This window comes from Anoplopoma fimbria, chromosome 1 (assembly GCF_027596085.1).
Source record: "Anoplopoma fimbria isolate UVic2021 breed Golden Eagle Sablefish chromosome 1, Afim_UVic_2022, whole genome shotgun sequence".
NCBI classification, from domain to species: domain Eukaryota; kingdom Metazoa; phylum Chordata; class Actinopteri; order Perciformes; family Anoplopomatidae; genus Anoplopoma; species Anoplopoma fimbria.
In genome coordinates, this window is record NC_072449.1 from 23,863,743 (window position 1) to 24,107,535 (window position 243,793).

The 243,793-nt window shown below is 42.3% G+C and overlaps 1 protein-coding gene across 1 annotated transcript; it reads left to right on the forward strand.

Annotated features, from left to right (window-relative positions):
- Positions 1-114,032: 114,032 nt before the first annotated feature.
- robo1 (roundabout, axon guidance receptor, homolog 1 (Drosophila)) lies at positions 114,033-243,446 on the forward strand. Its single transcript, XM_054606900.1, has 30 exons — positions 114,033-114,197; positions 129,998-130,324; positions 200,793-200,950; positions 205,504-205,624; positions 206,846-206,984; positions 207,160-207,287; positions 211,492-211,500; positions 212,466-212,590; positions 212,824-212,995; positions 214,655-214,860; positions 216,809-216,890; positions 217,114-217,282; positions 217,378-217,544; positions 217,658-217,779; positions 219,461-219,692; positions 220,517-220,638; positions 222,259-222,430; positions 224,429-224,629; positions 227,528-227,554; positions 229,107-229,149; positions 230,797-230,951; positions 232,946-233,326; positions 234,090-234,206; positions 235,451-235,595; positions 235,883-236,113; positions 236,817-237,319; positions 237,421-237,582; positions 240,476-240,751; positions 240,853-241,046; positions 242,207-243,446. Exons 1-30 carry the CDS (start codon positions 114,137-114,139, stop codon positions 242,219-242,221), a joined length of 4,962 nt encoding a protein of 1,653 aa, XP_054462875.1. The 5' UTR covers positions 114,033-114,136; the 3' UTR covers positions 242,222-243,446.
- Positions 243,447-243,793: the final 347 nt, after the last annotated feature.

Sequence of the window (243,793 nt, forward strand, 5' to 3'; positions counted from 1 at the left end):
CACAGAAAATTTGAAAATAGTTTGCAAAAAAGTTTTTGGATTGGTTGCTGAAGTAGGAAAACGGTTGTATTGACAAAGGTCAAATGATAAGTTCATTAAGAATGTGACCTAAACAATCACTGAAACTTCCATTGAAAGACTCAAGTGGCTGCAGATGAAAACATCATATGTGTGGAGCGATAAATGAATACATGATCATCATCCATCATTTGAGGTTCGACTGGCACTCCTTTTATTACGTCATCTCGTTGTTCCCTCTTCCTCTGCACTGGTTTAATGGAACCCAGCTGGAAAATGTACATCATCAGCTGTTTATCTCAGTGAACAAACATCTTATATCACATAACAGCAGAGGATAGATGCACACATTGATTTGTGTTTTCTTTTGCCTTTTTAGAAATATACTGTAAAAAAATGTAGGCTACATTTGAATGAAATCCTGATTTATGATGCATACATGATACAACTGTAAAAAGGATAAGAAAAAGAAGTAATGGGTCCTTTAAATCCTATCCCTCAAATTGTTGTTGTATTTATATAGCTATAGCTCTTCCATCATATTCTTCAAACATCGCCCAGAGATTCAGACAATGTCAGTGTTTGGACATTCGAGCCAAACTGAATGACAAAACTGTGCTATGGGCAGGGCCTGCTTTAATCTGTAGTCAGACGGTGGAACAGTGAATGTCTCCCGCTGGAGACTAACTAATCCATACTCCTCACTGAAACCCCTTATAGGTCTAATTGGAATAATAAACCATCTTACGATACGCTGACACCAGTCACTTAATGGAGTTACATCAGCATTAGGGACAGTTGTTACTGAGCTCTGGCACCTTCAGTCGGCTTTGAGCACCTCTAACTGTGCCAGACAGAATAGATCAGTCCAGTAGAGCTCAATGTAAAATCAAGAATAGATCCCTCAACTGAAAAAATCCTATTTATCTCCTGGCTGCTCTTTGTGCGTTTCTGACTTCAGGCTATTTGTATCTGCTCCGTTCTGTTTTGCACAAAAAAATCTGACTGTGAATAAGCTTACCTTATCTCCTGCCTTCAGCATAATAGCCCATTTTTTCCCCTCTTCTACTTCGTCTTATTCTTTTTATTCTTATTCCTTCTGGCATTCACTACAAATAGATATGTTGTCTTGGACTCAAAGACACACATGATTTCTCATTTTAAAAGTTTTCTGCACTTTAGCTGTCCACTAATGCACTTAATGATGATCATCTGACTGCTAAACATGCTAACTCATTCTATCACTTGCCTCTAGAGATAACCCATAATAATCTAGATGTGCTCAGTTTAGAGGTGTTACTTTTAATTTGAAGAACAAGCTCAGATCATGTCAGGGCTCTAGGATATTTGGCAGCCACAAGGTCTGATGGATTTGTGGTGGAGAAAGGCCAAACAATAGTAAGGTCCAGTATGAGTTATTTTACAAAGCTGGACTGTGAAAGCAAGATACTGTTTCTATAACCTTGATTTTTTTATTTATTTGCACACACACTGAATGCAAATTGAACTGCCAGGCTCTGCAAAGCATGTTTTTATTGTGTAGAGCCTTGCAGTTGTTGACATAAATGATGCGTGTGTGTGTGTGTTTGCAAATAATACCTTGACTCTTGCATCGTTCCATTTTAAAAGGATTCAGCTCGCTTATCTCTTTGCTGTTACAGAAAGCAGATTGTTAGTCTTACAATTATAAGACAGATCTCTGATTACTACAGTGCATCTGACTGTATTATTGTCAGGGCTTGTCTGTGTGTGCCTCTTTCACCTTATGTAGTATCTACTTTATATGCAGTATGATATAATATGTAATGGATATCAAGTTGTTTCATTTTGTTAAGTTAACGTTGATATGAGTGTTACTGTTTTCCGAAAAACAACAGTACCAGCCATTTCAAGTTCACCAAAACGACATTTGTGAACTTTCAAGTGACAAAGCCCTCCAGCAGGGGGGAGGTTAGGGTGGATGGATGGGTCAACAAAATATTGGATTGTTTGGAGACGGCTGTCTGTTGCCTGTTTCCTGTTTCCTAACGAAAGTCAACTTTGGTTACTTTAAACGAAGCAGTGACCAAGTGGTTATACCTGAACTTAACAAAATAGTAATTTTAACTAAAACCATAGTGCTTCCCTAAACCTGACCAAGTTGTTTTTGTGCCTTAACCTAACCAAACCTTACTCATAGCCTTTCACATCATAATGCTGGTTATGTGGTTAGATTAACCTTGTGTCCTTCACACGGTCATGTGTAAGGTCAAGCTGATACTGCTTTGTCAAGTGGATTTTGATCACTAACCATAATCTAATTGAGTGTGTGCTCCTGCCTCAGTTCTAGTCATACACTTTCTCAAGAAGGATAGACCCAGTGTACCAGAAGTGGACAACCATCAAAAGTTGAGAGGTTTTATAACTAATGTATAACCTGCTGAAGGCAATAGATGCTGTTTGGCTCTGATCAATAGCCAGGGGTTTTACTGATGGGAAAAACATTACCGAAACTTGGCCAGAGAGGATGAAAATAAAGATTGGTTTTGTGTGTAACATCTATCTTTTAAGTTTGGCTTTGCTCTGGGTCGACCTGCTCTTCAGACCATGACTCAGCAGACAGTGGTTCACATTCGTTTAAGTATCTTTTTCCCAAACCAGAAATCCCAGGATCTTTGAGATTTTGGATCTAGTCAACAACAGTAACACGCTGACAGCAGCAGCCTTTTGTCTCTGCCGAGCTCTGTGTGTGACCTCAGGATTGAACTGCACGTTTTTCCTCCCAGTATGCAAGAAAACCTCCCCATAACAACAACGCCTTTCCCCAAAGCCTGTTACAACAGGTCAAGGAGCCCTCTCTTAAATTAAAAAAGAGCAAGATTAGAGGAGGTGAATATCTATAACATTATGTCACTCTACTGCTGTCATGCTTGCTTCTTTTCTCTCCCATATAAGCCCATGATCCTCTGTCCAGAGGAGATATTGGAAAAATACAAATGCAAATCCTCTGCCTCCCAACAATTCCACCTGCGAGTCTCGAGCTGTCAGTTAATGAATGGCAGAGAGAAATTGTGCACGTGTGTGAGTGTATGTGTGGGAGGGAGGGGGAGTGGGGGGGGGGGGGGAGGGGGGGGGAGAGGGGGAGAGAGAGAGAGAGAGAGAGAGGCAAAACAAAGAAACAGTGAGGCAGCGACAGAGAATATGTATGTGTGTGCAGGAGCTTATGGTTTGTATGTATGACCCATGAGGACATGGGGTTTGATTGACCATAACCTTTGTATTGTGTGTATTTGTGTGTGTGTGTGTGTGTGTTCTCAGTACAAAAAAAAGAACGCTATTTGAATTGGTCCACCTGGGACCCTGATCCCACCCGGCTCCCATCGCCAGCTCAGGTGTTCCATGAATGTGATTTATTTCCAAACAGGGAGATCCAAATGAAGATGAGGCAGGGACCTCTGCGACATGTCAGGAGAGATGGAGAGAGAGATGGAGAGAGAGAGAGAGGAGGGAAATGCAGAGTGAAAATGTAGTAAATAGCAGAGGAAGCCGATCTGTGTTCGCCTGAGCGGAAAGCAAACTCATTGTGCTCCTTGGTAGCAACTGCAGAGCATAAAATGATGTAGATCCCCTAGTGTGAAATGAGAAGGAGACTTTTGGTTTCATCGATTGCATGAAATTAAGATAGACGACATCATTTTTAACTCAGATTCTTAAAACGTTGGCTTTACAGATTTGATTTTCTATGTCATTAAGAAAATGGACAAAATGCAAGCAAACTTACTTTGCATAGTTGTTTTTCTAAAAACGCTTGCTTTCAAGTACATAAACCCATTTAACAACGAACACAGCACAAAAGAAGCTTGTAATCTATCCATTACTTGTTTCCTGAAGTTGCATCGCTTGAGCTCTCTTGACCACAATGCAATCTTTTACAAACGTCACTGAAAAGAATACAGGCGGCAATTACATTGCCTCCACATAGTTGGAACAGCACATTAGTATATGACCATAAAGGACCCAGAGGATGGCTACCCAATGGTAATGCTCACGCACTGACAATGAATGGCATTTCTATTATATGTTTCAGTGGCCATATATGTCTATAGGCTGAATGTTAATGTGAAGGCTATACAGTCAGAGGCTATGTGAGATTCTCAGAGGTCAGAACCTGTATATCGTCTCACTCTCTCCTAACACAATGACCTCCAGCTTCCAGCGGGATTCAGGCAGGGCTGAGGGGGAAAATGAGAAAGAGAAAAGCAGGGATACAGCAGTGTGTGAGACACAGGCGTATGTGTGTGGCTGGAATGTGAATGAGCATGACACTGGGTGTAAGGAATGAGGATGTTTCACACAATGACTACAAATGCTCCCATTCATTATTGCTCCACTTCTGCCATTTGCTCAGTAAGCGCATGTTTGTGCGTCGGACCTGTTTAACTCTCTAATGCATTCTCAGCCTTCCCGTCAGTGGACTTCTCAGGGCGTAGAAGTCTGCAGTGCGATCAATGAGCTCCTCAGTCTGTACAACCTGACCTGTCAAACATGCTGACGTTAACATGACATGAGTGCATGTTTGAGTGGCCGGACGGAGCATACTGTGCCGCACGTTTAGTGTGTGAAAGGTGCTGTTTAGTTGCATTTACTCCCTGGAGGCGTTGAGTTTACACCTGACCTTTACACACAAACACCTCCGAGCTGCTGAATTTACACTATGCTCGCCTCTGTCACATGTAATAAGAGTGTTGTGATAATGTGATTAATGGTTTATTGCCTACCATGAGTAATGGAAAATAAAGAACGTGAGTTTTATGATTAATTTGACTATACATTACAAATTCATATGTACTGGATGGCCATTTAATTAAATGCCAGACTGTGTATATGTAGGCTCAGGTGAAAAAGTCAAGTGTGTGAAATAAGCAGTGAACGGGTTTGAATCAAGGAAGAATTAATTCTAGCAGCTACTGTAAAAGAAATGTGCTCCATTACAGATATGACAGAGGAATTATGTGGAATGAATTTGGTGTCATCCTTATGATCCTCATTTCACTCAGTATAATGTGATCCAGAATGGAGAAGTTGAATTGTGTGGAAATACAGTCCTTCTCACTCGCTCCGTCTCATTCTCGCCCTACTATTGACCTTGGGATTGGCTGTAAAAGAGCAGACAACATTTTTTCCCTTTCATTCATTTCCTGTCATCCACTCAGGAGTGTTTCATCTTGTTTCTTGAGTTCAGTGATGTCATCCAAAACAATAATTAAGCAAATACATGTTAGTGGAATATGTTGGACTGGATTTTAAGGAACGTCAGTATCGTCACATTGAGACACTGTAATACGGCGAAGAGTTTTACTACCAGCATTCATTTATTTGCAAGAATTAAATTGCAGTGTTCTACTTCAAATGTGATTTTTTTGTAGTTCTTTTTTTCTGGTTTAAAACTGAAATCAGCGACTGAAACTAGATTTATATCCAGTCATTTATATTAGATAAAGCAAATGGGCAGTTAATCCAATCCATCTACTGCATTCGTGGTTATATATTAAATGTTGTTCTTTGTGTTTTAAGTAAACATTTCAAATGTACATGTTTGACTTTGCGGAGACAGTCCTCACCAGAAAAAAACAGCAGTGTCAGTTGTTTGTTTAAATACTTGTATGTATGGCCTATTAACCTGTCTTGTTAACGTTCTTTTTAATGTCAACCTCCTGCAGTTGTGCAACTAGTGACTATCCTCCATTAGAAGCAATGAAAGCAGTAGACCTGACTTGAACCAAGTAGTTTTAATCGCCTAAACATAACCAGACTTTGAGGTGGCATTTCAGGAAACACATATATAAATGACTATATTAATAACATGTATTGTTTTGAAAGGCATGGTATGATGACTTGATATTTTTCTCTAAGATCAACAAATAGTTATAGCACATAGTAGTGCTTTGTGTTTAATCATACTGAGACGGTGTGATTGAAGGGCAGATCAGTCCTTTATCCATTTTGTAACATGCTGCTGACTGTTATAAAGCAATTTGTGAGGATGGTGAAAAACATCACTTCCCTATTAGGTTGGTTCACAGTAATGAACTGCTGGGTGGGCAGGTCTGTGTCTTGCTGAGTTTAGATAAAGAGGCTGTGGAGCAGAGGATGCAATTAGCTATATTTACCGCTGCGAGCACAAGGCCCGAAGCCGGGAAAGACTGACTCTGTCACAACTCAGTAATTACACCTGCCTCCGCATTACGTTCATTTGACCACGAGCGAATCTCAGGGTGAACAGAAATGTGCAGAGACTGGGATTTATTCACTGCAATTATTTTTCCTGCACCTATGAACAGACTTACAGTACTGTCCCCTGCTGCCATTTTCAATACAGCTTTTGACTAATTACAACAATATTAATTAGAGTGGTGCATCAACTAACATGTGCCTTTTGAGCTTGAAAGATTTATATGAAAAGTTTATACTTCTTCATAGGTTAAGTTTAGTCTGTTTGTAGAGCACAAATAAAAACAGAAGTGCTGTACAGTGGAAAAAGAACAATTACATGTATAAGAAATATTAAAGCATAGTACAAACATTTGTGTGAAATGAATATTTAAGTATGGATGACTATTTCCTATCTAGGTGGGAGAGGAAAGTTTGATTTTGGCTATGGATTAGAGTTGAAAGTAAGTGGACTTGACTACTGCATTTGGCTGTTTATCAAATTTTAGGGCAGAGTCGAAGATAAAACTAAGGTTGATAGCATGAGGCTTGAGGTGAGGGGATGGTTGGGTTATAGGAGAAGAGAGGAAGGAAGAGTTTGGAATCAGAGTTTGCACAATGGACATTTTACTTAGGAGATCAGATGGTATCAGAATGTTTAAACAAAATGTCTTACAGCGGTCCTGTAGCAAAGTCCCCTTCTCCAATGTCTAACCTACAGAAGAAAGTCACTATTGGAGTGATGTATCAAGATGACAATCGGTTAACTACAAGTTGGATTTTTATCAGCCTGATGATTATGTTAGTTGAGATGCCTTTTCCTGTACTGCACTGACGTACAGTAAAAGGTTGGTTCGTTTTGCATCCTGAATCACGTTGCTGGATAGATTTATTACAAAAAATCCTCAGAATTAAACTGCAAAATATATTGTTTGTACATGCCTTGTAGAACGACACATTGCTGAAATGACTGAAGTTGTTGTTCTTCTTACATTCTACAACAAAAACTACTTGGGTTAAAGTGAGAGAAAGATTGTGGTTGTGGTTTGATGTGAAGCAACTACTTTATACTTGCTTTGAATGCCTAAGCATACCCATAAATAATGTTTTATTTAATGCTTTAGCAGGTATTATACTGTAGGAGCAGATACTGTTGGCAAAACAAATGCAATGTCAGTCAACATTTTCCAGATGAGTTTATTTTACACCTTTTGTGAATACCAGGTATGTCCATTAAAAGTTTCTTAATAATGTTGGAGAGAAATTTGATTCTGGTGCCATTATGTTTCTCTCAAAATGTATTTGCTGTTGCAAATTAAGTCTATAACACAATTATTTGCAGGTTTGAATTTTGATTTTGCCATATGAGATAATTGAGACAGCAGCAGCGTACTTAGCCAAGACAGTTTGCAAAGATAAGACAGTTTGGAACTAATGAGCGCACAGATGGACAGTGAAGACGTGGATTATGCTGCAGGAGTTGTTGAAGTTTCCATGAACATTTTATTCCACTGTGGGATCCAATCGAAACCTAACTGACCACAGCCTGTTATCCGTGTAGAAGCAAAGTAGAAACTTTTTTTAAAGCCACCTTTCAAGTCTACAATCACAAATCTGTTCATGCGGAGGCTCTTACAGCTCCTTTCAGACCCTTCATTTGTACAAAAAAAGAAGGGAGAAGCTGGACTATGAACAGAGATGGTAGAAAGCATCCATTATTCTAACTGTGACTCCACTGTAATATGTCTGCCCATTAACATGGCAACCTGCTCACTCTGGACTTCAGCATGATTAGGATTGAAGATTTTGCCAAAATCCAAAAGGACCCTGTTATGTGGTTCTTTGTTCAAGAGGCTCTCTAAACGTGTCCACCGACGGTACCGTCTCTGACATTTTAACTTGTCCGGCAGATAATATCCATCTATCCATCTTTCTGCCTCTAAATAAGCAATTTGTTGGCAAAGTTATGCTAATTATCCACCCAAGACAAAGGGAAACAGGGCTACAATGATGAATGGCTTCGTTGGAGCAGGTGGGCTTGCTCTTCTAAAGATAACCCTTTGTATGTAGAGGAGAATGTGTTATCCATTCAAATAGCCTTATCTAGTTACGCAGGAGGTGTTCACAGCTCTCTTCTGTTGTAATGAGGAGACAGAGAAAGATGAAATAATAAAACGATACCATGAAGCCCTGCATTACCATATAGATAACAAGTACAGTACAAGTGAAAATGCGATCAATACGCAGGTGTGTTTACTCCCATTTGTGAATAAGTGAGAAAATGCAGAGAGTTGTTTTGCTTTGGAGGGAAAAACAGAAACGTGTAAGAAGACAGACACATAAAGAACAATCGGGATTCTCTTCGTGCAAAAGTTTTCAAGCAGCCGAAAGAAGAACGGTCTGTGTTTCGCTCTGCTACAGTATGACTGTATCGGCCGAGGTATTTACTCATTTTGAGAGGCCCTTTCAAAGGGGTGATTGGATAACCTCTCCAGTGCACACCTTGGGCTAAATTGTAGTGCATGTTTATAGGAGCAGATCTGCTGCTCGGACCAGGACCCATAAAACACATAATCCTTTATCCTGACACATCCGATTGCAGAGAGCTTGTCAAACGTTTCTCCAATCCATAAAACACGCTCAGAGGGGTTTTATTCTGGAGTCAGCAGAGATGTATGAGTACTATTTACAGTACGCTGACCTCCCAGAGAAAGATTTGTACTGTAACAGCACAAACAACCTGTGATATGGATACGTACTTACCTTCATTGGGTGTTTTCATCCTCAAAACGATCCTTCATGCATAAGTGAATTCAACAAAGAGATGTTCTGTTTATTATATATGTAAGAAATATGATGTCAGGTTCCACATTAATTCTACTATACAGCCTTTGTTCAAATAGCACATGTACTAATAATTCACTCGAAAGGTCATGTAGTCCTTTCTACTTTACATTCTTTTCATATATATTCCAATTATCTGTGATGGAAGGCACCTCCTGCCATGTGAAAAGGTTTTGCTGCTTTATTGGGACTAATAATGTGATTGATTTGACTTCTTTGTTTCTCGCTCTGAGATGAAGTCACAATTGGCAATCACATAGTTACACAAGGGGAGTGGATTTTCAGGGAAAGGATGATCATAATCAGGGGCACTTCTTTTTCTTTCTTTTTTTCTTTTTTTATAAATCAACCCAGAGCTTAACAAAGAACTGCGGAAACACAAGCTGCACGGAGGGAGCCAGAGAAAACCAATAGATGTTTCTTGAAATGTAAGCGATTTAAAGCACAGAGACCCTCCGACTGGGGTTATTTATCCACCCAATCCACTATGTTGATTAGTAGACAATGGGATGCAGCTCAATTTACTTATAATTAGGGCTCTAATGTGTGTTATTAAATACATTGCCATGTCCCAATTAGAAAACACTGGGGCCATACATCATTTTAATTGATATCCACCTCGAGCCACATGGGCTCACCATATTTCATCAGTGTTCCCAAAATGATCTTTGCTTGTACAAAGGAGTCGTTTTATAGGAGCGCACTCATTGACTTTATGGTGTGTGTGTGTGTGTTGGTATACTCTGCTTGATTGTATATATCTGTATTTTCTGCATTTTGTGAGCTATGGGGCGTTTTAGAACAGCGGTGTGGCTCCTCATTATAAAACCACACATCTCCCCAGATACCAATGCTTTCTGTTTATTGAATGGTAATGTGTCAGAGGATGCAAATGCAAACTGCGCCATGCATTTTGTTCAAGCAATCACACATAATAAATTATATAGCTGAGTGAAGCCAAGCTGTATGGATATTTTTGATTCAGCTTTGATCAGTGAAGCTAAACACGAGTAAACTCCTGATTCAGAAAACATGTTTGAATGCACAAGATTTTACAAGATGTTCATGGTGCTACAATAAAAGAACAGCCATGGAAAATTGTATCATATATAACATATTAAATCAATATTTATAAAGTAACAATGGATTATACAGTATAACTTCATATGTATGTGAAAAGAGTCGTTCGTAATGACTAACCCACAGAGAATGGCCACCCACCGCAGCAGTTCCACTCAGCACTATCTAGGGTTACAGCGTCTTTCAGCTTTTTGTTGTGGTTTTATCGCCCACAACTTTACTGTTTTGGTTTCACTCTCACTGCTCTCATTGTGTGATTTTCTGGTCGCAGCAGGCAGCCGTTTTTACTGGAAAAGCTCATAAAACCCACTGTACACTACCTTCTGAGCAGCAAATATTAGACACACAGTTAGCGACTATCTGGTGAATGTAATGGAGCATTTAGCATCTAGAGTTAGATATGTAACTCAGGAGACCAAAACAATCTTGAGATGTCTGGGAACATGATTCAAGTGAATGCCAATGTTGTCCTTATCTGTTGGATGTATATATAGGCAACTGATTGCTTTCAAGTTTGCCTTATCAACTTTAACGTTGACAATGCTGTTTCCTCTGCCCAAAAAAGTTGTAGCGTGTTATTTTCGATCACTTTTTGGGAAGTGAAAGAAGCTATAAAAAGATCATTAACTTATTGTCATGTTTTAAAATAAATAAAATCTGTTATTTAATTACACTTCCAGTCATGAGGCAACATAATATTCATCTGGAGTTGTTTCTCTTGCCACTTAGTGAATGTAAGTCTAACAGTTACTTTGTTTACACTTGTTCTCTTATTGTCAACTCCACCAGGAGACATCTGACCCTTTAGCTACTAAATATTATACTATGTTCATTGTGGTAAAACCAAAACAAGGTGCTAAAACAGGCTTAAGCGCAACATAGAACTGGGGTTGACCTTCAGAGTTGGTGATAACTGTGAGCGACCACTGTCTCAATTCACATTGTCATTTTCAGGGGGTTATTATCACAATATTGATAACTGCAGCTTAAATGATCTAAAGGGATAAAAAAAATCCCCCAAAGGTAATAATGTTTTGATATTTACTGTTTTTAATAATAAAGTCCAGGTGTAAAGCAGTCATGAGGTGGAATGCCTCTGATGGATGATAACAAAAGTGAGATGATCTAAACTGCACAAATGTGAATAAAGTGCTCTGAAAACCCATCAGCACCTTTGCACCTTTTTGGACCAAGTTAGATTGCATTGTCTGGTCATCAGGGTTGAGGCAGATAAAGCGACAGTCAATCAATAACCATTTCTTATCCTCACCCTTCATCTTCTCTCTATCAAAGGGCAAAAGCTCCTTTCACATGTGATTCTGCCATAGATAACCACCTGTTCAAGCCTTGACTGGTTCAATCTTCTCCTCCCCTCAGTGTCTGCCATGATTACTGCGAACCTCCTCCGACTGTACATTATGTCTGCTGGCCTTCCACTCCTCCAGGAGAAGGGAACAGCGTTTATGTTTACAATGTCTCTGCTGGCCTTCCACTCCTCCAGGAGAAGGGAACAGCGTTTATGTCTCTTACCTGTTACTGTATGCATCTGTTTGAGGTTCAAGTCCACCAAGGGTTCTTGTGCGTGTTCTGGGCCACATATACTCCTATATGGATATATGGATAGATGTGAGAATGCAAATATGCTCGAGCTTAGCTGACAGTCTTATTTACATGGGAGATCACAGTGAGGCAGAGCAAACATGAAGCTTATGTTTGAAGAAGAGGGGCTGAGCGATGAGAAATGCCAAATAAATCATGTTTAGTATACCGAGAGAGATGTTAAATTTAATCTCATCCTCGCATGCTTATTCCCTGCTGATGCATTCTGCCTGAAAAGTTTTATGAAACAAACTAATTAGTCTGGCTTGGATATTTAAACTCTTCATGAGCAGATATGGAGCCTCCATTTTTATGGAAATCTCCGGTTTCCATGTAAACCTATTTACCCAACAAGCTGCACTTTGTTCGTCATAATTAAAAAGCCTTCATTGACCTTCCGCCTACTTGTTTATGTACTGATCAATGAGAGCCTCTTTCAACCTTCATGTAGCTCTCAACAACTGGGCCTTGCACTTCATACTTGGATAACCAAGTAATCAAGATCACCAAGTTGAGGATTTTGACAGTCTTCCTTTTCATCGGGAACTATTGATAGAGGAGCAAGTCCTTAGACCCAAACATGCGAAAGGGAAGGCTTATTCAATGATCAATTAATCAATAAAGTAAAAACTAATTAAAGTTTGGAGCCAACATATGGAGCCAAAACATTTGTAATATAATTTGAACAAAAAAGAAAATTTGTAATTTGCAAACAGAATTCATTAAATCATTAACTATGGTTTATGTTTTTTGTAATTTAAGCTGCTTTTAAAAAATATTAGTAAGTTTTCATTTTCATAACAGGGTTATGGTTATCACTTAAGTGTCTTGCTAGTCCATGGGGAGAACCTCATCATATCATGCACCAACATCCCTTGTTGACTGTTTAACAGGGATAAGAGTGTGGATACACTGTGGAGCACAATGTTGGACAAAATTAAGCCTGTATCAATGCAGGATCACACACTATGAGATTATGTATGAATGCATTATCTCAGTGCATGCTGGGACAGTTCTCAAGACAACTCTCTGAGTAACCACATGATCAGAACTCAGCCAATCATATGAACGCTGCCCATGTTTTCAACTCGCCACTAACTATACTGCCTTTATTTCAAAATAACAGCGCACTGTTACCCAAAAAAGGCTAATCCAGGATTTACAAATGAGTAAATTAAAAGAACCAAATTAGCTAGATCAGACTTAACATGATTAGTTAACCCTGATATCTGCTTGTTAGCCTGAATTAGTAAAGATAGATTCGAGGGCCTTTGGCCTTTTAGTGAAAAATACAAGTAGAATGAAAAGAAAAATCCAGTAACCCTCTCTCCAACAATTTTTAGTCAAGGTTGGATACATCTCATGAAATCATTTATTGCTTGAGCATATATATATTTCAATATTCTTCTTTTAAAAAAGGCCAATTAGTGGGATGATATTTGCATGTGGCTTGGACCACCATCCTTAAATTCTTTATTTTACCTTATTAAAATACCTGTTATTAAGAAAAATGTTGAAAAGGTAACCTTGCCTTTTGCCACAAAGTAGGCTTACACATATGGTGACAGAATAGACATGACCTTAAGCCCTTTTATCACACCAAGCAGTGGATATTTTATGTTTTATGTGTAATGGGCTATGCATGAGTAAATATATATATTATTTTGTTTTGCCAAAAAGTAATTCACACACATATAAATGTTCAGTATGCTATCCTGCATCATGAAGTCATGTTTGTTTGTAGTCAATTGGGCCCCAGATGAACAGACTGTTCTGGAACTCCAAAGACAGAAATAGACTTAGATCATTTTTACTGTACATGCTACTCTCATGATGTTGTTTTATCAGCTTGAAAACAGATCATCAGAGTTAAATATATGGGTTATTTGTCATCTGTTTTCAAAATATTGGGTACATAACCAATATAATGAGGGCGCATTCAGCAGCCAAACTGAGAAGCGCATGCATATTTTACTAGTTGTGCAAATGAGCAGCCTGTAAACATTTCCGTGTTTGTGTGTGTGCGATTAAAACATGACATTCAAATGACTTTAAAATCGTGTTCCATCAGTTAAACACTTATTCCTCCTGATTTCAACCTGCTAGATCAATAGTTTGCGTCTGGGGAGCGTGATGTCCCAGAGGAAAAGCTGCAGGGACTAGTGGTATCCCACTGAACTATACGGAGTAAAGCCCTGCTATCAATCTACATTCATCACATAAAGCCCAACACTGTAAAATGAGAAAAAGCACACATATTTTCTCATATCAGGATTATTTTCTTAACCACGTCAAACTGGATATCAGGCTCAATTTATCTCTATATCCCATGGCAATATCTAACACTGTAATGTTCTTCTCTCTGTGATGAGAAAACCAAATTGTAATTGAAAGTGAGAATAAATGTTTTAACAGGTAAATCCCCCAGTGAGAGATTTGATAATAATTTCTGCTTTGACTTTTAGGAACATGGATGAAACCTGCTCTCCATAGATCCACATTCGGATGGCGCATAAATATATCCCTCACTAGAGTGGTACCTCTCTCTCCCGTGTGCCTCCATGCTGACGGTTTCTGAAATGGGATTTGGACGGGGGATGGGGGTGGCGTAGTGGGTGTATTACTTGGAAGCTGGGGCCCCTTGCTAAGAGGAGAGAGGGTTCATGCGTTAGATTACTAATGCCCTCAACCTGTCAAAAAAAAAGAAAAAACGCACCTGCTTTCGGCTTGACGTTAATTTGTTTGGACATGGTTTATAATTTAATTCCATCACAGAATGAACTTTCAATACACAGAGCGATTTGCTGGGGAGATGGCGATCGGTAGGATATCCCTCTGTGCTCCTGTGGCCATCCCGGCTGAATGGTAAAACTTTGATGCCCGCCTATAAACTACCCAATGCCTTTGGATTTTGTGCACTGTGTAAACCATGATTTAAAAAAAACAATCCAGACTTCTTAGGAGACTTCCTCACAATAGAAATGAGTACAGTTCCCTCTACCTTTGCAGCATGCTATGGAGACTGCAAACTGCTGCACTTTGAGACTTGGCTGTAACTTATATAAGCTTAAAAAAATCATCATAATTATAGACCTTTCTCACAGCAATCATTTTGACTTGTCAGGTGTAAAATTAATGATGGCTCACATCCATTTCGGTTGCCCGGTAAGCAATGCCAGTGAGCCAGGATGGACAATACTGGGACCCTAGCACTGGCACAGCTAAATGGAATGCAACAATTATTAATGTTATTTGCTACACCGGTATCTGCCAGAAGAAATATCTGTGGAGAGTAATCAAAACATGGCTGGAGGCAAGAAGTATACTATAGCGTCCAAAGTATTTTATTATATTTTTTCAACAAAGTTATCAAAGAGTTTCTCTTTGTGTGTGTATTTGTAGCCACTGTCAATTTTATTATCAGGTATTACTGTTGCTGGAGTTTTGACCTCTTGAGACTTTTTTCTTCACATGCATCTTGGAAGTTGTTCCATAACAAAAGAAAAAGTGCCTCGTCTATTTTACCAAAAGCACGCTTGTTAAAGGTGCTTCACACAATTCTTTGGATTGAGAAAAATGCAAACAATCCTCCCGGTATTTAAATACGAACATTAAGTGCACTAGAGGTTTCCATGTTCATTTTACCAGCTGTCCCTATTCATACCTCAGCAGCTATTGGATTAATATGATTTTTTGCACAGACATTAAAGGTGCCCAGAGAATGAATCCTAATGACTTTGGTGATCCTCTGACTTTTCCTGTAGGGCCTCTACAATGTTCACATTTGTGATTTTTGGTGAAATATCTATTGGATGGATTGTCATCAAATTTGCTACAGACGTTAATGTCCTCCCTCGGGATGAATTGTAATAACTTTTGTGATCCCTGAACTCTTCATTTATCTCCATCATCAGGACAACATTTTAATTTGTAGATAGTTTGGTTAATGACAAAATACCTACAAAATGAATGACATTCTTATCAGACTCAGCTGTACTTTGTGTTTATGTTATGACATCATGATTTATTAGGATATTAAACACGGTTAATATTGCACCTTCAAAACTTTAGCATGTTGGCATTTTCACTATATTGCAGTGTCTAATTAGAGATTGCAGAGCTGCTTGCATGGCTCTAGACTCTTACTCTACTTGATTAACCTTTCATTTAACTCTCCCTGAACCATGATACTTTGGAGCTTATGCATTATATAATTTCAAATTTGTGTACGTATACTATGAGAGACAATCTCCTGCCTGTTTGGAAGATGTATGCTAATTCAATGGGTTTTTTTGTTTACACTGTGGTGTGTCTGTTAACTGTGGCCTGCAGTACTTTTTTTGTAAACCCACAATAATTACCAAACAAACAAGGCAGCTTCCACTGTAGGGCTTCAGACTTGCACAGGCAGGAGGAAGTGGAAATGACATATAAACACAATGCTGTCAACTCTATGATCAATTTGTGACAACTACCTCTGGTCTTTTGTGAACATGGCACTGGGATTGGAGGCACGGTATTTTATTTGGAGATGGGAGGTTGAGGGGGGAAAAACGTGTTTTTGTGAGGCTATGTGAGATGAGGTGAGATGACAGCCTCACAGGCACAAGTGGGCCAAGCAATTAGGACTGTGGGAAAAAGCGAGGGAGTCTGAAATCAGCTCAGAGGCCTTGCATTGTGACAGAAACACGTGTGAGCCTTAAGACTAGGAGAGAAGCATGACTTTCCCATCTCGATCCGCCCCAGTCAGATAGGAGACGAGACCACCCCAGGACAGGATTCATAGCACAACTACACACTGCTCAAAAAAGAGGGGATGGTAGATGAAAACCTCTGACACATACTGTATTTCATGTCTTTATCCCACTGAGCAGCAAGCCAGCAGGCATTCAGAGAACTCGCCTTTTTATCTGAGCTGTGTCCTTTCTACAGCTCAGGGATGCAGTGACGGCAGTAAGAGACATTTTTTAAACAATGATGATGTAACTAAGCGTGTGCACGCAGTACAGAAGTGCAGCGGAGTGCAATTGGACGTCAAGATATGCAAGGACATTAAAATCATCAAATCAAGATCATCAAAGATCGTAAATGCAACCTAAACAAGTTGACTTTTCAGATGTGTGCTATTAGTCAGTTGGTAAAATATAGTAGCAAGTGGCCCAACATTTACATGTATTTGATCGAAAAAAACTTATCATCATTACTTGAGTGAGACATTATGAGCATACAAGTCACTAGATGCTTTCAACTACATTCTCTGTGGTCATGTTCAGAACGTCAAATACCAGTATGACATGGTCAAAAAAATGGATTCTACAAAAAAGATCATTTTTGATCAGTCAAGTGGTATTCAACAAAACTTGCAGCCATGTGCCACTTTTGAAAACAACAAACAAAACATGCAGGCGTCCCCATAAAAGCCTTCAATCAACTTTAAATACATCTAAATACACCTGTGTTCATTCAACCCGGTCTCACTTCAAACTCGTCACACACCGACGGTTGGCCAGTGGCCCAACAGAACAAATAACAACCAGACGTTTTGATGCTGTTAACCGTTTTAATTCAATGTTTAAGGCTTGCTAACTTGTCTGGATGGCTGGAACAAAAACACCACTTCAGTCGCAACATGCACACATATATTTCTTTATGAAATCCGCTTTTGAAAAGGTTTTACATGACTTTTCCTGACATAACTATGACATAACTAAACCCAAGATCTTCAAACAAAGCTGCCATACATTGATGTTACCAACAACATTTGTTTAAAATGGTTCGCTGATAGTGGTAGTTAAACTGTAATGTTAAAGCACACTGACAAGGATCCACACAGACTTTTGAATGCAGCAGACTCTTGACAAGATAACTAATGTTTTGAAACATAATGATTGCTTGCCAATTTGGATGTCATCAGATGGTTATCTGAATCAGGGTGGATGTGACTACGGGACAAGCAACACAGACCTAACATCCTTTAACCCAAGGATCCCAGTTTGCTCACAGGACATTGGGGAGATGTACTGTAATCCTGACAGCATGTTGTACTCCTGTTCCAAGGTCTCGTCCCAGTCAGCCTTGCATAAAATGTCTCCACAGGACCACTGCAGCAGGGCCAAGTGTTAAACGGTATACTCAAGTTTATTATTTAAAAATGCATTTAGAACTCAGGAAGAATCCTAATTTGTACATGTATTGTTTATGTTGAAACCATCTGCAATAGAAAATAACCCTGGTATTATGATTTTGATGTATAAGTGTAGACCATATTTATATTCCAATACAGGCATTGCATTGCATGTAAACGCAGTGTGTAAATATATTCTTATTACTCCAGTATTTGGTGTGATTCTCATACCGGAAGGCTTGTAGTCTTGCATCATCTTGCTAATGAGCAGAGTCTGTCCTTAGCAGAGGAGCTTTAAAGAATTACTCAGATCCCAATTAATTCCATGAGAAAAAATATTTTCCACTTGTCATGAAGCAAGAATTGCATTTCAGATGTGCCCTTTTCTTCCTATAAATCTGCGTGTATTCTCAAGATATTCTGTTTACCTGCTAGACAAGGATCAAATCTGAATCCTTAGATCCTGAAACAATACTGACTATACCTACAATACAGAATATTAATGGCAGCCAAACTTAACCCATACTTTGACGTAGTACATAAAAGCACACAAAAAAATCCTGATCAAATCCATAAATGTTTGCTGTGACATGGGAATTAATTAAAATACATGATTTGAACACACCTTCGTCATTAATCACAAGGCTGGCAGTTCGATCCAAGACTCCTTCTGTCCGCATATCAGCGTGTCCTTGAGCAAGACACTGAACCCCAAGTTGCTCCTGATTGGCAGGCTGACATCTTGCAAGGCAGTTTCACAACCTTTGGTGTATTAATGTGTGTGTGTGTGTGTGTGTGTGTGTGATGTGTGTGTGTGTGTGTGTGTGTGTGTGTGTGTGTGTGTGTGTGTGTGTGTGTGTGTGTGAATGGATGCATGAGCAACGCATTGTGAAGCCTTTGGTTTGGAAAGTAAGAGTGCATTTATAATGCTGACCATTTACCATGTGACCTTCTTAAGTATACACATTTTTATGAACGTTTCACTTTTAAACTACTCCACAAACACTCTTTGAAACTAAAAGCTCTTCATAATGCAGTGAATCTATAAACTATGGGTTTGGTACCTGCTTTTCCAGCGATATTTTAAGTTTCGCAAATGTGTTGTACTACACTGTATGTGATTCTACATTCAAAGGTAAAGGATTGTTGTAAGCCATGTTGTGAGTGAGCCAGTCATTTCTCTCCCTGCTGAGGTGCACATACAGAGTTTTCCTCACAACAACTAAAAGCAATTTTAGTTGTTGTGAGGATGCCAGATTTGTCTGAAACATCACACCTTAGACATGTCCTAACAAGGCGAGAGACCACCCCCTGTTGTGAGCTGAGGCTGTGAACAAAAGTGAGTCCAACTAGATCTAATTGCTACTTTTCAACTGACTGCACCAGCTCTGGCTCCTTTCTCCTCAGCGTGGTTACTTTTAACATATTTAGAGTCCATTTTTCCAAAGTCTGCCTTGTGTGACTCATCCCTCTGTCTCTCCCTTTGCCCAGCAGGTATATCAACTCTTGCAACTTTACGTGCAACTAGTTTGGAAAATAGACTTTGTCTGACTTACCTGCCTTGTAACAATAATCACCACGCATTTTATCAAAGCAGATATCTGAGTGCTGCCATTCAGACTTGCATAGTACAACAATGAGGTAAACCTGTGCAATGCTCTCATTATTCAGTGTGAGAGTATGTGTATATGTGTGTGAATTGAGGTACTTTTTCATTGGAATAGCAGCATGATGTTTCTGGTTGGTTAAAGCTGAACATGTGGCAGTCCTCCTGGAAAGCTGACCTGTGTCGGTCTGTCTACAAGTTAATGTTCAAGTCAACCGACGCCCATCTGCAACTGCTTCTGTTTCCTCTCCATCTGTTCTTCACCCCCCCCCACACACACACACACACTCTGACTCATTTCATCATGAGTATTGCTTGCAAGGTAGCTAAGCAGCCTCAAATTCCTCATTCATCATTTCATCAAGCACCTGTGAAATGTAGACCTTAGTATGCTGATGGCAGTTATGGTCCACTGTGCATCATCTTCAAAAAACATAAAAGAAAAGGTGCCATGATCAGATCTCTGCTAAAAGTCTCGTTAGAATCAGTGAAAAGTTTAATCTCACACTCTCCCACATAACAGCTGCCCAACCAGCAGCTCAACGCAGTGAGAGATACAGTGGTTTGCATGAGTTAATCAAACCAAGCATAGCAGATTTTCTCAATCTCATGAACAAGTATTATAAACACAGTAATATATTTAATCTGCCGTCTGTTAATATTTCTATGTGGTAAATACCTGAATCGTACATGGCCCTCCTCTGCAGCAGCACCTGTGTTCTTGAACAAAAGATGAATAAAAGCACATGGAGTATTATTCTCTTATTTGAGATTGATGCTTGACCTCATCGTGTGTCATTGCTTTCTTGGTTTTATATGATTAACAAGTTGCAGATGTAGGCTCTTATCCTGCATATCAAGCGTGGTTTCAGCAGCTGACTCTTCAGTTTTCCTTTCCATCCAGGCACACGGAGTGAATGTAAATGGATTTGAACTTTAGCTGCCTCTCAAGATCATATTCTGACATATTGCAGAACCTATACGTACAATGGCATGTGACAGAATAAAGAATGGCGTTGCATGGATTCAAGATTGCAACAATTGAAGTAATGATTATGTAAAGAGATGTGATTCTAAACTATAATGTGGATGTTGCTTCATAAAACATCTATTCTCCGACCCACTTTATTTCTGTAATATCTTAATGTCAAAGCTGCACGTATCAATATTTCTGTATTAACAACAAGCCCACAGATAATTATCACCCTACTCTACAGTTACTCTCAGTGCTAAGGAGTGTTTTAGCTCCTTTAGGTTGATTGTTTTTGTTTTCCAGCCTGCAACTACAACCTACTATCAACCCGTTTCCAAATGCAGCAGGTATTTGTTGTTTAAGTAAAGGGGTTTCAATAAAGTTACTGTTCTTGCCCAACCCCAAAACGCAAACTAAGCTGCTGAATGTAGTGGAGGATTTAGCAGCTAATATATTAGATATTGGACTTACATTCGTTAGGTGGATAGAAACCGAACTCCTAATTAATACCATCTAGATCTTTAAAGACTTTATTAGGTAATAATGTTGTGTATGGTTTTGATTTCAGTTTGTTCCGCTGCCCCCAAGTGGCCAAAGATTTCAACGATTGCAGCTTTAAATCCAGGGATGGCTCAACAAATGAATAGGTGTGTTACTATTGTTTCTCAATTGGTTGGTTCATGCTGTGATCTGAGTTGATTATAAGACATTTAAAACATGAACCTATCCTTCTTTCTTCAATATTCAACAATTTAACAATATTTTCATTAAAAGTGTATAAACTAAATTTTTTTACCTTTAAATAGTGCATAAACTATTAAAGAACATTTTCAATTTCATTATTTTGTCCACATTTTTTAACAAATTTGGCAGATATTCATTCATCTTCGTAACCGCTTATCGAGTTAAGGGTCGCGGGGGTGCTGTAGCCGATCTCAGCTGTCAATGGGCGAAGGCAGGGTACACCCTGGACAGGTCACCAGTCTGTCGCAGGGCTGACATATAGAGACAGACAACCATTCACACTCACATCCACACCTACGGGCACTTTAGAGTCTTCAATGCACCTAAGCTGCATGTCTTTGGACTGTGGGAGGAAGCCGGAGAACCCGGAGAGAACCCACGCTGACACGGGGAGAACATGCAAACTCCACACAGAAGGCCATCTAGCCCGGGAATTGAACCCAGGCAAGCGACAGTACTAACCACTACACCACCGTGCAGCCCAATTTGGCAGGTATGATCAACTGAATTATGTTCTTTGATCCACGTTTTTGTGAATACTCCAAAAAGAATAAAAAAGAATACATAATCCATCCAGCATTTGCAGAAATTTAGCTCAGGTTTACCAACCGCCTTGTTTTGGGGAGATTTATGAAGCTGGAAGACATATTGGGTTGCATTGTTCATGAAGTAATAGAAGTAAAAGTAAATGAGTAAAAAACATCAGTTTTTTTATATTGTTTTGGTTTTTATTATGAGCATAGTGGATTTTTACTCAGTGAACCCACAGCAGTGTTCCTGTTGGCAATGTTTACACCTTTGCTGCTTATTGGTGAGATGTAGCAACAAACCACTTTGCTTCAGGAGTTTGCAGTTGTCCAATTCAATATTGACAGCCATTTGTCATATTAACCTCCATCCAAGGACCTTGAAACTAATTACCCTAAAATATAATGAAGCATAATTGTTATTAAACAACTGAACAGACAGCATTTCCTATTCCTTCAATGCATTTAAATTAATTTAGACAAGAGACACCAACCCAGTTGGCACTCCTTCCTAACAGACACCATATGCAACGTGGAGACGAAGGGTCTCACTAAAGGTCCATGTGAGGGATTATGAGTTTGTGGGGATGCATTAGGACCGATTGGTGCCCTCCATTCCCTCTGGACATGACCTCTCTCCCTCTCTGGCCATACCAGACAGGCCTGTTAAGATGCAAGGAGAGAAGGGGAGCACCTGAACGTCTGCTCCATCCATTTCAAAAAGCCAGCGTCAGCAATGATTGACAGGGGAGAGGTTACATCCGTATTTACCCTTATAGAAATACATGAGATTGTGGAGAAAAAAAGATATATACTGGAGTGCAAAGTGGCTTGGCATTGAATAGCCAAAGAGGGAAAAAAGAAATGGGAAGCATAATGCATGAATTGATGGACTGCTTCATGAGGGAGATGGAATACATAAATGCATCAGTATAGAAATTCAATTTTGAAGGCAAATAGAATCTTTTGTCCGAGAGAGATTTTCCTTTGATAGCATGGGATAAAAAGACACTTACTCTTAAATCATGAAAAAATACTAACAGATTTTTGAAGAGCATGAATGTGCTGTCTACATTGTACTTCCAAAGTGGTTGCATTTTCCAAATAATCAAAACGTTTTAAGCCAAAGACTGATACAAACTTTGTACTTTGCACGTACTGGATCACCAGCCGTTATCCAAATTTAAATATAACTTGTGGGTAGCCGCATCCATATTTACATTCATGCAAACTGATATAAATGTATGAATATGCAACTCTACTACTTCCAGAAAGGAGAAAAACAAAGAATTCGGCATTCAGTTTAGTAAGCACATTTTGTGCCCAATTTGCAATCGTATAAGGAGACAGTACATTACAGTCATTTAGCAGACGCTTTTATCCAAAGCGACTTACAATCAGTAGTATATTACATATCATTCACCCATTCACACACTGATGACAGGCTACCATGCAAGGTGCCACCATCAGACTCTAACTAACATTCATCATCCAGTCCACACCGATGGCAAGCCTTCGGGAGCAACTTGGGGTTAAGTGTCTTGCCCAAGGACACATCGACTGCCGAAGCCGGGTATCGAACCACCGACCCTCTGATTGGAGAACTACCTTGCTCTCCACTACGCCACAGCCGCCCCAATAATAAGACAATAATTCATTGGCACGCTCATCTATTTGAACTCTACTATACCCGACGCTTTTGTGCAGAGGGAAAGCGTGTACTGATTGTCAAGTTGCGCACATAACCTTCGAGCAGCCGACGTTACCAACTTCTAATACTGGCCAAGGAATTCAAGCAGCGACCTTTGGCAAACTTTGACATCAGTCACCCCACTGCAGAGGCCATTAAAATGTTAAAAGTAATGTGTTAGAAGAGAAGTGATTCTACAGCTGATTCGAGGTTTTACATAAACAGGACTGCATATTTTAAGTTGCTATCATCGGGCAGGAATGATGAGCAAGCTGGTTTTACTTCCAAGTGACTAACTCATCAGTTGATCTGCTGCTGGATGATTTCAGAGAGATCCGCCTCGTGTGACAAAACATCAAGGGGAAGATGTACTGACTGCAAGGCCACTAAACTGAACTGTATCCACAGAGTAGTATTAAGTAGGAAAATATGATAGCTTCAAATACATTCACTGCAACAGATGAATCCAAGCAAAGCATCAAACCCGTACTTTTGATCATTTGACCCATAGAAAGACACGTGAGCTTGTTTCCAGTGTTTGGTGCACAAATCGTGGGGAAAAAAAGCTGAAAGGGCGGCTGTGGCGTAGTGGAGAGCAAGGTAGTTCTCCATTCAGAGGATCGGTGGTTCAATACCCGGCTTTCGGCAGTCGACGTGTCCTTGGGCAAGACACTTAACCCCAAGTTGCTCCCGAAGGCTTGCCATCGGTGTGGACTGGATGTTGCATGAATGTTAGTTAGAGTCTGATGGTGGCACCTTGCATGGTAGCCTGTCATCAGTGTGTGAATGGGTGAATGATATGTAATATACTACTGACTGTAAGTCGCTTTGGATAAAAGCGTCTGCTAAATGACTGTAATGTAATGTAATGGGAAGATGTACTGACTGCAAGGCCACTAAACTGATCCACAGAGTAGTATTAAGTAGGAAAATATGATAGCTTCAAATACATTCACTGCAACAGATGAATCCAAGCAAAGCATCAAACCCGTACTTTTGATCATTTGACCCATAGAAAGACACGTGAGCTTGTTTCCAGTGTTTGGTGCACAAATCGTGGGGGAAAAAAGCTGAAAGGAACTAACATTCTGCGAAAAAACAACACTTAATTCAAAGATGTTTTGTATTCATTATATTTCCCTGTGTTCCACAGTTTTTTGGGCACACATAGTGGTTGGTAAAGCCATCATCATCATCAGAGAGGTCTGGCAGACACACTGTGGGGTACCGGTGTCATTAGTTTAGCGCAGCTTTAGGACCCAGGGAGGCTGACGCGGCTGCTCGCTGCAGGAGAAGCATGGACAGATTTCTCCACCGCTGCACTAACTGCTCCATCCATAACGGCTCAGGATATTCTCTATTTCACCCTGAAGGATAAAGCTTTCTCAAAGGACGCAGTTTCCAGTGCTTTCTTTCTAGTAAAAAAGGATAACAAGCGCCCAGCTAAAGTCGCTCCATCACTCTAGTTGTAGGCTGTACATTTCCACGGTTTTCTGTCCTGTCTGTCCAACGCGCACAGCGAATAAAAGTTTTCACGGACTCGCCGGTATGGATCACTTCTGCTTTTGAGGGACACACACGTGCAGCAGCCTTCGCATCATTTTTGGAGAAGGGTAAGTTGTGTTTCACTTGTGTCTGTAAAGAATGCTGCAAGTGCTGCGACATGCGCAGCAGTTTCTTTGGGAAGAAAAATGGTGCGCGTAGCTCTTTCTGCAGCTGTGCAGTGTTGTCTGTCTGATTCACACAAGGCAAGGCTGCGGTTGTTCTGCCTGTAGACACTGCTGAGACACGCATACGGCTCGCATACGGCTCTGCGTAAAGCATGGTGCCTTTACGCAAACCCGGAGCAGACAGACTTCCGTCTTCATAGCGCACAAGACAAGACACCACAACTTAAAAAAAAAAAAAAAAAAAAAAAAAAAAGCAAAGCATATATCTGATTAGAGTCCATATCATATATTGCACAGAGGCTTCTTCCTCTGCCAGTGTCGTGTTGTGGTTGTGATTCGACAGGTTGTGCTTGTTACCTTGTCAAAGCAGCCTGTTGATTGACTGACGGGAAGCTAGTGCGGCTCTGGCGGAGCTGTCCCCGTCTAGGTGGTGCTGAAAGTTTCCTTCCCGGCCACACCGGCTTGTCGAATCAAAGAGGCGCATTCATATGTGCTTCGTAGTAAGTACAAAAACAATTAAAAATGATTTGATGGTTTAAGGGGGCCAATGCTTCCAGGCGATTCATCAATCAGCCTGCAGGCAATGAGGGATCCACTGTTGGTGCTGTGGGGTGGGGGGGGGGGGGGGATGGAGACGCATGAAGAACTCAGAGAGTGCTGTCTTGCCGCACTAAAAAAAAAAAAAGTGTCTCATCAGGGGTTGCTCTGAGGGACAATGAATCAATACAGTTTCAATGAACATAGAAGGGAGTCATTTTAGTTAAAAGCCAGCAAGAGGATAGGCAGGGTCTCTCTTTAATTTACATTCAACAATAGCATTTAAGCGAGTATTAGGTATTGTGTGACTATGGATTGTATATTACATTACATTACAGTTATTTAGCAGACGCTTTTATCCAAAGCGACTTACAATCAGTAGTATATTACATATCATTCACCCATTCACACACTGATGACAGGCTACCATGCAAGGTGCCACCATCAGACTCTAACTAACATTCATGCAACATCCAGTCCACACCGATGGCAAGCCTTCGGGAGCAACTTGGGGTTAAGTGTCTTGCCCAAGGACACACCGACTGCCGAAGCCGGGTATCGAACCACCGACCCTCTGATTGGAGAACTACCTTGCTCTCCACTACACCACAGCCGTATATAGGTTGTGTGATTGTAGCAGAATGATGGTGACAGCAGTCTCCCATTTTTAAGGGACTGATAGTGTTATCTATTGTGAACTCCTAACAAATACATTGCATACAAGAGTGAAACATTCTCAGTGTCCATGTGTTTTTATATTATCTATATCTCTTTCCTTTTGCCAACAAAAGTAGATAAGAAGACTTTTCCATTTGTGGTCAAAGGTACTTCAGGTGTACAGAGTGCTGTGTATTATTCCTTGTCACCCACTGTGAGGAGCCTCCTCGCTGTGATTGCTACTATCATTAATCCGACTCCCTGCACGCCTCTGAGAGTTACAGCATGGCTGTGAGGATTTCTGTGGACAAGGGTTCCGTCCATGCTGCTGCTGTGGCCTCGCTTCATATTTTCTCTTCCTGCTCATGCCCCGGACTGTCATGTAGTGATATTGCGTGAGTCTTACCTGTCTTGGCTTGAGTTTGCCCCAGTGGTGCTTTCCGGATTGATTCAGTTTCCCAGAGAACTGAAGAGCCTTTTTTTTTTATATATCTGTTTGTTCCTTCAGTTGCAGTGATGGAAGAGACGATGGGGGATGGATGAGTGGATTTTCCAATCAATGCTTTATTTTCATTTTATATCACAGCCCCTGCTACTGTCATTTTTTAGGAGAGCAAACTTTGCTTTGCTTTAAGAAAGCATTTTGTGGAATGATTTCTTGAGCTTCAGTAATTTTTTATGTCAAATCATAGATTATTAATGACAATAATAAGATTAGATATTCCTAATGCACATTCGTTTGTGTTTCCCTCACATTTGTTACATTACAAAGAAAAATGCTTTTTAATAATCAAATTTAGCTTTCGGTGCAGTCTGGTCTACACGTCAGTACGTTTTCATTTTCTTTGTCATGACCGCATCCCGAATATGAAGAGTCACACTGGATCAAAATGGCACTAATTAAGATACAAAAACTGAGATCAGATACAGATGAAGGAGAAATTAGGGGCATATTCAAAGAGAACAATAGTAGAAATTTAATTTGCAGCTTATTCCTGCCTTTGTTTGTGGAATGGGTGACATTTCCCACTGTGAACTGCTGGTCACACGTCTCTGGTTGTCTGGGTAAATCTCTCTAATCCAGAGAGGCGGACCAGATATGCCTTCATGGCAAGTTTAGGGCTTATGGGCAGACTTGGAATTGTGTGTGTGGCAGCCAAAGCAGAACATTAATAGATTTCATCTAACAGGATTAGTGATATTTGGAATAAGACAGGAGGCAGAAAATGAACAAGACATTAATACCCAGTGAGCAAAACCAACAACACTAACTAAAGTCTGAATAAAGATTTTTTGAAAGGCACACAGACTTTTCTTTCATAAATCCCCTAGAACTGCTTTGCTGAATTATGATTGTGTTCGCAATCACATTTCCTCTTTGTAAAAAAACACTCATTCTCACTTATTCATATTCACTGGTAGTGATGATTGAAGGTATCTAAAATGTTTTTCAACCCTGCACTTTATTTCTAGAACAGGAAACAGTGCTGCTATAGAAACAGAGAAAAAAACAGTAATAACATTTTTTTTGTTCGGTGAAAATGATAAAGGAAGTTACCATCACTCTCCATCTTCCTTCCACCCTGAAGATGCTCCGATGCCCCGAGGCTGCTGACGATTGATTTCTGTTTTATTGTTTTTATTTTTCATTGCAACGCTATTCCGAATGAAATCACTGTCCTGCAAGGTCGCGTGATTGAAAAGCTCCAGTTCCCTGTTGTCTGTGGCTCATCCGCACCGAGCCCTGAGGCTGCGGGTCCAACATCAGGGAGATCCTGTTCCCTCTGACACCCGACCTCACATGCAAAAGGTCGGGCGCTGCTAGCTGTCTGCAGGTCTCATCATTCCCTCATGACATGGTCATTATGGTGCCCTCTAGATGGCATGTCAGTCACCCATGATGGCAAGTCAATTAGTCATGTCTAGAGGGAGTTAGGGTATGTTTGCTGGTTGGAGATGGTCATTCATCTGCAGGTAGGGACACACTGGAGGCATATTATAATTTATAATTACATTTTGTTACTTACTGTTTGATGCGATGGAAGGGCCAAATATTTCTTAATTAATTCAACAATTATTCCTCCTGCAAATAATTGAATATTTTTTTTACACTTAACAGCAGGACAAAAGAAAATCACTGAATCAAAGACTTTTTAAATGCACCAAGGACTTCAGCAGAATAATATGCTGTGAGTTAAGAATAGCAGACTTCCTCATCATCCACAACAACAGGGCAAGGAAAAGAGGATGAATGCCGTAGAGTAGAGGAGGCTGGGGAATGGGATAGAGGAGATGCTGATCAAAGACGTGGATTAAGATATCTTCGGTTGCCTCTCAAGGAGATTTGGTGTTGTGTAAATCAAACAGACAATCTGCAGCACCACATGGAGATTAATGCTGTTAAGTACCTGGAAGATTGCTCTCCAAAAGAAATCATCATAACATGCTCTGTATGTGTGTGTGTGTGTGTGTGTGTGTGTGTGTGTGTGTGTGTGTGTGTGTGTGTGTGTGTGTGTGTGTGTGTGTGTGTGTGTGTGTGTGTGTGTTTGTGTGTGTTTGGAAGCACGTATAGCTTGTAAATACTTCACGCTCATTTTCAAGCACTTATTCAAACTTGCCAGTTCTGGTCATGGCATAAATACATCTTAAACTACAGGTGTACTGATATGGCTGTTGTTGTATTAATGATGGCTGTCAAAGATTTTCAACTTTCAGATATAAACCAGTTTGCTGGGCCTAATTAGTTTGTATTTACTGTATGAACACACTGTCACGGAAGAGGAATTTGCTCTGTCCCCAAATATGGAGTGTCATACAGATGTAGAGCTCCATACAGTGTGAAATGGAAGCGATAGAAAATGTGGCTTAGACTTTGTGATTTGTCTCAGGATAACTGTGCATTAACTGCTCAACAACTCACAGTACTATAAACCGTATAAAGTATGATTTTTGATCAGAAGCAGTCGGCACTAAGACGCTCAGTCCCCTGCCTCACTGTAACAAATATACAAAAATCATAAAAAAATGGAAGCCAACTCTTAGCCGCCTGCCACTTAGCATTAAAGGAAATGTATTGGGAGTAAGCCTTCGTGACAGACTGCTGTCCTATCCAGGGGCCTGTGTTGTACACCTGCTGTAAGCTGCTTCGTGCCCCTGCATTGGGCGATAAGCCCCTGCCCTGTGAGCTGCCTCAGCATGAATAAGGCTTACCTATGCTGAAAATCTTACAGGCAAATGTAAATGCTCGGTAACCATTCTGCGGATGCAAAAGTCCTCCATTGTTCACTGTTTACTCCAACATGCTGGACGACACGTAATAGATTTATTTCAGGTTATGTCAAAGGTTTATGTGAAACATTGAAAGCAACAGAAGGATGACATTTAAGTGTTCTGCTGTAATAAGGCCCCCTACATTAGCTTTCATAATTTTGTTGCTGCTTAATTGTTCCTCTGTGTCCTGATTCAAATCACAGAGTAACATAGTGCTGAGGTCCAAGGTTTACTGTTTGCTGTGAGGTTTTGACAGTCCAGTCATTTACCATCACTGAAAAAGAAATGGCTGATAACCCCTCCTTTCAATAACATGGGATATACATCACACTGGGTGTACAGGAGCTGCCAACTCAGCAGGTCATGAAATAATGTGCATGCAAAATATATGGGAATCACTGCTAATGTTAGAAAGCTAAGCTATATAGCCAGTTAGCCTAATTTGTTACAAAAAGGAATTTAAAAAAAAGACACCTGTGAGAATGTTTGTAGACTATACAAATTGATGGTGTCTCCTAGCAACGGCGGCTTCAAATGTCAGTCAAAGCAACCCAAAAGCCCGAAGCTTAGATGGTTTTAGTTCAGAATTTTTGAACGCAAAAATGGAGGAGAAATTCAGTTGAACTTGAATATGAAAAGTACAAGTTTAAATATGTTAATTGCCCTTGAAACCATCTATTACATGTCCATCTTAAATAAAAACATTATGGATCAAATCATCATAAAAGGCAGAGCATCACAATTTAATTTTAAATCTTACATATTTTGTTATTTCCCCTCAACTTGCTGTAACTCTATATTTAACCCTGGGCATCCCCTATACATCAGTAGGTAGGCAGCCCCAGCGTGCAGTGGGATGTCTGTGGTCTATTATTGTGTGTTCCTTCTTGATGTAAGGTGCTGCATTATTAAACAGGTTTTAAAGTCATAAAAACAGCTTGGATCCCAGTGGGAGGCACTGAGCTGTACTTGGGGTGGTTTTCATTCCCCATATTTTAAAGTCTTTTTTTAATTTTGGACCGTCCTGTACTTGGAGACAGTTTGAAATGTGGGAATGAGGCAGCAAAGAGCTACAGTACTTAGGGGCGCATTTTTCTTTGCAAAGCAGTGTCCTTGCCGTAATTCTTTTTCTCTCTGCCTTCTCCTCCTCCAGCTCTACCTTCCCCCTTTCAAGTTATTCTGATATCACTGATCCCTAGCTAACTACTCTCTTTATCTTGCTTGGGATGAGAGTCCCTCAATCTCCAGTCTTAGCGTGTGCTTCATGTTACCTGCACCATGCATTTTATCATGAATTATGTGCCTTTTATGGTGCAACACAATCACGAGACTGGACAAGTGATCCATCAAGTACACAAAAACGGCAAGGTCACTTTTGCAGTGTGTACGTGTTAGCTTGGATGCGGGATGCGGGCTGCTATTTGCATTCTCTTGTTTGTCTCATGCAGTATCTTTAAACATAGTGGCGAAGTTTGTGCATGCACAGCAGAGACTCAGTGTTTGATGTCAATACCCAATGCCAGATGAGGAAGAGTACACAGTTGGCTGGTGTGTGTTGTCTGTCTGTGTCTCGGATGTCTGCGCTGCTCTAATTTTGTAACAAAATCAAATGTTTTCTGTGTATGTCTGCACAATAATTTGTATGATGTTTGTAAAAATCCTCCTGCATACATGAATGTGAATCATCCCTCATTGAGAATGCGTACGCATCTACTTTTGTGTGCCTATGCAAGCCTTTGTAGTGTTTCCTGTAAAGTATATGCAGTCTTTGGGAACAGTGGCTACCCACAACAGAGGCCAGGTCATCAGTAAAGGAGCACATCATCTTATCTAGGCTCCCGAAGGCATAGGCGGTAGATGCCCCCTTTTGAGGCAGCTGAGAACAAAGCCTAACATGTGCATCGTAAGCATTGAGCCAGGTTGATGAAAACGTATTAATATTTGTAATAGACATAGTGAAATGTGCTCTCTCCATGATCTCTCCAAAATCAATGGCCATTATGTTTCCTGGACTGGTGTGCTAAGAGCCTATTTCTTCTCATGTGTTACACATTTTCTGTGCAATAGTTGCTTTGCTTAATGACGGGCTGGCGTGGCCCTGTGGACATCGTTTGTCCCCTTTAATTACGTGGCGGTAGAGATTGTTATTCATGGTAAGGGACGGGGGAATAGCCCTCTGCCGCCCGCTTCCCCCAGGCCTACTGCTCTTAGCATTGATGTGGGAGGATGTGTAGAAAACAGATGCTACCCCATGATTTCTGAGTGTTTGTACTAATGATGAGCTCCACTAGGCTATCTTTCAACCCTTTTAATGGTGGTTCAGCCTGATTTAAAGTCTGATTTTATGGACGGAGCGGTGGTATCCGATCCTGCTCATCACCGAGGGATAAACTGAATCTCTGTTATACAGTGTGACTGTTTATACTGCAAACCTGAGTTGAGGGCATGTCTGCCTCACTGCCTCACGTCAAGTTTAACACTGTTTGTTTTAGAAGCAAACCAGTTGTTTTGTCCTATTCATTGCAAACGTTGTATACCTCACACATGAAACCCATCAATATTCTTTTTTAACATTGATCTCCTGACCGCCAGGCAACCATTGATCGCTCTTCATTTCATTGCAATATGAAAATTAAATTAAGATAGGTAATCAATCACATCTTTCGCCCCAATGGCATCCCTTATTGTTAAGTTGAATTGCAAGCTCTTAGAAAACTCTCTCTGTTGATGCATTCAAGGATGCTTGGACATTTCTTACTTGAGAGTTGGCTGACTTTGCACTGGCAAGCTATACTGTTTTAAAATAACACCCAGGAGAAAAACAATGAGCAATTATTGAGAGGACTCATGAGTATTTTGACATTCAGAATTCCAATAAAGCCCTTGGTCACAGCTACATTACCATATAAAAATAAGGAAATTTTGTCAAGACCTTCTAGAAATAAATGATACTGCCAAGGACAAAGACCTCCTGAAACTTTTTCCTCAGGTATCTCATTTATAGGCCAAACACACAAGGACATCACACATTTTGAGGGTTCTTAGCATGAATATTGATCTTATTGGTGATACTGGTATGTTTTTACCTCGTCCTGTGCGAGTGTCTACCCTGCCAGTATTTAAGTGTAGGACGGGATGTGTCCTGGAGGGTGGCTCTAATTCCCAGTGGTGTCCATCAGAGCCCCGTCCCTCGAAGCTCCGACAGAAGGAGCTATTATTTTCTCATCGCCCTGGTGGCCCGTGTCCCCTGGGAGAGGCCTCCACACGTGACTGACAGCTCCGTAAACACAGCCAGCCCCGGGGTAACTGAGTGAGAGCTCACTGCAGTGACGCCCTTGTCCCGCCTTTTCTCCCCCCCCTCCTCCCCTCTTCCACAGACTTTTCATCTCAGTGTGTCTCTCCATTGTGACCTCTTCCACCCTCACCCTCAACCTCCCCATATTACTTTCACCTGACGGGGTCACAAGTCACCTATGTTAAAGTTAGGTTATATCCAACCTTGCTGCACCCTTGCCTGCAGCTGACGAAGAAACAACAACCCCAACACCCTAATACTTTTGTCATCCTTTTTTTTTGGCCCAACCTCTTTTTCTCCCTTTTCAATATTTTTAGATGCACTCTATTAGCTCCATTAATGCAGTATCATAACAACATAGCAGATATTGCGGGGGCTGGACCAGATCCTCTGTGTGTGTGTCAGTAGGTCTAACTCCAGTGTAAGTAAGACAGATGACTGTGTCAAGGTTGTTTCCCCACAGGGGTGGGAAAGTAGTTCTCCTCCCAAGCTTCTCTGCTCGCTCCACTTTGCGGGCTTCGTTGGGCCACGCTGTTTATTGTAATGACCTAATGTAGATTCAGGATCAGCAGCCAGGAGCATCCATCTACATCAGGGTGCAGGAGACAGGAATACCCTCTGAGTCTGCTTGCTAGTTTGTGTGTCTGTGTTTGTCTGTTTGCACATGTGCTCCTTCATGTTTGTGTATGTGAGTGTGCAGGAACACTGGTCTAAATCTTGGTGGATTTTTCTTTTTTTCATTTTGCTTTGTTTGTGGAAACCAAAAGACAATCAACAAACATTAGTATACATAATAATTAAAATGTGTGGGGCTTTCCATCAATGTGAATACATGTTTATTTCAGGTAGCTTAATTAAGAATAAATAACATTGAAGTTTTATATTGCTTTAAATGTTGATTAAAACAAGATTTGTATGTCTGTTGAAGCAGTCCAACTTTAAGTAAAAAGACTGTCTATGACTATTAAATAACAAATTAAACAAATACCATTCTGAAAGCAATAAATCCAACGGTATGAGAGTGTCTAAAAAGGAAGCATACATGTCTCGTATCCATATCATATATAGCTGATTTGATTCTTGATGTACACTAAATCTACACATTCAATCAATGTGTTTATTACATTGAAGATTGTTTATATGGTATCTTTAGTTGTTGTCTGCCTTGAATCACGGATATCTTTTTAATATTTCCACCTCACATCTTTCATCTTTTGACAATTTTAAATATTCACTTCGTCTTTTCAAGTTCTGTGGAGTTGTCATTGTCAGTTAGGTTGATATCTCCGCCCCCATTTCATGCATAAACACCTCTTCAAGCCCATTAACATCTTTTGACCAGTATAGGTATTTGCATACTATATCTCTGTTTAGCATAGATCATGGAATTATGATTTTTTTTTTTTACCTGCTCACATTATCTTGTCTTTCAATAATATTAATGACAATAAAACATTTTATTTCGATTGGTACTCAAAGGCACTTTACATGGTTATGGTAACAGTAACAGAAACATTAAAAGTAAATAACAGTATAAACACAACTATAATGAAAGACTGATCATAGATTAAAAGTGCTGAATTCAATATTTGGAGCTTATCAATGATTTAGGGATTGATCCCCACACAGTTCTCAATAAAGCCTCAGCTGAGTCGACGGCCAACAGCTAACGGTGCTAACAGCATGAACATGTGTTGACAGAGCAAACAGTGTTTACCTGAAGGAGAACTGCGCTGACGCCATGGTAACTGCCGTATGAGCGCAAAGCAGCGGTCAGTCGCTAGGAATGATATTATCTCTGGTGCAGGAATGGCTGAGCAGACGGACATCTGAGTTTTGTATTTATTGTAATTGGTTGAGGATTGATGTGTATGTGTCATACGGAATGGCGTTGCAGGTATGCAAGATTTGTCAAGGGATTTCATGGCCGATGATGAGTAATATATTTAGTGGTGATTTAGAGCCGGGTGTTGATGGCATAACAATGGAAATAGAGGCAGTGGTGGCGTATGATGTGACCAAGGGGAAGCATGTAGAGGATGAAGAGGAGGGGACCGAGCACATAGCCTTGGGGACACCTTGACAAACTAGGGTTGTGTTAGAATTGGATTCATGGTGTCAGTCTGAGAGGTATGATTTAACCAGGAGAGGGCAGTGCCAGTGATGCTGAGGGAGGACTCTAGGCCGTTTAGGAGCATGTAGTCCGCCTACAAATAGTAGTCCGCCTACAATAGTTTAACTGTAACATTTCACAACGCATTAGTTGAGATTCAACAATTCAACTCTTTAGCTTTGTCTGTAGATGTTAACATATTATCTATTGTTTGGAGTTTAGTGACAATTCATTAACAAGTCCCAATTGCACTCTCTCAGTCACTGTCTGGCTCAGGAAAGAACAGATAAATGCACGTCCTGATGTTACAAAGATATAGTCAAAGCCTCTAAAACACTTGATCACTTTTTGGATTTGATGGATTTATTCATCAATTTATTCAGACGGTGAACACTAAGCGCCAGCAAATGGTTAGCTTATCTTAGCATTAAGACCGAAGGCAATGGCAGTGTGGTGTGTGAGGGCAGTGGTGAGAGACCAGGTAATCACTGCTCCGGACAAAGACAAAGGCTGGCACATAAGCTCATGTTAAAACACAAAAATTTGTATGTACACAGTTTATGTACGTGTCTCTGTTTTAATAGGGTGTGGGCGTAACCCGCTCTTAAAGGGACAAGCCTCACGGTAACAAGGGCAACATTTAGGAGGCTGTATTCTGCTCTCTCTGATTCATTCCCAGATCCTGACAACAAATTAATAACACAACTGGCCCGGTAGCCATCCAATACGGTAATGAGCTACTTTATGTGAATGCTGCTTCGTGGAGCATGTGAGTGCAAAGTTAATTCAAGAAGTGTGAAAGTCCTCCCCGATACAATGAATATTCAACTCAGTATTCTCTCTGTTTGCCTGCCACAGTCAAGATAAATACAGAGGGCGCAATCTGTAAAATGCCCTTTTTGTTAGCGTTCTGTAAACAATCAATAGGGCGGAGCAGTGTGGGTGACAGGCTCTGTAATTGACAATTTGACTTGGCTTGTAGTATCATTTCATGCAACACAGACAGAATTGGTTGGAAGAGGGAAAGAATATTATGGTAAAAGAGTATGAATGTTCAGTAATAGTAAGAAAATTACCTTGAGCACGTTCACATAAGAAGATGCTCAAAAAGAAAACATTGAAGAAACAAAGGTTTTTTCCCACTTTGACCCTGACTTTTAATTGGCTAAGGGAAAGGGGGGGGGGCTGTGATCCCTGCCTGTCAATGTGTGAATACTCTAATTAAAGAGAACCTTGCAGCATTGTAATCTCTGGATTTTGGGGTGTCATAATGTATTAACTTTAATAAAGCTTGTGAGCTAATTAGATGAATGTGCTTATTTGTAATCTGGATAATATGTATACATTTTACACAAGCTCAAATCAGTCATTCTTGCTAATTACAGGGTGCGTGATAGCTCTAATTGGTAATTGTGTGTCTGCCTGTCGGTGATACACCATTGCTGCTGCTGCTCCTATCTGTGCGCTCGGCTTAGGCTAATGTGACGAAATCCTCATGGAGAGATGATGTGCTCTGCTGAAGGCTGACAGTCCCAAAGAGGAGGGCTCACCATGTCAGAGGCTTGTTGAACCACGTACATGTTCAGGACCACTGCTCCTGTCTGTCAGCACAGACAGTACAAACCCATTGTGTTCTCATTATCTACCTGAGTTTTTTTTTTTCTTTCTTTCCTGCTCTGTGGCGATCTGTGCAGCTGCAGCTGTTTATCCCTGTATAGTTTTCATGTCTCATATCACACATTTGATCCTTGTTTGTTGGAGCGTGAAAGTCTGCCACTATGAGTTGTCGGGCCAGTGGTTTGAATGTTGCAAGGGGAAGGAAGAGCTGTACTGCTTTCACAGCTTTTTAAACTAGTCCATTTCCTGATATACACAGTATCACTTGAAGGGTTGTTTTGAGACCACTGCCTATATTTGGCAGGAAGTAAAAGTTTGGAAAGATACAAGTAAAAATCCTTCACTTTCACTCCTTACTCTCATGTTTGGAATACAAAATATGTATCCAATGTCTTTAGTCAAGTCACTGTTGAAAACAAAAAGTGTTTATGGAATTACAACATTATGGTAAAGGTTTGGTTAGGTTTAAACACAAATGTGACTTGCTAAGGTTTAAAGAAAGATGAGTTAAAATGACTTTATTAAGGTCAGTTGGTTTTCATTGTGATAGTGTTAAAGGTGTTTTGTTGAACCAACCCTCCACCCACACCTCCTCCCTACACTCAACAGATGTTGTTTTGGGGAACTGCTGAAATTACTGATTGAAGGTCGTTCTTCTTGGCATGAAAGTCACCTTTCATTAGATCCTCTACACATGTTCATAGCAGTTTGTAAGACAGCCTTTTGGTTAAAAAAGTTTGTCTTTCCGAGCCCAAGGCAAGTAAAGCTGATGCCATCATAAGGCCTGATGACATCATCAGGGTTATTTTCTCATACTTGGCAAAGATCTCCTACAGCGATAGAATGCATAATTCATCTGCTTTAAAAGGTAAATAATAGCCCTCATACCAGGTTACCTGAGCTTGATATGTAAAATTGGTGGAAGTCCCCGGACAGAGGTGAGGCCATACCTTCTGAGACACTCTGACATGATATGGATTGACTACATTATAGCATTTGTCAGGATTAAATTAAGATATAAAAGTTTAAAGACTATCGTCTAGGCTCTAGAACTGCACTTTATGAAAAATGTGCACAATATAAAAAACACTTGACTTCACTTGACAATATGTTTAATCCAAATAATGTTTTTTTTAACCTACTTGACCTAAATGTGATGTTAGAAGCTTTTATTTATTTTCCAGTAACTTCCCACACCTCTTCTTTGTCTGCACCGGTCAAAGTGGTACGAGATTCTCCTTTCCCATTTCTTTTTAATTTAGTTTCTATTTCAGACGTTTTTCCATCCCTCATTTAATTATGTGTTATAAATGTATTGGTTTTCTATTGATCTCATATGCTAGTTGTTACTGGAGATATTTAAGTTTTTAAATAAAATACCTTTTCTTATTATTTTTACATATGTTTTTGCTACTAATATAACATTGAGTAGCATGTAGGGCTGCTTTTAAGTACAAACCTTTGGTCAAATTTGGGTTAAATTCTTGTGTCTGGCCATGTGATTAATCATGTGATCCCTTGAGAACTGCTTCTCCTACACTTTGCTGTAAGTAGGAGTAAGTCACTTGATAAATGTGTCGCTTTACTTTTAATTTGTTAAAGTTCTTTTGTAGGCTGAGCAAGTTTGATAAATACAGGCCAAGCGTTGTACTGCAAGAATTGCATCAGAACTGCTCTGATGACATTAACTCTACCTGTAAAGATAAATGAAACGTTATAATTCACTACACAGACAATAGGAGGCATGTCGGATTATAAACGAGTGAAAGGGGATATACTGTGGAAGAAACATTGGGAGGGAAATATGTCTGTGGCCCAATTTGAAACAGACGCCTGCAGTCATGTTGTCTTCAGTCTGTCTATGTGTTTCTATATTCAGTTTATTCAGCTTGGGGCGTTCTCTGACAGCTGTGCCGAAATGAGCTCTTCAAAGTTAGGAATAGGCTCATGTGGAGAAGAAAAAAAAATGACTTACACAACCACCGGTGTGACACTTCCTAAAATACACAATACTCAGGAACTGCAACCTGCAATCAAACATCAGATTGAATAGACGAATAAGCAAAACAAGCTGTTACTATGATCTGTACACTGACTGTAAATGCGGAGGATGCCCAGACGTTATTGTCTGTCACATGAGCCCCTCTGGAAGCCTTACCTATTTATAAGTTATTACACAGAGCCGGTTGGAATTCATAAGGGCATATGGGAGGCAGAGGGAGATTGCCAGCCACTGTCACTTACAGTGAATGAAACCTCTGCTACTCCTGTCCTCCAGAAAGTGCATCTGAAACACACTATTAACTTTCCCATTGCTGATGTCACTTTTTATTGCCCCATGGTTTCAGGTCTTGCCGAGTTGGCAGGCTCTGCTGCGCTGCGTTCCAAAGCCAGATAGATGCTTGTGTCAGAGCACAGAAATACAGCAATGATGGAGATATTATTCTGAGGATTTAATTTGCCAGAGTGGGTTGGTAAAGTGCACCCTTATGGCGATTAATCCAAAAAGGCTGCTGCACTATGGTTGGGGAAAATCATCCTGTGTCTATCTTTCTGCTGTGTATTGCAACAAAATGTCAATTTAAACCGCATAGCTGCATTTTTATGTTAAAGAATTTAGCACTGAAAGTGGGACATATCTATGTTCAGTATCCTTGAAATGAAATGTGAGGTTAGTACAAATGATTAGCCTGCCAAAATCAACTTTTGATCCCTTTATCTATAGATTTTTTAAATGATCTACCCTCAGTATGTTTTTGCATGTCTGTTGTATGGTGGCCGTGACAGATTTTAAAGCCCAGTGATTTAGGAAGGAGGTCAATGTAGTATCTTTATGCAGTAACAACGGAAGTGATACCTTGATAATGAAAAAACAGGGTTTGAGTCAAAAGTGTTGGAAAATACCTTCAAGCTCAGTTTAGCTTGCTGTATGTGAGATTGAGTAGTTTATAGAATGAGGTTCATCAATTAGAACCATGCACAAGGACATATTGGTTTATGTCAGATAATCTACTTAAGGGTGATTCATTACAACTATTATTAATGAGAAATTATTAATGACAAGAGGCCTGCGATTGCGCCATGAGGGCTTAAACCAACCGCCATGGGACCCGGTATTGCTTTGCATACGGCAGAGGGTAAAACGTGTGCTGCTTTTGTGCGGGGCACAATAGTGAGTGGCATTTGAACAGGCGCATGCTGCATTGTGCACAGGTAATTAACATTGCATAATCTACCTGCTTACAAAGCAACTTTTGTAATTAGAGTTATGATTGCAGGAGGATAATGACAGCGATTCTACCAAAGATAATGACTGCTTTTCGCAGTTGCTGCATTGTTTGTGCAGCGGGCTTCTGACATATGGGACACAAAAGGACACAATAGCCAGACTGACCGCCTTTGTTCCCGCTCAGGCAGACCAAATGACTGCAGACAAATTGCGCTGTAGGCCGTCCAAATGATGCCGACCCAGGGAAAACGGTTCAGACACATGAGAATGGGACCTTAATGTAAAAACCTCAGCCACGTGGAGGCTCATGGACTGTGTCCCAGAGCTAGGACACTGAAACTACAGCTGCCAAGAGCTCTCTGACAGCTATAATACTGTTTAAGAAGAAAATATTTCATATAATGGCTGAAAAATTTAACACCAAACCTGAGAGAACATAAACTCAGGTTGCCGAGATTAATTACAGTTGGAATGGTAATTAATAAATAGCAATAGACTTGACTATTATTGTTTGTAGGAAAAGTTGACTTTTTCCCAGCTTTTCATAATGTCTTGATATTGTATCAGTGCTAAATATGACTGGATGTTTGCATGGTAATACCACTATTGTATCAGTGCTAAATATGACTGGATGTTTGCATGGTAATACCACTTTAAAAAAAAATCAAAGTCCCATCCATCTGTCTGGGGATGAAAATGGAATTGTCCTTTAAAGAGTCGGCGGAGCATTTATTCAAATAAATTAAGAGTTGTCAGAGATGGGATCTTGATAGGAGGTACTTAGGCCTGTAGCGTCCATGGCTGTGCAGTCAGTGGGGACAGGTCCATAGAGCAGACTGTGGACCAATCCATCACCGCCAGCAAGGGGGCTTGGGGCCAAGCGCTTGGCTTCTCCCTTCAGGAAATAATCAGCTTTTAATTTATCACAGATCACATTCATGAGAAGACGGATCACTGCAGGGAGGCCACGTGTGACTAGACCCATCTCCCCAGTCATGCTGGAGTGCTTTCGGCTTTTTTAATTTATTCTAATTTGGGTTTTTCCTCATATCTCCATCATTTTGCCAGTTTGAAATAAAGAGACCCTTTACCCTTGTTAAATTATAGCAATTTGAACATCCTTCCCAGAATATAAAGCTTCCATCTAGGACTCACCAAACAGTTTCTGAAATAGTGTCCACCATTAAGAGCAATTCTTGTAATACGCCTACACTACATGACATACAGTAGCAATGAACAGAAAGTGGGACAGTGAAGTAGCATCTTTCCCCGTGGAATGGATGGAGCATATGCTATTATGTAAGTCAACTCCAGGGTGTCCTAATGGCTTCAGATTTGTTTCTGGTCCCCGTGTGTTGCCACAGTCTGTGCCCTGGCCCCCCAAGGGAGTGTGGATGATAAGTAGCATGACTTGAAGGAGCGCAAGAGATGTGATCTACACTAAGGGGGAAGGACACTTCAGCCACATGTCGTCCACCCTCCCCACCGATCACTTTGCTGATCCCAGGCAGGTTAATCCTTTTATTGTAATGAAGTGAGGAAGCATAATGCACTGTGAATGTGAGATGCTTAATCCAGTGTTGGCATTTTTATGAGGCGGGAGTAGCCATGGTGACATGGAGAACAGAGTGCTTGAGAGGTACAGGAACACTTCATCAAAACACGACGCTGACATAGCACAACACAGCAGCACACACTGGAGAAGGAGATTTGCATTTGTGTCTATGCTTCAGTACGAACTTCTCTTACTTCTATTGCTTTCCCATCCGCATGTTATTGTGTAACTTTGGACCAGCGGCCTGAAGTCGGTTGCAACAGTTTGTAGCTTTAGACTTGGCATAGTTGTAACAATAGTAACACCTGCTAACTGCCAGTCAGGACAGTTGTGGCCGCAGCAAACTGTTTAAATACAAGAGTGAAATACTGTATGCATGCTCCACTGTCAAGCTCAACAAAACTTAAAACAAACATCACAGACTTTGACTTGATATGCCTAAAATGGTAAAGAAGATGGAAGGATTTAGTGTAAATTTGTCAGCAGTTGCTAAGAATTTATGGAAGATCCACGCACAAAACATGTAATGGATCTACAAATAGCTAGCACAAACCAGTCCATGTCCCATAGAAATAATAAGGCATCTAGCTCCTCATCAGGACAGTATGTTAAGTGCATATGCGGCATGAGATGAACAAGTTTGCTACCTTTGTGAGCAAAAGCCAATGATTCATCAAAGAATGTGTAATCCCTGTGCCCACTCTTTTTAGTTTGATCCCTCCACTGCTGCGCATGTGTTTTACAAAACTCTTAAATGTGTGGGGGCCTACATTAATGCTGAACTCTGGGGTCAGCATCTTTGTTGTTGATACTCAACTTGAATTGAACGATACTCTTAACTCTATTGTGCGTGGGTGAGCAGTAGTAGTGCAGCAAAATGCATCATTGGTTTTATAGAACCTGTAAAGAATTTTCCTTCATATTGAGAAAATACGGTACAGATGAGCAGCTTTTTACTTTATAATAGACATACAGACAGAGAAAGAAAGCAGAGTAGCAATAAATACACAAATGCCAATGAAAGGAAATGTTTTGATTATTTCAAGTCTGTCTAAATACTCGCATATCTTATGTTGAGAGACAGTGACAGTACCTCTTCTCAAGAGCATCCATAAAGTGACTCCTTTTTAACGCAACTTTGTGTCAGAAATGAAGGCCATTATCTTGCTCTGTACATTCCCAGGTGCTTCAGTGAATCTACTATTCAGCAGCCTGCATTAATCTTTGTCCTGGTAGTCGAATTTAGGTTGTGCAGTGCCCCAAAAGCAAACCTGTGTTTAACCACCAGGATGTGTACCTCCACTGTAGCTAAACAAGTAAACATTTCTTATGCTCCGCTGAGCGTTTTTCAGTCTTCCCCACACACATCAGTGCAGCAGGCACAGCCACCTCTTTCTTTAAGATGTGTGTTACTGACTTTTTAAGAATCATCAACCACCTCCCACCCATCGGGACAAGTTAGTGGTGATATTCCAGGACGACGGTGGTCAGACTCAGGTTTTGAACACACAGCATCGAACGCTTATGTTGGCATCCATCTTCAGCACCACGGCTAGCACCGGCCCTATCAATTAGATTAGATATTTATCATTTAGGTCTTAGTTGAAGGGGGTTTTGTACTAGAGTATATTACATTGAGCGGTGTAGCAATAAACATCTTTGGCATTCAAGTGAACACAGGTGACGTAGCAGCACAAAGTCAATACATATACACAATATATCCAATATTTGTGCAATTAAACTACAGTGTACAGTTAACATTCATAAACACATGTAAATCCCAAATATACACTCAAGAATATTGCCAATGCCCTACTCCAAAATATTGCACAGATGCCCTGCACCAAGATACATTATGCTTTTGCTTCATGCTCCGCCTTACCTCTGGTTTGTCAGGCTGAGAATGTGCAGTGCGCCTCAGAAACACAAAAGCAGAAGATGAAAGAGAAACAGCTTAAGCAGTCAGGAGTAGAGGTCCCAGTCAGAGGTAATAAGAAGTTCATTCTTATTTTCAGAGGCCTCAGACTAGCTTCCCCTTTAGTTACCTGCTCAGTTTAATCATTTCACCTGTCTCTTGCCATGTGTCCATCTGTGTTATCCAAGAAGTTATCTACATTGTCTGTTCTATTCCGTATAAGTCACTATTGGGTTTATCTCTGTGCGCATGCGCAGTCATGACGATTTTTTTTGGCGCCCTTATGCCTTGCACCGATTTTTTTCTTACATCTGCTATTTGGATTTATAATAGCCGTGTTGTTCTGCTCCAAATGCTTGTTCCGATCAAGCAGACAACAAGTAAAGAAGTTGAGAATATGAAGAAGTCCAGTCATGTCCAGTCGGTGTACCGGCTCCCAGATTGGCTACTCTCTCCTGTCGGACCATCCACCTGCAAAGCTGCCTCGGCCTGGCTAGCTGGCGGCTACCCACAGGCTGTTTGCCAGTCTGTGCTTTGTTGCCTTTCAAGGAGCTGCGCCATAAAGCAGAATACTTTACTGTGCTTCGTGTTTGCGGAGCATCTCAAGTGTGGTTTTTTTTCTGTCCCCACCACAGCCAGGAGCCCTGCAGCAGCTTTTTTCCTTATCTGGATCATTTGCACGCCTCTAAGGCACCTTTTTCTTTCAGGATCTGCCGGGCATCATAACAATGGTGGCAGAGCTGAGAGGCATCACAATGCCGGCAGAACAACATGCACCTGCTCACAGCTTCTTAGACATCTACCAGCAAGAGCAGCTTGCCAGATTTCCTTCGCTTTGGTCTCACTTCGGACCTTCACAGAGGCGGCTATTTTTGGGGGTTAACCCAATAGAGACAGCTCTTAAAGGGTCTGCCTACACTCATAGAATCGGGAGTTACAAGACGTTACTTAAGAGTTGAGTTTGACTTTAAGTGCTTTTGTCTTGTAGAAATGTCACAAAGAGAAACCACAGGTTTTGAATGACATCGCCTTGGTTTAGTAGGCATCCAAAAATCAATTTGTGGGCAGTGACTGTTCGGCTGATGGTTCCTGTCTTTTGTGGGAGTTGGTCACTGAGCCAGCAGCACTGCTCCTTGTCACAGCCTGATTAATTGGCTTCAATACGTTCAGTCTTCAATGAGTCAGATGAAGAGAGACAATAAGGGCCTTTCAGTGCTCTCAAGCTGAATTGGTAGTGAACGCAGAGGAAGCCACTGAATCAAGGCTTGTAAAACATGCTCATTTCCTTTTAATAGGAGCGGGAGGAATAGCCATTGATTGGACTGTGATGCATCTTCACATATGTGTTTGCAGTTTCTAGAAAGGAGGGCTCAAATAAATCTTCCTTTATCTCCAATCCGGCCATTCATTAATCAAATGGAACAGGGTGTTGAATTACGAGTCCAGCTCCCCAACGCTTGCTTCTGGGTTGAGGAGGCCATTGTATTATCATGTATCCCACATTCCCAAACCTAAAACCCCTGGCGACCACTTTTCACAGCCATCCTCTGACTGGTAATTGGGTATTTATCATATTGCCTGCAAGAAGAAGATGCAGTGTTTATCTGACACAATTATGAAGAAGTATAGGGGACCAAAGTCGGTCGCTCCTCCAGGAAGCCGGTGTGCTACTAGTTCAGGTGGCCAGGTAGAGTGAAAGCGTCATAATCTGTCAGCCTAACCAAGGGGACTTCTTTATCGGACATTTAGCTGGGGATAGGCTTGTCATCATCGCATGCAAATGGAGCAATTGTGCAAATACAACACATAATTCATTGGCTCTGCTGTGACACTGGAGGAATGAGAAGTGTCGATAACATACACTGCAACAATGAGCTCCCCCATGGTTTAGATCTGACAGACAGCCTTTTCACAGGCTCTTCTAATTTCAGAACCGGAACTGCATATAAAGGGGTGCAAAAGTGTTCACTGAGTACCTGATGATAAGATTGGAGAGAAAGCAAGAATATCAAATTGGTGTGCCTGTGCCTTCTTCCTCCTGCAAACCTATTACAGAACGGAGAGTAAGAGAGAGACAGGAAGAAAAGGATGGCATGAAAAGGAAAAGCTGCCAGTAATAAGTGGCAAATAGTCCATTTGGTGTTGCATGAATTAAAAGGACATGGAAGTTTGGAAGAATTACAGGGACGTTTAACACATGATTGGATAAGGAGAACATAGCGCAGTATTAGAAAAAAAATGTGGTGTAGGGTACAAATAGGGTGCAGAACCTTTCTGAGCATCTTTGTTTGGTGAGCATTTTCTTTTCGTTATCACATGCATTCACCTTTTTACCGTAGGGAGACGATGCTTAATGCTCTTCATCATCTCACAAGATGCCAGGCCTGAAGAGACTCGGTCGCTACTAAATTTATGATAAAAGTAAGTCCATCATATTTTAGTTGAAGCATATCCAATTCAAGGAGTATGTCATGCCTGAAGAAAAAAAGGGCTGTGAAGAGAAAATCATAGTGCATAGCACTGCGGAGAGGGAAGTGTGAAGGAGAGAGAGAGACAGAGAGATACGGAGAACGAGACGGAGCAGCCGAGGCTGCCTGGTCTGCTGGATGTAATCAAACAAGGGTGAACAGGTTGTTCCACAGATGGCTGATCCGGAGAATCCTCCGATTTATTTTCCATGCTACAGACGGTCCCTGTCACTATGCGCAGGTGATGTCAGCAGAGCGGCATTGTCTCGCACACACCACTAAACTCCGACACTTTTGTCTCACCTGTCTGAAATCAATATGACACAGAGGCATTTGTTGTGTGTGTGTGTGTGTGTGTGTGTGTGTGTGTGTGTGTGTGTGTGTGTGTGTGTGTGTGTGTGTGTGTGTGTGTGTGTGTGTGTGTGTGTGTGTGTGTGTGTGTGTGGCTGTAAACAAAAGGAGGTACTGAATAAGAGTTTAGCAACAGAGAAAGTCGATTTGCAATCTTCTTAACATTCTACAACTGAACTCTCTTAGGATTACAAATTATGCATTCAACTGCTATACTATTACAATACAAAGGAACCTATTGAGTTCCTTTATGTTGTTAATCGTTAGCCGTGAAAGCTGTTTTGTATTCACTAATGCTTTAGAATTGCATTCGAAATGGGTTGTTTAATGTATTATGGTCATGCTGTCAAAACAATTGTTGTTTTCTCCTGCATTTTATTGTAATTTGCAAAACAAATTGAATATCCATTATTTTTCTGTTTTTCATTCTAGTAAAGCTAGGGATAGCTCAGCAATATGACCAGTCTTTAACTGCCTTCTGTTTACTTCTTTCCCCAGATTGACGCCCAGTGATGCCAGGACAGTGAGCATCATAATGCGTGGCATGTGGTCAGGGGCCACGCCCCTCCTCATATTGGTTCTGCTCAGGCTGGCCCAGTGCCAAGAGGTTCCTTTAGTCCCAGGTAAGACATGTCAAATGACTCTGCACTGGCATCACTTCTCATCATTGATGAAGACTTCATTATCTTGCTCCATAATCATGGTTTGTCAGTGTGTATGTGTGATTGTCTGACTATTACGTGCTTGACACTTTGCCGTTTCTTTAATAATCTTTATCGCCATGTAACCCTAGTAATTTGAGAAGTTAGTTTAGTCATTTGGCACCAGAATTGAAACTTTGATCTTAGCACAATCTGCATTTAGATCTATTACAGTCTTTTAACAAAGGATTTTCTTAGACAACTCACCTGTCTTAGGTAAGCATTTGTCTAGCTGCAATACAGTACAATGAGAGAAACAGCCTATTGCTTTCTGATCGGCTAGAAGATACTATGCGCCGGGTGTTTGCAGAGAGTGGCTCGAGGCTATCCCGATAAGGATATAAAGAATAGAATGAATGGAGTTCATCTGGGACATTGGTTAGCAAGTAAAAGTGAATATAAAACTATTTCAGATTGTGAAAATTCACTGTGAGCCCTCTGTGGCCTGAATGCATTGACAGCAATCTTGTCGATTTGTCCGTGTGTATAGGACTTGTTTCCAACCTCATAAACCAGCAGATGTGCAGAAAGGTGGTGTTGCAAAATTTCACTCTTCATGTTGGTCACCCTCTGGGTAATTCCAGTGCTGCAGATGTTGGACTAAACTCTGATGATGCTAGCTTCCTCACCTGAGGAGAGTTTTGAATACATGTGTTCCATCTTGGTTGTGTGTTTCAGACATGGTTTGACAGAGGCATTGATTCTGAAATATATTATTGAAGCACTCTGTGATTTCTGTCAAAAATAATTAGAAGGTCATCAATGAATTTAAGACAATCCAGTATCCCAAGTTAAGAAATATGGAACCTTGTTTGAGAGCTAGAGGTGAACTGAAACCTATTTGTTTACTAAACGTTTGCAGTTCAGCCTGTAAGGAACAGTCCATGTTGATACTTTCCCCCCCTTTTCTTTTTTTATTGGTGCAAAAAAAAATCATTAGTGACTTAACAGAAACTTTAAAAAAAGTCCTAAAATACACAAGGTTACCCATTGATCCTTGATCATAAAAGCCTACTGTCTTTTTTTACTACTTGTGTTGATTCCATTCCAATTCCATTGACTGTAAGCCGACTGATGGTTATACATCAGTCGGCTGATGGTTATCATGATTTTGTATAATTAGATCAAATTATGCAATTTCCTGGAGCAATAGGCCGTTGTCTTCTGTCATAAAGCTGGAAATGTGAGGCAGGAAGTGTGCACTTTTTAGTTGGCCTCTCCATCTCCATTAATCTGCTCTTTTCTGTTCAGTTGGACCTTTTTGTGTTAATAAAGGGTCTCCCTGTCGGAGTTACAGTAAGATAATCAACGATACAGGTTTTTTTGTCACCACCGTTGACAGTCATCTCATTTACATGGTGTTGATTTCCCTCCTTTTCCATCCCGTTCTCATCAGACAGGACGACAGGTCCATGCAGTCCTGCTTAGTGGAGCATTTCACACTCGCTGCTTTCCGTTATCTACTTACTCTGGCTCCTTCGCTTCTTTCTATTGCCTTTCACCTCTCATTCAGTTTCTTTTACCATTTCCATGCCACCGTCTTCTTTCTCCACACATTCTCTTTGGCCAACACGATCTAGGAAGCAATTTACTCGTCAAGCAGAGGGCAGCGTGTGGCTCCCTGTACTTTGATTTAATGGTATGTGTGTTTGTGTGTGTAAGCATTTGTGTGCACAGGTGAGGGATCACTACCTTGGCAAAAATGCTTTCAATCACACCCTTGGAGCAGGATTTCTGACTGGCAGCAGTTAGAGCTGTATTAGGATTGAATTTGGCTCGTGGTGCCTTTTGCTTAACACTCTGATGGCATCAGAGTGCCATAACCGAGGGCTTTTTTCTTATCAGTATCTCCTCTCACTCATATTCTGCTCTAGTTATAGCTGCAAAGATACAAGGTGATGCCCACAAGAATTGCAAGTGCAGAATGACGTATCTTAAGTCTAAGCGTATTGGAGTTGCGAACAAAGATTTGAAAATAGATATCCTTTCTTATGTAAGGCTCTTGACGCCGCAAGCGAGGCGTTCAGCTACAGCGACAATCCACCCAAACCAGAGAGGGATGTCAGATCTGAGTCATGGATTGTGCTTTCTGCAAATGTGTCAGCATAAAGAAATTGTCATAAATATCTAGATGCAGGGAAGTGGAACTCCACCAGGACCCCGTGTCTTCCTTTCATATTGTCTCTCAATGAGAGAGAAATGTCAAGGCATCTCTTTGATTTAGATCTTCTTTGCATACTTGCTGACTGACAGCTCTTTTAATTCTCTTGCCTTAAAGTAAATAGCGGCAGTTCCCAACAGCAGTGGCTCCCTGTTCCCTTTTTTTATTGTTTTCATCCTCTGGGTTTTCTGAGGTACTTTATTAACCCTTTCAGGTTCATAAGTAATGAACCAGTAAAAGGATTGAAGCCCAGTATGCTAGGAATTACATTGAACAATTACACACCTTATAATTTACATCCAGTGCCAACATTCAACGGGCGTTTGCACCTCGTCACAGCTCTGCCATTAATGAGTGACTTTTGATTAACCAAGATTTTTCACTAACCTTAATCAAGATGCTTTAGTTGAATAACCCTTATTTAAAGTTAAACATAATTTATATGCAATAACTGCAATATGTACCTTAACCATGTCGTAGCCATGTTCATATTGTAAAAAATGAGAATTTTGAAAATATTGAATGTAATTGTGGGTTTTGCAGAATCGTCCAGTATTTACGTTCTTGTCTGGTGATTGGGTCTTTCAGTATGTTCATTTGACCAGATCAACCTTCAACTAGCCTGTCATTTTTTTACCTCAGGCCCAGTTTGGTTTGCATGTTGGCATCTTTGATCTTCGCTGTCGATGTCAGGGCATCTTAGAAGGAGGGACCTACAGGTAAAATGGCTGCTTTTCCCCCCAATTTCTAGACAAGCATATTCATTCACCTTTACTCTTTGGCGTTACTTTATGCTGCATTCTCGACCAGTGTCGTTTACCTCGCGATCGTTTTTCTCATGTGAAGTGTTATCATTTTCCCATAATGCTCTGCCAGCCTCGTTTCAACAGGTGCTGCATATATGTTTTAAAAGTGGGAGGTGGGTAGATACAGCAATAGATTTGTGTTACAATCAGTTCCACTGTCCAATTTTGTGTTTTTATTTTTCCTGCATTGTCGGCTTAATAAAATAATGTATCTCAATAGTGTTTGCAGTCTTCTAAGATCTCGTCTTTTGCAGCATAATAATACTGTAGGAAATGTGAAATATTTATAGCTCTGTATGTCTCATGATAGAGAATTTAGTTTACTTCATACTACCGATGGTTTTTCATTGGTGAGCCTGCCCCTTAATATGATCGTCTAGACAACCCAACTCCGTAACACGAGATATTGCATCTTTCATACCCACAGTGCAACTCGGACAAACTGAATTTACTCCCTCTTCCTCTTCCCTGCAAACAACTTTAAACAAACTCTTTTCCACACACCGTCCAATCTTATTTCATGCCATGCTCGCACATGAATTCCTTATTCAAAACATTCCGTTTTCCAGACATTTTCTCAACCAAAGTGGGAACAGAGAGCTGTCCTCATAGATAAACTGTTCCTCCTCCTACATCCTGTGAGTCATACATATCAGTTGGGAGAGCTAGGCCTGTGTTGCACTTTGGGTTCTACCTCTTCCCTTTACATTCAGTATTCAGCTTGCACACCACCCTGCGGGTGATTAAATATATGGTTAATACAGCACCATGAGAGTATTGAATTACACAAGAGCCATGCTGACCTTTTTAAATTACAGAACCAATTGTGCAAGACAGCAGAGGAAGTTTATAACAGGTACTGCCAAGATGGAGCCCGGAGGAGAATGGATCTGCTGCTGGTGTCCTGCTGACGCTCTATTAGTGTTCTGCATTATAAGCACCCTATTTGACACTCACGCGTTCCCTTCATTCTCTCACTTTGGGTCTCATTTGACAGCAAATTCTTTGTCTCTTTGTCTCTCAATCTTGTGTACAAACAGCCATTAGACCAGAGCATTCTTGCAGACAAGCCAAAACACACGCAGCCTCACACAAAACTAATTTGACATTTCATTTCACCGTTGATGAGACACGTATCACTCTTGACACACAGTGTAGCCTCACTCCATAAATCTTGATCACTGGCCTTTTTCTCGCATGCATCCTAGTCAGCATATTGGCTTTGCTGATATCTGAAGGTCGTTTCTGATGTCTGATCTAATTTGAAGCTAAAGCCAGAAAAATGAAGCAGTCTACTTTGGCATCAGTCGCACGAGTTCATGGAGTCACAGCAATTTTTCAGGGATGACTGTACTCATCTTCAATCCGAATAGAGAGAATGTGAAACCTGACTGGCAACGATACAACAATCTTTGCTTGGCAAAGGGCAGACAAAAGCTTTTTACCAATGAAATAGTCAAAATAAAGCATCCTGACACTAAAAACAAAGTATTTTTCTCTCCTTGCCAACTTTCAAGACTGATTCCTGATTGCTTTATACAGCACTTTGCAAAATGCTCTGTAATTGTATTTAGGTGAAAAATCCACATTTCACCACTGTGTTTTATTCTTCCTCTCTCAAGGGAGGTTGTGCCATTATTGGAGAAGGAAAAGGATTGAAAGCTTGGCATTTCATATAATGAAATTCTTGTGGCTGACTGTTTTTTTTTTTCTTTTCAGAGAACGATACAATTTAGTGACACCATTCATTCCATTAAGACATATTAAAAAGCTTTGTCAAAGAAAATAAAAGGCTAGACTAGGCCCTTTCTGTGAGCACTGTCCATACTTATTTCTCAAAGCAAACCAATCTTAATCCTGTCAGTTGAAATTGCACATGTGCTTATCCCAGTTGTCACTCCATGCATTTATTTATCTTTTTCACTTTCCTTCTATAACTGATTCTTCTATTGTGCATTCGTACTATGTTGTTTTTTTGTGTGTGGTTAAATTGTTTTCAACACCATTATGTATAATATATTGTAGTATTTGTGTTCAGGGAGAAAAGTGTTTGCTTTTGTTTTAAATGGAATCCCAAAAAAAGGCATGTTGATTCAATAGTTTAGAGTGGAACATTGTTGGCCGTTTGCCGACGAGGCTTGAATCAAATGTCAGGAGATCTCTTGTGCTTCTTAATGACCGAATGTGGACTATGTCTGCACTGTTGATTAGTCGGCACTGTTAAGATTTGGTGCAGGACTAATCACTGTGGCATCTGAAGGCCTTACTTCCATGGAAATGATTTCCATTTTCTCTCCCTACAATGGAAATGATTTCCTGTGGGGTAGACTGTCTAACTATTATAAGCATCACTAGCAGATTGGCTCTAAGGCCATGAGGTTGACATTTGTAGTTTAAAGTGAAATAACTCTAACTATTCGGATGGATTGTCCTGAAATTTGGTAAGTTCAATCATGTTCCCCTCAGGATGAATTGTAAAAACCCTGCTCATCTATTTACGTCTCACCTCAATGAGTCAAATTTTCAATTTGTCCATAACCTTAGATTTTTTGTAAAATATCTGCATTGCCATTCCTGTCAGCCTCAGCTGTACGTTGTGTGTTTTGCGTATTAGTTTTATTAATATTTTAATAATTTGAAACTAATGTTTCCAAACATATCATGTGCTATGTGCTATACCTGTGGGTACATGTTAATATTTATAATAGTGTCACATCATTACATTACATTATTAATTCCAGTTAATTTTATATTCTAGGTGACACACTTTGAATCTGCTTGTCGTCACATTTATTCTTTTCATTCATTTTTTTTCTCTGCGTTGTTCCGTTCTGTTTCTTCTTAATAATGTAAACACATTTTTTTGTATTTCTGTTTAGAGAGAGGCTGCAGTAATTCCATAAAGAAACAGTAGCAATCTGTTGGCCATCTTTGTTTTTCTTTTTTTTTTTTTTTTTCGAAAAAAGGACTTTGCTCACAGATAAGCGTATTGTTAAAGTATCTGACAATATTCCTCTGTCCTGGGGCACATACAGAGCCCAGTGCTTATCATCTGCCTGCCTCTCAATCCATCCGGCCACCATTTAATTACACAGCAGGCACAAGCCAGTGTTTCCTCATCATACTCCCTCCGCCCCCAGGCCATCATTTAATGATGAAAAATCTGCTGCAGGAGGTTTGGGCATTTGTTTTATTATTATTCACCTCCTTTTCATTTTCTGGGCTTTTCTCTTTTAGTCATGGAGGTGTGTGTGTTTGTGTGTGTCAGGGGGTGTTTTTGTACACAGGCAGCTTTTTCTTTCATATTTTGCTCTCAGGCTTGAAAGTCGATGTCCTTAGCTCAAATGTGCTATTTCTTTATTTACACCTTCGGCTACAGCTTCACATGTATCCAGTGTGTCTTCACCTTGAACCTCAGCTCACCACTGTTAAGGCTGAATCTATAACAAAGTCAGGCCAAGGGGACGGCGAGATTTAGGGCAGGTCGCACTTTCTGTAAGAAACCAAAAGAGGACTCTTCTAAAAAGAAAAAAAAAGAAAAAGCAACATATCAATGTGACCTCTATTCAGAAAAATGGTTTGATAATATTAGATACTTTTTGTCATTGCCAACAGTTTAAGCAAGATCCACAGAAATGGCTGAAGCTGTAATGTCATCAAAAAAAATGCTGACTAATTTATTAATCATTTCCACCCACACATACACTTACAACCTCTCAGGCATTCTCGCTAAAAGTTACGCCCTTCTTGATCTAATTCAGAACATCCTTCAAGCAGCATATTCTATTGAATATTTATACAATATAACACGGCAAGTGGTTAAAATAAAGATTTTATTGATAAAAATTCCCTTTGACGTGTTTGAATGTGACAAAGAAAAACACAATGAACCTGTTTGCCATTCAACATCATTGCTTTATATAATTCATGAAATACATTTATAAATTAAATGTATTCTGTGCATGCAGCAGAGTTTAAGGATTTCCATAGAGACATGACACAGGCACCCCGTTCCTCAATCAACCCCAAACCCTCCCCCTCACACACACACACACACACACACACACACACACACACACACACACACACACACACACACACACACACACACACACACACACACACACACACACACACATCCCATGTTGCCACTCCCCGTCCTGGGAGCCACAACATCCCTCTCACGGGCGTTGTGCTGTGGGGTTGCGGGAGAGTGTCATCTCACAAATGAATTTCTCCTCACATCCCTCTCTCCATTAAAGAACCTGTTTGTGCTCCTACAGCAGCACGCGGTAGTCCCCTGCAGCTGTTTGTGCTCTCAGACACAAGTACTTGTTATTTATACCTTTGCTGTGTGGCTACCTGCATCTCATGCACAGGATATAAGATCGTGTCTCTTTTGCCATTTTTCTTTTTAAATGAACTTCTGTTCATGCATGTTAATGTATGATTTTAGGATGTACTTTTTGCCCTCAAGACAATTGATTTTGTTAAGATTGTTTTAAATCACTGTGGAAGCTTTCTTACTTCCATATTGCAGGCGCTGCTCGCAGGCTAAGCAACTTAAAAGCCGAAGTATATTTCCAGTGGGCAAATCCAAACCATAATAATAACCCTTTAAACACAATAACATCACAGTTATTTCATTGTTTTTATAATTGTTCTGGTTCTTTGCTTCCTTTTAATCAAGGTTTAACTCAAACTGATATATTACTTCTGCCTCTACTACATATTTGTATTAAAGAAATGTTTAGTTAACTGTACTTATCTGCAAATCTTTGTTGTTTTATTCCTATGGGTCCAGCACGCTTTTGGTCAGTCAGTTTTGAATTGGAAGTTTAAGTTTTAAAGGGCAATGGAATATTAAACAAGTCTCAACAAGAAAACATTGTCAATTTTCACACACTCGGAGCGATGTTGTTCTGGTTTAACATGTGATGAGGCGCTCAACAGGCATCCGTCTCCACAAACTGTCGATTTGGATGCTGTACTCAGCTGTGTAGATTGGGTACACTGAGGGAATAGAAGACAAACTGAGCAACATCCGCGATTGGAAATCTATGTGTCTACTTGCTTGGCAAGACAATGAACATCTCTGTTTCTCTCCCCAGAAATCACATACAGAGATTTCCAGACATATTTGTTGATTTTTTTTGCTTTATGGCCAAGGCAATTTTGGATAATCAGAGTATGATTATGTTCACTCCTCATTTATGTTCATCTGTGTGTGTATACAGGGGACTGGATTAGTTTGCACAGCGTGAAAAGTTTTTAGATTTAGGGGAAAAAGCAGTTGGATGCAAATCCCTGCAGAATGCCTTTGCTTTATCTTGATGATCCATTGAATTTGAGCTTTTAAAGACGCCACAATACCACTGGGTATTCTGTGCATGTAGCCTAAATGGCCTTTGTAAAGTACTGAATTGCAAGCTCAATTTCTCATGCACGCTCATCTTTTCCCTTTCCTATTTGAGACAAGATATTGGAGATGATCCCCCTATTCCGGCAAGTGGCCGTTTTAAATGGAAGCTATTTCAGCTCTTTCATTTGTCAATCAGTCTGAAGAGCGAGTCTCCAATGGTGGCTCAATGTGAGGCTGTAATTGTCAGCGTCCCCTTCTGCCCAATGCGCAGCGTGGCGTTTTGCATCTGAAAGGATCCTGAAAGAAGACTCGAGCGCTGAATTAATACCCAAACCGCCTTTTGTCTCCATCACTTTGGCTTTTGCTGCCATGAGACACTGAGACACAGACATGCAGACAATCGATGAGGAAGAGGAGAGGAGACGAGGAAGGAGGGGGTCTGGTCATATATTATTTTTTTTAACCTCTTTCTCAGTTGAAACGGCAACAGCCAGCTCAGGAGGTTGAAACTGTAGGTGCCTTCCTCAGTGAAGAGTGATAGGAAGATTGGGCTGATCTTTTACTATACATCTGTTAGTAGAAATCGTCTAAGGTGTAAAGATTACTGATCACCAAATCAAATCTTGTTGGAGGAGCTTGAGCTAAGACTCGATCCATAATTATAGGACAAGCATCCACACACTCTGATCAATATATCAACCACCACTGACAAATAATGCATGTTATTCCTTGTTTTTGTATATTCAGATTGCCTAAACCCCATTAGTCTCATGCCCTATTCACACATAACAGTCAAATACAGATGCATTGTTAATTTATCCATAAAAAAAAAAAAAAAAACTGGTGCTGCCCATTATTTTGCGTTTGTTCTTATTCTCACAGTTTAGGTAAAGTATAATAGTATTGTTATGATGCACAGAGTTGTTTCTACTCATCTCAACTATGATCTAAGATCTGTCTTTTTATATGTTGTTTATTGTACAGTGTGAAAAAGCCACATTCAATCTGCCTTGATTCAAAGATGTAAAAAACAATAAAACACAAAAACTTCCAGTGGGGTGTGAACACTTTTTTATAGACATTGTGTCTGTTTGTGTGGATGCACTGTAAAACACTGAGGGGGTTACCAAGCTGTACCTAATGCTTTGCTGTAGAGACTTCCCAACACTAAGGAGTCGGGCAAAAGGTGTGTGTGTGTATCTGTGTTAGTGATATGAAATATTAATGTGCGTTGTGCCACAGCAGAAGGTCAGATGCATGTAGAGAATATGGATGGAGTCTAAAAGTCAGGAACAGGATTTAGTAACTTCACCTCCAGATGCAGTACTTCTTGCACATTGCTCATTTATGAGACGGCATTTTGCAATGCGACTTCCAAATTTACCTTCATGTCGGCATCTACATTCCAGCCACAGCTGCATATGTGGTCCTGGTCTACCTTTACATTCACAGAAACGATAACCAAGCTATGATTCTACAGACCAGCTGATAGTAGTCCGTCAGGCAGCCCAGCATCAATTGTGTTTTTAGGAAATGAAACGCTGCTATTTTATGAGTTTTCCTTATCTCTATTTTATGTTGTTGTCCCCACTAAACCCTCACAATCTCCAAAGGCGCTCTTAGCCCAGGTCCACATTGCTGTCTACTGGACAAATAATGATTTGGATAAGAAATGCTAGGGGACGTTGGGAGATGGAGGAACTTTCCTGTTTCGATACATAGTAACTAAAAGGAAAGATTAAAAAACGAAGAATTCCCAGCTCTAAGTTGAGTTATGGCCAGACGATACCGAAACGTTTCCCTCTCTGTTTGTCCTTCTTCGTGACTGTCTTTCCCTAGACTCTAAAACTTATCTCACAGTATCATACTTTCTTTTCTTGGATGACATGAGGGAGACAGACCAGGTGCTCTTAGCTGCAGCAAAGCCTCGGTTTGATGGGCTATAAGAGATTTCCCTGGACAAAGTCCTCGCACTGATGATCATGTCCAGGTAATAAGCCTGATATACAGCCCCATTTCCCTAATGTTTACGGCAGCCACATGCAGCTTTAATTAACGAAAGAGGTGCTCCTGTTGCTCCAGAACAACCTCAACTGATCAATTATTTCCATTTAGAAGCATATACACGCACTTGACGATAAAAGTAAAATGGAAATGGACTTTAAAGCAGCAAATTTTCCTAATGACGGCGGAAATCCGGCGAGGAAACATGAGATTAGCTTGCTGTCAGAACTAAATGCCACCCGGGAAAAAATGGTGTACACAAAGACAGTGGGGAAATTAATTTGGAAAAAAAAAGCCAGTGGCAGATATTTTTTCCACCCTTATCTCTCCATGTGAACTTCACAAGGAGCAGGATGACATTGGTTTTATTACCGCGAAGCATTGATGACGAGCTGGATGAAAGAAAGTGCTGACGAGAGGGAACGGGCGGGCGATCAGTCACTGGCTGCGTGCCCATCACAGGCGCTCAAGGATGCTGAGAGGATGTCGGCCTCTGTCATGTGATGGCCTGAATGAGGAGACCTATGGCAGGGGCAGGTATGGAGGGTTAAACACACACACCTGGGGCACAATACCTAAGAAAAGGGGGGAAGCCTTCATGCACTCAGTCAGACACAATAAACTCACACACCTACACAGATTGCACACACTGTATATCCATCCACATTTGTTTGTATAGACAGCTTGATAGTGATGGTGATATTGACGACACTTATGCTGGTAGAACTCCAACAGCTTTCAGGTGACTTATGTCAGCTTTCCTGCTCCTTTTCCTTTTTCCTCCTCCTCTCGAATCCATATGTTGCACTTCCCCCACTCTCTCCGTCTCATATTAATGTTGTGTCTCCAACAGTGAGGGCGAGGGAGAACAGAGCTGCCTCCACCATCTCGCCGTTCTTTGCAGAGTTTTATTGCCTGTGTCTGTCACACCTTCAGGCTTTGGTGCACAAGTGCAGCTGTGTACTCAGCATTTGCTTTTATCAGCTCCGTGGAGTCGACTGCACAAGGCGTAGCTTGAAGGTTACAGTGCCCCGTGAGCAGCAGCTATTCAAAATGATATATTGATATATCCTTCACGCCCTTTTTGCTGGTATAACATTAGTATTAGTCAGTTTGTTACGCCTGAAAAGATTTGATGGTTAGCTAATTGCTACTGTCGGAGAATGTCTGACCAGGATTACTGGTTGGTGCTACAATTTGTTAAAAATAAGTTTTTGGCATATTTGCTCAAACTGTCACTATATCCTGACAGTAATAGACGCGAGGGATAATCTGTGAAAAAAATCTAAATGCTTTTAGTGCTCCTAATGGAATTTGCAAGATACCATCGCACCCAGATAAAAAAACAACAGAGACAAGGAGTCTCCAACGCAGCATTACAATCACTGCTCGTGAATGTTGTGAACTCAATAAGATAATGAAAATAATGATAAGAAACAGTTTATCTCCGAGCATGTTTGCACATACAAGGAATTTGACTTTGTGATTGGTTCATAACAATAAACAGAGCACAATGGTACCAATCCAACTGTCGAAATATGGAGCTGACGCTGATCAGAAATTAATCAATATTCTGTTCTTGTATGATCTATCTTATGTTTAAGATATTTTAGTGTTTTGTTTAGCTGTAAAAGAGAATGTTTTCTCCGGCTGGTAGGCGGTGCTTGGTTTTGGCTGGACTGTTTTCAAAATGGCTGCAGGGTCACAAACTTTCTCTGGATTCATATCTGATCAGCGCTGCTTAGTATTGCAGTTTGATCGGAGTTCACCGGCACTGATTGACAAATGCCAATAGGAGCCCTAAGAAGAAGCAGAGGAACCTGATTTTTTCACAGATTATCTGTCTCATATACTACGGTCAGGATAGTTTTGGTGACAGTTTTATCAAATATGACAAAAAAAAGTTATCAACTGTAGATTAAATGAACATATAAGTATGTGAGTACTGAAAGAAAAGTGAACCTCTCCTTTAGGAACAATCAGAGTCTTTCAATTCACAGGATTTACACCATGCATGCATAAATGAAAGTGTGAAATATACCAGTGTGAAGTCTGTGAGTCTTTTTAGCACATCTCAGATGATCAACATGGTCTAAACTTGAGCACCATATCATATCATTTATAGATACGTATATGCAATAACATCCCTTTAACTTAAACATCATTTTTTTCAACCATAAAATAGGTTTAAAGGTTGTCATTCTAATAAAAGTAACTTCTAAGATAATTTAAAAAAATGTCATACACATCAAATTATAAATTTTGTGCTGACATATGTGTCATCAGTCACTAGGCTGTTGTGGCTCACGACATGCTGATGTATAATAACTACGGATATCGACATAAAGGCTGATTTAGGGTGTTAAAGTATGATTCCCCCAACGCCAGATGAAGGACTGAATGAGTCTGGTTTACGTCCAAACATGGTTAAATGTGTATGTGTCAACATCCATCTGTGGCTAACTGTGGAAGTAGGCTCCTGTACATGTGTAATTTTACAATTACACACAACAAATTCACTGTAATGAGCCGTGTAACAATATGTATGCAGGAGATTACACATTTGGTGCTACGCCTGCTTATGCATGCGCTGCCTTTGTGCATAAACAGAGTTTTACTGTCTTTTACAAGTTATGCATCCGGCTCCAGAGATTTGGCAAGACTGTGATACCCGCATTCTTTTATTGTATTTGCATAAATAAACGGACAGTATGGACAGTTATTAATGGTTAAAGACTTTCTGTTGTGAAATCTTGTGAGAGATTTGACAGATTTGTGGGGACATAAAACTTGACAACAGCACAATACAGCCTCCTCAGTGTCTGTGACATAATATCCCTGCAGTATTTTAACTGAAATTAATTACCTCCAGTGCCCTTTATCACTATGACAATGCAGAGAGATGTGAAGTTGACAGTGTCGACTTCATTACTTCTCATTTCCATATGAACAACAGCGCTGAAGAGGCCTTCAACCTGCCCACTTACCTCTCCTCTGCTCATAAATTGCATGACGCCGACGTACCCGCGCACACACAGAGTTGCTCACACTTTACGCTCCACTCGCTCCTCCTAAAACCAGGGCATTACCATAGATAACTGCCCCTCGCGATCTCTGACAGGTCTTTCTTCTTCTTTCTGTCTGTGATAAAGTATCAGATTATCTAGATGAAGTGCTAGCAGGGACGGGGCGTGTGAGGGACAGTGTCTCTTGCCAGGGCCACTCATTAATTGGCCACTGGAATCTACAGGACTTCGATTTATATAGATTGGGGCCAGGTGGCTGTGGCGGCTCCAGGGTGCCTTATCAAAGGGCTGCGCCGCTACGGACCTTTGTCTGCTGGGTCATTAATCTTGCTGTCAGTGGACTGTCATTCGAAGTATATTTTGCCTTATCCTCACCCCTCTCTTTCTTCGTCCTGACCGCCCCGGGGTTGTGAGTGCAGGAGAAAAAGGTAGCCCGGCTCTCTGAGGCTTCCAACCGTACACCACTCATCTAATCACTTGATCAGAGTTGTGTTTGATGAGGACGAGTGCGCTGAGTGGAGGTGGGCCAGAGAGACCCACGGGCTGGCTCATCTGTACCTGTTACTGATTGAAAGTAGAAACCACACAGGGTGTTGAGCTTTTTCTACTCTTACATGTTACACAATGGACTTGTGGTCTTTCTAAAGGCTCTTTGTGTGCTGGAAAGTATACCGTGAAATGATGTTGAATTTCTGTCCAGCCACAGTGAAGCATGATAAACGTTTTATGCATGCTGAACAAGTGGCCCCTGGAAGAAACTGTCCTCACAAGCGTGCTGACACGGCTATTCTGTGCATGTCTGAGGGAGAGGCCAAGGTGCTGAGCTCATGTGTCCCGGCCCCAGCAAGTCACAGCAGTAAGCAAAGCATCGTGATCGGAATAAGACCACAACACTCTCACTCAACAGTGTTTAAGTCGCAGTCGAACTGTTAACCCCAGAAATTCCCTTTTTTTATGCCCTTCAGTTTTAATCATACATGTGTTTTTGTCAACTTTGCTTCTCTGAGGAAAGAGCCCTTTGCTTCTCATACCAGAGAGATGAATTACAGAATTGGAAAGAAAGTTATTTATGAGCAGTGATGACGTGTGATTTACCTTTAGAGTGAATTAAAGACACAATTCAGATAGTTTTCTTTTCCCTGTATGCAAGAGCTGTATCTCCTGAATGTTCATATTCAATATTCAATAAATGTAATGAAAGCATGCACAGATTTGTATCCCTCATCCTGCTCTTCAGAGATCAAATGGGGTTTGTTTAAAAAAAGTTCCACTTCCATTATCAACGACAAGAGGCCGGGCACCACTGAGCCTTTTTTCAGAGTGCTGTACATACTTTCATATACCCTATGTAAGTGATAATAACCAATGGCAGTACACTCTCTTTTTAACAGCACCAAATGTATCCATCTGAGCAATTACAGACTTTAATGAGCCCTTTAATGACAGATTTAACACTTGTCTTATAATTTTATAGTAGCAATAAAAATCGATGGAGAAATTCCCCTGCCGTTTAAAAAAATAAGAAATATCCCTCCAACTGGGCCCAGTGAAAGACGCTGGCACTTTATCTATTTAAAAGCACATAGATAGTCATTAGGGATGAGTGTGGGAGGGCTTTACAGCATTGGCCAGCGCTGATTGCTCCAGGAGGGATCTGCAGGGTTATGTCAAGGTGACTATGTCACTGTGTCGCTCCACGGCGCCCTCATGCAGAACATTGCTTATTTATACATCTGATTTCTCTATTCAATTGGTTTTGCTGCTCCTGCGACAACGAATCAAGCCCGAATTCCCCAAAGAAGCCTGACAATCAATAGCGAGGTAGCTGACGCAGCGCTCTGGGACGGGGTGAGGAGCTGACAGGGCTCTCATCACTCCTGTGTGACATGTCCTCAGTACATCTGACATGTGCCGTCAAACACCAAGCCCTCACCGCTATACCGCGTCAGCGCTGCAGACGTCTGCACTTAAGATTTACGCTGGTTTCATTCAATTACATTACTTTCTTTGTTGGGATGTGCCATTTTAGCTAGGTCAGCTTTTTACAGTCAACCTTACAGCCACACATGTACTGTGTATGTACCTGTCGATTGGCTGGTGTATGTGGTGGTGTTTACCTTAACCAAAAGCTTTCAGAAGCCTTGACGTTACCAGATGTTTCTGCTCTCCTGCCATATGTTCACTGAGAACCGGGCCGCTTAGTATTGATTTACCATCAGTCATGTGGTGATGCTGGGTCCAGCATTGAGGAATACTCTTTATAGCTGGAAACAGAATGGATAGATAATGAGGAAATGGAATGCACCATCCTAATGTCTGTCGAAGTAGCATCAAGATAATGTTATTTGTATGCATTTCCCTAAGCTGGAGTCTCTCTTTGCTTTATATGTAGAAACTACTCTCCTCTCCATGTATTTTTACCCATGAAGCTGTATGGCTAGAAGTGTCGACCTGTCTCAACTATTGTTGACCTGTTGCCATGAACTTTTGTATTCATATCCTCCTCACGGTTGATTACAATAACTTAAGTGATCCCTAAACTTTTCATCTAGTACCATCATCAGGTTCAATTTAAAATGTGTCCATTGCTTTACTTGTTCAAATACCTGTGAAACTCAGGACATTCCGATCAGCCTTAGTTGTGTGTTTGGCAATTTTTGAAACTTAAAAATGTAAAAACTAAAACGAAACATGAACACGGTAAACGTTATACCTGTACAGCCTTACAGAGCTGCTAGCATGGCTGAAGACTCTTAGGTCTTATCAAATTCATTGAGTTATTCCATGTTCACATGGACACTAATGTCATGGTTTTGATCACATCAGAAAATGGGATTTGCATGGAACATGAGAAACCAGTTCATATCACTGTTATATAATTAAATGACATGATTATATCCGTATCCAGGTCTTGTGAGGTCTTATTCTATTTTTGCATTTAAATGTCCCACTTTTTGTCTCTTGCAGCCACAACGGACACAGTCTATAATTTATGGTTTAAAAATGTGTACTCAATGGAATAGTCTCAAGTGCATACAGTAGGTGTCAATATTACTGTGCATTTCATAGCCATGTGTTTCCTTGATATCTCCACGTCTCAGCCAGTCTCTCTTTTTCATACACTGAGTTGAGCTTATTTACCAGAGCATTTACTGCTTTATTTGCCCTCTTCAGCTGTTCAACAACGCCATTTATTCCCCACATTACTGGTGTTAGCTTTCAATGTTATTCAGTGTGTATTTCATATTACATTGTTCATCATCATTTATTTTGTTTGGCTACTAAAGTAACATTACATGAGGAAGCATCTGCCCACATGACACAATGATCAGAAATCTGGATAAGGTTTTATGTCACACTATCCTGTCCTACGCCAGGTCTCTCAAAACTGAGATAAGGGCTGATCCAGGATAAGATATATATTCCAAAGCTACTGCTAAACTAATGGACATATACGGGCACCCACTGTGATGTTTCACTTTACTGAACTGTAAATATATATTCTGGGGAGTCTTTCATTCCCATACATGTATCATATACCTTAAATTAACTAATATAGCTTTCTTTACCTGCCTTAGCTGACAGCTCTTCCCTGACCTATAACGCAGCACTAGAGCTGTCATACACATTAATTTAGTAGTGACAATCCATCACTTAGAAAAGGCCCCATGGCTTTTAGTGTATTAACACGCATTAACACTTCCCTCCATGCTGAGCCAGCCCCCCACCACGTCCCTCCTGCCAGCCCTCCTTTGACCACTGATGAAGGAACGGGGAAGAAGACGTTTATTGTCCAATACTATTGACCTGCAGATTCAGAGTGATTTATCTGCCTTTTTATTGGTATTGTTTTTGTGTGTGGAGGTTTTATGTTTAGTAGTACCCCTGGAAATGCCCCAGTGCTGCTACACATTCAATGGCCTCTGACTTGATTTATCTGTTTAAAGAAGGAATTGAAGAAAGCGGGAGAGCACTGACATTCCAGTCCATTCATCAATGTAAAGGCCAGTTTCCCCTTGAAACAGGGGTAATTTCGACAGAGCCCTAAGTGCACCGCTGTGGTAATCAGGAAAAACTGAAAACGGCTCATCTGAGAGTAATGTCCAGCACATTACAAGAATACAAAGGCTCTGGCGCTTTCCTTCCCTTCCAGGCAAAGCAAGCTTTGACCTGCACACCACGTCTCGAGCCTTTACTTAAACATATCATACGGTTTACCCTAAGGTGGAGGGCGCTGGGAGGGCTACATCTCTTTATACCCAATTAAGCTTGCCACAGGAGGTAGACAGTCATGGCTGAAACCCCTTCTCCCTCGGTGCCCCATTAGAGCACTGAGAAGCCTGTAGAAGCCTGAGTCCCTGGCGGACAAAGCCCCTGACCTAGAGCCAAGGAGAAGCACTCCAGCTCCATTCACGTAAATATACAGACATGACTACAGAATACGAAGTTGCCTCCTTTTCAGAGAGGAGGATGTACACTGTATGTGTGTGCCAAGAGAGGAGATAGGCCATTCTTTCTTTATTTTTAGAGAACAGGGTATGTCTGAGACAGAACTGGAAAACAAGAAGCTTTAAATTCAACATGATTTGAAATGCTCTCTCAGAAGACTTTCTTTGCCCTCCTCACCTGATGTGAGCATCTCCCTGAGCATGCAGGGAAATCGACCTTGAAATCGTGCCGAAGAAACATTTATTTTTATTTTTACTTTGTCAGTGTGCTGCCCTGCACTGAAAAGCCATTCCTATTGACACATATCTGCCCAAATCATGACAAATGCTCAGGCATGCTTACCCAGTGGTTTTGCATCACTCATAACTCAATGTTCCCTGTCCTCCCACCCATCTGGGATCGGCTGACTCCAACAGAGGAGACCGAGTGGGCTCCAGCAGCACCGGCCCATCTGTCCCTGCCTGCAGGCTATTGTGCCGGTCTTCAGCTGTCTCACAATCGATGACCATGCAGACAAAAAGGGGAGAAATTCTCCTCACACAGGGCCTTCTATCCGACTCCTTCTCTGACAAGTGTCTGTCTGTCTGTCTTTCTGTCTGTCTGTCTGTCTGTCTGTCTGTCTTTCTCTTTACATCCCTCTGTCTGTTTTCTGTTGCCCATACATCCCACTCTCACAACCACCAACCCCCCCCCACACACACACACACACACACACACACACAAACACACATCATGTGGCAGACAAGGGAGCAGTGAGACTGTGTGTTATTTTTGCAGTAGTGATTATTATCACAATCTCAAGTGGTATGTACCTCTATATATGTGCTACCTCTATGTACCTTTATATATCATTGTTAACGACCGACTAGCATCACGCTGATTTCTTCTTGGTCCCACCTGACCAGCTCTATCCCAAAACACCATTTGTTTCAGCATCAACTTCACCGCAAAGGGCAAGGATTTAGGAAACTTTTAATTTCTTCGAGTGACATTTTCAGACTGAAAATGAAGTGCGAGATGCTAAATGTCAACCACAGAGACATATCACAAGTTATACTTTGCATTCTTGTCTCAATTTATTTTGCTCGCCGGGTGAACTTAAATCATGCTATGTGAGTGATGGATGATGGGGGAAGGAGTCCTCATTTACAAAATAGGTGTGTGATCTTTTTAATTTCATCACAAGCTGCTAATTTATTGGGAGCCACGGCTTATCCTTGCGACCATGCATTGGAACGGTGGTTAGGGGACATTTATCTAATTACTGGGATACCATTAAGACGTTAGATGTGCCCACCAGTGGTTTACCACATGGTGGCAGGAGTGGTTGAGCGATTCATATGCACTTGCTAAGCCAGTCGGCAGTTGTCAAAATGCGGCTGAACCCCTGCTTAGCATGTTTTAACTCAATCTACTTTCGGCTTTTCTACGCTGTCAAGTATACAATAAATTGAAGGATAACTGGGAGAGGAGAAAGCTTTAAATGTATAGATCCAAACTCCGAATGAAGATCGCTCATGTTGACCATAATAATCTCAGCGTAGCCTTCGAGGTTTGTGGGTTCTCACACATCAAGAAACGTGCTTTAATTTGGAAATCAGGCCTATTGCTTTTGTGGCTGCTCAGTTAACTACCTTAATAAATAGGATAAGTCTGGTGTCATTGGAAAGTTAGGAGGGTGGGATAAACAGAGAGACAGAAAGAGAGACAAATGGTGAGACTGAGAACAAAAAGACGGCTAAGACTGAGAGTCTGCGAGGCAGACCGATAGACCGAAGCAGAGACTTTGGACACCTGTAATGCTTTTATGGCAATTAAGATGTAGTGAATCCAGGTAAAATCCTATTAAGGCCGAGGTGTATTGTGTTTTTCTCTACATTATTGCCTGTCGGGACGTGTGTGCGAGAGAAAGCGAGACAAAGAGGCAAAACAAAGAGGGCAGGGGTGAGAGTGGATTTGAAGCTTTATTACCGGCTGATATTGCAGCCCAAATTACAAATCTTGGAGCAGTTATTCCTGCCACGATATGTTACTTCAACCACACGTTTGAGGCAAATCATCCTGTAACGATATTGCTTATTGCAAATGAGGGAAGTGATGGAAGGTAATGAATGAGGCGGGGGTACAATCCGATAAGGCGGGCACCTAACTAAGTGGGTCTCTCCTTCTCAACCTTCAGCCAGCCGACCCCGCCGCTTAGACCATTATTCAAGCCCTAACAAGCCGATTCATTTAGGCTGTCTGTGTGCAGAATTAGATTCCCGCTTCAGCGATCGTTGAGCAAAACATAAAGATGTGTTCCACACCAAACATGCAGCATTTACATAATTTCCGCTCAAGTTTGGGGAAGCAGTAATAAGTTGTGATAAAACTGTCATTAGGGGCAGCAGTGGGCAGGGAACAGGAGACGCACAGCTCAAGATTAATATGGGAGCTCTCCGTGGTGCTGAAATGTCAGGGGACGCAGAATAATGAGACTGGCTTTGTAGGGATAACATACCTGTATGGGCATATACTTGTCTCTCGTGTGTCTCGTGTGTCTCGTGTGTGTGGATATCGGTGAGTTTATGCTAATCTGAAGGTCAAAACATGTGGTCTTTATTGTCCGTCTAGCATGTTGCCTAACACATTGCTTACTGTTTTTAACAATGAGATTAAAACCTGTGAAAGCTAAAGTTTGAGGAGATATAAAAGCATTGAGTGTTTTTTTCAGTTGATCCTAATTTTAAAAAAGACATACATACATGGATTTTCAAACACAACAGATGTAAACAATATATTCAGGTGGCCTATTGTTAATCTATTTAGCAAACCCATAATTCAGTGTGGGATTGAAACACTACATGGCAGGAAGTATGTGGACACCCAAACATTACATAGGCCACTACTCTTCGGGGAAGGCTTTCCTTTATATTCTTATAAAGCTGAACTAATCTGTTTCATTAGCACTGTGGGTGAGGTTTGAACAGATTAGATTGACAGCAGCCTGTCAACAAACAACCCCACAACTGTCATCACATTTTGATTTAAATACAGCAGAATTCTCATTGGTGACCAGCAATGCATGACATCCAATATTTTTTTCCGACAAAATCCTGTCAATTTAAATTGGTGAGGAGAACACAGACATCTTAAGAAATAAATCTCTTTTTTGCAATGACAAAGAAAATGGCTGTTTATGTATTATCCCATAATTGAAAGTAAGAGGCTGATTGAAAAAGTGAGTTTTCAAGGGCCTTAAAATTAAACTAAAGGGTGAGTATGGGGCTACCATTAAAAAAAACAGCCCCAGAACAAAAGTATACAAAATAGACAAAACTAATTGAGTGGGATTTTGGCTACGCAGTGTTTCATATTCATATACAGTTTTGTTTTTTAATTTGGTTACTTAACTACCTTTTTTGTTTACATTTTAATCAGTTATTAGCAGCTTGTGTTCAACAGGCCTCTCCTGAGCAGCACCTGCTTTTGAAATGGGTGTTAATTGTCAAAGTAACTCTTGACTTAATCAAACAAACAAATGTATCTCATAGATGCTACAATACAGAAAGAGCTTCACAAGGACCTGTCATCCAGGATAATGTGCAATTTGTCACAGGCAATAGCTTTAAACAACACATTAGATGGAGATCAACTTGGATTTATTCATCCAGACAGAGGCAGGAACAGCAGTAATGGGATGTTTGGCCATTATGGATGCTTCAGCGTGTGTTGTGTGGTCACTGCCACAATTCACGGGGATGCTCCTCCTCCAGATGAGTCAGTCAGTGGGGCTTTAACCCCAGGATATAGTTTTTAAATGAATGTGCTTTTAATGGACACTCCCTTGGTTTATGTGTTATTGGCTTTTGTTCCAACACACAAGGAATACAATCCTTTGACACGGACTGTTATTTTACTTAAGAACCTGCTTCTTTTATGTCTCTAAAAATGTAATTTATGTTTAAAAATATATATATAATCAGTAATAATCCTTCTTCTCCTGCTCTCCTTCCTCAGCAGCTAGCCTGATTTTCCCTGATAACGCTGAAGGCCAGTTGTGCTACAGTAACTAAGGAGTGGGTGGGAAACAGACACAGTGTCACCATCACTGGGGGATTGGGGCAGCGCCATAGCACAATTTAACAAAGATTAATCTCCTCCACTTACTGGGCCCTGAGTGTTTATTTTTGGAGCATGTTTTTGTAGGGGAGAATTTGCCATGGCCATTATCTTCATAACCTCTTTGGCATTAAACAATATGTGCCTGTGTGCACACATGAACACATGGGCACGGTGAGTTCATAATCTCAATAATAGTGTTTGTGCAGGTGCTGTGCTTTTTAAGACAACGCCCCCCACATCCTCCTCACATTCCTGCTCTCTTTACTGCTGTTGGTCTTGCAGTGCTTTAACCCGAGCTGAACTGCTGTGGCATTGATGTGTTGCCTCTGAAGCAAATCAAACGCGCAGTCTCTGGCTGTGTCAGGCCGATCTCTCGCTTGACACAGGTCTTTCTTGAGAAAGCTAGAGCCCTTTATAGGGAGAGTGTCAATTTCAAGACAAAGTCAAGATGGCAGTTGCGCAGAATCCATATTTAATAGTGGCAAACGGAGCAAACACAATTGAGGAAAATCAATACCGCCTTCACGTTTCATCATACATCACCTTTCTCTGAACCACTGCTTACCCCTGTCCTTTTGTCCCCCTGAAAGAGGCTGTGGATCTCTGACAATGAATTGTAAACAAGCGCTGTAGTTCAACTGCTCTTTGTGGCTTGTGGACAAAGAGCAATCTATAGTTGCTTGCACATACAGTAAATGGGTGTGAAAACATGGCATTAAATCTGTCAGGGAGCTGACAGGAAGAGAAAAGAACCATTTTTTCTTGTTGGCTTTCGATGTTACATGCTCTGCTCATTCGTTATTACCACAACAAAGCAAGTTCCTTGTAGTAATGCTGTCACAATGTGTGTGTTTGTGTGTGCAGATCTAGACCAGAAGAAAGAAAATATAACACTATATACTAAGTAACACGATTTGTTCCTGTCCATACAAGATAAGAGGGGTATTGTCACATTGAAAACTAGGACGATCACTGCAAATCCAGTTTTAGATTAACATTTTTCTCCTTTAAACCCTTTTTGACTGGACATTTTGGTGGAGTTTAAGCCTTTTGAGCTTAAGCGTGAGGTTAGAGATGATGCAGTGATTTCCATTATATTCTTGACTAATTATGGATAACATTGTATTTAGTCCGGTTGAGGTCAGGACGGTATAGTCTGGGTTTCCTTTAACGCTGTTCATCAGCAGGCAGCTTGTTCACCAGATGGGCCTTGGGTGCTGACAGCCATAGCACAAGAGCAAGGGTGAAGGATGACTTAGAAAGGACGGTGGGAGGGCACACGCATGATGACCTGTCTGGTTCTATCGCCTGTCTTTTGTGTGCCTTTCTCTTCTCCATGACCCACCCCCCCCTCTGTCACACCCGCTCTGCTTCAGAGCCCCACAGGTAGCAACGCAATGTTTGGTGATGAAAGGCCTCAGTAATGGATCTTCTCTGTATCCAAGCCCAGCTAAACTGGTGTGACAGCTCCTCCCTCCCCCCAGGCCGGGGCTTTATATTGTCTCTGTCTGGAAGTGAATGCATTTTGAGTGAATAAATTTCATTACGGACCCCCATGCATGTGTGTGTCCTATCGCACATGGGGCTTTGTCAACGAGACATGGATACGTGTTTGGCCAGTTCCCAGGTGGGCTGCAGAATGTGTCCGTGCAGTATATCCATCAACATTGACCCTAAGAGTAGTGCGTGCTGATGGCAAACCCATGTTGAGTGGAAGGAAGAGGAAATGTGTGTACGGCTCAAAAGGCAAACAATGTACCATAACAACCTCTGCACTGCTTTTCCTCCCATATTTGCTGATAGAGGCGACTTGTAGTGATGGCGTCCGTGTCTATTTTCTGGGACCTTATGTTGAGATTCAAGCAGGAGAAAAAACCATTCCAGTGCCAGCGGGGAGATGATTGACATGGGAGCCTTCCTAGTAATGTATAAAAATGTGCTTCTGATCGCTGTTCACTCATGCAGTGGAGCATGCTGGAAAATACCAGGCCCGCCGCAAGCTCCGGGTCCCCCATCGTTCGGTGATGTGTCCCCCCACCAACCCCAACGCTCAATCTGGTGTACAAGTGCCCATCCCTCAACCCCCACCCCAGTCTATCCTCTACCCGCTCCTCCTTCTCCTGCTCTCGCCTTGGCACACACACTCTGGTATGCACTGAAATTCAATCAGATGCTTAATTACATCTTAACATCGGTTCCTACCAGCTGGCTTTATTCCCCTGTTTCTGATTAAAGGGATTAGAAAAATGAAATTTAACAGTGGATTTGCATACTGCTCTAAAAGGGGCACTGGCATGTCTTTGTGGCTGTCTGGCCAGTGTTTGCTGCTCACGCACACTCCCTGTAGTCCATCAAATAAGGAAGGAAATACACAAGCATGTTCCTGCCTCAGATTCTGCACAGCAGGTAGAACCAATTACTTTAGATAGAAGCACATCCATGTCTCCTTTTTCCCCATCTTACTCTGAATACTAGAGACATGATACCCTCTGACACAGGTGTGCAGATGCATAGATCATATCAAATAGAGGCATGAAAGAGATAGAGGAATGTGTTGCTGTGTATTTCGTAGTGCGTATTTCATGGATGATGGGGAGAAAACCCTTTTCTGTTGCTCATATCTGCCTGATGAATGGCATACAGGGAAACCGGGTGGCTTTAGGCTTTCTCTTAATGGGGCCAAGTAGGCCCACTATCCAAGCTGTGCAAAGAAAATGGGCCCATTAATCACAGAGCCACCGCCATCATCTCCATATGATTATTCTCCTCGTGTGTTGGCTAACTCCGAGCTGCACAGGAATTATTGTGACATCCTGTGCTATTCTCCGCACTTTGATCGTTTTTTTTTTTACTCCTCAAAATAACTTGCAGGCTTACTTTTCAACTTAATCCGCCGTCAGTAGCCGAACTAAATCTATCCTGAGAGGAGATCTGGTTACGCATTCACTGTTTATTTCATGCAATTAAAAAGTGATTCTGTTGGAAGTTTGTATTAAAGGGATTAAAGGCTTATTGGTCTGTCAATTCACAGGGAGAGAAAAGGAGTGGGAAAATAAAACCGATAGGGAGGTCTGAGGGGAGAGGAGGAGAGAGACACTTGAGTATTTAATATGAGCATTATGTCAGCATATACTTTAGGTATGTATGCGTGTGTGTTTGCTTGGACCAATTAATGAACGCTTACCCAATGCAGCCATTTTGGCATCAATTTGGGAACAAACCAGATCAATCATTAACATTTTGCTTTTGATGAAGGACACTGTAATTAGTCCCAATGAAACAGCATGAGGAGGATGTGCTCAAGGAAAGGATTGCGTGAGTAGTCAGAGCTGTGAGGAAGCTTTGGCCCTGACAGCCTCACAACCCGAGACTCTACTGCCCTCTTTTGGAACTGGAAAGCACATCACTTCTATCTAAACAGGAACTAAAGCAATTTAAGGATTGTTGAAGGACTCAATGGCAAATTAGAAGATATACTGTATTAGGCCTCAAACCTTGCAAAGACAAAAGCACATGAAGTTGATAATATATGATGTTGTCTGTAGCCTGACATTAATACCAGCACAGTTGCATACATGAATCTTTGTGTTTTGAATAAGGAATTGATCCAACTGCAGCTTGGATTTCTTCTCTTTTTCCCGTGATCTGTGTTTTTATCAATGATTTTTAGCCAAATGATTTCTTCTGTACTTCTGTTATAAACTGAAAGGTGTAAATAAGTTTCAATTTTAACTTAAATCAACAGCAGACACAGTATGAGGTTGGAACATGCACACAAAGTGTATAGAGCCAGTCAGTGGGTCTCAGATCCTGGTTAGAGGTTTAGGTTCGTTTGCTGTGAGAGAGTGCCACCTCCTGGCCACAGGACATATTTCACATATCTTTCCTATAATTATCTTCTGCCTCACACAACAGCAGGTACTAAAGTTTGATTTACAAATAAATACAGCTTCAATATTTTTGCTTTATGCGTGAGTGAATCACCAATTTTATGACATAAAGATTTTATGTGGACAACTTTTGCTGCCCTTTGGAGATTTTTTTCTAGTGCATGCAATATCTTTGCTGCAGCACGAAATATAGTGAGATGCAGTTTTATCTGAAGTGTCCCTCTGTGCAACACAAAATTTTAATAGGCAAGACACTCTTAAATACACACACCTACACCCACCCACACACACACACACACACACACACACACGAGAAGTGTATACATGTATATGTGTGTGCACACGCCCTACATTTGCATAATCTGCAAATACTCACTCTGCTGAGGTTTTCAAAGTTTACACGAGCAAATCAAAGGCCAGAAAGAAATAAAGTTAATCATAAAAGTAAAAGCTCTCCTGGTCTCTTTTAAAAATATCCAACCTCAATGTGCCCATTAATCCAAAGCTCTCCGGAAGCAGAAGAATAATGATACACACCTTAACAAATTTTATTTGATTTCTTGAGCTGACTCATGTATCAGACTTCCTCATGAGTCAGTATTTTTATGCTGAATATTTTTGTGCTCTGTATTGTGTGCTGTTATTGGGTTAAATACTACAAATAATTTACTGCTCTCTGAATTACACTAATATTCAGTGTGACTGTGTGACTCTTCTCCTCCACCTGACCGCCCAAGAAAGTGCTTGTCCTTGCCGTTCTTAGAGGATAGAGGGTTGTGTACATGTATATGATCTGTAAATAATTAATTCCAATCAATCTGTGGTGTAAGTGATCTTGTAGATAGAGAGTGGCTGATTGACAGATCTAATCTTTGAGGATCTAAATTCAGGACCCAACTGCCAGGTGTCACGTCAACACCTAAATCCTGACCTCCCCAAGGGTGGAATCATTTCCTGATGTGGTTCACCTTAATATTGACTGAATCCAACACTGCCCCCTGCTGGGTGATCATCATATTACAGCAGCTGACCTCAACAGCACCCTCCTCACATCTGCTGTATATTTGGCTGCTCTTTTTGAAGCTTGCTGGGCAATGCTCTTAATGCTAACACATTTTATATGACGCCAGATGTCTCACCTGGTTCGCATTTTACATTCCAGTGAACACAAACTGCAGCAGAAGGCTCTTTAGAGACGCATTGAATCGGGTGGCGCGGAGCATTAAAAGATGCAGATATACAGTTATGACACTCTCATAATCATGAATGAGGCACATTTACACCGAGGGTTATGAGATTATCTCCTGTGTACTTGGGGGAAAGCCAACGGCAGTAAGTGTGTCTGGTTCCCACAAATTTTGTGTGGACTCTGCGAAAGACTCTACACTGTGGAAAGTGCAGGTGTCCTAAGTGGAACCTCACTGACGGTGGACTCTACTGCACTGATAACTGGCACATATTAAACATAATTTACAGCTTTAGTGCTCCTGGCAGTTTTTGTGTGTGTGTGTGAGCAAAAGCACCATGTTGAAAAAGAATGAGCAAATTTTGCTGTGAGTGTGACCTGTTCTGTGTGAGTATATTTACAGGAGAGAGACAGGAGGATTTAATTGTACTGTCCATGCATTATGCTTAAAGTAATCAATCTGAATATGTTCAGTTACTTCAGTTACTTACTGTTCTATGTTTGGAGCATATATTATAATTAGTACGAATGTGAAAAGTGAGGAACATGAAGACAATTTGTTTTAGGTTTAGTTACTAACATTTCTTATTTGTCCAACATTATATGAAGACTGTTATTCATCTTCTTCACTTTCATATTTTCCATGAGATTTTACAAATATTACTCAAGTCTAAGCAATACAAATACATTATTTGGTATGCGTTTGAATCCAGTTACAATTCATTAACACAGATCAAGTGAACATTAATGGTTCTAGATAGAACACGTGTGCAAAGAAGATCAGAGAAGAGAGTTTTGGAATTTGAGACATACAGAAAACATGAAGCCTGTACTGAGGGAGAGTAAGAGGGAGGGAGAGAAGGGGAGAGAGCTGCAGGGTCTAGTGCTGAGTATTCAGGAGTGGTTATGGTCCAGATGGCCCTGCAGCAGCAGCAGCTGTAAATCACAGTGTGTTGTGCGATCTGGACGATAGTGCTGCACGCTGGAATCCCACTGCAAGGTGAGACTGCTGACGACAGGGAATGAAACCAGAACTTTGGGGTGGAGGGTGGGGAGGTAAATGACATTAGCCCTGTACGTCTCTATAAAAGAGCAAATGCTTCAGCATTAGTGCAGCAGCTCGGTATCATAAAATGGTAAGATGTCAAACAACAATCTGCTGTATTGGGCAATTCAATCTATCTCTTGAATGTTAATGTTAAGATAAGCCATAAGAATTGAACAAATGCAGACTTTAGATTTCATAAAAATATTTTTTCCCCCAAAGCTGTAGCAAAATCAAACAGTTTTATAGAACGCTGCAAATCCCAGACAACCTCCATGAAACCTTCCATAGAGATCGAATCATAGTAACACAAAAAGAGCAACTTCTTCCAATGCACATTTCTTGTATGACGTGTGAGGGAACATGGGAAGTATGTGGGTGAACTTAAACAAAGGACAAATTTCAGGTTAAAGCCGTTTGATTATTTAGACTGAAAAGGTGTAGCCGTAGCAGTAAATGTGTGCGAGGTGTTTCTTTCAATCTCTGTCTTTGTAAGTGATCACATGTTTTATTCCTTGCACACATTAACCTTCAGCCAGGTTCCTCCGGTGACTTCTCATTGATTGGAGAGTGGTGTTGCAGAGGGGAGGCTGTGTGTGTGTGTGTGTGTGTGTGTGTGTGTGTGTGTGTGTGTGTGTGTGTCTGTGTCTGTGTCTGTGTGTCTGTGTGCACGTGTCTGTGTGTGTGTGTGTGTCTGTGTGTGTGTGTGTGTTGGAGAAGACAGATGGAGGGCTGGAGGTGTGGGTTGGACAGTGGTGTTGATTGAGAGGACCGTCGTAACCTGGCCATGCAAGAAACGCTGGGTGTGGTCCTGTTCATCATGCTGTACATATAGCTCATTCAGAAGCAGCCGGGGGTTCTGCAGCAGATGCATTGAGATGTGTTTCCAAAAACAGAACTGTACTACTACACTCCCCCAAGGGTGCCGGGACAGATCCTGTGCTGAACTGTATTTACAACCTGTAGATTAGATGTCACCGAGCTGCGTGTCCTGCAGTAACTCTTAGCTCGGGTTCACACCCCATCTCTATAAATGTGGATGGATCCTTATTTATCTTTGCATTCTGGGGGGTTTGAGATAGTGATGAAATATGAACTGCTTGGTACTCTGGTATGCAGGTTGAAAACAAAAAAATGAAAAAAAGAAAAAAAATCTGTCATCACACAGTGTCACTGTATTGCCAGAGTCCCAATGTTTAATTTATGCTCCATCTGCCTCCCTCCAAAGCAGTACAATTCAAATTCAAATCAAATGCACTGAAAAGACATGCTGTAAGTTATTGTATTAGGAAGTTACAAAAGCAAAGAATCATCCCTCTTGATTTAACACATTTGCAGAGTGATGTAGTTTTTGATAGAGATGGACATGTGAACTGCTATGGGCGCTACTGACTAAAAAGAACAGGTGGACACTTCTGGAAATATGCTTATTCACTTGCGTGCAATGAGTTGGGTGAGAGGATTGATACCACTCATATCTGTCTGTCAAATATCACACACCAGCCTTCAGCTGGTTAGCTTAGCTTTGCATAGTCGCTTCAAACAAGGGTAACAGCTAATAATATCATAATGCTGTGATATCTAACAGTAGAAAAGTATGGTTGGTGCAACAGATTAACAGCTACTTTGCTAAATTAAATACCACTTTCAATAGAAAATAAAGCAAATATGATCTGTTTATGCCAGAGGGGAAGCTGTGGTGTGTGGTAGGGCTAGATGTTCAGTACATTCTCTCTTTGTGTCAAATCTTCAAGTTTTCAAAAAGAAATTTCTGACTCAACTGTAGTTCGTCTTCCCCTGGGCCAGCTTTCTCCTCATCTTCCTGCATGTGTGGGTGCATATATCAGTGGCAGAAAGTGGGTGCCGGCCCCCCACAAATCTCTTGCTGCGCTCCAAGCTGTGTCCTAGTGTCGCCTGTTCATCCCTGCTGGGTGTCTTTGTACCACCCATCAACCCTGCTGTCACATCACGTTGGCCAGAATGTGAGCCTCATAAACACCATACTGACATGAGGGGGAGAGGAACAAAATATAAAGGGGGGGATATCATTTCAAGGCTATAATATCTGGCTGAGCTGTGAGAGATGCATGCTCTGAAACACTGCAATACAATAAGCCCCAATAACATTTTCTCTGTGCCAGCTTTCTGCTGGAAAAATAAATAAATATTAAACTCAAGAGAATTATATTGTTAATATGACATTTACAGAAAAAACTAATAAAATGAGGAATGAAAGAAAGAAGCCACCACCTTGACCAGAGTTTATTACATACTGCATCGGCGTCGTTATTAAATCATTTTAATGCACAAGGTCACACAGACAATCTCTCTGGGCTTTTAGAGACGGTGCATTTATGTGTGTATGTGTGTTTCTTCCTTCAGCTCCTAAAGCTATTCAACACCATTAGCCAGCAATTTCCAGCGAGAACACGTAGCTTAGCATTTGGATACTTTTCTACCCATAAGCATTTAATCATGCTTAGTCCTGAAGGTAGTCATTTGATATGAGGTCATGGGGATTGCAAGGGTTAGCAGTTCCTTCAAGCAGAGAGCTGCAAGTCTGTAGCTGTAGCTAGAACACAAAGGGTGTGGTGTGATAGTGTTTTCACTCTCTGTTAAGTGGTGTTGCACTGAATTTATTGGAGTTTCTGCCGACTATAACCAATGATCTGAGTGCAGAGTGTGTTACCATATTTTAGGACTGGCTCCCCGGCAACTCAGGTTTAGGGGATGGAGGTTTTGATGTAGTTCTCAAAGGTCAATAATACATCAAACCGTACACCAAGACTTGTGACAGAGATGGAGAAGGAATGTTCCTATCAAAAAAAAAGAGCAATAGGTCACAGGGCAGTGTTGGACCTGGTTCTCGGCTTGCCTTATCCTTGCTTTCGTCCCCTTCAGGCAGTTTTTAAGACACAATATGGTTGAAGCTCAGTTTGGAGCAGTTTATATGTATTACTTTTAGCTATCAGCATACAAATCCAAAGACGACGCATGCCTCACTGTTGACACAAACAAAGGAGTGTGTAGATGAGGACAAGATAAGGCAGATGTTTGACCCTGTGGGGCACCACAACTGACAAGATGTGTGCAGGACCTGTGTATTCTGACAGATGCAGCAGATAAAAGTCCAGGGTGGTGTCGGAGATCAACAGTGATCAACAGGAGTTATGGTGCCGCAAGAAAAGGCTGCTTTCTATCATAAAACATTTCATTTGAAGAGAAGCAGTATCTGCTGAATCAGCTACAAAATGAGAAAATGTTTCTAAGATATATTGTATTTACATTTGCCGATCGCCCTTTATATGGGTGGTTAAAATGACCTCAAGTTGAAAACTAGATGTAGTTTGGCAGTACTTTCATGGTAACCAGCTGTGAGATTAGCCATTAATTTAATGTTAATCAGCAGAACTGACAGAGCTAGTCAGTGCCTTCACAGCAGTAGCATTTTTTTACATTATATTATGTAACACATACACACACACACACACACACACACACACACACACACACACACACACACACACACACACACACACACGCACACACACACACATAGCACACAATGTCAGACCAAGAAATTAATTTGGTTTGTAATATTGTTTATGCACATTTAAATTACATATAAGGCTATGATTAATATACAGCGAACTATCCGATCAGATGAATATTACAGCAGATGCGTTGCACGTTAGCAACACGGTATTCAATTAGAAATGACTTAATCGGAGCAATTTGAATGTAAAAGTGATAATAAATGTTAGCATACATTAGCATTTCACTTGGTTGCAGTTCAGCTAGAATCCAATAAAATAATATTTCTTAGTGGCATCAGCATCTCATGTTGATGCTTGCCTCTTTTCTTTCTCAGTGCACAAAACAAAATAAGCTGACTTAAGTCTATAATAACTGTGCTGACAGTTGACGTAATAATCTTTCATGAATGTATCTGTGCTCTGTAACCTGACCAAGATATGTAATCCATCTGTGTATTACCCTTTGGCTTTGAGTAAACACCAAGCTAATCTCCTTCTCAGGCTGCATATTAACAGAGACGTACATTGAACACAAAACACCTCAAAAACACGTTTGGCTACCTGTAACAGTTTATAAATGCTGCCTCTGTACCTCACCAAGCCGTTTATTCTCCCTGCATAGAATCTGCGTTGCATTGTCCGAAACCCTAGTTGGCATTAGCAGTGACATTTCGCAGGTAGTTGGAATGTTAGATTGGTGTCACGAGGGGCTGAAGTGGCCTGTCCTCACTGCAGTGGTAATTATTCCAGAGGCCTAATCATCAGAGAGCTGTTTTAATCAGGCTTCCTTCAGTGGCTAATGTAACCTGATTAATTACATCTCCAGGAGCATGGTCCTTAAGGGCCACTACATCAGGATTACATGACACTTTTCTAGGGCATTGTCCACACCATTCAACAAAATAAGAACGTCAGTTGATCAAACCTCACCTCAACAGTACATGTAGACTTTAATTCAATATTTTGTTATAGCTTGTGACGTGAAGCGTTCAGCAAATAAGTCAGCATAGAGATTTGTGGGTTTTTTTCTTCCTCGAACTATCCTCTCACTGTAAATCCCCATTTATGTGCATTGCGTTGTGTTTGTTTAGAAGCAGCCCACACTCGGTAATGACATTTTACACAACGGTAATGAAGGGCATATGAGGGAGACATTGGGGAGGGCAGTGGGGGGAGGTGCTGCTGACACCTCCAGTTTCCCACGTTAACCTGCACTCACCTACCGCATGACAGCCCCGCACAGGCGGAGGAAACGAGCGATGTAACTTGAAACCAAGACTTGCTGAGCTTGTTTTTTACAAAAATAGTCTTTGTCACTGTGTTTGTGTATAGAGTATGCAACTGTAAGACACTTTAATGACCCAAAGATGTGGTTATTTGTGGGAGAATTTATCATTATAGAATTAGTTTCTTCATTTTTGTTGAAACTTTTTTAATACAGCCCACGATTTACAGTGTAGTTTCGTTGTGTGAATCAGGTACCAATAAAGTACTTAACAACCAGCCAGGACCAAGGGAGTAACGATTGGGAATTTTGGAGGAATGGAGCAATAAATTATAGTTAAAAAGATTTTGGGAAATACTTCTAACTTGTAAAAGGCTACAGTGAGGTGAGGTTTGGGGAAAATCAAGTAATTATGTACAGTTATAATATGCTACAAAACTGTGGGGGTATAATAATGTAGCTGTTTTGTTTCCCAGTGCTGTACCCAGTATTAAAAAAAAAAAATCAATATTTAATAGTGCATCATTTATTTGTCATATCCTCTAATATGGCCAATTGTTCTTCCCTTGCTCCCCAAAGTCTTGTTTTCGTCCTCTTATTCAACACAATTACACAGTACATTTTGGGCTATATTATAAAGTGTTTATAGAAAAAAAAAAGTTTCCTCCTGAAAAAGGTTTTGCAGGCTGTTATGTTTTTGTTTTTTTACTGATTAAACATCTATAGTGTAATCCTTTTTTAGAGAATAAAAGTTTTTTAAACATCACTTACTTTTGTCAGATCTAATGGCATGCCGCCATTAAAAGGAAACTAATACAAGTGCAACAATCCGGCTCATTTCAAACCTACAGTGCATACATTGCAAAGAAACTGTAAGGGCATTCACCAGGTTTCACTCTTTTAATTTCATGATTGGAAATGATTCACGTCGATGAACAAGTGACACCTTTGTCAGCTCAAAAACTTAAAGACACTATTGTAGGTCATGCATACATATATATGCATTTGCCACAGTGCAAACACTGTTGAACTGTAAAGCTGACATTCTTTCTAAACTCTGTCACAGGTATTAATTTGCAGCAATTAAAGATTTACCGTCACAAGCACGCAAACACCCAGTCAGACTGGTCTGCGCACTTGTCTATACAGGTGCATGTTGGGCAGGTCGGTTGGTCGGGCTTTTTTGTTTGTTTTAAATCTGGGAAAGCATTAGATCAAAGTAAATCTGCTTCAGTAGTAGCACGCACACACACACACACACACACCACGCACACGCACACGCACACATATACTTGCACAGGTTGGAGCTCAGGCAGACTGTGCGGGTATCCACTATGAAAATGCACTCATGAACGAGCATCATAGGCGTGCAAAAGCGCAAGAGCCATTGCACTTGAGAAATTGCAATTCACACCCTCCACGCTCGTCTCACTCAGTCTCTCTCCTCCACATCTCCCTCCCTCCCCTCCTTTGCTAGATGTACTCTCTCTCTCCCTCTCTCTCTCAGACGCTCTGTTGACAAAGTCAAGGCTGCTCTGTAGTGAACTCTCTCTGTGATTTATTCCCTATTTTCATATCAACACTGCTTCATGTGATCTGAGACGAGTTGAAGGTGGACGTGGAGAGAGGGGGAGGACGCACATGAATTTACACACACTCCTGGACACTCACTCGCCGCCTGTTACGAGTGACTTGAGAGTTGGCTGCTTTTTGGATCAGTGATGTGTCGCCACCAGTGTCACTGGTCCACACTGTGATGCGGAGTGGTTCTGCTCAGCAAGAGGGAAAACAATTTGCTTCTTCCTGTGCTATCTCTGCTCATGGGAGCTGTTACTACTGAGCTCAGGTTGGGGCTTTGACCAGGACTGCAATAAATACCTCCCTAATTCCAAGGGGGACTGGAAAAGAGGAAGAGGAAGAGTGCAGAGAAAGAAAAAAAAAAAAAAGACCAAATCAATATTTCAGAGTGAAGCTCCAGAAATCCGGGCTTACTTTGCTTGTCTGACACTGCTGGTCTCTGAGGCTATTGCCTTCAGAGGGATCATTCCAATCCCCCCAGGAAGAGGAGGAGGCGTCTGCGGTGAGTGTGTGACCCCTCTGGGGCGTCAGTGTCGCGGCCCAGGGCTAACGCTCCAGGGGAAGCGGAGAAGGAGGAGGACGTGCTGTTGTTGTTTTGGATCCCTCCATACAGCTGTGCCAGATGTGACTGTGGGATAGCATTCCCCATGGCCCTCGACTCTCTGTCATAGCCCCGACGCAAGCTACAGCGGCAGGCATGGCTGGCGGGCGGACGCCCCTGCTGCTGCTGGTGGTGCTGGCGGAGGTGCTGAGTGGAGTCTGTGTACCTGGGGACGGCTCGGGGAAGTACAAGGGAAGCTTGAGGTGGAAAGGTGACAGGAGCCGTGAGTAACTCCTCCTCCCTCTGCTACACTTTATTCGCTTTCCCTCTTCTTCACTTCCTTTCCTTCTTCCTCTTCTCATGTGAAAAGACCAATGGGGGTCAGACCTCTTTTAAACCATCTACTTTTCCTTTCACTATTCTTCTTCATTCCCTGGACTCCTGAAGTGAGATCCAGAGAGCACTAAACGCTGTGTGCCACTTTCATTGCTCTGGTTGCTGTTTGAGTCTCCGCTAATTTCTCTGCGACAGGCACCTGGAAGTGAGAGTGAAATAAATCCTCTATATGAGGCGAACAACCTTGGCATGTGTTGCCAGCTTTAAGAGGTATCAATATGTGCGCGTCTGTTGAAGTGCCTCTCTGCTGTTGTATTTGCTGTGAGTTGCTATTCCACGTTTAATATCCCTCTCCCCTGCTCTCCTCTTTCTCTCAGCATCACTCTAATATTCCTGTATGAATATCTCTCAGGGTCTCATTCGTAGTCATTAATTGATCAGTGTTGAGTTGTAAAAAGCTACTCAGAGTGATGGGACTGCCTATTTCCTCCCAGTAAAAGCTGAGTGAAGCTCTGAGTGAGTTCATTAAATATGCTGACACATGAGTGCATGGATGTTGGAGGGGAGTGAGGATGTCCAAATTGAGTAGGGAGCCGCGGTGGATTCAGGGCATTGCTGCTGTCCCCAGGCTTTTGGCTATGGCCTAATGGGATTGTTTGGCATGCCACCACTGCTTGACGCTGAGTGATGAAGGGGGGAGTTTGTCCCTTTGTGTCCGTCCCCTCGGTGGAGGTTAAAGGGAGATCGCTATCTTGATACCGTTCCAAGATTAAATGACTCGAATGGGATGGAAGAGGCACTAAGTCAAACTGGAGCAGGTCACTTGCCTTTCCCAAGGAGACGTAAGCTGGTCTCAGGGTGGCATGAAAAGCGATATCTTTTACAGGTTTGGATGGCAATGACACTGGAAGTCTTGTGTTTGGTGTTATATTTAGCTACTTGAAGATACAATTTCTAAACCTGTAAACTGCTCTCAAATCCCTGTTTCTTACCAGCTCACTGTTGAGAATGTCTACCTCAGCACGGCTTATAGATAGGTTTCTGTGAACAGTGCACTGGAAGGACGTTTAGGAATATTGGTGCATCATTTGCTACAAAACAGAAATCATAGATTCTACAGGAATTTTAATTGATAAGACAGTTTTTTATATTTGAAATTATTCTATCTGGAATCTATAGGGCTCTTAGTATCAAGTGTTTCAAGTGTTTGTCCAGTCTACTAGCACTAAATTGTGCTGGTGGACTACAAGTTGGGAGTGATGTGAGCTGTATACTTTTGCAAAAACCTGCACCACTTCTGCAAGCACTTAAAGCACTCAAAATAATATACGTTACTATACAAACTAAAAGTTAGATTTTGAGCTGTTGATATAATATGGGAAATACTGTTTTTGGTAAATTTTACTATGTACAGCTTGAGCTTTGACACATATCTCAGAGTCGTCCTATACTCTGACCCAACCTCTACTGCCTTGCACCAGAGACACTGCTCGTACAATACTTAACACAAAAAGCTGATGTGCATTCTTCCTGTCAATCAGCTTTATTGATAAAGCTCTAAATCTGTGGAATCCTTTACCTGAACCAACACCTCTCCGTGGACCTAGATCCGAGACACTAACACTCATGACAGTGAACTTTTCAATGATCGTGCAACTTTAGCTAGTAGGTTTTTGCAACTTTATTTAAAGCTGCTATAATCAAATGTCGATATTATCAATGGATCAAACGGCTACGTGTACATTAAGTAGGTTGAATGTATAGCCCACACCCTCACTGTTTTGGTTTTCTCTCCCCACTCTCATCAATGTTGTCTCTAAATGCAGCAGGCAGCTGCAACAATAGTGGAGTCCTCACTATGAACTTAAACCCTGCATATATACGTTGGCCCCGAGAGCTCAACTCACTGCAATTTAAGAGAACATGTGCAAACAACAACCCAATCAAATAAAGAAACATCCTCACCAAGTTGACAACTCATGAGTTGCATTTACAAAACATCTTCACCAACTTAACTACACAAGAATACATCAATTTCCTGAAACATGAGCAGCATTTTACAAAACTCAAAACTCAACGGAAACCGTTTTAAGGGGACACATAAAAGTGATACACACGGCTGGGACACGCATCCTTCTTTGTAGCCATCTCCAGATAATGAAGTTACTAAATGCTGTCAAATGTGTTGTCAAATTGGTGAAGATGTTTCTTCATTTGGTCTATATGCATTTGATTTTTCTTATTTGCAGTGTGTTGAGCTGTACATACAGCTTTTAATAGGAGCACATTTGTTTTGGAAGATGCTGCTCTGTTTAACATGGACACACAGCACTGGATGGATTGGGAGGCATTTGAACATCATTAAATGTGTCCTATTTTTATCCACTAAAATTTTACCTTTAAAAATTTTAAAATTTATGTCACTCGTCTCCTTATATTAAATGTCCCATGCTGCAGTCTGCATACAAAAGTTCCATTTGGCAGCCCACAAATAACGCAGTGATATGCATGAGGGAAGCCTGCTGATATAAGTGATAATGGCACCAGCTATTATTTGCCACCTGAGACTGAATCTCTACTAAGACTGTGCAAGGCAGAGCTACTCACTCTGACAGAGCAAGATGTGAACTTTTTTATATTTCACGTAGGCACACAATCTCTATCTCTCTGTCCCAAAATCTCACCCACACACACACACAACACACACACACACACACACACACACACACACACAAACACTGACCAGTACATAACCCCACAGCAGGACTAATACATAAATGTGATGGGGATTTGTGCATGCATTTCCGTTTGAACGTGCATGTGCGAGTGTGCGCACATAAATAAAATATCACATTTTCTATTTTTAGTGACAAGTTGTCTCCTCAAGTCCTCAGATCTTAGATATACGCCTGTAGGTTTACACCCTGCTTTTCACATCTTCTCTTTCTGAGTTCTCACAACAATTTGCTGGACAAGTTAAAAGACACCTCAGGAGTGGGTTAGTTGTGTTGCTGCAAGCAGATGTACTGGCCCTCTTTCAAAATGACATCAATGTGAATAATTAATACGGTATATTTACAGTACTCATGCATAAAGATGAGCTTTGGTCCAGGTTTTACTTGCAAGTCCACAAAGTGGACCACCAGCCCGGAGCTGTTTGCTGAGGTTTTGGTTCTCGTCTCTGACATAGGCTCATCCTTATGATGGATGAGGAAGATTATGGGATTTACGGCTGATTTACTCAGCACTGGGTGCTAATAGAAGCCACAGAAATATGACTTGCTGCTTCTCAGACTTCAATCTAAGTACAAGACACTTAAGTATTTCAGATATGCTGGGTATTCAGAAATTTTGCATGGATAGAGTTTAATGTCTGCAATTCTTTCCCGCATATTACTGCAAGAAAAGTAAATAAAGAAGTAGACATATGTTTTTTCAGTTGTGTGACAAAAATAGAAGGTTATTATTATCTAAAATGTGTAGTTCAAATGGTGTTTTCCTGCTTATATTACAGTAGTTTTCTGCAAGGATAAGTCTGTAGCTTCAAGTGATAAGACCTCCAATGTGAGCAGGTTTGTGCTTCGTGTTTGCAACTGTGCCAACACTACCATTGTAAATATCATTTTTTGCTGTAGCTAGCATTAATAATTTTCCATTGGAGTTGCACATGCAGGGATATGAACTCATTTATCCAATAGATGGCAACAGTGACATGCAGCTTGGTTGAGTTGGAGGGAATGAATGAGTGCTAATGAGCTGTGGACTGAATCGTGGTTTGGGTCGGAGGCTCGTTGCAGTCAAGACAGTCGTAACCACAGACACGCTGTCATCAGAAACACAGCCCAAACCAGTAGACCTTCACAGGCATGTACATGCCTGTATACAGAATGTATGATATCTAGGATGGATCCTATAAGCATCAGGTCCAAATCTTTCTTTCTACTTTTCCAAATCCAATATTTAACAAATATCTATTGTTATATAATAAAAGTAATAAAAAAAAAGAAATACATGAACAAGACTTAAATGTTTATTATCCATGCTCACTTTCTAATTCTCCATGAGAGATGTTAATGAGCACCTGGGCCCATTTTTTTGGGGGGGGGTTTCTGGTCTTTTTTCTTGGTCATTCTTTACTCTCCCTCCTCTGAGCTCTGATCTTCATCACACCTTTTCCAGTTCTCACTATGCAAGGAACATTCTTTTAAATTAGGTAACAATGAGCTCAGAATCTCAGTTACTACGTTTCACACACAAAACCAGTAACAAGTTTGTGGAAGGTCCATTAGAAGTAGATCGGCTAGGAAAGGGTAAAAGGTTGATAAGTAAACAGTATCTCGGTGCATAACATGTAAGGTGTCTGATTCTTTCAGTTTATTCGTAAAAATAAGCTATAAGAAATATTTCCCTTCCACAGAAGATAATGCGTTACCTAAGCCTGTTATGTGGTTACTTTTTTGCTCACATTTAAATATAGCACAGCAGGTCAATGTGTTCATTTTTCTTGGTATTGTGCTTGGAGACCCAGGCCTTAGGTGCTTTTAGCATTCACATAAAAGAATAAAACCTCCATGAATTATGAGAAGAATTGAAACGTTTTAGCAGAGAGAAGTGAAAAAACAGGTGGACACTGTGATCAGACATGGTTCATAAATATGGGGCTCTGACAGGCGTGGGCCCGAATGAAAGCACAGGGATCTGGGATTCTGAGGATATGGAGGGTCAAAGGTCATCTAGTGCTGGGACAGGTCTTCAGAGGTTAAAAATCAAATGGTACAACTCCTCGCGCTCCTTGATGTTTTATTTCTCCTTTTTCACGCCACTTTCACTTCAACTGTTTTTACAAGCAAATGTTTCACATACAAATTGCCCTGGTTTCCACATCTGGATCTGAGACGTATAAAATTACATATGAAATGGGAAGAAAAAACCCACATGCTTTTACTTGTAATTTGTATTCTGTTTCAGTCCTGACACCCATTACTTTGATGCCGTTCACTTAGACCTTGTTCCATTCTGGGCATTTCTATCTGCTTTTATGCTGAGAAAGTATATCACATTTGCAATCTCATTTGCATAACTTCATGAGAACAATAAAAAAAATATGGATACTGGAGGTGATGTTAAGTAGCTGCTATTTTATTTATCTAATATTTATTTTGGCTGCTGAGTCACAAATGTGTTGGGTGTGAAAAACAATGCATAATCATAATGCCATTTTTTCAAATAACTGATGTTTGGATTACTGTGGATTTTTATAGTAAGGTGTGTGTAAATGTGGTGTAAATAAGGTGTGAAGGGTTGCTCTTTAAATGTTGCGTGTGAAGTTTAAACAATTTTTAGCAGCTAATTTTTAGTCAGCACAGTGTCATAGGTCATAAAAAATTGCATTGTATTGTATAAAAACAAAACTTAAAAAAAACCTTTTCACTAAAAACAATAACTTTTTTAAATGAGTTTCATGCCAGACAGTCATATGCTGCTGCTTATTTAACCACATCTAAGCAGATGCAGCATCATCACACGTTAAAGAGGACATAAATGCTCATTGTCAGGTTCATACTTATAATCTTTTTTTTTGTACTGTCAGTCTTAATATACCTCGACTCACCCTGTCTCTGAAACACTCTGTTTTGGCGCCTGTCTCTTTAAGCCCTCATGAAAAAGCCTATTCTGCTGAAATTGGTTTGTTGAATCACATGTTTTCTGTGAAAAACTGGTTTGTCTTATTTGACAGTATGTGGATTGGTAAGTACTCCAGACAGCCAAATGTATTTGCACAAGCACTGAGCATTGAGTTATTCATGATATATGTCCTTTATTATTTATTCTAGCATCCACTCCACCAGTTTGGTGATGGTCTTCAAAAGGAGGGGGGAAAGTGAAAAGATATCATTAGATATATTCTTCCTGTCATTGTTTAATTGAAATACTTAAGACTACACTTTAAATTATTCAAGTTTGACAGAATGAGTTCAATTTAAAGTACAGTTTGTCGGCTCTTTCATTACCGTTTTCGCTGATGGGACAGACTCTCTTTTGGTTTCCTGAAATACATACTGAAGGGCACTCAGACATAAATGCATGCATATAGGGCAGCCAGTCTGCTTGGCTGACAGCAGCAACTTCTACCAGCCAACCACAGCAAAGACGGGCCAAGCTGTTTACCATCCCATACAAAATGAGCTGGGGTCTCTGTTTTCCTTCTACTTCACTGATGAAGTGGTAATTAAAGGAGAGGCCTAACACCTCCAGAGAGCAGAGCATCTCGACGCTCAAGGCACTGTGTTGTTATGCCTGTCTCAGACGCATTGTGGTCATTCCATTGACGGGAGGCCTCATGGCTGTGAGTTGTGCAAGTTGAGGTTTTTGAGCAACAAATAAGATCGTGGAAAGTCCTGCTGTGTGACTGTTCCACTTGGACCAATTTGATGTGATCGCAGATGCCAATTCTATACAATTTTAATGGAAGACCTCATCTCTCTGTGAAGAAAAACGTTTGTGTGGTTCCTTTTTCTTCAGTCATTGGACCAATAGAACCCTTTCAAACAACACTGACTAAACAAGAACATCTTTTCTCCAAGAGCATGGTTTTTGTAAATTAGCTTAATAGCTATACCAATTTTGCCTGTCCGCATGGCTTCCATAGTGGCATATCCACATCAGTGAAAGTGCAATCCAGCTGTGTCTGTGGTTGGTCTTCCGTGGTGGGAACTGAGAAGGTCTTCGCATCAGCATCCCTTCCTGGCTGACACGGCATTTTCACACATAATTTCCTCACAACAATCCCCAGTTCTGTCTACCAGCATCAGCATGGTCTTTCTCACAAAACACTGGTTAACTGTGAGCTTGTGTTTTGCATCTGTTCCACAGCACAGAGAGTAGGGAGAATTTCCTTTGGGTTTGAAGTCTACGTCAATTGGCATCACTGAAGGGGATGCAGAAGCAAGGTTGGGTATCGATTACACTCGCATTGCTAAATTGAGCATCATTCCCACCATATGTGGCAGTTTCAGAATATAACACTTCAGTGTATCGTATTCCCAACAAGTCCATGTGAAAATCTTTGTTTAAGCATTTTTAAAGTTGCTGGAAATAACTGGCAAAATGAGATGGTATCATCTTGCCGTAACAAAGCTCAACACTATAATGTCAAGATGGCAATATAAATGTACCGCTGACTTTTATGAGCGCAGGATGAATGGGAGGAAACAGTCAGGAATCACCCACAACGTATGACTCAGTGGAGGCCAGTCATGGCAGTGGCACTAATTAGCACTAATGAAGATTGGTGGTGGAGCCTCACCCCACGAAACCTAGAATGAACCCTTCTTATTAACTTGCTAATTGGAAATCTTGAATCAGACAAGGTCAGGGTTATCATACTGAACAGTCTCTTTGGTATCTTCACTTTGAAAAGACACTGGTTAAAAAACGATCTAAAGTGGCAAACATTTAATGATTTTGCCACTGTTTCGGTCTTACGTCTGTAACTCTGCATTGTTAACCCATCTTACCACATACTTCATTCTGTGCTCTCTTCTATAAGGCTGGAAACAGACCTATTCAACATTGAGAAAGCAGCACTGTTGCAGGTTCAAAGTGAAACAGCACAGATGTAGTCCCACAGCACATGAAGGCACTATTGGACATATTACCACCAGATGTCTGACACCATGGCACTCGTTTCCCCCTCCGTAGCCCTCTTGAACGCATGATTGTAACAGAAATGTTGTTGGTGCCTTGTGTGATTTACAATGCTATGGATTTACTGCGTTAAAGCATGAACAGTTGCATTGCCCATTGAAGTGTGCCCCACCAATTGCATTCTCAACTTTCAAGGACAGAATATCTAGTGTCTTCGGAATAAAAGGGCCCTTTTTTTTTTCGTTATGTGTTCGAGCTTAACACAAACAGATGGTAATGTTATACACTGCAGTGTAGCACATCAGTCCATTACCTAGATGCAATCCAGAGGGTCACCTGCCACCAATAAATTTGGCTGATTTTGTGTGGTGAAGGGGTGACAGGAGGGAGGGCTGCATGAGACCTCGACAGGAGGTGTGGAGAGTTGCACTTTGTCTTTTGTTGCATTTCTCGCCTTTTCGGGATTTACGACCTGCTTCTCACAGCCTCTGGCCCTCGGGTGCCTCTGCATTCCCATGTGTCATGTGACACCACTGCTTTGTAGCGAACAGAAACCATTATGCTTGATAAGCCCGTTGCAGGGTTTATTTGACACTATCAGTTTCTTGGAAAATGATTGATATTGGATTATTTATTTGAGTATTTTGAGCAATTATGGACTTTTATATTTCAGGACTTACTGTTTTAAAGAGTTAACAAAGCTAACAAACTAAACTTGATATGGTCCCATATGAGCCCACGGTTAATGTCTTTCCATATGAATTATGGGCATGGATGTCACAGCTGGTATCCGTCCTCTTCCATATACATCCTTGCATATAACTCATTCTGAAGCCTAAATGCAGAATGCAGAATCTCAGTGCCTACACTTTATGCTGTCTTCACAGACGCAAACCAATTTATCTTCCATTGATGATCGTCATAATTAAAAGATATATGAAGTTGACGTTTTATAGATACGTTGAAAGATATATTATTCTTGAGAATTAATTGTGTTAATCTATCTGACAGGATTTAGTTCTGAATAGAGTTAGAGCAAATGCGTAATGAAATATTGTGAATTGTTTTATAACCTATAATTATGTCGTCACCTGAACGCCCGCTGGCAGGATATCAGGTGGAAACAAGCTTTGATTTAATGAGGTGACAGTTGGAAGGATGTTGTTTTAGAGGTAAGATAAGGTCATTTACTTACCTTTGGGGGCTTGTAGGATTGATATCTTCTTTTTAAAAGTTATCAATTGACTGCTTTACAAGTGTTTCTCAGAATTCCATCAGGAAAATGTACAGCTTAACCTGTCAGAAAAAGAACACGGAGAGCTCTCACATTGTAAATCTTGATCCTGCCTTCATCCTGAAGAATTTGGACTAAAAAAATTGCCTTAGGTGGTATGGACCACGTTCACCTTCATCTTAAGACTTTTATTTCACTCGACAACCTACTGCCTATTTTACCACATCATTTGTCTTTCTTTTAGCGCAACACAACAATGCTGCCAGTGCCAAAGGCATTCTTCTAACAACAGACGGGACTTTGAATGGGTATAATCTCAGCTGGCTTCTCAACAACTTCTCTTACTTTCCTTTCCAGTGGATGTTTGAAACACTGGTCCCACACTGGGTTTTCTGGACTTAAAATGATATCATAAATTGTGCATGACTGTGTGACCACTTGCGAAGTGTCTGAGTATCCCGATCCAGTGTCACACCGACCATAATCAAAGCCATGCCACAGGCTTGCTGACATTTCATCCTAGTTCCCAGATGTAAACTACTGTAACTTAGAATAGAAAAACAAAAGGAGAGGGATGCTTGTCATGTTGGCATGTGGATTTGGACCATCTTTATGGTCGCCTTGTGGTCTCACCAACTACTTTTCACATCATGTAGCAAAGAGCAGCGAGATCCTGGCAGAGCAACTGCGACCTAAGCTGCTAGTATTGATCTGGCTGTCTACTGAGATTGTTGGCTTTCTCTTCAGGGGTGCTGAGAAACTGGCTGCATGCCTGACATTTTTTCACCACACATCTTCTCAGGGCCTCATTTCCATCTCCTCTAATCAGAACTAGACATATTGAGAGCATGAGTTGGTTTATCTGCACTCTCTCATTGGACTGTGAATAGTTAGTGTGCACTCCAGTAAATTAGCATACACATGTTCCTCCCTGACGAGCACCAATCGGTGGTGGAATGAGTGTGTGTGTGTGTGTGTGTGTGTGTGTGTGTGTGTGTGTGTGTGTGTGTGTGTGTGTGTGTGTGTGTGTGTGTGTGTGTGTGTGTGTGTGTGTAGACAGAGGGTGAGAGAGGCTGGGAAAGGGAGATAGCGCCTGCTGTTTGTTCAATTTCCTCGACTTCAGATCAGATGGTGACCGAACTGTGACACAGGCAATCACAGAAAAGTGAACAGAATCATTACCTTGAAGTCATTAGCAAACTGCCTTGTGCCAAGTACCTTGTCTGCATCTTTCTAAACAACAACCAGAGATGCTCTATGGACAAATTATCTATTTGTTTTTTATAATTTGAGCCCTAGTTTCAGGCTCCTCCAATAGAAAGTGACTTTAAGTGAAATTTCTTAGAAAAGCTCTGACCACGATGGAGGTATTGCCATTAGATTGTATGCATATGTACATGCATGTTCTCCAGATGATAAATCCTAATGACTTGGGCGATCCCCTGACTTTCATCTAGCACCAACATGATGTTGACATTTATGATTAAGCGTGAAATATCTCAACAACTATTGTATGGATTACCATGAATTTCTGTGCATAAGTACAGCATGTTCCCTAGGTGATGAATCCTAGTGACTTTGGCAATCCCCTTTTTTTTTTAATTAGACTTTTTATCATGCTCCACCATGTTGTTGACATTTATGGTTTAAAGTGAAATAGCTCTAAAACTATTGAATGTATTGTCATGAAATATGGAAATGGCATCCATGCTCTTCTCAGGATGAATCGATATTACTTTATTGATCCCCAACTTTTCATCTAGTGCCAATATCAGATATATTTCTTCTCTTGTCCAATTATTTGGTTAATGACTAAATATGGGCAAAGCCTTTCTCAAACAGCACCTCGATTGTTTATTGTGTTTTTACAAAGTAGAGGTCAGGAAAAAGCCACGGTGTGAAGCAATACATGTTTGTCAGCGGAGCTATTCGGCAAACATTGCCAAACCAGGATGCATTTAGTGTTTGCTCATTTGTTGTGACATAACACAGCTGGAGAGAAGAAAGAGATTAATAGGTGTGCCCCGTGTGAACTGAAAGCCGGGTGTCATCACATCAAAGCCTGTGAAGGTTATGCATCGCTAGTGGATATTTTCCCCTCTCTGGATCTCTAATTAAAACTTTCAGAATTCCCCTTGGCTTACGTTAATGGCACAAACAACCTCGAGGCATTTACCAGCCACTGAGGGCACAGAGGAACTTGGGATGCTAAACCCCTATCATGTCTTTACATCTTTGTTCAACAAAATTAGCATAATGTTCCTCCAACCAAACCAGGATACAACCAACACGATTTGGAGTCACGAGTTGAGCGGTTATGGTGCCATTTTGTGGCTTGAAAAAAAGTTACCACTACTTTGGAATGCATCTCATTTAAGTCTAAAAGCTCAAGTGAAATTGTCCTGGTGCCTGGAAAGTCAGGCTTTGTCAATGGAGCAGCTCCAGCAAATGTTTCTGGGAGGGATGATAGATTAGAGGCCTGGTTCTTGGTCTCTAGGTTTGGGAAAGAACTGTTCACATTAACATATTGATGGAATTTTCAAAGATTATACAAAAAACATATGTGAATTCAGTTTGGGGGCTCTTTCCTTTCCCTTTGAATTTGTGTGTGCGTGTGTTCCCGAGTGTGTGTGTGTGTGTGTGTGTGTGTATGTTTGTGTTTAGAGCACATGTGGCTGATTAAGCAAATCGAAGAGCAGGGAAAGGTAGCATCATTGTAGTTTGTCATTAATGTGCCACAGCCTTGAAATGAGGTCTGAATTATTTGCTCCAGTGCCCTCTAAACTCATTTCCCATAGTCATAAGCCTCCAGTTTCTCATATGATGGACTTTTTTCCCTCCCCTTGTCTCTTGTCCTCGATGTAATTAGGCTAATGAATCAGACACAGGACAAGAAAAAGTATCAGACAAACAAGGATAAACTGTCATTACTTAACGTCTCTTAGACCAGATCGCCCCCGCATGCAAAGAACTCTCAGGGTATTTGAGTTGAATGTGAGATACAGTTCTTTAAAGAGGCAGGTATTACAGTGAGAAGTTACAGAAGGTCACATAGTCTGGCGGCTGTGGCGGCGTGGATGCCGACAAGCTGCTTATGAGTCATGACCATGAGCTGCAAACGCCACATCAGACTGATACATAACAGGCATTCAGAAGCGATTCACCTTGGCTACAGCATTTTAAATACTTGAAAGACCTTATTTTCTCTTAACTAAGAGAGTCTCTCGCTCACTCTCTCTCCATCCCCATTCCTTCAATCTGTCACTCTATGGGCACCGAAAGTAATTCAGTGTCATAGAGATGGACATCTGGGCTTTTGGAAGCTTGGAGGATGCTTGCCTCAGCTCCACCGGGATGTCAGAATAAGTTTAGGCACATCACAGGCTTTGAACTTGGATGACATCATTATGTTAAGCAAAGCTGAGAAGCAAAGTATCAAGTAGGCTAAATAGTATGGATTGCGTTATGTAAAGGTGTGTCACTGAGATATCAGTGAAAAGTATTTCTCAAAAGTCCTCCTTCCAATATAACATGCTCACCAGGTATAAAACTGCCCTGACAGCAGCTGTGACAGTTATTCTTTGAGCTGCTAACTCACGGTGAGTCTGCTGAGCAAGTGCACAGCCGTCCAGTCAAGTGACCATGCAATATTTAGCACCCTTTAATCCGATCAGCACTATTTGTCCTGGAACCGTTTCTCTGTTTTTCTTTTTGTGGTTGGTTGCTGATGCCCTCCAAGCAAATCTATCACTAAGTCAATTGGCACATATTTCTTCTCTGACATTTTCACTTTTTATTTAACCACAATCAACCCACCAAGGGTTCAGGGATGAGTCACATTCCAACCTTGAGGTCTCACGTGCATGTAGTTGCTTTTGGGTTTCGTAACCAACGAGACAATACACACAACTGCAGTGTAACTGTCAACAACAAAATCCTGTGTGCAGCCATGCATTCACAAACCGTGTGATCAAAATGGTTCTGTTTGTCATTTCACTAACGGTGCCTCCAGCTGCAGCAATGAGCAATGAAGCTGTGAATGTTCAGGACACCAGGGGGTTTTCGTGGAAAATATCTGCAAAATCATCTGATGTTAACATTCACTGCAAATATGCTTTCCACTGCAGTTCTACTAATATAGTCCTAATTATTGCAGTTTGTCACTGTCACTATCATTGCTCAAATCTTTAATGGCTGTTGAAAATATAATAGCAGTGCGTAAAGTTAAACTGGGGCTGGGATATAATCAAATTCCTCCTTCGCTTGCTCTTTCTTCCGCTCGTTCTTTCAGTATCACATACACAATCCTAGAAAAACACATAAATGTGTCTATAATTTTCCAGCATGTAAGCCAAACTCATAGGGCATACGTCTTTATGTTTTAACTGGTTTATAAATTGTATGTTAATCCTTTAATGATCGAGTGAAAGCCTGCTGCAATGCAGACTTAAAAATGACTTTTTTATTGCCTGTGTATGTGTAGGGCTTGGCAGTGTGACCTTAAATATATACAGTAATGATACATATCATGATATATAAGTTTTTCCTATTAAGTGATGAATGGTTCAAGACTCTGGTATAGTAATTATATTATGTCTGGAGTTAAAGGTATCATAAATTAGCTATAACAGTTATATACTTTACAGTGGTTTGGAGGCAGTTTTTAATACATGATGAAAATTAAGGGGCAATCGTGCTGCAGAGCTGATGCCAAGTGTGTGTGCGTGTGTGTGTGTGTGTGTGTGTGTGTGTGTGTGTGTGTGTGTGTGTGTGTGTGTGTGTGTGTGTGTGTGTGTGTGTGTGTGTGTGTTAGTATGTGTGTTTGTGTGAGTCATTTGCTCCTTTTTCTCACGACAACCGATTTGTGACTTAGTTTTTAATATGCAAATCCAGTGTTATTAATGCTTTTAAAGAATAGTTTTACATTTTGGGGGAAATACTCATTTACTTTCTTGGCAAGAGTTCAATGAGAAGATTGATACCTCTTTTGTTAGTGATTTTAATCTATTCCTCTAACTCTTGGCAAGAAAGGGTATAATCATGTTTACAAAACTGTGCCTTTACAGGCGTCGCTCTCAACAGTTTGGTTGGAAACCATGCAGCTATGACTTTCCACCAGTTGTTCTTATCATAACAAGTTGTTTTTTTTAACAATGCATGATAACTTGTTGATATTAGAGTTGTTATTTGATTTTTCTTTATTTATGTTTTTACAAGCAAATCGATCAGAATAAGAAATATCTGTGTGGAATTTTACTCAGGTGCAATGACATTTTTTGTAGTTTTTAAAATATTTTTTGTAAAATGTAAACAAACAATAAAAGCAGCATATAAAAGAAGGCACAAGTTAAATGAAATGTACATATTTACAAATTAACAAAGAGGTAAATGTTGATAAATAGATATCTTTGTTGACACAGTATGTTATTCATCTCTAGACTTGACTTTCAGGGGATTTGTGGTCAAATTTTTGTTACAAATCTTACTCCACTTTCACTTTGCCCGATTCGTTTTCTCTGCTGCAGAGTTTGCTAACTACGTATGTATGTATTATCTCAAGGCCTGATTAAAACCCCATTAGTCATGCAGAAAACAAAGAAAGTGTAATCAAAATGGAAATGAGTGTAATGGGGCCGTGGAAACAGATGAAGCGGACAAACTAGCTTCTGCTGAAAAAGACTTCTTTCTCTACTATTTGTCTTCTTTTGTCCGTCTTCAATAATGGTCAGAGCTTTTGAATCCAGGTTCAAAATGAAGAAGATTCTCTTAAGATGGTGTTATGGGTTATATGTTAAGCAGTAGGGACCTCAATTAAATGTTCAGCTTGCAGAAAGAATGCTACAAATGAAAGAAGTGAGATCTAGGTTGCTTTGCCCCACAATTAGCACACAATCTTGCTTGCTGTTCATATTTCCTCTTGACCATTAGACGAAAAGTAAACAGATGTAAGGGGAGAACATTTTCCAAGAAAACAATTTAATCATTGAAATTGCTTGAGGTCATGTTACAGAAATCTGCCGCCTCTCCGATCAGGCTGTGTGAAGGATCTTGTCCTACAGTACAGCAAATAATCAGTCAGTCCTATTAACAAGCTCCGGAGTCAGACTCCCCACTCTCATCATTTTAAGCCCATCCATCACTTTATACGGGGCTGCCAGGGCCGGAGCACTGCTGCCAATACATGACAAGATGGCAATGAGACAACAGCTAGCCTCTCCGGCTTCTTCTTTTACATCTATTAGGAGCTTGCAGCGTTTGTCAAACTAAACAACCTTGACTACAGTGGCAATAAGTTAAACATCAGGTTTATTGTCATGTCAGGTTGTACAGGTTCTTGGGCTGATTGGGTCCATATAGCAGTCAGAGTGTTGCAAACAACAACTCAAGTGAAATCTAGTTTGGGTAGACTTCATCATTTTAGGGACATTCTATAGAAACAGGGCCAGCAGCCTGCATGGATTGAAAAAAGGCCTGAGACCCAGAAAAGAGGACATGCTCTCATGTTTGAGGAGGGCTCGGGGGGCCAGGACTTATAGTCTGGGGCCCACGAGGAATGACTGGAGGGGGTGGCAGGCCAGCCTTTGTATCTTATGGTTAGCAGTCAGTTATCTGCACATGTGCCCCATTAATTAGCCAACAGGGGAGCTGGGTGCCATGTTGAGGCTAAATGGGGGTAGTGAGGCGTCATTGAGGTCCTGACTGTCTGAAGCCCCAGGGGCAGCGGGGCACTCCACCTGTTAATGAGCTCTGAAGTGGTCTCTAATTGGAAGTCTGACTGTGGACCACACAGGGAATCAGACAGAGGAAGTGTCCACATGAAGACATGAAGAACAGATACATTATAATAGGCTAAAGGGCAAGATGGATTGAGTACTCTTTGTCAAGAATCGTATGCTAATGGTCATATTTATAGTGAATAATTTGTATTATTTGTTTGTCAACTTTCGTTCTCATTTTATACGCTTAATGTCTATTCAGTTTTGATCAGACTACTATATCCACCCAATCACTGAGTCAAATTATTTTTCAAACATTTGAAGACATTGTAGTGTTGAGTACATCAACTCTTTGCAAAAAGATTTGTAAAAGGTTCTTTGTTTCTGAACAGCTTTGTAATTTGATATTTGTTTCCAGCTGCTTTATTGACAGAGGCAGATGTTGCGTTTGTATTTCATTTGTCTGTTTTGAACAGATTGAAAATGCTACATATATTTGACTGGTGTCATGCTGTAAGTGTCAGACAATGTGCCGGCCTCTGCGTGATGTCTGTGTTTGTGTCATGTCATGTTCTCATCTCATGCGTCATGTGTATCATCGCACTTCAGCCATGTGCATGACTCCGAGTGACCTACGCGGTTTCTTTTTGTGTGAATCAGAGGCCCTGCTCTCCTGTAGCGTTTTCGGTTGGACGCTGCTGTTTGGACAAACAGACAGGCCGAGATGTGCCAGATAATAGGTTTGTCTCAGCGTGAAGCACTTTTGCTGTCACATTAATTTGTAACACTACAGGAGCTGCAGGGAGTGGGCATGATCACTTCATTTTGATGTCTTTTTTTTTGTAAAGTTGGATTTAGGGTCATCGCTGTGTTTTGAAAAAGTCTGTGTAGATTTTTTTTCCTGTCAGTTCTCCTATGGTGGGAGGAGCAGATGAAGTGACGGGTAACCCTCCTCTTCACACTCCGCTGATCTTAAGCACTCTCCGATGAACAATTCCGCCTGCCCGTCTGCTGTTTATCAGAAGTGACGGCACATCTCATTGAGGAAACAGATACTTCCGACAGACTGCCACTCACTTAGCTAAAGGGGTTGGATGCTCTTTGATTATGATTCCTCTTACCTCCACAACCCATACGCCGGGCCCAAATTAACCCCCTGTCAGCGGGCCACAAAGAGAATGGGCATGGCCAAGTCTGATTTGTGTCGCACAGAGCCATCATAAGGGAACAGTTGGCCTCTCTTTCCCCCCATAAGCCATACACACCCCGGCCCTCTTGGCCTCTCTTTTGCTCCCCGTCCCCCCCCCCCTGCCCTCACACCTCCTGTCGCACACACTCAACCTGTCACTCCAGAGGGGACACAGGCACAAAGACGGGCGCCTGAATGAAAAGGAGCTGATTAGTAATTAATGGTGCATCATTGTATTTGCATCAGAACTGTGCGGTGTGTGTGTGCATTCAGAGTTGCGTTGTCAATCATGCAGAGTGCGCCACGGCCCTCCCTCCTCTGTCCTGCCCATGTGTCCCCTTAGGGGTGCAGCCATTTAGGGCTATTGATACGATAGAGATGACTCTGTTTTACACCCACACACTTACACTTTAGCGCAACGCAGGACAGCAGAACAACCTCCTGCTGAGGCTAGAGGAAAAAAACAAAGCTGGAAACTGCATCAGCACATCATTCTGATGGAACTATACCCAACGACTGATTGATTTTTGCCTGAGATTATCATTGTGTTTCCCCCAGACACACTTGGATTATACACAACTGTTGGGATTATGGGTGTTGGGTTGTTTGGATTCTGCACACAGAGACAGGGTTTCCAAGGATGGAGCCCGGCACTTCTTTGTGTGGTCGCTCTCTGTTTGTGTCAAGGATGTGGAGGGCTTGAGGTTTGGACCGTGGGTGGGGAAGGTGGTCAGAATGCGTCTGGGTTCTCAGTCCCTGTGGTGTTATTGTTGACAGAGACGGGAGTCGCTCAGGATGGGGCCGGCGAAGGGGCAACACCAGCTCCCACCACTGAACACGAGGATGACAACACTTTGGGCTACACAGGTACTGCTGCTGCTTTCTCATGATACTCTGTGTGTCGTTGCATACATACATAACCGCTGTGAAATATCAAGCATGTGTTGTCTATTACACCAGGTATACAAACCTGGTATATATAAGCCCTTTATTGGGACTAGTAAACAAAGGGATTACAAAACGCTCTTTTTGGGAGCCAATTGTTTACATTTTTCAAACATCAATCCCCCTTCAGTTGTAAAGTCTTTAGACTGAATAAATACGCTTTAATTTAAGGCAACAGTTTCCATGTGTTTCCATGGCAAATATATATTCAAACATGATCTTCATGTTATGGCAGCTGCTTGGATTTTCTCAATTTTGAGTGTTGAAAAAATGGAGAATTGTGGGAAAAAGAGGCACAGAGCGCCACTTCAAATGCATCAGTTTATGTAGCTGGTATCTCCTCAGACCACAGAGCTCTGTGGGGAAATGAAGAGCCGGAAATGGCCTCCTCACCTGAGGGACCGGCTAACACACACACACACACACACACACACACACACACACACACACACACACACACACACACACACACACACACACACACACACACACACACACACACACACACAAAGGATTCAAATCTGGAGAGAATTAGTCATGACGCATGTGTTTTGGTTGAGTTTTTTTTTGTTAAGCCCTTTACCCCAGAGTGAGGCTAAAAAGTGTTCTCAGTGAGGAGACCCTTCCTCCCTGGGTCATTTACTGGACCTCACACAGCTTCAGGATACCTTGTGCAGAAAAGGGAAATCCAAATTAGCTGCCAAAAGCCGCAGTGAGCTTCACCACTGTGTGCAGCAGCTTTGCAGCTCTAGTTTTCAGTACGCTTGAAATAAAGACAATAACCGCCAAAACCATAGGATTATCATCAGTATCAAGCCGAGCCTTTTATCAGTGATGCCGAGATATTTCAAAAAATTGGAGCCCAAACAACTATAATACAGGAATCTTTCAATTCAAAAAATGTAAAGTAAGCCATTAAGTCAAGGTTCCCAGTTTTCAACAGACTTGGCATGCTTTGAATGAGGGCTTAAAGAGGAAAATCATGTTATATTTGCCTCACTGCATTTGGGTTCATCTTTAGAATGATAAATCTGTCCGGTGGACAGTGCCAGGAGTTCATCTTTAATCCGGCCATTTAATCCCATCTGTGCATGAAAATGAAGGGAATCGATCCGTCCAAGTCAGTGAATTGGAAATGAGACTAATGTGCCCTAATACCTCATCCTGCCGCTGATAGAACAAAGTGGGCTGTGGTCAAAGACTCCATTTTCAGAGAGCGTGACTCTCCGAATGGAACGTGAGGATAATCTTGACAGCTGCCAGTTTTTACTCAGGTCAAAATGAAGTGCACCTTCAAATGATACAGTGAGGAGTCTTTTAGGTGCCTGGTTGTGTTTCTTTTTTTTGTCATGTGAGCTCAGTGACCCTCATCGAGAAAGAGGTTCATTTATTTATAAGTAAGCTCACTGTTTGTATGATCACACACTTAGAAGAATGGAGAAATCCTCTTGCAATCCCTACATTTGCTTATGTGTTTACATTCTGAAAAAAAGAGTTGTGTTGAGTTGAGTGAGGAACTTAGCATCAATGTGGCTTATACTGTAACCTGACCCATTTTTTTTACATCATGTAAAACTAAAAACAGCTTGCACGGTTTTAGGCAATGACACGGTAACATATATTATGGTATGGTAGTCACCTGGGATCAATCGAGCCTACTGTGAATTTTATAAGGAACCACATGCTGACCTGAAGTTTGCAATACATTAAAAGTGTTTTTTATTGGTCCCCCAAGACATTGACTCTCAGCCAACTCTAAATTGTTTCCCGATATCAAAGAGCTTTGCGCAGAACTTCACATTCATAATAAATGAGACGGACCTGTGTGAAAGCAGTGGATTAGAGAGGCACGCTAAAACTCTCACACTTACACTTTGCTAGCCGATGCTTGGCAGGCAGACACACACACAGAGGAGACAGGTCTTTGGTTCTTCTGCCTCGACATGAAAGGCTGAGCGGGACTTCAGAGAGCACATCAGCACTCATATCCTCCCTCTCCGCTGACAGCTAACATCGCGTTTGTCACAGATCACAAAGGACGGCAACTTCAGAGAGCCGCTCTATTTGTCAGGTTATGGAAATAAAGATATGGAAAAGGTGAAGGAATTTAAGGTTGCCACACAGTCACCACTGATTGGCTGCAGAATAGAGGGCTCCAGACTACTGTCATACCGTGTTTTATTCTTTTCTCCAAAGCGGTCGCCCCTACAGCAAAGCATTCACTGTGCTGATGGATGTACAGTTGGCTGACATGAGAACAAAGTCAGTGCCGAACAATCACAGAGATCGGATAGATAGTATTGAAAATAGCCATCACCACACACACCGTACAATGCAGGCCCTTACTCAACATTTCTATTGTGAAAATATGAAAGTGCACTGCAGCCAGAGATGAAGATGAAGTCAGTCTATGCATGGTTTTGATAACCTGTTCACACTTGCATCTCCCGGGTTCTATCAAAGATGTGGGTTGGGGCTTACTCCTTACTGTAAACAAGGTTAAACCAAAGAGCTTCTCTCGAATTGGCCCACATTTAAGCATGCTGACTAACAGGTCTCAGTTAAAGGCACAGTGTGCAGGATTTGGTGGCACCTAGCAGTGTGGATTGCATATTGCAACCAACAGAAAACCCCATTCTGGGCAACTGTGGAAACTTCTTAGTTTCGGGTGATTACACACATCAACATTTGTGAATTTTACATTCCACTTTTGCAAATAGTTCCCATAAATCCTACACTCTGGGCCTTTAACTTGATTTCTGGCTGCTATAGTAAGAACACATACCATGATTGAATATGAAAGTGAAAGTGACACGGTTCTGTCAGCTGACACTTTGTCACATTCACTGAAGTATACATTTTCTTTATACCTTATTTATACTGTTTCATTCAGCATGCCACAAAATCAAATAAACAAAGCCAATGTTATGAGTAAGGAGTGTTATGAACTTATTGTTCACAGCTGTGATATGATTTGGCATCCTTTATGGAGAAAGGCTTTAACTAGTGAGAGTAGGCAGTGGCAAGTTGTCCAAAAACATCCAGAAAATATGCAATTTACAAGTGCAAATGCCTCGGTGATACATGTACAGATTGATTTGAATGGTTGGACGTCTAAAGGTTGGGTGCCAAACTTTTGTTTAATGTTTTCTTTTTTATGAACAATGTACTATGTACATTGGAAATATTGCATAATGATAATGGAGGCCAAAATAAGCTGGAAGATATATATTTTAAGTCTTTTCTGAAAGCAAAAGAAGAAAAGAGCCAACGAAAGAGTTTTTACTAACACTTTGGACTTTTTTTTCACATTTATCTTTTAAATATATTATTTTATGTGATATTGACCTTGATCCCTAAACTTTATATGAAAGCTGTCTCTGAATCTGACTTAGTTTACCAATAATCTGCCACACTGCCATTCTTTTTGATAATATGAATGAAATGTTCTGAGAGCCTTGCACAGTCTCTAATTGCAAATTAAACAACACGTTTTCAGTTCCTGTTAAAATGCATACAAGCACCGGTCAAGCTAGTTTAATGTTACATGCCATGCATGTTGCTCCCAACGCTGCCATTGTTTTGAAGAAGAATGAATAATTAGCTCATGGATCATTGCATACTTAATCACTGCACATCAGATACTGCTTTCTTGTTCACATAGTACGTGCACAGCCAAGATAATTTGATTTCAGGTGACGCTAGCTGTTTTGAAAAGAACGTATTACTACGAAGTGTTGCTCAGCTTCATAACGGTATGTAAACCTGAGCAAATTCAACACTACATTCAGAGACAACATCAGCATTTAGCCCTTGTGTGACCGAAGTGTAGCTTGACAACAGAGATGTTCCTTCCAGAACAGGTGTGCTGTTTTTCTGCTGAATGATGCAGGAGTTTGACTGCTCTGTGTCTGGATACATGGCACTGACAACTCTACCATGAGAGAGATGGAGAGCTCTACTCTCTATTCGTCCTTCTCATTACTGGGCTGAAGCACTGGCCTTGAGTCCCCAACCTGAAATCCAATTTCCTTGACAGTGTCACCCCCACATATATTACCCAAGAGTCACCGCACAGCATCAGCGTGGCACATATCTTATGTTATCAGTCTTAGTACCGTGGTATTCATGAAGCACAAAGAGTGCTACATGCTCAGCTAGCTGCACTCTCACATATTACCCCCAGTGCAGCAGCAGTGCTCATTTCCTACCACTGCAACAATAGAGACACGCCTGACCAATCCCTGGTCATGCCTGGAGGAGCGATTCACTTGAGATATAATTAGTTATAACCATGCACTAATGTCCTACATGAAGCTTCCCCACAGCCTCTGAGCTGCTGAGGCCGGTTGAGTTTTTTTTGTTTTTTTTCATCCAATCTCTTTTCATCTCCCTGATCCACACAGCTTAGCGTAGCACCATCCCAGGAAATGGCTCTATTTGCCGTTCTTGTCAGGATGGAAAGTGGAGTAATGTGGTCAAGAGGCACTGGAGGGGGGGTAAGATTTGAGATGGGAGTTAGCACAAGAGTGCAGGGGTCGAAAGCACAAAGACTATGAGGTGGGAATTAAATTAGGATATTCAGATTCACGTTTCCAGTGTCCTCGTGATGATTGGGAAGAAGATTGGATAGGGTTTTGCTAAGTGCTAATAATCAGCTGCCGCTGCCCCGTCAAACACACTTAATTTCTCAGTGAAAGGGTAATCAGTGTTTTCTCAGGATGTAAATGGGTCAACGTCTGAAAGTGGAGAGGAGGAAATGCTGTGGCTCCTCTGACTTTACAGGATGTGGTTGTTCAAATAGCTGTTATAACACTGACTTAAATTAAATCAAAATGTTCAAATACTTGAATATGTATTCTGTGACCTCTTTTTTTCAATCACTTCTACACATTATAAAGCAATTCAGACACATCCAAAGTGGGCCCCAAAACTCCATACGAGGATCAACAACCTGTCATCAAGACAGCAAACCCCTGTGTACAATATTGCATTAACTTAGTAGCAATATTTTCAAAGAGTAATTACAACCGCTCTGTAATTGACAGCTAGGAGTTAGGTAACTTGTTTCTTGGACAACACGAACTAAGACTTATATAACGTTAGCTGTGTAACAGCTGTAGCTGGACAGCTGTTTGGATATGCTGGAGAGCTCACATACCGCGTGCGTCATACAATCCTAGCCACTGTCGAATTTCTGCAACAACTTCATCAGCCACTCTCTACTTTTTACAATAGAGAGTCAGGAGTGTTAAGTGCACATTCTGATCACTCAAAAGGTGAAGTACTCTGAACTATCTGTCTGTTGCCCAGTACTTTGTCTGTTCTTAGTTTTTAAAGTGTCAAAACTGGGCAGCACTCTACCACTCTGAGAGGTAAAGGCAATTTTAAATTGTACAAAAAATGAGGACTGCTTAAACAGCCCTGATCATTAATATTTTGTTGCACAACATATATTGTTGTTGCCTTGGAGCTACTGTACGTTCCTCGTAAATGAAAGCTTTTTGTAAATGATCCACCCACAGCAGCGTCTTTGCTATTATTCGATAAAACGCCTCGCCTAGTTTATGCTCATTTCCAGAGCTGGCGCTGCCTTCAGATCAATTAGCTTTTTTATGTTTTATTAATTTCGCTTATCTTTATGAGCTAACACATAAGGAGCTCTTACAGCGCTGTGTGCTCCTCCCAGCAGAAATTACTCTAATAACTGTCAGTCATGACTGACGGCTTGATGATCTGTAAAATCATTGCTGGTTTTATTGGTGTTGATATGATTCGTGCATAGTCACGTAGTACATAAAGTTCAGCCACAGCCATTATTAAGCCTGTTTCTCTGAGACTCAGTGAGAGCTGTAGCGGGGTGTGGAGATGTGGTCATGAGATTGGGGGGGAGGGTTGTAAATCTGGGCAGCACCTGCTCCCTGGACTCTGGCGCGTGGTGTGAGGTCAGCAGCGCCAGATATCCCATCGATCATATTTATTACATTCATCACAGCGGCAGTTTGTTTTGGCAGCTGATCGCACCAGGGAAAGGCCGAAAGAATAGGCTTTTTATATTTGAGGGATGGGGAATGCTTTTAGCATGAGCAGTGTCTTTGCATTTTTCTCTTCTCGGGGTCTTCAGAGAGAGATCCGTCACTGATGTTGGCTCTAGGGCCCCACTGAAACCACAACTACTGCAGAATGATATCCTAAGTACAGTTCTGGAAAGTTTCTTGAAGAAATAACTGAGGAAAACGATTATTACTGTCCCATCAATTCTCAGCTCTTTGGCAGTTTGGATGTGCAGTTGGGGTTTGACTAGAATATTGAGAAAGCAATTTGTGTTTTTACTTCTTTTATTAATGTCTTTTCAATTATATGACAGAAAATATGTCAAAAACCAAAGTGTTATTATAGTTTGAATAAGGAATGTTTATCCAGCCCACAAAATCAGCCAAAAGTATTCTGATCCGGGCGCTAACTGACTTTTAGCCACACTTTTGAGGTGTGACTCTAGGGATGGCCATGTCAGTCAGTCCACAACTCTGGTCTAGACTAAAATATCTAGACAACTATTGCAATGAAAGTTTGTACAGAAATGCATGGTCCCCAGAGGATGAAGCCAACAGAACTTGTTGAACTCTTAGTGTTGTCTAGAAATGTGCTGTAGTCTCGATATATACAAATTACTTTTTGACTAAAAGGGAACTGAACCTTTTATTTGTATAGTTTCACACTGGTGACAGTGTCCTGAATGTGTAACTGGTTCTGTTTAATTGGACACTAATTGAGTTGCTCGAAGTGTCACTGTCAGTGCTGTCAAATCTGTGGACCGAGAAAACATTAACAGACAGAGGAGCCTTTGCAAAAGCTTAACTAGATACCAATGCATTTGCAATGTAAGACATACACATGATGAGGAGATTTGACCTGTAAACCTTGAAATTTCTGTTTATTTTTCACTTAAATAATGGTCAGATTGTTGCTCTGATTCAGCTCAGCTCTTGGTAAGGCTCTTGTCTTGTATCTCGCTGCCATGCGATTGGCTGAGGTCCAGCAGCGATAAGAACAAAGGAATCTCTTGGCTCAGTTACCCTGAGGCCCACTGTCACTCGTTAAAGCTCTTCTGTCTCTAAACCAATTCAGCCAATTAAGCATGAAACACAATGCCGCTTGTTTCTGCCATTGTTCATTTCTGTGTGGGTAGGAGTGAGGCACCGGTCACACAACAAGCTGTGCTGGAAGAGAAGGAGAACAATCCAAGGACAGTCAGAGATAAGTTCAACATTCTAATCGTTGTCAAATCTTATCTTCCTATTCCACTAGTGCAGTCACGCATGGGAATGCACAAATTGGATGCTGTAGCACTCAAGTGCTGCATTGTAATCTTGATGTTGAATACTTGTTACTAACACAATCAACTTCATATCTTTCCACGTGGAACACAATCTCACAGGAGGAGAGTTTGAACAGAAGCAACTAATAGACATTGTTCTGGAGTGCAGAACACTCGTGCTAAGCTCCTGAATGCCTCTAGCTGCAAATATTCCAGCATCTGACTGTATTTTGATGTTGCTGCCAGGATGTTATGTGATAGCTGGGTTATTTTAATCAGCCTCCACAGGCCATGTCGAGGCTGACGCTAAACAGATGCTAATGTGAGGCCCATTAAACGACACAGGGAAAGAGGGATTCAGTGTGGGCAGGCAAGCGGAAAAGCAACAGCCTGTTTATCGCCTCATCCTGCTTTGTGCTCCAAACCTCGTCGCGGCATCCTGTGAAGCTGCCCCCCCCCCCCCCTTTCTTTCTCCTCGGTGTCTGCCCCCCCCAACCTCCCCTTTGCCTCACATTTCTTGCAGCATCGTCATGCATGGGGGCATTCCCTGAACAGAAACAGATTTGTTTAGGTCTCCGTCATTTTCTTTCACTGGACTCTTGTCTGTTTTTTTTTTATCATGTCTGAAAGCCGCACAGGGAGGCTATATTGAGAAGAAGAATGTTCTCACTCTTCTGTTTATGTTTTGTTACACTCTGCTTTGCATCTCACTTGCTTTGTGTATTGCCGGTCTCTTCCTCTAGTCTCTGGCAAACTCTCAATATAATAGTGACAAGAGACATTTTCTGTCTTTTCCAGATTTTTAAAGGACTGTTTGGCTTGTTTCTGAGGTTCCTTTGAGTGGACTGACTGTATTTATTCTGGGATGGAGCCCAGAATTATACATTCTTGGGCTCTTGTGCAGAGCTGAGGGGCCAACAGTATTGTCCACAGTGGACAGACAGGGCGAAACGGCCTGACAATCACTGAGCTTTCTGTCGTGGATGTTCCAGAAATATGACAAGACAGCACTTAATGCTTCTCTTTCAGTCTCTGCTGATATGTGTCAAGGTCTAAATATGGTTGGTTTTATTCTGACTGGCCAGCTGTGATTTGAATTTCACTCAGTCCTATTTAAGACAGATGTCCAAATACAGATGATGTGTGCATTACACTCTATAAATTATCTATGTTATTTCTGTTGGACAGTCTTTATGTTTAATCCCAAATCATGTTAGTTTTTCTAAATGGACATAAATCAAAATGTTTGGCTGGTCTGCAGTTAGAAACACTACATGAAGTAATTTCTAGTATAACAATTCTTATGATTACAGGATCTTTTGCAGTTACCAGTGGCATGGTTTGTTCTACTGGAGCTTCGCCACTCCCTTAGCAACCAATCAGAAATGATTTGTTGCCCGTTTTAGCAGTGACACAGTAAATTCAATAACTTCCTCAGGACCACAGGTCCTCTCTCCTCTCCTCCCTCACGCCACTTGTGTCCCATCCCTTCCTTTTTCGCCTTTGTCAGTCCCATGTTGACAATCTGTCAGGTCACCTGAAAATCATTTAATTCTCAAGAGTGCCTTTGTCAGAGTACGGAGAACTCTCCTCCATGTGAGCCAACTGCATGACTACGCAGTCTTCATTTAACATGATACATCCTGCAGACTCAAGAAACCACACTTATCAATCATACAACGTCTTACAGGAAGTTTTAAAAATAAAAGATTTCCAGATGTTTTACGACATTGGGATAAATGTTGGCTCAGTTGAGTAAATGCAATCCCACATGTTTACATTACTCCATTTTAAGCCTTTGGTCCTCTATTGAGGTTGGTGAGGAGACAAGGACAGAACTTAGAATGATGGGAATTGATGCCATTAGTCAGCCAGTGCCTTATCCAGTTTCCTCACCTATTTCAAACAGCAGGTCTGTGTGAGAGCATAAACAGCCCTGGGAGTCTCGCCCTTCCTTGTCAGAGGACCTTGCCCTCCTGACTGGTTCACTCAGTCATCATAGATACTGCTTCTGATTTGTGATGGGCCACTTGTGTAACTGTAAAATGAATCACAGCCCAGATACTGATGCAGGACAAAGTTACCCTGTAGCTTTTTACTGCTTGTTCTGTAGAATCCTAAAGGAGCTCAATGAACGAGGTCATTTTTACCTCATGTTATTCATGTTTATCTTTTCAAAACACCTTGGAGATGCGCTGCCCATTGCCAACTCACAAAGACTACATATTTGAATTGCTATCTTATAAGAAAAAAATTGCACAATGAATAAATGAAAGAATGGCTCCTCAAGGACAGGACATGAATGGTAAAAGGCTGTAGTGTATGTGAGGCAAGCAAAGTATAAACCATCCAATTTAAGTGTCTGTGAAGGGAGCTCAAACATACTGTACCTGACCACATACTGTCTAAGGTGACTCTGGCTGCAACTTTGACAACTTTCTGTTTACTTCCTAACATATTCAGGAGGTAAAACTTGGACTGTGAAATCTCCAAGGATGGAAAAGGATTCTTACTTCTCTGTCTATTGGGGAAGAGTGTTTTGTTTGCCTCTCAACAGGGAGTATCTTTTCGAAGGAGAAAGGTTTTGTTTTAATGCCGTCTTGTTTGGTGCACTGGTGAGATAGAAATTGAAAGCCATTTAATAGTCTTAGTCAGGGAAAAAAAGGAATGCGGGCTCTGTCGCCTTACCCCGCCTGTGTGTCACCCCATCACCTCTATGATGAGGGGGCCTAGGTTTTGTGAGGAGTCCAACAAATCTGAAAAGGGACTCAGCATGCAGCCTACAGGATCCCCCGTCCGTCTGCATGCATAGAAACATCATAGAAAAAGACGGTCCGTCCACCAACTCCTTTAGAATATTAAAAGGAGAATTATACAGGATAAAAAAGGCCGGGGAAGATGAGAGGCAGTCTCTCCATTGAGCGATGGCATGGTGAGATGGAGAGGGGTGTGAACTTCACCATGCACATTGTATACAGAGTTGCCCTCATTAAGATCCCATCGTACTCTGGCGGGGGGGAACATTGTCACTGGATTTAGGAGACCAGCCAAGACTGCAGGGGTTTATGTATTTGGCAGATCTCAAGGGTAGCAGCATGAAGAGCTCTTGGTGGGAAGTTCAGCAATGTTTGCGGTTTGTTGCAGTTTTTGAGAGTTTTCAAGAGGATCTTTGGATTGGATCTGCATTATTTGCCACTTTTCAAAGAACAGCAGTCTGCAGCGCCTCAACAAACAAGAACGGTGTGTTTTTTTTCTGATAGTTCTATGCTTTCACATCTACTGGCTGGGGTTTGTTCACGAACATCACCATGCAGATTGCTTGTTTGCTGGTGGTGCTGTTTGCCATGCTGGTCATGCTGGGAGTTCCTAAAGACCATAAGGGTCCACACGGGGCCCATCGACAGAAGTCTCAATGGTGCAAGAGGCTGCCTTATAATTTTGGACTTCACCAAAACCACCAGACGTTGAGGCACTCCCACAACAAACCACACAAATGTAACCCGGTCTTTCACAGTGAGTACAAAAAAGTGCTATATTACATAACTGTCATACAAAAACTAATGACTCAACAAAGTTTTGACATCATCCAAAGATGTTGTTCTCTTTCCTGGTTGTGAAAGCATTAAAGCCTTGGAGCGCTTTGCAGTTTTGGATGAGGGAATTTTATCCTTCTGTACCTTGTATATTCTGGGAAGTTGTTTTGTGTGAAAACAATTTGGCCGAGGTGTTAAAAGCTCTCTGCTGTCTCCGCTGCCATCAAAGCCCTGGCAATATGTCATTTTTTTTCTGCCTCTACTGGTCTGATCAAGGTTGCATTGGAGGGGAAGGAGAGAGGACACAGAGCCTCCTTGTGCACAAAGCTAGGGCGTCATAACTTGTGCTTACTGTGGGAATTTTTCCTTTTCTTTTGTTTCGACTACCATAGGGTGTAACCACACCTGAATACAAAAGGGTTTGATGCATCATTTAGAAATTAAAGTGTGAACCTCGCACCCTAAAAATCTCCCCATGGAGATGGATATATTTTTTTTAGGGAGCGAGGCTCTTTAAAATCTAACTGTACAAAAGTACCAGTAAAATAAAAATTTACTGACATCAGTCTTTTGTTTTACAAATTCCCATCCTTTCATTCTATTTTCTGCAAATAATCTGAGAAAAAAAGCGATTAGAGCACTGTTGGTGACCCTGTGATAACAGTTTTATCTTTGCATTTTTTATTTAGCTGTGCTTCATCAAAAGTTCAAAACACTCACATCCTCTTGCAGCAATCAGCCCTGACAGACACCCTCCTGTTCTGTTGAGGACTTTGTTGATAATTGCTTCTATGTTACAGCTCCCTGCTGCTGGCTAGAGGAAATTGTATTCTTCAATTGGTGGTATTCAGCTGAGCTGCCACTTTACAGATCCAGAGCTGTAAAAGCTTTCAGGAAAACAGGGCACATGAGGACCCAGTAGAAATGGAGTGTGTAAAACTGTAATTTAATGGACACATGGATGAATGAGAAATAAAAACATGTTCAGAGTTGAAAACAGACTTTTGTCTGAATATGTCAGTCGGGTAGCACTCATCATCATGCAGACTCCAGCAGAGCTCTCAAACTGGTGAATAGAGACATGCAAGGGTGGCTGAAGGAGATCCAAGTTTATTTATTTATTAAATTGGTTAAAATAGAAACATTCAGAGCAAACAGCAGGGTACCGAATCGACTGTGACTGTTGATAAATAGCATTCATTTTTGGTGAGCAGCATATCTTCTTACTATTCTTAGGATCCTTGATTATCATCTTTTCATTTGTATGATAATAACTGTTTCTTGGATTTCAATGACTGCTTTGATGTAGCTGTATCTGTGTGTATTTGTTGTACAATGTGCTAAATGGAATATCACTGTGGTTCTGTTGGAAAAATATATGCTTATGAGTCCTATTTTTACTGTTTATTTCTGGGACAAGATCGTCATTTAATGTGGGAAGTATTTGAGGCATTAAACACTTTGAAAACACCAGGTTTTGATGAGTAATGTGTCACCAGGATGACATAGGCCTACCATATGGACTTTTTCCTGGTGATAACAGGGTTTCTTTGATTAGTTCTGTAAATCTCCACTGGAGGGCGCTGTTTGGTAAATAATGCTCAGTGGAGCCAAATAGAAGCTCTGGCCTGAGCTGAGCTGCAGAAATATGGAGGTCTTTCAGCTGTTCTTTTTTAGTCATTCATGTTTTCCCCCACATTTTAGATATTTTAATGCAAGTTAACTTGCACAGAAATTGTTCTTGCCCAGTCCAAAATAAGCAGTCTTTGTCTGAAGTCGGTTATGAGTCAGAGGTGAAAATAAATTGCAGGGGCTGTAGGCTGAAGTGAACAAACTACTGCAGAGAAACTAGGGCTAATTTAAGTCTTGAGTCAAAAAAAACAACAAAGATGAGAAACACATTTTCATGTGGGTGAGTCCCAAGTTTATGTCACATTGAGGAAAATATTAAATTAGGAACATGGATCACCAGATAAATAGTCTGAATTAAATTAACCATATGTAGTCATAGTGAACTAATGCACTTTAACTGTAAGTTGGAAATTTTCGATTTACATTATAATATATATTCTTAAATTATATCTGAAGTGGGCTTCAGCTCGTAAAACGTTAGGAAATAAGTGCTCAGTCTTACACAGGCAATATAGGCCTGTATATACAACAGAGAAATAAGGCTTTACATGTAAAATAAAAGTGTTTTAATGAAAATGGCCCACTTATGTATACCATACATTATGTCTGGGCAGTTTGATTCATAACTTTTTTTTTTATCCTGTACTACATTTCAGAAGGATAAACACAGCATGTTTGCAATAGTGGAATATTAATGGTCTATGAAACCGCAGGAGACAAAACAAACCCCTAAAGTACGTTAGAGCCATTAAATAATAACTGTTGAGTTCCAAAAACACACTCCTAAGTCCCATTAGGGGGATCATCGGAAGAGGCTGTTACTTTTATTTTTTAAATCATGAACCGCAGAAATAATAATAAAAAAAAAAATACTTGTATTAAGGTTTATGTTAGTATTAAACACGGTTAAAGCAAATACCTGTGCGCCGCTCGGTGGGATCCGGGCGGGAAGAGGTTAACTTTGTTCTGTGGGAAGCATGCCCGGGTCTGTGGGGGGGGTAGCGGAGAGGCGCATACCGATTGGCGAGGCGCTCCTCTCCTTGAATGAAACGCTGTGAATGTGAGTATGAATCCGTGTCTCCCCCCTCTCGCCTGAGGTTCGGGGTCTGCGACGCGCGCACCGGGGATCAATCGGAGTTGCAGCAAGAGGAGAACACAAGGGGGGGGGAAAGTGATGGAAAAGTTGCACTGATCTCGTGCCTGGATCCGGTGGATGAGGGAGGACAGGACTAACCAGGACTAACCAGGACTAACTAGCAAAAGTTTCCGATCTCGAGTGACAGATTCAAACCTGGAGTGAAATAATAATGTGACTGCTGCAGGGACAGAGGGGACAGAGGGGACAGAGGCTCTCAGCGTGGACTACCGCGATTTCGCTCACTTTTGACTTAACTTTTAGTCACAGTGGATTTATTATTTTGTCCCTTTTTTTTTTTTTTTTTTGTTGTTGCACAAAGGAACTAAATGGTTTGATTGAGATCGCATGTAGAGGTCTGAGCGCACTGCAGCAACGGGATGAATGCAAAGAAGAAGCTCTTCTTCCTCTCTGCTCAGATATTCAAGCATAGTTTTAACATGTTGTGTTAAAACTGTTGGGAACTGTTTTTGTATTATGTGTTTTTTTTTAATTCCCATCTTCTGAAGACTTCATCTCCTCCTCAGCAAGACGCCAAAAGCAAGCTCTTGATAAACTGCTCCAGGACTCTTGTGATTTTTTTTTTTTTTTTTTTTTTTTTTTTTTTTGATTTTTGGGACTCACAAACTGAAATCTGGGTGTTACATTTTCAAACTCTGGATTCTAAGGTTGTGTTTTTGCAGTTTGACATGACGGAGCGGATGCCTAAATTGCCTTTTGAATAATTTGGATTACAGGAGAACATTTCTCACAAGAGAGGCGTTGAATGATGTCTCCAACTTCTATTGGATTTGTATTTCTGTTAGGATTTCTCCATGTGTGCTCAGGTAAGTCAGTGATCATCATTACGGAGACATCTGTGAGCTGTAGCCTTGTATGTGGATTTAAGATACAAGTTTGATTTAGAAAAAAAGGTCAAAGGTGAAAAAAAAAGTCTTCAATTATTTGTGAAGCTATATAGCTTAAATAACAGTTAAACTTGACTACAGTGCATGCAGAACAAAACAGTTCCATTTAAAATGTTTTAAAATTATTAAAATGTGTTACTAAAATAATAATTACTTTCTCGGTGAAAAAAAGTGGTTGCCCCAGGGCAAAAATGTTGGCATTAACTTTCTCAACCATAAAAAAAAAAAAAAAAAAACTTTTGAACATTGGACTTGTGTTAAACACTGCATGTGTTTTAACCCCTTGGTCCCATGCTTCCAAATAAGGAGGTTATTCTGATTCACAACAGTGATAATTTCCCTCTTGACCAAAACGCATAAAACCTCAGGGTGAGGGGGTTGTCTTACTTTTTATAGCTGAGCAGACATAAAGAAAGTCATACATAAAGTGCTCAAGCCATGTGGGATCAATGCAGAGAGCAGCTATCATCGGTCATACAGACAGCACGAGCCCCTATGGAGACCATGTTTCCATGCATGTGTCACCTTTCTGCCCATGCATGAATGTTATTGCTGAGTGCAACATTCTGTAAATATGTGTAAGATGAAAATCGGCAAGATATCTTATTTTACATTTAGCTGTTGGTCTTGTTTTATTTCACCTCTATGCCATTTTATTCAGCTTTGTGTGGAGATCCGCCTGCTTGGTTTCAGTTGTCTTTGTCCTCTGATGCTGCTTATATCCTTCCTTATTATCTTACACATTATTCCTCCTCACCCATCACATGAATGTCTTTAAAGAGCTCCAGGACCATGATAACTGGGGTTTTCCAGGTCAGTTGCTTCTGAGTTGTGAGGAAGCAAATCCCTGCCACCCCTATTATAAGACATTAGGCAAAGTGCACCCTGAATGACAGCAAGTGGGTCATTTTACACAAAACCCCATAGAAATGGAACAGTTCAAGAAAAGCGTAAAAGGTTGTGTATTATTATAATACTTTACTACTACTGTTCATTATATTTTAAAAACACCCTTTTACATGTTTTTTTTCTTGAACTGTTGAGCATTGATTTCAATCAATGTTCAAACTGAAAGGTCTGAATTCTGTGTCTGGTGGCTGTGTTCATCCAGATTTAGAGTCACTGTCTTTTTCAACACCTGTATTCAAAAGTTATTCCACTTCCTGTTTGTTTCATGTAGAGAGGCAGATATGTAGCAAAGGGGAAATCCTGCAACACCACAGTCGTTTGAGGAAACACTGTAGCACCTAAAGAGGAAGTAGGGTCAGAGGTGAGGGTTTCGAGCTAGATGGTGGCTCCATCTGCCCTCGCCCTCAGCCAGATCCTGAGCCTGGGCTGAGCCGTTAATGGTCCCGTCCTGTGAGAGAGACCGTCAGACACCAGGGTCTCCAATTACGCCCGGCTGTGAGGATGTCTGGGGAGGTTTTCTGGGGAGATGCGTGAGAATAGGGCCTGCTAATAGAGACGGACTGGACAGCAGATACTCAAAGGGATTGGTCGTGGATTAGACACTCGTGTCAGGAAAATTGGATTACGCACCACTTGCCAGGAAAAGATTTCATATTTGCTGCTAATTGGAGGGGTAATAGCTTCATTGTAGTGTAGGGAAGGTATCAAATCTCCAAAACAAACTCTTAATGTCGTTTAGTGACATCTCTCTGATGGTAATATCAAGATCATTTTCACATTGCTGGCCTGATTGGAAAAGTATTTTTATACCACTTGTATGTGTGAAATAGAGGGAGAGAGACGAGATGACCTTTGTCCTTGTCAAACTTGTGTTGACATGCTTATTGCCACCTCGCTCTGTCTGAAGGTTGCAAATTGATACCTCCATCTGTCACGCTCGGCCCTGTTATCAGGTGATCTGCCACACTCTAAATGGTGGTTATCTCTCCTCCATGTGCCCGTCAGACCTCATACTCACCTCAGAGGTACCGTTCAGATGAGGACAGGAGGTGTCTGTGCTCCTTCACACCCAAAATGACACTGCAGATTACTTTCAGGAGATTTCAATGGCATATTCTAACCGACAGGATGTAATTTCAAGGCAAATATCAGACTTCTTATTTGAAAATGTACATCCATGTTGTTGTAAACTCTTTGGGTGGTCATATGCAAGCATAGCACTGTGTATAAGTGTGAGCATGTGCTGGGGCTGATACATATACGGGCTGTGGGAGTCATTGGCGCCCTGCTAATCAGCCCCAGCCCCAGCAGCAACCTATCCGTTGAGGTTTGACAAATTTACTCGTAAGTGCTGATAAATTGCTGAGCCCTTCCACCTCGTACATCATGACGATATGACAGGACACAGCAGGATTCAGGGCCAATTAATGAGCAGAGACCACAGGTGAGAGCCATCTCTGTCTCCTGTTTTCTTTACCATTACCATTCCATTGGCCTTCAAACCTGCTCATTAAAGCCAGCCTCTTCCCTTCAAGCTCTCTCGTAGCTTTTTTTAGAATCTTTTATTTTGTCAAATAGCGTTGCGGTATTCTAAATGGCCCCCAAATCATCATCATTTTCGAGAGTTTAACTCTTTGAACCGATGTTGTATGAGGGCAGTAGAAAGAACATCAAGTCTGCTGTGTCGCCTCTTTTCCTTGAGTTGAAAAAATCTCCCACCTGCGCGAGGTGATGGTGACCATGAAGCTATATATCTATTACTTCCACTAATTCACATTAATCTGATCCTAATCCAAATCAAGCAGGGTTTTACACCCTAAGATCCAGGATTAGGCCGACTTTGGCTTAGTGAAACCACATGGAGGAATGTGGGAGGGCAGCCCGTGTCCTCTTCCTGTCCAATAGAACTGTGGCTAAGTCATTAATGACTGACGAGATAAACATTTCAAAGCAGTTTGTTTTAGGGCAGATAATTAGGCGGTGGCTCTTAATGATCTGCTTTCCCCCAACTGCTTTTCCCCTAATGACCTAAAAGCGCTGCTTAATTGGATTAATTAACAAATCCATCTGACATCAATACTTTGTAATTTGCCGTGGCTGCAGCTTGACTGATATGCATGTGTGCACGGAGAGTCAGAGGATTTAGTTCATTTTATAAAACTAAGAAGAAGAAAAATCAAAATGCCCTGTTTGTCTTGATGTTTCAAGGTCCTCAGGAGTTAACTGCTATGTCTCACCAGGCTTGAGTTTAGACGGTTGGAACTTGGGAGAGTTATTCTGATAATATGATAATGTTATTATGACTTATTTATGACTTATTTAGCAAGTCTCACTTTGTCTGTAAAATAGTCCGTCAGTCTAAGCTCCACAAACGTATAGCCAGACAGAGCTAAGCCGCTCACACTAAGAATACTCCGGAACATAACTTCATATAAGCTTTTTAGTCTGGAGCTGGCTGATACTGGAAAGCAGGAGGCGTGTCCAGGATATTAGACTGGTGGGTCAGTCGCTATAGTAAATGCATCTTGTTCTGTCAGTTGACGTGGAGGACAAACATTCCCCATTGCCAGTCGGTGTGGTAGTGATAAATGACATGTCCTTATGGGAAGAAAGGTGTTGTCTGGTTTCTGTCTCAGTTAACAAAACGCCACACTTTCACTTCCCGCAGCTTTGCTTCCTGGTTTGTAAAATGCAAAGCGTTAGAATTGCAGAGACAGCAACGCACGAGCAAATGGCATAATGCTAATCCACATTTGATTCTACATCGCATATGCATGTTTACTTAATCTAGCTTCACCGTGGATTAGTTTCCCTATGACTCCACTAATATAGATGTGAGTGAGAAGGAAAGGGCGGAGAGGAGGGGGGGGTGTTTGTGTATGTGTGGGGTGGCGAAAGGGGGCTTAAGGAATCTCTTCATCCTCTTACCCTTCCCCCCCCCCTTTTTTTTTTTGTTTTGGCCCAATCTTTTTTTTTTTTTTTTTTTTTTTTCAAGACTTGCCTTTTTTGTGGCTGGTCAGTGCAGAGCCTTTCTTAAATAAAGCAGGCTGACACGCAGAAAAAAGCCTGTGGGTAAGGGGAGGCTGCATTGTGTCGCCTTAACAGGGCGATTGTAAGGCGTGGAGGAGGGGAAGAGAATGGTTCACCAGGAACTGAGGGTGTGTGAGGAGTGGGGGGGCGCCTACACAAAGGCTACCCCAGGGTGTGGAAGGGGGATGGAGGGGGGAGGACGAAGGGGAGGACGAAGCAGTCAAACATACCATGATACACCAGCTCTGGGAATACTCTTGATCTGGCTCTGTGTGCTCACATTGCATATTCTCACTGGTCCCTCATGGCACCAAATGTGCTGATTAGAGTGGTAGTGGTTGAAAACTATGAGGCAAGGACGCTGGTGTTGTTGTTTTTTTCTTTTAAAGGTGGACATCTGGGGAGAGGTGAGGTTGATGTGTAAAAGTGCTGAATTAATAAATCAACTTGGTGCAAAGCTTCAGTGTGGCATTGAGACTTTGGTTTGGTGGAGCACGGCCAATGACCTGCATGGTTCTAAATTCTGCATGCTCAGGAACTCCCAGAAGGCTTGCCTCCCGTGCCTGGCGTTAGCTGTGGCGTGGACGCCATGCTACCATGGGGTTGATCTGCCTTGTGCATTTTAAAAAGGTTCAAACCCTCCCTTTCATTTTCAGCCTCACCCCAGTATCCTTCTTTTCTTTCTCCCTCCCTGAGCTCAGGCCTCCTCCCAGCCTCTGTCACCATTCTATTACCCTCTCATTGCAAGGCCTGGATACACTTTTGAAATGCTAAACCTCTCTTTGGTTATAACTGACAGGGTAAAAAAAATACCATTAAAGAGGCTGAGAGGGATAGATTAAATTAGCAGTTAAAAGAGAAACTGCTAATTAGTTGATTAATGTCTTCGGTTCCTCCCCCTCTTAGCTATACTGTGGTAGTTAAGATTCCCTCTGGTGACAAGGTTCTCCTTCCCCAAACATTATTTCCTGTTTATTTAAAATTTTCTAAACACATTTATTTTTATCCACACAGTGCGATTGATTGCTTTAGGAGATTCATGTTGAAAAGCCTCTCTCATCCAGAGCTGCATCAGCAACTTTACGTGGTGTTCCTCGGGGGCTGATTCTGTCACACAAAGACAGTGATAAAAGTAGGAGGGGTGCGTTCTATTTAAGAGGAAGTGCTGGAAACCATAATTAATGAGAAGGTGACCTTGAGATTCACTATTATGGGACTGCTTTTTGCAGCCGCTCCCACCATTCAGCTGTAACCATGGTGAGGAGGATTCAAATAACTGGGGTGAATTTCCAACATGTAAATACCCAGTCGCTCTGAGTTAGGGGAGATACATTTTTAGTCCTGATCTATTATAAGACTTGCATACTTTCTGCAAATTGGTGACATTTTCCTTTAAATCTGATGTGACTATTGAAATGAAGACAAATTAATAATCCCACGCTGTATTTTTTTTTTGCTGTAGATAACGTGTGTCGCCATTTCTGTTTGTAAAAGGGGCCACCAGTATCGAACCCTCTGAACAGGAACAATGCTTTCGACTCATTCTAAAAGCCTCTGGATTTTCACCTTTCCAAAAGCTTTTGAAACTGTACTTTTCAATTTTGAAAGACTTGCATAGTTCTTTATCAGTCCTTCCTGTCACTTTTTCAGTATCCTTCCACTGTACTATTCTCCCTCTTATGCAGTCGCTCTCTCTCCCTCCCACGTCCCCTCTCCTCCCCCGTACAGTGAAAGCTCTAATTGAATAACAATTGTAGTCACAGGGTGACAGACAGGTTCTTCAGGCTCTAAGCACAAGGTTGCTTTTGCATTTTGCTTCGTGTCTATCACCAAGTCTTAATCTGAAGCTCCATGGTTCAAACTATATAAAAAAAAAGCACTCTAGGTCGAGAGCCACACCTCCATTTCCCTACATGCACCTCTCTTCAGTAATCACACCTTTGTTTGACTCAGAGGATGTTGTTGCAGAATGTCTGAAGGCGCTCTGTGATGACTGCTATCCTACTTGACTGTTGTGATTCTTTCTAACATTCAGTCTTGACAGCCGGCGTTTATCCCATCTTATTATGTCCTTTAATCAGAGCGTGCTACTCACTACTCACTTCTGTCTCCACCTCTGCTTTGTGCTTTGTGCTTTAATGATAATGATGGTTACTGTATTCTGCTTTGTGCTTTGTGCTTTAATGATAATGATGGTTACTGTATTCGGTAGCCAAAGCTAAAATTATTCAAAGTGTTTTCTTTACACATTAACTTTGATTGAGCTAATCGTATGCCTCCTGTTCTTTGCATTGGCTTTTTCATTCACTCTTTCTAGTATGACAGGGCAGACTACACCCTTCCTGACAGACACTAATAAAGCATAATTGATGGATTTAAAAGTCTCTGTATTGGCTGCCTCACTGTTGATCACTTCTGAAGGGAGAAGTTGGGGAAATCAAGCCAGTTCAGTGTCAGTGGAAAGAGAAAGGGTTGTTATTTCCACTTACAATACTGATAGGGATATTTCCTCTCTTGCATTTGTCATCACAGCTGTCTCGCACAGATCTGGCTCCCCCCCCTCCCCCTCTGTCTCCGACTCTGGAAGAAAACAGGTTTCCTTAGAAATGTTATTCAGACGTTGACAGTTTTCCTGCTGTCGGATGTAGAAAACTGACAGATGCAAATTAAGGGATACATTTATGACCACGTCATTTTCAGTTTAAGCATGAAAAGAAAACAGTATTTGGGTTAAGATACACTGTGTACCTGGACAGTTGGAATGTGTTTTGAGCGGTAGGAAGTGGTAAGTGGGCGCTGGAAAGCAGACATGCCAGTGAGCAGTTGTCTGCAGAAGGAAATTTAATTTTAATGCCAGACTGGGCACGGTCTCCCCTCTGTGGACTTCTAGAAAAAGGCTTCTTGGCAGACTTCGCCCCTTCATTAATTTTGACCAAATATTTACTGTGCATCACATGGCATGCCTTACATCCCACTCTCATTTTTCCAGGCCAGGTTTCGAACAGTTTGGGGCGATTTGTGTTCCATTTGGCTGGACTCGGGCCATGCCCCTCTCAGCAGGCCCATGCTAGTGTCTCTGGGATCTTGCCACATGAGGAACTGGCTCCACTGAGTCTTAACCTACGCTATGCCTCTGGGAGCCACGTTTCAATTTAATAATACTTTGCATCCAGAGCTCCAGTGCAGTTCTGTGAAGCACTGTCGCGCATGTGCACGCACATACGTGAGCATTCACACGTTGACGGTCCAATGTTATGTGCTCCGTGCTTACCCTTTTAACCTAAAGGGCACGAGAAGGAAATGTGCCAAGTTCTCTGCACCCAGGCATTACCGTTATTCCCTCGTCTGAATGCTGTAACTGAAATTCCCTTTCAACACCCAGCTGTCTGAGATTTGCTTTAGAATGTGTTTGGCCGCACATTTGGAATAGCCTGCATAAGGTCATCAGCTCTGAGCTCAGGGACTGTAACACAACACTGGTCCAACGGCAGACCGGTATCAGCCGCTGCCATCAACTAAATAACATTTAAAAAGCATTAGGTGCTTTTTGGCTGTGCCTGCCCCGATTCACTTTGGCATCCCTTCAGAGCTGTTCTTTTTCTTGGCACCCAGCCCAAATGCCATAGTCCCTTTAGCTGGGCTGTGCCAGCTGAGTGTGCTGGTCCTTCTTTACTGCTCTCCAGCCTGTCCCCTCCTGGCCACATATCCCAGTCCCCTCATGGTCGGTCGGACAGTCCAGAGACTGACCTTGGGAGGAGCAGATCAACGCAAGGGATTAAGCAGACTGCAGATTTAACTGAATTAAGCATACAGTTTTGTTTACATTACATTACAAACCTGCAGTGCTATTTCCATCCCTATGCAATCATTGCATAATAAAGAGTGTGAAACGGAGCAGTGCCAGTCTGCTCGTGTTATACGTATGTTTTATTATCCACACTATTAAATATATTTGTTTTTTCAAAATACTAAACAAATTGTTGCTCGCTGAAATGCAATTTATTAATCTCTCGAGGGTTTTAGCTCTAGCAGCTGATGGAAGAACAAGTCAGCAGTGAGACTCCTGCTGTCCCCTGTTGGGAAATAAATGTACCAGCATATTCAATTACCCCTGCTACTCCAATCCTGCTGTTGCAGGCCTGCTTTGATGTATCACTGAGAATGCACTGGTCAAACCTCATTAAAAACTGGCAATGTTGGAAAACAAAAACAAGAAGTAATTGCCCACTCACACTCCCTGGTGATTCTTTTCTGTAATCCCCACCTATGCTCCGAACCATGACTGTATCGCATACAGAAGCTTCCTAATAGAGGGCCTAAGCTCGGCACATATTAATTACCGCTCTTTTCCTGGGATCTCTGCTCAGTTGAAGGAATGACATCGTTGACACCAATGTTGCAGTTCTTTCATATGAAGTACGAGCCAAGTTTTCTTTTTAGATCATCGCTGTCATAATGCAAGGTCAACTCAAGGAGGCTGCTCAAAGTCACACACAGACAAGTTAATAGACTGATATATAGATACTAGACAGACTGACAGACACTCAGAAATGGAAGACCGACTCTTTTCTTGCATCCTCTCTGCTCAGTCCGTCTGCCTGCATGGTCTCCAGAGCCAATTTGACAGGCAGCTTCCTAACAAGCATCCCAGTCTTTTCCACTACAGCTTTCCCGCGTGTCTCGGTGAATGGATATAATAAAGCATAGGAACTGTGTTTATCCTGCAGGAATGAATTATGCCCTCATGGCCTTCTGCAGATTTGAACTGCTTTCATTTGTGTCTAATGACACTCACTGGGGCTGCTTGGCATCAGGAGGAGTGACAGCTCATCCACAATTGTGTCCTCTGGGTTTCTGTTGAAAATTCCTTATTGCATAGTATATCTACAGTTTTGTTCATGTTGCTCATGAATCAACCACTGTTTATTGAGTTTCCATTCATAACCTTTATCTATAAGCTTACAAAAAAAAAAGAGATGAGTTTTCAAAGACAGACGAAACAAGGAAGTCTTTGTTTTTTTCAGTTGACTTAGGAGGTGTTTCATGAGCATCAGCGCTCCCTCTGTCATACTGATCACGCCTGGTGTCTTTCAAATGCGTCAGGCCCGTTTGGGGAAAGCCTGGAGTAGAAGTGGAAATACTGCTCCCATTGTCGTAGCTCCAGATGGGGGCCCCAGAGCAGGATGGACCCCAGCCTCCCAAAGGAGCACTGTGCTGGGGTTGTTTCACTCCCGGCCTGGCCTGCCAGGGGAGAGTCAGGGATGCATTTCCCAGCTGACACACAGAGAGTTTTTGGGGATAGTGCTTCAGGGCGGGGCTTTGTTGGATCTCATCTTGATGAGCAACAGTGATTATACCACAGCCCCAGAATTTATGTGTGTAACCTGTGGCCCTAAGCATAGAATAGAGTCCTGCTTGTTTATGGTAACGTCAGCAGATTTGCTTCCTCTGTATCATATATGACAAATGAGCATCAGGAACATCAAAGGCAACAACAGTGATCTTAATATTTTATTAGTACCAATTTACAGAAATGCTGAAAACTGGAGCAAGTTTTGTGTGTTACAAGTCATTGATCTACTTTTGGTAACTTCCCTGTGTACCACGCCTTACTATTGTTTAAAATGAAATTAATAAATGATTGAATTGTGTAGGGATCCTTGCAGAGTTACCACCGTCTGTGGATTTTTCTCTGATTGCTTCCTCAAACTTGTTCAATGTCTCAGCCTTAATCATAACAAAGGCGCTTTGTGTCGTGTTTGCATTGCATTCTCCAGAAGCCATATATCACTCAAATATCAATAGGAGCTTTGTAATCATCTGAGAGTGTGTGGACTTAGTTTCTAAAACAGCATATACAGATAAACAATCAAATAGTGTAGTGCTGGGTTGCAGTGCTGTGTGTAAACTCTCAGGTGGTGTGTTTCAGGTTTGCTTTGATTAAAAAAAAATAAGAAAGGACACAATTGGACGGCGGTACTATTTTTTGGAAACGGATATCTGTTCTCAAGTGCTGCTGTGGTATCAGCGAGGTAACCGTACCCCGTTCTGTTTGGTAAACGGAGACAAAGAGATGAGGAAAGAAAGAGGCCATAAAGATATCCATCATCCCCCTCCATCACCCCACCTCCCGGTCCCCATACACACTCACACATGGGGCTCTAATCCTGCCTCTTAGGAGTGTAAGTGATAGCCTTGTGTAACATTAAAAACAGGTCTGATCTGATGCAACTGGCAAAGTCATTCACGCAGAGCATTCCAGGGTGGGATCCTGATGTTGAAACGGTAAACGCTTCAGTTTCTCTTTCCTGTTAATGTCATCTGATCAGCAGGAGAACGGTACCTTGCCTTTTATTTATGCTCCGCTTCCGTCTCTCCCTCTGTTTCTCCCTCTTATCTCTGGCCTCTCTCTCCGTTATCTTCTCTAATTCAACAGAGAAGGGTGCCTTTTCTTTAGCTTTCAGTCAGTTATTGGCAGGCAGCGTCCCGAGCAGGCGGGGCTCCGGTCTCCGCTTGGCTTCCCCGAGGGACACGCCCTCTGCTCTTATCTCGGCCATAAATCCCTCTAAAGTCCCCTAATCAGGGATTAATGGGTCTGTAGATAGGGAGTGCCCAACTGTGTTTGGCCTTCCTTATCACAGAGCCATATTCCATATCTCTGCCATTGCTCAGCTGGACATCTGATATGGGGTGTGATGATACGGCTCAGGCTACGGCAACACCTCCCAATTATAGCATCGGCCTTTTTGAGATTCTGTTACCTTGAGATTCTTTATAGAGGCAATGAAAGTTTACCACGATATAATCACATGCAGTCCTAGGCTGGGATTGGACTGAATGACCCAGCATTGTGAAGTTTGGTTTATCATTCAAGGAAGTCGACACATTATCCCGTCTCCCTATACCTCAGGGGACCTCAGTGACAACGGATCTAAATTGCCTCACTGTCCCTCTCCCTCTCCCCTGTGGGTTCTCTGGGGTAAAGGGCAGGTGCCTGGCTCCTTTCATACCCCTCACACTCAGCCAAGGAAAAGAGCTGTGACAGACAGAGGCACATTTGCTTTTTTTATGACCTGAATTACTTATTATTACTTCCGCTGGGTGATGGTTTTTGTCCGTATTTTTTGGCCTGCCTTTCTGAATCTCTCTATCATCTTTATGCAGAGAGTGATTAGTAAATAAAGATGCAGCACTCGTGATGTCGCCTGTGGGGTTACATGAACTTTTAATTGCAAAGGGCAAACATGCTGTGTTTAAGCAATGACCCTGGCTCTGACAGAGCTGACCCTGTCTCGCTGTTTCTTGTCCCGAGGCTGCTCAGAGTCTAGTTTGTAGTTCCAGGGCCGTCTTTTATGCTTTCAGTCAGAGTAGTTAGATCGATTGCTGCCTCCCAGACACGTAGGCTTTGTAGAGCCACAAACAAGATTTTATTGCATTTTCTTGCAGTTGACATCTCCGCTGTTTACTCTGACAGTAAATATTCTCGGTGAAATTCTAACCGTTGCATTAGGTGATTATACACAATCAATACTGCTGCTCTTGTCATAGCTTTAGTGTACAAGCTGCAATGCAGACTGATGTCTTTGTTAACAGTGACAAACGACAGAATAACTGGTTGAACCGTCGGGCGTGGGTTGAATGTGCGGTATCCACGTTATTTCCTTGTCCTCAATGCACGGCCTTTTATAACTACGATAACGTCTACAGTTACATCTCTTCTGCCTGTGTCCAGGCACTTTCTCACTTGCAGGTTCCGAGTTCCTCTCCTTGCAGTTTTAATGTAATAGTTCAGTACTGTGGAGTTGCTCTGTCCGCTACGTCCAATAGCATGATGGTTTTCAGGTTTTTGTAAACTGATGTTGATAACCTTGATAAATTATACAATTAAATAAATACATTTCAGCACCCCCAAATCTGAAAGTCCAGTGCACTATGAGTGCCCTGCTCAGTGGACCACATTATGATCTATTTGCATGATCAGAAGCAGTCCATCTCTCATGCATATTATTTCATTGTCAGAATGAGGAAGCAGGCTTATCTCGTGGAATATAAATCCACAGTTAATCGACTCATGCTGTAAGGTGAAGACCAGGTTTAGCCCCAAGACACGGATGAATCAATATTTAGCTGGTAGCCATAATGTTAATATGCAATGTATGCCCAGTGATCTAATGTACAGCCTAGTGACCTTGGCTTCTTGAGAACCACCGCAAATCCCACCATCATGCTCTGTCTATCAATGATTGGATTGTGGAAAGAGCCTGGTTTCAGGGTGGGCAAATACCCCGAAGGTCTTCATGCATCCTAGGATGCATACGGATACTGTGTGAGTATATGGGTCAGTGTCTGGGTCTGGACCCTTGTGGTGGCTGTGAGAATGGGTCTAAGGCTGTTCAGCTCAGTCTGCTTGTTGTTGCTGTTGGGCTCACATGGTTTCGCTGTTCATTACCGAGATTGCTTTAAGCATTGAGAGATAAGTCACAGAGAGTCATAGTTTTTTTTAATCACCTCCACAGCAAGCAAAGGCTCCCTCAAGCATAGTTTAACTTTGTGTGTGTGTGTGAATAAATGAGAGAGAATAAAGCTCTAGCAAGTGAGAGGGTTAAGGGAGAAGGAGAATCTTGCCTCAGGCACCGATCGATCAGATCCTCGCAGTAGAAGTCCCAGCTTCCCCTCGGTGAGGCTGTGTATTGCATTAGCTCATCTCGCATTTTCTGTCTGGGAGCGAGGAAGGGGGGAGGAGAGGGGGATAGAGAGTAGGAGTGAGGGCGCTTGAAAGCGGCAGAGGAGAAAGAAGGGCAGCGCTTTGAAATGAAGGGAGGGGAAGCGAGAAAGAGACGGCGAACAGCTTGGCTCAGTGGTGAAGTGTGCACTCTGCTCCTCTCTTGTTTCTGTCTCAGATTAGGTCTTCAGAGCGTGCTGTAGGGAAAGAGTGAAGTTAGCTGGTCGGCCATCTTCTGAAAGCATGCACCTGTAGAGGGGTTCTAGGGAGTGTTTGTGCCATCATGACAGAATTATCCTTTACACTGCCTGTGTCTTTTTCCCCTGGTGAGGGGATAATGGAGCTGAAGAAACTGGGGTCACTCAAAGTGTCTATGGGGATCAGCACAGCAATGTGCACATACACACACACACACACACACACAATTAATTAAATCAGGAACAAGGGAAGCATAATAGCATTGTGTAACTGATACATTCTTCTACCCACTCACTGCTCAAAACACACACACACTCGGGAATCCCACACTTATTAGAGTTCAATATGAACTGCTGAATATGTATACACCTGCTTTTTCTTACCAGCTTCCCCGTAACAGGATACTGTAACCTGTTTATTGTATTCTACGTCTACTTCTTAATCATGCTGATCTGCTGTAATCATCTACAGTAAACAGCAGCTGATCAAACACAGCGCTCCCTGCTGCACAGCTCTCCTCACAGTGGGCCACATCTAAATAGTTAATGGTTCCCCCTATAAAGCCCCGAACTTCAGACCATTTCAAATTAGAGAGGAGCTCTCTAAATCAGGAAGGGAACGGGCTCTGCAGATAGTGGCGGAGCTCTTCAAAGTCCTCTTTAATAAAACATATTAGCCCGCCTTGTCTGGTGAAGGGCGGTGGTGGTGGTGCAGTCGCTGTGGTGGTAACGGGCCTGTGTATGGTAGCATAGCGAGGAGGGTTAGCTCAGCGTCAGGGCTGGGCCTCGTTAGCATAATATGGTCTGTAGGTTCAAATGCATGTGCCGGGAGAAGGTTACAAATACAGGTTAATTTGCCTAGTAGTGGTCCATTGAGCTCCAATAGCCAGGAATCACAGACATGTATTTTTTATAATCTTTATTCAGCATCAGACATTCCCGCTAAAGGCTTGACATGCCGCTCTCCCTTATTCACCATCTGTTTCTGTCTGTCTCCCAGAGATGCTTCAGTCTCTACAGATATGTTTTTCTAGTATCTATACAATGACAGAATTAATGGGATTTCTTATTTGATGTGTTGCCACTAAATATTTAATCACTATGTCATTTGGCTTTGTTCTAATTGTTCCAAATAGTTGTTACAGGCAAATTTCTAGTACAGTGTTCTGTTGCATAAAATCCTTTGCACTGCATCTGTAATATTCCCCAATCAAAAGCACAGCATCTCATTAATTATTTTCAGCGAGTGGCTCTTTGGCTATTTTGATATTTTTTACCCTCCCACCAGTGCAGCCGTACACACCCACTGCAGTTTGTCATGTGCAGGATTGAGACATGAAAGTCCGTCCCAAAAAAGACAACTACAACAAGTTTCAAAGGAAAACACAGTGTCTGCATGACATTTGTGCAAGAACAAGTGTAGAAGATGCATGCCCAAAGAAAAAGAAAAAAGTCTACCCCGTCTAAAAAGGATGGTCTAGGAATTACTTGAAAAGACTCATGATCATGATGTCCTTCATTGGGGTACTGGATTAATTATATTCCATTGACCACATCCACACATTTGCATTGAAGTGATTAATCTTTCCACAGAGCTGTCACTGATTTTGCTGACTTTAGCTAAAATATATGGCGACCACGAAAAGATGCCTTCTCAGCACCGGGTTTTGTAGAATAGCGGGGGGATGGGTGGAGGGCACAGAAATGAAGCAGTGTGGCAAGTTCACGGAATGCTGGGTAAATTAATTGCAGGCCTGTGCCTCCAATTAGACCAGACTCTTTAATTGGTCCTGAATGAGCTCCAAAGGCATATGCTGGGAGATATGGCAAGTAGGGGAAACTCTCTCTCTCTCTCTCTCTCTCTCTCTCACCCTCACACAGACACACACACACACACGCATACTATTTCGGTAGGCACACAATGCATTCACAGCCATCAAGTCCCACCCTTCAGGAATTAACAACAGGAAGCTAATTTGCATGTAAAGCAGGTTTGATAGCCACAGCTGACTGGTCAGAGAGCATTAGTAATGGCCTAAGATAACACTGGGGTGGTAACCCCCTTGGCACTGATGTTGGCCCCTCTGTCTTTCTTCAACAGAGTAATCTCTATACCTGCTCCTTCTTTGTCCCTATAGATATACACTGCATCCGTATCTTATCACGTATCTTTTCATTTCCTTTTACCTTTAAGGTGTGTCATATTCCTGTTTGCTGTTGCCTCCTTTTGCTTCTTCTTTGCTCTTTGATCTGAGAAATGACAGAGTCGCATAGCTGGAGCAGTGCTAAGCTTCACTAAAGGAGCTGTTACTGTAATTAAAGGGTGACTTCTCTCAAAGAATGGTAGTTTATTTGGTCTCTCCTACCTGCATCAGCAGTACCTGTTATTGGACCTTTAATAGTACGTTCCAGTTCTTTCACATTATATTGTCTTTATGTAAAAGTGTTATGCAAATTGTTTATCAGTATATTTTGTGGAGAGGTGAAGACGCATACATACTTGTGGAACATTAATATCCATTCTAGCACGTCACTCATCCTAATCCTAACCCATGTTCAGGAAACAAAAAAAGTTTTTTACACTCTCAACCAGGAGTCAATAATTAGAACATAAATATAGGTTGAACGATTAAGAAGTGAATGGAATACCAACCCTGTATTGTAAAAAAAATTCTGCCTAGTATTTCAAGGATGCCTGCTAAGTTAATAACATATATCTGTCCTATAAAGTCCAAGACAACAGGCCTGTAGGTCCTATTTAACATGTTTTATTAGAACAGAGTTAAATAAGGACTTTGAAATCCATTCAACGGTGTAAATCATCCCAGATGTAAACTTTCATATTTGCCATTTCTTCTCAGGATCCCGTCTGCGCCAAGAGGACACCCCACCCCGGATAGTGGAGCACCCATCTGACTTGATTGTTTCCAAGGGGGAGCCCGCCACTCTCAACTGTAAAGCGGAGGGGCGGCCCACCCCGACAGTGGAGTGGTACAAGGATGGGGAGCGTGTGGAAACGGACAGGGACAATCCCCGTTCTCAGCGCATGCTGCTACCAAGTGGCTCCCTCTTCTTTCTACGCATCGTCCATGGACGACGGAGCAAACCGGACGAAGGTTCCTATGTCTGCGTTGCCCGCAACTACCTGGGAGAGGCAGTGAGCCACAACGCCTCGCTGGAAGTAGCCAGTAAGTGCAACACGCCCTATTTCTTCTTTGCCTCTACCGTGGATGTGAATGGACGAGTTTGGGTTCAGATGCAGCTGAATAGCAAGCTCTGATTTCCTTCAGTGTCTCTGTGATCAATGTGTTCATTGAGTTGGATAATCTCTTAGGAGATGGGCAGGATGTGTTTGGCCCAGCGGTCTCCGTAGGCCTGCGGAGCCTTGGGGGAGAAGTGGCCTGATCATTCCAGGGTGAGCGCTTCACTAAAGGGCCCATGGTAGGTGGTCAGGAGCTACAATGGGAACAAAGCCCTTTCTGTTTTTGGCCCTGATTCTGCTTTTTGTCAGAGAGATAGATATGAGGTTTTATAACGAAAGGAATGCAACCATTGCATCTGCGTTTTGTCATCTTTTAATAAGGAGCTTTGCCACTCATTTCATTGAAGTGTCAGCTATTCCCTTTATTGTCTGCCACACTCATGCAACAACAGGCTAACTTTGATGTAAAGTGGGTTAAAGCATCTCTAGTGTCAACAAACAGTCTTGGAGGCATATTAGCTAGAAGTATATTTGGCAAGTGATGTGATGAAAGAAGAGAAAATAATCTTTCTAAACCATTTAGTCCTTTTGTGAGTGGTGACCTGTGTTGACAAATCTGTTCCCATGATTCTTTAAAGGCTGCTGTCGTTGGTGAGGTCAGCTCTTCAAATATATTATCTCTTTGCTCACTTGACTGGCTGAGAGTGAAGGCTGAGGAGGAGAGCTCAGATATCAACCGTCCCTCAAGCATGCCCAGAGTCTGTCACCAACCCGCTCACTGTAATCAGATCAAGATGGGGAAAGAAAGAATTCTGTGTGTGTTTGAATGTGGAATATTTGGGGGGTTGATGGGCCGGGCATTGACTCCTGACTGTTTGAGGATAATGGTCGTGGGTATGAGATATTGGTCAGATAGAGTGGAGCTGCTTCTTTGGTATTTTTATATTTTAGTTGTATGGAGTGTCCAGATACCACAAACTGCTCTGCTCTTAATGCTGTTTTTGATATTTTCCACCGTCAAGGTTTCCCGATAATAATATGGGTTTTTATGATGTATTCCATGTCCTCGTATGTCCTCAAATTTCTCGAAATAACAATTACAATTTCACACAATTTAAATGTAATTTTCCAAACTACCTTAGAGGGAAATTAATTCCCAATATGAACTATGTATATAAGAAAAATATAAGATAACGGTCCACAGGTCATGATGCTAAAAGTATTCACCCTAGTAATAGATGATATACAGTGTTTATTTCAAAGGTGGGTTTCTCAAGTAGAAAAAACAAGGCCCTTGGCAGAACTCGTGAGGACCAGAGTACAGAGTACCATTGGCTCAATCTCAAGTTTGGGCTGCCCATTCTGTAAAAGGTTCAAACAGACCCGTAATGACAAGCCACTGCGCTCCATCCCTCTCTCTCCTTCTCGCTTAGTTGGTGTCTCTCACTCCCCTCTCTGCAGCTCATGCCTAACTACATATAATTATGTTGTCGGAGCAACCGGGATAAAACCCTGCCAAAGAAGAAGGGCCGTAGAAAAAAGCCCAGAAACACACGGGTTGTCTTTACAAGGCTTCATTTAAACTCCAGAGTGAAGAAACTACAAGCAATAAATCTTTCTCATGAGGTGTATTGGAAAGTTTAAGAGCCTTTTGGATGCTCTGTTGTCATTAAGGATGCTTGTAATACCTTAACTGTTATGAAGTGAACATTTTGTTTTAGACCTTTTTTTTTCTCAGACTCAGTTTAAGTTGAGTGAGCAACCTGGCCTTTAATTTCCAATGAAACTCCAAAGAAGGAAGTCATGGATTTAATTTTGTTTACTTTGCCTAATCCTCTGCCTCCAACTCTTTCACTTTAAAAGCTAAAAACACAACTTTTTGGAGATGTTATTCTAAGAGCCTGGCTTTTACAGTTTCCCTTACTCAACAGCGATTGTTAACATAATCCAAGTTTCAACAAGTCCTGTTTTGCCAGGCTGGGAGAGCTAACCCAGTTTGTTTGGTTTATCATTAACCACATGTACAGTACAGCCCACAATCTCTCTATCTCAGCCTCTTTACCCAAAGCCTGGGCTAATGCATTTAGCATAAATCCTGTTTGACTTGAATACTTGTGTATTCAAACAGGCTTAAAATAGGATTATTTTTTTCTATTGTGGGATGTTTTTTTGTATTAGATATGTTAACGTCAAATAATGAACTTCATTTGTGCTCAATGACTGCCAGTTGATAAAGAAATAAAAAGTGAAAGGCCACATTGAAATTGTTACTAAATGATATATATTGTTACTAAACAAGTTATAGAAACAAATATGTTTCTATAACTTGCGCATCTTTAGATGCCATTCATGTTTCCCCCAAAACCCCAAATCTGTAAGAGAATATAATGGAGAATGCACCCACTCTTGTATATTAATTACTGACGGACACATAGACTCAATACAATATGTGTGCAGAATACTGTAAACTGTGCCATATCACAGTCATTTCCTTTACCCAGCACTGTAGAGGAGGCCCCTGAGAGGCTCTCTGAATAGCTTGTTTCCCTTTTCCCTGGATGCATAGATAGTAAAGTGAGGTAATGGACGGCACAGTGCTGCACTTGAGCGGGCGATAACCTCAGGGCCTGCTGTCTAGTGGTCTGGCTGACTGCACAGTGCTGACCGCACACGGTTGGCTGTAGGCCTTGAATCCACACGCAGACTCCTCTCTCCACAGGCAGAGTTTACTTTTTACAGCCACTAACAACAGAAGCGAAAGGGGTGTTTACTTGAATTTGGCCTATTGCATATAACTCCAGTCAGCCAAGTTTATCTCAGAATCGCATTGATCCTGATGCTCCTGTGAAATCTCCGTCACCATGTGCAGCCAGCTGGCGTCTCCCACCCTCCGATTAGAGGGGGGAGGTCGGGGCTCCGGATGTGATGAAGGAGGCAGGGTTCATCCTGACAGATTTGGGGTCATCTGCAGAGCGGGGGACAGTTGGCTGGCATGCGCCAGTCCAAAGGCAGCATGGCCACCACCCACTGATGTGAGGACTGGCCTTTCTTTCTCGCAGGAAATCCCTTGTTCTACATCTGTCGGCTCTCAAAGACTCTGGTCTTCATATTGTCCCCTACACCCCCCCACCGCCCCATAAAAAAAAAAACAAGACCCATGCTTTTGACAGATCTGACTTTAATTTGAACTTGCCCTCACTCTCCTCTTTACTCCTCATTATTTCACCATTCCTACCCACTGAAATAGAACAATTCCCATGACTGAAACTGCTTCTTTCACTACCTTGTGCCGCATTCTTTATTTATTTGTTATGTTGCGTGGCAGCATGACAAATACGTGGCAGTATCGTGCATCTGCTTTCTGTTTTTGTAAAATTCATGGACTTGCTCAAGTCTCTGTTTTTGTCATTTTGGTGTACCAGTGTGGACTCCTTTTCACTTCCTTATTCTGTTTGGCAATATCCAATAATAACATGAAACTGTGAGAAAAAGTGAGCGAGGTGGAGACAAAGAAACGGCGAAGGAGAAAGAGAGAGAGAGAGAGAGAGAGAGAATGAGCAGAAGGAGAACAAATCAGGACGGCTAACCCCAGCAGAAGCTGCAGTGAGTGTTCTGGCAAGCTGCCAGGGGACTGAAGGCAGAGTGTGTTACAGCTCCGTGGCAGTTATTTGTCTCAGGGAGGTTCAGAGCAAATTGGTGCAAACGGCACAGCCAGGGTCTGCTTCATGAGTCAACAGGCAGCTGAGGCGTGGGCTCCGCACCACAGACTCTCCTTGGCCTCCACTCCAATCTGTTTTATGTTGGAATGCAGACCCCTTCCACAATCTCCAAGCCCAGTTGTGTGTGTGTGTCAAAGCTGAAATCTGTCTTTGTAAGAAAACTTTTTCATACCAGTGTACAAGTTTTCCATGTGAAGGGGTTGGCTCTAAAACAAATCCCTGTGCATTTGATAGATTATGGTGTCTTTTTTAGTTTATCTTCCGCTATCTTGTTCATTGCTATTTAAGTCCAATGCTGTTTGTGCTGCGGGGCAGATATTTTCCACACATGCATTTCAATTAGTCTTCCATCAATCCATATATGCAGAGAGCCATTTTTATCATGCATGTTGCGTGTGGTCTGTTGAACCTAGCATATTTAGCACCTCGATGTTTTTGCATAAATCAATGCAATCATGCAATTAAACCTGCAGTATCTATTTGCTGTGTTTGGTCGATACCTTAATGCCGTTTTCAGTAGAGCATATCTGCGATACAAAACCAGTGGTGGCATTACAAAAACGTGCGTTGCCTCTTATAGCGTGCTGCACTCAGTGACCAGAATACGTGCCTTGTGGGCGGCTGTGGCTCAGTGGAGAGCAGGGTCGTCCTCCAATCAGAGGATCGGCGGTTCGATCCCTGGCTCCGGCAGTCCATGCCGGTGTGTCCTTGGGCAAGACACTTAACCCCAAATTGCTCCCGCAGGCTGTTCCTGCGGTGTATGTAGGTGTATGAATGTTGGTTAGGGTTCTGATGTGCAGGTGGCACCTTGCTTGGTGGCTCCTGTCATCAGTGTATGAATGGGTGTGAATGGGTGATTGATTGGTAATGTCAAAGCGCTTTGAGTGGTCGGAAGACTAGAAAAGCGCTATACAAGTACAATTTATTATTATTAAAACTTGGACCATGTTAAAATGCCTAAGACACGTCCTGGCAGATATTGGCTGACATAATTGACCCAAAACTAAGTTGTCACTCGCTGCAGTGGCAGCAGCCCGCAGTGAAGAGGAACAAGATGCTCATGTCTCTTTCAGTCATGTAAAAATGTGTCAAATGTCACACTGGTTTGGGGATTTTTTTGTCACGGTATGCACAAACACACAAGCACAACCTCGCCCACGCGTCGCCCTCCCCTACCAACACTAATACTGCTGGCGAGATGCGAGGCCAAGAGCTCAAAATGCTCACCATGGGAAAGAGTGCAGTGTAGCAGCGGATAAGAGCCAGAGCAGGGAAGCAGGGCAGCTTTTTGACAGAGTTTTAGCTGCTTTGTGTTGTTTTACAGCAAACACTGGCAGCAAGCCGAAAGAGAACACACATCCTGCAGAGTGAGAGAAAGTAGTATGAATGGATTGGTTTATATCAGAATGAAGAAAACAAGATTGGGTGAAGCAAGACCTGCTGTGTGTGTGTGTTTGTGCGTGTGTGTTTGATTCCATCAGTCTGTCAGTGAGTCTACACTCTGGTGAACAATGTGTTGTGTGAAGGAGTCTGTACATGAGCTAAAGGGGCAGGTGTACAGACGCGGGTAAAGGAACCTGCCCAAAGTCCCATCAATCACTCCATGCTCCACCCGTCTCTGACAGCCCACTGGGCCAGGGAGGATGAGGGAGACATGGCCTCCAAAAAGTACACCAGAGCCCCTGTCATCCGTCCTTCTGTGTCTTGTCTTCTCACGGAAGACACAGAATGAAGACAAAGCTGAGCACAGTTTGAGATTTTGAGATAAGGAGAATCCAAATTAACAGAGCGAGAGGTAATTTGATTCCCATGTGATTCCCGGTGACCCCCCCCCCCCCCCCCACTCTGTATCTTATCTTCTGCATTATCAGATTGTCACGGGTGGAATTTAGGAGGAAATTGCATCACAAAGCAATGATTACAGTGCCTTGGTGAACGAGGTTTTAATGGCAACATCAATTACTTATTCAGAAGGCGTATCCCTTAAGTGGGATTGATATTTCCCGGTTTGATATCTCTCTCTATAAAGGTAAAGAGGGAAATGCATCAGATGTGGTAAACACAGCTGTTTCACACTGACATCCTCTCTGTTCTTGCCTTGTCGGATTTTCTCTGTGTGCATTCATGCTGGAAATGTCGTGTCTCCGCTAACAAGGAAGGGAATGCTGACTTATGGAGTCTACTTAAAGCACTCTTCTCTGTTTCTGTGGAGGTTTTTTTTGCAGTCTGTCCTTTGACACACTTTGACATTTCCCAGATACCTCGGGATGTCTTTGAGCAAGCCGGACTACTGCGCAGCTTTCGTTTCTGGGTGTCTGGACACTTCCCTAAACTCTTGTGCGTCAGAGCTTTTTTTTTTTCTTTCTTTCTGGTCGCCACAGTGACTGCTCATTCATCTCTATGTAATCCTTGCCTCTGGCTATAGCTCAGAGCAGGATCATGGGTAGGATGGGTGCAGGCTCCCAGGATAGTGAAGTATGATATTAATAATATGAAGTGCTAGTCTAGGGCAGATAAGATACAGTATGTGAGCACTTGAATCCAGCAGTCCTGTACTACCATTACCACTGATAGCACCTGAGTACCTTCTCTTCCTCCCCTCTTTAAAACCATCTGTATTGTTTGTGTGTGTGTGTATAAGTGTATTTTCTTCTTGTATGTGCTTCTTTGATTAGCATGTTTCCATATTAGATTGAGGTGTGTCCTTGACTGTGCTCCCTATGTGATAAATGCTCTCGGTGGTAAGCTGTGTGTCAGTGCTTGTGAGAACCAGATGAATGTATGCTGCTGACTCTAATCTCCACTTCTTCTGGGGAGACCTGGGTATTACTCTTGTTGTGAGGTGTAATCTCCTCTTGGTCTGAGCCTCTCCTGTGGCCTGAGAGGCCGTTCGTTTATGTGTGCGTGTGAAGTTTGTTCGTGCGTACGTGCTTGCATTCTGGTGTCTGGTCATATGACGAGGTGCTCTGCTCGGCGGACATGCTCTGGTTATTAAACCTGGGTTAAGCCCTCACTTGAAACCTTCTATCATGCTCCTCGATCCGAGACGATGGAGTTAGGGAGGATTAAGGGGTTCGCAGACTGGAACTTCAGGGATTTTAAGACAACGTTTCAGCAAAGTTAGAAAAAATGTGCACAAGGGGCCCATATTTTGGCAAAGTTTAAAAAATATGTGCACGAGGGGCCGACACACACCACTTAAGGTTAGACAGTATGGTCCGTGTGATGGACTGTTATTTTATTTTTTCTTTCCTCGTCTTCACTGTGTGCTCCCAGGAGACGGACCAACAATTGGCCACCTAGTTTTTCAGCTATGCTCTAACTCTCAGCAGAGTGCACACATCTAGCTGTGAACTCGAGCACTGCAAAGCTACAAAACAAGAGCAGTGAAATGTCAGGCACGTACTTGACAAGCTCGCTCCAAAATACTTTCGGTTAGTTATAGTTTCAGTTGCTTTCTCTAAAGTGAAACAAAGCAATAAATGGTACACTGTGCACTGCATAGGAGTCAGCATACAGCACATCTGTATATTGGCACAGTAACAATCGCATACTAGATACTGATTTTTCATGAACTTTGGCATGTTGCGTTTAGGTATATGTTATATCGCTGACATGAAAAGTATCTGTAGATCTGTTGGGTTTGTGGAAGTAGATAAGATAATCCTTTATTAGTCCCGCAGCGGGGAAATTTGCAGGATTACAGCAGCATAGGGTAAAGTGCACACAAGAGACATAGTAGAAGAAAGAGAAGATAAAAATAAAATGCAATAAAAAACAACTATTATAAATAAGCAATAAAAAACAGTAAAATCCACAATAATTGAAATATTATATGTACAGACAGAATAACTATTATAACTATAATTGCACATTGAATTTGTATTGCACAGGTTTTTAGTGTCATGTGGTCTACTGGGAGCAGAGTTGGTTGTGCAGTCTGACAGCAGCAGGAAGGAAGGACCTGCGGTACCTCTCCTTCACACACCGGGGGTGAAGCAGCCGGTGGCTGAAGGAGCTGCACAGAGCTGCCAGGGTGTCCTGCATGGGGTGGGAGGTGTTGTTCATCAGGGATGATAGCTTGGCCATCATCCTCCTGTCTCCCACTACTTCCACCGTATCCAGTGGACACCCCAGCACACTGCTGGCTTTCCTGACAAGCTTGTTCAGTCTCTTCCTGTCGGCTGCTGAGATGCTGCTGCTCCAGCAGACCAGAAGTGTTGAGAGGCAGAGTTTTAGTTGGCCAACAGTAGCCATTGGAAAGCTGATTCTGCTCAGGTTCTATGAACTGATAACATGGGAAACAGAGTCTGTGACAACCTTGTGCTATCACAGCCTTTATCTGATATCTTCTCTCTGCAACATGCTATCTCGTGTTTTCCTCTCCTTTCTGTTTCTGTTTCTCCCCCTTCCCCACTGTGTTGCTTTCCCCTCACTATGTCTCCTCTGAAGAGAAATATTGAGGCAAGACAGACAGGCTTCATTTCCAAGGCCATATGCGAAGGAGCAGAGATGGAAAGGGGGGTTGGTATCTGAAATTTTATCAGGGTTGTAGCATGTTGCCAAGCCTGGAGTAAGGCAGGAAGGAAGAGCTGGTGAGGGGAGCAGCAGAGCCAAACACTGATGATGATCTGTCCTGTGCTGTATCACTACAAATTAAATGCAGTTTACTCGCTGCTGACCATGACCAGCAACAGCCCTTCAATCACTCAATGACAAACGCAAACAAGGCGATACATGATGGCATTCCATTGTCATCCAATTGTCCTTGGTTGCTGTGGTAGCTAATCTGATTATTAAAGCAACAATTGGGAGGAAATGAGTGTTTCCTTGCCGTGTCACAGATACAAGAGCGTGTCCTTGAATAGGGCCGGTATGAGCGAGAGTTGTTGCTCATTATCACGGTGTAGTTCCTATGCAAGCTTTCTGTTATCTTGACCTCTTTGTAATGCCAGCAGTTTATTTTCTAAGCCCCAGATATTCAGTTTACCAGGTCTCACGTTACAAATGAAGGGATTGACTCCATTACTACGGTAATGATGCACTAATGACAAAGGGCAAGAGAAGAAAAGGATGAACAGAGATAGCAGGTCATATCTGAAAAAGATTTAGCTCGAAACATCTGTCTTTTCTTATTAACTTAGAGAATGTTGTTTACGCACCCTAGGCTTAACTACATAATTGCCGTCAATGGAGTGTATGTAAACATATACAATAGTCTAATTAGGAGCATAAGGAGAAGGGCAGCCTGACTAAGCGATGAATGGAACAGATACACCCTCACCTCTCCTTTGTGCCTGCTTGGCCTTTCTGAACAGGGTGTGGCAAGGATACAAAAGGATCTCCATGTAACCATATACTGCAAAGGGTTGGATAAAAGACAGACAGGGGGACGTCATGTGTAAAAGGAGTAAAGTGGAGAGGATCCATTCAAAATTCAAACAGTAGTCTGTTGCTGTGGGTTGAAATAGCTGACATCTGACTCAGTGAGGCCCGGTGTTGTATGACCATAGTGCTGCTGTTAGGCTTGGGGGTGACATTTCTATTCTCCTTTCCAGATCTCTCTCTCTCTCTCTCTCTCTCTCTCTCTCTCTCTCTCTCTCTCTCTCTCTCTCTCTTTCTCTCTCCCTCCTTCTCCGCCTTGCACTCGTATCAGATTCTAATCTGTCAGTGGTGCCTCAGCTCCATTTAGCCGATTGGCTCCCATCTGATGGATGGGATAGAAAGCCCTTCAGTGACCGGGCGGGATATAGCTTGTTCTTTTCCCAGAGTTCTTCACTTCTCTAAAAATAGCATCAGATTTTCTGCACTCACCTATGCCAGTTCTCAACACATATTTACCCAGTATCCACATTGTTTCAGACACATATACTTTCACAGTCCCTTTCTTGTACTTGTAGTGCAGTACTCACTCATAAAAAAACTCCCCTACTCTCCAATGTAACCTCTAGCGCCATGTTTGGTCATCAGTACCTGTTTTACTTTCCATGCGAGCATCATACTGATATACGGTGTAATAGCAGATGATCTTGGGGCCTGGCCCTTCGCGTCCAGTCTCGTTTTTCCCTGCCAATGGGATTAGTGGAGAGTGCCGACTCTGCAGGTGGAGCCGTAAGTTAATTTACCCCACTGTTTGGAGCTATAATAGCTTATTGATTGCCTGACAGAGATGCAAGAAGCAGCATGGAAGGGCACAGAGAGGGGAGAGAATAAGTTAATCATCGCTCAGTGTGTCACCAAGATTTAATCACATTACCCAAGGTTCACCACTGCCATGTAAATTCACTTTCAACCTCGGAGGAGTTGGAGTGACTGCTCTGAGACAGAAGCGAACCCTGCTGATTTCGTGAAACCTTTCCTCAGCTGCGGTCTGGTCCCTGCTGGCCTGGTACTCCCTGCCCAGCACCCGCCTCAATCCTGTGGGATGCAAGCTCCCTGCCCAGGGGCCCAGCTTAATTCATGCTAAGCTGCTGGGTTAATTTTAGCTGTGCTACCCAGTGGCGACCTCCATCTGCTATAGTGCTGCTCAGATCGTCTGAAAAACATCAGCCAGGCCTCCACGATTCAGACCATCACTCCCAGACAGCTGGTTGGGTCATCACTCATTTCTTCCAATAGTCTTTCCCAGGCTGAAGGGCTCCTGGTCTGTGTGTACAGCATCAGGCAGTTCAGTGTGTGTGTGTGTGTGTGTGTGTGTGTGTGTGTTGTGTGTGTGTGTGTGTGTGTGTGTGTGTGTGTTTGTGTGTGTGTGTGTGTGTGTGTGTGTGTGTGTGTGTGTGCGTGTGTTTCCTAAAGGAACTCTGGCCCATTAGCACTGTCATCATAAACACATTCTCACTACAGATGGTTACCTGGAAGCTGCACATGCTGCTTTTTATTTGAAAAGCGGCCCTCTAGCTGCCAGCACAGATTGTGAGAATGCTATCCTGTTTTATCAGCTTTGAGCAAAGCTTACATTAACACTGCGCTCTAAATCAGTAAATGGAACTGTAGCAGAGCCAGGACTGATTTTGCTATCAATTGTGCTTACTCTCACGGTTCTGTGAGGGTATCCAGTGTCTAGCATTTACACAGAACGCAGTAAAACTGGGTTTAGCTATCGTTGGAGTTTGCCCATGCTTCGGCCTGGCTTCCATCAGTCTATCTTCACCCAAACACCCGGCGAACCCAAAGCAAAACAATGGCCCGGAGGTGAAAGAGTGAGAAAATGTAAACACGGAGACAGAAAAATGTTGACCCTGCACCCCATCAGACACACACTGTCACTGACCTGATGGCCAGATTCCTATCTGGCAACAACAGGAGCAACATCTGGTGAAAATGTCCACCTAACCTGGATCTAAACCTCAAAACATCAGGCCTCATCACCACCAGGACTCCAGGTACAACATTGAGTTTGCTCTCTCGTCAGAAAAAGCCTTCATGTGCTTCAAAATAACTGCACAGAATGTAGTGCTTTGAGATCAAACGCGCAGAAGTAGAGATGGGAAGGAACAACAAAGACAGGGATAAATTGTTGAGGAGAAAATAGCAGACAAGCTGCCATTAAGCACGGGATGAGAGAGTAGATGGAGGTGGCTCCAGTTGGACGGAGCCTCTCTCTTGGCTCTTGAGGGGAAGATAAGGGGACAGGTGGTGTTCTGTTCTCTCAAAGATCTCCGACAGCTGGCAACTCTCTATAAGCACACTGCCATAGAATGTGTGTGTGCGTGTCCCAGTGAGTGTGGTGTGCGTGTTTGTGTGACATTTGTTTGTGAGCGTGTGTGTTTATAGCTACATGTGCCTGCATTTGGTGGTTGTTTGAGCACTTGCCAGCTGATATATCTCCCTGAAGTCAGTCTCAACTCTCTTACCTAGGCTTTTTTTTTTAAAAAAACTTGTTCTCTTGTTCTTTTTTTCTGCTCACTGGCAGCCCAATGGCATTGGGCCATTTTATACCAATCTGTCATACCAGAAGATTTTTCGTCCTCAATGTTAGGGCTTCAGTTTGTAGCAATAGTGTGTGAAAGCCTAGCATGGTGTTTCCTGTTATGACCCAGGTCTGTTGCCTTCCTTCGTTCCTTTTTTATCAAGCATTGTATCGCTTTAAAACTGGTGTTTGTGTGTTAAGTTTGCTTTCCTCTTTAACTTAATTTCATGACCGATGAACACTTTTCCATGCAAAGCAGATGCCGGGATAACAAATGAGCCAAAACAGAAGGGACTTGACATTCCTCTGTGTTGGCCTGGCAGAATGCAGTGTTCATGTACTTGGGTTAGTTCAGAATTCTTTACTGTGTTGGCTTTGGGCTCGTTCCACATACAGCTCTGTGTTTGATCGGGCGGTGTAGCCGTAGCCACTGAGAAGAGCTCGTGTCATCTCTGTGGCGGACTGCTTTTGTTTGCAGAATATAAAAAGGGATGGTACTAAATGGGCCAGAGGCGGTTATTTGCTGTTGGCAAACAGACACTGTCCTCAGCGGTGAAGCACTCAGTTGCCACTGCGGCCTGACAGCTGGCTTTCATCCCTTGGCGCTGCAGTGTTTGTTCACAATGCGAGGTTGCTCTTAAATGTAATTCATGCTCTTAAACTCCTCGTGGCCATCGCGCTCTGGTGGAAACTCCGAATTTTTATTCTCCCCTCCAGCACTGTTTTTGGTCAACAGAATGAGAACCCATTTCCCCAAACCGTTATTGATTGATGTCAACTGTTATAAGTGCTCTCTTTTTTCCCTTGGTCTCGCCAATGGTTTTCTTTGAAGTTGCGATGATTCCTTTCAACATCCCACCTTCAATAGAACAGTTGGCCTGCACCTGATCCATTGATGTTTCACGCCCCAGAGGTCACCTTGACTAGGATGCCCTCTTTGTGGCGGGGAACTTTTTTTATATGCAAAAATGAATGACAGAGTATTGAGATGAAAGAACCCTCTTCGCCAGCACCATCTGTATCCACTCTCCACCTTTCTCTAAATATATTATTCCCTACCTGTCTTCATTATAAGCTATGGCCTCCACTATGAATCTCGGTGATGCAAGCATATTCCTGATTTAATCAGCTGTTAAAGTAGTCCCATAATGAAATTGAATATCCCTTCAGGACCGTAATTACACTTACCTTCAGCCCATCAGGCACATGTATTTCATCATTTATGCACATTGACTCCACCAAGATTCCTGTTGGCTTCTTCTCTCTTAAATGTGCATCTCATCAGGTATTTATTTAGACTGAAGCTCTGTGTAATCAACGGTTCTGGAGACCATTCTGCAGATCAATATTCCTAATTGCTTTAGGTGGTTCAAAGACACACACACACGCACACACACGCACACACCTTTTGTCTGAAATTGTGTGTAAATCCCTGTAAAACCTACCACTGAGATGCATTAAGTAGTGTCTCCTCCTGTACTTAAGGCATATGTTCATTGTCTGTCCTTCCTAAGAAGTTATTTTTCTGAAAGACGGCAGTAATGATAAGTCTCAGAGATGGCCATGGCAAAGCAACGCTGCAATGACTTTGGATCATACACTACTTGGACTCTTTTTTCAGATTCCCTTTGCCACAAGAAGAATTTCTGCTGCAGCACTTTCAAGCTTGAATTGTATCAGAAAATATGGTTTCCTTTCATCCCGCGCAGGATTCCAAGTATTTCCCCTTAGGCGAAGCCACATAAAGTCAGCTTTGTCCTCCAGACACACAGATGTTATTATAGCTGTCCTCATGTAACTATAAATATATTCATTTTGAACATCAACTGTTATTCATCTTGACCATAAAGCTGTATGGAGTCCTATAACATTCACATTGGCATGTACTGTTAGGCGCTAGGGAAATGTCAGAATTAGCTTTTGTTGTGAACTTTTTATTTAAGCTCATGCACACAAATATTACAACTGCGTGTCAAAGGTCGGATGGCAATCAAATGGCAGAGAATCTCTGGTTGGCTGCTGCCACAAATGACCGTATCCTTGGAGAGCATGTAAATTCAGTATTTTTACTTATGTTTATGCGTGAATTTCAAGCCTAAGGTTCACAGGTCACATTTTTGTTTTCCGTCTTGGTAAAACAAGCTTGTCTTCTGGCCACAAAACAAGCCAACATGAGAGGGTGTCAGGATATTCCCAAGAGAGGTGAAAAGTCAATGTCTGGTCAGTTTTAGAGGAAAGCTAGGCCAAGTTGTCGCCAGAGAGCTTTTTTGTCTCATGTTGTCTGGAAACTGTCACAGGAGAAGAGATCAAGGTTAACCATTCTGCCCAGTCCAAACAACCCTGGAGCCCTAGGCCACTGGCCGCTCATTCCTAAGGGCAGGCAGAGCAGAGCATAAACCCTTAAAGCAGGTTTTAAACAAACAGTCTGGCGAGCAGGCTGTGTGTGGCTTCTCTGTTCAAATGCCTCCGTCTCCCTCGCTGTCGCTCTCCAGAGCAGCGCCGTATCCCTGCCTGATTAATCTCTGCAAGGTGAGATAAGACTCTCCCTTTGCCTGTCTGTTAATCCTCTCAGCCACAGATGGAGAATGAGCATCTATTCGGCCTGTAGACAAAAGGTTTGCTGGATGGAGATGGTAGACTACATTAAATACACCCTTGTATTACCATGACTATCTGGGTTTTTGAGGAATTCGGTGAAGTAATAGAAAAATATTTTATCTTAACAGGTTTCCCATTGGTCATGGGGGTTTTCACATATCTTTGAGGAGACAGGGAATGTCGATGGATTTGATGAATTTCCTGGACAGGTCAAGGAGTGTCAAGCAATTTTTCAAATGTGTAACATTCATTTATCAGTATTTTCCCATTTTCTTTCATTTAAGATGGTGTTTTGCAGTTGGAACTTTTTCTTCGGGCCATTATGGGAACATGGTCACAAGGTGCACAATGCAGTTCCTTAATGTCAGGTTTTTCCATGCAGTAATCATAGTTAGTCCCATATCTCCAGTTGAACTGTAGTGAGTGCTCATAGTTGCTAAGTACTGTAAGAACTACATTCATCGGTCAGCTTTGATGTCAAGTTAAAAGGCTGTCCGGATGCACTTCCGTGGAACTAAGTTAAACAGATGCTCGCAAAGGTTTTCCCTTTTCTGCAAATGATCATGAGTGAGTTTGTGGAACAAAGTGAGACGGATGAGACCCAAGGGAAGATCTTTCAGCAGTGTTGTGCGTGGGTGTGGATGTGTGGAAGTGTGGAAGTGTGCATGTGTGCGTACTTGTACGTGCACTTTGGATGTATGGACAGGGCTCCAGATGAAACCGATTTATATCCTCTACATGCCAGTAGCCATCAGGGAGCTTCAGCATCACTCCGTCCTGCTGACAGCATCGGCCTGTAAATGGCTGACAGAGTTAAATGTCCGACGACTGGACCAAGAGAAGAGCTACTCAGTCTGATATGGACATTGCCACAGTATGACCCTTGGGTCAGGAACACTGTGAGACATAGACAGAAAACAGTGGTTAACTTGGAAGGATTCTTGGGCTACATTTTCACCCATCATGATTGCTGCATCGCTGAACTACCATTGCCCCCAGCTGTCCTTTTCTTACCAATATTATTCCTTTGTTCCCGATCCAAAGAAGTGTCATCACCATATTTGCGCAAATTACAGGGATTGGATAATTAAATTTAGTCGTGCTATGCATGTTGCTTTATTGCTAATTAAACTTTGGGCAGTGAGGTGAAAGTTGATAGAGGTACAGCTGTAGAGCATACAACTAGCTGGATGTCATCAAGGCAATCAAATGAACTGTGCTATCAAGCAGGGTTCTAATCAAATACCGAGTTAACAAATAGAACACTTTAAAATTTTTTTTTAAAACTCCTCAGGTGTTTATGGAAGCCAGTGTGTGCTGATGAGGACTTAGTCTACCTTAGCCAGGTTGTAGATCATTCATTTTCACAAACATGTGCACCTGTCATGCATGCACAGGGATACTGTCAGAGAGAAGGCGATACGGAAGTTTCACAGACAAAGTGCATAGAGTTCAGCAATGGAAATGGAAGCTCTTCAGTTGCGTCTCTTTGATGTAGCAGACAAAAAGCAGGGATAGTGTCCCTGAAGAGCACTTATGTTTAGAATACAGCCCTCCCCTTCTGAGGCCTAGCTGCTATCATTTGTAAAAGTAGGGTTATTTCTGTACAGTAACTACCATTTACATGATAATGCTTCCTGGGTATAGAAACCACTAACCCCACCGTCTATTCCACTCTTTATTTTAATAAATAGAGTAGGGTTTCGTTTCCAGACAGTGCTTGTACTGCAGTACTTTTTTGCTGCAGCAGTGTGGTCTCGGTGATCAGCCTCAGATTGGCGCTTGCTAGCGACTGGTATCTGTGAGTCCAGCGGTCCTCAATCTCCCTTTCCCTTGTCCATGACCTCCCGTCTTGCACCTTTTAATCCTGTCCGTCTCTGTTTAGAAACTGTATACATTTTGACAGCCTGGGTGGGGAGAAAGGCGGATTTTGGGGGCAAAAGCACCATTTTTTTTTTATCTTCCTGATCCCCACTTCCCGACTTCTCAGCCAGCAGGGAGAGACACTTTAAGGGCTTAAAAATAATCACTTGCTTTTTTTCATTGAGCAGCTTTCTAATTGAGCCTGGACTGACCTCCGTAGGTGACCGTGCCGTCTGGTTTCCATCCCAGCACTTGATTGAAATGGGAAAAGCAGACAGAGATTCGAGTCATTCTTATGTATTTATGTTTGGTCCTCCCCTGTTTTGCATGGCCCAGCGGTGGATTAGCACTCTATAGATGGATCCGCAGTGGAGGGGCCCCACTTCCCTGACACACTCAGGGGGGCTGGAATGTGCAACACACAGCCAGGACTAATGTTATATGGACGGTGGTTAGTATGAGCTGTCTACCTCAATACACCTCTCTACTGTGTGGGGGGCTCTGAATGCTGCATTTCTCCGATTCTAAGCCTCACAGTGTTTTGTACTTCTGGCCAAAGTATACACTTTCAAATTAAGTACTGAAGAATAGCAGCATTGTAGAAATCACTGCAGTTTATGCAGCGTGCCATATGAATCTCACTTTTGACACTGGCCAGAAAATGGACATTTTTCGGCACGTGAAAAAAAACCTCTCATAAACAATGTTGACAGCATGCTTGTGTACCAGGAAGTGCACCAGGATGCAGGATCTTTGTATGTTAAACACATATGTCATGGCCACAACACTGTGTCCATTTATTTTAGTTTAATGCTTCATGCTGTCAAACTTTGACTGACAGCTAAATCTACCGGCTTATATTAGAACTAAGCCACTGTGTAATTGAATATTAGTTAAATCCTTGCCATACTACTGAGATTTGACCTACAAAAAACAAATCTGTAATTGGAGTAGTACAGTGCCCCCCTTAGGCTTCACAGTTGGCCTTGTGCTATTGTATTTATCCTAATTAAATTTGGTTATCCAACTTTTTTTTCTTAATTCTTTTTCAAAGTCATATAGCTGTTTTGGGCTTTAGATATATTTTAAAGTTTCTTTGCTTACATTTGCAATGTTTTGACTGTCAATATGACAATACCTATCCGATAAGTATGCAGTGATCATCTGGCATCATTAGCTCCATACCCTTTCAACATCTCTGTGCGCAGCAAACAACTATGTATGAATACAATATCAGAGCAGGCTTTGTTAATTCTTATTCCATAGTGGCTTGGCCTGCCTGATAGACTACTTTAAAAAAAAAAATTTTTGCTGTATTAAGGACAAAGTAAGAAGTACTGTTATTGGTGCTGAAGTTAATTGAAGAAAAAGGATCAAATTGGCCCCATGTTTTAGACAGTTATATTGACTTTTATGCATAATCTACTCTACAGCGAGCTTCCTGATTTATGCAGGGGAGTATTTAAACGGCGCCAGGAGGACATCAGCTGAGACGGTGGAGTTGTTTGATAAAACATCTCTAATTAAAATCTGTGTTCGCTCTCCGTTGTTCTCTGTATACATTATCTGTGTTTTACTTAGCTCTCTCGGGAGAAAGATGAATTGCATTAATTAAATTTAGCTCCAAATGAACCATTTTTCTGCGTTTAGTGATATTTGTTGCTGTGGATTGCCATTCCTGCTAATTGAAAGGCTTGTTAACTAGGTAACAGCCAAGAGACTTCAAAAAGCCCAGTCTGTATCTTTCAGTCATTTCTCCACATCACACCGCCGTACAGATGTCTGCTGCAACTGTTCGGTTTTGTCCTCAGTTGATCTGCGTTGTGGGAGTTCTGAGGTCAGTTGTCCAACCGTCCCTCTGGCAGCAGCCACGCAGTAAGGGAGGGAGTGAAGGAGAGGCAGTGCTATTATTTTAGCCAGTAATGGTCATTTTTTTTAAACGTCTTTCATTTTGTGCGTTTGAGTTTTCCCTGTAGATGCTTCTCCCTCTGTAGCCTCACAGTCGCCCTCTCAATCTATTCTCCAAACCACTCCGCAGTAAAATTAGATTTTATGATTTTGGGTCATTGCTTTCTGAATACTGTATACCAGGGATATATAAAACATTCTGGATGCTTCTCTTCAAACCATCTCAATATGTGAGCAGTAAGTTTAGAAATGACAGCATGAAGTATTGTAGTTTCGTCTTTTAGAGGCACAATAGTTGCACCCCCATGCTTTAAATTCTTAATGCCACAGCATTTGGAAAATGTCAAAGAGGGAGATAGTTTAAATGGCAGAAACTACATTTTTAAAGAAATAATTAAAGCGAAGAAACAAACAAACTGAAATGTCCCTCAGCAACCTTTTGTAGTAATTTGGTAGAATCTAGATTTTCTGGGGGAAGGGGTGGAAACGGACATGATGGATGTATGGGGAGCCTCATCTTAACACTCTCAGCAGGGGTGCCAGATAATTCGGGCCACTTAGTAACTACACAGGAAGGAAGTGACTATGTTTTTCACACAGCCTGTTATTTACAAAATCTGAATGCCAGATCTCCATCTGTTAAAGCCAAATTGCAACGGTGCTGTGCATAATTCCTTTGCATTCAGAGACATTTTCATTATTTCATTGAATACACGTACATGTAGCACAAACTGGGAGTGAAACTTAGATTTATTAGTAAATCAAATCAACTTTAAAAATTTGAAAATAGCCTTTTTTCCGTAACTGGTGGGTTATTTTCTTTCTGTCTTCATTTTCTCTTTCTGTCTCCGTATCTCTCTGGCTGTCTGTCCAAGCAGTGGTAGATTTGACATTTACCCCTACTCTAGACAAAGAGCACTGGCAGAGTGAATGGGGAATGGAGGGAGTAACCGGCAACTCTGGGGCACAGGCCAGATGGATTAACTTGAAAGGCATGGCATTGTAAACCAAATTCAAATTAATCCTTTTTTTGTGTCCCTTGATGGAACAATGGTTCTTTCCTGGGCCTCGGAGAGACATTGACGCCGAGGGGAGAGTCAGGCCTTCACCATATCCGACACTCTATTCACATCACTGCTCTCAATTACCTACCACAGAAATAAGGCACTTTGGCAACACTGGAAAAAATACCTCTCGTAATTTACGGTGACATCCATGAGCTGAATATATTTGAATCTTAATTTACAAATCACTTCTTTAAGCTAATATGCACCTCTGGAAACTGGGTTCATTATCTGCCCAGTATATATTACATTGTTCCTGGTCTGACTTGCATCATTTATTCAAACACGGTTTCAGGATTTACATATAAATAGTTCTCAGACCATTTGGCTCCGTCCACTTTTTTGGGGGCATGTCTGTCTCCGTTGTGGCCCTGATTAGCTGACAGCCTAACATATACAAGTGAATTCCAAAAACCTCTTTGTAAGACAAAATCCCTGACCCTACCCCCACATCACCTAAAGTTCAGGGTTTTTACCACTATTTGACCAGTATTTTTTTGACATTATTGTATTAGTGTCACTGTTTGCCAGCTTTTCTCTGTTTTCATTGTGTTTCTTAATGACCCATGCTGTTTCATATTTCACTTCCTTCAGACATTTTTATGGGAAAGTCTGTTGGTAAATCACTATTAAATTCCTTCTGGAACTGCCTCTTAATTCTCCCTCCTCCCCCTTATTTGTGTGCGTTCTCCTTTGTGTGTGCGTAATACGCAGCAGAAGTAGGACAAGAGGTCCCACTGTTACAGCTTGTATTATTTGACGGAGCTATTCATTAATTATCTTCCCCGCGCAGTCTTGCTTATCGCTCATTGTTTCCCTTTTTTTGTTTTTGCTCCAAGCACCTGTTTTTGCAACCACACTGTTCTAATCCCAGCTCTTTGTTAAATCATTTGCCTATCCAATATCCTTGGGAATCCCTGGAAGAATAGAAAAGCCCAGTACATGGGGCTGCATATAAAGGAGTGTCTGGATCTCACCTCACGCTAAGTTGTTTGCCAAACGGTGACTTCTAAAACAGGAGAAAGCGGGGACTGGAAGTGTAAAAACCTAAAAGTGAGATAAACGGGGATTGTGTCCGCCGTGAGGGGGGACACATCGAGCGGAGAATAGATTGCTGGCTGTCACTCTTTGCCTTCACACATCCGTCCCTGAGGCTGCTTGTTGCTGACAGGCTTGGAGGACAGATTTATGTTGCATTTAAGTTGAACAGAAATGTTTGGATTTATCACCAAAAGGCTTTAGGGGAGCCTGTGCACACTCAATGTACAAACACACACAGAGACACCTCCAACCCCTGAATGTCACACATGCTTTAGCTCTGCCGCTCTACTCTGTTGATGGTGGACTAAATGATCCATAGCGGTGTATATGGACCGCACCTCCTCTCATTGGTCACAGACACTTGCTTTTTATTGAATCTGCCAGGTTAGTCCATAAAAATGTTGACTCATATATTATCATCATCGCCTATCAATGCAGTGCAATTTACTGAAGTGTCATTCAATGTGAAGTTGTCCTCCTCTAGCCCTTCCTGAAAAACATTACTGTTCCCCATTCTTATGAAATAGACTTTCAATCCTCAGCTGCTGTGTCCCTCCACTCTAGAGGCATTTTTCTGAGGTTTTGTCCCAGAGGTGACCCCTCTGGCATCCACCACCACGGCCTATGTGGCGTTACGCTAAACCTCAAATGGTTTACTCACAGAGCTATTAATAAAAAAGCTCCGCTGACATCAGTGACAGACAGCAAGAATGTCGGACAGTCAGTTATAGACAGTAAGACACATGGGGGAGAATTATGGTCGGTGGGACACTGAAAGTATGCTGAAATCTGTTTGGGGAACGGGGCGTGTGGGGGAAACGCTGATATTTGTGCCCCCGCTGAGCCCTCGGTGCTGTGATGAATGGCGCTGTATAGCATTTTACTGCCCTGTGCATTCCTGTGTCTGGGCTGTTTACTGTTACCACACCTCACTCCTCTGTGTGTAGTGGTAACCAGCAGGGCAACACATGGCGCTGTCTATGCCAAGATCACTGCCCCGGCGTAGTTATTCTGACCCCGTTTCAGTCCTAATTCACTCCACTGCCCGCAGTAGTCACATATCAGTGGCATAGCTTCATGGCATAAAGCTCAAGAGATCTGAAGTGTAGAAAACCAAACTGTGTTGCAGCTGTAGGAGGGAATCAACGGGCACAATGGTGCACATGACAGAGGGGATTTAATATTCAGCGGCATTTTAAACCATTAGCTACCGTCTCTTGTCTTCTTAAGTATGCTGCACAGCTGAATGTTTGTTGTTTTTTTCCTTCTCTCTGTCAGATAGATTCCATGGCTTGTTAAGGCAGGATTTAGTGTCAGTAAATCCACATTAGCTGCAGGATGGACAGTGACCTCTCTAACTGTAATTAGACAGGGAGTCTGCTCCAGCTCAGTCCCTTCAAAACCAGCCACAAACTTCCATCCCAATGTGTGGACATGAGTTGATGGGTTGGGGACAGGTGGGGATGTCATCATGACCTTCGGGCTGCCTGTGTGTGTGTGTGTGTGTGTGTGTGTGTGTGTGTGTGTGTGTGTGTGTGTGTGTGTGTGTGTGTGTGTGTGTGTGTGTGTGTGTGTGTGTGTGTGTGTGTGTGTGTGTGTGTGTGTGTGTGTGTGTGTGTGTGTGTGTGTGTTTGTGAAGAGTCCTTTGGCTTGGATCTCTGGCTTCTTAGAGGCTCTGTTGTCTCGTTAGTGAAATGTTGATGGTTCTAAAGTTAAGTGCAGCAAATTTGCTGGTGTAATCAGTCTTCGGGTTCTCGGCTTTCACCAGTTGAAATGCACTGTTAAGGCCTTTACACAATGGGGGCATAACGAATAAAAGAATCTAAAGTTTAATATACTCAACACTGGCCTGCAAATATTATATGTGAAGGGCTTTTATTGTGAATAAGAAAGTAAGGAGTAGATATGGTATGCTAAGCCTTGAAAGGAGTAGTCCAGTTTGCCGTCTTGGTTCTGAATACTAAGCGTCCGCGTGGTTGTTTTAAAAATTCTTACAAATACAGGCTCAAAACATGACCGGTTGATGCCTTTGTTCAGGGGGGCAGAAAGCAAAAAAAAATCGACTTTATTTAGAATTTCTGGGGAGAATTTTTGCCATTTTGAGAGACACATGCACCAGCCCACATAGCCAGTTTACTATTTGGACACCATCTTGGCAAGACCCCCAGTCAATACTTGTGGGAATAAAGAGGAAGTTCAGCGTTCAGTGACAACTGTGAAATCATCTGAGATGGAGGTAAAGTGGAGGATTAGGCTGGGCTCAGGCCAGAGGAGTGCAAAGTGTCTCGGAGAGAGAGAGAGAGAGAGAGAGAGAGAGAGATGGAGGAGGAACAGTTCCCAGCAAAATGCACTGAATAGATTTTTCGAGCCTGTGTAATTGTCTTTCTCTTTGTCTGCTGTTCTGGAAAACCACCCACTCCTCCTCCTCGCCTTTTCTTTTTCCCTCGCATTGAAGTTCTTTCAGCTTAGTATAGCGTTCGCTGAAATCCTATAGGTGATAACCAATAAATACAATCCTTAATGCTTTTTTGTTGCAGAGACGTTTTGCTGATCCCCATCTAACTCTAAAAATGTTACTCTCTTATGCCGCTTTGCTGTAATTTGTTATAATGTTTGTTATGCCATCTCCCTGCTGACACATTGAACTATTTCTGGCTGTTATTTTTGACTGTGTCTTTTCGAGTTGTTTATCTCCCTGCTGGCCTTTTCACGGATACGTAACATGGTATATGCAGTCGTGCAGCTCTCGTCTCACCTGTCTGTTCCTATTTCTTCACAACATCCCTTTTAACGCTGCCTTAACACAGGTTATTTCCCTCAGAATTGATTCCAGCTTCCTTTCTGTGACAAACAAACTTTTTTTGGCGCTATTAGCACACCAATATGGTCTGCTTTCTTGTCAATCTCCCCTCCCCTTCTTTATCCCTTTATCCAACCATAAGTCCATCATCTGTCCAGTCCCTCTTGTAGGTCCCCTTCAGCCCTAGTGTCCCTTTTCTCCCTCTGACGTGGGGTCTCTTGATTCCTGTTGGCATCTAGCAGTGGTTCCGTGTCTTCCCTTCCTTCCAGCTCGAATCCACTGGATGACTGGAGCCCTTGTTAAGGTGTTGTTGTGGTTGTTGGCCCCGGCTGTTTCTCAAGGGGCTCCTTCAGCTTGTCTCTCCTCCCTGAGTTGTCCCTGGCCCCTGGCCCCCAACTCCCCCTCCCCTTGCCTCACAAAGCTGCTGTCAGTTCGCAGGCCACATGTGTCAGGCCTTGAGCCCTTATTTAAGACCCAGGCCCTGCCTAGGCGTCACTGTTCCAGCAACAGTGAGGGCACCATGAAAGAGAGGGTGGAGGCAGCTATTCAGAGGGCCGGAAAGACACAGAGGACGGCTGGATAAGTAAAAAGTGATGGAAGTAAAGCAAAAGCACTCTCATTTGAACAATTGCTCTCAGCCCAGCTGACACTGTGACCTCTGTGAAAAAAAAGTACTGTGTGTGTGAAGAGGTAGAGTGACTAATCACCCACACAGAATGCCCCCAGTTCATAAGGCTTTAAAAAAGTGTGAATATGGTAGTTTGGCTGGAAGGGACAGTGGAACTCAGCCAGACCCTTGCACAACAGCCTCTCTGTTAGGCTCTCTCTCTCTCTCAGAAGTGCATGAGCCCAGACACATTAACAAATACAAGCCTCCAATAAAACACCACCGCTGGACAATGTTCCGCCCGCTTTGCCAGTGGTCTGATAGGCAGTATATGAGGCACAGAAAAGCTATGCCATTCATTCCATTTCAGTGTATTCTGGGCTCTGTTTTTGCTTTATTAGGCTTTGGTTAAATAGTGACGGCCCTTTCCATATCTGAGAGTGCCAGTGATTTGATTTTATTATTATGTAACACACGCTGCATTCAGCCATTAGGCCGTAGCTTTACCGTCTATCGGTTGCTTGCTAACTCGGTTTCTGTGGGAATTGGTCACAGCATCTCTTGAGACACTTAGCAGTTTTGGTGATGTTTTTGAGTTGGCTTTAGACAGTATGGAGACTAACCAGGTAGAGACGACTGAGCCTGTCAACAGACCCTTAAAGTCTCCTTGGTTGGGGGTCACTAGGGACAGAGGCTCTAATTGACAATCAGAAATGAGTGTCCAACAGAGTGTTATTACAGGGCTCCCAGGGCCTTGATCAGCCAGTGTGGAGAGATCGGTAGATCGGAGGGGGACAGGAGGAGGAGAAAGGGACGGTCAAGACATAAACATAATTGTCCTTTGGTTTCATGGGAAGACTGGCACTCAATCGTTAAGACTGCTGCAGCTTCGCACGGCACAAAGGGAAAAAAGAAATACTGTGGTCTAAATGTTAGAGGTTACGGTTTTACGTCTGACCCTTGGCTGTCTACACGGACTGGATTCTGTCTCGGTTCTCGCCCTTAAAGGAGTGATGTAGCGTGGGTGGTGGCCACGGCATAATGATGTTTCCAAAGCCGTAAAGGACATAAGAAGGAAAGTACGTCCATCTCAGTTGCAAGAGCAGAACTAGCAGCAGTTTGTGGACAGAAACGAGCTCAGACACAGAGGGGGGACAGGGCAAATTAACATTTTTGCCAAGACCAAATTTGACTCGTCGTTAAAGTTTCCTCGCTGTGGTCAGGAGGCAATATTGGGCATGAACGGTTTGAATTAAAATGTCTAGTGCGAGTGCTGGTAGATGTTTGCAAATAATACCTATAATGGCAGGCATTTTCAGTGGCATATTAGTATTTTTGTGATTTCACATTTCATTACTTCCCAAACCCATAATAATAAAATGTGAGCTTCATGAGGTTTGAGCGTTGGTTACAATGCCAACTCTTTTTTCTCATGGTGTATACTTACATTTTTCGTATTTTTCCCCCAGCACACCAAAACCATACTAACGGATGACTTTTATTGCCAAGCAGGATTTTCACTGACAGGCAATTTGCCTTGGTGTTTGGTGAATACAATAATCATATTGGGGGGAAATAAAAACACAGGCAAATGTAAAAAAAACATACAGTTAATATAGATTAGAAAAATGACAATACATTTTTTTTTTTTAATATTCTGTGAAAAACACTATAACAAATATTTACAATATAACCGTGTCATCCAATGAAGATACACAGCATTCTTCACATATAAATGTCCATGAGGATGCTTGTGGTGGATTTTTTTTGCTGGCAGGTATTTCTGCCCAAAGCCTCCCTTGTTGCCTTCCATTATCCTCTTTTAATTAATGTATGTCTCCCAGGGCACACAGTGTGCAGTAATTAAGGGCTAATTGCACCCAAAGTCAGTGGATTTATTTGTTTATCTGTTGGTTTATTTTGTAATCAGCTTTTTTCCCAAGGTAATTTGTATCTCCATCACTGTTTGGCCCTTCTCTCCTCACCTCCTCTGCTACGGAACACTACCTCAGCTTCGCGTGTTGAGCAGAGGTGATGATGGCCGTGAGGAGGAAGCCAGTGACACATAAAGGTGTCGCCACTAGCCGGGAGGACCTGAGGGCCCTTGTGCTCCTTGTGGGCCGGTGTAAAGTCGCTGGCTGCTTTAGGACATGCAGTCTCTAGTGGTTCGGGGTGGTGTTGGGTGTAAACAGTGATGTGCTCCCAGTGCTGGCTGGGGTCACTGCCTAACAGAGCCGCTAACATATTTCTTCTTGGTTCAACAGATTGTCCCTTTCTCTTCATTTTAATCTTTTCCAGTGGAACACATTTATTTTGCCTCCAGGTTTCCTTTAATCAAGCAGTTCTTTTCTCTATGCCAGATGAGGAGATGAGTTCTTCTTGCATCATGTTCAGATTTTTAGTCCTTTATTAGTACATCCACGAAACATAATCACACAAATGCACTAATGTCCTCGCACACACGGGTACACACACACACACACACACACACACACATGCAATCTCATCCATAAAGGAATGGCCAAACAGACAACCCACATGCCCTTGCACGTTGACAGTCAGTGGGGTTTCTGCTCTGCATGTGTGCCGTAGCCCACCTTGCTTCTGTCATGTTTTCCATATTGAAGTGGTGGTGTGGTGTGCTCCTGCTGGTGGCGGGGTAGGGGCCCTGTCCCAGGGCTGTGCATGTGGGCCTAATCCCCTCATTAACTCCACCAGCACTGGGCGCAGATGGCAGGGTTGGCACTGAAACGGGGTGCACACCCCTAGTCTTTCTATCGCTGTCAGACCCGGAGAACCCCCTGACTAGTATGCGCTCATTACTGTTAATGGATCGCTGTTGGTCCGTCTTGGCTTCGCTCATGTGTGTTGAGAGCGCACGTGAGGGTGCACGTGAATGTGTACATGTTTTCTGTTCCTGTTGTTTCATCAAGGGTGTTGACTCTGTTCAGTCCAGTTGTCTATTTAATGAAGAATGATGAAAGATGCGATTTGTTCAGGGCAGTTTGCTTCAGCTGTCGCTTACAACACTTTTTTTCTAAACCCCATCTGTACAGTAAATACTGCAGCAGCCCATGTAATCTTCATGATATGATGAGAAAAATAGAAAATGATAAAACATGACATGATTCTTCCTGCTATAGGCTGAAGGGGGGGCGGTCACACACATACAGTACACACACACACACACACACACACACACACACACACACACACACACACACACACACACACACACACACACACACACACACACACACACACACACCAAGTACTTTACTCCTTTCCCTCTGTCTCTCTGTGATAGATTATAGGAAACTGCTACTTTCATGTACTCCACTCTGTGAAGTGCCTATAGGCCCCCTTGATTATCGGAGGTCTTAAAAGACATTTACAAGGCTCTCACCAAAACTGACTTGGCCAGCCCATGAAATAACAAACTGTTAAAAACGTTCTTGTAAATTTTCCACCAACTGGCTGGGGGAAAATATGAGCAAACTGACAATCTAGACACAGCACTTGAGGTGCTAGGAGCTATTGCACTGACGAAAAGCAGAAACCCGTCCCTCCTTTGAGAACGTGCATTTGTCGGCACTTTGCTACGGGGTATATGGGCTGGCACTGCAGTTAAATATAGCTTGTGTTTACAAAATGTCCAATAGCACTGTGTCATTTGCTTATTTCTGACGGTCCACTGACAGAATTTATTTCACTAACTCCATTTTCCTGTAATAATAACCCAGACTGGTGCTGAACAAGACTGAATATTAACTTTTATTATATGAGAGTGGAACAGATATATAGTGCTGGACTCGGGCCAATCATGGACAGATGAAAGACTGGTGTGTGCGTGTGTTTGACTCTTTGAGCATGTCTGTGTGTCTGTGGAGGTCATTCTGGGCTTCCTGTTGACAGCTGCAGGCTGTGGGCAGATTTACTCAGTGGCAGATGCTGCTGAGAGACACAACTCGGTCTTAAGTTATGTTGAACCATTTGACCGCATCTATTTATGGACCAGGGCTACAATGTGAATAGGTACACTAAGCAAAGCTGCTTTCAGTAGTAAAACTGTTTTGACAATGCGTGTGTTTGGCTGTGTGTGTTGGTCTGTTCAGGTGGTAGTTGTTAGCTTGGTTGGACACCCTCATTACCAGACATGCACAGGAAGGCACGGTTGAATTCCCTCTACAATAGGGCACGTTGGGTCTTGAAAAAAAATCCACAATAGACTCACTGTGACATCCTGGTGCCTCCTTTCATCTTCTCCTTCCTCCTGTCCATGCCTCCTCCCATGCCACAGTTCTGCTCAATGTCTTTACAATGTGATGTCACATGTAATTTGTATCCGTGCCTGAGATTTTGTGAAAGAGGAGAAAATCTGGATATTCTCAGCGGGTGAGTGAACACGGCCACGGCTCTGAATCTGGTCGAGTATGTAAAGACTGGCACAAAATCATTGTCTCTTAAGATAGGAGGAATGGTCTGGCTTTCCTCATGTAAATATAAAAGTCTTGTCATGTTGGAGGGCCCTCATGCAAATCTAGGGTCCTCGACAATCAGTCATTTTCCATCCTGTGCATTATCCAACATTTCATCTTTTTCTTCATTTGGACTAAAGAGACACTCACTGCCTTGGGTCCTTCAATGAGCAAGTTGAGTGACAAATTAATTTGTGTTGGCAGTCTGAGATCAGGGGCCCAATTCCAAAGAAAGCACATGACCTGAATCAAAAAGTCGAAAACATGATCAGCAGTGGACGAAAAACTGGGGAAACTGTAGGTTCATCTGGTTAGCACTAAAAAAAAAGCATGCTGCTATCAATTCCCCAGACTAAATGAAAATACGGATACTTTATAGAAGGAGAAAGAATTTCTATTGATAGCTATTTATTTTGTAAAGAATTGAAAACACTTTTTGTATGTTCCACCTCTTTCCTTTGCTCTCCTCTCATCTCCCCAGACACATAAAAAGCCTGCCAAACATCTGAGCAGGTTAGACCGTGCTTTGAGCCACGAACAGGGATTCAGTTTCATTGCTCAAACATTTACCATTTTGTTTGCTATGTATCAGCCTGCAGTTTGACAAAGGCCGCCATTGTACCAGAGGGACATTTTTGGCTTTTCTTTTCCTTCTCAAAGCTTCAGTGCTGCATACTGGAAGGGGGCTACATGACAGATAAGTTTCACTTTATGCCCGCAACAATCACCGCTCTATTGTTCGAACGAGGCGGTTTTGTTTGCAAGCCCTTGTCAGGAAAAAAGATGAAAAGGAGAAAACAAGTTGATCGCATGTTACTCTAAACCAACAAGACACATGCCAGTGTTTACTGTGTTTTCTTCTGCTACTGTCTAGGTTAGATTTGAATGTCTTGGCTTGTTCAACATTTCCTTTATTTTTAGACTTTAGGTTGCGCTAGCCAACTCACACATGGGTGGCTACGAATAGCAGTGAGCCAAAACTGTAAAAATGTAACATATACAGTGGGTACGGAAAGTATTCAGACCCCTTTAAATTTTTCACCCTTTGTTTCATTGCAGCCATTTGCTAAAATCGAAAAAGTTCATTTTTTTTCGCATTAATGTACACTCAGCAACCCATCTTGACAGAAAAAAACAGAAATGTAGAAATTTTTGCAAATTTATTAAAAAAGAAAAACTGAAATATCACATGGTCATAAGTATTCAGACCCTTTGCTCAGTATTGAGTAGAAGCACCCTTTTGAGCTAGTACAGCCATGAGTCTTCTTGGGAATGATGCAACAAGTTTCTCACACCTGGATTTGGGGATCCTCTGCCATTCTTCCTTGCAGATCCTCTCCAGTTCTGTCAGGTTGGATGGTGAACGTTGGTGGACAGCCATTTTCAGGTCTCTCCAGAGATGCTCAATTGGGTTTAGGTCAGGGCTCTGGCTGGGCCAGTCAAGAATGGTCACAGACTTGTTCCGAAGCCACTCCTTTGTTATTTTAGCTGTGTGCTTCGGGTCATTGTCTTGTTGGAAGGTGAACCTTCGGCCCAGTCTGAGGTCCTGAGCACTCTGGAGGAGGTTTTCTTCCAGGATATCTCTGTACTTGGCCGCATTCATCTTTCCTTCAATTGCAACCAGTCGTCCTGTCCCTGCAGCTGAAAAACACCCCCATAGCATGATGCTGCCACCACCATGTTTCACTGTTGGGATTGTATTGGGCAGGTGATGAGCAGTGCCTGGTTTTCTCCACACATACCGCTTAGAATTAACGCCAAAAAGTTCAATCTTGGTCTCATCAGACCAGAGAATCTTATTTCTCATAGTTTGGGAGTCCTCCATGTGTTTTTTGGCAAACTCTATGCGGGCTTTCATATGTCTTGCACTGAGGAGAGGCTTCCGTCGGGCCACTCTGCCATAAAGCCCCGACTGGTGGAGGGCTGCAGTGATAGTTGACTTTGTGGAACTTTCTCCCATCTCCCTACTGCATCTCTGGAGCTCAGCCACAGTGATCTTTGGGTTCTTCTTTACCTCTCTCACCAAGGCTCTTCTCCCACGATTGCTCAGTTTGGCTGGACGGCCAGGTCTAGGAAGAGTTCTGGTCATCCCATACTTCTTCCATTTAAGGATTATGGAGGCCACTGTGCTCTTAGGAACCTTGAGTGCTGCAGAAATTCTTTTGTAACCTTGGCCAGATCTGTGCCTTGCCACAATTCTGTCTCTGAGCTCCTTGGGCAGTTCCTTCGACCTCATGATTCTCATTTGTTCTGACATGCACTGTGAGCTGTAAGGTCTTATATAGACAGGTGTGTGCCTTTCCTAATCAAGTCCAATCAGTTTAATTAAACACAGCTGGACTCCAATGAAGGAGTAGAACCATCTCAAGGAGGATCAGAAGAAATGGACAGCATGTGAGTTAAATATGAGTGTCACAGCAAAGGGTCTGAATACTTATGACCATGTGATATTTCAGTTTTTCTTTTTTAATAAATTTGCAAAAATTTCTACATTTCTGTTTTTTTCTGTCAAGATGGGTTGCTGAGTGTACATTAATGCAAAAAAAAGTGAAAAATTTAAAGGGGTCTGAATACTTTCCGTACCCACTGTATACCAAGAAATATTGCCAGGAAAATGTCAGTGAACTGTAGATAGCATGCTTATGTTTAACAACCCGGCCAGTTTGTGGGGCTTTACTGTATTAGGATCTGGGGAGTATAGCTCTTTTTGGCATACTCAAGGCTTCTTTTTTTTTTTAAATAGTTTGTGTCCATATTAGATAAGATAAGATAAGATAAATTTACAGGATTACAGCAGCAAAGAGGATAGTGCAAAACAAGAGACATAGTAAATAAAAATAAAAATAAAAAACACAAGATCAAAATAAGTATTATAAATAAGCAAATGAGCAATAAAAACAGTAAAAAACAGTAAGAACAGTAGAGAATCCACAGTAAAAAATATATATACAGACAGGACTTGCGGTACCTCTCCTTCACACACCGGGGGTGAAGCAGCCGGTGGCTGAAGGAGCTGTGTTGTTCATCAGGGATGACAGCTTGGCCATCATCCTCCTGTCTCCCACCACTTCCACCGTATCCAGTGGACACCCCAGCACACTGCTGGCTTTCTTGACAAGTTTATTTATTCTCTTCCTGTCAATTCCAGTCACCTCCTGTGAGCAGTGACTGTTCACACATGGATTTTACTCTCATAAACAGACTTGATTTGAAGAAGATTTGAAGCGTCTTAGTTGGAATGGGAAACTCTTCTCTCATTTCAGTAGAATTCTGCTAGTTAGACTCACACAATGAATTGTCTGGTACAACTTTAAGCAGATGTTTCCAATTAAGATGTTGATACTCCAAAAAAAATCTGATTTAGATTATTTTGTGGTCCATTCATACAGTGTAAACATGCAAATATTACCCAATGTCTCCATGGAGACCATTTGAGTTACATCTTTTCTTGGGCGTGCAAGCTTTATAATCTAAAGATTGGGTTGATATGGTTAAATCATCCAGTTATTATCAACATGCTTGTGACCTTATCACCTCTCATATGTGGAATGAACAACCTGCAGCATATCGGCGTATCTCTATTTTGAATATCCATTTTTAAGTCCTGGTGTGTTTGTTTTACTGTGGTACCAATTGGAGAGACAGGGACAGCTTAAATGAGAGCCAGACTGTTTTCTGTGAGCCCCGTGGGGTTAGTCGTGTTGACGAACAATATCCTGGCCCCCTTGGTCTATGGCTCCTAAGTGCCTCTCAGCTACATGACCTCCTTTTTCTCTCAGCATCGCTCTGTCATCAAACTACTTATGCCGGTCCCCCACTATGACAGCTGTCCTTTCATCAAACATGGCCCTTTCAGATAGATGATGCCCGAATAACAGTGACATGGCTTTGTTGACAGGAGTCAGGATGAATGATTTTAGCTGCCGCTTTGGAGAACTAGGTTGTGTTAGGCAGCTCCAGGGCCCTCTATTTTTTATCAAATTCAAGTGAAAGCTCTTTCAGCCCAAAACGAACAATCTATCCATCTACTTAGATTCCGGAATCTGAACCTGGCTGGATGAAGGAATAATAAACAGGATATGAGGTCATCTCCTTTATGAATCAGGCCGGAAAGTACCATAGTGTGAACTCTTCACCGCCTCTGCCCTCTCTTTATCATCCATTGGTTCCTTATCAGCGTAGAGCGGCTCCAATATTGACCTTGTGGGAGAGGCTTTCGGGCTTGCCCTCCGCACAGAGCTCATAGTGATTGTGGGCTATTGTTTGCCATTCTTAACTGATCTTAAGGAATCGATTAGGCCATTTGCTGACTCCCTGGACAGAGGTCAAGTGTCCTAATGTCAGCTTGATAAATGCATTCCCTTTCAATGATGTTGGTAACAGGGATGCCCTTTGAACACATAGCCAACAAGTGGGATTACAATCCAGTATTTGTCAGACATGGGTGTACTGCTGCGTTATATATTTTGCCTGCAGCTTGAAATGTCGAATAAGTTGGATATAGAGCTCTTCTTTCCTGTTTTCCTGAGTTGTCTCCACAGAGGTGTCGGGGCACTTGTCAGGGGATGCTGTCTTTTAACGTCACCCTTCACGACTCCCCCTTCTCTATGTTTCATCATAATCAGGACTTCATATTTTCCATACAATAACAACTCAGAGACAGAAGGATTAGATGTACACTGAGACACCCTTGCAGAAAAAAGAAAAGAAAATAGAGAGAGTCTGTGTATTTAATGAAATGAGTAAATCCCCCTCAGGAGATTGCTGTATATGGATGTGTTCGAAGAAGCACCCCATGGCTCTTTCAGTAATATTGGTTTTGGTGTGTTTTTACGCCTGTAGATATGTATTGCACTATATCTTTCTTACAATAATAAGTTTGGGATGGCTGTTTGCTGTGAAAACTAAGAAAAGTTGTCGACTTAGTGGGTGTATGATTGGATTCTTTGTCCTCCCAAGATTGTCTATAATATCTCTCTCAAGATATCTTTTTTTCTGAGTGTTTCTGTGATTGGAGTGCTGTGTACCATCCCTTTATGTGAAAGGGGAAAAAGGGAAATTTGGACCAGCTCATCCCACAGAAAGTACACACTTGGCCGGCTTATTGATTTCACCCCTCCCCTACCTCCTGTGCCCCTCCTCTCTATCCATCCATCCTTCTTTCCCTCTCCAATAGACTGCTGATGAGCCCTCTCCCCACAGACACGCCGCCAGCCACAGTTAGTCAGGGTTCGCTCCGTCCATCTCCAGCCCTGCTATGCAGAAGATTTCTCCCGAGGCCAAGGGGAACAAGGCATATTCTGTTACAGCCAGCGCAGGAGAAAGAAAACGTACTGTTACTAGATATGAGTGAAATCAAATCTGTTTGACTTGCCCGGCAGCTACGACCATTTTCCATGCAGACATTGAATGTCAGGATTGAGTGAATGGAATGCGGTTACTCACAGTGCACCTGACAGATATATAGGGCTGTCAGTATTTAAAGTTGATCAGATAAAAATTTGTATTTTATTAAGAATCTTATTTCCATCGGGAGGGGGTTAGGAAATGTATGGTAGAAACAGATACTACTCTAAGTCGTTCAATAAATCACATTTAAGTGCTTTTGTTTATGTTGCACCTTCATATCCTCATAGCAGGAAAGATGCTGCCTGATGCCCGGTCCGTTCCTCATACTCTGAGGCTACATTCACACTAATATGTTTTTGTTTTTTTATTATAATTAGTTATTCATGTTGAATTAAATAGCGAAAGTGAAGACTGATGTTGTTTTTTATTCCGGAAAAGAGTCACATGATAGGGCCGTGACGAATCAGGCAAAGACACTTCATGACTGAAGACCCAATCAGGAAGTTAACATGGGCCTGTGTCATCATGTTCAAAAGTCTGTTTCAGCCCGTCCAGACTAAAACTCCAACTAAATCAGGGTTAGCAGTGTTTTCAGAAGTCTCCATTTTAGGGATTCAAAAAAGCTTGAGTAATTCAGACACAAACTAAAACGTATTGGTGTGGACGTAGCCCAAGTGTCCTATATCTTTCCAAATAGGTGCAATAAATGGGTGCAGAGCAGAGGGGAGAGCACACTCACCCTAAAGCTGCTCTCAGATGTCTAAACTAACATTCATCCTGCACTTCAAAGGCCTGTGGGCGTTGACACACTGCCCTCCTTTGTGTTAGCGTGTATCTGAGTAAATTGAAATTGAGGAGCGAAAGACAGGGCAGAGAAAACAATGGGCTATAAACAAACCTTGAGTCAGGCTCCATAGCATCTGGTGGTGCCTTGTGAGGCTAACGGTGTTTGCCCCAGCAGTGGGACAGATGTACTCTGTGCCACTTTAGTACTTTTACTGTCTGTGCATGTGTGTGTGCATGTGTATGTGTGTGTGTGTGTGTGTGTGTGTGTGTGTCTGAGTGGTTGAACGAGTATGGTAAGGAGGAAGAAAAGGGGAACATTCCAGAGGAAGAGCTTGGCAGATCAAGCCATTATGTGAACTTCACTGAATGGTTTCGGCTGAATCAAAGAAATCAAAAAATGTCTCTTTCCCTCTCTCTCTCTTTAATTATTCATGACTCTCACTTTTTCTTTCTATCTCACACACATGCACATACACGTCCAGTACGCAGCAGCCCAAAAGAGGACATTTTGTTAATGAGAGCGTGGAGCACAATTACTGCCTCTTTGCTCAGCGGCTCAGGTTTGACGAAGCCCCACTCAGCCAGTCTTCCTTTCTTTCCACCCACGAAAAAAATGATGCTGCATAGCCGGCAGCCCCACTAATTGGATGGTACTGTATTTGCGTTGCACTCGCTGTCCCTCCATAGCCCTTCATCTGGGCAGATGGTGCGGATATGGTGGATGTTAATGTGAGATGCCGCAAGCTTCATCATCTGGTATCAGTCACTCTGTAATTGCAACAGCCCTGGTGGTTCGTTGTAGCCTAACCAGGCCCTGTTATAACCCCACCCACGCTCTAATGGTGGATGGGGCTCTCTATTCCCAACCATGTGTGAAGGAAGTTTTTTGAGGAGGAGAAGAAGGGAAAAGGGAGGGAATGAGAAGGAGCCAGAGGAGGAGGAGAAGGAGGAGAGTGATCTCTTGCTTCCTGTCCCAGTCTTGATGGTACCAGTCTGGTAGCCAGGCTGCTCGCTCCTTCAGTGCCTCCCCCAATTCACCACTGCTACCCCCCTCTTTTTTTTCTACCATTAAAATAATGATGGATTGATCTTACTCAGCGGAAATTACTTTTGAACACCCACAGTTTTGGGTTTTACATAGATGGGGGCTGGGGTTTATCAAAGGTATTTGTTGTTGTTGTTGTGTATCTATGTTTGAAATACGCAGTGAAGAAAAAATTGTTTTTCACAAAAATATTTATCTACTCCAACTTCCCAAAAACCAACAAAAATGTGTATTCTGATATATGTGTCCTTGCATTTGCTTGTGGGCTCACGTTTTTGAACACATCTGCTTAACACCACGTGTGTGTGGGTGCGTTTCTGTATGTGTGTGTGTGTGTGTGCTCTTTATAAAAGGCTTGTGGAGCTAATTAAAAGGCCTTGTGTAGGACAGAACCATTCATCTTCGTGATGGGCCCAAGCTGTCACTTAACCCACAGTCCTGTGGGGGAATAAACTGCAATTGCCGGAGTAAAGGACACATCACACACTCTCTTCCTCACCATCTCAAACATCTGTGTGTTAGGGTTGAATATGCATGTAGTTTTTAGTTCTTTGTTGTATGCTAACATATTCAAATGAGTGGTATCTCTTCTGCTCATCTCTCTTTTGCCACTTGTCCATGATAGAAATAAATCAGCCCCTCCTATCAACCTTCCCCCACTAAATGTGACAAGAACAGTTAATGTTGAGATGTGCTGCCTTTGACGGAGGGATTAACATATGCAGAATTCTCCCTCTAGATTTTCTTTGCTCAGCAGGGTTTTTGGATCACAGGGCAATTTTATTAGCTGCGATGGGACTTACAAAGAATGCTGGCATAGGAAATTGTAATTGATGCCTCTTAGTATGCATCTTAGGCCTGCATATCCTTTGGCCTCCCTTGCTTGCCCCCTGGCCCCTGCTCCATGGGTGAACCCAGGCTGCCTGCCCCCTTGCCCTCTCATTACCACCTCAGGCCTGGGAGTGCTGCCCGGGCACTGAGAGGTGAAGCAGCTGGGTCAGGGCACAATGCTCTGCCTGCAATGACACCCAGCTATATGGTTAAAAAAAAACCTCCCATCTCATTTTCATGGATGAGCAAACTTAATGCTGTCTGTTACTGACTATTGTTGATGGAAATTGATTTAGCGTCTCTGCCCTGTATAACATTATCCGTGTGTATCGGTGTGTACATTCATGTGCAGTGTGTCCTCCTGTGTCAGGAATGGTTGGTCATTACCAGCTGTAGGAGGCAGACATTTATCAGTTCATTAGAGGCATTTTGGTCCTGTCGGGGGGATGTGCAATGACACAAATATTTGCTGAGTTTTGTTTTTTTGGAGCTCCTTATTTACTGGGTATATTTCGTTTGAACAGCCCAGAAAACCAGGATTAGCAGTGGGGATGGGTGAGAGGTGACTGGGAATTCACGCATGACTTGGACAGCACTGTGAAACATCCCTCATCACATGTGTTAGGAGACAGGCGTAACAGTGAAATGTTTGCTGATTTAAAGTCACCGTGACATTTTGACTGATCGTTCTCTCTGTGCATCAGGGTCATCCCAGGTCTGTCTGCCCCTTGCCCCGTAAAAAGCCCTCCCACCAAGCAACAATACTAGTTTTTCTTCTGTTGTTGCACAATTCAAGATCAAATTACAATAATTACATCCTCTTAAAAGGTTTTGGCACATGGAGCACTGTCTAAATCCTCTAAATACACTACTTGTGAACAATAAGGTACACACCATACCTGCCATTTGAATCAAAAGCCCGGGGGGGAGAGGAGTTGTCTGATTTTTCACTCAGGTTCAGCAAAGGTATTGCCAAATGAGGACTTATCTTCTTGGAAAACATGCATCGTAAGAACAATGCCTGACTATTTATTTTAGTTCTTGAAAAAGAACTACGCCCGTACCTTTACCCCAGTCCATCTCTGGGCTTTTGTTTGGTGTTCTTAGTGTGTTTGTGTGCATGTGCGGGGAATTTGCTTGACATTGTGTAGCAACACCTGCGGAGCACATAAAAGCAACATGTGTGTATGTGTGTGTGTGTGTGTGTGTTTTTTGTTTGTAGGGGTAAGAGGTCAATCCCTGAGGGGGTCTGTTGCTCTGAGACACGTAAGGGGCTAGGGGTCACTGGAAAGGGTGGGGGGGTAACCCTCACCTCCGCATGAACCTTACACCAGCGAGAGACGAGCGAAGACAGGGAGATGGGGGGGTGAGACTTGAGCTTGAACATACGTCTGCAGGGCCTCAGACAAATGATGGGGATTTCCTCTGCCTTACTGACCATGTCTGACTGTCTAAGCCCTTATCTTGTAACTGTCTGTCTGGTGTCTTGAGGAATGGAAGTACCATCTAACTATCCTGCGTGAAAACCCATAGTTTAGAAATATGGTAAAATTGAGATTGAGATATAAAGTTGAAGAGATCACTGGTTGTCAGAAGATAGGCCTATTTATAGCTTTGTCTCCTCCTTAAAATAAATTCCTAGGAAATGTTGGAAAGTACATTTTCACAGTCAAAATGTGTTCCAGGAAATGAGGAAAAAATCATGTGGAGCTATGTTTTTTCTTTTTTAGCGCAGCACACATTTACTGTTCCAACCCTGTTAACGAGCAGGTGGAAAGCCATTAAATCTAAAAGTTTAAAAACTCTCCTCTTTAATTTGAACAGTTTTCCTTTTTTTTTTTCTCTAAAGATTAAAAAAAAAATCATATGAACCTGTTCAAATATGGGAGAGCTGTTAAATTTGTTGGATTGCTCCTGGTGGGAACTGGAACTGTTAATGGCGAGAAGCAGCATGAATCTCTCCACAGGGTAGGGCTAATGTCGACAATGCAGAAAGAGATATGCTTCAGTTGTGTGTGTGTGTGTGTGTGTGTGTGTGTGTGTGTGTGTGTGTGTGTGTGTGTGTGTGTGTGTGTGTGTGTGTGTGTGTGTGTGTGTGTGTGTGTGTGTGTGTGTGTGTGTGTGTGTGTGTGTGTGTGTGTGCTGCTGGGTGATGGATGGACAGAGCCGGGGTTGAAGCGGGGTCACCCTGTTTGTTTTGCTGTGTTTAGTTGGAGATGGGGCAAGGAGGGCCTCAAAGCTTTCCTCTGTGTTAATAAGGTCTGTTTACCACACTTCATCACCATACCTCAAAGTCTGATGGGATGTGTGTGCAACCTATCCCCCTCCCTCTGTATCTCACACACACCGCACACACACACACAAACACAAACTCGAAGATCAAACAGGGGAGAGACGCTAAATCACTATCTTCAGGTAAGTGTGAATGATTGTAGTTCCTCATAACTAATTGGTCCCCCTTGGTTGCAGTTAGCTGCGTATCAGCAGTGCTCCACAGTACTTGGCAGTCTCTTCATCTATCAGCAGAAGATCCTTGAGATTCCCTGCCTGCCTGTTGTCGTGCCATTATTCCTGACTGTAATGTCTTACCTTCATTGAAATCTCACTGGGACGTGAAAAAAACACACTGATGGCCGAATCCACCAATGAAAGTAAATACAGGCTCATGGATCCTTTTATCCCAGCGTATCATCTATTTCATCACCACGCTGTTTTTTACTGATATATATATATGTGGGAGTGAAATGGGTTGCCGGGGTTGGCCTTGTGACCTGAGCCTTCTCTGCTAGAGCAGTGTATGACCATCAGTTATCCATAATGGGTTATGATTAACTCTTGCTACAGCGCGTGACCCGCTGTACAGTTTCAGTCAAATAACTTACATCGGCAGGATTCGCCACCAGAGGCTAAGCGGGAATTGCTGACCCATCATCATCAGAATAAAGATGAGTCTTTGGCTCGCTTTACCAAGGTTGATCTCTTCAATCTTTCTGCAGAAAAACAGGCGCTTTTGCTCCTCCGAGTGTGCCAATTGCGATTTTGTTTCCACTACACTGCCGCCTACATTTTTTCAACAGCTGCTGTTGAGATGTGCTTAACTTTCGGCTACACTAGTGGAGCTGGACAATGGCCAGTAGTCACAGACTGTTGGCAGAATGTGTGAATGTGACAGCACTGCTTAACATGAGCGTGCATGCCCAGTCAACTTCCCCTAGATAAAATAAATATTCTTCTTGTCAGATTATTCTAAAACATTAAATCAAAGGCTCGGGTGCTGTTTTCTGCCTATCGACTGTGTGAGGCTGCTTCGGATCTTTGCGGTGGCTCCCTGAGCTTGGATGTCAGTTGCTGCTGCTGTAATGAAACGAAATGTAATAGCCGAAGCCCTCACCTGGAACAAGGAAGAGCACTGGGCTGTATACTCACTTTCACGCCAGACTGTCCTGACAAATAAACTCCATATACGTTAGCAGTGGTCCCCTCCAAACTCTGTCACATTTATCACCTCAGTCTGACTTGGTTTATCTGAATTCCAGCATGTCAACCATGTGAAATTATCATATAAAGGGATTTCATGCCGGCTGTGAGTAGAGTGTACGTGTACTTGGCTATTTATGTGTATTGCATGAACACCTTAGGTCCCAGTGTTTGCATGTGACGGACCATGTTTGTACATGTATTTAGCTATCTGTATGTTTTCTTAAGTATAAATTATTCAATGTATCAAATAAGTGAACTCAAGCAAGATGAATCTGTGTGGCATTGCTTTTCTCAAGTCTGGACTTACCTCTCTATCAGATAAATGGATATAGATACTGTACATTTGTCTCTGTCAACTTGGTGCACAAAGGCACCTGTTATCAGCACAGTGGTCCTGCAGCCAAGTGGTAGTCAGGCACCTGGATTAATCCTCTCTTTATAACAAATCACCCCCCTCTTAACCTTTCAGAAAATCTGGGGTTAAAGGGGTGAGGGATGAGACGGGCCGAGATGATCACACAAGATGATAGTGTTGCTTTTAATGAGCCCTGTGCTATTATCAGAAGTAATGTGTTTTACAGGAAATTATTAATGTCTTCCTGACTAGCCACCTATAAACAGTCGCCCCTTGGGAACCGACCGATCCATTTGTCCTGAGGAGTCTGAACCCTGCCAACTGTACAGGGGCAGTCTCTCTGTGTATCCTAGTCAGCGGTGTTATGATAAACTTCATGCAGAGAGAGAGACAGTTTTCTGATGGATGAAAGCATTCCCATCATGCATTTGCCTTTGGGATGTGGTTGCTCTCAAAGCAGCCCTCCTGCCGACAGATTTGGGAGATTCCAGAATACCTTAAAATCTCAGCGAAGACGAGGGGAGAGCAATGAAAATACAACACGAGCAACGCCGTCCGTAAGAAACATAAATGTGGGCTCATCAAAGTGAATATTTCCTCCATTCCCCACTCTTTTCATCGTTTATGTATTTCCTCTGACAAAACATGTCTTTTAGGCCTTATTCGCTGACAGATATGATGGTGATAATTAGGGCCACAAAAAGAGAGGGCCAGACATTTGAAGAATTCCTCCTTTTGAACACTTTCCTTTCAAGGGAAACTTTGGGTAACTTTCCCTCTTGAGATAAAAAAGTCAGAACTGCAATTGACAACTTCATATCTGTGTGTGAGTTCTTCCTTCCTCCTCTCGCTCCTATTCAACTCACTTGTCTTTCCACGTGTTTCTCCCCACCTACTCATTTCGAAGCTATGCTCTGTCATTACCTGGGACGGAGGTGGGTTCGTGGCGTGTTCTGTACTCTGTAGTTTCCCTTCCTTCCTCTCCTATTTGCCCTGCATGCAAATAACCACCATGCTAGAGGAGCACTGCCACAGGTTATCTGCTCCCCGGTCTTATGTTAGCATTCTTTTTTCTCTCCACTGCTCCCTCAGTGAGCCGAGCAGACGCAGCCAGGAGTGAACGGTATTAACACTCATCTGTGCGCTGTTCACCATGAGTAGTTGCATTGCATTGACTAGTTACATGAAAAGAAGCAGCCAATGCTCTGCAGACTGGAAGCGCTTTCTCTCGCTCACTTAGACATGGTCCGCATATGATACAGGAATGCTTAGCCTGCTTACTGATCAGTCAGATGTAATGACTGTGTGATAAAGGCATGGAGAGTTAGCGTTTGGTTTTGTTCAAAGTCTGACATGTCCTTGTCTAAAGGTGAGAGTTCATGACTTAAAATAGTCAGGTCAGTGTGAGGTGTTCTTTTCCACACTTTGACACTAAAGCTCCTCTTAAATAGCTGGTTCTAAAGCGTGCTTGCCTTTGAAGCTAGGTCAGTGTGCATGCGTGTTAAACATATGCACGAGCTGGATGAGGTTTTTCTATTTTAAAATTCTCCCAAGGAGGAAAGCAAGGTCAGTGGTGTTACGCCAGAGCATAAACAGCCATTTGAATGTTGCACTGTATTTAGACAGGTGTTTAAAGGGAGGTAAGTGCGTCTAAGTAGTGTTTACACCAGTATTCCAGTGAACCCCCCATATTCCATGGGCTATATTCCCTTGGTAAATCATCAGCATTGTCTTTCCTATGGCACTTTCCAAACTGTTTATTATGCAAATTGCAGTGCATTCATGGTGGTGTTAGGTGAGTGTGCATAATGTGTGCGCCCATATGTGTGTGTGTGTGTGTGTGTGTGTGTGTGTGTGTGTGTGTGTGTGTGTGCGCATGTGTTTGTGCAGTTTATGTCTCTGTCCCTTTGATTTTTAATTACTGTGTACCCAGGACACACATCTGCACTATGTTCACTGTTTGCATCGCTTGCTAAAAACTTAAGTGGGATAGAAACAGAGAAAATAAGTCCAGCTCAGAGCAGAGGGGATAGGAGTGTACTGGCCTAGAAGTGAGAGCTTTGGTGGACATAATCTCTTTATGCCTTTAATTTGGGAGGATTAGTAACCTACATTCCCTCCTCTCATCTCTTGGAGGCCAGCCTTTTATGGATGGACACGGCTCCCTTCATCGCTTCTTGTCTTTTTTTTATTTGACTCCAAACAGTAATTCTGGCCATTCTTTTGCACTTGCCAAAAACAATTGAAATTCTAGTACATCTAGGTGTTAGAGGTTTGAATCGGATTTAGAAAATTTGGCAAAATCTTGAACATACAAATATCTTCATGCATGATGTGATTATATTCTTTGGAAACACAAACTACTTAGAAATAAACAAAAACAAAAAGGACATTTGATCAATATACTGTATTTTAAAACATACTGCTGCAGACTATGTGTCTTTTTGTTCTGTTTTAAAAGAGCCTTTGTGTGTATGTATGATCATCAATGATTATGGATGCAGCTCCGGGGGTGTGATTAGTGAGAGGGCCGATTGACAATCGTCCCTCATTTCTTCTAGTCAGTCAGTTTAGTGGCGATGGGGGGGCTGTTGTTCTGCCGTCATAGTGTGTAAGGATGGGTTGTGATTATGCAACACGCACACACACACGTACCCACACACTCAAAACCACTCAATCATGATAAATTCCTATCACCTACTGTTGCCCTCCATTGATCTGGCAAACAGAGGTCTTCATTGATTGCGGTCACCCGCAGATTACAATCAGAAAGATGCACAGTTCGAGGTCTTCTTTAAGCCCGAGGACACAAAAGACAGATGCTGGGCTGTAAAAGTCCTGCATCTTAATCCATCCAGATGCCAGCCTGCAATCTTCTCCACCCATTGCACATCCTTTGCTAATACATCTTGTTTTATCAGTGTCAAGCTTTTATAGTGTCCTTTGAGTGCCAGGGAAGGGGCTGGAATTATTGGAGCTATTTGGTTCTGCATAAATCATACTATTTGATGATGAATGACTCTGAGTGAATGCTCCATGCAGCTTAGTAATTGCTGACAGAAAAATAGCTATTTTGCCACAACATAGAAATAGATTGATTTATTAAAAGCATAATGTGCTTTTAGACATTGCAGCAACTTTTATTGATGTCTTCATTTGATATCCACATCAGCACAATGAACAAAGTGCTGCTGCTCTAATGATTTACGCTGGACCCATCTGTTTGCCTGCAATAATTCAACTCTTTGTTCATGTGACCTAAAATGAAAAGGGGCTTTTATGTGCCCTTTTGTTACAGTATTCCCTTTATCAGTTATTTCCAAGACCGGGTCTTATTAGGCTTACAGAATAATTCTGCAGAATATCTTCCACAGTGTTGCAGGGAGCCTCTATGTTCATATTGTTCCGATAATTGTAGCCTACTTGTCACATTGCATCTGATATGAAAGCCTACCATACATTCTGTTTGTTTAAATGATGAAAGGGAAAAAAAGAGCCTCCTAACTCCTCCTAAATCAATTTATTTAGTCGAATTTATAAAGTGTTTAACAGGAGTGATTTATCAAACCTATATATCTAATAAAATGACTGGTTTACCTAATCAAGATAATATAAGGAATGCTCATTTACTTAAAGAAATTCTTTAGTCACGATTAATCAATAAGGCCTCTTGTGAATTGTGTCATGATGGTTTGCCATTTTAAAAAAGTGGATCCCCAGAACAAAAGTTTAGGAAACACTTACCTTTAAGGAAATATATCCAGTGCTATAGGAGGTAGTCAACCCAAAAGTATTCCCACAGTTTTGACCTAATGCACAATTCTCTCAACACTCATGTCCCACCATCCCTGACCATTTTCTTCTTTCATACATTATATGGACAGACAGACAGAAGGCTTAATTTCTGCTCATTTTCTGTATGATTTCTATTCAGCACACTTATACAGAAGCAGCTGTGGAAGTGGTCATGCAAGAAGGGGGGGTGGGCTTGAGGGCTAGAAGACTGATGACCCTGTCCTTTTCCCATTAACTTCTAATCTCTGTTCTGATTTGGAGTAAATTGTATCGCTTCGCACATCGACAAGCACCCCCCTGCCACCCCTCTGTCCGCCGCCTTGTTAAAGGCTGACCACTGATCAAGCGCTGAGGGCCTTCCCAGGTCAGGCCAGAGTGCCCTCTTGACCTTTCTCTGCTTAACTCCAAATTATGATGTATTAAGGCACAAAAGACAACTAATGGCTTTGCATGTATTAAACATCTGTGCTGCTCCGTGATCAAAGGGCCATTTACAACAGGACCCTAAATATGCTCACAGGAAGTAGTGGTGAGTAAAAAGGTCAGGGGTCAAGGCGAGCGTGTGAAGTGGACCTGTGGCTAATTATTGGCTCGCGGGAGCCTTTGTACTGGGAGCCAGCTGTAAGACTAGAGGACTAAGGTCTTTAATATCCTGTTTGCAGCTCCTAAATGTTTCTCTCTATCAGAGAGGAGCATTCCCGAAGGTCAGAAACGGAGGCTTCTGCTTTGATGATGATGATTGGGCATGTCCTCCAGTCTCTGAAGCAGATGATCATCTGCAGTGCACATGCCTGGAGACAGAATGCCACGCTCTTGATTGCGGTGGAGACCATTTCTCCTTTTTGCAGTGTGTGATAGTGGAACGGCAGTCAAACCTCAGGGCAGCGTTACTCGTCTTCTTTCAAAGCGGGTGAGCATTGTCTCAGTTTAGAGTTGTGGCTCCATTCCTGTGGTGTCAGAAATTATACAGTTGGTCTAAAACGACAAAATCCTGCTGTTTGGACTTGACTTGGCCATGGTTTAACTCAAAAACCCCTCAATTTGCTTTGACTTAAATGAGACATTGAGAAGTCACCAGACATTCCTGAAGTGAGTGAGCAATCACTCTGTATTGTCAGGGCAAAGAAGTGATAGAGGAATGTAATCAAGTATTTGAGGAATGGTTAAGGTAGGCCACAGGTTTATGGGTTACCACCAATATTGATAGAGTTTACTGGAATACAAAATGTTCCAAGAAATTAGGTAACTGCTGGGGTTTTTAGGTGATTCCAATCATGCTTGTTGTGGGTAAATTACTTTTGTTTGTTGAGCAAATACATGATTCCATTTTTCATGCCTGTGCCTGTGCACCGAACTGACTCATCCTCGGTGCATATCTTTAAAATCAACAGTTAATCTTGATTATTCAACTTTGTGCTTTGAAATTACATTTTACAAGATATCCAACCAATCTCTTTCCAACCAACAAATGAATTACCTTAAATTAGAAGCCCTTCGAAGACTTTAATTACCATTAACCTGAGCAATTAGTTATGTTCTAAAGGTCGATGAATCATTGATCTTCTTAATTTGAAAGTGAGAATGGATGATTGTTAATTGTTTCATTTATCTTTGCTCCAGATGTGCTGAAGGGCTCACATTAGAACAGCATCTTCCCACTTGACAGGAAAGGGTATCTTGAAAAAAGAAAGGATGGCATTGTCTTAGTAAAAAGCAGACTCTATCTTCCTCTTTGTTTACCCCTGGATTTAATCCCCCGTCACTTTGACAAGTTTCTTTAAAATAGAGGGTAATTATAGTCAACCTCACTGAAAATTATGGTAAAAATCATGAACACTGGCAGCGCCACAGAGAGCTTTTGTAGAGGTGGATACACGGCATCATTTATTAAGTAATAACCCTATTAAGTTCTTATTCAGTCAAGGATTTGGCTTGCTACAGTTTCTCTAAGGTTGTAATCATCATTTTTTTGTTGAGCTTACTGTCAACAGATAAAGTGTATTGAATGTTAATTATATTCCAGTGTTCCCCATACAGTATATTACTTTTACAGCTACAGTCCGCACAGCAAAATCCTGAAATGTTGCCAGGAAAAAAAACAAAAAAAACTGTATGATTTATCCCAGATTCATCCAAATCAAGCAAAGATATGGATATTTTTAGCAGAAAACATAGCATGAACCTATCATAATACACTACTCAGTACTATTTTATAAACTCTCCAGCACCAGGATAATTTAAAAGAGGCAGCAATACTCCCTGACATGGGAAAAAAAACATATTTTTTATCGTCACCATTTCTTCTCTTCACCTCACGAGAGAAATACATTATATCTGTATTTCTGTCTGTCTCTCTTAAAAAAATTTTTTTTCAGTTTTTCTTCCTTGTGTCTCTATAGGCGATTCTGTATGCTTGTCTGTCTGTCTCTCTCTGTGGGGGTTTATACTAGGACTCTCCCCTTTTCCTCTAATTGGCTAGCTCCCCTCTCGCCTTGCTCGCTAGATAATTGGACATGCAACCCCAACCCTCGCATCCCAATCATTGGCTCTCTCCAGCCCCCTCTGCATTCCAAACACCTCTCATCCCAGTGCGAGCCTCTCTATGGACCCGTCTTTGACCACTGGATCAAAGAGAATTTACGATCCTGAACTGTCCAAACACATCGCGGCTCAAGCTGCTTTCGCCTCGCTCACAATACCAAATTTCAGGATGAGATGGATTTTTTTCTCCATAATATTGCATCCAACTTCTCCCATCATATACATGAACCCCTGGGGAAAAGAGCATCTCCTTCACCAGCACATGGAGAACAAGGTAATTCATTTTTGGGGTAGCCCTGCTGGAATTATTCATAAGTGGTTCAATATCAAAATATTCCGCTCTGCTCTGGCCCTTAATAATTCATGCTTAGCATCCGTCTTCATTGGTATAGGGAGCAGAGGAGTCATCCGTCACTGGGGAGCCTTGGTTTATCTAGTACCCAGCCTTAGTGTTGGTTGTCAGGGTTTACAGTTCGGCTCAGGAGGGAGGGAACAAAAGAAAGAGGCATGTGGCTTTGTCACACTGACGAGTGGGCCCCCCCCATCTCTGGGAAGGAGGCAGCTCGAAGGAGGAGAAGGCTGAGCTGCTGACCTTTGGGAAAGGACCATTGGCTTCAGATTGAGTGATGGTGTCAGCCGCTAGTGTAAAATACCTCTATTAGGAATGCCTGGCATGCTTGGGCACTTCTAATTATGAAGAATGCAAAACAACAGTCAGGAGAGACAGAAGAGGTCGCCTCCCAGTCAGCTGTATGTCTGGCTTATTCACCAGCTCCTGCTATGTGGGACCCACCACCGCGTGACTACTTGTCTTACCTCACACACACAAAACCAAACAGATCTGACACATTCCCTGTCAAAGCTTTGTATTTACAGTCATTTATTTTCCCCTTAAATGACTACCACCACCTGCCACTGTTTGTTGAGTTTTGTTCTGTAAAAGTGCTTTGTTTTCCCGTGTGTAGTGTATCAGTGTATGTTTCATTAGCGCAAACTGAGTGGGAGTTCAGACAGTCCCTGGAGTTCATCTAGGAAAAAACTGGGATCAAGCTAAGACCCTTGACGCGGAGAAAATACCTCAACATTTGTGCTTTCTTGAAAACACCCGATGATATAAGCCATCTGTGTGCAATTTGACTTTGACTGTGCTGTCATCTAGCTTCCCCGAAACATATCCCTGTGAGGCAAAAAGCCTTGTAACATAACCAGCAGATATGCATAGCTACCGGGCAGTCAGCGATGACGGGAGGCATGGACAGGCGGAAGGATAGAGAGATGGAGAGATGGAGAGCGGAGGGATTCCCAAGAGATTTTCCCACTGAGAGACGGAGGTCAACAGCAGAACACAAGTAGGCTTTTTTTTTTTTTTTTCAGGAACTGTGAGGGAGTGAGACGACAGTCCCTTCTCCCCCCTCCTCTTCCAACCCGCTGTCCGATCATTCACTGAGAACTGAGAACTCATTATAACAGCCCACAGAGAAGCACAGTAGAGGTGCTAACTAAGACCAAAGGCAGGGGCCAGACGGCGAAAAAGCTGGGACACTGAAATGCCATCGCTGGTTTTCTGCTGGCTGCCAGTCTATTCTGTACGGCTTTAATGCTGAATCAATATCGTACAACTCTTGGTCTGATATTTCAACCATTCCCATATCTCAATGAATACAAAGTCAGGATACATTGGGATATTTAGAAAATGTATTCCGTGTTGTAAAGCCTCTCGGTATTAACCCTTACTTCAGCAGTAAAATGTTTCTCCCTTGTGTGTTTTCAGAACAACCTAACTGGAAGATTTGTCATCTCATACAGTTTTACTGTCAACAACACCCATAAAACATCTCTATTTATTTAGTGGCAGCCAAGCATTGCTGTTTCTCTCAAAGGAATGCCCTTGTGCTCGCCCCAGTAACCTTGAGCTTAATGGAGGAGGTCAGTCTAAAGCAGGGGGGGGGGGGGGTCTTTTAAAGAAGGAATACAGAATAGAATAAAATGAGGGAATAAAAGAGTCGGGGTTGCTAATGATAGCAGGAAGGAGGGCAACACCGGGAGCCAAGGTGATTATTCAATATCTAGAAATTCATCTCATGCCCTCTCTTTCTCTCTTCTCTGGCTCTCTCCATCTCTCTTCCTCACCCTCCCATTCTCCCTCTCTTTGTCTCAAATGGGTCTGAAGAAACATCTCAGCAAAAATGTATTCTCTTTGCATTTTTGGTCTCCCAACACAATTGTTGCCTTGGTATTACTTTATATGCATGCTATATCTTTAAGCATATCTGTTTTCTGTATGGAGAAATTGAACAGGGCCGAGCAGAGAGTCAGTGACAGGGAGAGCGAGAAAAATAGAGTCACAAATGAGGTCCAGGTGTGGGGTAATCAATTTCATGGAGTTTGGTTTTGCAAGGCTGCATGCTGAAGGAGACTGTCATAATTGGGCCACCATTTCAGACAGGTAATGGCTTTGCAGCATTCATTCCTTTTTTACACACACATACACAGTCCCGCAAGGACCCAGGGAAATCACAGGCCATTGAACACAATTGAGACGGATAGGTTTGTGGCATTTCCTAGTAACCCCCATGTTTCAAGGACTCTTGCAGGCTTGTTAATTCATCATAAGGGAAGGTCTGTATGGTGGAGCTTTGCTCAGGCTGTGGTCAGATTTATCACAGAGCACGACTCCTGTTTGGCTCTGTTAACATTAGATGAGCTCTACAGAGCTGCAGGTGCTGCAAAGTTAAAAGAGGCTTTCATTAAGGCTAAACTGTGAATGGATTGACATCGCTAAGCGTTTTAACACAGGTGAGCAGTCTACCCATGGATCACCTTACATGCCAGCTCTTGTTTTCTCCCCTTTTTTCCTCTGCGAGCTTGCGGGCAACAAAGGTGTGTTACTGCATGATTTCCCTGATAAAAATCCTCACTGGGTAATGACACAGCAGCTGATCAATAAAAACAATAAAATCATAAGAGTTTGATGTTGTTAACATTTTATATAGACATGACTAGATTTAAAACTACATTGAGAATGCATTTTTTTTATTATTTGGCATAAACATCACAGAAACATTCAAATGTTATGCTCACCGTTGCTCCTGTTGAGAATCGTCATTAAAATGACTTTCTGCTTATATGATGTAAAGAATACTAAATAAAATCATGAAATTGTATCTTAGTTGGTCCATATTAACAATTGTTCCGTTACTGCAGCAGAAAAAAGTGAAGAGGAATTGGCATGCACTGGCATTTACACAGATATCCCCTGACACACACCCTCGTAGGACAAAAGAACATGGATCCTACAGTCTCTTGCATTTTTTCCTGCTTTAATGGTTCCAATTACTCTTTCAAAGACTGCAAAAACTGAACCTTATGGTGAGCCAATTGAGATGGTAATTCAGTTGTTTTTAATGGACACACTCCCAATAATAAACCTGTGGGGTGGGGGGGATTTTCCAGACAAATTGCGGCTCACGTGGTAAACGTACATTATGCTAATGTGAGGTGCAGAGAGGTTGTCATGTCTCATGAGGTAGGGGGTGTCGTATATTCCCCTTTCATAATGGAGGAACCCTGCCTGTAATTGCACCTAGTTTTGTACATTAATGGGAAGCAAGCTCGTTACTCCCAAGTATGTCACCGTGTGTTGAAATAGCATATAAATGGACAGATTTAGGTATATATTCTATCCCTTTCTGAGGAACAGTATAGCATTGTTTGCTAGTCATAGTTTGGATCCTAGATATACTCCACTGCTTTGTTTGAGGGAGTGAAACAATGAGAGAACAACAGATGGCTCTGAGTGTTGAGGCAGAGTTAACATAAACTCGCTGCAGAACATTCCTGCTGGTCCATTCACTCTGATCCAGTATCATCTCTCTGTGGTGCCCAACAGGCTCATGTTCTTGGCTTGTCTCCTGACCAGCCATCGAGTTACCCCCCCCCCTCACAGGTTCTCGAATCCATGACACTTACCAGACAGGAGCCTGGGATGGAGACCACCGGACACAGAAGAGGTCACTGTATCCCGTTTCACCAGAGAGGATGAATAGATCTGGGACAACCAAACACACACTGCCCCCAGACTGCCTTGGGCACCACGGTCCGGAGCGAAAAGGAGGGGGGGGATAAGAAAGAGTGACTGAAGTGCATTCCTGAAAGGAGGAGAGATGGGATTGAATGACAGGGGAGGACGGGGGGCCACTGGTGACATTGGTAGCCAGTAAGATCGGGTTTTCTCTCTGAAAAGCAGGCTCAGAAAAAACAATGACTCTGGCATCTGTCTGGAAGGGAGAAACAGAGACTGGGATCCTGTGCTGTGGAGTGCTGAGGGTTCACGGGAATGCCTTTAATAATGTAACTCTGCCCCGGCTCTCATCGGATACTTCATGGCTCTCCTTGTAAAATATAACATGAATCAGAATCTATTGCCGCATCAATTAAAGCGGCACACTCACCGACTCTGAAGATCCCTGCCGTAATGGAAAACACAGTGAATGAGAAGATTACAGTGAATAACTGAGGCCTGGGTGCCAAGATGACTTGTCTTGTCCTCAGGCCATATCCTACATTAGATAAGGATCAGCATTCCTCCGCTCTACAGATGTAGGTCATGTACTGTAGCCACGGTGGTGCAAGCAGCATTTGAGTCTTGCTTCATTTGTTTTATTACCCATCACTGCGTACTGTGAATTTTCTGCCTTCGCACCTCGTAGATCAAATTGACTATCTTGCTCCACTTTGTCTCTTCTATTTCACTGCACTTGTGGAGTTTAGATAAAATCAAATCAACTCCTCTCACTGGGCCATACACTCATTATTCACTAAACAGTCACACAATAGAGCACAAGTTTGCTCTTATAAGTAGGGGGCGGGGAAAGAACTCATGGATTTAATTTCAACAAAGAGAGAGAGAACACATAAAACCAAAAGATTGAAACTATATCAATCATATTATTGGTTATGTTGTAATGCATTCCACAATAAGGGTACAATTGTGGTAGTCTAAATATTTTCAATTCTAGCATGTTTTTATGAGCAATTTCACATAAAAAATGTTCACATTCAACTTTCAGCAATTCAAAATATTGATATCAGATTTATTATAGGGGTTTCTGTTATTTTTTTGTGTTATTTTTTATAGAGCTCAGCCACTAAGATGCCCAAGAGGCAAAACCCAGAGCTTGAAAATATTTAAAAAGTAATCTTACTGCTGTTCATGAAGCTCATTGCTGTTGTGGCAATAATTGAATGCTTATTTTTTTACCAAGAGAAAGATTTAAGTGAGTCAAGTCAAATTGCAATTGCAAAAGTTGATTTTTAACATTTAAGGGGACATCCCTCTCTTCAGCAGTGTAAATTCAGTCACACACACAGGGGAGGAAGTGTTACAGCATAATGCCGGAAAGAAATCTAGAAAATATTCCGTGGGGAGTTGGGGGCAGGTCTCAGGGTAACTCCTGCGATGAAGAATGGTAGTTTGAACGAGGCTTTATGGTGGGAACTGCAAGGGAAAGAGATATCCATCAGCCAAGCCTGCAGCATGCAGGCAAACAGAGGTCAGGGCGTCTGTACCCAGTGGCTCAGCCGGGGGTTCAGTACGCCCTGCAGGTGCAGATTCGGTCCACTATTACACTTCCCACTGCTGATTAGGCTTGGTTGTTGGTGGTATTCTGTGAGTTGGGCCAGGGGATATTTCCCCAGTGTTTGTACTGCTCTTGGACAGGAAGAGGCTGAATGGAAGACAATTAGCTTTGATTTCAGGTCAATTAGCATCCTCCGCCGTCTACATTAGAGTGTATATTATCTTTGGGGAAAGGAAATGATGGGAACGCTGTCAGGAACTCCTTGGTAGTCTGTTGAGCTCATGTTGTCTGTCCAAAACGAGTGCTGCTCAAACACAAATACTCTCAGAGGAGTAAATAAACAGAGCGACAGTGTTGTAGAACAAAGGCAGACTGAAATCCCAAAATGATTGGCTCTGTGTTTTTGAAAAAGAGCAAAGCTTGTTCCCTCTATTTTGAAATGGAATGGCAAATTTAATTGAATGTAGCTTTAAGACTGTTTCTTGGTACAGAGATATTTTTGGCACATTTCACTGTGCACTAAGAGGTGGTTGACATGGGAGAAGGGAACGCTTGGGCTGAGCAGAAAAGGAAATTGAAAAGAAACAGAATACCAGGAGTCAGATTTCATGAAATAATAGATGTGACAGAACCGGGGAATGGCAAGGCAGCACAGAAGAAGAAGGATTTTCTTCTTGGCCGAAAGAAAACAAAAACGACAGAAGAAGACAAATATATATCAGCGCTATACCAAATGGGCTATAGTGTAGGCAACTGAACATGCACAGTGTAGTTGGAACCAAATATTGCTTCTGTGAAACCATTATTGTGAGCTGAGGTTGGCCTGTCAGAGCGGAAATCTGATTTAGATTTCTCTGACTGCAGTGCAACACACTGCTGAACTGTTCCTCAGTTCCCTTTCTTCCATGATTTTCTAGAGGGAAGTCATTTTTTTTCCTCTTCGTCAAGTGAGAGTTCAAACCAAGCTTGGCATCCTGGATCGGGTCCATGTGCCTGTGGCTTTGAGTTTCATGGTGACCTGCCACGGATTCTATGCCAGAGGGAAGAACTTCCTGCAAACCAGCACTGCCTTCTTACACTAGCCCTTCAGGCCAAAGTTCAAAGGTCTACTGGCTGGAGCTGTCAACTCTGTTCTGCTTCTAAGAGCAAACACACACACACACACACACACACACACACACACACACACACACACACACACACACACACACACACACACGCAGGCACAAAACATGCATGCACGAGTGGTCAAACTCACATCAGCACAAGCACATCAGCACAGTGAGTGCTCTCGTGCATGCTCATCCCAGGACTGGAGTGGGGAGTTGTCCATTTTGGCTTTAATTGTGTTGTTCTATGCATTAGCCCGGGGCTCATTGTGGGCTTATACGGGCGTGGGTGGGTGAGGATGCATGCATGAAGCAGTGACAGAGGGCTTTTTAGTGGACAGATGAAAAGGTGGAGGACCTCTTCAGCCTGGGCATTGCTCATGTGGAGTGGCCATGGATTGCTCTTACTACTCCATTCAGGTTGATCACGGCCAGTCCTTTCCTCAGCCATTCTAAACAATAGCTTTTGGTAGTGGTGGTGATGACTCATTTAAAGCACTTAATTTAGAGTACATTAGCAGAAGCTTTTTTTCAGCAGTGCCCCCAATGTCCTGCCTGCACTTGTGATGTTTGTAATTCGGTATCCGCAGACTTACATGTGCATGTGAAGGTCTGGATGAAACAGAGGGAGAACCAGAGCATGTGGCCTACTTGGTGAATGAATGTCATGCTTCATCTATTCCTAGAGGTTATTTCATTTTTCTTTCTCATTACTGGATTTATTACAGCAAAGAAGAAAAAATGTGCCCTGGTTCAGGAAATTAAGTTTTCATGGATTGTATTCTCCTCTGTGGATGGCACCGTGTCTGTGTATAATAGAATGGCACACCACGATCATGTTTTTGTGAGTCAGATGAAGCACAATGAGGGTACAGGAGAAGACAACTCAGGGCAAATCATTTGCACTGAATTATATCCTTGTGTTTGCTTCTTAGCTTTAAGCATTGATAACCAACTTCTGGCACAATATTCACTTCCACCTTATGAGGGAGTACACAGTGAAAACTTGGAAACTCAAATGTTTGAGAAACTCATATAATGCACTTTTCTTCGGCGACCTAAGTTACAACCCAAACGTGTAACTGGAAGTGGGCCACGTAAATATTCACTGATCTCGGAATATTTGCTTTATGCAGTCTCCTGCCAAATTTGTTTTAGTTTACTTCCTTTTAAGAAGTTTGAAGCAAAGGCCTGTTCTATATATTCAACAGTATTCAAGCATGATAAACGTGTATTGGGAATGGAGTACAAACCTTTTGGCCATGTTGCTCACAATACAAACTGACCACCATTGAGAAATCTTCCAGTCCATAGCCAGTTAAAAAAAGTGATAATTGATCCCAATTATCCTTAAATTAAAATGTTTTAAAGGGCCTGTGTATAGCATTTGGGGAACCTATTAGCAGATATGAAATATAATATTCATAACTATATTTTCATTTGTGAATAATCCACTAAAACAAATAGTTTTTGTGTGTTTTCGTTGGTTTAGAGTGAGTCCTTCATATCTACATAGGGAGCGGGTCCTCTACACGGAGTCCGCCATGTTGCACAGTCATGTTTGTACCATAGCCCAGAACGGACGAACCAAACACTGGCTCCAGATAGAACCTTCCATGCTCCAAAACAATCGTGAAACTGCGGTAACGTGAGCCGCAGGGTGCAAAATCATTGTAGACATTACGGCTCACATTACAGCAGAGTTTTAAAGGGAGAAGTGAGCGGAGGGGGTATTCAGTTCGTTGCAATTTGCAACCACATAGCTTGATGCCACCAAATCCTACACACTGTTGCTTCAAGGTCCTATAGTAGCCATTGAATGGAGCACTTACATCAACAGTAGGCTACATAGTTGAATTGTTAACAGGAATGGTCTGCTTTTCTCTCTTTTCATGTAATTGTATGGCTAGAGAGCAGTATGTACAGTAAAATGTATGCATGTTTGTATGAGAATCAGAGAGGCAGAGAACCCCAGAGAGATAATTACTCGTCACTATGCAGGGACATATTGTCTGTCAGCACTGAGGGGAGATGCACTCATGTGACTGGTTCATTCCCCAATGGACCCTACAGTACCACACTTAGGCAAGCAAAGCAAACCCCTGTGATTTACAGTAAGAGAGTTATTATCCTAAAGCCGGATGCTGATTGTGTATAGTTAAGGAGGGATAGTAAAATAGATGGTGACAGATAGAGGGTCAGACACCGGGATTGTAAGGACAACACTGCTGAGTTTTTAGCCACACGATGACAGAGTTGCCAATGGAACAGCGTCTGGCATGCTTGGGCTGTCTCTGTTTACTAGTCAAGGTTTCCCCTCACTTGACTTAGTTGTAGCCCTGTCAAGAGGTGAGGTTTCCACTTTAACACCAGTCAGTCACACCATTACACTCCCTTGTTTTCCAGACACTGCTCCTATTTATTCTCCTCCCAGATATTCAACGAACAGTAGTGCTGCTCATCCCGCAGGATGGAAATGAGAGGAAGAGGGATGAAGAGAAAAAAATTGATATATCGAGAAAATCTGAGCAGTAGTCACACAGAAAAAAAACAGAGCTAACTAAGAGACAGAGATGGAAAAAGCAGGATGGAGAGAAAAAATATTGCCATCAGTTGCCTCTGAATAATTCATAGATAGTTCATAATCGAAAAAGCCACTGCTTTTTATGATCTCATATTTCACAGCTAGGTTATGCTTATGAGGCCGGTTAGACAACGGGCCGACATCAAATACTGAAGAAAGTGATATTAGATGTGGCTGTGATACTCTGGAGTGGAATGTAAAGTTCTCTCTGTGTGGTGTTTTCCCTCCCCAACTTAAACATACTGTAGCCTCCGGGTTATCTTCCGTGATCTGTCTCTCCTTCACATGTATATTTTCACCGTCTCTGCATTGATACCTGACCCCACGGCAATTAACTGTGCAATGACAATTTTGCAGATCAGACCGCAGTGGAAGTGTACCGCAGCATGTACGCCCCTCAGACATCCTCGTAATCTTTGCTTTGTGTACGTCTCATGTGAAAAACCTTTTTCTGTTGTGGAATGGCTGGTCAACCAAACACTTGAACGTCCTTAAAAGCTCTGGTCGACTCATCTCAAAGCCGTCCCTCGTCACAAAGGCTACGTGCTGAAACCACAGAGTGATGTGCGATAAAAGAAGGGGGCCTGAGGTATTGAGCTCACATCCATCGCCACTTCAAAGACCACGAGAATCTATACGAGCCAGTGCTATTGTCTGTTGTGCAGGTGTGCTGCCTCCCACAGGCTCTGAAGGTATCAGGAAAGCCACAGAGCTCCACAGAGAGGGCTCACTGAGATGCTATCTCTCCCAGATACAGACAACATGGTGGGGACTCAGACAATAGAGGGCATGTGGACTCTGGTAAAGCGGAGGAGGTGGAGGGGTAGGGGTTTGTAATCAGTGCTAAACTTTGTGGTTGGATCCAATTGCTTGCAGGGGAATGCAATTTTAGTTTTTTAGATTAGTTAAAATATGTACAGCGTTTAGCAGAGTTTTCCATGTGGCATAATTTGGCTTGAGTGCACAAGTTTCAACCTGTATTTCAGAAAGATGCAATTCAAGAGGAATGAAAACTCCAATAGCTTGTCAAGTGTCTGGCTATCTGTGTTATGTTGAGCATCAAACTACACAATATTTTTTTACATTTTGAGATGGTCATTGAGTCAGACCAGCACGACCAATATTGGTCTGATATTATGTAGCCTAATCGCTGCATTAGACTTAGAATGCGTGCATGCTGGGATATTTCCAGTCCCTTACAACCTGGCAGAATATAACGCTATGCTCAACTGAGCTAGTGGAGGAACATTTGCAAGAAGTCACCCACATGGCAAGTGCTCCCAGGCAGGTCTCACCCGCATGACGTGAACTCTGTTTTATTTTGCTCTTCCCCACAACAAACTGAACACCCTCATGTGCTGCTCCAGAGGGCTACAAGCCCTATCACATCCTCTCCCTGATTTGCTTTTTCCCCTTTGCTGAGCACAATGTAGCTTTTTAGCTGCACGCACTCTTATCATAGCTTTGTTGGCATATTTGGGCCTGGCAGAAACTAAACATGGATTTATTTGATGATTTGCTCAGAGGGGAGGCGGTGGCAGCATTTTGTGGTAAATTGTCTCCCCATGTGAGGCACGTTAGGCATGTCTTATCTCAGGAGAGCTGGGAAGAGTTTATCTGTTCGCTGTGTCCTGACCTATCTGTACTGTCAATTTGTTGTAGAGATACTGAGGGGAACGGATGATGGTTTTGGTGGCTTCATCCCCCGGTTGTTGATTTCATACAGTTTGTGCCAGGCCAAGGTTTGTTTGCTGGCACGGGAGAGTGTTTGATGTTTGCTTTCAGGCTAGCTTGTTTACGCCCCCAGCTCTGCTGCTCTGGGTGAGTGCGGTGAACCGGTTGGGTCAGCAGGTGCTAATCAGATGTACCACTGACCACACAACCCGGCTGCTCTAAACACACTGGTGTGTGTGTACACACGGCCACTGACCTCAAACACACACTGAACCCCTCTCTCCCTCGGCCATGTGTGTGGAACTTGGAGGCCAACACACACTGCTATCTCAGCCAAGCATCCAGCAGCCAAGTTCTGTATGGCATTATTGTGTGTGCCATCATACTGACGCTTTCATTGTTTTTATATAGCTGTAGGGATCTCTCAAGCATCCCTGCACCCCTTTGGTAGAAAAACTAAAACATCTGCCCCCATCTCACCCTCCCCAATACTTATTTTACCCTGCATTCCCTTATCCTCCAAGTCATCTAGCCAGTTCTTTCTCCTCCATTTCTTAAATTTCCTCTCCCCCTCCCTCCTCTGCCCCAGTTGGGCTCCTCTTTTCCTTTTTGGAGTAATCTGTCTACGATGCACGGGGCTTTTGTGCTGACCACATGGCTTTGGATGTTGTGAATGGCATCCATGTTTGAGTAGGATTTTTTACAAAGGGGTGAACTAGAGGTTGCTCCTTCTGATGGTTGTCACTGTAGACACCTGCTCAGCAAAACAGTGCAGTAGAGGAGGAGAAATACAATTTAAAGGGTAAGGGTCCAAAGCTTGTACATGGTAAAAAATATATATATTATTGTCAGGATAATCATGAGATTTCTACTAACAGCGACAGCAGACTGGGCAAGAGAGGGTTATGAAAAGGAGAAAACAAAAATAGAAAGTAGAACCGGGAGGTTCTAAGTTGCCCTTATTAAAAGTATATTGAAACATGCCAACGGCTGATTTTTATTCAGTTCATTATATTGTAGATTTGATAGGTTTCATACCATCCTTGCAAAGACTCGACTTCTTCCCAAGAGCATCAACTGCCAGAGGAAGCTTCTTCAATGTGATTAGGTGTTCATATATTCATTTTTCAGATGTCGATGTTTTGCAGATCCATCACCAACTGTATTAAAGAGAGAGCCAGCCTACGATGTGATTGAAATTATATGAGACCAGTATTTAATATTCTCTTTGAATGGAAAGCCAGTTAAGCCAGCAGTTGTCCGCCATTTCTTAGCTTTTTTTTCTCTCCTATGTTGTGTTACATTATACAGCCATCATAACATTACATTACTTATGTAAAAAAAATGTCAGCAGATGTTATTTTAATGGACAGCTAGGAGTAAGTTGTTTTTCAATAGACAGAAATTACTGGACTTGAGAATGGCATTCAAAAACGTAGAGCATCGCCAACGATGAAACATTGGAGACGATGGACTTTGAATTAACAAGCCGTGTCAACTTTGAAGCAGAAATACAGTTAAAAAAACAAAATCACAATAGAAATTAGTTTAGACAGTATATGCACCTTGACACTCGTCAGTCTGCCAAGTTTGAACTCAGGGGGTGCTAGCAAGAGGAAAGCAGTACCTCAGAGGAGGAAAGGGATTTCCCTCCCACTTCTATAAATCTAGTAGATATTTTCGAGTCCTCTCTGAGCAGAGTTGGTGCTGTAGTCTTAAATTTCTCCCATTGCTCGGCTTGGCTTTGTACCCTGGGGAGAGGGATCATAAATCAGCTCGCCAGGATGTGTCAGCCATGTTAACAGTAGCAAAGTATACCATAAAACGAAGAAGAAGAAGAAGAAGAAGAAGAAGAAGAAGAAGAAGAAGAAGAAGAAGAAGAAGAAGAAGAAGAAGAAAAAACTACAAAGGAACCTTTCTTTTGTCTGTGCACTCATCTAATGAAAATGTAAAGATGGAAAATCCAGGGTTTAGCATCAGTCTTGAAACCTTACACAGTGTCAATTTCACAGGGATCAGGGTAATTTCTGGCACACTTACAACACTTTCTCCTTGGCATTAGCCATGCTTGATATTGCATGTTGGACTACTTGACAAATGTAGTGAAAAGCTATAGCACCAAAGTGTTTGTCACTGATCGCTTAGGCGTGCACACTCACGTGGTGAGCAAGTGCTAAAGATGATATTTCAGCTCTCCATTTCTTTTCTGGCACACTGTCTGTGACGGCATTCCCCTCGTTCCGTTCCATTCGGTATCTCTTCCCACTGTAACAGATCCCCTCTTAGATAGGGATATGGGCATCTTTTCATCTCCACGGGTCCATCTGCGAGAGTTTAAGATACATGTGGGAACCATTGAAATGGGGACAGCAACTGATCAAAGAAAGATGTGCCCCTCTGGAGCTGCAGCACATGTTTGGATCCCAGTACCCTTATTTGCTTTGTCTCAACCTTCTTTAACATTCCTGTGCCCTATATTTCTGAAGGACCCCCCCCCCCCACATACACACTTTTACTTAACCTCCACAACCTTTTCCTCCTTGGTCCTCCTTGGTCCCTCTTCCTCCTCGCTTCCCTTCTCTCTCTGTCTCCCCTGTGCCTGGTAAAGTGATTGGAGAGGGATCAGCATGGTGGAAATGAAAGTGGCCATGACGAAAGACTGAGGGATCTGCTGTAACATTGCATTGGATCCCCTTGTGTTTTTTCCTTCCCCAGTTTCCTCTGTGCCTGCCTGTTTCCCTCCACATAGCCGCTATCATATTACTCTTCCCCAGTCATCTCCGCAACAGCCGCTGATGTAATCCTACTTTATGGTCCTGTCCCAACCCAGACACACTGTTTCCAAAAACCTCTACCAAATTAGACTTTCACTGGAAACAACATATATTAGGCTAAGATTTCCGTTTCACCAATTTACAATGAAAGAAGGGATTCTAACTCTTCTGCTTTAAATTATTTTTATAATTTTGTAAGATTATTTTGGGACTTTTTTGCCTTTATTATAAATGACAGCTGAAGATAGACTGTAAAGTGGACAATATTCAGCAAACGGCTGCAGGTTGGGTTCAAACCTATGCTGCTGCAAATTAGCTTAATAGCGTACATATTTTCAGAGAGAACATCCTCGCACCTCACATCCACTGGATCTTATTAATATGCATTCATTAAGTGTAACCCAAACAGACTGGCAGCGTATTCAGGAGAGGGAAATAAAACACGAGCAAACACGGGTGCCTGCACAATGATCACACAAGCTTACTAGACACTGCAATATTGTGCTGTAGCAGTTAAAATTGTTGTAAAGTTAGGGTGGTTAATATATTTTAGAATATATATATATTTCTTTGAATTGATGAAGGATCATTTTGGGGAAGGGGCTTTAGAGGGAAGCCTGAAGGGACGGCTGTCAGTGATGCGGACTTGCCGACTTTCTCCCTAGCTGCTTACATTGGAAAAGAGTTGGGCTGTTTTTGGGGGGGGTTTGAATATTTTCTTTTAATCTAGCTTACTTTTGTTGATTTCCCCAATGTTACCTTCCCAAATCTTTCCCACTGGAAGGTTCAGCTGAGTTAAGGCAAGCAGGAGCTGTGTAATGTTTTTGATTTCCATTTTCTCTGACATGAAGCGAAGCCACACCCGCAGTCATTGTAAGAGGTTTCATCTCCAACCCCCTGCCCTGGTCCTGTTTGCACAGCACCACTTTAGAATAATACTGTATCAGTCCCCGCTGTTTGTCTCTAATATATCTTTGTTTTGGGAAGATGAGCGAGAGACTGGGGAGCGTCCTGTAATCCGGAGAGATCTCAGGCTAATAGAGAAGTGAAAAGATTTGCAGCAGATGTTTGTGTTCTAAAATGCTCAGATGGGGGTAAGAGCCAGGTCAAATGGCACTCTGCAGGAAAGTGTGCTGTGTTTATGAATGTGATTTCTCTGATGGTGTGAGTTAGCAGGCTGACAGGCTCCTCTTACAGTACTCCTTCCTGCCTGGGATCATGTGCTATCCGCCCTGTGCAAATTAACCCATATCATTGCGTGTCACATCAAATTAGGAGCGTTTGTGGTGACTGTGCCGCCCTGACTGGAGGTAACTAATTTATGCATTCACGTAACATCTCTCTCTCTCTCTCTCTACCTCCTTCTCTTTTCCTCTCACACAAACACCCACGCTACACAGATGAACACACAAACAAACACACATGTAAAAACAGACAACCACACCGATTTTTGGTTCCTAAGGAAGAAAAACAAGTTGCCTCACATCCCCCTCTCAGGCCAGCCATATCCAAGGGTCCCATGGCTGGTCCGGGTTCCACACAGCCTCTTTGTCATCATAGAGCCGAGGAAGGGGTCAGATGTGGAGGAGGTCCAGGGGGAGGGCTGGTGGGGCTCCAGGGGCTTGGAATGTTAATTGGGAAGATTGTTTTAATAAGCCCTCATCTTTGCAGATGCTGGGAGAGGGTTAGCTTGTGGGGCCACACAGACAGGAGGGCGGCTCACAGAGAGATATTGTCAGCAAACATAACTGACAAAATCCGAACTGAGCGGTGTAAAACACGTAGCAGGATTAAGGCACAAGTGGATAAAGATATTCCACGGCTCCCGGCGTGTTTATGCCTGTTTTTCGGGAGGTAAAGGGATTTACTGTAATGAACATTCTATGGTGACAAATGTGCGATCTGCATATACTGCGTTGTGTGAAATCCTATTACACTGTGAAGACTCAGGCAGACTACCACAGACTAGTAATGCTGAACACAGACAGTGAAGAGAGAACAGCAGTGAGAAAAACGATTTAGAGGCAAAAAAAAGAGGTTAGAGATAAAAAATTAAAAAAAAAAAAAACATATTTTCTCACCATGCAGATAGCCAGTTTTATGTCCAGGTTTTGAGATATCCATCTCTGAGCATTCTGCCTCTATCTCAATACAAAGGAAGTGAATTTTGTGCTTGCAGCATTGAATAATTACATTTTAAAAATGCAACAGCAACATCTCTTTCCAGAATCAATGTTCCCATTACTCTGGATAATCCACAGCACACACTGTCAGCAGTTTTTATTGGAACTATTTCTTCAGTAAAGTGGTTCTTAAAGTGATGCTCTCATTAGGAAAACACGTACTCCGAGGTCTTTGGACCATAGAGTTAGAATAACAATAACATCGTATGCCAAGAGAAAGTTGTAACCAACATGCAGATATACTGTATAAGACAAACTTGGTTTTTTTTATATTATGGCTTGTGTGAGCGCTTTGGATATTCCATACATAAAGAAAGTTGCTTAGAAGGTGTAGCCTCATTCTGCCTTCAAGATATGCCTGGATGCCACAGCCACATTTCATTTTGTGTATATGCATAGCTGATTCCTTTGACACTGTACTGAGGGCTACGAACAGAGCCTCATCGCCTCAGTCTGTGTTGTGTGTGAGAGGGAGAAAGAGGCAGAGAATGAGGGAGCATAATGTACAGGTGTACATGTGTGTGTGCACTATAGTGTTACATCTGCTCTTTTGTATCTCTATGCAAAGAGCTCCGGGCTCGAGACTGTGCGGTGAGTGTTGAGAGATATGTTACTGGGCTTCTCATATCCTCCTCGTCCTCAGGGAGAAGGCCGAAGAGCTACACCTGTAAACAAGACTGACGACACAGAAGACAGGCTTTACTCATACAGCTCACATCTTTGTACCTAAGGTTAGAGCCCAGTCCAACCTGGATTGCCAAATGAGGACATGGCGATCAATGTCATAAACATAGAATTTTTTAGTTCTTCACTGTTGACTGCTGCAGTGCTCCAATAGCTCTGTCATGAAGTCATCTTTTGTTGCTGCAAATAAAGGCAATACTCTACTCTAGTAAAACATGTTTATTTACCTGCTTCTCCCACCTCTATCTGCCTCATTATTATTTTACAGCATTGTGAAACTGCATGGAAACAGAATGTATTCCATTGGCATCATCTCTATGCTGTGTAAACGGAATATTTTATTTAGCTTGGCCTGCCCCAATGAGAAAACTATACATGTCTGAGTGCATTTTAGTGACCGCGAAACTTGATGCCGTGTTTCCACAACAGGTAACCAACTCCTTCAGAATCAAAACAGCCTTGAAATCACTTTCATATGCGGACCGAGTGTACGAGCTGATCCGTCAGAAGCTAACTAATCCACAAGTGTCTATGTTGTTCAGTGATTAGGGTTTAAATGTGATAATCCCAAACAGATGTTTATTAGACAGTTTGCATTGTGGTGGTGGGTGTTCCTATCAGAATTATATAGGATTGGAAGTTTTTTGTTTTTTTTCTAAACATTTTTGAACAGAGAGTCGTTCTCAAGCTCGTTTTTTTTTTTTCTTTCTTTTTTTTCAACATTCCTGCCTTTGCAGTCCGAGCACTCGAAACACTCTTTATTTTAGTCAAACTTCTGCTCGCCCGGCACTCCAATCACACAGGCACTGTTTATTGAACTATGAGGTGCCAAGTCACTCACTCACTCAGTCACTCACATAAACCTGCCTCCCCGCTGCCCTCTGTGCCTTTCGCCGTGTTCGCCAAACGCCATCTCTCTCTCTCCAAGCCTGACGAGAAGACTTATGACCATTTAAACAAACACAGGCACTCAATGGCCTCTCTGTCTGTGTGGCTGTGGGGGAAAGGTTTCCTTTATGTGGTGTGTGTGTGTGTGTGTGTGTGTGTGTGTGTGTGTGTGTGTGTGTGTGTGTGTGTGTGTGTGTGTGTGTGTGTGTGTGTGTGTGTGTGTGTGTGTGTGTGTGTGTGTGTGTGTGTGTGTGTGTGTGTTTCGCATGTTTGTGTTTCTTTATGAACAGACATAATTGCAGTTGGGATACTTATGCGCATGAGGTCTACACGTGTGTCTTGAAGTGTGTAACGTAGAGGGTGAAGCGCTGGGATTGAACCCTCTGCACCCGGCTCTGTGCAGCCTCACTGGGCCACAGTGAGTGCAGATATGCCCTCTGCTGTGCCGCCGAAAGGTCCGCAAAGCCATCTGCACTTGGTGCCAGTGCCAGGGATAGACTGTAATCACCAGGCACAGAACAGTGTAAATGCCTTTACCCCCCTCGCCTTACCCATACTTAAATCCACTGACCAACAGGGCCCTGTGTGATTCATTCCCCTACATGGCTTGGTTTACATTTGTATCTGTATATCCCTGCAGTCAGTAGCACATCTGTTGTTTATGCTGTGGACGCTGATCAAAGCCCTGTGTCACAGTCACATCTGATCAGCAACGCCGGTCAAGATACCCTCATTTTTCCGCTTTTTGTCCGATTTCTATACAAAGTAAGACGCTTGGAGAGCACATGTTTATCTGCGTTTTGTTTATTTACTAATGGACTCTTATAGTTGGTTGTTCCAGCTCTGAATGTTTATTGCAGCTAATAGGGGCATCCTGTCTCGGTTCCAGTGACATGACGTCACATCTGAATCTGGAGGATGACCTCACGGCATTTTGGGGGGTTGCAGGTGCAAACCCTAAAGGCCGGTTGGGTAATAGTCTGTCTGCTCTTGTTGACATATTTACGGGTGTCCACAAGGTGTCTTGCGGTGAACCAGGCACTTAGGCTGTCAGGCTTTTTTTTACCAATGTAACTCTGCAGATGTGACCTCATATTGAATGTCACGGTTGTCTAGAGAGGTACTATTGTTTTCTATATGATTTACCAATACAGCATTTGGATGTAAATGCCAAATCTATAAATTAAATTCTAAAAGAGCAAAACATTTCGGAGTGTTTGATGGCTTTATTGTGATTGTCCCCTTTTATTTATAACTTCCCTTTGTGTCAGTTTTGCCTCTGTATTTGTATATGTGTGCTAGACTGGGAAGTTTATATCTTTAATCATCTATCCCAGGCAGTATTATGCTGCAGGATAGGATCGAGTGTCTGCATGGTGGGCAAGAGGCTATGAGCTCAGAGCCGAAGAACGAGAGCCAGATTGAGAAAGAGAGGGGAGCCTGCCGTGTCCAATCTCATCTCCCTGGTGGTGGGGTCATGGGGGGGGAGGACAAGGGAAAGAGCAGGAGGAGAGAGAGGAGGGAGAGGAGGGAGGCAGTGTTCTTCAAAATATAGTAGGAATCCTCTTATGGCTTCACACCAACCAGCAAAACTACAAATTTAAGCCGTGCAAACACACACACACACACACACACACACACACACACACACACACACACACACACACACACACACACACACACACACACACACACACACACATTGTATGCATGCCGCTGGCAAATTTTCCACCTGCAACAGCCTTTGCAATAGAGTGCCGTGGGTTAACACACCATCTCTATGAGTCTGTCTTTGATGCAAGCTGCTCAATGTGTGTGAGCTGACAGAGAGGTAAGATAAGGGGGTCAAATGCTGAGAGGGGAGAGAGAAATTTAGATACAAAGTGGGAGATACATGGAGGGGAGAGAATGAGAGGTGTTTGTCCCACAGGACAGAGCTGGAGGAAAGGTGAGCAGCATCAATATGGGAGGATTTAGCTGCACTGTGAATAAGGCGGATTTTTGCCTATGGCATAAACAACACACATGAACGGGACAGAGGATTTATGTTGCACTGGAGGGGAGCTCTGTCAATGTAAGCCTTGTTTAAATACAGATAAATGTGTAATTTGGCCATAATGGGGTAGATTTTAATTTGTGAATATGTGACAGTCTTCTTTACATTTGAAATAGCATTGAAACATCCATTCCCTTTCCTCAAATGTTCATATATATTTAGCTGTTGTGCAGGCGTTGACTTGCCCTCCTTCATGGAAAGGCCGTGACAGTAAATGAATGGGAGAGAAAGAGCAAGTCCACTGCAGCTGATGCTTTACGCAGTCACACACACATAACTATGAACATATGGAGCTGATTAGCCATTTTATATTTTCTCAGTGTTTGTTGCACAGTCCATTCAACACTGACGTACGTCCTCAGGTAATTACTGATCATGTTTGAGGCCTGACATTGTGGAAGATTGTAAAGCAAATAGAGCGAATTTGATCTGTAACGAAGAAGCAAAACCATGTTCACGCCACTGGGAAGAGAGACCAAAAGGAAGAGAGATAGATTATCTTTCATTAAATGCAGCTTCTTTCTATTCCCTTGCTACTAATGTTCTACTTGCTCTCTTTGGTTACTTTTCCCTGCTGTTATCATTCATTCGGCGTCCCTTAACGGGGATAGCACTGTCCATTCTGTTTTGAGGAAAAATCCAAAGCCAAAAGCGAGACCCATGCTGTGCTCCGTCTCTCTGCAGGATTGACTCCGGGTGCCTTCTAGTAGATCTTTAATTCCCTGGTGGGTCTGTTTTTGTATCCCTCCAAAGATTTGGAGGGAAGCTTGTTGTACTTGGTTTAATTTCCTCAGAACAAAGCTCATCTGATCTTCCCACCCAGACTTGTGTGTGGCATTAAGTCTTCATTTTCATTAATGTTGGAGGGGCAGCACAGGAATCTCATTTTAATTTGACATTTAAACATCTGTTTTCAATTTCCTGAGGAAAAGAGTGCGTGTGTGTGTGTGTGTGTGTGTGTGTGTGTGTGTGTGTGTGTGTGTGTGTGTGTGTGTGTGTGTGTGTGTGTGTGTGTGTGTGTGTGTGTGTGTGTGTGTGTGTGTGTGTGTGTGTGCCTGCCTATGTGTGAGTGTGTGGGTGGACAGAGGATAGTTTGTGGGGGTGATGAACCTGGGAGTTTTCAGAGCTGAGAGCAGCTATCTCAGCTGACCTTTAACGGAGGGTTTATATGTAAGAAATGATGGCAGCTAATTGCGTTAGACTCAGCTCAGCTCCAATTTGCTACTGTGGACCAGGGGAGTGATTTCTCAAACAGTACTGTGGATTGTGGTTAGACTGGACTTGGCAGGGCCCAACATATGTATTCCAGTGCGAACCAAAACTCTGCTTTGATATATTTGGTTGTTTATTGCACTGTCAGCAGTTTGTCCTTCATTGCGGTGTGTCCAGATGAGATAGGATGTGTTTTTGTTCTTGGCCTACTGAAAAGAGGAAATGCAATGCAGAATAGATCCCTTTACCTTGACAAAGCGTCTTGATATCCGTCCAGGTCTGGATATTCACTCTGTTTCATCCCATCATCAGCATATTTGAGCAAATCCAGGATGGACAAAGAGGCGTCTTCATGCTGGGACCTGTGACTCTGGTCCATTTCCACATATTAAGCTACAAACTGAAAATCTCTCTGTACACACACAAACACAAATCCACACGCATTGAGTTTGGCCCCCTCTGTTAATAGTGCAGGAAATATTATCTGCTAGGGGACAGCTGCAGGCTCACTAGAGAGACAGAATGGTAGAGTAGGCTCATTATCCCAAACACAGACACAGACCACACCAGACACACACACACACACACACACACACACACACACACACACACACACACACACACACACACACACACACACACACACACACACACACACACACACACACACTCAGGACAGCACGCAGCGTGAGAGACTCTCTATCCCATTTTTTCACCCAATTCTAGGTCCTAGAACGGGATCAGTTAGGGAGGCAGGCGAGCAGGGACTTATGCAGTATGTTTACAGGAAGGAGGAATGCTGGATGACTTTAAACCAGGGGGGCCAGAGGCAACCGATTCCACCACAGCTCCGGATCTGACAGGGCTTCTGGCGGAAGAGTTGGGTCTTTGTACCCCATCCAGATCTGTGTCCGTCTGTCTCTCTGTCAGACTGTCTGGCTTTCCCTCCATTCCCAGAGGATTTTGTTTTCCACAACGCAGATGTTCGGGGCTGTCTGCTGCGCCACACTCAGCTGTGTTTATAACAAAGAGGTGTTGGTGTGGAGGAGGAGAGAGGGCAGCGAGGTTGAGGGAGCTAGTGCTGTTAAGGAGGGGTGGAGTTCACGGCGCTGTTGGTGTAAACACTGGATGATGCCAGCTATCCCTCTGGCCCCCAGCTAGTCGATACAGCATCCTTTCTTCCCTCTTTTCCTCCCCACACATCCTTTTTTTTTTTTTTTTCCAGAGGGACAAATGCATCTGCATGTTAGCTGAAAGGGTTCCAGTAAGGCCAGCAGGGGAGGCAGAGACCCACTGTGAGGAGACCGTGTGCACTTAATGTCACAGTTAAAGTTACTGAACTGACTCACCCAGGGGTTTATTACAAGGTCTGCATTAGCCACGCAGGACAAACATGAATTCTTTCATATGCTCTTTACTTAATTTCTTAAGTGACTGCTCAAGTCTTGCCACAGACGATGTAGCATGTGTGTACTTATACACTAACTTAAGAAAACAAGAAAAAGAGTTGTTTGGACATTTAAAAAAATGCGCTTTTGAGACTGACATAAGCCAAGGCTGACTGGCATCTTCGATTTTTCACTCACCTTGACAATCAAGGCCGCCTATTTCAATAACAGGTTGACCTTGCAGATACAAATAGAGACAGTGTTTCTTCAGATGGAGCTGGTGCTCTAATGGATCGGATGTTTGGTGTTTACATTTGCATTCCTGGATGACTGTATCTGCTTTTAACCATACCAAATGAGCTCACTCACAACGCAGCTGCACTGGTGAGTTTGAGTTGGATCAGAGTGAGTGTGAGAGAAGATTTAGGGGGTCACACACATAAGAGTTATTTGTAAGCAGCAGCAGAATATGATTGCCAAAATATTGCATGAATCCTTTTGCATTGTTTCTATGCAAACTGTTCCTATTTTAAATAATTGTGGCTAGGTAATGCTACAGATCAACGTAGGAAGGTGTGAGTGTGTGTGATAATGCAGCGATGGAATGGGAAAGCTACTACCACCCCATTCCTACTGTTGAACAGGATTCCCAATCCACGTTACAAGAAGCAGAGGGCAGTATATGGCCTGGGCACTGTCCAATTAAGTGCTTAAAGGGTTTAGTCAGGAATCTGTTGGCTGTCAGTAGGTAAGGGGGTCCTCGGGTAAACCTGACTTTGATCTGTGTCCGAGGTGACTTTAGAGCAAGCTTAGGAGCGTGAGACAATAGTCTGCAAAAGCTCGGCTTCATCCCCATAACACAGACACAAGCCTATTCACATTACTCTTCCATACGTAAAAAAGGATAACAATTCACACACTGCGATGACCCTGCATACTCTGTGTGTGGCCTGAATTTCAGCTTGAAATTTACAAGCGCTGTTTTCATAAGTTTTTATATGTATGCGCAGTAAAGCTGGGGAAACCATTACCTGCACACTGTCTGCAGAAGAGAGCCTGTGGCTTTTTCATTACTTTCTCCCCTCTCAATAAACCTCCAGTTTATCTGTAACACCGGAGATATGTAGTCCCAAGATGTTGTTCCTCTGCTCCTCTAAAAATAGATATGCATTGCAACTACTAGTAATGATATTGATGTGATATTCTGAAAAGTGCAGGCAGGGGAAGATTAATGATTTTAGGTGAGGCTGGTTTTGTAATTTTGCATTAAGCCCCAAATGAAAACAAGAATTGCTCAGTTCATCTATTTAAACCTTCACATCTAGTCAGTATCAAATTTGTACTGACAAATGAGAACTAGGAATTTGCGGATCTCTTATGTGGAATAATGAAAATCCATGGCTGTGTCATCTTTTTTTACAGCACGTCCACCAGAGAAAATCAATGCAAATAAGAATCACATCATACCAAAGTCCTAAGCAAGGCAGCGCTGGTGGATTGGATCTAATGTAGAATTTCATTTATGTGAAGATAGCACTGGTATATGAGGGTGGGGATGTAAATATGAACTGTCAGGAAGAGATGAAAAGCCGATGATGGAGAGGTGCTCATCACTGTATACTCAAGTGTGTGTGCATGTGTGCATGATTATAGGAAGGTCTGTGTGGTACGATCAACAAAGAGGAAGGTCATTGCTGTTAGACATGTTGATGGGCACAAGTATGTGTTCATTATTGCTTTTGTAAAGCTTATTGACAGAAAGATAAATGTGAGATAGTAGGCCTTTGCATAAGCCTAGTGCATGCAGTAGCCTACACTATACAAAAACCTTTTTTTTCATTTCGGCAATTTTATATGCTGTTAAGACATTTTGGAGAGGTTGTTAGTGTTTTCATGGCAAATCAATAGCCATGTGTGCCTAATATTTTGTCATCTGTGTGGAACTAATTATGTGTTTCAAAACATCTGGGCTTCTTCTATAAGAGCTGCCTTCGGTTTCCTAATTTTAGGAACAGCTTAAGGTGTAATATTTTAATTAATTGTTTTTAAATGATCTGTTTTTTTAAACTGTTTATTTGCTGTGTATTCCCTCAAAAGAGGATAAACTGACATTTTGTTTATTTTTCTTCTCCTCTTCTTTCTGTTTTCCCGCAGTTCTACGTGATGACTTCAGACAAAACCCTGCAGATGTGATCGTGGCAGCAGGAGAGCCGGCGGTGCTGGAGTGTCAGCCTCCACGTGGACATCCCGAACCCACTATATCATGGAAAAAAGATGGAATAAACATTGACGACCGAGATGAGAGAATCACTGTAAGACCTTTTTTTTTGTCTGCAAAGTGCAGTAACTGTTACATTGTAATTGCTGACACGTAGGCTACTCGATGCCTGAAGACTGCTCTGTTAACAAGGATGATATGTTTAAATGTATGAGATAGCGATGCAGGTCAAATCATTCCCACCACTTCAGTGTTTGTTGAGAGATTGATTTGTTTGCCTCATTATTCACATATAGCAATTACCAAACCCAGAGCTGTCCATTTCGGTGGCTACAACCTCTAATGACTGAGGTAGATAGAATCAGTCTTCCTCTCTCAGCAGCAGTGCATTGATTAGGGATGACTTGCTGATGAAATCAACTAGGAGAGGCATAGATCAGGAAGGAGAAATGAGCTGACCAGAATCAAAGAGGAGAAAGTTGCACTGAGCAGCAGCAGTGCCGGCATAATCCGGCACTGCTCTGTACTCTGTACTCTGTACTTTACATTGGATTTACAACCAAACCACCAATTATTCAGGTTTAATTAGAACAACAGCACAGCCAGTACTGCAGCATCAATCAGCTCCACATGCTTGCTTACCAAAGGTATTGAATAATCCTAACTCAAACTGTCTCAGCCAAACACAATTCTCGGTCCATAGTTGTTTTCCTTGATCAGGAAGAAACTTTTTTTTATTTGACTGAACAGATTGGATGTGTGATTTAGGGAAGTACAGTAAAGGCTGACTCAGCACTTGTGAGCTGGGGGTCTGGATCCCATTTTCACAATCTGACTGGTGGGGTTTTAAGGTTCTGGCTGCTCATGGTGAAGTAGTTGAGCAGTCAAATGGTTTGTCCCCCCAAGTGCTGGCGAAGGCTACCTTCACAGTACAGTCATGGACAACTAGATCCTCGCTGGATAATTAATGCAAGATACTAATAAAGACGTTCAACTCTGTATGCCTGTAGCGTAATGCTAAAATCTTGCTTGGGCTGGTTGTCCACAATACATTTTCATTACTGGTTAAGTTGAAACAGTGATTTATCGCTGTTGGCTGACTGCAATGGAGGCCTGCACATGACTGAACACAGTTTAGCCCAGCGAGGGCCAGTTTAGGTTGCATGCACTGAGCCCTGATCGCAGTTCAGACTCATAAACAGTGTGAGTATTCTGCCTCTGTGTTTTTTTCTAAGCTGCACAGGCAGAAGATTTAGAATCCGTGTCTGGCCGCTGAGCAGCATAATTGAAAGAAACAAGCGCATAATCTAGTTTAAAGGGAATCAAATCATATCTGTCCCTGAGTATCCAGTATTTACTCATAAGCACGGAACCTCCTTGCCATATAATGAGCTCTTGTGGCCTTTGAATTCCCTGCTTGTCTTGTGTTTTCTACACATTTGGACCATGCATTTTTTGTGTGTTTTTTGTGTGTTTTTCCTAAACTTATGTTTAATGTTGGGCATTTGATCTTGCTCCTCTATAAAATAAAATATAATTCACTCTTTTAATTTTTGTTCATCACCTAATGGCAAACTACCTCCTGTTGTTAACACAGCACAGAAGTCCTGGTTCAACTCAGTATTATGCATGGCTCTCGCTCACATGGCCTTTCTCATAGCTACGTTTAATCCCCATCAAATAAAACACACACACACATTTCTGTTGTTTATAAATCATTTGTGCAAAAACATCTATCCTACCCCCTGCGTGGTGGAAGTGAGGACTTTTTTTACACTGATGGGTGAAATCCTTAGAGTAAACATTCAGAGGACTGCGGGTTTAATGCAGGCATAATGCCTCAGAGCTGTGTCCATGTAGCCTGCAGCAGTGTGGGCCTTCTGTAGAACTGAAAACAGGGTCTGGTAGATTAAACACAGCTACATGGACCAGCTGGTGTTGCTCGCTGTTAACTTCCTGTCAGGCTCTAAACCTCACAGAGTGAGTGTTCCCAAAAGACCGCTTTTAAAGTAGCGCTAGACGTCATATATGACTATCCGAGCATTCATAATCAACTGCGGTGACAGATAGGTGTCTGGGCGGTCTCCTGTGGACACCCATGTTAACAGATCAAGCTGTATTTGAAATAGGATAATCATGGAGAGATGTCCAGTTTGTTAATGGTATAGTACATTTTGGTGTGAGTGAATATAGGCCTATGGAGAGGGAGGCAGAGGGTGGAATCTTTATAATGTGATGAACAGCTGAGCTCGTCAAAGGGCCCCCCTCATCCAGCCTGCATTGTTGTGCGTTTCAGTTCATTCCTCCCACCGTGCAACATGCTGGAACGTGCAGTCTCCTTGGTGATCACCGGTGATCAGAGGTCCCAAACCATTTTCTCTCCATACTGCACTTTACTGCGATGGGTCGGCTTGGTTTTGGTGGCTGCAGCATAAAGGGGGAATGAACTTCAGAGAGAATCAGAACATCAGAAAGAACCCTTCTGTTTTCTATCTATTGTAGGCAACTGTGTGTAAAAAAAGCAACATGCTGTGTGCCATCTCACATATATTTATGACTTCATGTGCGGCAGTTTTGAAAGGTTTCCCACCAAGCCATAAAGAGTGAGGCAGGGCTATTACCCTGTAATGCTGCTGTGCCACTAGCAGCAGCTGGCCTCATGCCTCTCAACTTTTATCAAACAGGTCTTTCAGGAAAAATTAGTAAAGGATAAATAAACAGAAACAGAAAGATGCCGGTATTAAAACCTTTACCATTGTCTGCTTAGCACAAGAGTTTGTTGTCCACATCATAAATGGCCATCATGCAGCACATTGTCCTCCTCCTTTTGTGCAGTAGTTGTGGCTAATTGTCAGCCTGTAAAAATAACTGCTGTGTGAATACCAAAAGAATGCATGCTGAATAGAGGCATTTTTTCTTCATTATCAGCGTTGCCAAATGACATGAGACAAAAGGCAACAGGACAGAGCCATCTCCCTGTAATGCAGGGATAATGGCCAGATTGTTGGGGCTTTCAGCCGCCTGTGTGCTTTGCTGTGTTTTGTTGAGAGGATATGCATGTAGAGAAAAAGAGGACCGCTGCTGCATTCATTTACTTGCTCTCAGAGTCCCTGCTGCTCTGGCACTCCAAGTATTTCTGTAGAGAATGGGAAACTGCCACAGACACACAGAGGTAAGAATATAGATAGAGTAGACGGGGCCTTAAGTGGATCCTCATGTCAAAGCTCTGTGGACCCAACAGTACACCCCCCTCTTTCTTTGCTGCATGGTCTGCCCTGACCTTGGGCCTTTGTGAGTGTCACAGTGTTTTAGCTGTTAAGCCTTTCCTCAAACAAACAGTAACATAATGATACTTCAAACCCCTCCAGCACCACGGGGTGCCCTAAATAAGCCAGCCTTCCCCAGCCTCTTCAAGTCCCTCTGCCCTCCTGCTTTACCATGAATATTAAACAGGGCTGAGGAATGCCTCTGAACCAGAATAATGTGTCTGGTTGCAAAGTTGTACTTCAAGAATCTTGAGCCTGGCAACTAAAATCAATACACACAAGTTTGTTCGTCACAAGTGATGAAAACTTGTCTGCATGTGAAGTACAGTGATGGATATTTACAGAGACGTATCATACTTTAGCTCTCAAGTGAACACACATGTAGGAGGGCTTGAGTTTAACATGGTAGTCACGCATTTGCTATATTGTGTGTCAAGCTCTCTGTCAGCGGTACTCTAATGAGGGTATCGATTACATGCTTGCAGGTGGTGGTCCTGGTATCGCAGGCTGATGTGTGCATTTAAAACCTTAAGCCCCCATCAAGAAGAGGAGATCATTGGTGCACCATGCTATTGTCTGTGTCCTCGCTGACTGGCATGGCTGTGAGCTGAGAGTAGGGCTGAGGGGCCTGTGCTGGGGCCGGGGCTGCCTTTCTGACTGCCTGAGAACAAAGCACCTCCTCTGGCCTGTAATCAAAGCCCTGGGAAATAACAGACATGACATTCACCTGGACAAACACACATTCACTGATGGGTGTGTGCGCTGTTCATGTGTGCTTCAATGTATGTTCACTTGCTCTCACATGTAGTTGTATGCACACACAGAAGAAGAAAAAAGAAAGCCCCAGAAACCTATTCTTTAAAACATTCCCAACGATAATAGCCAAAACTGTCCTGAAGCTCTTTGAGGAGACCGGAAAATTGCTCTCAGTCCTGCAGTGCCTCAGGTGTTCCCTCAGGGACCTGTGGTTATGTTGGATTGGGAAAGCGTACTTTGGCTCAGCTTACCCTGAGGAGGAACAGGCCGGCTGAAAGTGATTTAAACTTCAAGTGGAAGCTGAGTGGGAACAGCGAAAAAACGGCTAGAGTGATAGAGTAGTCCAGTTTATCTTTATCTCTTTAAGCTCAGAGCAAAAACCCTCTTTAGCACCAAGCCATTATGTGTATCTGAGTGCATTTCATCATCGTGTTGTAATGGCTTTTTGGTAAGCAAGTGCTCGGAGGCATTCTTAAATGCAATCAGGAAATGTTTTGTAATGTTTGAGCTATGCTGTTTTCTGTTTTCTCTGTGTCAGCCAGAGGCCCCAAGTGTCTCCCACACTCTAATATTGTTGTTTTTCCTCTCCAGGATAAGCCTCTCACCTCCTCTTCTATTCCCTCAGATACGCGGAGGGAAGCTGATGATCACAAATGCCCGAAAGAGTGATGCTGGGAAGTATGTGTGCGTCGGCACAAACATGGTCGGAGAACGTGAGAGTGAAGTAGCTGAACTTACAGTACTTGGTAAATGATCTTTTTTTTTTTCTTTAGTATCTCAATCTGCTGTCTTCTTGACTCTCTGTCAACAAACAACACACACAAACATGCACACAAACATCCACACGTTTTTTTCTGTTTGTCTGCACTGAGAAACCCGATCCAGATGTTAAGCTTTGATTGTCATCTCCCAGGGAACTAAATGGTGTCACTGACCCTTATCAGATAGAGTGTGAGATGACCTCCAATCTCACACTTAGCTATGAATCCCACGCTGGCCCCAGCAGCCTCTCTCTTATGACCAGCTGCACCCTATTTCATCATTAATGACCTCTGACCCTGATTCTTTCCTGTGTTCGGAGAAGAGAGCATGTCCAGACTCCTGATTTTATCGCCGGCTTTTTTTTTTTTTTAACCTCCTCCACCTCCTTTTCTTAGTGACCTCTTATAATCTGTCAGAAGTAACAACCAAAATACTACTATCAGGGTTTAACCAAGCCCAGGCCCTAGCTTTTGTGTTTCGGAGTGAGCATTGTTACCTAGAAACTCTGGTTAATAATTAACCACCATACATCATTTTTGGGATCAACTCTGATGGAATGTGTGAGTAAATAGAAGGATAAGCATCTAGCCTTAGAGAATATGGAAAATAAACATTGGTGACACTGTACTGATTTGCTGTCCAGAGAGAGTCAGAGCTGGACTTGAGGGTGACGGGTTAACAAGATGAATCAAGAAGTTAGACTTTCTGTGTCAGGTCTTGTTCAGTGTCAAGTCTTCAATTCATTAAGTGTCTTGCCATGTGTAATTAAAACCCTATACTAAACCACAAAGTAGTAACTGTTTCCTCTACTTAATTTTGTCTTGTGACTTCTGTGCACTGTCTAGTCCATGTAGTCTAGTCTTTAACCTGTGTCATTAACCATAAATTGGCTATAACCTTGTCCTTTTTTTGTCTCTGTATAAAAACTAAACTTGATTAGCTCACATTATGTCATTGATTTAATTTTAGGACATCTCACAGGACCTAAAACGAAAACTTCAAGATGACTTTTTCCACTGGATTTCATTCAATTCTCAATTTAATTTCCAATTTAGCTCTAAAGCTTGACAGCAAAGAACAAGACTGAGATTTAATGAGGGAATCAAAGTTACAGATTTAAGGACTTTCACTTTATCAAAACATTATTCCACTACTACCGATCAGTGCTTTGATTATACATGTGTGTGCTTTTTCCACCTATGCAGAGCGTCCCAGCTTTGTACGTCGCCCAGGCAGCCAGGTGGTGTTAGTGGACCAAAGTGTGGAGTTCAGGTGTGAGGCCCGTGGCGACCCAGTTCCCACCGTGCGCTGGAGGAAAGACGATGGTGACCTGCCCAAAGGAAGGTATGACTCATCAACTGGTCCCTTTTCATCACACAATACCTTTCTCCCACACCTTCCCCCTCTCTTTGTTTGATCCACTGCTCGCTTTTGTTGTCAGCTGACGCATTGAGTCTGTGTAAATAAAGTTTTTCTGTATATAACAACATAAGAAACATGGATACCTGTTTTAATCCAGATACGAGATTCGTGAGGACCACACCCTGAAGATCCGCCGTCTGACCTCAGCTGATGTGGGCTCCTACACCTGCGTGGTAGAGAACATGGTGGGCAAGGCGGAGGCATCGGCCACGCTCACCGTCCACGGTAAGACAGAATACTGTTACGAGTCTCAGTCTTACACGTTTATAGCCCCTTGGACAGCTATTCAGAATTCATTTCCATTTTGGGTCATTGTGCAGCTTGATTCAAATGCAATTTAGCCCAGCCACATTGCTATAATAGCCCTCAGCTTTAGTGCTACACGGTCATCACTTTCAACTATTCTCTCTCAATTAGCTGATTGATTTCTAATAAAAAGAAACGCAAAAATCCATAACAGCTGTAGAGTTGTGCACATGGGAGCTGAACAGCAATCGATTTCATTTGCCCTATACAAGTGGCATTTCTCCGGAGGCCTGTCTTCCGTCATGTTTTAAGACATGCCGTACTATATGTGAACCTATGGAATATATGTGCGTCTCCTGTGGCCCTCTCCATCGGACGTCTTATTAACACAGTTGGAATATAAAGCAGCCGGTCACAGTATGTGAACATTCAGAAAGAAACCATTCAGAGGAACTGGGGGCAGGGATCACCCCTAAACCCTCCTGAGAATCAGAGGAACACAGGGGCCATTTAACGCCAAACTAATGCTGATGTAGGGAGTCGGGTGAGAGAAGAAGGGAAGGAAGGTGGAGGCTTTGTGCATTGGAGATGGGGAGTGGATGGAAGGACAGTGAATATGGTGGTCTTGGTGGCGGCTTGCCACTGATGCAGAACGGGTAAGGAATTGGGGCTGGGGGCCATCATGGTGAGGAGGATAGAGGGGGAGAGAGAGGTTTCTGTGGTGAGGTCAGTCATATTAATGTCAATCCCAGCAGTCAATGCTGCAGAGATATAAAGAGACAAGGCTATTTTATTCCTTTGCCAACCCCCACCCGCAAAGACAGATGCTGCATATTCACATGGCTACCCTTTGCAATTATTTCTTGATTTTCTCCACAAGACAGCAATCATTAGATTGGTTGAAGAGGAAGATTATCCACACCTGCCGATACACCCATCAATATATCTACTTCTCTTATTGCCTTTTTCCACTCTTTCCCTCTCCCTGATGAAAGCTTAGTTAATGAAAGGGAACAACATTGATGTGCTGGTTCAATAAGCTGTTCTCCTGGCTTAGAATCATCTTTGAAATGCTAAAACCTTTCTTGTCCTCAGTGGAAATTAAATGTCTTAACCTCAGGCCAATCCCCTGTTGCTTGCATACAGAAGCACTAGCACTCTTTTCATACATAATGCCTTTCAACCCCATGTTATACGAGTTAGAGAGTTGTAGAAAACGAAGTGAAAGCACTTACATTTTTAAACTTCAGTAAAAAAAGAACCTCTGCCATAGATATAGGGAAAAAAATGTCAATGCTTTTTTGGAGTGTAAAATTTGGTGAGAGGCAGAACAGGATAGGAATCCCGTTCTACTCTCATGGTTAGGCCGGACTAATGCCTGAACTTCCAAGCCTTCACAGTTCCTAGAACCATTTCCATCTACTCTTCAGATCCCTGAGCTTCATCCAGACCAGGACATGAGGAGGCCAGCGAGGCTGTGGGCACTGAGTAGTCCAGCTAATTAAAGAGAAGCAGGCCACAGTCCCACGCCCGGAAATTACATGCTTCTAATTACAGATGCAGGCACAGGAAAGGAAAGAAAGGCCGGATAATTGTAGGTCTAAACAGGCGAAACTATGCATAGGTAGTAAGATGTCACTGTAGTAGTAAAGACAGCAGTAATGTGGGGGACAGGAGTTTATCTGTTGGTTTACTGGGCAATGCTGTGGCAGTTCATTAAGGGTCAAAGTACGGCAAGATTGCTGAGCCACTGCACGAGAATAACTGAACAGCTGAATAATCTAATTTCATTGGAAGTGAGCCGCTGGCAGAGCAAACTACAGCACAAAACAATGGGTAATCTGAAATGAATGGTCAAAGTGGAATTAATGTCAATATTCTTTGAATTTAAATTCTCTTTTGCTAAATCTGCTGTGATGTGTAAATGGACGACAAAACCATTAGAATTAGACACAAAAATTGGTTAAAGATAGTCATTCCTGCAGTGTCATTATGAAATTTGCTTATCATTGCAATATGTGGAAATTAAAATAGAGCAAGGCACACCCTTTTGAAGATATTTTGAAATGCAAATCCCTTTTAAGAGCTGGACAGTTAATGAGAAGAACCCAGCTGCGTGTGAACAAAAGGGGATTTTCACACCTAGCATGGTCACATTGTCAGTGAACAATGTCGACATTGTGGTAGTGGTGCCCCTGGCTATTTTTCTTTCCCTGTGCACTGCTCTCATTACAACTTAATCAGTGAATTATTGTCTTACACACATGCTTGTCAGTTCCCTACACCTCTTTTGGACTTATAAATATGTCAAGTAAAAAATGTCATTGATTGATGGAAGAAACGCATAATTGGCCAAGTCACCAGCCGCATTTATATTTTCATCATAAAATCATTAATCTAACCCACATGAGAATGTAGCAGTGTTCAGCTATTAAGTCTGCCTAAATCTGCATGTTAGACTGGGTGTTTTTTAAAGATTAAAGAATCACACAAAGGCATTTCGTTCTTGGTCTGGTGTGTTTAGACAATGCTTATACAGTATTTTGTTCATTAAATTTCCACCATAAGAAATGTAAATACATTATTTCAGGCTGTTTTGGACAGAATTCAGAAAATCAGGGTGTTGTTTTATCTCAGCTGGTTAAGTTTGCCGTTTCCAGTGATTTATGTGTAGAAAAGTCTTGAATGGAATGGTTAGTCCCCAGAGCAACGTTGCTAATAACCCATGTAAAGGGTCTGGAAGGAGACTTGGAACTGGTTCCAAAAGAGAGCGAGTGAGAGAAACGTTTCTGTCAACCCACTGTGTGCTGTTACAGTGATGATAAATACCAAAATCTGGTTGGGCGCCACATATAGAACTGCTGCTTTTTATTGTTCTCTCTCTGTATCTCAGATGCATTTGATTTATATTAATCATCAAATAGACCCTCATTGCATAAAACTCACTGTCGTGCAAAGTTATGAGAACCACATTTCAGTTGATGTACAGTATAGAAAATCTCAGAGAAGGACAGAACATTTAAAGCATGCTACAGACCTCCCAATGGGAGCCACTATTAATCATGCTAAATCCTCTGCATGCTCAAATCCCTATTAATATCTCTGCTGTGGTCTTTGGTACATAGCCTGACTCCTATTGGGCCGGAGACCACCGCGCTCACTGTGTTTCCCTCAGCCGCTCTGATCAGCTTCTTGATAGAGACTCCATTCTGCGCTGTAAGCTAGTACCCCGGTCAGATTTAAAACTCACCTCTTCCTCCAGTCCACAACTGTGATCACAGCGGCATGGGAGAGGTAGGGTTACCTAATTAAAGGCTTAGACACACATGAATGGATGTGTGTAGGTGATGTAGGGGGTTTGTGTGTTTGTGGGTGTGTACGTTCCCATGATCATGTGTATCTAGAGCATCTCACACATGGATAGAGGTGAGCGTCTTCTTCTGGGAGCGTTTGATGCAAGTCTTATCTGCATTTTAAAGGCCAGCAGGGGGAGGAGGGAGGGGTCGGTCATTACTCTGACTGACAGCGTTTATGTTTCCGTGGGAGCTGTTGAAGCAGACAGATTAGATAAGGTGACTGATTGGCTGGGGGAGATTTATGGCCAAAGAGTGACAGTTAACATTCACCTTGTAGTTTTATGAACTGGCCTTATATTTGCGAGAGTGTGTTAGAGGGACTGTGATCCAGCTGCTCCTCAGGGTGCTCTAAACCTCATTAAGGGCAAAGGGACATTCACCTTCACACAACACCTGGAAAGAGAGGAAAAAAGTGAACTAAGCATTATGTCTGCTAAGCAGGAAACATCTGTGTTGTGTGTTCCATATTGTCTGTGCGCCAGCTTTGTCAATTTATTGTACCTAATTCTGCATTTTTTCTGTCCCTGAAAAAATAGACTGAGGAGGAATGTTGAATCAGATTTTTTTTAATGTGTGTGTATGAATTTTTAATGCTTTCCTGATCACTCATGCTATTTATTTTTGCTCAGTGTCTCATGTGGTCCCTAGGGTTTGAGTAGAGGTTGATATATGACTTGTCTTTTATTCATAGAATATTAATAACGATTATTTGTATCCATGGACATCACATTGTTATTTTCCTTATCTCTCCTCTTTATGTCATGCTGTTTATTATTTATTTATTCATCTTTGGGTTTTTTGTTGTTGTGTTTTTGTTTCCTTTTTAGTCATGTCTGGTAAGTTGAAATGTCACCCGTCACCTATTCACCGCCCTGACAGAGACAGGAAGCTGTCACAACCCCCCTCCATCCTCCTCCCATCACTTCTCCACCCTCCAATCAGCATTCATGTTTCTGTTGTCATGGGCAACAGTGACAAAAGGACATTAATGGGTAAAAAATATGCTCAGCTTGGGCCTCCAAGGTAAAGCCGCATCATTACATTCTATTATTTCCCCCTTTTATGCATTACCAAACACCCCATCTTATTCATGGACAAATTGTGTCTGTATTTCAGAATGCAGTTTTCAGATTGCCCTAACTTTATGTAAAACACATCCCCTGTATTGAACAAATTAAAACGTTTTTAGATTTATGATATTTGAGGACTTCCAGAGTCAAGTGTTAACTAGCATGTCTTTGGACCTCTACTTTCAGGGTGTGGGCCCTGACATAGTTGGCCTATTAGACCAGAAAGGCCTAGTGTCATGGTAGAGCTGCACGTATGACCTTGGGCTACAACACCACACTTAGTCTGAGATGAAATTTGTCATTAAGATGCATGGATACTGCATCCTGGTTGAGACCTGCACTATTGGAGGGTGTCAGCATGGACAGATGGCTCAAATTTATTCCCCATTTCCATGTAAATTGTAATGGTCTATGCCCTTGCCCATGCAAATGAGGGGGCATGGGAGAAACAGTTGTTTTTTCCTAACCATTACATCTATAATATGCCTGCATTTTCAATTTGATCAGTGTGCCAGTTAATCTGCTGTGTACACACTGTGCAATGTTTTAAAAAAAGAGCCTGAATCCTTAAGTCTATATTTCAATACAGGCACAATACAATACTCAAATGTTTTTGTCTTTTATTTAAATAGCCCAGAATACTTTTAACTGTAATATTATAATAACTACAATAATATACTTTGCTGTGTTCATCTGTTCAATGGCTAACTATTCTCATGGCTTTCCTTCAGTGCCCCCGGCATTTGTGGTGAGACCAAGGAACCAGGTGGTTGGGGTTGGCAGAACCGTCACCTTCCAGTGCGAGGCCACTGGAAACCCACAGCCAGCCATTTTCTGGCAGCGGGAAGGCAGTCAGGTAAATAAGATATACCAAGATAAAGGTTTTCATTTTAAAACGCTCTTTATCCGTTTGGAAAAAACATGCTAGCATACTCATTCAAAGCTCTGGAAATAATTATTTTGTTGGCATAGTTCACTTGATAGCTGATATGGTAAGACAGATGCTTGCATGCGTTATGCCATTTTAGAGAAAAATCTTTGTTAATTAAATTCTGACTGTTCTGAGTGATCTGTGTTGATTCCCCACAGAACCTGCTCTTCTCCTACCAACCTCCGCAACCCTCCAGCCGGTTTTCTGTATCTCAGTCTGGGGACCTGACCATCACTGATGCTGAGCGCTCAGACATGGGATACTACAGCTGCCAAGCCATCAACACTGCTGGCAGTGTCCTCACCAAGGCTCTGCTAGAGATCACTGATGGTAAGCAACCCTCTTTAAAACACAGTTTCTGCACACAGCAAAGTCTCAGAGGGAATTTGAGGAACCCTAAAGGGAATAAATACTGGCATTTCAGATAATCTTTGACTCATGCAGATAATGCTGTTCAGTCGAAATGCTGTAGTTATACGGTATAGCATATTAATATCCGAATTGAGGTTTGTGAGGTTCGGTCTGGCCTGTTCAATGTGTTCCTGTCAGAGGTAGAGACTCTCTGGTGCCTGTGCACCCAGACTGTGTCTCAGTATCTGGCTTTGCTGGCTTCACACTGGCTAATGTCTTCTTCGGTATTCCATGGCTGGCTTGCTGCTCTCTACTGTTGGAAGACTGTGGCTGTGTGGTGAGGTCTGGATTGGGTCCTGTAATTACTCTGCTAGCCAATCCCTGTCAGCCTGGTGGACTAACCTTGGCTTCATATCCGCCATTCCCACAGAGATCTGGGCAGCTATTATTTTGTCTATGACACACCTAGATTCATCTCTTCATTTACCAAATGTCCGTCTTCATTTCAGGCCTACATTGCTATGCTCCATCTCGTTCTCCTCTTCTCTCTCCCATTCTGTCATGCTCTCTGGATAATAATAACAGTTATTAAAGTGAGCAGGCCACCACTTCTCCGCAGGCAGATCTGGTAATTACAGGTCATGCTGACAATGTTTTAGTAATTGCACCATCCCCGGCACAAAAGCAAAGACAAAGTGGCCAATGGATTACACCGCAGCATGGCTCTGAGGATCTATGAACACATACATACATCATGTGTTGCTGTTACACTGTGTTAGTTATTAATTTGATTGTTCCTCACTGAAGGTAACTTGCTAGTAAATCACTGGGGCTGACAGCAATGGTCACCAATAGTGCTATGAATGATAGTAAAAATAATCAGAGGGAGGCAGACAACCTATAGCAGGAATATGATGAAATAGCGCATTAGACACAAAATAAAAATGGAAAAATGATTGGGTGCATGTAATTAAAGTTCCTCTCACAGCTCTTCCCTGTGTCTCCTCATCCCCTCTATTCTCTGCACATCGCAGCCTTTCTCTGTCTGTTAAATACATGCTTTCTCGCTATGTCTTTGTTGTTTTTGTGTACTGGTTGAGCACCCAGAGTTCAGAGGCTGGGAGGCAGGGAGGAGGAGTTTAAACGCCCTCATGCTAATAACATTGTCTGTTCTGGGTGGATGTTGTTTTTTTTAAGCATTTTCTCCATGGGTTGTGTTTTATGGCTGGGGGATGGGCCAGGGGATTGTTGGCCGGGAGCGTTCATATGGGTATTGCCAGGCGTCTGTTAGAGCTGCAGCGAGAAGACTGAAGTATCTGAGGCTGTTTAATTTTAATTACACTGCTTTTATTTGGCTAAGTTCGACTCCTGCTGCTGAATGATTAGAAAATTGTTTCCAGTTCTTAAAATTGGATTTAGTTCCTCTCCCACAACCCTTTCAGTTTTCACATGCTTACATTGCTACATGCTGTTTGGCAGATTCTCTGCTTTTTGTGTGCTTTCTCACACAAGCTGTATTTGTCTGAATTCACTGTTCCTTCCGTCCCTGCTACAGCACATGAACACCTTCACAGTCCTCCCCCCACCCCCCACCCCACCAGTACACATAATTGCTCATTCTCCTTCATCCTTCCACAGTTATCTCGGACCGCCCGCCACCAGTTATCCGCCAGGGCCCAACCAATCAGACAGTAGCTGTGGACGGCACAGTGGTCCTCAACTGTGTGGCAACAGGAAACCCCACCCCCACCATCCTGTGGAGGAAAGATGGTGTCTTGGTGTCCACACATGACTCAAGGGTCAAACAGCTGGACACGGGTGCATTGCAGATACGCTATGCAAAGGTAAGACACCTGCTCACATGTGCAAACATGCTCAGATCCCTTTTTTAACATCAAATGTAAATGTACATCAAAAGGCCCAGGCATGTTCAGGGACATTTCGAGTTCACTCGTTATTTGATGACGGACGTTTAAACTTGCCAAGTATTTCTTTAGAAATATAATTGGGTTTTTTTAATCAAGATTATTTTTATTAGGCTGCCTTAAATGTCTAGATCCTTTCAAAAAACTTCAAAGTTTTCAATATCACATTCATAATGTGCTGGACAAACCCCTGCTGGTTGGTAAATAAAGCATACATTCCCTGCCAGCAACCAGCGTTCAGTGGGCTGTCAGTCAGTTGTCGCAGGTTTGAAATGGAGTCTGTGAAGTCTTAGAGTCTGTAGTTCTTGTCAGCTAGCACAGTGGGTTATGTGTGTACTTTTTGTGTGTGAGCACATATGTGTAATGTGATGGCGAGCTGTGTGATGCTGAACACACTCTCGGGGAGTGACATGTAGGGGGTGCTGACGTGTCTTCCAGATGGAGGCGTCACGGGGTCAGAGTTCGCGTCAGTTTGCGGCGTTCTGATGAATGCTGGCATGTCTTGTGGTGACAAGATTGCGGTATGATTGGGCTGCCAGTGCGAGGCAGGCAGGAGGGGATGCGTGTGAATCCCTCTCATGCTGTAGCAGAGTAAACTCCGCAGGCACTTTGCATTAATGAACTTGTCATTTCTCCCTGAAAACATTTCAATGAAGATGTTTTTGATGCGTGAGGTAATTTATTTTATTAATGTGGTCGGGTGAGTTTATTGCTTAGAGTTTCAATACATTTTCTTGCCTGCCAGACAAAACAATACAGACCTTGATGGTCATTGGCAAGACATGCTAACACAATTTCTCTCAATTTTTTTCTCTCTTTTTTTGTTTACACTCCAGCACAGTAGCCCATAGCATACTTTGCATTACCAACAAACCACAACAGAATTATTTGTCTTACCCACAGACTGTGAAAATAAGCCATATATCTTTGCCAATAGGGTTATGTTAGTGTTTTGCATATTAGCCTTTCAGCTAGCAGACCCTCTCAAAAACGTGTCAACCGATTTCAATTAAAGACCACAACGAGCCAAGAAAGAAATTATTTGCTTTTGGTCTGTATCCAAAATCCAGGTGTTGCTCCAATAATTGTGTGTGAGAAAGGCTTTTTTCCAGCTATTCCTTCTCATCTACAACTGCTATTTGAATGAAAACAATCAGGCACATGTACCACATGATTGTGTCTCTGTATGTGTATTTTGATGCCGATCTTATGCAGATTACAATCTTCATTATTAAAAATAACAAACTTCAGCCTCAGAGAGAGAGAAAGAGAGAGAGAGAGAGAGAGAGAGAAGTAAAAGCTCTCTGAGTGCTTTTTAGTGTTGTGTAATCTCTGTACTAAAATATTACTAAACTACAAATGACTACACTTTAGTTCACCAATGCATATTGCACTCTAAAATGTCAGTGACCCCCACTTTTCCCAACTTCCTTTCTATATCAAAGAGTATTAATAATCAAGGTTCTATATCTTCCGTACAGCTTGTCACCACATCTGCTGCACAGAGCAGTAGCTTCCATGTTTGGTAGTCAGGGGGATGGTAGACAGAGAAAAAGGTCTCCAATTAGTCAATGATCCTGTGAAAATCTTTTTCCATTTGACTAGGAATGGGCTGCCACTTGGCCTTTCCAGCTGCTTCCCCTTAGTTTCTGCTATGAAAGAGATGATATCGAGATTATCAGGCAATGACAGCTGCCTGCTACAGACTCCAACAGAATGTCAATAAGCAGAAAAGTGATTGTGTGTGAGAGGGAGGAGATAGTAAGATACAGAAACAGGGAAAGAGACGACTACCAGTTCACAAAACAGTGGCACATGTTTAAATAACTCCCATTTAACCAAAAATCCCCTTCTCTCTTTTCTCCAGCTTGGTGACACTGGTACCTACACCTGCATTGCCTCCACACCCAGTGGAGAGGCCTCATGGAAAGCCTACTTAGAGGTCCACGGTAAGACTTATCCAACAGTGAAGTTGAGTGTCCTTCAGTAGGAGTCTTCTTATGAAGGGTTGCTGGATATGTTTTAATATTCGTACCCTCCTTTGTGAAAACTAAGTCAAATAAGTAATAAAGGATGGTGATGTTTTGTATGCCTTTTTTTTTTTTTTTTTACTGTGAAATGGCTATAAACTACATTCTGACTGTTTCTTTCCTTTAACTGTTCCACATTAAGAGTTTGGAGTTCCAGTCCAGCCAAACAGGCCTACTGACCCAAACCTGATCCCCAGTGCCCCTTCCAAACCTGAGGTCACTGATGTCACCCGCACCTCCATCGCCCTTTCCTGGAGACCTAACCTCAATGCTGGAGCCACACCCACCTCCTATATAATAGAGGCCTTCAGGTAAAATGAATCAGCTCAATGATCAGTAAACAAAATAACTGCATGGCATTAATGCAATCTTTTAAAGCTTAATTATCTCTGTTGTGCGTCCACAGTCATGCATCAGGGAGCAGCTGGCAGACCTTGGCAGAGCATGTGAAAACTGAGTCATTTGTACTGAAGGGCTTGAAGCCCAGTGCAATCTACCTCTTCCTAGTACGGGCAGCCAATGCCTATGGGCTGAGTGACCCCAGTCCTATTACTGAAGCTGTGAAAACACAAGGTGAAACTGCCTTCTTACGGATATGAATTTGATATGCAATACAGCAGTATTTTGGTGTTTCTGTAGTTCAGGACAAGATGATTCATATTTGATGTCCTTGCTGCTCCATACAGATATCCCTCCCACGAGTCAGGGTGTCGACCATCGACAGATCCAAAGGGAGTTGGGAGATGTGCTCATCCACCTGCACAACCCCACCATTCTCTCCTCCTCATCTGTCAGGGTGCAGTGGACAGTGAGTATAATTCTCTTCATGAATACAATATTGCCACTTCTTTGTCTTCAGACAGCTGCAGCCAGCTACAGATGGCCATGTGGATCATTGGTATAGCTGGTCACTAAAGCTCCAAGGTTAGTTTAGCGATATGCCTATGGTCAATTTGTCAGGCCACTCAGCCGAGCTAATGTGCTAACGCCCTAGCACCCTTCAGAGGAAGGACACTGCAGAGAGCAGCTTGTAACACTGTCCAAGTGTTCTTAGTGTCCATCTGGCATGAGCCTGAACTGGTCGCCTGGCCAGAGACCAAAACTGTACAGCTTCGCCCACAGTGGACCACTCAACAGCCCAAAAGCCAGACTACAAAACCCAGCCTTCAAAACCCAGCCTTCTGCAGGTTATGTAGTACGGTATAGCAGTGTGTGCCGTGCCAGCCTGTGCCCGATTTGCAAGATTGAAAACACTTGGAGGCTGTTAAAAATAATACAAGTGAGAAGGAAGAGGCGGCCGACTCATGCTCTTAAGTGGAAATGGCTTACAGATGTTAAAACGGATAGGTGGGAGAGGAAGAAGTCAATGTAGAAATGGGAGCTTTTGGGGGTTTTCTTTGCTGGTACAAGCTGAATATGAAGAACTTATGTCCACCTGTGATTGATCTGGTTAATGTATCCTTTTTATATATTATGAGACAAAATAATTATGCTGTCCACCTTATATAGTAGATATTGGTCTGTTTAATGGCTCACTGAAAGGTAAGAGCAGTCCCTGTTGTGCCTTTTGACATAAGGCCATCCCTACATTCCCAGGTATTATGAAGTGCCATAGTGAGTGATGAATGGGACGGAGGAAACGTGAAAAGGATACTGACATGTCAAGACTGATTTAAAACATTACTGCCCAGTTACCCTGTCTCCTTGGAATGTTCAGAAAAAAAACACATGACACAAGGTATACTGACATTGCAGTTAAGCGCCACGGTTTCCTTGTTTTGTGGGGTTAAATCTATTCCCAATGTGGAGTTTCTTGGTTTTACATTTTCCTTTGTGTGGTGGTAAATGGTTGCACAGTTTTCGGACTAATGAAGACCGCCTGAGCCCGCAGCATATTTTACGGGGGAGGGATAAAGAAATCTGTAAAATCTTTAGCCGGTACTGCTTGCCTTCCGCAGGGAGTCGTAGAGCTATAAGCATACGGGTTAGCAGTTATTCTTTTCTTCAACCATGCTTGATCACAAATAAACACTCAGATGCTGTTCAACTTTTTGTACTCCCAACTTCTGTAAATACCTAAATTTCCCCCTCTTCCTTGACTTCAGCATCCAGTCAGTACACTGTAGAGAACGACAGGATGAGACAGGCTGTTCTGGGAGCCTGGGCCCTATTTAACCAGCTCCAGACTTAGAGGAACCTTTGGCCAATGACCTCATACTGCGGTTCGCACAAATCGCTGCTGCTCCAAATGGTGCATAGAGAAACAGTCAAAAAGAGAGATGTAGATGTGGATGGATAAACAGAGGGCTGATGTGATGAGCTAGCACCCCATTCCACCAGGCGTCTGCCGTATCAGTTGCACGAATCCATAGCTTTCCGGTGATGCTACAATCTATTACATTACTGTATCAGTTTCCTCTGAACTGTGGAGCAGCTAATCAAGTCAAGCTGACACCGTCTTTGTCTGTGTTCCCATTGCCATTCACAAGGTGGAGCAACAGTCACAGTACATCCAGGGCTACAAGGTGATGTACAGGCCTTCACCGGAGGGGCTGCAGAGGAGCGAATGGGCTGTGTTCGAGGTGCGGACCCCTGGGGAGGACAGTGCTGTGGTGCCGCAGCTTCGCAAGGGAGTCGCATACGAATTCAAACTCCGCCCCTTCTTCAATGAATTCCAGGGAACAGACAGTGATGTCAAAATTGGCAAGACGCTGGAAGAAGGTGGGGGGATGTGAATGTGTGCAAGTTTGCTTTAGTGCTCGCATGTGTGCATGCATGTTTTCATGTTTACACAATTTTATATGCACAGCTTGTATGTGTGAGAGCATACAGCAGCTGTTCTCAGCAGGCAGCAAGGGCAGGATTATATTATGTTCAAATGTGGTGTATTCAAGCATGCTATGGTAGATGTTCAGCTCTTTGAAATGCCCTATGGAAACCTGTCTACAACACTCCAGTGCAAGTGTTATACTAATGTCTCGCAGGGTGTGGTTGTGGCAGTCTCATGAGGTTTGGTTGAAACCCAACTGCAAATTTCTGTATCTGTAGCGACCAGTTAAGAGAAATGTGAGCGCTTACTAGAGAGTGTCTGCGTTTTGCATGTGTGGGAGTGTTTTGATCTTTTTTTTTGTTCTCCTTTGTTCCCATTTCTGTCGATAATTGTTTTCGGGGCTCTAAACATAATGTTTGTTCTCCCATAAGCAGAAAAATGCCTGTTTTTCTCTCACACGCGCTCTGATTACGTCTTTTATGTTGCATTCATAATTATTTCAGTTTAATTACCGTTAGACCGCACGTTGGCGTTTACACACCACCATACACCCCTCCATCATCAAGCCCTGTCTGTTTTGAGTAAACAGTTATTTGCTTTTATTTACCCACAAAGGCACTTTTACGTAATTTGGGTTATTCGTCCTTGTTCTCACCACAGCTTCAATCTCACATAGAGATTCAGCTAAATGGGATGAGTGGAAACAGGGAGCGACTCCATGCATGTCTCATGTATGAAGGTGTGTTTTTTTTAATCTTTTGTCAATCCCCCTCAGCCCCCAGTGCCCCTCCTCGTGAGGTTACAGTGGCGGAGAGCGGGGACAATGGGACCGCCATCGTGGTCTCCTGGCAACCCCCTCCAGAAGAGGAACAGAATGGGGTGGTCCAGGAGTACAAGGTAACAAAAAAACAAAACAGCCAGCCTCAGGTCTTAGCTAGTGGGACTCGTATTGTGGAGACACACAAAGGAGACACAAACAGGGATGCAGACAGAGCAGATAACAGAGAAAGAGACAATGCACAGACATGGAAAGGTAATGAATTCCTGGTTGAGGCACACCTTTGTGCACTCCCCAGTGCTCCTCCTCTGTGTGATGACAGAGGCTCAGTGACAAGAGAGGAAAGGAGTCAAAAAAAAGGGGAGCTCGTGGAAACTGTTGTGAAACAGTGCCATCTGGTGGAGACGGTAGACCCACACATGTAGTGGCCATCTAAAGGCAAATAATAGTGAGGAGAAATATCTGTGGTAATTATTGATAGTTTTCCCCCCCGCTAATGGTAGTAAGGCTGTTACTGGTGATTAAAGATCATAGTGTGTTTAGTGGAGATGAATTGTTTAGCCTTCCATGACATGTTCTATTCATATAATGCGTTTTAACTATTTATTTCCACTGATAAGAATGCAAATTAAAATAATGCACCATTTTAAATGTACCACCTAGATAAAAGTGAACTTTACTGTATTAACGGTATAATATGATTTAGTGGAGACATGTGCAGGCAGGTAATATTGTATGTAGTAGAGTTGAATAATGACCAAGGAGAGACAGACCTCTATTATAATTCCAGTCATTTCTTTGGAATGCTAATGAGTCCCCTTTTACTCCTCCTCAGTTGATAGTGTATGCTCCTTTTGTAATGACCTCACTTTGGACAGAGCGGTCCACTCACGTTATGCTGTGGCAGTCCTGTACTTTAATTGGAAAGCTTTTTTTGCATCACAGGAAATATAGGTTAGTGGCAAAGGGAAGATGTGGCAGAGCCAGTGAAAAAGTTAAGCCACTGTTAATTTTCCAGGTAAATGTTTTCTGGTGATAGGCTTCAGAGTAATTTCATGGTTTTTAAGTCCAGCACGAGAGCGTTCCCTGCTCATTACCGAGCCCTGTTCCCTAGCGGCATTTCGACTTACCGCAATTTTTAAGATACACAGAAAATTTCAGGGCTTTGTAGTTCCATCACAGAAGTGCAAACACACGCACATGCACACATGTAGGGTACAGACCCAAGGAAGTGTGTACGTTAACCTGGTTAACTGGTGGGAGAAGGTAGGGGGTAAAGAAAGCAGAATGTCAGGGTTTCAGGATGTGGAGGTCTTCAGGCCTCATGCTGAGGTGAATGTATGCTTCTCTTTGTGGCCCTGGTTTGAGTCAGCCTGCGAGACCACTCTCCTTCCTGGGAGTGACAGCACTTAGCTTCTGCTGAAATTGGGTTATGGGGGTGATTACTGCTCCCCATTTGTTTTTCATTGGCTTAAGGCTACACTGAGAAGTGTTATGGCTACCTCAGCTGATACTGACCCTGTGTTGAGCAAAGTCTGTAAAACATAAAGCTATCCTGTAAAATGTTTTCCTACCTCAGAGATGTAACACAATACCTACGGTACGCTGAAATGTTGCAATAGCAGCACCAACCAATTATAAGGACACAGATTGGTGGCTGCTACCAAACTGAATGTTTTCACAAAAACCCTCATAACATTGCCTCAATCACCACTTTGTCTTTGTCTCTGTTATGGCAGATTTGGTGCTTGGGGAATGAGAGCAGGTACCACATCAACCGTACAGTTGACGGCTCAGCCCTATCCGTGCTGATTCCCAGCCTGGCCCCAGGGATCCGCTACAGCGTGGAGGTAGCAGCCAGCACCGGGGCGGGTCCCGGGGTCAAGAGCGATGTCATCATCTTCCAGCTCGGTGGGTAGAAACAACCTTTACTTCTCTCTCACAGGACGTCGTATGCTTATTTTGCTTTTCCTTTCAATGGATACATTTGCTGTGTTTCAGTGTGTTTGTCCTCTGGCAATTCTTTCACACAGAATGAAACCCAATCATCTGACAAATAATTATGGCATTAATCCAGTCCATATCAAATGACGAGCTGTTCAGTAATATGACTTTCTGCCAAGTAAACAGACAATTATGTAATTCCTTTCTTTGCAGTAATGGACATGTCCAAGCCTCTGCCTGTTTTCCCTTTCTTTATTAACAGCGATGCTTTAAAACAGCAATTGAACTGATTACTGTTATTGTGACATCATCAAACTTGCCACGGAAAAGTATGATGAGTTTGAATGACGGGGAACTTTTGGAGTTTTTGTGCACAGAAATGGCTTTTAGCTACAGTAGCCGGCAGTGTGATCAACAGGGCACATTAAATTCAGCTGTTGAGCCGGCTGCCCCACCCTGCTCTGCTTTCCAGTCAAGGAGGCAATGTTTCCGTCCTTTAGCAACGGCAATAATGAATCCTGCACTCTGGGCCCAGACTTGACATGTTATTCATACTAAGAAACATAGTGGAGTCTGCAGTGTGGCTAGTTGTTAGAATTATTATTTATAGATGTTTAGTCAGTTTCTATTTCCCAAATCAATGAGCTTGCCTGCTCAGGAGAAGGATGTAAAACACATGAATAGCAGGATGAGGCAGAGAGAGAGAGAGAACTCCATCTGGATTTAAATGTGTGATTGAGTGGGCTGGGATGGGCATGAAGAAGAGGCATCGGCTGTGACTGATACAATTCCTCTCTCTTGAAGAGTTCCTGTGGTGATTGTTGCCATGTTCCAACACTGAAGTGGAACAATGTGCCTCTGGGACCAGCGCTTCACCCAAATGCATTTGTCACACTCTGAGCTTGTACGCGTCATCCCAGCCTAGATACCTGTACAGTCCCTTGTGGGCTGCTTAGTCACATTGGCATGCTCCGTTCACTCGCCCAGACAGAGCCACAAATGGGGAAGACAGCGGAGTGAGAAGTGAGGCAGCGGAATGGAGACACAGACTGAGTGACTGAGACAAAGACAGACAGAAGGATGTGGAGGGGCAAAGGCAGGGAGCTGGTTTCATTGGGGAAGTGTTTTTGCCTCTGGCTTAGAGAGCTGGTGGAGAAGACTGGCTACAACATGAAAGGCTTGAGCAAAAGAGATGAAGACAAAGTAACACGAACATGAAGAAATTTCAGAATGGCGGGGGTTGGGGCAACCCGAAGAAGTCTTTCATGTATCACGCATGAGGGAGAAGCACAGAGAGAATAGACAGATGAGAAAAACAGACCGAGAGCGAGTTGTTGTGAGCAGCCGTTCAGACGGACACAGTGTATTTCACAGTAGAAACAGCTTCAAGGCATTCACACCTCGGTTATTCACAGATGTGCCTAAGTTGGCTAATTACCGTATTTGAGTATGATCTCATTGGATTTATTTATATGATTATGAATCCGCCATTGCTCTGTCTAAGTGATGCCTCTCTGTGTTTTCCTACCCGGCTCCATCAGGCTTGTGTGGCGCACAGGCTCTGTTTGAATGTCTTTGGTTGCTTTCGTCTGCTCACCTGCCATTGTTGACTGGGATTTGAGATGAAAGCCTTTTGAATAATAGAGAAACGACTCCGTTTCCACAACCCAGCCTCAAAGACACCCGCTGAGATGAACAATCTTGTTGTGCACCAGGAGAAAAAGGAATGTTCATATTTATGTACTGTGCTGACTCCATTTTTTTTTAATATATTTTCTCTATTTCAGGCTTTTCCACTCCGTTTATGTTTTAGCTTTTAAACAACATTTCTTTCGCTCTTCTCTCTTGTTTCACATTCCTAAATCACCTCATTTCACTTGTGCTATCCAATTTTGTGCCACCAAATGTGCCTTTTGGTATCCTTTCTAATCCTTCTTTCACTTGTCCTCCATTCCCCATCCTCAGATGCATCTGGGCGAATGACAGACACCTCCATCACGGAGAACCCCCTGTCCCAGCAGATCTCAGATGTGGTCAAGCAGCCGGCCTTTATAGCAGGAATAGGAGCTGCTTGCTGGATCATCCTCATGGTCTTCAGCATCTGGTTGTACAGACACCGAAAGAAGAGGAATGGCCTCTCCACCAGCTATGCAGGCATTCGCAAGGGTCAGTACATGAGTGCAACAGTACATATTTTACAAACCAGCACTGAAAAAAGATTTTTCAGTGCTGGTTTGGGGTTAGATGAGGTTGTCTTACTTGCAAAATTTGGTGAGAAAATGCAATATTTATTGGTGTGGTACTGTGTTCGGATCTGTTTCAAAACGATCTCCCCCGTCTTCTGCAACCCAAATCTCACATCCTGCCTTTTAGACACAGAGAGATGTCTTTTGTAGGGAGCCCGAGGTGAAGTCTTACTGAAAGTCCAACAGGGTGCTTTAGGATGTGATGGAGCCCCCACTGAGAGTGCAGCATGAAGACGTCTTTTATTTCTTTTTCATACTTCTGTCACGCTGATTCTGCAGCGGTGTGTGAAGAGTGTTTTCAGTAAAGTACATTTTGAGGTCCAACAACTCCGCTTTCAGCAACTCCCCTCTGACTGTGCTGTGACAGAGAGAATGTCTTACCATAATACCGCTTTATCAAGGACATGCTGACATTTTCACATGCTTGAAGTACTCTCGCTGTCCTTTCAGAGAGGAGCCTTTAGGTATGAATGTGTTGAGCATTTAGCATTACTGTTAATAGTGTCTACTTACGTTTAGAAAAATCTAAGAATCAATAACCATGCTCCTTTTCAACCTTCTAGTAGCCCAGGTTTAGCCCAGTCAGTTTATACCTGACTTGAGTCAAAGTGACAGGGCTCATGACATGCCCAACCTCTGCCCACAATAGTTATAGTATGAAGAGAACTATTAGCCTTTCTTTCTGAGTCTCATTTATGTGTGGGCTGGCTTAATGTGTGGCCTTGGGCTGTGCAGCTGCTGCCTGTGAGCGCTACCTGCGCTGTCTTTACTCCTGGGCTCAGGTTTACTGCTAACTGCCAGTGTTAGAGGAGATCCGCCCTTCAACCTTGAGACACACACAGACAATAGACTGACATAGCTGTTGCTAATCTACGGCTCCTAACAGAAAACACAGTCTACACATGTTCTGAATCCACTGCAGTCATACTAATAGTGTGAGTTGCGAGTCATGTGAAAGTGAGCGACACCTCAGCTAAGCTTTTTACTTAAGCTCTGTAGACTTCTACAGCTTTTAGACATACCTGTGCGGTCGGTACGATAAAGATATTGTTTTGAACAGCTTATCAAAGACCAATATGACATATCAAGGGATGTCTTGAATTAATCTTATTTTCTGATAACACACTAATACTTATATGTTGTTGGACATTATTGTTTGGTTCCAGAGTTAGTGTTGCTATGGTAAGAAATAATGTGCAATCTGAGATTTCCTCATCCAAGCTAATATCATCAGAGAGAATACCAGTATTCTTTTAACCAAGGTAACTTAAAAACAGGGGTTATTTAGAGGCAACACGCTGATACAGAATAGTAACTTTGAAGACTTTATGAGTGACAGTAATCATCTGCGGCCAGGCGGCAGAGAAGACTGCATGCTGATGTTACCCTCTGACTTTCTGTGATTCTATATGTTGATGTTAACTCACATAAACTCACAAAGCTCTTCAGGGGCACAGTAGGCAGACATGCCCCCCTCCTCCTTCTCCTCCTCCTGCACCCAGACCACAAGAGGCCACGGTCTTTGTTGGAACTGGTTACTAAGAATGTTTTGAAAGGAGTATAATTGCAACCACATGAAGCAACAATCTGCACTCGGGGTGAAATAGGCTGAATTCAGACTTGTGTATGTGTGCATCTGCTACAGTGTATACTAGTGTTGCCAATATTTAAATTTGTAAACTTCAAAAAAATCTTTCTTCCCTGCCAATTATCATATAAACCTTATGGTGCTTATGTGTTGACATATGGTATTACACATATTATTATGCCATGCTGCAGAAATCCTCAAAAAGAATCTTGTAACTAAAATACTATAAAGCTATAAAAAAAAAAAGCCTTAGAATACAGTAACCAAATTATAACTCAACTAAGGGTCACAGCTCAGTTACAGCTTTGTCTTGTCTGGGATTGAACATCTGTGACATTCTCATGTCAGAGTAGAACCCGGTTTATGTATTTCAATCACGTTTGCATTTCTCACAGATGTTTTGCCTTCCAAGTGTTAGTCTGTTCCTTCTTCAAAGGCATTCATCAAACAGATAAAAGCCATGGAACGGCTCATATCTTTAGACTTGTTTGAGCATCAAGAGGAGAGATTCAGACATGATAGGATGCTTGTGGCATTTAGAGGACATTTGTCGGCACAGGTACTGTATGAATGAATTGTTTGAGGAAATGAAAATGTGACAACAGCAGTTTCTTTCTTCTCAGTTGTCTCAATCTGTAGGTCAAAGACAGCCAGCAACATTTCTACAATGCAGATATTTCAGGCGGCGTACTGGATGTCTACCAGCATGGTGCAATGCTGGAATGCATACTTTAGCTTTCTTCACTTCTTCAAAGCAACAAACAAAATTCATTTTTTAGAAGATACCCACAACCCAAACTAGCCATGATAAAAAATCTAAATCTGCCTACTGTATGTTACTCTATTGCACATGGGCCCCTTCCATGCCAAAGTGTGAGTAATTGAGCTGTGTGGGTGATGATGTGAGTGTTAGAGATAGCAACAGATATCTCCCCAGTGTGTGACCCCTGCCCAGCAGGCCTCTGACAGTCTGAGCCGGGATTTGAACCAGCAGCTGGCTCAACACTCACTTTCCCCCAGTTGGTGTCCAGGGATGTCTGCAGGGATCAAAGACTAGGGGCCAGCAAGTAGCGTGTGAATACATGCTAAAATATTTATTGTGGATTTGTGTACTTTCAAAGAAACTATGTAGCGATGAAGCCTATAAATTAGGTCCCAGGAACTTACTCCAGACAGTGCTGATGAACAAGAAATCAATGATTTACTTTCTCTTTTTTTCTGTCCCTACAGTGCCATCCTTTACTTTCACACCAACAGGTAAGCACTTCCTTACTTTTTTACTTAATATGCAATATAGGAATGACTACTTTTATTCATTCAATGCACAGTATACAAGCAACAACCTTTTCACTACATTTGTGAAACACTGGCTGGAGCAGCCACAGTCCTCATAGATGAGAGCCATTGACTGTTTGAAAGGAAGCGCAGGGACACTCTGTTTGCACCAATAGAACGAGTCAAACATTGGCAGAGTTTAGAGATGTACCTGCTAGAAATAAATGTTCCACTAAATGTTTGGGTCGTGTCGGAGCATAATGCTTCAAGAGAGGCAGGCCACACTACTGAGAGGCTGTTAAAACTAGTGGTAACTTGATCAAAGGGCTGCTGGCAACTTCAGATGGGATTTAAGAGAATGACACACCAGCAGCACTCCAACATACCAATTAGATAGGCAAGCGGTAGCGGAGCTAAGGAGGTTATCTTTGAATTGAAGTGACACAGTGTAAAACCGATAAAAGAAAAGCTCTCTGTGCCTCTCTATCTTTCTCTCTCTCTCTCTCTGAGAGTTTGTATTTACAGTCCTCCTTTTTCTTCCACTCGTGGACTTTCATCCGTCTGAAGTTCTTTGTTCCCTAGAGGTGTGTCAGGTGTGTTGGCAGTGCTTGGTGCAATGGTGAATGTGAAACAGTGAATAGGTGAGAGGAAGTAAAGGTGAGAGCCGGAGAAGGAGAGTGAGAGAGACCTTATTGTACAGTTTGTGTTTGTGGTTGCACTGGCTTATCCTGTCTGTGCACAGGTCATATATAAACAGTAGCAGTGTTGTTTCTGACTGCCTCGAGGCTTGCAATCAGGTAGAATAATTGCAGTTGTAAGCTTGTTTTTTGATCTGCTCCACTCCTTGCTTGTGTGGTTACCTTTCTGTCTCTATAAAATCTTCAAAATCCCTCTGCTGGTACCCAGTGTAAAACCAGGACTTCACAGTGCCTTACGCAATGATTCTAATCTAGAATAAGATTGTGATACTTTGGTTTGCATTAGAGAGAGTTAATCTAAGAACTCCTCTGGCTGCATGTGGAGGCCAAAACTACACTTCCTGTTTTGAAAATGAGACAAAGAATCGAAACAGCTAAGGCCCGACCTCCTCCACCTCTCCTCTCAGGGAAGAGATTGTAATTAAAGTTGGACGTTTATCTCTCCTTCACACACAGGCAGCTTAGAGCTCCTTGAAAGAGTCCAACTTTCAGTGCGCAGAGCTTCAAACACACTGAACCCGAGCCAGACAACCAAAGAGCTCTGCATCTCTGTTTTTCTGTTTTTCATAAGCCTCTTACATATCCTCCTCCTGTTCCTGTTGCTGTGTGTATGACTCAGCTGAAATTGTGTCGCACACATTCATTTACATGCTCACTTGAACTGATACAATAACTCACACTTGTTAATAAGTAGCATTCCAATCATCGCCCACAAAATGGACTATTTAAAATCAAATTGATAATTGGACTTTGTGTGTCGATGGAAAATATGATGATGTGATGACAATAGTAATAGTGGTGAAATCATGTTGGACACTTGTTTTCTCTCTTTTCAGTGGCATATCAGAGAGGAGGAGAAGGTGTAAGCAGCGCTGGAAGGTAAGAGTTTATTTATTGTTTTGAGAAAGAGTATGTATGATAACATTTTAAATATTAACCACGTTCTGGGAAATTAAATGATTTTTCTAACACACATATTAAATCTCCTGAAAAGATGAGTAGGGTTGGGCAAGTGTACTTTTTTTCAAGAAACACTAGGGGGAGTGCTGTGACTTTCTTAAGCAGAAGAGAGCTGAGGAGGGGTAAGGAGGTGCATTAAATGTGTTATGATAACAGGAACAAAGCCCCATGTAGTCTGCCAGGAGCCCATCCTCATCCTATATAGTGGAGAGCAAAATCCAACCACAAGGCTGTGCCATAGCATCACCCTAAAACATAAATGGAGATCGTGCACACACAACGGCACACCTCTTCATGTTGTGGAATGGTGCATTTTGCAAAAACACTGAGACATACGACGAACACTGCATCAACTTGCCACCACTCATTTGTGTATCCACTGTATGGCATTTGGCATGTTTACATACAGCTGGAAAATAGTGAAAATGAAGTATGCATATATATTCAATTGTCGCCCTGTCTTTACTGGGAGTGCAGAATGAACACAGTACTGACTGTAAGTGTACATGAGTGTGCGTGTTGTTCATGTGTGAATAAATAGTTAGCTTGGAGCCATCAGCAGTAAATCCATATTCATTATATTCTCCAGTTCTTTGATTGAATCCCATATGCAGCATGGCTGTGTCAGCTCTGCACAAAGACAATGGCCATTCAATATCAACATACAACTGCCGGGGTGATTGAGGAGCTATTGTGAGATTGTATTTGGCTGTACAAGACAAATGTGTTCATTACCCAAGATGAATCCAAGAAATGAGTCATTTGAGAGGGAACGAGGAAGCGTAATTCAATGCTAATTCAGTGTTGGAATATGCAAACTGGAAGTAATACTGTGGACATTTGAATACTGAAACAGTATATGGCCCTGGTAGAGGAGCCTGCATTCTCTTTGTATGCTAGATTGATTCATTTCATGGGCAATAGAAGGCTATTTATTCACAGCCCTTTTAACACTCAGTGGTTGGGCTGAGGTCATGTTGTACAGTAGAATCCAGTCAAACAAGCGATCTTGTATTGTATTGGGAATAAAGCCGAAGAAATGGGAGCAAGACATGGAAACAATAGAGACGGACAGCCAGGCGATGCCGTGAAGGACTGGTCTGCATTGGTTTCTCTTCTGGTGCTCGAGTTTCCTCATAGAATCTTCCTCATAAAATCTACTCAGGGGATCATTTGTGGTTCACTGGCTGTTCAGGATGTACATTTCGCAACATTGGGAGTGAATATTATCCGGCTGTCTAATCCAGGCAGTTCGCTAATGCTCGTGAGGGTTTAGGGAAAGTGTCATCTGCTGTGTGCAAGTCAAGCACACACAATCTATTTAGTTGGGCTTTCTTCTAATGTGCTCTTTGTGTGTGTGTGTGCGTGTGGGTTTGTGGCCAAAAGGCAAAAAGTACTAAAGCTGAATGTTTCCTATTCTCAGCTGCTGGATAAATAAATTCCACATAATCTTCTCTTTCAAATCTTGTGTTACTGTGGTTGCTTCAGTTCATTCACATAAATGTTATTGTGGGGTTGGCTTAGTGCCTTACTATTGTTAACCATTTGGTCTCATTTATTTTACAGGCCTGGTTTGCTAAACATTGGGGAATCTGCGACTCAGCCCTGGCTTGCAGACACATGGCCCAACTCCTGCTCCAACCACAATGACTGCAGCATCAACTGCTGCACTGCAGGCAATGGCAACAGCGACAGCAACTTGGCAACGTACAGCCGCCCAGGTATGTAGTGCCGACACTTCCGTATGTAGGAGACAACCAAAATAAACTCCCCCTGAAACACAATGATGCAGTCCTTGACAAAATAACTATAGAGATAAGAAATGTAGGAGCTGGGGGAATCCACGGTGCAAAAGGAAGCAAAATCTGATATCTGGGTTACCTCTCTGGAGAGTTGTTCTGTGTATCTCTCCTTTCTGTAGGTCTCCAAAATAAAAAAGAACCTGAAGAAATATTAGGATTAAGAGAGGCTGTGTGCCTGTGTGTTTGATTTATCTGAGGTTAAAGTAGAGCTGTTTTAGGCAGGAAATAAAAGGAGCACACTGAGAGGGGCTTATGGCTCTACTCAGTTGCTAATCGAATTGCTCTGCTGATTTCCATACTGTTGTTATAGCCGGTAATGTAATTTCCCCTAAGTGCTCAGTTATTTAAGAAATGTACAGCGGGCGAAGAGGTCAAGGCTGGACTGTAGACGGTGGCCAGAAGCAGAGAAAGAGAGAATGATAGAGGGAGAAAGGTGCACCTGGAAGACCGGATGGAATGGGGGAGAAAGGAGTGATGACGAATACCTATGTGCTAAAACATACACTAAAATGTGGAGTAGAGGTGGAGAGCAAGAATGTAGGATAGGTGGAGAGGAAATAAGGGAAAGCAACTTATGGACACCACCAGATGGCATTTTAGTTTATTCAGCACTATTGAGTTGGGGGGAAAAAAGGGAGCAAATATGGCCTCAAAATCTTATACACTATTACTATACAATATAGTATGCACATACACACACGCATACACATAGAGTGACCTATCACATCAAAGGGAACAGAGTAAATCTTGCAGCCCAAAAAAGTCAGCTTGGATGAAATAACTTATTATTTATAGTTATTCATTTTCAGCTGTGACCCAAGTCCTAAACAACCATTTCCTTGGAAACTTGGACTGCAATGAAATGCTTTATGTTCGAAATGATGCACTTTGGGACTATGCCTTTAAGGGCAACCCATAATTCCTGTCCAGCTGTTCTGCCTAATATCCATCCAGCCTTTCCATAGTTTCTCTCTGCTTTAAACCTTTCCAAATGAGGATTAATCATTTATTTTGACGAGTTAATGGTCATCATGTTTAGTTTTTTCTTTGTTCTAATCAGCCCTCTGAGATTGAAGCTTTCCACCCTACCTTAACATGGTGTGTGATGTTTAACTGGGAATAACAGGCAAAAGGCAGCCCTCACTCTTCGCATGACACCCCGCTGTATGACACTAAGGAGCTTGCCAGACGCATGCTTTGTGTGTGTGCCAAACCCAAACTCTGTGAGCATTAAGAGGATCACTGACTAGGTGACAGTGCAAAGAAATAGGAGTTAATGTCCCTTTATCTCAGCAATAGGGGCGCCTTCAAACATCAACCTTTGAAGTGTCGAGCTGTTCCGTGCTGCTGAAATGTGAGGCGCGTGGCACGAGCGGCGTGCACCTCCGGCCGTCCTTGGTATTTACCGCAAGGCTGGCTCTTAGATCCGCTGGAGGATTTGAATATTTTATGAGCCAGGGAAAATTGGATCTGTCAGTGTAGCTGTGCTTGAACTGCGCGCCTCATTCCAGGTCTTTGATACAGTCATGTATTTCTGTCCCTCTCAATGAGCAAAGATGCTCCCACCGTCAGATGGAAAAAAGCAAAGTTGACACCCACATTGAGTCATGGATGAGACTGACCGAGACAGGTGTTATACCACCTGTGTCACTCACCTGAAGTAGATCATCATTTGGCAAAACAAACAAAACTGAGACTTTAAATGGAAATAAAAATGTGTCTCTAGTGTCGCTCTTTCAAGAGCTTGAAAATATAATGTAAATGTATCTTGCTTTCCTCAAATAAATGCTTTGATCTCTACAGTAGATCAGAAGATGCCCTATTGTTTCAAAACTTTTACCAAAATGGCATACTGCTCCTAAGTTGATCAGCTGTAGACGAGATTGACTAAATACCCTCCTCATGTTCTCCAGCCGACTGCATCGCCAATTATAACAACCAGATGGAAAACAAGCAGACCAACCTTATGGTGCCAGAGTCAGGAGTCTATGGAGACGTTGACTTGTCCAACAAGATCAATGAGATGAAGACCTTCAACAGCCCAAACCTGAAAGATGGCCGCTTTGTGGGTCCAGGGGGCCAGCCGACACCTTACGCCACCACCCAACTCATCCAGTCCTCCATTATGGGCAACAACGTTGACAGAGGAACCGGAGGGAGTGGAGGAGGACTCCTGGGTGGAGGGGAGATGAATGAAAAGCACTGCTGGAAGCCCACCCCAGTCCAGCAGCAGAAACAGGAAATGGCCTCCCAACTGCAGTACAACATCATGGAGCAAAACAAGCTGAACAAGGGTGAGTGTGTGGAATACTCAGCAGCCATGGTTAAAGAGGTCATCTCCAATCCATGATATTCCTCCGCTTGATTTTTCCCTCTGTCCTCTCCTCTCCCGGCTTATTCAGCCTCACTGTGGAAGCCTGTAGAAGAGTTTCATGCTCATATTTTCCTCGGTTCTTTCTCGCTCCTTTTCAGTCAAGACAAGCGTCATCACTCTTTCTTTCTGCCTGTTTGTATGGCATTCATGTAACCCCTCATCATCCGCCATGCAATCATGTTCAATCTTTGCCACTAAATGTTGGCCGGGCCTGAATTGCCGTCGTCGTATGGTATCCGGGTTGTCTTTTTGTGGTGAAGGCAGGTGTGAGTGTTTATCTTTGGTGTCGGATTTCTAAAGGAAAGACAAAGATAACTCTTGGATATTTAACCTCTTTGAACGAAGCTATCATCTCCTTGCTGTACCTGCAGAAAGGGAACCCCATCTGGTGTGATAGCTTTGAGATTTTTGTGCAGATGTTGCATGTGTTCACCTACTCACCTGAAAATGATAAAGCATGAACTGCATGCCTTTTGTCGTGTGTAAAACTGTACACTGTGCACAGTGTAATGTCTTTTCATCGTATACACAATTTCACTTTTCCATTGTGAAATGGTTTAGTTCTACCGATGAAATACCATCCTTCTTCATTAAAAGTTGATAGCTTTGTTTTAAAGTTTTTGAGTTGGCAAGATGTCTGCCTGTGGGCGTACTAACTATACACTACATTCTTCTACCTTCAGACCGCTACAGAGGAGGTGACAGCCCTATGCCAGCCACCATCCCCTACAACCAGACCCATGACAGCCACACTGGAGGCTCCTACAACAGCTCCGACCGAGGCAGCAGTAGTACCTCCGGTAAGAAAGCTACGGCATAAAGGAAATAGCAACTTTTTAATGAAAAAAAAATCACATTATAGAAAAAAAAAGAAAAGAAATAGCGTACTATATCATGACCTTTTTATGACAAACCATATTAAAGTATGCTATATCTCTTATTATTATTTTTTTTATAACTCTTTTGTTAAAAATAAGGTTTTTGAAATCAATATGTGACTCTTTCTCTCTCTTGATTGCAGTTTGTTTGGAGTTTTGTTCTTAATATTTTGCTCTTTTGAATTTAACCTCCAAATTTCCCCAGATAATGTTATTCTTAACCATATAATCACACACAACCCCCAGCTCTATTTGAAAACCCCAGTATTGCTCAAAAGCAATAAATCACTTTGAGATGCTAATAATGCATGCTTTAAAATGGTAATTTGATTAATTTCCATGTCAGCTTACATTGAAGAGAAACTGAAAGGGAGATGCCTTCAGAAAGTGCAAAATTGCAGAACAAAAAGAGAGGAGGAAACTGATAACAATGACTCCAAACAAAGACATGAGCACCATGCCAGGAATTTGCTTGCTGTACCTTTTGTTTTCTGGGTGCAACGTCATCCAAAGGATGTTCAAAGCAATTTTAATAAAATTAGCCTTTTTTTTTATTAATTCTGTCTTGTTTATCTGTTTCTCCGTTAATTGGCTCTACTTTAATCCCAGTGTGGAGCAGCCTAATTTCATCAGGGCTTCAATGTCTGTCTGTAGACAAGGACAAATGATAACACATTGCAGACGGCATGCAACACTGCCACCTTAATGCCATGTATCCATTCTGATATTGCGTTTGAAGTTCAAGCCATTAAGGAGAAGCCTTAATGCTCGCTGCACCTCACAGCTCATTGGTTCACAATTCTAATAGTTTGGTATTAATTGGGCCCCTTCTACCTACCTTCCCTCTTGGTACTTGCTAACACTGCTGTAGGGAAATGGCTGTGTTTTATAGTATTTCTCATCATTTGATAGTTGAGTATGTGTGCACACTTGCTTAAAAGTGAAGGGTTGCATTAGCCTTTGCACTGCCGCGTGCAAAATGATCTTTTCTTTGTTAGCCAGTCTTCTTAATGCATTTTATCTGGCTGTCAATTCCTTGTTCATTACCTTGCAGTTTTTTCAACATTAATAATTTATGTGCTTTTCAGAGACAGAGTGAATATAAGTATGTGTGTCTGCAGGTGTCTTGCAACTGACAAGAGTGTTTTTTTGGGTTTTTTAAACAGGGAGTCAGGGTCAGAAGAAGGGAGTGCGCACCCCCAAACTACCCAAACAGAGCACAATGAATTGGGCTGACCTTTTGCCCCCTCCCCCTGCAAACCCACCCCCAAGTCGGAGCACAGAGGACTACTCCCTGTCGATGGAAGAAAGGTGGGACATGTCTGCACAGACACAAAGACACAGACAAGCTGACAGGCATGCACACACTCTATTTGAATACTTGTTCATTCTTCTTGCCTTTTCTTGCTGTTTCTCACCTCCATTGCAAGCATTTGCCCCAAGGGGTTTCTATCTATTAGTGCTAGGCTCATGTCAAACCTTGATAGAAGGGTGCCATGAATATTCAGTTTATGTTTTCCTGGCTTCAGTATATGAAAACATTCCTGTTTTTTGTGAGCGATATGACGGTAACGAGGCTTGTTTCCTTCGGTTGGCAGCTGTGAACCAGACATGCAGTGCCCCATGCCCCCCTCTCACATGTACCTGCAGCCTGATGATCTGGAGGAGGAAGAGGAGCTGGAGAGGGGGCCCACTCCTCCCATCCGAGGGGCAGCATCTTCCCCTGCAGCTGTATCTTACAGTCACCAGTCCACAGCCACTCTCACCCCCTCACCCCAGGAGGAGATGCAACCAATGCTCCAGGACGCACTTGACAGCCATGAACGCAGGTACACCTGTGTGATGTCTACTAGCAAAACAAGTAGCATAAGGAGAGTGGCCAGCCTGTGTAAAGGTGTTCATGGAATATATCAATTCTTTAAAGCCTCATAGGGAATCACAATCTACCAAGTATTTGAAATTCACAACTGTTTTCCATGTTTTAGCCCATTAATTCCATAGCCTATAGTGCACAAAGCTCTTGGCCATTTTTCTAAAGCATACAGTATCTGAGGTTTTATATTGATTTCTTACCGTTTTGGGAGCCATTTCTTTCAGCTTATTTCAGTACAGTATTTAAATCTATTTTTTAAATAATAAAGACATCACAGTCTAAATATTAATATCTGTCAAAGTAATATTATTAATGTGTGGTAAACCAGCTGTGAGCAGGAATTCATCCTTGTTATGAAGACATAAATTCAGGATTAAACTGCCAAGCAGAAACCTTTTTTAAATAAGAATTTACATCAACGTTGGCATATATGTTTTTTTATTGCTTATTATCTGGTTCCGAAAGAGGACAATATTGCCACAAACTCCTAAATAGTGTTTAATATGCTAAGGTGAAACTCAGAAAATCAGAATGAACTTAAAATACATGTGATTTGCAGTTTGGTCCCATGATAATTGGCTGGTAAATTTGACTTTTTATACATAATTTATCCAAAAAACGATGGGTTTCTCATACTATGTGTTTCCTACCTGTTGCAGGCGCCACACTGTGAGCCCCCCAGCCCCTCCAAGGCCCCTCTCTCCTTCACACACGTATGGGTACATCACCAGCCCATTGGCCTTGGACACTGATGGTATGGAGGAGGAGGACGATGATATATTGGAGGAAGAGGAGGAGGAGGGTGACGAGACAGATGCAGAGGTGGCCAAGATGCATTACCACCACACCCACCCCCACACACACCCCCACCATCCCCAGATGCACCCTCGAAGGTTGCTGCTACGAGGGCTTGAACAGACGCCCGCGTCCAGCATGGGCGACCTGGAGAGCTCAGTGACCGGCTCCATGATCAACGGATGGGGGTCCGCTTCTGAAGAGGATAATGTCTCTTCGGGGAGGTCCAGTGCCGTCAGCTCATCAGACGGATCATTCTTCACTGATGCTGACTTTGCTCAAGCGGTTGCTGCAGCTGCAGAGTATTCAGGCGTCAGGGTGGCCAAATATCCCAACACAATGGGCCACGAAGTTGGAGGAGCTTCTGGTAGGTTTTATATATAAATATATAAAAGTCACCACATCCACAAGGAGCGTTGTAAGTAATGGTACAGAAAACTAAACTATTCCTCTGTTACTTTTTCTCAGCACGAAAATACCAAATAAACCCGTCAAGCCACCGTCCTGGTAGCCCTGTGTCCACAGACAGTAACATGAGTATGGCAGCTGTACACAGGAGGCCTCCTAAGAAGCAAAAACAGCATCCTGCAGCTCACCCGGGGAACCAGCGACGTGATCCCTATAATGAAGGTACATATGGATAAATTGCAGTATTACTAAAATACAATCATTAAGATTTCAAATAATTTTTCCGAAAGGAAGATATCCTGTAAACTCATGCAAGTGGGATATGTATTGCATGTTTTTGTAGATTCCTAGCCGGATAATTTATATCAAGTGAACTAAGCTGTTGCTACAACTATAACTTGTATAATTATATGCATATACTTCCTGTTCAGGCCTGGGGTTTAATTTGTAGAAAATAGTCTCAATGTATGTTGTGGCCTATGATATTGGTCTGATTACAATTGTAAATATTGCGACTATCAAAACATCTTCCATATTTTAGAAACTCTTAAGTATGTAATATGTATGAACAGGTTTGTATGTAAAGGTACTAATGACTTAATCCAGCCAATAGACTGATAGAGAGGCCAGACACAAAGTAGTTCGGCCCTGTGTACAACCCACAGATGTACACAGATGGCCAGTTTGTATCAATGACTCTGCCTCTATTCCCTCTACAGATATGGAAGGGAAAAGTGCAGTTTACTGTGATGTAGTGTCCGTTAATGATGCTGGGTTTGGGTGTGCCATGAGCCAGAGTTTTAATCATCTTCTCTAATGTGTTTATGCACATGCATACATGGCATCACTCCTAATCTGTGACGGTGCTGAAAAGATATGGCGAGTAGCGGGCTGGAGGCCAGGGCCATGGTGGGGAGGAGTGGAGGGGGGTTAGTCCCAGGGGAGCTCTGCCCAGCTTGGCTATGCTGACACTGGGATGTCTCTCCACTCTAGCCACTAATGAAATTGATCCAGGTGCTGTGGCTCATACTGAAGTGCCACCTTTCCCTCGGCAGGAGTCGAACATAAACCAAACAGGGGCTAAATACCGGAGCAGCTGTACAAAAAAGGAAAAGCTTTAACCTTGTTAAGTAAAAGAGCAATTGACTTTTATACAGCATCATTCTTTACAACGCACAATCCACCAGTGGAAAGACACTGTTTTGGCCTGTTTCCTCTCTGCTTTGATGTTGTGGACATGTCTTTTTTTATTTTTATTTATCTGCACACACTCACTCTGCTGCATACAGTATGTGCTGTCCCAGAGCTGGCTCTCCTCTTAGTGTCAGGTGTCCTTGAGTGTTGGAAGCAGTTGACAGGGAGATTTAATATCCAACTCACTGGGAGCCAGACCAGCTATATCACTGCAGAAAATCCAACCCCCCACCCTGAACCTCCGCCTCCTGCCATCATCCTTATATCCTGGCTTCTTCCCCATTCTGCCGCCCCTCCCTTTGGAGTGATCTCTCCATCCCTTTCCACTCTCTCCTCTCTCCCAAGCTCCCCTTCTCCTCCGTCTTTGTTTGAGCAGGGAGGGGGCGGACTGACAGCTCTGCAGCTCTGTCTTTCCATCAGTTCTCCTGCTGATTGCATTTGATCTGAATGGATTGTTTTTCATTTGGAGGTTATTGCCCCCCCTAACATTCTGTGGTCTGGAAGACTGGCGCTGAGGTGGAGGAAGGGGAATCATTTAGTTGAAAGGATGACAGTAAAGAAATACAAATCTGACTTGTTTTGTAAAACACACACTACGTATGTTTCTATAATTTGTGTTTTTTAACTCTTTACCTTTTCGAAGACTGAGACTATCCAGACAGCATCACTTCACCCAACCCCCAAAGCAGTCTCCCTTACCCCTCTCTGACCTACTCATTTCACTCTCGTTTGCACAGTGAATGTGGACGCTCCCAAGTTCTATTCCCCCCATGATTCATATTGTATTTGACTCTAATGCCTTTGTCTACCTCCTCTCTGTACTTAACCCTTCCCTGTCTCTTTTGATCTGTCTCAGCCTTGTCTGCTTAATTAACCAACAGGCCCTCCAATACACCTTCCTTGGCAAGCCCAGATACACTTTTCAGACCTGAGCCCTGTCCTCGCAGATATTCACTCATTAATCTAACAGGCGCTCTGCTTTTCCCTGGTAGTGAGGCATATCTCACAGATTGTGGCATTGATCGGACTGAGGCAGGACTCTGGAGGCAAGGGAGATATTAAAAAACTGCAGACGCTTCTCTGCTGTATGATATTGACTGCCCCCCTTTTGTATTCAGGAGGAGTGGATGGAGGTGTAAGATAATCAGAAGAGTGTATTGAAGCTGCCGGATTCTACCAACAAAACACAGCAAAGACATCACCTGCCCCATTAGCCGTTCTTGTGTTAAAAAGCAAAAAAGCTTCTCCACAAAGTACAGTGTTCCACATTTAAAAAAAAATCTAAGGTTGCTTTAGAAATGCGAACGAGGTGTAAGAGTTGGCACCTGCTACGTTTATTAACTTTCTAATCTTGTGTGGATTATGAGCGTGGTTGCTGACAAAACCATCCTTCAGGTCAGAAGCTGATTAGAAGATGAAAAGCCATCGATCGCAGGCAGACAGGGCCTTTCTCTCCGCGTTTTGTTTAGCTGGCTGTGTGATGTGTGAGAGGCCAGGCGGTACACTAGCTGGCCTCGTATGAATAATGGCTCAAGGACAAGCAGCATTGATTCATTGACAGGGGAGTTTGAGCAGGTCAGAGAGCCAGCTGCTGACTGTCACGCTCACCTCTTCCTCCTCTTTTGCCTCTCACTTAAATCTCATAACTGTCAATCCAGATTTGGCCTCTCTAATGTCATCTGTTCTGTTAACTGTCTGTACAGAGGAGTTTCTGTTTGGCATAGCTCTGTGTAAAGCTCTGAGTGCACACAGTATGTACACACACTGCAGCTGTGTTTGTGTAGCACCTTGCAGGTCTGAGACATCTGAGTGATTGATGATACACGCTAAAGTTTTGAAACTGAGGAACACAGATTTGTGAAAACCCTATTTTTTGATGTATGTAGTTAATGTGTTCTTTCTTCCTGTGTTTATCCTTCAGATCTCCCACCTCCACCCATCCCACCTCCAGCAGTGCTTAAGTCGCCAACACACCCCTCCAAGGCAGTCATGGAGGGCCGGGGAGTGATTTCTCCCAAAGCGGGTGAGGGTCGAGACAAGAGAGGAGGAACGGCGGGTTACCGGCCCAGAGAGGGCTCGGACCCCAGAAACGGCTCATCTGAACGCAAAGACGCACAAGAGAGACAAAAGTCTGCTCATGGAGGGAAAGGGAATAAACATGAGGGTAGCACCGCCAACAAGGCACGGCAACACGCAGGTAAACCAACCAGAACAATGTGAGGGTTTCCCTCAATGCAATCTGCAGTATTTTTGATAATGCAAGTCACAAATCCTCCTACCACTGTACTTTTTCCCTAGCTTCAGAGGACATTCTGCCCTACAGCCGACCACAGTTTCCCACAGTCAACAGCCCCCGGGACCCAAGCTCTTCCAGCTCCATGTCCTCGAGGGGCTCAGGAGGTCGGCGAAGAGGAGAAGGAGGCCGCAGGAACCCTGCAGACATGGGCCTCAACACCACGGGGGCCTTCCAACCAGGAGATGACGAGCTTGAGGTAAAACATGTCAAAGTATTTTAGCAGATTAAAATGTAATGGCATTGTATAGTATGTGATAGAAATGTCATTGAAAGGTCATAGTATGGTGTGTAATACAAATCATCAAAATTTATGATAGAGCATGTCATAAAAATGTCTTAGTATCGTAGGTGATGGAAATGTCACTAAAAATGTTATGTCATAAAAATATCATAGTATAGTGTGTCATAAAAAAAAAAATCCTAGTATGGTACGGCATGTAAAAAGTGATAGTATTGTATGTCATAAAAAAATCATAGTATAGTATGTATGTATTATAAAAATAATCATTTAAAAGTCATAAAAATTCATGATATTGTTAGTTGTGAGGTTATCATAAGTTATAGTATAGTTTTTTCATAAAAATGTAAAAAAAAAAAAGGTCCTAGCATTGGTTGTCATCAAATAGTCATAGTATCGATTGTCATAAAAAAGTCATATTATAGCATGTCATAAAGATTTATTGAAAAAAGTCACAGTATAATATCCTGTTAAAATGTTATAAAAAAGGAATATTATAGTATGTCGTAAAAATGTCTTTAAAAAATGATAGTAAAGTTGTTTCTCATAAAAGACATCATAAAGACGTATTAAAATGTCTTGAAAAGTTCCATAGAAAATGTGTTAAATAAAAATAATACTAAATCATAGTAAAGTTATGTCATAAATATGTAATAAAAAAAGTCATTGCATAGGTTGTCATAGAATAGCTATTGTAAAAGTATCATAAAAAAGTTACATTTTAATATGTCATAGTATAGTATATCAAGGAAATGTCATTAAAGAAAGGTATTATAGCATGTCATTAAAAAGACATGGTACGGGATATCATAAAGTCATAGAATTATATGTCATAAAAAACTCATATCCAGATACTGTTATCGAGTAAACAGGCTATCACTCAACAGGTCACACCAACACACTTGTCAGTGTTTTCTGGTGGTCGAACTATGTGATGTAAAAAATGTCTCTAAATTACCTTAAACCAAGTTACACATTTCTATACTGCAATTTGTTGTTACTTACTCGCTTATATTTACAGAGATAGATATATTTGCAATAAGCTAATGTCAAACAATTTATCACTCTAGTTATTAAAGATGGATGTTAACAAAAATGCTTTGTTTTTTTTCACCTAGATGGTAGAAAGCTGAAGAACAGAGGAGGAAATGAGGAACTGTCCTGACTTTTCCGAGAGTGGAGCACCATTGTTTCTCTTACGATTTTAAATATCTCAGTATTTCACCATCATGTTGGCTGCCATTATGCTGTACATCAGTAGTGTTTCTTTACATCCAGAAAACAGACCAATGGTTTTTTTTCTAACTTATCATTTTCTATGTCCATTTAAAAAAAGGAAAGAGTGTCTGAAGATAAAAGAGTGCATTCAAAACAAAATACGCAGTAGTATATTTACGTTTTAATTCCAATGCAATATGGAGTGAAATCTTTCTCCAGACATTGACATGACTCTGCTTGCCTCGACAAGAACTTTGGAGAGCCCATGCAGTCAGTTGTTACTGTAATAAAATAGCTGCAAGCAGAGAGGGGTGGACTGTCTGTAAATATACGTGTATACATGATGTCCTCTTGTTTTACCCACTGTGGTACCTCAAATTTGTCTTCCTTGTTCCATTTTTGTGAATTTTAATTTTATTATGCCAGTAAATATAATTATTATTTTATCATTTCCATCCATGTTGTAAATTGCTATATTATTTAGCTGCCCCAAGAAAGTGCCACTTTGGGATTTTTTTTTTTCTTTTCTTTTGTATTTTGTAATGCACTGTTATGTTTCGTGTTGATGTCAATGTTTGTTATTTGTTTTACTTTGGTTTTAAAAGCACAATCACTAAACTTTATTTTAAACCATTCTATCTATTAACCTTTTTGTCTTACTGGAGGAAAACAGGTATGACAAAAGAGTCTAGTTAATCCTGATGATGATGATGATGATGATGATGATGATGATGATGATGATGATGATGATGTAGGTTAAGGTTGCTGTTTACAAAGGCTGGGCTTGAAAGGAGACTCCTTGCGTTGTGATTGTCTCCCTCTCCAGTTCTGACGCTAGCTCAAGTGTTGAAAGACAGTAAATGTGAGTCATAGCTGCAATGTATATATCTTTTCGCATTGACCATAAACTCAGCTATTGCACATTAATCGAAATGGTTATGTTGTCTACTAATGCACTTAAACAAATGTCAAATACAGGAAATAAGAGTCACTTTGGGAATCTGGAGAGGTTGTAATTGGACAAGAAGAGTCTCTTTTCTGGAGGCAGTGGTGAGGGACCCCTGTTTTTAAAGAGGAAGGGTGCTGTTGTTTATTCATAGGACATCTGCAAGCATTTGTTTCGTAAAGCAAAAAAGTAAAAAGAAGTAATAAAAAAAAGATGAATAAAAAATTTGTTAAAAATATTTCTTTGGTAATGTGTCAAGCTTCTCTGAGAGGATTAGGATTGTACCTTTTTCTCAATGTTAACAAATACCTGTCAACAAAAAACAACAACAAAGAAGTTGTGCAATTTCATGAATGTCTTGCATTGATGAGGCTATACAGCAGTGTTATGTCATGGTGTTCAACCATTACACAGTTATGTGGCTTTTTATTTATCATTTATTCATCACATGCACCTGACCACACCAGGGATATCTCAGTCATTCCCGATGCTTGTTCTTAATTTATCAAGAATACTACCAAAACATTTAATTACCAAGTTA

Bases quoted from the DNA above. Each gene is read 5' to 3' on its own strand.
- robo1 (XM_054606900.1), top strand. From the start codon at position 114,137: ATGATGTCTCCAACTTCTATTGGATTTGTATTTCTGTTAGGATTTCTC. The intron at 233,327-234,089 runs GTGAGTGTGTGG...TTCTACCTTCAG, and splicing joins GCAAAACAAGCTGAACAAGG to ACCGCTACAGAGGAGGTGAC. The intron at 235,596-235,882 runs GTGGGACATGTC...TTCGGTTGGCAG, and splicing joins TCCCTGTCGATGGAAGAAAG to CTGTGAACCAGACATGCAGT.